Source organism: Agelaius tricolor, unplaced genomic scaffold, assembly GCF_023055355.1.
Source record: "Agelaius tricolor isolate 1412-34295 unplaced genomic scaffold, bAgeTri1.0.p SCAF_14, whole genome shotgun sequence".
Lineage (NCBI taxonomy): Eukaryota > Metazoa > Chordata > Aves > Passeriformes > Icteridae > Agelaius > Agelaius tricolor.
Genome location: NW_027269274.1, coordinates 20749274 through 21035622, shown reverse-complemented (window position 1 = coordinate 21035622; position 286349 = coordinate 20749274). Strand labels below are relative to the sequence as shown.

The 286349-nt window shown below is 45.0% G+C and overlaps 3 protein-coding genes and 2 long non-coding RNA genes across 21 annotated transcripts; 4 read left to right on the top strand and 1 right to left on the bottom strand.

Moving 5' to 3' along the window:
* The first annotated feature begins 29793 nt into the window (after positions 1-29793).
* WNK2 (WNK lysine deficient protein kinase 2) lies at positions 29794-125714 on the top strand. Of its 14 annotated transcripts, none has more exons than XM_071440115.1 (28): positions 29798-31121; positions 65343-65515; positions 66497-66717; positions 69797-69954; positions 76948-77036; positions 77846-78065; positions 80499-80787; positions 82861-83057; positions 83622-83765; positions 85946-86137; positions 87159-87662; positions 90606-90920; positions 93668-93717; positions 94335-94500; positions 94582-94698; positions 94851-95018; positions 95227-95272; positions 95450-95566; positions 96011-97122; positions 98590-98662; positions 99079-99134; positions 99208-99899; positions 100397-100611; positions 102107-102322; positions 103224-103322; positions 108767-108811; positions 110298-110496; positions 125461-125714. In XM_071440115.1, exons 1-28 carry the CDS (start codon positions 30408-30410, stop codon positions 125465-125467), a joined length of 6594 nt encoding a protein of 2197 aa, XP_071296216.1. In that variant the 5' UTR covers positions 29798-30407; the 3' UTR covers positions 125468-125714. The 14 variants fall into 14 exon arrangements, with proteins under 14 accessions (XP_071296209.1, XP_071296216.1, XP_071296217.1 ...); XM_071440116.1 differs by lacking the exon at positions 125461-125714 and adding an exon at positions 117558-117694; XM_071440102.1 differs by lacking the exon at positions 125461-125714 and adding an exon at positions 117558-119817 and having other exon boundaries at positions 29800-31121; positions 110298-110551.
* Positions 125715-147186: 21472 nt separating this feature from the next.
* Positions 147187-153938, top strand: LOC139596087 (uncharacterized). The gene is made up of 2 exons (XR_011681241.1): positions 147187-147354; positions 151134-153938. It is a non-coding gene; the product is annotated as an uncharacterized lncRNA (long non-coding RNA).
* Positions 149857-156880, bottom strand: LOC139596086 (uncharacterized). Its single transcript, XR_011681240.1, has 2 exons — positions 156741-156880; positions 149857-153337 (listed from the first exon to the last, which is right to left on the bottom strand). It is a non-coding gene; the product is annotated as an uncharacterized lncRNA (long non-coding RNA).
* On the top strand, positions 156236-204808 carry FAM120A (family with sequence similarity 120 member A). 2 transcript variants are annotated; one of them, XM_071440099.1, is made up of 18 exons: positions 156236-157215; positions 162699-162945; positions 167593-167675; positions 175309-175437; positions 175908-176004; positions 177073-177173; positions 177482-177765; positions 178418-178505; positions 181806-182030; positions 184351-184525; positions 190223-190472; positions 191189-191303; positions 192823-193032; positions 193860-194043; positions 194915-195052; positions 196464-196605; positions 200351-200447; positions 202907-204808. In XM_071440099.1, exons 1-18 carry the CDS (start codon positions 156742-156744, stop codon positions 203216-203218), a joined length of 3351 nt encoding a protein of 1116 aa, XP_071296200.1. In that variant the 5' UTR covers positions 156236-156741; the 3' UTR covers positions 203219-204808. The 2 variants fall into 2 exon arrangements, with proteins under 2 accessions (XP_071296200.1, XP_071296201.1); XM_071440100.1 differs by lacking the exon at positions 194915-195052 and having other exon boundaries at positions 156238-157215.
* A 2312-nt stretch (positions 204809-207120) lies between these two features.
* On the top strand, positions 207121-264046 carry PHF2 (PHD finger protein 2). 3 transcript variants are annotated; one of them, XM_071440097.1, is made up of 22 exons: positions 207121-207243; positions 233454-233539; positions 239535-239649; positions 241976-242136; positions 242645-242786; positions 245132-245318; positions 245897-246059; positions 246911-246998; positions 247525-247631; positions 247928-248019; positions 248473-248562; positions 249324-249686; positions 250479-250598; positions 251196-251314; positions 251644-251822; positions 252030-252103; positions 253189-253346; positions 257631-257908; positions 258884-258979; positions 259884-259993; positions 261147-261408; positions 262942-264046. In XM_071440097.1, exons 1-22 carry the CDS (start codon positions 207206-207208, stop codon positions 263028-263030), a joined length of 3117 nt encoding a protein of 1038 aa, XP_071296198.1. In that variant the 5' UTR covers positions 207121-207205; the 3' UTR covers positions 263031-264046. The 3 variants fall into 3 exon arrangements, with proteins under 3 accessions (XP_071296198.1, XP_071296197.1, XP_071296199.1); XM_071440096.1 differs by lacking the exon at positions 207121-207243 and adding an exon at positions 210581-211248; XM_071440098.1 differs by lacking the exons at positions 207121-207243; positions 261147-261408 and adding an exon at positions 210581-211248.
* Positions 264047-286349: the final 22303 nt, after the last annotated feature.

Genomic DNA, 286349 nt, shown 5'->3' with positions numbered 1-286349 from the left:
TGGATGCTGTTGTGTGCTGCATCTCTAGGCACTTGTTTTTTATTTCAGAAGAGAAACTCTAATGGTGGTGTTTAAGAGTAACAAATACTTACACCACAACACTGGGCAGTCTCAGGACCTTTATAAAAGCATTGCAACTATAGACTCAAAGTACAGACCAGCAATTTTGAAAAGGTTAAAAAAGAAAATGATCAAGACAGAAATTAACACCTTCATATTTTTAAGAAAGGAAAACACAGAATTTCAGCCTAGCTTGGAAATGCTGCATTTTTTTAATATCGGTGGTGATAAAAAGATTAATTAGGAAGATGAGAAAGAAATCTGTATGTGGACTCCTTAGTCTGGCTGCACCATGCTCCAGCCACCATATTTATATTATGGTGTAAGCCTTGGTTTATGTTACAGTGTAAATATTGACAGGTATTATTGTCAACAATTATGGTTAGTCTCCTTCTGGGTAAGTAACATTGCAGATTTCCCTGGCAGAGGCTTCTGCAATGGTGCTGGCTGTATGGGAAGTGAGGCATTAATACCTTGAGCATAGACATTAAAGAACTCGTGTCAGGAGAAATGCAAAGTGTGAGAGGTAAAACTGCTCTAATGTACTTAATTGCTACTGGTCAGTCACTTACCTCCTAAAACCACATTTCTACCAAACCTAGTACAACTGCCATGAGCATGAAAAGCTTAAAACTGGGGCTGTTTTCCAGACCACCTGTCTGAAAATATTGTAGGAAAACTATGATGTCCAATTGTCTCAACTTCAGGAGTGCCAGTTTCTGGTTACATATATGTTCCAAATAATTTTGTCTTAATGTATAAAAGAAATCAGAATTAAAACTCCTGAAAATTTCAGCTTTGATATCTTTATGTCAGATCCATTGGTGACATGGATCAAAGACCATACAGTTTAGACACCAAGTTGGGCTTTAACATCCTGGTTCCAAATATCATTAATTTTTTTTATTAAGTGTTCTTAACTGTTTTTCAGACTAGACATAGTCAAATGCATCTTCATGAATTTTGGTGGACTCTTAAAAGCATCTATATAATGGCATAAAATAAGAGGTATGTGTATGAGCTAGCAGGTAAAGAGATCCATCCTGTTCTGTTCTGGCAGAACAGCAAAGCTGTTAGGAAAAGAAATGAGATATTTATTCCATTTTCACTGAGACATGGGATCAGTTTGGCTTTCCAGGAATTTTAAGTTATTTTGCTAACCTTAGGGCAAGGTCTGAAGGTGAGTTCACAATGTAAATCCTCCCAACATCCTGCCTTTTGATGGTGTTCATCCAAGTCATAGTCAAAACAATGCAAAGTGAAATTGCACTGTTATATGGGATGAATTGTTGGAAACCAATATCTAGGAGTCTATTATTGTTATTGAAATGGCCCCAGTTTATTAAAGGAAATTTAATCCACTAAGTATATACAAAGCTTGTCTGTCAGTTTCTCTGACTATCCAACAATAGATTTTCTCTTTTTTTTTTTAATTTTTATTTCTTTTTAAAATAAATCTGTCAAAAGCAGTAGGAAAGGCATCTTTGGTCAGTGCTCTGAGTCAGTTTATTCTGATACTGCTCAAGGCACAAAATACATGTTTATGTTACCATGTTGAAGTAATGATCTCAAGAAATTATTTGCTTTTCTTTTAAGTGTTGTGCCTCGCTGTAGACAGCATGCCTGTCCATTCAGGAATTCATTGAAAGTACAAGTAAGGAGAGGTACACAAGGCTTGAAAAAACCCCAGCCCCATAGAGCCAAACCAGCACAAATTAACCAACTGCACGTTGTAGTTCTTTAACCTGCTTTGATCCTTTCGGACGATTTGAAAATGGCTGATGTGTTTAACTTTGTGTTTTTCACAAAGGTTTTAACAAAACTCTTAAATTCCTGAATAATCAAAATAAAGGGCCTTATTAAATAATGAGCTAAAGCCTGGTTAAGCAGCTGCAAACAAAGTAAGTAATAAAACTGTGTCTGTAGGTAATGCTGAGTGAGACCTAAGGTCCAGGATTTCTGCCCTTTTGGGTAGGCTGTGGAGGAAGCTACTGCCTCTGTGCCTGTGGAGAGTTTTCCTGGGAGCAGAACTGCCGTGGAGCTGTGCTGTGGTGTGCAAGGCTTTCCCTGCAGCAGGACCTGGTGTGCCATCACATCGAGTGGGCTCCAGACTGGCAGAACAAAAAGCAGCTTTGTGCTGAGGCCATCAGATGCCCTGAGATTTCTGCTGTGCTGAGGAGCCTGAGTATGCACTGAAACAAGAAAGCTGCTCTCAGTTTCCAGCTCAAGTTAGAAGCCAAAAATCAAAAGTATGGTGAAACATGCCTTCAGAAATTATAAGCAAAGGCTTTTAGTAAAGGTAAAGCAGGCTTGTAGACAGTACATTTGAGGTAAGTCTTGCGAAGTATGATTCTAGAATACAATCGTAGACTTTTGCACATGTTTTTCTGCTATGCCACTGAATTAGCAAAAGGAGAGTAAGATTTAAAAAGTATTTCTTGTGTCTCTCTGTTTATCTGCTCAGGTTCAGATATACAGCTTGCTTTGATTTAAAGAAGCTCAAGGATATCTAGGGCCATTCTCTTCAAACACAATTCACTATAGACTTGCTGTGAAAAGTGTTACTGGAAAGGCCAACAGCCTAATTAAGGAGAAGATCTGCAGACATATGCAAACATAATCCAAACCGCTTTTTCATGGGGCTAGTGATTTGAGAAACAACCTGGCACAGCCAGGCATTATCTCCCTAATAGCTATACTGAAAAATGCACTGGAAAGAGAGTTAAACTGCCTACCCCACTTCAATATTTATATCCTAACTGGGTGGTACTGTGGTACAGAGCACAGCTGTGTGTGCTGGCTGCCGGACAACATTCCTGAGTCTGCCAGTGCAGAGCAACCTTCCTGATGCATCTTTACAGACACTTCTGATTGTTGAGATGAAGTCATTCATGGGCAGGGAGATGCTACCAACACGATTTCCAAGTTGTGGATTGTGGGTGAGACTCTTGCTTGTCATGCATGTGTGTACTCTGCATCTTTTATGGGAAAGTGCTCCCAGTGACCTTAGGGAGATGATTGACAGGGCATTTGGGCCAGGTGACCCCACTGTGGTCTCTTCCAACCTGACCCATTCTATGGTTCTGTGATTCTGTAGTGGAAAGAGAGCCTGTCTTTTTGTGAGTTGATCCAGATCTTGTAAAAATTGAAGGAAATCCTGCAGTGAGCTTTTGCTGTGTTGAACATGAACCAAGACTGCAATAAAACATATAAAAATGCTTGTGTTAAAATGAAAAAAAAAAGACATTTGATACCTGTTGTGTAGCTTGCATGTTTGATCTCCCTAGCCTACAATAGCTTTTCTTTTTTCAGACTCAGTTCATACAGAGTCTGTAGCTGTGGATTTCCCTTCTTAGCTGGTAGTCTTTTCTAGGAATAATATACAGTGGCAGGAGGGAGAACCAGGCTGCTTCCAGAATAAAAATGTACTGCCTACATCAAATGTCCCATTCACTTTCACATCCTGTATGTGAAAAAAAACCCCTTATTTAAAATCTGTATTGCTGTGGGGTCTTGTTGGGGTGGTTTTGGGTGGGAGAAGCTTTTGTGTGGAATGGAAATGAAGTTAAGTGAACATGTACAGAGACAAATACCTTCATGTGTGCTCCTCTCCTCTGCCAGTGCTTTCCTTCCCTCATTTCTGGGGGAGACTCCACAGCTTCCAACCCCAGCTGCAAAGGTGACCTTTGGTTCTAGCAGAAGGTCTTTTTCTACTGAGGTGTAGGCTGGAAGAGCAAAGATATCCTTTTTACAGAGTTTATCAAACCTCATCATTGACAATCAGGGTCTGAGACCACTAGTCAAGGGGTTTCTCTGTTCAGACTGGAGCTGTAGGAGGCATTCATGCAGGCACATGGTGGATTGCTGGCAGCCCTCCCATGGGGAATGGCCACCATCCTCAGGAATTCTAATCTATCACATGAAATGGAAAAGTCTTTGATTCAGACAAAGGTTAGGTGTGTTACTCTTTATTCTAGATCTGGGGCTTGAATTAAGCTTGGTAAAAACCCTGATGCTCCTGTGAGTACTATTCAGCTCTGAATAAGTGCAAGCCAGGTCCAGGGAACAATACCCTGCAAGCCCTTGGGAGAGGTGAGGAAATAACTCTTGGGTGGATTCAGGCTGTCAATTAAAATTTAATTATAGCCTTTGGCAATATGAGAGCAAAGGTGGGGTCTAAAGCCTTTGTGCAGTCCTATAAATATGTTCAAGCCATTAGGTGACAAATTAGGCATTGGTCATCATTGACAAGATAGGTCTTTCCAGTAAACACAATCAACATCGAGTGTGAGACTGTAATTGTGAATACAACTGTGCAGTGACAGAATACAGCTCAGCAGTAGTCTGTTTAATGTAAGAACTCTGCAGCCTACCCACCTTACACCATTGCTTCAGACAGAATGGGTGTGGAGAAACCCTACTACTATGGAGAAACCTGAAATAGGACTGACTTCTCCTAAAAACCCAGCAGAAGATGTGAAGAGATGGTAGGTCTGGGTAATAGGAATGTCCCTCCTGAGAACATCCAGCTCCAGGCAGCTTGTTGCTAGGCAGAGGCACAAAGGATACATTATACACTCCAAAGAGGAGCCTGTACATTTGATTTTAAGAAAAGAGCTGAATTTTTGCCAAGATTTACATATTTAGGTTTTTTGTGCATGGCGTTTGATATTAATTTTAAAAGCAGTCCATAATTTGCCCTGCTGACTGTTGTGTTTTAACTGTGGCACAATTCTAACACCTCTCATTACATTTTTTCACCTCTGCAATTAACTTATGTGAAATCGGGGTTGCTGGGTTTTTAAAATTTTTTTGAAGAAGATTGCCTAGAGTACGATTACTGTGCAATGGCTTTTTCCAGTGCTCTTGTTCATTCTCTTACACAGTTAAGCATGTGTTCTTAAAATGCAATAGTGGTAATATCATGCGGCTGCAATTTCATTATGGAAACATCATCTTCAGGGGATGATGGGACTTCAGGGACACAACATAATACAGGTTTCCACAAAAGCATCTTGAGGTTATTTTACCAGCATGATTATGTCTCTCTAGGCATGCCTTGAGACTTCTGCAATGCTCTTGGACTGAATGCAGAATAATAAAAGCTGAAAAGTAGCTCTTCCTTAAGCTTTTAAGCAATTTGACTGCCTTTTTGGAGTTTTTAATAGCTGGGAGGTTTAAAGTGCTGCAGGAGTTAATCAATACATGTATCTATTTTTATATATCTTCATTTACACACATCTTGTGTATGTGGGTGCTCATGTAACTCCTGTTGGAGTACATCTATTCAGTGATCAGATATCAACGGATTTCTTTTTCTTTCACTTTTCTCAGCAAAAGACAGGCATTATAGAACCTTAAATCTGGCCTTACCTGTTGGCCTTACTACTCCATTACTGCCCTGAGCAGCCTGTTCCAATACTTTACCACTTTTTCAGTAAAGAAATGTCAAGTTTTGCTTTTCTTTTCCATTGCTGGGAAGCTGGGCAAAACCGTAATCTAAACCATGCTGCTGCTGTGTCCTTGTGCACATCTGGAATGACCTTGCCCCTTACAATCTTGGCAAGACATTGCTGATAACTCAGGCTCAAACCACTTCTGTGATGGAACACACAGTGTGCTGTGACATACTGAGCTTCCAGTAATCTTGTACAGGTACAGGTGAGCATACTGGGGGTGGAAACGGCCTTTTCAAATCTCTTTGAATTGGAAGTACCTCCCCTGGCTGCTGTCTGAGATTACCGGCACACCCAACATTGCTGGGGCACGTGGTTGTTCACAGCCAGCCCAGCCTGATGTGGCTCATGCACCACTCAAGCATCAGCCATATGTACAACCAACTCCTGTTTGCCACCATCCCATAGGTCTGCATGTGTGGTTTGTCCAAGGTCCAGATGCTCTGCAGCTGCAGCAGCCATCTGGCACCTGGGGGAGTTGGAACACTCCATGCACCACCTGAGGATTTGTGCTTGGATTTGTATTTCTGGATGGAAGAATCTGAGGGATTCAAGGAGTCCCAAAGTGTCTGGAGTTTTTAATTATCACTTTTATTATCAGCCAAACAGTTAGATATATATGTTTAAGGTGTTTTTTTAGTCTTCTCTAATGAGTCATGCTCTCAGTGAAACATGGTCTGTAATTATGTTCTCCCTTGGTTTTCATAGTGTCTAAGCATTCCTTTTATATTTGTCTAAAGCTTGTACTGTTTCTTCTGTCTCTTTTTAATTTTTATTTTGATTATGTGACTAAGAGAAACAATTTAAAAACCATTCAAGTGTTACCCTTGATGATGTGCTTGTCAGACAACAGCTCATAACACTCTTGTAGGACTAGAATTATTGGGCATCTTCAAAGCTCAGCTGGCAGAAACCAAGCAAGAGAATTAGCCTGATCTGTGGGATAGAAGCAATCCCTTTCTGTGTTTGCCAGAACAGAATAAAAAGGACCATTGTTGGTGTGAGGGAAGGATCCTCCACTGGGGCCCTGGCCGCTGGCCTGCATTGTGAGACGTGGATTATCCACCACTGGAGGTCTACTAAGAACAGGCTGGAACAACATGTAACTTGGCAGGAGTGGTGCATGCTTTGAGGAGCCTGCCTCAGAGCATCGGGCTGGGCTGGGTGACCTCTCTACAGTGCTGTTTTATCCCTGCTACTCCAATGGAGTTGTCTTTTTTCCTCTTGACAGGCAATACAAATGTAAATGCCTGTGTGTAGCTAAGCAACAACTCTGTCTAGTTCTGAAGTTTTGCCCCCAAAGTAATTTTTTCTATCTTTGTCTGTGAGAAAATAGAGAAGTGGAGGTTCAGACCCCAGGGGAAGGCTGCAGAGATGGAGAGGAGCATGCAGCTCCAGTGGGAGCATGAAGAGGGAAAGCCCATGAGCTGTTCCCATGGCACTGCACTCCAAAGGGCCCCACACACAACACTCAGAACATGGAGAGCAGATGGACAGCTCTGTCAAGGGGGCTTAGAATGCAGGATGCACACAGAGAAGACAAAGATACACAGATGGGTTCCAGGAGGGTACTCCAAAATCTGCTTAAGTTCCTTTTGAATCTGTCATTTAAAAACATTAGGAGTTGAACCAGATCTGGAAAATTCATGCCTCTAGGAAAACCTGCTGCAATTCTTTAAATCTACCCCATGCCTTTGTAACCTTTTGAGTTTGCAAAAAAAGGTGTAATGTATTTGGTTTTAAGAAATTATAAGAAGAAACGTATTTAAATTGGCTGTAATTCAATGGAAGGCCTTTTGGATTCTTAGAATGATGTATCCAGGTAAAGCTGGATGGGGCCTTAATTTGCTTGGAAAATGCAACCATCCTGAAGTGGTGGATGTTGTGCTGTTAATAACAGTGGGTTGTTTTAATATGTTCTGACTGACAGGGATGAACACTGTTAAGTTATGATGCATCAGTATTAATGACCCAAGAGCTTTTTCTTTTACTTTTAAAATTTTTTCTTCTGTTTTTCTCCAAGCAAATGTATCTCATCCAGTCCTCGGCTGAGCAAGGTGGGAATGTAGCAAAATCACTCCTCTCTTTGTCCCTTCTGAGGCAATTTAACACCCAAAAGGTGTTTAAGCAATATTCAGCTAGTAACTATCCAACAGGGGTTTTATCCAGAAGTTATCACATTTCATTATTTGAATCATTCAGAGTACTCTGGAAATGTCGCAGCATTCAGTGAAAACCCTGACAGCTCTTTCGATCCTTCCTAGGGCGTCCTATTATTGTTAAAAACATATCCAGTAAAAAATAATGTGATGAAAACAGGCAGAAACCCTCTCCATCTCTCTTGATCTAGTCTAAATTTAGCAAGAAACCCTTGCTTAGTTTTGAATAAAGACAACTTTGCTTTACTATCTTGTGCATACTAATACAGTCTTCTTTTAATGATAAAGAAGGCAATATTCTTAAAATTTACTTTATCATCAGTAAGCTGGTTAGTGCCATGATACTTGGCTTGGTTTTACTTGGTTTACAGCTGTGACAAATAAAATCACAGAATGGTTTAGGTTGGAAAGGGCCTTAAAGCCCTTCCCCTTTTAAAGCCTTTCCCAACCCATACCTTCATTTTACCTCAACAGTCACAAAATTTGGCAGCCACTACCATCAAACTTTGATTTTTTTACATATTTGCATTTAGATATTTTTTACTGTTATGTTTTTAAATAAGGTTTACCAGGTCTATCTCAGATTCTGTGTATCTCAGCAGACAGAAAAGGTAAGGGAGTTGAGGTATTAACTACTGCTGCCACTCTACACATGCAGCACCCCCAACCTGATGTGCACATCTTATCCACCTGTTTCATGTCTTGCCTTCAGAACATGTTGAAGGGAATGTGCAGGTAGAGGAAGCACAGCTCACTGAAATGAGCCTCAAGCCAGGCTTCCCTCACAGCTTGGCTGTGATATATAACTGACATTGCCTGGTCCATTACCTCTTGCTATTGAGTTGTCTTCCTTTGAAGAAACTTGTTTGTATTGAAGAAGGAAGGTCTGAGCAAATAGGAGTTAGGAATGCAGTTGCATGGCAGTGAAACCTTAATGAAAATGCACAACAAGCTGGAGAACTGCTGAAAGCAGAAGGCTTTTGAAAGTATGGTGCACTATATACTTTATTTGTGTTATTGGCATCAGAAAGTGGTTTTGGACGGTGTGAGTCTTCATCCAGCTACAGCAGAAAACAGCACCTCTCTGCAGTTGCACTCAAACTGCCTCTGTTTGGTAAGGTATGTCCTCTCTGACAGCAGAAATAATGACCCAGTAAAAAAAACTTGACCAAAGGTTTTTTTAACTCCCCATTAGTGTTTCCCTGCTGGTTTTCCTTATTTTCCTGTATCTGAAGCTGTTTCTATCTGTTGTTGTGTTCATTAACTTCAGCTCCAGAATGAGCAGCTGGAATCAGCATGTTTCCCTATAAACTGATGAAACCTGGAAGAAAGATTGCAAGACCCTGATGCGTCTTCCCATAGCTGCTGGTTCATGATGGTGAGGAACCAGTTAGTGACCCAGGGTGAGAGCCTGCTTCAAACAGGCAGCTGCTGCTCGCTGTGCTGAGTCTGGACCAGTGAGGCATACATCCATTGCAGCACTGGCAGGAATGTCTGTAGCATTTCCTTTCTGTTGTTTCCTGGTTAGAAACTGCACATTATTTCACCAGTGCATATGTATGGCAGTGTGGGTTATCCTACTTATTTTATTATAGCAGTTAAGGTCTTAGCTTTCTCAAAATACTGTTTGTTTTAACAAGGAAATGCCTCTGCTGTTTGGCTGGGAGCTTCCTCTGTGCAGCGTGTTTCCAGCAGATAAGGTGTTTGAACCACTCAAGTGTAAAATGTGAAGAAAAACCATCTAACAAACAGGGAAGGTGCCTTTGTTGAGTTCCAGCTGGTCGTGTGGATGGTAGAACCTGAGCAAAGGGAATCTCTGGTGGGGAGCTCTTGTTGCCAGGTAAGGTTAAGGTGGAGCTGTGCCAAGGTTAAGGTGGAGCTGTGCCAGCTGCTGCGGAGAGCCCCTGCTGCTGCCCAGTCTGTGCAACACATGGAGGGACAGAATCACAGAATCACTAAGGCTGGAAAGGCCACCTAAGATTGGGTCCAACAGTTATTCCAGCCCTGTTCATCACTAACCCACATCTCTAATCCATTCTTCCAACATTCTAAGCTACTCTGTTTCTGTCAGCTGTCTCTTGCACAGATTTACTCACCAGGGTCACTCATACGGGGGAGTTCTGCACCACGAGCCTGTTTCTGTGCTTTGCCAGGTGAAGGCATTAGGCAGGAGTTGGTCAATTCCTGTGTCTGAAACTGACTGTGTATTTCAAAGTCACAGTAATTAACTCTGCCACAGGAGCTGATCTGCTGAACTGTTCTCCCAGCTAACATCTGAAATGTGTTTAATGAAAATTCCAGAGCCTATTGGGTCTTGTCTAAAAGACCTACTTCCAATGACTTATTCCAGTAAATCTATGTTTATGAGAGTGCTCAGGTAATCTCCTGGGGTTTATATCACATCCACTGTAGATTAATTTCAGGCTGTTGGATTTGTTCTAAACAATTTTCATAATGAAAGTGAGGTCTCATTTATTTTTATTTACTTTGTAATTAATGTCAGCTACATATTAGATACTTGGAAAAATGTTGATCAAAGGCCTGGGGTGATAAATTGGGCAGAAGTCTCCCCAAAACAAACAGCCAGCACAATCTGGAGAATGTTCTTGAGATTTCAGTGGTTTAAAGAAGGTGACCTGTATGATTATTATTAAATATTTCTGTTTCCATTATGGGGGTCAAAACCAGTTTCCAGAAAAAAATGGGATATAATGAATTAACTCATCAAAGTACATCTAGGTCTGTTCTGTAAGGAAGTTTAGCTGTTAATTTATTCAGATCAAGTCACCTACCTCCAGCTGTCTTAAAACACATTCAGAAGAAGGGGAATGTTCATTCTAGCAAAAATAGTACACTCTAAAACTATAAAATTAGGAGTAGGTAGTAATTATTCTCATCTCTGGAATAGAAGAAACTGCAGAAGGCGTTAGAGCAAAGAGGGCAAGGAATTAAATGCGGATGACTCATATCACAGCTTTCAAGGAGAAATTTCGTTTAATAGATAAAACCTGAAGGCTTCAGATGAACATAACCAACCAAGCCGCAAAATGGATAAAATTTACGGTTAATAAATACAACCCACAATAGAAAAGAAACTTGAAGCATCTCTAGACATTGCAGAGATGAAATTAAAGGAAGCTGATCAGAGTGTGGCTGTGGCCATATCATAAAATGTGAGAAGATGGTTAATAATCTAGATAAATGCCACAGCAAATGTAACCACATCCTGTTTGAGGTCCACATCACAGCCTCACCTGCAGCACAACTTTCAATTCTGTTTGCGAAAGGATTTTTAAAATAAAAACTACTGAGAAAAGCAGGTAAGACATAAGCCAGACAAATGGCAGGCAGAGAGTATACAGGCAAGAGGGGATGTGCTAAGAGATCTGAAGAGAAATCTCGCACTTCTGTCTACTTTGGTTGCAGAAGCAAGTGTTTTAAATCAAGAGACATCAAATCTGATGTATTGAAAAGGCAATACACAGTTTCACTAAGGAGCCACTTGTCCTCAGATGTTGCCTCTTTGCTGGACAAACATTAAGCACTAGAAAAGATGTAAAAAAACACCCCTAAAATTGCTAAGATGGCAATGCATTTATTGCCATAAATGATTGCCATCTTCAGAAATCTACTTCTTAAATCCAGAGCAGGCCCCAGGGAACTGCAAATGTACCAAAGGTTTTCTAGGCACCATATGGTGGTTATGAAAAAACCTAACACAGGCCTATTTTTGAGTCAGCAGAATGGCAAAGAGGAGGGCTAAGCTTTGGAAAGCAGCATGTTCATGGTTATGAAACCCAAAGTGGTAGACAGGCTCAAGCCCTCGACACTTCAGCAACACTCAGTCTATATCGTTTTGCTAGGGGGACATTAATCAAGTGAGAAAATACTCTTGCTCCAGCCTGTGAACGAAGCAAGTGTCATGACAAAAGAAAAGCAAATAGAGCTATTTTAAGATATTGGAAGAGGCATTAAATGCAGTCATGTGCTCGCGGAAGGTTTAGCCTTGGCTGCTGTATCTTGTCCTGGGTTGTGAGAACCATGGCAGCCCAGCCTTGCCCTGGGCAGGCTTTGCAGAGCTTGTGTCATCCTTGATAAAACAAAGCCTGATAGTGTACAACTACCAACAGAAATGCTGGCAAAGCATTTCAGAGAATGTTCATAAAAGCATGCTGATTGCCTTTAGGACATCTGCCTTGCATGAGGAGATTTCTGTTGCTGTGATCTCTTACCCCGTGTCAGAGAGACACCGTGTGATGATTTTTAAGAAATTCATTAGAAAGTGTCCAAAGGAGGGACACAGGATGGGGAAGGTGTGGAGGGGCCCTACAAAGAGTGGCTGAGGGCACTTGGTTTGCTCAGCTGGAGAAGGGAAGATTGAGGTCAGAGCTCCAGGGGCTGCAGCTCCTCCCGAGGGGCAGCTCCAACCTCTGCTCCCTGGGACAGGGACAGCACCCAGGGAACAGCTGGAGCTGGGCCAGGGCAGGGTTAGGGTGGACATCAGGGAAAGGTTCTTCCCCCAGAGGGTGCTGGGGCACTGAACAGACTCCCCTGGGTTTGGTCATGTCCCCAAGGCTGCCAGAGCTCCAGGAGCATTTGGACAACACTCTCAGGGATAGCTGGGGTGGGATTGTTGGGGTGTCTGTACAGGGCCAGGGGCTGGACTCGATGGCCCCTTCCAGCTCAGGAGAATCCATGAGTCTGTGGTTTTACTGGTGCTGTCACTGTCCTTCTCCATGGCACTCCCAGAACCTCTGTTCCCTTCATTGCTTTTCCAGCTCTGGAAGACCCCACAGCTGCCATGTTTGGGAAGGTGGAGTTATGTGTATATTCATATGTCACATTGGGAAAACACATTCCAGGCAGTGGTGGTTTTCTTGCTATGATGCAGCTCCAATGTCTACTGCACTAATTCTATTATATCCTTGATATAAACAACCTTAGGGATAAGCAGATGCATTTAAATAGGACACATTTGAAACTGATCTTTTATTGTTTTGATATTTCTATTATTTAGTAATTAGATCAAATGGACCTGAACCTAATAACAGAATTTGTCACTGAATAGTTAATTCTGTAATATAATCTGCAAGATCACTGGAAAGAGCCAAATTCAGGGTTCCAGTGCAGAGGATAAAAGTTTATTTTTGCTCCCCTGTGGCTTAGATAAAGGATGTTCGATCTACTGATAGAGTTTCAATTACTTATTGAAGTTGGAGTCTATTGGTAAAACTAGAATAACACTTTAGAAAATGTAAATGCTTAAAAGAGTGAGCTTGAAAATTGCCTACTGAGGTATTACCCTAATGCCTTATAGAGTGCAATTCTGCCCCACAAAATGAAATAGAAAAAGATCCAGCTGTAATAGGATATTGCACAAAGGGGAGAACTGGGAATTTTGATTTAAAATAATAATAAAAATATTTTATTAGCTGGTTTTATTTAATTTTTGCAAATATTTTTTGCAAACCTCTGAAAAACGTAAGTCCATCTGCACAACAGATAAAAATTTGTACAACAGATTTTGTTATTCAGATTTGTCCAAACTTGTAATGAAAGGTCTGTGTCCTGTTGTCAAAAGTTGCCCAAAAATAATTAGAATGCCTCTCTGATGCATGACCTGAAAGCCCCATGTTTTAGCTGCTTTTCCAGCTTCTAAGGTCTTTGGGATGTTTGCACTGCCCCCTTGATTACAGAAGTATTTAAGAAGCAATGATATTATGAGGTGACACTATTTCAAAACAATTATGATCCCCTATAAAGTGCAAGTAAATTATTAAAAAAACCCACTCACAACTAGTACCAGCAGAAACATTGTTTATCCTGTTTCCTACAAAAGCCGAGCTATAAAGCCACCTAAAGACCCAGTTAAAGAAGGTATGGAAGGCCAAATGAAAATTAGGCATCCTCATTCAAATCCTCAATTGTTTCCCACAGCATTTTTCACCATCCTGAACCATGGCTGGCTTTGAGTTCGATGTCCTGTAGAAATGAGGGCTTTTGCCGGTTTAGGCTGTATATTCTAATTTTTACCAAATGTTGTGGACTGCTTTAACTTGGTGGCCAAGGAGTGACTTCCTGGATCAGCATGTTGGAAGCTAGCTTTAGGTGGTGCTGTGCCCAGGTGAAGTGCTGAGCCACCCTCAGCTCCTGGTCTGTCAAAGGACAGCACATTCAGCCTCTGGAAACTGTCACCCTATTTGCAGTTTATTACATGTCATAGAATCCCAGAATGGTCTGGGTTGAAGGGACCTTCAAGAGAATTTTGTTTCACCCCCTGCCATGGGCAGGGACACCTTCCACTATCCTAGGGTGCTCCAAGCCCTGTCCAGCCTGGCCTTGGATACTGCCAGGGATGCAGGGGCAACCTCAGCTCCTTTGGGCACCCTGTGCCAGGGCCTGCCCATCCTCACACCCTTTCATTACCAATGTAATGAAAATTGCAGATTTAACTTTCCAGTGTGCCCTGAAGCACACCCAGCCCTCATTCATTCCCAGTGACATTCTCACAGTTCCTTGAACCTGTCGCTCAGGCATTTAACTGTAAAAGCCACACATTCTTTTCCTTGTCTAATTCAAACTTCCCTGTCTGATACCAATATGCTTTGCCCAGATAAAAGGTGACATTCAGGTGATGCCTGTTGTTCCAGCTGAGGACTGTGTTCGCTGGGTGCTGTCACCTGGTGCTGCCAGAAACCAGGACTGAAACCTCACTTTGGTCTCCAGCAGCAGCACAGATTTGTTCCCATCTCTGGTGTTCTGACAGAGGGCCTGAAAGGTGATGTATAGTCTTCAGATGAAATTCCTAGAGGCAAACCAATTCTTACAGCTAGGGAAATAACAGAGCTTTTGAAGTCTTTGAAAACTGGCTTCCTTTCCAGGAGGGTACTGGAAGAAAACACTGAGATTGTCTGACATGCCTGAAGCCACTCTGGTGTTCAGGAGCAGCAGACACAGTGCACATCATTTGAAATGATCAGTGTCTCAGCAGCTTGGTCCCATCTCCCAGAGACATGAGCTCATGAACCACTGATCTCTCATCCAATATGCAATTATACATCTTCCTCTTCCACTCTTTCCTTGGGGTTGCACCCATGATTATTATGGATTGATCCTTTAGCAGTGGGGAGCTGGGTGTCATTTCATGCTTGTGGGGATGCACAGGATTTACTGAGCTTTACAGGGCCTGGGTGGAGCATGTCATGAGAAATGGAAGTCAAGGGTCAAACAGAACAACTGAGGCTCTTCTTCATTCTGTTGCATTCTCATATAATGGAGCATCATTAAAACCTCTGGTAAAAGGATAATAAAGCTCACAGAATTTATCTGACATTCTGAAAAGGAATTTGCACGTTGAAGAAAACACTTCACTGTCTTTTAAACAGTTCTTGTTTCCAAGTTCACATTCTGTGCCAGTTTTCCATGCTAGTATTATCTTAGAATTCAGTGGCTATTATCAGAATTCCATCTTCTAATACAGCCGTTCCAATATTTTGGTGCCGTGCACTTCATATGACCTTTTTAATATTCTGTTGCTTGACTGCTGCCTATTCCTATTCTTTTTGCTATTTACGGTTTTCTAGCCCCATGGGGAAGGAATAACTGCACTGACTAATAATGACTGCTGGAATGAGCAAAATAGTACCTCAAGCAGCTACAGGCCAGCATGGTTATGGAGTTAGGATTTGCAGCAGTCTCATCACAGTGGCAGTCCCCTCTGTTCCCAGAGCAGTTTCTGAGTGCTTTGCCATCATCTCAGTCACTTGCAGAGAGCAGGAACAGCACTAAAGAGCTGTTCCAAAAACATTTAAGAGACCGTGTAAAACTGTCAAGAAAGTGGGCATTATGAATACAGGTGTTACTAGGTTTTTCCTCCTCTAGTTCATCACAGGGGTTTCTTTAGAGCAACAGTTTACAAGCAAAAAGAAATGAAGCCTTAAAAATATGAGGCTAAGAAAGGACAAGAATCTGCAAAAAATCAGGATCAGGGAATTAAGTTTACATAGCAAAACTGAGATCAGAAACTGAACTTTCAGCACAATTTTTTTATGAGGTAAGAGTAGGATCAGAATGTTCCTTCCTGCTTTCCTTCCAAGCAGAAAGGAAAATTGGCAGATATCTTTCGGTCTCTCTGTCCCTCAGGGCTGGGTCCATGGTTGCTGCTGAAGCAGGACTGGTCCCCTTGAGCGGCTATGACAACTCCATAGCACTGAAAGCTTGGAAGTACCAGGAGATGCCTTGCCCTGCCCTGGAAGGTTGGCTTGGGAGCTGGGAGGTCTGTCCTGCTTTCAAAAGTTCATTTGAAAGGACTAAATGTTATCAGAACTTCAAAGATAGGCTATTGGTAGTTTTGGGTACATGGCTGAAATCCAGAGGATGGATTTAAAGAAGGGAATCAACAGTATGTATGATAACAGCTCATTATGGATTTATTATGTTTGTGTTTGTGAAGGAATTCTTCTACTCCTGCATGAATGAAAGAGAGCAGACACATCCTTCAAGTACCTTAAGGGGGCTTATGAAAAGATGGAGACTGACTTTTTACATGGGCAGATAGTGGTAAGACAAGGGGGAACATCTCTATATCTGGATTAGATACTAGGAAGAAATTCTTCCCTGTGAGGGTGGGGAGGCCCTGGCACAAATTGCCCAGAGCAGCTGTGGCTGCCCCTGGATCCCTGGCAGGGTCCAAGGCTCTATGGGGCTTGGAGCAGCCTGGGTAAGTGGAAGGTGTCCCTGCCCAAGGCAGGGATAGAACTGAATGGGCTTTAAGGTCCTTTCTAACCCAAGCTATTCTTGGTTCTGTGATACTTGCACACTTAAAGTAGCAGAAGAGGAATATGAGCTTAGGGCATGATAGGACCCTATCTTTTCTGGCTGTTTCTTCACTGTGACTTTGGTAATATGTGAAGGGCAGCTCTCCTGGGCTGCAGAGTGTTTTTCCTTTGTTTGTTTAGCTTTTGCTATGGGATAGAAGCTGTAACACGTAGCTCTGAAGAATCATGGAATATGGAATCATCAAGGTTGGAAAAGACCTCCAAGGTCAGCCAGTCTTCAGCCAAAACCCAACCTGGTCACTAAACCACATGGCAAAGTGCCATGTCTGCTCTTATTTTGAACAGCCCTGGACTCCACCACATCCCAAGGCTGTTCCAATACTTTGCCACTCTTTCAGTGATTTTTTTTTCTAATATCCAGCCTGAACCTCCCCTGGTGGAACGTGAAGGTGTTTCCTCTTGTCCTATCACTTTTTACGTGGGAGAAGAGATTGAGAAACCCCCTGATTGCAGCCTCCTGTCAGGGAGCTCTGGAGAGCGAGAAGGGCCAGAGCTGCTGCCTCAGAAAGGCAGATGTCTATAAATAAAGTGAATCAGATGTAGAACCCGATAAGGAGAGAGGAGAGTGTGCAAAGTGTGCTCTGTGAGCCAAATGAAAACATATGGCTTAAGCTTGGGTCGTGTGTGCTGCAATTAACACTGTAAAGGTTATCTGAATATTTTCCTCCCATAGCAAGAACCTAAATTATCCCTTTTATCCCAGAATTGGCAGAAACAAGAAAAATACAGACTCTTCAGGAGGCGGTTTGCAGCCCAGTCCCCTGGGAGAGGAAGGGAGAGGGTGAGACACCTCTGACATTCAGCAGAGGAATCCCAGTTATGCCTCCTCTTTGCCAAGTCCAAATCTGTCTCTCGTGAGAATGCTGCTGGATTGGTAACATTCGGCATCAAGGAATTTGTGCTCAGCAAGGCACCGGCTCCCAAATGGAGGTGCCTGGGGTCTGATTTCTGGGGTCAAAGGGAAATGAAGAGCCTTTCTCTCCTCCACCAGCCCCCGATGCACAAAGACAACTTTTCCCCTAAAGCCATTTCTGCTTCACATTTGCCCTAATCAAAGAAACTGGACTCACGTCCTTATTGACCTGTGGAAGAAATCTCTGAGGCAGGTGCATGAATTCTCAAAGCAGTTGGGGTGAGGTCATGGCTCCCTTTGCAAGGAACTATGTGTTAGAATTTTTCTGGGCAACTTTGACTCCTCAGCCTAGAGATCCCATAATATGCAAACATTAAGGGCCTGCTAACAAGATCAGGTCCATGTATAGAGTATATTCCCTACAGCTTCAGAATGACCTGTGTTATAAACAAACCCAAGGAAGGTTTCCTACCTGTCCTAAGGCAACTCCAAAGCCTGTCCAGCCCTTGGCAGAGAGCTCTGTGTGCCAGTGATTGACTCCTGGCTTTGTGTTCCCTGTGGCACTTTGCAGGGTTCAGAGCTGGCACAGCTGGTGTGAGGCACCTTCATTTAATGGGATGGGGCACTGTAGAACTGCTGTGAAATGAAGGAATCAAGATGTATTCTGTGACATTACAAATGAATTTCTCCTTGTAGGAACTGAGTAAATTGAAAGTAATGTTCTTTGAAGCTTCTCTAACTCAGTCTTGCAACCTGCTGTTGAGGGATGCATTAAAGCAAATGCTGTATCACAAAACCACAGACAGTGTGGTTTCTCAGCTGCTTCTGCCTACCCTTGTGTTTGCAAAACTTCATTAGTATGTTTTTGCAGTAAATAAGTGAGAAAGGGATCACAAAAGAGCTCACATGTTGCTCATAGATGCTGCTGTGTAGACTGTTCACTAGCAGCCTGCGTCCTTGCAGTCAGGGCTGGAACAGCCTGACTTAGCAGGAAACTGATGGAAATCCCACTGCCCTCCTATTCCTCTGAGACCAGCAAGTGCTCGGGGCAAAGCTAATGTCCCTTTAGGATCTGGATTATTTGGCCTTTGCACATTGTATGGTTCCTAATGCCACACATCCTCAAATGTTGCTGGGAACTGTGAAAGCCAGAAAGGGCTGCACTTCCACCCAAGCTACAGACAGCTCAGTAGAGAGGCCCCAGCTCAAGTTGCCCAGAGCAGCTGTGGCTGCCCCTGGATCCCTGGCAGTGCCCAAGGCCAGGCTGGGCAGGGCTTGGAGCAGCCTGGGGCAGTGGGAGGTGTCCCTGCCATGGCAGGGGTGGCACTGGATGAGCTCTAAGGTGCCTTCCCACCCAAACCAGTCTGTGATTCTGTGATATCCACCCTTCAGTTGCTGAGAACCAGCTGCACCTCAGTGTGAGGAAGGCACTGTTCCCTCTGAGACTGTGTAACTTGTGTTTGATCCCTAAACATGCCTTTCTGCTGGCATCCCCTGCTTCGAGGGGAAGAGCAGTACCCACTACTGGTATTTCTAGTATTTTTTCAGGTTGCCAGACAGACAGTTGTCTGTTTGCACTTTACAATCCTAGCATTTGGGCCCAATTCCTCCAAGAAATAGTCAGGGGTGAAATTTTTTTTTCTCCACTCAATCTTCACAAATTCCCCAGCATCCCATCTCCCTACCCGTGCCCTCCCTCCCCTATGGTTTCTCTCAGCACTTGGAGAGCCCTGATCATGAGAGGGGAACCCTGGATAGAGAGAGCAGTGGTCTGGTCAGGATCTGCTCCTGGGAAGAAGAACCTTCTGTCACAGATCTGAGTCTCCACACCCACACTCCAAAGGATTTTCCTCAAGACTTAGTGGCCTGGCCATAACCTTTTGGATCATGATTCCCTTTTAAAGGAGTTACGGGATAACCCTTACCCCCTTCTTTCTTCCTTTCCTTCTTCCTTTCCTTCTTCCTTTCCTTTACTTTCCCCTTTCCTTCCTCTTCCCCAATCATATAAAAAAACCCAGTTTGCTAAGCAATTTCCTGTGTTTATTTCTCTTGTGGGATGCAGTTCCTGATGTGGAAGGTGCTCCTGCTCCCTGCTCTTGCTCTGTGTTCGTGCACAATGCTGGAGAATGTGGTGCTGCAGGTGGGTAGGTGCTGGTGCAGTTCCAGGACCATCCTTCTGCTGTCCACAGCTCTCCAAACACAGATAAAAGGGCTACCTAGTTTGGAGCATGTGCAGTCTAAGTAATGTGAGAGGCACAAATACTCAGGAGACTGATACTCAGTGAGGGAAAAGGAGATGCTCCCTCAAAACACCGAAGAAAAGCAACAGACACACATCACTAGACAAGGGTGGGTAGATGTTTTCATGTGTAAGAGAAAAGTGGGAGACGGTGAGGAGAGGAACCTAGGGAGAGGAGACTGCTGCTCTGTAGTGCTGTGGGTTGTGGAGGCAGGAATGGCAGCAGAGCACAGCGACTGCCTCAGATGGAGACAATGCTGAAAGCATCACTGCCTCTGGAATATGTTCTGGGCTCAGAACACAAGTTGCTAGGAAACTTTTATATTAAAAGGCATTCATCTTTAAACCCTGGGAACATAGTAATAACTTCTCCTCTATGCTAGGGAAGCTGCTTTAATGTCAGTCCTGACATTACTGAGACAAGTAATATGTGAGAGAGAGAAAAATACCTTGAATTATCTTGAGCAAAGATTAAAATCTACCATTATTTTTAGATAGCTTGCAGGGTTTAACTGAGGTTTAGTCATTCTGGTGTGACTAGCAGACACTGATGAAACATAGAATCATACAGCTGTAGAGTACCCCAAGCTGGAAGGGACCCACAAGGATCATCTAGTCCTGCAGTTTTTTCACTCTTTCTTTTTTGTTTGGGTCTGTTTTGTTGGGGCTGTTTTGTTGAGGGTTTTTTTCTATCAGTTTTCCTTCCTTTCCTCCCTGACTGGTGGTACTGCCATCCCAACAGTCCCAGACAGATGTGATTACCAGCCAGCAGCCTGAGATGCCTGGTGACTGCAGTGGTGGCTTCATTCTTCCTGTTACCACACTGCATCACACCAGTCCACTCAGGGAACTGCACAGTACTTGCTGCTTTTATTTCCCCAGTGTGCTCTCTCCCTCTGTGCTCTGGGCACACCAAAGTATACCTGGCTTATTTCCCATGTCAAATTCACAATTTAAAACATCTTATATGACATGTAATGGTCCCCTAAAAAATAAACAAAGGGTAAAATATCCCCCAAACCACTGCTGATAACAGTACTATGAGTAGTTGTAGTGGAGTTTTATTATTACTCTCACTATGGGACCTGTCCCAGGGTGTTGGCATCTTTCCTGTAGTATGTTGAGCCTCTATCGTTGCTCTGGGGGAGCACTGCAATTCTGAATCATTCACTGAGAGAGAGAACACCCTGCTAGGGTTGACATTAAACATGTTAAGGGATTCTAAAAGTAACATCCTTGGAGCTCTGTGCAATGAAGATTGTTGGGCGTTTTTTTCTGGATGAAAATGATGGCCTTTATCATATCAGCTGATAGACCTGGAGAAAGCAGACATGTTTTTGAACTCAACCCAATTCTAACTTAAGACTTGTATAATGACAACGCAGTGGAATTGGCAACCAGCAGTTCAGCATGAAAAACATTTACCACATGTTTGCCAAAATTACCTTTAACACGCAGGTGTTCTTAATATGTGGTTTTCAACTGAGAAGATCACTGAAGTATTTGGCAGTAGAGCAAAGTAGACAAATATGCACTCTATAAACAAGGAACTTGTTATTTCTGTTAATATTTATTTGTAATATTTATCTAATGGTCTACATCTTAAAGGACATGATGTGTCCACAGCTCAAAATACAGACACACATGGAGTTGGACTTTATGATCCTTATGGCTCTCTTTTACCTCAGGGTATTCCATGATGCTATGGTAACCTTTGGGATGGATGAGTGGATCTGCAGTGCAGGATCACAAGTTGAATAGTGGATAATAATTATATTGCAGGGAATCTCTCCCTCAGTGCTCTACACCTGCCACATAGGTAGCTGCAGACTGAATTATGGCAGCATAAAGAGAGATCAGTTCCTTTGAAACCATCTAATGCTTCAACGTTATGGCAACACCTTCTCTCTCATGCCACTTGGTGGTGCTTAGTGATTTTGGCTCTCACATACATAATTTTGTAAACTTACTCTTCAATTACACAACCCGTTGTCACTATGTCTTGAAAATGGGCCAAATCCCTGCCCAGAAAGTAAACCATAAATTCTAATGAGCAAGGTGCTGGTGCCTAGCTGCTAATGACTTTGGTAATCATCTCTTCTTCTCAAAAGCAATAAAATATATAGTGTGCTAATTTCAAGGGGAAAGTTAAAATATGGGCTTAGAATCTTTGAATGTATGATATCTAGGATAAGAGATGGGTAGAATTGTGTCACATTTGGTTAATTTTTCAGATTAAAAATCGTGTTTTAATTTCCCTTGCAGATTTTTGGGATGTATCTGGGTAGGAGACCCCCCATTCCTTTGAGTGCATGTTTTTACTCAACAAGCACATGCAGAGTGAGCAGACCCACAATTAAACTAGGAAATTATTATATCACATGCTGATCCTGCCTTCATTTTAATCAATGGCCAGTCAGTGCAATTAAACCAGAATTGGGACCTTGGCTCAGACATAGGTCTTGTGTTTAGAGCCTACTTGGAAATTCAGGACATTGCTCCAATTTCACTCTGCTGTCATCTAAACTATTTGTTAAGTATAAATTATTTGCTCTGCAAATCTTATGGAATTCTATGTTTTTATTTTTGTTCAACACTTATTCTAAATTATCAGACAAATACTACTGACCAATGAATGATATCTGATGTTTTGAAAACACTGAATTTTAACATCTGAACCTGAACTCCAGACCTTGATGTTTGGTACCCAAAGTGAGATATGTTGCTTTTATTTTTGGAGGTATGTTGTAACTGAGAGGTCTCAAAGGCTCTTCCTAAACCCTCCTCATGCAGGATGCCAACTCTTGGCAGAGTCCCGAGATCAAGGGTTCATGCGCAGCCTTTTGCTGTTATCAGGGAGAAGAAGGAAAAAGAACAAAGGACTCAGTCCTGGAATCGATTGTCTGTGGTCTGAGGTAGGATCTTCAATGGATTTTCTGGCTTCTTCTTGGGAACTGGAAACAGTAATTGCAGCTTCTTTATACCGTGGTATTTCTCACTTTCTTCTTTGTTGTGTTGGACTGACAGATGAGAAGGAAATTTTGACATAGCAATGTGCCATACTTATTCATCAAATACTGAATACTGCTCTTCTGGAGTATTATTCTACAAGGCATAAGAGTGATATTCTATTAGGACCTCTAAAAACAATTCAGAGGTAGCTGTGACTCTGAACATACACACCAGTGGCTCTCCACTGATTCTTATTACAAGAAAAAAAGCCACACATGTAGCTTAAACTGTGATGCAGCTTAAACTGAGGTAGCTTGGAGAAAATGAGGCTCATGGGGAGGCCTTTTCACTCTCAGCATCTCCCCGACAGGAGGGTGTAGCCAGATGTGGGTTTCTTTTCTCCCAACTAACAAGTGACAGGACAAGAGGAAACAGCCTCAAGTTGCCCTGGGTGAGGTTTAGATTGGGTAATAGGGAAAATTTCTTCACTGAAAGAGTTGTCCAGCTCTGGCACAGGCTGCCTGGGGTGATGGCAGAGTCACCATCCCTGAAGTGATTTAACAGATGTGTAGATGTGACACTTGGGTTACTGGTGATTAAGGTGGTACTGGGTTAATGGTTGGACTTGATGACCCTAGAGGGCTTTCCCAACCTCACTGAATCTATGGCTTTTTCAGATGTTTGCAGAGGATCCAGCAGAGAGAAGAGCAACATTATACTAAGCAACTGCATACGTCTGCAGGAGATGACACAAGGCCACCTCTCCTGTGTAGCCCACACTCCATGTCTGAGCACTGAGTCCATGGATGCACCTATTTATCCTGAATGTACTGCCTGCTTTCCAATGATTCCAGCAGAGCAGTCAGCACTGGCTGAAAGGCCTGGTCATGTATCTCAGTCACCTTGGGACTCCAAAAGGTTCCTTGTCCTTGTTGTGACCCCTAAACAGGCTTGAAGCTCTGCGTGTCCATGTGGTGACTCCCCTCAGGAAGCTAGTGATGTTTGCTGCTTACTTAAAAGCTCTTAAAAATGAAGTGTCAGTGTACTAAACAGGAGGCTTCTCATGAGGAGGGTGGAGGATGAAGGCTGTTTGGAGCACAGGTGTTGACTCCACAGGTCTTTCATTGCCATCCGTGTGTGACACAGTTTCTGTATTCCTTTAGTGGTTAACCTTTCTAAATATTGTTTTAACTTCAGGTTAATGCTATGATAGAGGTACTTGTGACTTTTGGGTGTTCCTCACAGTGGTGTGTCCAGAGCCACTGAACCAGTCAGGCACGTGGGTGCAATCCTCACAGCACAGCACCTGTTCAAACTCGTTTGTGACATGAGCCTGTTGCTAAATGCACATTGCATGAAGGGAGGATTTTGTGTTGAGGTTTTGTGCTCTCACCATTTCTTCAGTTCATGGAAAAGCCAGGATCAAAGAGCTCAGTATAACGAGCAGTGTTGCATAGAGACCAGATCGGCAGATGTTCTTATTGAAGTTAGAACTTATGCCCCATCTTTTATGTTAAGAGGAATAATGGCACTGTCGTTATGTCTTAAATCTGCATATTTTGTAACACAATGTGTTCGATGGGCTCTTTGATAAAATATAGCTTCATGCTAAAAATAAAAAGTAAAAGGTATTCACTTGCTCAACTTAAATATTTAACATTTTGGAAAGTCCTAAGCGTGCTATTAAGTGTCACATTCAACTCCTTGATTTGGTCTGTTTTGCTCTGTTCCTTGTTTTGATCTAATTCTTACATTGCTTTTTCCATCTATTTTGTTTTCATTATAAAGGTACCTGAGGGATCATAGCGGGAAATGGCACAAGAGGTGAAAGAGGTTTTCAAAAAACCCAATTTACTCTTTGAACTCTTGCAATCCCTGTGGCCACGCAGGAGCATTTGGAAATTAATTGGGTCATTCATTTGGGCATATGGCAGGCTGAAAGCCATTGTTTTCTGGCAAAGAAAAGCAGATAAATAATTAAGTACAAACTTTGGAATTACACAGTAATTTTAAAACAACTATTCATCATTGGTCAGATTTGGTGTGGGAAAGATGACAGGCTGCCTGTCTGAAAAATAAATCTCACCTTTGTAGAGTGGTGTGGAGAGATAATGCTCAATGTAAATCATGGAATTGTAAAATAACTGTGTTTTTGCTGACTAAGCTGCCCTTCAGGGAGGCCTGAACACAATTCCCTAGGCACAGCTGGCTCCTGGGCTGGGGAGCAGCAATCACCTCATAAATCCATACAGCAATGAAGATACTGCCCATTAACTTCTGTGCAGCACCATTAAGCTTGTTTATTTAAGGAACCTGAGAGGTAATGTGGTGGCATATTATTATGCCTATTAAAATCTGTAGGAATTAAAAACATGGAACATTTTTTTCTGTCTAAGCTTGTCATGCATGTTAGAATGATGTGTTGTACCAGTGTCACACTGCAGGGCAAAGAAAGATAAATGGAGCCCAGCCCCTCCTGAGGAGGGTGGCACACACCTTCCCACCGCTTGCTCCCTGTCCTTGCCTGGCTCCCTGATCTGCAAGGTGAGTTTGCCAACAGTATCCATCATTCTGACATAAAGAGACGCTTGTTTATGCTTTTGTGATTAGTTTGTATTAACTCAATGACTGAGTATCATAGAATCAGAGTCATTAAGGTTGGAAAAGACCTTTAACATAAGTCCAACCATCAAATTGAGATCAACTGATACTTAGGAAGAAGTTCTTTACTATAAAGGTGAGGAGGCCCTGGCACAGGTTTCCCAAGAAGCTCTGGCTGCTCCTGGATCCCTGGCAGTGTCCAAGGTCAGACTGGATGGGGCTTGGAGCAGCCTGGAACAGTGGGAGGTGTCCCTGCCCATGGCAGGGGGTGGAATGAGATGACCTTGAATCCTTTCAGGATTCTAGGATTCTGTGATACTTGGACCACTGTATCTACAGTCTCTATAAACAAATTATTAGAACAGAACACAGATGACCTAACGGAGAATATATTGTGAAGTTGGGTTTTTAAATGGTCATTATTGTTCTTTCTAAGAAAAAAACAATTACTACATAACACTACATTAGGGCCCATAGCACATGTGCAGGTGTAAGAGCATACCCTGGGTGAAACTGAAAGTAGCTCTCAATGGGTGTTTGACCTGATTCAATCTGGTCATAAATTATATAAAAAACTGAGTTAATAGAAAACTGGAGGCCAGTACAGAGATTTCCATGGTGTCCTGAAAGCATTTATTTTAAACAAATAAAAAATTTCTCAGTATCTGAGAACCTGAAAGGCAAGCTGGTTGAACAGGACTGAACTTCCTCACTCGAAACTAACAAACATGGAAGGAAAATAAGGGCTGTTTTTAAGTGAAAATGGTTCTTCTTCTCCCTTTTAAAACTAACACTAGCTATTAACTGGGACAAGCTGTCCTGCTCTGTGTCAGTGACTGACTGACTGTTCCTGCCAGAAGTGAGGCGAGTCAAAGACAGACCAGTGGTAATCTGCTTGTCAAGTGCAAATGCCCATCTGTGCTCTGGGGTGACATGTGTCTCACTCAGCACCGTGCATGGAGGGAGAACTTCACCGGAGGGATGAGCATCCTTTCATTCCTGCAAGGAGGAGTTCTCCAAGTCAAAGGCTTGATTAAGGTCACAGTCTGAGGTAACACCTTCGCTGCCTGTTAGTTGAAACATGCTATAATTTCCAATGCCCTCTGCATACCAGTCAGCTCTGAAGGGTGAAGCTGCTTCTAGCTTGCTCTGATGATGGCTGATGATCCAACATTCAGGAAAACTGCAACTGTTCATCTTTTTTCATGCCCTTTGGTAACACAGCACACTGATGTAGTAAGCTGTGTGGGTAGAACAACATCCTTGTGTCTGTGTGTCTGCTGGCTTGCACAGGCTGAAACAGGTGAGCAGGAAAATCAATAACAGGCTTCTGTTTTGGGTAAACTGAGGAAAGTAGAGGCAACCCCATAAAATAGCTCATGACAAGGTGGAGAAGGTTGGAGGGGACCACAGTGGGTCACCAGGTGCTCCTACTCAAACAGAAACATTCTGGAGCACAGGATTGTGTCCACAGACAGCTCTGAAGTATCCCAGTGGGGGAGACTCTGCACCCTCTCTGTGCAGCCTGTTCCAGTGTGAGGTCCCCTGCCCAGGACGGACATTCTCCCTTATGGAAAGGTAGCTTGTAGGTGACTGTTCCCCTGGGGGCTTTGGGTAGATGGCAGAAGCAGAGTGTGCCAGTCTGTACTTTGGGTGCCATTGCAGCCCACCCCATATGCCTGCTGAGCATTCCTCACCCATCAGGCATGAACTTGGGACAGGGGACTGGCTTGGGACTGCACAGGACATGGCAGAACTAGGCACTGGATCCCTCCATGGCTGTGTGTCCATTGTGGTCATTGACATTCGGGAAGGCTGGGATGACAGCTCCTGATGGCTGAGGAAAAGTTCTCTGTCTACTGGGTAGCATCCCTCTGCTGGGATGGGCCATTGTTTGCTGCCATGGAGTGCTGGATCAGACTGGGGCCAGTCCCACAGCTGCCCATGCTGTGCCATGCTGCTCTGCAGGTGTGGCACTGCCTGAGTGGGGTGTGGAGCCCGGTCCCGCGGTGCCCCGTGCTGTCACACCTCTGCCCAGCTCACTCACCTGGGGACGTGGAGCAGGCAGAGGGCAGCATGGAAAAGGTCAAACAGCTGTCTGGCAAGAAGCATTTTCTTTCCATTTTAGAATATTAAAGATCATCATGTAACAGACTTAGAGCACTTGATAGTGGATCATGATTAAGTTTGTGACATGCAAATTATTCCTAAGTTTTCAGTAGACATATGGACACAGGAAAAGCCCTGGGCACCATGTGGCACTGGACAGCACAAAAACTCAGCTGTGAGAACAGGTCTTGTTTTGTCTGTGGAGCCCTGGGAAGGGATGAGGGGACAGCAGCATGGCAGTGCTCATGTATCTTCCTGAGGCAGAGGTGGGATGTTCCCTACACCTGAGGGTGTACAGATTCCCTCTTTCTTCTTGCAAGACCTGGCAGACAGGGAAATCCAGTCTTCTTCCCCCCCCTCCCCCATATTTTTCTTGATTGTGGGTTTTGGCGTTGGTATTTGGTCAGCTCTAGAATATTCCCATTTTATCCTGTCCACCTGCAGAGTGAAATGCTGCCAGCTACGTTTAGCCCTCTAATTACCCTGAAACTTATTCTTTTTCTACATGTTGGTGGGAATTTCTGTTGCTCTGAAGAGAGTTTTAGGTCAATTTATGTAATAAGTAGGAGAAGGTGTCAGAGCTCTTCCCCTTCCCTTCTTTTCTCCTGGTAACTGCAGACTGCTCTCCGTGTACCAAATCTCCATTTGTGCAGAGAGGTGCAGAGCCCAGCATATATGACTAATATTCGGGAATTCAGGTTTCTATACAGCACACAAATCCGTGTTTCATGCCACAATTGCAAGTCCTAGAAATATCACTGATATTTGAACACTTCAAAAAGCAAACCACTGAAAGATCAAATGCATCCATGAGGCTGAATTATTAGTGAAGTGTGAAAAATAAAACACCAGTACAATAACTACCCAGTTTCTTATTTTAAAGGTTTTTTTTTTTTTTTAATCATTCTTGACTGAAAATTAATTAATTAAAAGAAGAACTAATTATGGTTGCCTGACAGTCAACTTCCTTTCCCTCAGAAATCTCAGGGATTTTACTTGGTAAAACTTATCTTTTTATTTTTCTTTATTTCTTTAAATTTTAATAACAAAAACATATGGTATGTGTGTATGAACCTAATACTTGAGAAAGCAGCTTGGCAGTAGTGGCAACCAGAGTCCTTTTGTGAATTTACAGAGCAGAAATGTCACAGCTGTTACAGGGCACAGCCTTTGGCAAAGCCAGTGTCCCACATCTCTAACCTCACCTAAAGATGGATTACAGAAGTTTGGGTTGGAAGAAATCTTAAAGCCCATCTCATTCCTAACCCTGCGATGGGCAGGGACACCTTCCACTATCCCAGGATGCTCCAAGCCCCATCCAAACTGGCCTTGGACATTTTCAGGGATGGGGCAGCCACAGCTTCTCTTGGAAACCTCTTCCAGGACCTCCCCATCCTCACATGCAATAATTCCTTCCCCATATCCCATTTAACCCTGCTCTCTGGCAGTGGGAAGCCACTCTCTTTTGTCCTGGCCCTCTAGGCTGTTGCCCAAAGTCCCTCTCCAGCTCTCCTGGAGCCCTTCTTCTCCAGGTGAACACCCCCAGCTCTTCCAGCCTGTCTCCAGAGCAGATGGCTCCAGCCCTCCAATTATTCTTGTGGCCTCCTCTGTACCAGCTCCAGCAGGTTGATATTCTTCTTGTGCTGAGGCCCCCAGAACTGGAGGCAGTGCTCCAGGTGGGTTCTTCGAAGCACAGATGGGTGTCAAGATCAAAGTTTCCCTCTATCTAGGCTAATTTGAAGTGTTGGTCACAGTGAATGATGGGGTCAATATCCATAGACTGATTATTGAACTGCCTGGAATAAAGGAAAAAAAAAAACACAAAAAAGATAACAGATAACCCAAGGTTGTGAGGCTTGTCATGTGTTGTGACCTGCCACGCAGTACATGGGTGGGCTGTGTGGTGTTTGCAGTGGCCACGTGTGAGTCGGTCCCTGGTCACATTTTGCATTTGAGGGATGCTGATGCAAAGATGCTGTGTGCAAATAGTATCCAGTTCCCTTCAAGTCACCCTCCCTTTACTCGCAGGCATGATAATCGGCTTCTTGGGACAGCCACCTCCTGGATCCAGAAATCAGAGGGAGTTGAGGCCCGCGCCCTGCATTCATCCCACACCTGCGTGGGCACTGAGTGCTCAGGGAGATGCTCTGGGGGAGATGTCTGGGAGTGATGCACTCGGGGGATGCTCTGGGAGGGATGCTGTGGAGGGCAGGCTCTCGGGGGATGCTCTCGGCGGGATGCTCTGGAGGGGATACACTCGGGGGATGCCTGTCGGGAGGATGCCATGGGAGGACGCTCTCGGGGGATGCTCTCGGGCCCGTGGGGGCACCTGCCAAGGGGCGGACGTTGCCGGACGCGGAGCGAGGCAGCGGCGGGGCGGGGGACCCTCCCATTGTCTGCGGCGGGGCCGGGAGGGGCGGGGGAAAAGGGGGCCGAGGTCGAGGGGCGGCCGCCCACCCTCTGCAGCCTCATTGGCGATCGCCGAGCGCCGGTGCCCTAAATGGGCGCTGCCCGGGAGCTCTGCCATTGACAAAAAAGCGGCGGCGGGCGGAGGCGCGGCGGGGCTGCCGCAGGGTGCCCGCGGGCAGGGGCGCGGAGCCGCCGGGCGTGGAGCGGGAGGTGCGGCAGGGCCGGCGCTGCGGCGGGGGCGGGCTGCGGCGCAGGGGCGGGCCGAGCCGAGCCGCGCCGTGCCGCGGAGCGCCGCACCGGCAACGGGTCCCCGGCCCCGCCGCGCACCCGGGCAGGCGCACGCTCGGCGGAGCCGCCCCTCCTCCGCCGCCCGCCTTCCCCCGCGCATGGCGCTGAGCGCAGCAGCCCCCGGCTCCGCACGTAAGTAACGGCCCGGCCGCGCCTTTGTGCGCGGGCCCGCCGCAGGTGAGGGGCTGCACCGGTCGTCTGGCGCTCTCGGCCGCGCCCCTGCCGGGTACCGGGGACAAGGGGGAGCCCGGTCAGAGCGGCCGCGGCCCGGCCCGGGGGCCCGGCTCGTCGGAGCCCCGGGGCCGGGGGAGGTGCCCGGGGGCCGGGCCGGGCCGTGGCGGCGCCTCAGGGCTGCGCTCTGCCCCGCGCAGGTGGCGGCGCGGGCGCGGCTCGCGGTGACTCCCCCGGGCCGGGGCGGCGGCGGGCGCTGAGCCCTCGGCCCGGATGGAAAGTGGGGGTGATGCCAGAGCGGCACCTCGGCGGAGCGGCAGAGGCGGCGGCCGTGGCGGGGTTCCAGCGGCTGCCGAGCCCGGCGCTCCCCCGGCCGCGGAGACCGGCGTGAACATGGATGGGCCCGGCGGCGGGGGGAGCGGGGCGGCCGCAGACACGGACGCTGCTGCAGCGCCGGCAGCCCCCGCGGCCCCCACCCCGCCTCCTCGCGGCCCCGGCTCCAGGGACCCCAAGCTGGTCCATCAGCGGTTCCTGCGGAGGAGCGTGGTGGATTCGGACCAGGAGGAGCCCGCCTTCGACCTGCCCGAGGCGGAGCACCAGCGGAGAATCATCCTGCTCCCCAAAACCAGGAGGATAATCGCGGAGAGGGCGAAGGCGGGGCAGGGGGCGGCGGAGGCGGCGGGCCGGGAGGCCGAGTGCTCCGGGGAGCCGCGGGCAACGCCGCCCGCGGGCAGCACCGCGGGCGCCGAGGAGCAGAAGGAGCCAGGCAAGGATGTGGAGCGGAGAGAGGCGCAGGATGCTGCCAAGGACCAGGGCAAGGCTAAGAAAGAGGAGCCCGAGGAGGAGGCTGATATGAAAGCGGTTGCCACCTCGCCGGATGGCAGGTTCCTAAAGTTTGATATTGAACTCGGGCGGGGATCCTTCAAAACGGTCTACAAGGGTCTGGACACGGAGACGTGGGTCGAAGTCGCGTGGTGTGAACTGCAGGTAAGCCTAGCTGATCTTCCTGTGCTTTTTTTTTTTCTGCCTTATAAGCCGGGAACTAAAGGCGCCGTGCTGGTGTCATTCAGAGCAGCTCAGCCCTGAGCAGCCTTTATGGTCACCATCGCTTAGAATCCAGTGTCTAACTATAGCGCAATATCCCCATTGGCTCTGGATCCACCACCTTATGTACACTCCTCCCACGCTTAACCCCCTCGGCCCGGCGTCGCTGCCGCCGCGGGGGCTGCGCAGGACCCGCCTGGTGCAGCGAAGGTCACGCGTGGCTCCCGCGGCGTGGGAAAGGGCGGAGCGGGGATGCTCGGCCCGGCCCCAGCCCCTTCTCGGGCGGCAGCTCCCGGTTAAAATGACACCGACAGTCAGTGATTTGAGAGCGTTTGCAGGGGGAAAATTTCCTTTTGTGTTATGGCTTCATAAAGCTGAGAAGCTGCTCCCCCCGACCTTCCCTCTCCCCTGCCATGAAATTGTCACTGTCCTGGTGAATCAAACCTAATATGCCCCGGTGATTGTCCTTTTCTAGGTACCACGTTTACAGTACTTTGGTTAGGTCAAAGACTTATCTGTCCAAATACCTTTGAAAAGGCAGATTTTTACATTAAAGTTCCAGATCTTCAGAATGAAGTAGTATCATCCAGTAATATCTAAAGAGAATGAAAGTTTAGATGCTGTCTTTTGCTGTTACCCTATTCTTGGTGGATTTTGTAGCATTTAGTAAAAATCACAGTAGTACATGCCTTTTTTTTTCTTTTTTTGCTTATAGTGCCTGCTACCTCACTTTTGTTGGCATCCATTGGAATGAGACCTAATAGAAAAACCTAATACAGAATTGATACTGTTTTTTTTTTTCAGCCTGAGTTACTCTGTAACTTAGGTGAAAGGAGGTTTAACTCTTATGATTTGGGATCTTTAAACTTCCATTGGATGGCTGAGCTTTATGGCCTACAAGAGTATTTGAAACTGATATGGAAATAACGTGTTATTGTACATCTAAGCTCTTGGTTGTTTATATTTAAATGTTGGCCCAATCTGTTTGTAAATTACTCCTGGCTGCCTGGGATAGCTGGGGATGGATATACAGCCACATCTTTATTCTCTGATGATTTCATTACACAACATAATCATAATTCACTGCAGCAGTGCTCTCTTAATAAGAATTATGGGGACCACTTCTCAGTCTTCATAGTCGTGCATTCCCCAGCTTTTATCAGACAGGGATGCAGAATGGGAGACACAGCAGTCGGGCAAGGTATGGAGGGCTGGTGGTGAGGGGCTGAACCCCTCTCTCCTCCAGCCCTGGGGTCCTGGTGGGTTTGTGGGGAAAGGGGGGGTCTGGGGGATTGTTAAGGGGATTTAAAAGAGAGCTGGTGGAGGAAAGCCTGGGGGCAGGCCTGGGCTTTTGTCTGGCTTTGCTGGGAACTGAATCCGAAGTGTGTAAGGCTTCTGCTTCAGCAGCCTGAAATCCACGAGGGATGGTGGCTGGGGTGCTGCTGGAGGGCAGGTTGGAAGAGGCTGATGCTGCTCCTGTCAGTCCATGCAGCCCAGGCCAGCCCCATCACTGCAGAGCCATAGCACAGACCCAGAATTCAGCACGATGCCAGGTTTTCTCAGAGGGCTCTAGCAGGGGGTTGATAGAAAGGGATTTTCCATGTATTTTCTGTAATGGAGCAGCTTTAAGGACCAAAGCCTGCCAAAGGTATTGGTGAACACTGCTTGGAAGTGCTAGTCTGGATCATGTACACCTAAGGAAGAGATTAGGAAGGGAAAACTGCAGCGTGAAAGCTTTCTTACCTGGTGAATGGCCTTCATATTCTTAATTACACTTGTTTAGGAATTCTTGTACTGACTGTGTGTGAAGAAATCTGTACAATGCTCAAATTCCTATTAATTTTCACTATATGTGCCTCAGCCCAAATCAGATCTTGCTGCTAGATATTTTCAATTTCATACAGGATTTGCTTTAGGCTCCTAATTGTGGAAAGAAAACTATTGTTTGGCTGCTTTAGAGAAATTGGTGTGAATCTCTTGGAGGTAGGGGCTGCTGGGTCCCTTAAACTCTACTGTGTGCAGTTTTGAGTGATGCCGAAGGTAATGTGAGATGGTATGTGACTTTAGAAGCCAATACTTGGGTCTGGATTGGGAAAGCCTCATTGAATGACAAAAGCCTTTAACGACTACAGGATTAAAGCCTGTGCCTCCGGACTGGATTTGCATGGAGGAGGCAATGGGAGAAGATGTGAATGGCTGTGTTGTCTCTTTGACTTGTAGAATGCTCTCAGTTCAGCTGGAGAATTTTAGGGAAAACCTACAGAGGATGCTGTCAAATAAATCACTTTATTCATGGCTGTTGGGGGGCTTTTTTTTTTTTTTTTAATTTTTTATTGTGAGCTGTGTCAGTTAGATCTGCCCCATTTGTGTTTCTCTGCACAAATTTGAAGTTCCCTATAGGTAACAGGAGACTGAATGGAAGCCATCATATCACCATGCTGTTAAGAGACAAAATGCCTTCCTCTGCAGCCTCACACCATCAAAACCCAGGCCAGAGCCTTTTTGTGGAAAAATTGCTGCAACCTGTAGTATTTTTGTGGAGATGCACTTGTGCTTTTTCCACTTGGAGTGGGGAAATGAAAGTGGACAGCATTGAGGTTCCATGCAGGCATTAATCCTGTCCTGGCTCAGCGGTTTTTCAGCCCACTTGTGCTGTTGCCTGTGTGTCTTTGTCCATCTGTACAACGGCCTCACAAGCTATTCTTGTTCAGTGGCTTTATTTCATTGAAAAGATGGCTTTAGGGTTCAGAACTGAAGTCATAGCTCTGATGAGGGCGGGACCCAAGTGCTAGCCAAATGATCTGGGCTTTAGACCTGTCTGAAGAGGTGAAAGCTGTAGTTGAATTCTAGCTAGAAAATAAGGCTATTGTTCCTTCATGAAGCTGAAGTGCTAGAGCAGGATTAGTGTGCCCTTGCAGTTTTGGAAGGGTTTGCATTCCAAGGTTTTCAGAAGCTATAATTAATATTAATTGATGGTGTACAGTCACTGTGTGGTGAGGCTTTGGCATAACAGTATTACAGCGTTGCACTCCTGAGTAAAGTGTTGGGTCATGAATAAGGAATACAGGCTTTACCACTCCCCTGCTTGCAAGCCAAATATTCTGTTTAGTTAGATTAATGGTTTCAAAATCCCATCATGTTTCCCTTTGGGAATATATAGGGACCCTGTAAAGAGTCAGACCTGGTATTGTGAAATGCAGAGGCCCCATTGTACTTTATGGTTCTTGCTTGGACTGTGAATACCACCACTGTATTTAATTTTAATTTTTTTTTGTTGAGAAATGGGGAAAGGTTGGGCTGTCTTATCCTGCTCTCGCAGGAAGGTGTGGGATGCCTGGTGATCATCACAGTCTTATGCTCCTGTATCAAAATTCCCGGGTTTTTTTTTCCTGAAAAGGGTAGTAACTCCAGGATTTCAAGTAGTGTGGTAGTTTGGCTTTTGTTAGTGTCCTTGCTGGCTGGCAGCATTCATCTGATGTCGAAATAGTAGCAGGTTACTATCTATGCTGGTAATTTATTGGCCAGATAGACTTTGTAGTGTAAATGCACAGAATAATTTAGAAAATCTGAGAGAAGAAAAGAGACCGAGACTATACCTGAAAGCTTGAGTCTGGTGTTGCTGTCTGCTCACACTAAGTGAAGTTCAAGACCAATTTTGTCTGTTTCCAGTTAATTCTTGTGAATATGACTTCTGTTTAAATTGAAACAATTGGGATTAGCTGTGTTCTACAGTGTCAGTATGAAAATGTGTGCCTGTATCACTGGTGTTTGCTAGCAGAGCTGTTGCCCTGGCATGGAGAAGCAGGGCAGGGATATGGTAGTGAACTATTAATAGACTGCTTCTCAAATTCAGTAAATGAAATGGAGCTGGGTCAGGCTTCACATTCTGCTTGTGAATCACACAAAAATCCTTTCTTTTGCTTTGAGGACATTGTGCCTCAAGATTGGTTGTGTGCCCTTAATTCTGGTGAAATTCTTCATGCTAAATGTGTGGGTCCAGCTGCCATAAGAAGAATCTACTTCAAATCAGAGCCGTGTGTAAAGGATATTTCTGGTCCCTTTGGTCATCTCATATCCACAGCTGATGGGGGGTGGAAAAAGTTGATGTTGCAAGCTGTCACTGTGGTGATCCTTGCAATTGATACGCAGTCTGACATGAGTGACACATGAGTTTACACGGGTGATGTTTTATGGCTGGGATGTAACAGAGGTTTAAGGGTTCAGAGGCAATGGTAATGATGTGCTCAAAGATGCTGGCTACTGGAGTTAATGCATTTTGGTTGTCTCAACGATTAGAGATGCTGCAGAGGTTTGAAAGAGTGTCTCCTGGAAGGTAGGAGACGCACTGTAAGGGTTGGGTGTGAAAGCATTGCTGAGGTGGGAGGCTCCTGCCTCAGGAGCTCACTGCAGTGGTGCATGCGGGTTCAGTGAGAATTGAGAAGTTTGGTTTTTAGATTTGCCACAATGTGGCTGTTGACGGCCAGCAGCAGGACACTTTCCTGTGTGTGCATTAAGCTCTGGATTGGATCTGCTGGCCAGAAGACATAAATATGAGCTAAGTGTTGATGCGTGATGCCTGGGCAGGCCGTGGGTGCAAGGCAAGGGCAGCCAAAGGTGTGTCACACAAGATGTGTGACACTTGGCGCTCCTACTGGAAGAGACGTCTTTGTTGTGCTGCAACAGGAGGGGCTTGCAGATAGCAGCTGGAGAATATCCAAAAGGGTCATGTGGAAGCAGAACTGGTTTGCTTCATACATATGTATATATATATGAGGTTATGTTTGGGAATGCATCTTTTCCTTCAAGTGACACTTATAGACAGTATGGGTGCTGTCCATCCCAGTGTTGATTTTGATGTGCCTGAAACAGAGATTGGCTAAGGAGGGCGGCAGAGGATTTTCTTTGTGGTGTTGATCAGTCAAGTGGAAACAACTTTCAGTCCAGTACCTTGCTATTCCTGTGTAGCTCTGAAAGGAGGGAGCAGGTCCCTGATTGTGCTGCCCTCCTGCCTCCTGGGAAGCAGAGGTCAGCAATCCTTCAGGAGGGGTCACAGCCCCCTTCTCCAGCACTGCCTGGCTGCAGCTGCTTCTGCCTGGACTCTGCACCAGTACATGAGTACTTGTACATTCTTCTAAGCCCAGTTTCTACACAAACCACAAAATAGAGCCCCTTTTATGTGTCACTGGTCCCTTGCTCTGGAATGTACTGATCTTCAAACCATAAGCAACTTCCTTTATCCCTGATTAAAATTTCATCGTCCTCCAAAGGAATCAGGTCCATATCTCATTCTGGCATTATGCTTATCCCAAGCAGTGTGATTGTTAGGAATTTTGTCCATTTAGACTTAGCTACATAGCTTCTGAGAGATTCTTTCCACATGCAAATGGCCATGTTCTGTAAAAGACACTGGGGGTTTGGGACATGGGGTGGATGACAAGTCCTGCTTGTTCTCCCCTGTCCCCTGCCATCACCTGTGTTGTGAATACAAGTTGAGACATGTCACTGAACACCTCTAAGCCTTAGGAAGCATCTTATTTCCCAGCTGGTTGTCTGTAACAATTGGTGAACCTTAATTGAGTTTCAAATCAGATGGTAAAAAATGTGCACTGAAAACTTTCTGGAGTGACTCTTCCATGATGTTCAGGTAGTGGAGGGGGTGGTGATGTCTCTCTGCAATCCCTTAAAGAAATATAAGTAAACTCATACCTGTAGTCATCTTGAATTGTATTTTATGGGAGATGCTCCATCTTGGTCTTGAATGTTCTTACCTGTGCTTTCAGTTCACCATAATCCCCAAAATGCTTTTTAAAAAAAATTACACCCACTGGAAAATGATTTTACTGTATAGTGTTAGTAGAGTAATATGGCTGTGTTAAATGTGCTTAATGTGTAATGGGAATAATGGGCAAAATGAAAAACGATGTTCTGGGAATGTCCATCTTGTTCAAACTGACAAGGAAGGAGTAACTGAAGACCTAATACCATCTGTTCTTCAGTTTGCTGCAGTGGGCTATAAACCACTTATTCATGAACTCTGAGGAAAACTGAGGGGAGGAGGCATGGCTAACACTGGGGGGGATTCTAACTTGGCTATGTTATGTGAATTCAATCTGATCTTCATTTTTGACCTCCTTAAAGGAAAATTAAATGTTCTTAGAATGGTATTTGATCCTGTGATGTATCTCAGCACCACCGTACTAAAGTTAATTTGAGTTTTAGATATTGGTTAGATTAATATTTTTTGTAAAAAAAATGAAAACCTAAAAGGAAATGAGCATTTTGTTTTGTTACACACCAGTCCTGTTTTGTAATGCTTTTGTGTGGGAGGAGGCTGTACAGTAGCTAGTTGCCAAAGCTATTAATGAATATCTTTTTCAGATTCTGGAAGTCCTGATATAGTTAATCTCTCTCTATTTTAGAGGCCTTTTGTTTCCTCAAAATTCAGAGAATTTGAATGTAAACCTATATGGATGATGGCTGCCTTATTGTTTGTTTGGGAATGTTTTTGTTTATTTGTGTGTTTGTCGTTTAGGGGAACTGTCAAGTATTTTCCATTAACTTTTTTGCAAAGCATGAGCCTCTAAACTGGTTCAGAAATGAGCACGGTAATGTTATATTTTGTATTCTTGAATTAAGAGGGCTTGTCCAAAGGCAGTGTCAGTGCATTTCACATGCTTAAACTGCCTAAAACCCAATCAGGCTAAACAGATGGAGAAAGGGTTTTTTTCTTTAACTGAATGATAAAATTTGTTCTATATTCTATAAAATAAGGCTTTATTAAAAAGAGCAGATGACAGTTGGTCACCTCATGTATTGAGAACCGAGTATTGATTTTACAGAAGCAGGATTTGATTTTAGCCACACAAATACTATCTGGACCAGGCCCTGCCTCTGCTTCTGAAATGGATGTTCCCTTCTCTCACTAGTGCGTGCTCAAAGGATTAAAATTGTGGCATTTATTCCAGATTTTCATAAAATAAACAGCTTTTTCATGTTGCCTTTCCTGATGTTGGACTGCTTCAGTTAGAGGAGCATTTCAGGTGCCCCATTGTGCTGGCCAGAGCTGGTGCAGCTGTGGTGCTTGACTGAGCAGAATCAATCCTGCTGTTCAAACAGAATGCTTTGGAACGTGGCGGGGGTGAATCACATTTCCAGTGGATGTAGGTCTTTGCTGCTGGCCTGTGCAGTGCTCTGCTAAAACCCTGGAATCAGTTTTACAAGAGCCAGATATTATCAAAATAGGCTTGTTTGGTTCCAGGCTTTGCTGATTAATTAAGGAAAACAGGCATGGTTGTTTGCATCTGAACTTGTTTTGTTTCTCTTTCATATCAGTGTGTGTTTGGGGAGTCGTAGATAATAAAGTAAGTGTTACACTAATGAAATGGGCTTGCTTTTATCTCAGTTATGACACTTCTATTGCTAAGAATGGCAGATTCTTCTGTTTTCAAAGCATGAAATTGCAGGAGCTGTGCCCCTCGCTCTTTCCTGAGCTGCCAGGGTAGTAGTTTAAGGTGGTTTGGTAAAGGCTTCAATGAGCCTTGCACATGTGAGGGGAGCTGGGAATGAATCTCTTCTCATGGTGTAAGTTCTTTAGTCTAAGTTTGGCCATTGTGGGAGGGGAGATGGGCAGTACCTCTTCCAGGTGTCATGTCAGAGGAGAGTAGGTGCCATCACTCAGCTCTGTCTCCATGTGATGGGTGTGCAGTTTGAGGAATGGCTGAAGAGTTAATTTCTGGGTCCCAGCTGTGCTCACACATGGTGGGGGGCACATTTCAAGGCTGAAGCCATTTGGGGCATGTGCTGGAGGCTGTAGCTGTTGCAGGCACCTTACCCTGAGGAAAGGCACAGAGCCCTCAGTGTGCTGGCAGCTGAGGACTGGCTGTCGGAGCCCCAGGTGCCTTCAGCAAAGTTCATTTGGACCCAGGTCAGTTTTATGCCTTATTTTTACAGTCTCATGTTAAATTAAGCCGACTGGATAGTTTCCCACGTGATACCAGATACTGCTGTGGAGGCAGGCTGTGGCTTCCTCTAGGCTATAGACAGCTCTGAATCCCTCTCTGAGCAAGAGGATTAAGCCTTGTTTTCAAAGTACAGAAAGAAGAAACTTGAAGCAAGTAACTGGTTAGGAGAGGGAAGTGAAATGTCTTTTTAATTTGCTGGAATAAATGATAATTTTTATGTTTAGGACTTGACAGCTTGAATTTCTGTCCTCACTCATGAGTACTCTGCCAGAACCCATTCTCCTGCCATGCAGTAGGTGCACAACATCCCCACAGGGGCTGCTAACATGGAAGGCTTTGATGAGAGGCTGATATCCCTGACCACAAGAAACAGTTAGTGATTAAAAAGTGTGTGATTAAAATGTGTATCTGTTCACTTGGATGAATCTATAATGACAAGTTTTTAACCAGTAAAGCTACAAAACTATTAGAGCAATTCTTTCTCTAAGTAACACTAAAACTTTAAGTACAGCTTCATTTACTGAAGCGTGGATATACTTTTTTTAGTATATATAAACCATGTTTTTTGTTTGAGGGAAGGCAATAACAAGCTCAGGCTTATGCACTTGTTGGCTTCAAAGAATGTTTGCTGCATGGCTGTGTTTTGAGGCTTTTCAGTGTGAAATGAGACACTTGGTATAATGAAGCCTGGGTATTCAAACATAACTGCCACAAGGAGAGGACTGGGGATTTGATTTTAGCCATACAAATACTATCCAGATTTTTTCTTCCATTTATTTGTGATGTTGCTGAATAACAACCCCATTTATAACTGACACTGCTGGGGCTGTAGCCATATTGGGGGGGAATCTCTCAGCACGGAGCTGCTGATGGAGAGTGCCTGGAACAGGAAGGTCTGTGCCTGGGGCAGTTGGCTTTGTCCAAGCAGGACACCACAAAAAATACACACTTTACACACTTGGTCCTGAAAATTAAATCCAGTGTTGCTGCTGAACCCCATATGCTTTGGGTGTGATAGGTGTGACTGATACTGGTCTGGCTTTGTTACGGGTTAGGGAATGGTTACAGGGTGTTTCATCAGCCCCTTCCTCCCTGCCTTTGACATTTTTTAGAATCACAGAAGGGTTTGGGTTATAAAGGAACTTAAAGACCATCTCATTTCAGTCCCCTGCCATGGGCTTGGATAATTTGCACTACACCAAATTGTCCCAAGCTCCATCCAACCTGGCCTTGAACATGTCCAAGGATGGGGCATCCACCATTTCTCCAAGCAATCTGTGTCAATGCCTCATCACCCTCAACTGCCTTGTTAGGAAGGCTTTATTAGTAAAATGAATGCTACCTCACAAAAGCTTTCCAGTAGGCTTTTAATAAGCAGTTTAAATTACTTTTTTTCCTTCTCATTCCTTCTCTTTCCTGTCTTCTGCCCTCTAAAAGTTAAAAGGACATGGTTCTGCACCTTGTACACTGCTACAGGTTATATACACTTATCCTTTTTTCACATTCCTTATTTTTCTTTGGAGGGTCATCTTAACAATTGCATGAATTATGTCCTATGATTAATCTGATGAGATGCCATTTCACCTGAGAGCCTCCCAGTTGTGCAGAGTGTTTCCTTGGGCACTGCTTTGTGCAGCCTCGGGACTATCAGTCAGTGACAGCTGGGACAGCATCTGGTGTCTCTGAACATCCTCATGAACCTGGGAGAGAAATCAGAATTTGCAGAGAAACAAAGGAAAATAGGGTGACACCTAGTGAGACAAGATACAAAGGCAGTTTATAATGTCTTGTGCAATAATTGTTTCTGATTCTTAGCAGTGACTGATAGTTATCTTTCTGCCTGCCTTGTTGATATTTTGGTACTGCAGTTCTGCTCCTGCAAGTACAGTCCATGTGCTGGAAGTGCTTTTTTTAAAAACAAGCTTCCATAAAGCTTATATGTTGTGCATTTTTGTGGGCTTTATCCTGTTTGCAGTATCTGAGTTTTAGAATTGAAATTGTAATTTATGATTTCTGTTAGAGAAAGAAGTCATTAAAACATTTCCACAAAGCTAATTTTTGAGTGCAAAAAGAGATAACAACGTAATGTTTTGTGAACTGTGACCTTTGTGCCTTGAAAGATGTATAGGATATGTTTTCTAATGGATTTCTGACAGCAGGGTAACTAATGAAATTCTCTGGCAGTGGAGACCTTGGTGCCTAATAGGATGTGAACTCCCTGTGTGGCTGCTTCAACAGTTTGGTTATTTCTGATAGTGCTCTATCAAGTTTACCAAAAATTGAGAAGTGCTTTGTTTCCATGTGTTGCTACCATGATTTACTCACTAAATGTATTGTGGAACATATTTTCCTTAAGAAGCAAAGGCTGAAAATCAACCTTTGAAACCTTGTGGTTTTGACAACCACTAGAAATAACAAGAATGGGTGACTTTTTTTACTCTTACAATCACACAGTGGTGTTTTAGAAGCAGCCTTAAATCCCATCCAGTGCCACCCCTGCCATGGCAGGGACACCTTCAACTATCCCAGGCTGCTCGAAGCCCTGTCCAGCCTGGCCTTGGGCACTGCCAGGGATCCAGGGGCTGCTCTGGGCACCCTGTGCCAGGGCCTGCCCACCCGCACAGGGAAGAATTTGTCCCATAAAATAATTCTTGCTCTTCATGAGTTTAAGTTGATGCAAGATAACAAACTCCCAGTAGTTTTGTTTGTATTTCTCTTGGAGGATCCTTCACTAATCTATAATCTGTGACACAGCAAAGTGCTTAATTGTGTGACTGAAAAAAATGGATGGACTGGTTTAACTGGAAGATCTTACATATGTTGGAATGTTAATTAGTCTTAGAGGTCTAAGACAGATGAATAATTAGTCATGAAAGCCTGTTCACCTGTTTTTAGGTGTTCAGTTAAAAAAAAAAAAAAAGTTAAAAAAGAAACACTCAGTTTCTAAGGTGCTCCTGTACAGAAGTTTTAACCCCCCTGAGACAGGGTTTATACATGTTTCAATAAGCATTCTGTCTAGTCTGTTCTTTAAGGATGTGACATATTTTGAAATGTGGTAACAGTCTCAGAGCAGAAGCTTTTATTCTTAGGTTCCCCAAAATTCCCATGTAAATTTACCTGCTTAAAAAAATTGCATGCACTAGTCGTGCTAGAATGGTGGCAGGTCTTAAGAATCTGGCATGATCAAAGTGAACACACAATTGTTTTTAGTTGATGGGAGGCATGAAAAGCCACACTGTAGCTGAGTAAAGTATGCAGCAGTGTGTAAGCCTGGACCGGGGCTGTAATCCCCGCAGGGGAAATCTCTGTGCAAAATCAGCATGTTTGCAAATATGTGTATTTTTGTAATAGAGATAAAGTTGGTGGTTCTGGGGCATAACTTCTCCTTAGGCTTAGATAGGGAGGTGAAAATAAAGACTCAAATGCTTCCTTTGCTTTTCAGAGAATATTCTGGTAATTCTGCCTTTCTGTATGAAGCTGATTTAAGGAACATTGTAGCTGCTCTCTGGCTTAATTTTTTTAGTGTTACACCTTGTTTAATAGCTGATGTGGGATAAATCTGGGAACAGCACTGCAAGTGGACCCCCTAAAAAGATGGCTGTGGAGTGATTTGACTTGATTTAGGTTGCATTGGTCTCACTGTTGAATTGCTGTTTTCTTCCATAGTTATGTCAAGCATTTGCCCTTTGTGTTCTTGGGCTTTGCTTAAGGCTTGTCTCTAAGAAGTATGTGGGCATTACTTTAAAAGACCACACAGACGTGTGAAATAGTTACCATAATGAAGCATTTGGACAGGTGACATAAATACAAGAATCTAAATTTGTCAGTGTCCTCCTAAATTTAAGAACTTGTAAATGAGATCATGGCAATGAGGATTATTCTTTGTTAAAAGGTGTTTTGAAGCATATGGGCTTTGAAAATTAATTGCAGTACATGGCATTCATAATGGAATCGGTAATGTGCTTCTGATAGGTTGAATGATTTAAAAAAAACAAAAACAAATCTTCTTTACCTTGTGTGTTCTCAGGTGCTTTCTTTTAGGAGTGCCTGGAGTCATTTAGGTGGACTGTGAACTGGTTAGATAGTTCTGTCTAAGGCTTTTACAAACATCTGGAAGTGTCTTTACTCTGCAGCTGATAAATCAGCTCTCCTTTGAGTGCTGTGTGTGAGATATTGCTAACATTCACTGTCATACTCTAAGGTGCTAGAAAGTTAAGAGATTTGGGGTTTAAAATGGAATTGCAGCTTCATTGAAGACTGTGCTAAAACTTGTTTCATTGCAGTCAATAAATTTTTCATGACAGTTCTAATTTTGAAAGCTTCTGAAAACAAAACTTTAAAATATTTTAAGTGAATCACTTCATGACTCACAAATTTTTTTCCCATCTTGAAAATGTCTGGACTTTTGTATGGGATGGTAATCCATGTCTAGATTTTGATGTTTTATTGTTATCACTTTTGTGATATTGAAACCATTGACTTTCATGAAAATCAGCTGGATCCGATGGCAAGACTAATCCAGCCTCCTGCTGCAAAAAGCCCTTTGCTGAATCCCTCTGAGCATCCTCTTCTAAGAGACCTAGAATTTAACTACAGCTACTTAGAACCTCTTAGAGCTCCAACTTGTACATTTTTAATCTTGTGGACCAACATAATCTACAAGAGCTGGAGTATTTAGTGTATTTTTAATCTTGTAGACTAAAATAGGGATACCAAATGGGTATCCCTATTATAAAGGGATCCCAGCTTAACTGATGTCACAGAAATTATTTTAAAGTACTCTACCTGAATTTTACCCTTGCAGACTAAAAAAACATGTTGTGGTAAAAGAATGCTCTTTGCAGTAGATCATATTCTGTTTGTTTTGAGTGTGCTAACACAAACTGTGTGGTCTCTGAGAACTTTCTCATCTAAAGCTCTCACCAAGCTTTTTTCCAGATGAAAGGCTTGGCATAGTGTGATGCTGCTACTGAGTACCCAGGGAAGCTGCCCACTGCTCTAGTTCTTCACACTGCAGCAGAGAAATCTCACAGATTATTTCTATAATCGGGCTAGTTGAAAGAGTGGAAAGGGTAAGGAGAATTTTTCTGGATTTATAGTTAAGGGAGAGTGGGAAGGACTGATGTGGCCTGTGCTGTGTGTTGGTAGCCAGGAGTTGGGAGTGCATGCTGGAGGGCAGTGCTTGCAACGTTCTTTTAATAACATGTTTTTCACATGTATATTATTACAGGGGGAATTAATGTGTTTTTGTCCTGTAGAAATGTCTATTAAGAAAGGGATGTGATAAGAAAAATCTCTTCAACCAGCCTTGTCTCAATTTTCAGGGGAGAAAACTCCCTGACTCTCACTTGAGTTCCTCCCACTCTAGGAAAGGTAATGGGAATTAAACACAAAACAGAAACTACCCTGGCATAGTTCAGTTTTTTCCTTTTCATGTTAAGTAGGACCTTTATCCTTTTCATGTTAAGGTGTTTATTTTTCACCTTGTATTTCCTAGTTCCTTTCAGAAGCTGTGGATTGGGGCTGGTCTTTTACCTTTATCACCTGCATAGTGGATAATTGGAAATACTGAATCCTATTCCAGGCCGAGCCCACATGATTTGTAGAAAAAATTCATTGTGTGTGTTTATTAAGTTGCAAAATCTTATTTTCATGTGAAATGTCTTAATACTGTGGTGCATGTTCTTGGTATTTGGTGCTTGTAGGGCTCTAGGTGTGTCATAGCAAGACCAAGGATTCCCCTTGCCTACCCACAGGGTGCACATCTGGGAGGTTTGTCAATCGAATCATAGCCCTAACCTCTGTTGACATATTTGTTTCCTATCCTATTTTCTCCTGTGTAATTTGAAACTATTTTTATTCAGGGTAATGTTCTGGAGAACCTACTGTGTTAGTTAATAGATTTAAAAAAAAAAAAACTGACTAAAAATGTCCCATTGGGAATGAAGGGTCATCACAGAGCTTTTAATTTGCTATCCAACCAAGCAGCTGTGGTATTTAATCTGTCCTTGGAACAGCAGCCAAGATATAAAAGCCACAATACGAAAATTATTAGTTATATCCTCCTCTCAGTTTAATGGGACGTCCTCTAAACTAACCTGTACGGGCCTGTGGTGGCTTCCTTTAAATGTAGTTTTATTCTCTTAAGTTTTTAATAAATAACGAGAAGCTGTCCGGCCTTTACGGGATAACTCATTGTGCTTCAATCTGTTTATTTCCAGATGATTGTTCTTTGCAATGGGTATCCCTATTGTAAGGGATTCCAATTACTAATGGCACAGAAAATATTTATTTATTCTGAACAGACCTATTCCTTTAATTTCTTCAAAGTCCTATTTTAAGTTAGTTAAGCTCTGCTGAGTTACTTAAGAGGTGGTTTTTGTTCTGGATTTAAGTGCACACCTATTTTTTTGGAAGAGATTGTTTATATTCTCTCCATCTGTTTTGCATAGTTTTTTAGGTTGAAGTATTCCTGAATTTCTTTCTCAAGAGCCTGCAAATCAAATTGAGTGAGGAAATTTTTTCTTCACTTTACATAACAATTTCAATAAACGATTGCATGTCAAATCAAGCTTTTAGTATAATGAATGCGAGGTGCACCATAAGACTTGGTTGTGCCATATAATACTCTGCAGTTAATGAAAGATCTTCTGTCTGAAGTTGAAAATATGAAAAAAAAATCAAGCAGATTCTTCTGTGACAGCAGTTCTCAGTTGCTGCTGAGAAATTGAAGCTGTCTTCTGAGGAATGTATTCAGATATCTTTTTTTATCATCAGAAATGAAACTTATACAGAGATGGCTGCAGACGTGTCTCCCTGTGTGGCCTCTGCATCTCCCCATTCTGCCTGGTGTGCAGGGTGGGCTGGGGCATCTCCATGGGACCAAGATGTGTCTGTAGGGCAGCAGCTCGGGGAGAGGGATCTGGCCAAGCAGGGGTCATGGGGTGGAGCAGGAAGGCAAGGATTAGTTGGGTTACCTGCTGTGAAATCTGTTTAGCAAGACCAGTGTGGGTATTTTGGGGATGGGAGATAAACTGTGATGGGATCAGTGGGTGGTGGTGATGTCCATGGGGCTCCTGGGGGCCCTGTGGGCCCTGCCCTCCTGTTAACTGTTACAGGCAAACAGAATCATACTGAAAAAACAGAAACATTCTGTTAACGGGCATGGGCAAACAGAATCATAGACACATTAGAGTGGGAAAAGATCTCTTAAGACCATCAAGTTCAACCATCCCCAGCACCACCACCATGTACACCACTAGACCATGTCCCAAAGTGCCAAATCCATGCATTTTTTGTATACTTCTAGGGATGGTGGCTCCACCACTGTGCTCTGCAGCCTGTGCTGGGCAGCGTGTGCTGGGGCTGAACAGCAATTTCTGTGAAGAACTTTTCCTAATATTCAACCTGACCCTCCCTTAGCGCAACCTTAGGCCATCTCCTCTTGTCCTATCCCATTTGTTGCCAGGCTTGTTACCTGCATAACTTGTTGCATGAATAACTTGAGCTGTTTGGAAACAGGGAATTGTAACAGAGCCTCTTGTCAAGCAGGGCTGCAGGTCAGTCTGCCATTAAGGCCTTTTCTTCCCATGCACAAGTTGTTCTTGCACAGGCTGTTGCTTGATTGCCTGTGCTATTGAGGAAGAGAATGATTCATAGGAGAGAGTTCCTAATGTTCCTTCCTCTCAAAACTGCTGTGAATGCACATGGGGCAATGCAGTGCAAGCTTATCATGGAGAGCTCTGTCCATATGCAGAGGCACAGTTATACAACGTGGGCACAAGGAACAACAAGAGCTGTTGTCTGCAGTGAAACCGTGAGTGGTGGAGAACAGTGAGCTTGGCATTCCACACCAACACACAGGGCAAAGGGAATGGGATTGTCACAGACACTGATTGGTCTGCTTGATCTCAAATGTTTGCATGGTATTCACTACAGTTTGGACACAGCAGAGGGAAACTGCAGCTCGGGAAAGAGTTAATCAAGGTCTTAAGATGAGTGAACTGTGTCTGCCTTGTTGGGCACGCCAGGGCTTTCTGCCCGGCTGGTTTCTCATGGGCAGGTTGTCCTTAGGGTTCTGCAGTAGTCTGGAACCTGACACACTCCCAGCTGGTGCCAGGTTGAATTTGGCAACTGCTGGAAATCATGTTGCACTGCTCAGCTCTTTGGTTTGGGCTTTTTTTTCTGGGAGGTAAATAATAAAGTAATATCAGTGCAGCAGAAAATTGGGATGGCACTCCAAGTGTTTTACCAGGGAAGATAAGGGAAATGAATGGATGCTTGCAAGAAGGGTGACTCAGGGACTCAGGATGACTGAGGGAGGGGAGGAGAGAGGAGTTGGGATGTATTGGGATGGATGGTTATGGAAAGGGACATGCTCACAGTTCAGGAGCTGCCAGCAATATGCAGTCAGAGCAGGGATGCCTTCTTATCCCCCTCTCTCCTGGGATGCCTGAGCCCTCTCCTGGTTCCTTCACCTAAGTGGAGCTGGCTTGAGTCTTCAGTGTGAGGTGGGGTTTGGAGGATTTCTTCCCTCTGGGTAGGACTTTGCCCGAATTGCTCTTTCTCCTTTTGGATGACATTTGCAGTGAGTTGTGGAGAAAGTCCTTGCCCTTTCTCTGCCTTCCAAGTGAGATGCAGGATCAGTGCTGCCCTTCAGCTGCTGCTCTGAGCAGCAGCTTTTGTGTCTGCCTGGCCACCTGCCTTGCTGTGGTGGGCAGGGACAGCAGGCACCGCATGCATAGAGCAGTGGGGCTGGGGGGAGATGTGCACAAGTGGGCTGACCCAGGTGGCTTGGATGTGAATGCAGTCGCTGGGAGAGGAGGTTGCAGAACCTCCTCTGAGGTGTTGCTTTAGGAGGGATGTGTCTAATTGGGATGTATGAGCCTCTTCAGGCTGTTCTGAAAAGCTGTTTCTGTTGAAAGATTAATATCCCAAATGCTGCAGTGCCTGTTGCCTTTCCTGGATTTTCCTTCTAACTGGAGTGCCTTGTCCCATGGTTCTAAGGCAGAGCAAGTGCATCAAGACCCCAAAAGGTTTTCCAGAAAATGAGTTAGTGCTGTATTGTGTACCTGGTCCCACAAGTAAACTAAACCTATGGCTCAAAGTCTGAGCACTCCCATTAACCTCAGCTGGTGCTGAGTGTTGCAATGCAATGTCTGCTTTTCGGATTCATTTTAACTAAGAATCTGTTGAACACCTGCTGGGGCTCTGCTCTTCCCAAAAGCAGGGATATGTATCAGTAGGGGAGTTGTGAACCATGAACTCTGCTCTCAGATGATGTTCCCCAACCTTATTGTAGAAAATGTTGGGCACTTCCCTTGGATAACTGGCCACAGGCTACTGGTGCAAACCACTGCCTGCATCTCGCTTCAAAAAACATGTGGGAACTGGTCCTTCAGAATCCAGCACGTGGTTATGACAGCACAGAGAGATCTCAGGTATGTGGCTGATAGTGAGAGATGGTTTGTCCATTTGAAGAATAGTATTTGAAAAACAACCCAAACAGTTTCTTAAAGGAGGACTTGAGTGAATAAGTCTTCTTGGCCACCGTGTACTGGCAAATAATTAATGGGCTCAAAATGAAACCAAGGACATGTAGGTTAGAGAACTGGGAGGCCTTTCTAACTATGAGCAGTTGGGCACTGACAAATATTCCTTAGGCAGGCTCACTGGAGCTGTGTGCAGGTCTGTCAGGAATTGTGTAAAAATCATTGCTCCTATTTTGGAGCAAGGAAGCAGATGTGGTATTTCCTGGTGACTTCCAGATCCACTTGCTGCAATTCTCTTACTCTGTCCCGTGGCATTGGTCACCCACTCAGTGTCACAAGGTTTGCACTGACATTGATATGGTCAGTCCTGTGAGCACTGTTGTTTCAACCAGCACACAGATATTATAAGTTTTGTTTAGTTTGGTGAGGAGCCAGCCTGAACTGAATAGTCATCTCATCTTTAAACTGAGATGTTGGCAAGTTCTGTTTGCATTTATTTCATAAACAGTGGGCTGAACTGGTTTGAGATCACATTAAGGCTTATGGTGCACAACTGCAAATAACAGCCAGTCAACAAAAATCATCCCTGCTCTGCTGCAGAGGAATCAAACACCCGAGAGCAGCAGAGACTTGTCTGGGTGCAGGCAGTGCCCTGACAGTTGTCTTTAAAATGGAAGAACATATCACGAAGGGCCACCAGAGTGAGTGAGAAAGGAGAACCTTGCCTCTAAAGCAAGGCTGGACCTCAGCTCAGTTAGCCTGGCAAGCCAAGAGGTCTGTAATAACTCTGTAGAAGGCCAAAGGCAGGGAAAAGGTACTATAAGAAAGAGAGCTGTGAAGGCTAGAGGATGAAGTTGGCTTGGGAAGGACTGGCTTTGAGCAAACTAAACAAGGAGGAGTAAAGGTTTATTTAGCGCAGCTTTGCTTTAGCAGCGACATGACAAGAATTGTAATTGTTTTAATATGAAGGTTGCCAAATTTATAAACAAGATTGATTATCCAGCATGTCCTGCACTTGACTTTGGTTGCTCTCATGTGAGAGGCTTCCACAAGAAGAAGCTCCTTCTTCTAAGATCTTGAGCTACTGGTTGTCTCTTTTTTCACATGTCAGGAACATATTGTCAAAATTTTTAGGTTTCATCCAACACCTTGTAAGTAGTGAAGGTGGACACTTCAGAAAGAGATATATTAACACACGCCCACACATTTTATTTGTAAATATATTTTTTAAGTGCTCATATTGCTTCTGAATTGTGAGTTTTTGCCTTTTGTTTTTAAAGAGCTGTATTATCCTGAAGTTATGTCAGGTTTGCTCCTGCAGGAATACTTGAGTTTTGAATATACTGGTAAACACACAGATTTCTGTTTTCCAGAGAGTGCTTCCTATTTAAAAAGAAACAGGGCAAAAGGCTCTTTTTCTGCTGATGAGCCTTGGTGCCTCTAAGGTTGTGCATTTACACTTTTGTTTATAGGTTTGATTTTTGTTGGAGTTCTTGATGATGGCTGGAGGCTCAGAATCAGAAAAATCACCCAAGCGTCCAATGCCAGTGGAGCCTTGAACTTGAGAGCAGAGATAAACTGATGTGGCCTGATTGATAGTGGTTTATCCAGCACTGGAGGATTGGAGTGGTTTTAAGCAAAATGTTGCTCTACACAGGAAGAGTGTGTGACTTGCTCAGTGTGCAGAGATGGTCACGGAACCTCAGAGCAAGGAGAGCAGCATCAGTGCCTGGCCCTGGCTCTTGGGGTCTTGCCATTCTTCTGGGATTCCAGCCCAAAGTGATGGGGTCATATGTGAACTAATATTGTCATCCTTAATTTATCAGCCTTCATTGTTACAACTGTGGAAGTGATGGTAGGGTGTTCCCAGTAGATGTTGATGTTTCCTGTTGTCGTTCCGATCTTGTTTTAAATAGCCTACTAGTGGTGATTCTTTTTCCTTTTTTCCTTAATGACAGGGTTGAAAAAAGGTTTTCAACCAGTGTTTCTAGGACTTAATTTTCAAGGTACCTGGACATCATACAGAATCCTGCAGAATGAAGGAGCCATATCTTGATATCTTCTAGAAATGCTGTGTCTGGGAGCATTTGCCAAGGTCACTGTTTGTAAGAATACAGTCTTCCCAAGAATGCTGTATCAAGTGTCTTGCTGCCTTCTGCTCAGCATAATCTGAAAGTGTCAAGCTAGTGCCAGTACTGTCACAGCTTATATGTGGTGGGGTTTGGTCGTAACAGAGGAAAAATGCAGCACTTAAATCTCAAAGGCAGTGAAATGTTAATGTGTCATTTTTGGCTGATGCTAAAACACTGAGGTTAGTGCTTGCTTTTTCACAAGACCTCATATCTTGAGAGTAGGTCTGTTCCTGGCTCAGTGTGTATTTAGTGAAGCAGCCAAGTAAAAAGACTAGAAGAAATTGTTGGTTATTAACTTAAGGTTGGTAAAGAGAGACAGTAATAACAAAAGAGGAACTAACCTGATTTGTTGTAGTGGTAAATCAGCTCTAAATTCGTTACTGTATTATCATTATGTTGAAGGGGTTTTTTTGTGAAATAATAACACTTTATTGGAAAGACTATTAAATTATTACTGTTTTTACTAGGCATTATTTTAACATACAGTATGGTTTCTATAAGGACACAAAATGAGTGTGTGTTTGCCCTCCTCCCTTTCTGTTACGGTAATATAATTGCTTTTCTTTCTTCTAGATATAGCCCAAAATGAAATGGAAATGGTGTTGCTGTTGTGGCCAAGGTTTACAGTTGTGAACCATCTCATCAATCACACCTGCTTTCCTTCCAAATGTTTCCTTTGGCAAGAACATCTGTTGAGGAGAATAGCTTTATTCCCTAGGGCACTATTTTCCATATGCTCCCATTTTAGGGTAAAATTAAACCAGTGGACCTTGTCAGTGTTTTCATAACCAAAAATGGGTCCTTGTGCTTCTGTTAGTAGAACATGAGCAGTATTATTTAATAATGACATGTATCTCTTCCACTGGTGCTCTTCTGGAGAGTGGTGCTGGCTGGCTGTGAGTGGAATTGTTCTTTGGCACACGAAGCAGATGGTGTTTAGTCAGAGAAGTGTCGTATGTCCAATCTGGTGCTGCCTGGCTTGCTGACAGGGTAGTGGTTTGTGGAATTAAGAGCTTGGAGGTATGGTAAGCACCAGGAGGAAGAAAACAGGGCTCCTGTATATTTCTTGTGAGGCTAGTAGAGCTGTCAAATAGCCAGATTTCCACGAGCATCTCCTCTTGATGAGTCTGTGCATTTTGTGCAGGAAATTAAGGGCTCCCTGCATGGTTGGCAGGGATCTGAGACGAGTGGGCAGGCTGTGCTCAGCCCAGCTCTCAGGTGTGGCATGTTAATTTATTGTACATGCACAGTCAGTCCAGCCTGCTCTGGGTGATGGCACTCACAGGGTGGGCTCAGGCTGACATCTTGCCTCTCTGGGGATGGACCTGTATGGAAGCTGTATGGAGAGAGACAGCCCAGGTGGGCTCAGGTTGGTGGTCATTTCTCACTGCATGGCAGTGAGAAATTAGCATCTGTAGAACCCTTTGTGATCCTGGTGTGGATGTGACGGGAACACTAAAGCAGTGCACAGCTTTATCTGTAATAAAGCATTTGTTTGCAAAGGAGTGTGAGGGCCCAGAAATCCCTGGCAGCTTTCAGGGAATGAAGCCCATTGATAGTGTGTGCACATGAGGATAAAGAGTTGCCAAATTGCACAGTGATGTAAAAAACAAACAAACCCCTTTTGTTTAAACTGTGCTTTCTGAACTTTTTCAGTACCTCTCCCCAGCTACACATCAGCATGAGCTGTGAAGAAAAGCAAAAACTGCTGTTCCAGACTTCAGCTGGACTTTCAGGTGGACTCATAAACTGCTGTGTGTGCCTCCTACTTGGGTACAGTCTATGGCAAGCAGGTGTGTGGCCTTGGCTATTAATGTGCCAGTGAGTTTTAATGACAGCCCTGCCCTCTTATGTAAGCTTTTAAGGCATTTTCATGCCTTGTGCTATTTTTCATGGTGTCTTAACTGCATTTCTTCTGCAATATTCAAAAAGGATATGTTTCCTGCAAGGTCTATCCTACAACCTTTCTTTTTCCCAGGGTGAGGCAGGTACTGGTGATACATGGTTAATACACTGCTTGCATTTTTTTCAGACGACGCTACAGACATCTGTGCTTTTGTTTTTCTGTACATGTACCATTTTCCCCAAGACTGCACAATAACTTGTTGACTGATGAGGCCCTTTCATGTACTCACCTGTCACTTATCATGGGGACTGTGGGAAACACAGTCCTGGGATTTAAATTCCATACAGTGGGTGTCCATTACTACTGGTAATTAAAAAAGTCTTACTCCAATTGCTTTTTCTCTTTCAGTATTAATAAGGCTGTTGTTTCACAGGTGGAAAAAGCTTTTATTCTATGCAATCACAGGGACCTCAGAGAGACCAGTCTTTGCAATCATAAATGGCCATATTGATTGGTCTTTATTGATAGAAAAGCCTTCATCCTCTAAGGAGAGATGAAGCACCTGAATTTTGTAAAGTTAAAAAAATAATTACAGAGCCTTTTAAAGTTACATGGAAGCTGGGCATAGTTCCTAGGTCATTTCTCCAAACTTCTAGTCATGTTTTTCATGATGCTGTATTTTGGGTTTTTTTTAAATTTTACTGAGCAAAGAGATCAATCTTCAGAGAAAATAAGAGTTATTTTTAAAAACTTCTTGGCGAAAGTGTATACCAGTAATGCTATTTATGGATTGATGGATTGAACCATTTCAAGGTGCATTGAACCCAGTGGTTCTTCAATCCTACATTTTGCTGGCAATGCAATTTTCTTTAAGAAAAAACAAATCTAAGCAATCAAATGAAGTGCTGTTCACTGCAGTTAATATGGTATGTGTATGCACTACTGTTCTTTTCTTCAGATGTCTTGTTTGAAGAGATTTTAGTCCTTTTATTTACCTAAATTGATAAAGCGCAAATCCTTCTGTTGGTCTGTCTCTCTGGGGGTGGGTTCTTCAGTTCCATAGTACCTTGTTGGTGTGCCTGAAGTCAAACAGCCATATGAAAAGGATTTTTTGTTTGCTTTGTGTAGGTGCACGTCAAGGTAGCCAAGAGCAGTGTCATCTCTGTAGATCCCCTCTTAAGGGAGTTGATAAAGTCAGCTTTTGCTTTTTCCTGTCAGCTGAAGAGAGAGAGAGAACAGAGCAAAAGGTTTCTGTATGTTTTTCTAACTTGTATTGGGTTTTATGAATGTAGGAAACAATATGTGATTAAACATACAACAAATCTTTTTGGCACAACAAACCTTTTTGGCAAATAGTCTCTGTAAACACTATCTTCTTGCACTACTCCATGAAATCGGAGTGTGAAACTCAAACTACCAGGCAGTTTTTTCCCATAACCTAGTTTTCCCATTTGAAAGCCTTTTGAGTATTCTTTAACCATCTCGATCCTGGGCTGTGTCACCAGCCGTTGAGGGGCATGATTCTCCCCCTCTGGTGGGACCTGGAGCACTGCACCCAGCTCTGGGGCCTCTTCAGGAGAATGGTGTGGAGCTGCTGGAGAGACCCAGAGGTGGCCCTGGAGCTGCTCCAGGGCTGGAGCCCCTCTGCTCTGGAGCCAGGCTGGGAGAGCTGGGGGTGCTCTCCTGGAGAGGAGAAGGTCCAGGGGGAGCTCGGAGCCCCTTGCAGGGCCTAAAGGGGCTCCAGGAGAGCTGGAGAGGGACTGGGGACAAGGGATGGAGGGACAGGACACAGGGAGTGGCTTCCCACTGCCAGAGGGCAGGGATGGATGGGATATGGGGAAAGAATTGTTCCCTGTGATGGTGGTGAGGCTCTGGCACAGGGTGCCCAGAGCAGCTGTGGCTGCCCCTGGATCCCTGGCAGTGCCCAAGGCCAGGCTGGACAGGGTTTGGAGCAGCCTGGGACAGTGGGAGGTGTCCCTGCCTGCGGTTGTGGGTACAAGATGAACTTTAAGGTCCTTTTCAACCTAAGTCATTCAGTCATTCTGTTCTTGAAATCTTTCAGATTGTTCTGAAATCTTTCAGAAATGAAATGTAGTGTTTCCTAATTATTGTTGCTTCCATAGAGTCTCTGTCAAACGTTTTGTTAACTACAGTCCATGTAATAATTCTTCCATCACATTGTAAAATCCAGTAGGCCACAGATTTTAAATTACAAAACAGCTGTGATCAAAGCTGAACACACCAACTCATAAGGAATGTGTCTGTGCCCACCAGTTTGGAATCTGCAAGTACGAGACATGGGTTGTTTTTGTTGGTTTTTTTTTTCTTATCCAGTTTTCAAATTCTTGTCATGATAGGCTGCAGGGACTCCTATGACTGAGCATCACTCACATTTGTTTGGATTTGGGACTGCTGACTTCATGTTTTCAGAGGTAGCATCTAGCCAAGATTTGAACTTTCTTGTTTGTGTTTGGTAACGACCATTTGAATCAGTATTTTGGGCCTTAGCCAAGGTGATGTGTCCTGTAACATAAGGGGGGCTGTAACAGAATAGTTTCACAGACTTGAAGTTACAAAGTACTTCTGTGGTTGTCTGATCAAGCCTCCTGTATGTGCCTTGGTTTGTAAGAGTTTCTTCAGTGAATTTGGTAATCCCTGACACTCAGAGAAACTGTTCAGCCTGAAACTCCCCAGCATGGACAGTATGCCCCAGGGCTTTACTGGTTCTCAGAGCCCATCCTTAAATATCAGGGTCTATGCTAAGGGGCACGGTGCTCTCTGCACTGGGAGCTGCTCTTCTCAGCAGGAGGGTACCTCAGTCTCTGTTGGGATCAGTCCATGGCCAGGCTGGCCGTCCAGGCCCTGTTCAGCATCGCCAGCTCTGTTCAGATCAGTCCACAGCCTGGCTGTCTAGCCCCAGCATTGTTGGGCTGCTCACGTGCAGTTTACATGAGAAGCTCAGTCCCTCTTTGTGGCCTGTCACTTTTATGCTGCAGAATTCTCCTAATTCTTTCTAAATTTCGCTTTTGTTACTAGCAATGAGCTTTTTTTCCATGGTTCTTTGTAAAAATTCAAATCACTTTGTTAGAATAAAACCTCAGCCCTGCAAAACCTCATGAAAAATCCTCAAGGATGTGTATTTTTATTGCTTACCCAATTTTTAATTATTTAATGTAAACAGATATTTTCTGTTTCATTAAAATTCTTAATGTGAAGCAAATGCATTGCAGAAATCTGAGTTTGTTATGTCAATGTTATTATATTTATCAACCCAAACATATAATCTCCTTGGAAAATGGCCCAGATCTGTTTCTCACATACTCATGTTGATGTTACCCTTTCATGCCTTGCTGTCCAAGGGATGGGGAGTTCAATTTTTAACTATTAGTGTGTTTTAGTTGACAAGCTCCTGTTACTCTTTTGAGCGGGGCTATAGAATGTCAAGCTTTGCAGGAGGGAAAATCAAGAAAAAGGAACTATTTTGTTACAAAAGGGATGCTTTCAGCTTAATTCCTGACCATTATGGGAGACTGTGATGAATGTATCCTGTCTGGGAGTGCAGCATTTGCCTTGGAGTGTTTTCTAACAGGTTGTCAAGTGGTGTTAGGAATGCACCAGAAGTGACAGCTCCTTACAGCACTTAGAAAGGTTCACAAGGAACACATTTCCAAACTCCAGACACATAGCTCTCTTAAATATTTAGGAGCTGGGATACCCCAATCTGAAGAGTGGCTTTGTGACAGTGAAAGGTCCCTCTCCTCAATTTCCCAGAGCTTTGCAAGCATTGAATGCTTGTCCAGTCTCTTGAGTTGTTATGGCAGTTGGGCTATTTGCTTTTTCCTTCATCTCCACACTATATTCTTCCCATTCATGTTTTCTTTTGAATTTTACCTCCTGCAGCAGCAGTAAGCAGTTGGTCCTTTCTTGGGTGCTGCATGCTGTGGAGCAGGGCTGGAACAAGAGCAGTGTTCCTGGAGCAGCTTCAGGGCCTTTGAGGCTCATGACTTTTCAGATGCAGGGGTTTATAGAGTCATGGAATCACAGGATGGTTTGGGTTAGAAGGGACCTTAAAGCTCATCCTGTTCCACCCCTGCCATAGGCAGAGACACCTTCCATTAGATCAAGTCACTCCAAGACCTGTCCAACCTAGCACTGATATTACCTGGGGAGTTAGGTAATTGCAATTATATGACCCTCTGCAAGGATGTTTTCTTCAAAACAGAAAGAGCAAATTATTCTAAAGGAATATTTTCTGGTATTTCCCCTCAGAGGTCCCTAGCTAAAACTAAAAGCAGGTTAGGTTGAGAAGAGCTCTCAATACTGCTGGTTAGGTGTTGGAACCCAGGACATCCCTCTGGCTGCCCTGGATGGCTAGAGGCCCTGCCAGGGGGCTCAGAGACCTTGGCACAGAGCCCGAGACTTCTGTGCCTTTGATTTTGACCCATGGAAAAAATTACCAACCTTAAATTGGTAATTGGAATTGCAAGCCATGAAAGTTTTAAGTAGAATGATAGTTTGTCACAGGGTGAAAAGTAGAATTTTGGGGTTTTTAGAATGGGGACTTGGGGTCCCAAGAGGAAGAATTTGGGCATGCCTTGTTCTTCTTTCTCCTTCTTCCTAGCCTCCATCTTCTGGGTGATGGCGGCACTTTTGGATTGGTTTAGAGTAGGAACACACTGTCTAACATAGGTGATAGGTATTGGAAAATAATTGTAAATAAAGTACACGTAGTTTTTAGTATAAAAAAGACAACACCAGCCTGAAGGTGGGGAGTGTGCCACTGACTGACCTGCTGAATGGACCTCAGCAGGTCAGGGAAAGAATGTTATTATAGATAACAGAAAATAAACAGCCTTGAAAACCAGAAGAATCCTGACTCCTTCTTCAGTTGCCGAGCTGGGAAAAGAGACTCTCTGACACATCTTGGGGTCATCCTGACCACAGAGACCCCCGAGATTTAGGGTGCTGCTCTTCCATAGATCTCCTGGATGCACTGAGGAACTCCTTATCCTTTTTCTGTAAGCGTTAGAAATGCAAAATGTGGGCACAGAAGCATTAAATGACTTGATGTAGGAGGCTTAGTAGGCCGCAGTGTGAGGGAAGAACTGAGAAAGTTTCTCTCCAGGATTCATTGAGCTACTGTTGGAGTTTAAATTAAGATCTGTGCAAAGACTCATCACTTTTCTGTTTTCCAGCTATTTTACATTCCTATCCCTCAGTATAATTAATTTCAGCATGTCAGTATAAAGGCACATGTGAACTTGGTCAGTCTTGCATGTTTTGTGGAAACAGGGACATGAAAATTTCTGAGATACTGAACTTACACTGAAGGCTGTGCGGGCAAGTTTTCCATGCTTGCCTGGCACCAAGACAGCTCTTCACTGGGAACAAGATAAAATGCGTCCAGCTCAATAAGGCTAAGTCATTGGCGTGATAAAGAATGTGGATGGTACAAGATGTTCTTCTGCATGGAGAGCTCAAGATAGCTGCTGCAGCTCTGGCCAGTGAGACTGATGATGGTGATGATGAAAGACCTCATTGTGGTCTGCAATGTCCTCCTGAGGGACAGGAGAGGGGGCAGGCAACTGATCTCTTCCTTTTGGTGACCAATGATAGGACCTCAGTGATCACCATGAAGCTGTGCCAGGGCAGGGTTAGGTTGAATTTTAGGGAAAGATTCTTCCCCCAGAGGGTGCTGGCACTGCCCAGGCTCCCCAGGGCATGGGCACGGCCCCGAGGCTGTCAGAGCTCCAGGAGCCTTTGGACAGCGCTGGCAGGGATGGACAGGGTGGGATTGTTGGTGGATCTGGGCAGGGCTGTTGTTGGATTCAACGATCCTCATGGGTTCTTCCTAAGTCAAGGGATTCTGTGGTTCAGTGGCCAAGGGGATCTCCTCATGCTCAGTGCTCTCCTAGGCTCAGCACAGAATCAAGTAAGAAATGGCTTTTTAGTGCTGCTTTTATGTGACACAAGGTGATTTTGTTAGAAGAGTGGTCATATTAGAGGTATATTCATAGCTGTGGATGATTTGAGGACCTCTGAAAATCTCACCTACAGTTTACTCCATCTGTCTGTTTGGTGGGGAATCTTAGGATGTTTTGTGGGTTTGTGGTAATTTTTTTACTAATTTGAACTTGAGGTAGTTTTCTGAAATAAATGTACTTAGTGTGTAATTGAAGACTCCCAACACTTCAGGGACATCATCACAATGCTTGAAGGGCTATTCTATGGGCATCTTCTAAGATTGGTAAGGTTGCCTAAGCTGGGGGTCACTGACAAATGCAACACAGTCCAAGGGCTTTGTTTGGGAGTCAGAAAATATATATTCTACTCTCCATCCTGCCATAGAGGGTAGGGGGAAAAAGGAGTGAGAGAAAGCAGAGTTTGTCTTGGACAGTCTCACTGGGGGAACTGAACTGGGGAGTACCATTCCTAAGCCATCATCACGGACCAACTGAGCATCCTATTGCCTGTTTAGGGTTCCTGGTGGACTATGATTAATTCACTGGTATGATTATTTCACTTCAATAGTGTTCTACAGATTGAAGTGGGCAATTGCTAGGTTATAACTAGATGGGAAATGGTAGCAATAATGAGATGAAAATGCTGTTTTCTTGTTAGATAGGCAGGATTGAAGGCTGCCCCAAGATTAAACTTGCCAGAGCAAAGCTAAATCGAACTTTGCTTATTCTGCTAATTCTTCACACTGTGTTTATTTTGGTTGGTGAAGCTCATTGGCCGAGGGAGCATTGCATGCTGTTTGGGTAAATAACAACATTTGGTAAATAACAACAGTTTTGGTGCCTCCTCTCAGACTGCAGAGGGTGGTAGGGCTTCTCTGGCAGGCTCTCAGGTGAGCAAGAGGTGGCATCTCTCTTCTTTAGGAAAGATACTGTGTCTGTGTAGCAAACACACAGCAAAGAGAATCATAGAATCCTTGAATGGTTTGAGTTGGAAGTGACCTCAGAGATCATCTTCCAACTCCCATGACCTTCCACTAGACCAGAAAATATAAGGGGATTTCATATCTTTACAATAAGTTAATTTGCAAACTGCCTTAGAGTAAGGAGGTGAGATGGAAGAAGCACAAAGGGGATGGCTTATCCCAGCACACGAGCGCTCTGCTGTTGGGCTGGTGCTGAGACAAGTTTTAATGGTCACAGCACACCAGGGGTACAAGCCCTTCAAGGGCAGTGGATTCTCTCTGGCTCCTGTCCCCCATTTCCACCTCTTTGAAGGTGATATTTTACGCACAGCACTGAAATGTCTCTCCACTCAGCCCAGGATTGAGCCTCCAGGGGATAGCTGGAGCATCCCTCCTGTGCTGACAAGTCCAGCACTGGAGCGAGGGTAATTTACCTGCCCAGTTACTGTGTTTGTGAGTTACAAGAAGTAGGTTGAAGCAGAACGCTTTTTAAAAAAAACAACCAATTGTTGCTTAAACTTCAGTAAATGCTGGGGTCAGATGGGATTTCAGAAAATACTGAAACACGGGGTTCTCATGATGTGCCTGAAGTGGTTTTTTCGTTGTTAGGACTTTTTCTTTCAAGGGGGATCTGGTATCATGGAGCTTTTTTCACACATTGATTTCAGAGTTTCCTTTGAAAAAGGTGTTTTGTGAGGCAAGTCAGAGCTGTTTTGGTATGTCATTTGCATTCACAAGCTTACGTGGAACCTGTGAAGCACTGGTAATTAAGGAAGTTAAGGAGGTGCTACCTGAAATTAATTTAATTGCTTGTGACAAGAACTTCTTTTGTTTAAGCATTGGTTGTCATGGTGTGGTTATGTTGGGAGGTTTTCACCTGTAAAACACACACTGCCTGTGGTGTACAGAGGTTTTCACCTCTAAAACGCATGGCCTGTCCATGGTGTTCTGTTTCTTGGGTGTGTTTGTGGCTCTTTGGGGATTGGAGATTTGGGGTATTGATTCCCCTTCCTCCTGCCCTCGCAGGACGAGCTGCTGAAGTTCTGAGGTTCAATAGAAGATGTGAATCCCACTGTTCCTCTGCTGTAAGGCTTTGAGGTATGCCTTAGTCAATTTAGAAAGCAGCAAGCTATATCCAGCAATAAACCATACTCAGCCTCTTCTACTGTGCCAAATTTAGCCATAAAGGTCTGAATACAATTCCTAATTTTCCATAGATTTCTAGCAATGACTCAGGCAAATAAGTAAATCTTCCTCAGCCTGTTCCACAGCTCCTGTTCACTGAATTGTGAGTATCCATGGGGACAAGGACTGCTTTTATGCCTTTGGAAAATGAGTTCCCCCTGGGAAAACCTCCCTGCGCTTCAGTAGTGCTGCTGACAAATAGCAGGCTGTAACTTGGCTGGGGTTACTGACTGAAGAAGAATGTTGGCTGGATTCTGATAGGGAGTGAAGCTGTAAAATCTTTTTTCTTGATTTGCAAGTTGTCTCATGGCATCTACTGTTTGTTCACAGAGAGGAGATTTTATCCTTTAGGATTGCTGTAAGTGATAAGTGCTTATAACTGAGTATATGGGGTGTGGGAATGAAAGGTCCTGGATGCTATTAAACATTTATTGCATAGGCAAGATAATACTAAAGATATAAGGCTGGTACATGAAAGCAGGACTGCTACTGTCCATAAATCCACAGGAAACTGACAGACAGTTCCACAGGAGACAGCTGGCAGTGGGTCCCGTGGCTGACTTCACACTTGAGGCCATCTCTGATTAGAAGAGTAGTTGCGGTACATTGGTACATGTGCAAAAGTGTGTACTTGGAATGCAGATGTGAAAATGGAATGATCTGAACAGATGTTCATTCTGCTGATGTAGGTATTTGATTTCTGTCCCTGGCTCAGAAGTGCCTCTGGTTTTTCTTTCTTCATCACCAGCATGGGTCAGGCTTCTGCATGATGGAGGTGAGCCCTACCCTCATTTCTGACCTAATGCTCCTACTTGCCTTACAGTCAGGCCTTCATCTGTTCAAAATGAGAGAAAATTAAATAACCATCAGTAAATGCAGCTATGTCAGTTAAAGAATTTAAAAACAAAACAAAACACAAAACTTGTAGGAAAGCAGTATTTATAAGCTAGCTGGACACAGATGTCCATAGGCCAGGAAGTAGGGAAGATATCCAGGTGTTTAAAGTAGTTTAAAATTTTTTAACATTAGTGAAAATTCAAGACTTTAAAAGGAGAAAATTAAAAAATTTCTGTGAAACTGCAAAGCAGCACAACTTTCTAGTTTGCAGCAGCTGTGCTCCAGACTCTTCTCCTACACAGTTCTGTGTATTGAATGTGAAAAATTTATGTAGTCTTCTTTGCAAGAGCCCTTTCTTCATGGTGGGGGGATGGAGTTCATTCCCAAATCGATTTCCTCCTTGCAAGGAATTTGGCAAGAAATTTGACCTTGTTTGTTAATCTTGGAAATCTTCTGAAGGCTCAGGTGAAAGCCAGTCTCCTGCTTGTATAATTTTCAGATCCTTAGTCAGAGCCCATATGTTACAACCTGGAGGAAATGATGCTTGGGATGACTAACTGAACATGTTCCTGCTGTTAATTTGGGTGTCATTCCAGAAATTTAATTAGTAAGTTTTCCCTTTCCTTTTGTTAACACATTTACTTACTAATTCCTGTCTTTGCTGTTGTTCCCCATAAGGAACTTAATGAAGGGATAAAATTTGTAATAACAGACAGAAGCATTTTTTTCCCAGCTGTGATGAGTAGGGAGAAGCAGAGAACATACATGTGTTGAATTAGCAGAAATTTGGTTATAGATAGGATATTCACTTTGTATCTTCCTGCCGCAAATATCATGTTAACCCAGTTTAAATGACTGTGGGGTTTACCAGAATTGAGGCTCTAAAGTGCTAATCAGAAATTCATAGAATCACAGAATGGTTTGGGTTGGAAGAGACCTCAAATCCCATCTTGTCCACCCCCTGGCATGGCAGGGACACCTCCCTCTGTCCCGGGCTGCTCCAAGCCCTGTCCAGCCTGGCCTTGGACACTGCCAGGGATCCAGGGGCAGCCCCAGCTGCTCTGGGCACCCTGTGCCAGGGCCTGCCCATCCTCACAGTGCAGAGTTTCTTCCTCATACCCAGATCTTTAGGGCCCCTTCCAACCCAAATTATTCCATGAGTCCATGACCACCTTTCTTTGTCATGACCTTTGTCATGACCTTTCCAAACAATCCTGTTTTAATGTAATTACATTAAAATGTAATGCCTGGAGGTTGTTTCAGGCTTACATCCTTAGTTTCAGGATGAGAACATTTTGCCTTGTGTGGATTATATGATGGGGAATGAGTGTCTCTGACCCCAGTGAAGGTTTCTTGGGTTTGGATTAAACCCTGAGTGAGTCATGCAGTTAAACAGGTGTTTCTGCTGCTTCAGAGTAGAAAACACTTCGACCTTTAAGCCCTTTCAGAATCAGGTTATGTTTTTGCCAGTGACTCATGTCAGGTTCAGCCTGGAGGAATTTCAAGGAGGCTGCTTGAGCCCTGATGGCACCAGAGACCCCTCCTGTGGTGGAGGCTGCAGCCGCAGGAGTGGCTACTCTGCCCTGGCCCTCACCTTGCCTCTCCAGCTGGAAAACAATGCTCAATTCTTCAGCAATGCTCAATGCTTTTTCATCAATCTGATTTAAAAAATCCAGATTTTTTCCTACTGTAATTACAGATAAAACATGCATGTGCCTTCCAGACTCACTTTGTTGCAGTTGCCAAAAATGATCCTGCTTGTAATATGTAGAATATACAGAATATGGTTGTGTGCTGAAGGATAGTTTTAAAAGTTACCAATAAAGTAGCAGTGGAAAAGTTCTCACAGTGCTCAGAAACCTGGAAATGAGAGTCAAGGACTATGGTATTACTTTTTTTTTTTTTTTAATTGGAAAGTATTTGCAAATCTGTTGGATCTATGAGGCCACCTTTCCTTTTCTCTGCCAGCTCCCACTCTGCTCTTCCTGCCTTGAATGGGGACTTGCTCCTTCTCCTTCCTAACAGCAGTGTGTCTGATTTATTCTACAGGTTTTAAATTAGAAGGAAACTCAGCAGTAGGGAAGAAGTGGTGGATTTGAGAGCAGTTCTGTGGCTCTTCTTGCCTGACTTGTTAGACAGCTTGGTTTTTTTGTTGGTTTTTTTTAGCTTTATTTTTTTGCTTTAGAAGAAAGGTGGCTGGTGCAGAGTAGCAGAAGTGCTGCCTGGCTTGGCTGTGGGTGTTCTGTGTGCTGCTGTCCCTGTGGGGCATGGGGGGCTCTGCCTGCCCTGGGGACCCAGGCCAGGTCACCGCAGGCACCCTGCACAGCCCAGCCCCTGGGCTGCTGCTGCTGCTTGAGCAGGGTTTGCTCTGATGCTGCTCCATGGATCTCAGAGTGAGCAGAGAGCACCCTGAATAGTCCCAGTACCAATGGAAACACTCCCCCTGTGCACACACAACACTGTGGCGGGGTTTTGTCATCCACCAAGAGCCAAATCATAGTTCCAACCCTGTGTTTCCTGTGATGAAGTCTCCGCGTGAAGTGTTTGTAGCCGTGGGAATTCTCATTCCCATCTTGAACTGTCTGGGATTGTGTGTGAGGACAGGCTGTGGAAATGGCAGTGATTCTTTTGCATCTTGGCTACAAGTCAGCTGTGTTCCCATTTAATTCATTCTGTGTGCAAAGGAGTGCAGCTTGTATAGATGTGCCTAACTGACTTGAGAAAAGAAAGAAGTCTGAGGTCAAAATACAAACTAATTAATCTTGGTAATTGGTGAGCCTTTGGCTTTCTGTGTAAGAGCACCTTCTAAAGATCCCAAAAGCTCAATTTCTAGGGCAGGGGTGGGCAGTGCTTTGACCAAGGGGGGCAAACCAGGCAGGCATGATGATGGGGTCTGGGGTGGACCTCCCATGCTGCCTTGTTTCATCATCCTAAGAGGTTGGAGCGAGTGTCCAGGCTGCCTCTTTGAGGTGTCCATGTGCTGGGGAGGTCTAGGCAGCCCTGGAGTTTCTTCTGAGCCATGGGAGACAGAGAGTCTCTGCATGTGCTGGACAGGGTCACGTCATAGCCTGGAGGGGAAATGCCCTGAAATTCCCCAGGAAAACCAGAGTAGTAGAACATGACATTTTCACATTTCTAATCTAAAGAATTTCCATGCATATGCAGCCTATGCAAGAAGCTGAAGGACAGTTGCAAACACTTCCTTTACCAAAAAGAAGGGAAAAGTCTCCAAAATGAAGCAGAACAGCAAACACATAAAAAAATTTATGTGTTTGGATTTTTTTGGAAAGTAACATGGTTTTAATTTAGCCTGAGGTAAACAGGATGGGCTGTAGAACCCAGTGTGGTGAGCAGCAAGGACCTCAGCTGGTGCTTTGTACCAGTGCATCCAGGATCAGCTGAGGACAGTGGGAGCCGTCCTGGCTGTGAGAACACTCATACCTGGAAATGGCATCCTATGGGTATTAATCCCTTGGATGAGGAGCCTCTCGACACCCAAACATGAAGAAATAGCTGAGGGTTGATCCATCATGCCACGGGTGTGTTCATGGTGACTGAAATATTAGTGCTGTCATAAGAATGGCATAGCACAGGCATCTCTTTGTTTTCTTGATACTGGAATTAGGCCGAGTGCCCTAGTTCATAATGCTGCTGCTCTCTTACATAAAAGATTTTATGATTGCTCTTGACACAAGCATAAAACAAATCTAAAATTCTGAACATCCTGGCAATGCAGGGCCTTTATTTTTGTCCATCACTAATAATAATGTCTCATTTTGGCTTATAGGACAGAAAACTCACAAAAGTAGAGAGGCAGAGATTTAAAGAGGAAGCAGAAATGTTGAAAGGTCTACAGCACCCAAACATCGTGAGGTTTTATGACTTCTGGGAATCCTGTGCAAAAGGCAAAAGATGCATCGTGCTGGTTACCGAGCTGATGACCTCTGGAACGCTGAAGACGTAAGTACTGTGCTCCTGCAAGGGGCTAAGAATAGCAGCAGACATTTATAGCAAAATCCTACTTTTGTATGCTGAAAAAAGCCATCTCCAGATAAAAGCAAAAAATGGAGCTGTTCTCTGGTGTCTGTCATTTGTCCCTGCATTTGAACCGCAGTGGTTTGATGGGCAGAATTTTGGCCTCCGTCTCTTTCTGCCTGCTTCCCTGTTTCAGTTATGCAACTCAAAGCTGTTCTCTGGTGTGTTTCATTTTCCGCCTGTGACGTTTGGATTTGTCAGGGTGTGTTTTGTACTTGCTCTTGGGCTTGTATTTGCATGTTTTGTTAGGGAATTCAAATGGAATAGCACTTGAATGGTAGAATCTCTCAGAAGCTGAAGGTGCTCTAGGTTATCTCCTAAACAATATGAATTAATAGCTTCTGGTACTGACAGTCTTGTTAAGGCTGATATAAAGCAGTTGGCATGAATTCTGGAACAGATTTTCAGCCCCAATGGGAGCAGTACTCACCCAGTGTGCTACTCTGCCAGTGCATTAGCAGTCCCTACATCTTCCCCAAATGTCCCCTCCCAACCAGCGCTTCAGGTAAATAGAAAGAAATGCAGGTGTGTGGTACAAAGGTCTAAGTTTGTGGTTAAAATTAAACTTCAGTATTCTTCTGATTCAAAATATATGAACATATTCCAAAGCTCTTCTCTTCGTGAAATGAATCACTGAATGATTAGACTTCAAAATATTTGGTTGTATTTGCACCAAAAATGCTTATTATCATCCTCCCTAAAACTGAATGCTCTAATTCCTCCTTTTTAAAGATCTATTTCATTCAATTTTGGGATATTTCTGTGCTGCTCTTGTGGCATCTAATAAGGGGCTTTTATCCATAGTGGAGTTTCAGAAAACTTAAGCTATGATGTTAAAGCCCCTCAAATCTCTAACAAAGTATTTTCACTTCCTTTTTACCCACTTGTGTGTGTGTTGTGCTCCAGGTATCTGAAGAGGTTTAAAGTGATGAAACCTAAAGTCCTGCGGAGTTGGTGTCGGCAAATCCTGAAGGGTCTTCTTTTCTTACACACAAGAACTCCACCAATAATTCACAGAGACTTGAAATGTGATAATATTTTTATTACTGGACCAACTGGATCTGTGAAAATAGGAGACTTGGGTTTGGCAACACTCAAAAGAGCTTCATTTGCCAAAAGTGTCATAGGTAATGCTCCTGTTCTCTTTGGCTTCCCTCGGTCAGTATCATGGCTGTCTATTTAACATCTTCCTTTCCCATTTTGCATTAGTGATTTTAAAGTAGCAAATTGGTAGTGGAAGTTAAAGTGGGTTTGGGACTGTTGCCTCTATACCCCTATAAAAATAGGAATCAGTAAGTAATGGTATCATAACTTCCTCTTCTCCTTCCTCCTGTATCATCCTTAATGCATAGGGAGCCCAGAACCAGTGAAGTCTAAACAGTAGAAATTTCAGATATGTACTTGGCTGCTGTGGATCTGTTTAATTTCATTGATTTTAATGAACTTGTGTTTGTTTATATTTGTTAAGTTTCTCTCATTTTTAACTTCTCGTAACTGGTGGTGTTTTTCTCTGTTGAGGGTCAGTATTTCTTCAAATAATTTTTTTGCAGGGTAACAGTTGTTCATGGGACATATTGGAATAATATCAACAATAACAATACTGGGAATAATATAAGTAATACCAATATTGGGAATAATTCCAGAAGTACTAGTACTGGGAATAATATCAGTCATATCTATACTGGGAATAGTATCAGTAGTAGCAATACAAGGAGTAGCATCAGTAGTACTAATATTGGTAAGAATACTAGTAATACTTATACAGGTTTTTGTAAAATCAGTTATGAACAGAACACCATCAAAATACAGTCATGTCTGAAAGGAATTTGATACTGTAAGGGCTGCAGGATGCTGGCAAAGTGTCTGCATTCATTTTGGCAATAAAACTAAGCTTATAATTTTCATGAGCACTACTGCTCCAAGGAGAGAATAAAGGAGGCATGGAAACACTGGTGATGAGTAATGCTGCCCCCTCTGCAGAGGGAGTAGCTCTAAAGGCATATCAGTAGCTGCATTTCACGTTGGCTGGAAGGGATGAAATCAGCACACTGCGGTGTCTCTGCAGGAGCCCAGCCAGGGCAAACCTGCTCCTGCCAAGAGCAGCTGAGTGGGTGCTGAACAGCTTCACGTTTAGCTGGGCTGTTATGTTGAAGGATGCTTGTAGGTATTCCTTTCCACTCCAAGGAATGGGGGAAATGTCATTTTTGTTCTGCTTTGGAATGGTGCCAAGTATTCCATTTGTTTCTTAGACTATTGCTATCACTTTTTCAGATTTGTTTTAAATGCTCTGGAATTCATGAGATTCACTGCTGAGTTGTGTTCCTTCTAAAGCAAGGCAGCAGCTCCAAAATAATTTCTTGTAGCAGCTGTTAACCTTTTCTGAGTATCAGCCTCTGCCTTAGTGACAGCTTTAACAACACCCAGAGAGAGCAACTACACTGAGCCTCCATGACATAGGTCTGGCTGATTTGCTGAGGCTGTAGGCATGAGTGTCTTTGAGGTGGAAGGACAAGGTGGGAGAACATAAACAAGGGAAGAGATCAATCTTGAATTTTGTGAAATTAATTTTACAGAAATACTTGTTCATAAGTTAAGTCAAGTCTACTCCAGAAATGTGTGCAAAAGCAGACCCTAATTTTGAGGGTTGTCCTTTACGTTGCCGTTTAAAAAGAGTTTTGGACAAGTCAGAAAATCCTAGAATGGTTGGGATTAGAAGGGGTCTTAAAGATCATCTTGTCTGCCATGGCTGGGATACCTTCCTCTGCCCCAGGTTGCTCCAAGCTCCATCCAGCCTGGCCTGGGACACCTCCAGATATGATGTTTCCTCAATTTCTTTAGGGACTTGGGTGATGGCTTGTACCTAGAAGAGATTTACACTAATATTAGGAAGAAACATATTACTGTGAGGGTGGTGAGGCCCTGGCACAGGGTGCCCAGAGCAGCTGTGGCTGCCCCTGGATCCCTGGAAGTGTCCAAGGCCAGGTTGGATGGGGCTTGGAGCCACATGGGATAGTGGTAGGTGTCACTACCTCTCAGGGGGTGAGATGGCTGGGGTGGATGGGATGATCTTTAAGGTACCTTCCAATCCAAACCATCCTGGAATATGCCAGAACTACTTTTTCTGATTCTATGTTACTTTAATTAGAGTTGTGCTTTTGTTGCTGATTAGTGATGACATAACAAAGCATTGATGGGATCTGCCAGGGCTGGGGGCAGTTTGGGTGCTGAGGCTGGACAGAAAGAGTTTATCTGGGTCTTTCTCATGGTCCAAAACCTGCCACTCTTTTTTTGGCATCCCAACAGCTTGCTGCTACTGTCCCTTGACACACCATTGCACTGAGCTCTCTTCCTTCATCTTTTCTATGTAGAAAGGAAATAAATGAATTACAGTATGAGATACAGTTCCTGGAATGAATTACCCAAATGTTAATAGTTTTCTGTTTTGCTTTGTAAGCCCTCCCTTTTGAGAGTAGTTTGCTGAGGAAATGTTGCCAGTGTTGGGGTTGCTGCTTGTCCCCAAGCTGCATCTCCCAGTGCCTCACTTCATATTTACCAAGTTGCATCAGATTCCTGATTCCCTAATTCCTATTGAGTAGGACCTTGTTCTATGAGTAGCCTCATTGATTTGTCCCACTAAACCAGTGACAGAATTAGGTTTGATGTTTTGTGCATGACTCTGTAGGTGATTTGTGATACTTCTGGTTTCCAAAGTGCTGTCTGCCTGCTGGTGGTTACTCTGTATCTCTGGAGGAAACAAAAAAAAAAAAAAAAGGCAAATTTGCACTGATAAAAGCAAGAGTGAAGGTTCTCATTTCTTCTTCCCTTTTCACCTCCCTGGCCCTTTACACATCCTTCTCTCCAGCCAGACAGAAACCATTCTATCACTTCAGTATGGGCAGGAAATGAACCATAGCTCATTTTCTTGCTCATTTTTGAAATTTTTCATTCTTTTCCTTCCCCCTCCCCTCCATCCTGCTTCCCCTCTGCCCTGCTTTCCCACTTTGGATTATTGTCAACAAGCCATAGGCATGGAAGTGCATACATTGACATTGGATTTGCTCCCTGGGAGATGCTTGAGCTCTTTGGAAATTATCTTGTATGCACCTATACACAATTGTACTGGGCACACTTCTCACAGGTGAAAAAGCTTGTGGCTAAAGCCATTTGGACTCCTGTAAAAAAACAACATTATCTTTGTCTGTGTAGGTACACCAGAATTCATGGCTCCAGAAATGTATGAGGAACACTATGATGAATCTGTGGATGTCTACGCATTTGGAATGTGCATGCTGGAAATGGCTACCTCAGAATACCCTTACTCAGAATGCCAGAATGCTGCTCAAATCTACCGAAAAGTAACCTGTGTGAGTACACGTCCTTAATTGGTATTGGATCCTGTCATTGGAAGGTTCAAAAGCATATTTTGATGAGGTGTTGGTACTGCTGAATGTATACTGCATTCTAGAAGTTGAGGTATCTGAGCTCTGGGTTGCACAAACCTGTTTCAGGCTTATGTGTAAGCTTACAATTCTACACTTGGAGTGTGTTTTGATGCAGCTACATCAAATATTTTCAGTTACCTTTGTCACCGATTTTATCTCCATCGGCCGCAAATACAGCCCAATGGGCTGATGTGTGGTAGTTTAATTCTTCCTTAAGTGTTGCTTTTAGCCCAGAGCCACTCAGAAATAATTTTAAAGCCCACAAAAGGCTTCAGAAGCTGCTCAGCAGTGCAGTTATCTTCATCCTCTGGCTGTAGCAGCTCCCTTGGCATTGCAGGAAGGTGAGTGTGTGCAGCCATGGATCTGCTGGATGGTTACCATGCTCTGCACCGTGGGGTGGCTGCAAACCATGCCGCAGCTTCTCAGAGACATGGAATGGTTTGATTGCTCAGGTGAGTTCCTTGCCTTTATCTCTGTTATTCAAGGCTAGGTTGGGCAGAACTTGAAGCTACCTGGTCTAGTGAAAGGTGTCCCTGCCCATTACAGGGAGGTTGGAATGAGATGGTCTTTAAGGTGCCTTCCAACCCAAACCATTCCGTGATTCTGTGATGCTAGATCTGCATGGTTACTCAATGTTGTTATTCCATGGTTCTTTATCACAGTGTTTATTTATTAGCTTTGGCACAAGGGATGTTGGCTCTGTTTTGGTATGGTCCTTCAGATATGGCCTAAATTCTACCAGTGTGGGCAGCTTAGGGGACACTTCCTTGGACTCTAGGGGTTCTTGGGGTGGCTACAAGAGGCTCTTCTAATTTCAGGCTCTGTAGCCTCATGTCCTGCCTGTGAGACTGGTCAGGTACTCAGTATCACCATGGGAGCTGGTATTACTGGGAAGGTGTGTGTGCACCTGGAGCCATGGAGAACATCGAGCTCTTCATTGCTCCATGTACCTAGAGAAGCTGTGTGCACACCTCGTAGCCATCTGGAATACTGGTAATTAAGACTTTGCCAGTCTCCTAAGCCTCATTTATCAAAACAATATCCAAGATGGCAAAGAATAATGATTAATCAGATGATTCCTAATTAGATGTTATATTTCAATTTTTAGATTTTAAGTAGCCATTGTTTTAAACACTGATGGAAGAAGCCTGAGCCAACTTGTTTTCTATGGAAGTAACATTTACACAGCTCAGAATTAGATGGTAAATTATTATAGTTTTGTAAAACTGGCTTTATACTGGCAGCTCCAGAGAGGTGGGAGATGATATTTGTCATATAGAAAAAGCAATGGTAGAGAAGCTGTTGAAAGGTCCTTGTTGGGGGTATTTTTAAGCAGAACTGTCTGGCAGGGAAAGCTGAAGACAAAAGCATCAGGTACCAGGACGGACGGTGTGCAGTTTTCATCTGAATTTGGGGTAGTAGCAGTGGGAGCAAAGGCACCAGGATTCCTTAGATGGCAAAATTGGCATTACTGTTTTTCCAAGGAAAGGGTTAACCAGCTCTCTGTCGAGTGGAGAAAGCCCTGTCAAATGCCATGAGCTGCACAACTGTCAGGCTGGAAGGAGGAGCAGGGGGTGGACCTCTGGGGTGAGGGTGCAGGAGGAGCCTCGTCCTGGGGGAGATCCTCTGTCCCAGGAGGAAACTTCTGGTGGGCTCAACAGCTTCTCTAGCGGAGTTGCATCTGCAGGGGAGCTGCCGACAGAAGGGACCCTGCTCCAAGCAGTGTGAGTGGCCTGTGGGGTCTGAGGAGGAGCTGGAGGAGTTTGGGGTGTGGGGTCGTGAGCCAGCACCATGCAGTGGGGTCTGCCCTAAGCTGGGGCAGTGATTACAAAAAGACAAAGTAACTCAAAGATCACTTGGAATAAGAGTTAGGTTTGGTGATGCAGCAGCTTGTGCAAGCCTTGGGGCTTATAAACTGAAATATAGTCAAAAATGGAGTGTAAACCAAGAGGCTGAAATTAGACCGTTTTCTTCCAGTATTAGATTAATTTTGGGGCCTCACTAAGAGCAGAAGGTGGCTCTGACCTTCTTGGATGGAGAGGGTGCAGAGCCCCTGAATGCTGCAGCTTCTCAGTAGGACATTTGCTTCTTTATGACGCTGGGGCTTTTTTGCACTAGAAAGATAAATACTATTTCTAGTGTTTTAAATTGAGGGTCAGTGCATTGTGAAATGTGTTTGCTGTGTCTAGCTGCCTGATGCCTTTATTTAAAAAGTATAAAATAAAATAACTTTCTTTTCCTGCCTTGGGTTCAGCATTGTAGTGGCAACTACCAGAGGTATTGATAGCATCCATAGGGGTTGGAATTGCTGGCTAGAGTTTGCATCAAGAAGTGACAACCAGCAAAAAGTTTAGACTGCCAACCTTCTGTTGGGTCCCACTGAGCTGATATTCCCCCGGCTGCCGAGCACAGGCAGGGTATGATTTGGGTTTTGCCACTGTAATATGTTTTCAGTAGTTTCTACTCTGTTTTCTAACACTCTACCATGCCCTTGCCTGGTACTAGGACATGAGATACACCTCAGGTCCCAGCTGTCCAAATCACATGTGTTGGTCATCCTTATTGGTGTAGAAAATGTAAACATTACCTTTCTGAGACATTATTTCAGCATATGTCACATTCTGCATGTCTGTAGTGTAAGATTATAATTTATTTCAGCGACCTTTTATTCTGCCTGACTGTATTCTTACGGCTAAATTGCTGCATTAATTTTTGCATTTCTGTTTTTCTACGTGTGCCTGTATGTTTGCAGTTGTCCAGGATAAGGAGGTGGTCATGTTTGGGAATGTGCAGAGGGGCTCATTTCTCTGCCGGACAAGACATGCTTGTTCCAGCCTGTCACCTCTCTCTGCCCTTTCAGCCTGAATGATGGAGTGTAAACATTTCAAAAATGGATATGTACCGTAAATAGAAAGCACATCTTTCCCAAGCAGTGGGGCCAAGCCACATTTACCACAGTTCACTTTGAAGTGATTTCCTGGTCAGCATATTTGCAGTCCCCTTCGTTCTGATGCCATAATCTCATTTTTCATGCATAACTTGATGGTTTTTCTTACTGAGATTTTTTTTGTGTTTAATCATTCTGCCAAGTGATTTTGATGTAGACAATAGTGATGAAACATTGGAATCCGTGACCTTCCCAGGCTGCTCCAGCCTAGTGTTTTCTTAGGCATGTGCTGCAGAGTGCACAGCAGAGCAGCTGCATCTCCAGAGTTCCTGGCCATCTCCTTGGGTTTAGTGGTACAAACCTGTGCTTCAGAACAACCCACCCTGTGACAGTGTTCTGGTTTGCATGTAAAGCTTTCATATTGTTTGTTCTCATCAACTATTGAAGGTTTTCTCAGCATACGCAGGCTGTATGCCATAGTGCACACAGGCAGAATTAATGCTGCGGCTGTGGCACAGTGACAGCAGGCAAATCATGTTGTCAATGTCATTGCATGGACTTCTTGTGGCTTTTGGAGATCTTCTTAGATCTGCAGGTAACCCTCTTAGCTTTGCATTAAGATGGAGCACCATTCTGGAGGGAAACAGAAATGAGTTTATAATTGTACACTGTGATGTCATAGAACAAAATCCTGGTAAAACTGAGAGCTTTACCTTCATTTCACTGACTTCAGAGAGTGTGCACCAAGGTGCAGTTTCAGTTGGAAATGTGGCTTCACCTTTTTTGGTAGAAGGTTTTTTCCTTTTTTAGGAATGACATGAGCCTAGAGTTACCTTCAGGTGGAAGGTGGAGTGCTAGCCCAGAGCAGGCTGACTCTGGGGTGGAAGGGCACTTCTAGGGGCCAGGAAAGCCTCTAGAACACTGACTGACGTGGGTCAGACGTGCCAGTGACTTGTGTGGCATTCGCTGTGTCCCTTCAGAGCATCACGTGCTGCTCTTACAAAGTGTGCTCTGCTGTTGGAAAATGGCGAGTGGCTGTTTTTAGACCCTGCAGAATAAGCAGCACGTTTCTTCCCTCAGCATGAAGGATGCAACTTTTTCTGTATATGTCTGGCTGTAGACTCAGATGCCTTGTACTGGAGGGCAATGGATCATAAATCTAATTTCTTCAGAAAGAAGGGTATGGAAATAAGTGGTGGTGAGGGAGTCAGAATAAATCATCCTGTTTGGTACAGAGAAGCTCTCCATTTGATCTCTCGTTTTGCTGTTGGTTTATATATGTGTATATATATTTCAACATTTAAGGAATCTGTATTATCATTATGCCCCTTATGCCTCCCAGTGAGCTCAGCCTTTCACATGTGGTGGCATTGAATTTATTTTAATTTATAAGAGGCTGTACAGCTTTCAAACTGTCATGGATAATCTCTTGCCTAATACACTTAGAATTTTGGTGCTGTGTTTCCTTGGGAATGCTCAGGGAAAACAGATGGCTTTTGTTTAGGTGAATGAGATGAGCCCTTTGATGGCAAGTAGAATCCCCCTTCATTGTCAGGGGCACTGTGCTGCAAGGGAGGGTTTGCAGCATCCCAGTGAGCTGGCCTTGGAGAGTTCAATGAAGAGTAAGGAAGAAAAGCATCCTATAGCACAGGGACAGGGAGAAAACACTTTGCCAAAGCAACTCTGTTCAGTACTTCACAATTTTTGTCCTCATTTGTTTTAGTCATCTACTCATAGCTGTTCAGCAGATTAACACAATGGATATTTGGAGAGGAGTTGATGTTCCACCAAAGATGGGGAAAGTGTTGGTGAAAGAGTTGCTGTTTTTTATTTGTGGAAGCAATTTGTAAGGTCAATATTGGGAACCAGTCATTGGGGATCTGATGCTCTGGGCTCCCTGTGCCAGGGCCTCCCCACCATCACAGAGAGGAATTTCTTTCTTATGTCTAATCTAAACCTGTCTCTCTTCAGGTTAAAGTCTTTATTAGATCTTATTACGTTTTCTTCCTGGAGAGTGTCACACTATTATGGAAATCAGTTTTCTCATAGCAAACAACAGTGAATTGAAATGTATAAGATTTATCCTTCTTCCTGATGGAGAACACACCAGACTCCTGTAGCTTAAACATGAATTATGGTGCAGAGGAGTCCTGCTGAAAATACATTTTGATGGTGCTTTTGTTTTCTTTCATTTCTGATTCAGGTATCAGAGCTCTCCTAAGAGCTTACCATGGCACATTGGAGCCAGCCTGGGCTTTGCAGCCCGGGCACTCCAGTGCCTTTTGACACATTTTTCTAATACACAAAATTTGAACCCTTGTCTCATCAGTGAGATTTAGGTTTGCTTAAGCAAATAATTCTTTTTAGTGGGTCACAGCCAGCCAACCACATGTATGGATAATTTCGCTTTGTTCTCACAAAAATGGGTTTCTTTGGATCGCTTCAGCTTTCTGCTGAAACAAAACCAAGGAGCTGAGTCTTTGAGTGACTGTTCTGTATATTTATTATTGTTTTTTCAAAATCTACAATTTACATATTTCATGCTAGAATTTCAAGACAAATAGGGGGTTGTTGATCTAAAATTATTAATTAATAAAGTTTGAAATTGAATCTGCAGCTTGAACAAATGTTCATAAAAGGAAAAAAGTATAATCTGATGCTGAAATATTCAGAAATTCTGAGAGAAGCTCCAGCCCTCACTGAAATTCATCCATAAAAATTATTTAAGACTTAATTTGGTGTATTATTTGCAGACCCTCTTTGAAAATACTTGTTTTCTTCTTTTAATCCACTGGGTGAGCCAAAAGTCTACTCTGCGGGGCTCCTTATCTGTGACTGCATGAGCCATTATTTACTATTATTTCAGAGTGAAACTTTAATAGGATTTGTATGGAGCTAAATGTTCAGTTCCCATTCAGTTATGTGCTTTACCACATTCTGGTTTTTAGATAAGGGAAATTGTGTTTCCTTTTTGTTCTGCTCATTGACTTCATTGGAAGTACTTGGGTCCTTAAGTGATAAGGTCCAACTGCATCATCTCTTCTCAAATAAATTTTGTCATATTTTCATCCATATACATCTTGGTTTAATAGGTAGAGGTAATAACATGGTTTTAAAAGGGAATCAATTAATTCTGTGATTTATGTTGGACATCAAAAATACAAAGAACAACTTCTTGCGTTGCCACTTGTCACCTGTAGCTGAATATATACATGGATGTGGGGACACTGATTCTGCTTCCCGGAGTTTTCTTCTGCAGTGGGTAGTTGGTTTTTCTCCTTGAAAGGCCATGCTCATAGGTTGCTGTTCCAAATCTGTTCCCAGCAAAAATGCTAACATTTGACAGAGATTTAACTAGATTTATAGGTTGCACCTGTTCTATCACATATTCCCAGGGGTTTCTAACAACATCCTGGGAAATTCAGGAGGAGTGCAGAGATGTTGTATTCTCCTGCTTCCCTGCTTGGTTTCAGGGTTGATCTTTAATTTTTTTATGCAGAGGGGAATATGTTGGAGAGTGTTTGGGTGATGGAAAAGAAAGAGGTTTGTGGGAAACAGGAATATGGACTATTCTAAGGTATTTTTCACTCATTTTCAGTACTAGCTATCTGAAGAAAAACGTGATTATCTGTCCTTATTCATTTAGTGCTTTGAGAGTTGAGGCAAAAACATAAAAGGAATAATTCCAGAAAACGGTTATTTTTGAAATTTAAACTTAGCTGTTTCTTGAATATTCACTTTAGAGTCCAGAGGATATAAAGGTAAGATTTGAAAAAGTTGGTAAAGAAAAAGGGATACTTTCCCTGTGTACGGCTGAGCTCGTGCAAACTACTGTATTAGTTTTGAAGTGCAATGGTATTTAGAAGTATAGTATCCCTAAATCCTTAACTCATTTTTGCATTAAGCAACTTAAAAGTTTTAGTAAGTTCCTGGGTTGAGTTACCTTTAAAATGCAGAGAAAATACGCTTGATTAAGAGATGTAATGTAATTCTTTTTCACATTAAATTGTTTTTCTTTATGCTTTTAGGGTATAAAGCCAGCAAGCTTTGAGAAAGTTACCGATCCTGAAATTAAGGAGATAATTGGGGAGTGCATCTGCAAAAACAAAGAAGAAAGGTTTGTTTCAAGGGATCGAGTTTTGTATTAAACAACATGTATGCAGGGATTTCAGAACTGTCTGTGGATTTCTGGTCTGGTCTGTGGGTCTGCCCTGTGCAGAAGAAAATGCAGCATGGAAGTGCAGATCTAAATTATTTCCTGCTTTCCTGGCATTCAGTGTCAGGATAAGCAGTGCTGTTGTATCTCTCAGCCACTCAGCATCACTGTGGAGCTGAGTTAGGGTATTCTTGCAATTTCTGGTTCAGCAGTCCAAAAAATGTCAATGGGAAGGTTCTGTAGGGGGCAGGGAGGGTGATAAAAGCTGGTGTGGTGGATTCATCATGAGCTGTGGTAGCAGATTTCAGTGCCCTCTGGACATGGAGACATGTTGTGCCTAGTTTCCAGCTTTGGTTTTAAAAATTAATGTTTTACTGGTCTCTGCCAGTTTGTCTCGTACTGAGTATTTCCTGACTTTCACAAATACAGTTTTTAGAGACTGCAGCTCACAGCCTAGAGAGAATCTCTTCTCTGGTACTCTTTAAGCTCAGATACTTAAGAAAAGTTGAACAAAGCTATAATCTGCATTTCTCTAAGTGCTTGTGGTGTATGAATATTGCTTAAGCTTTGAGAAATAGGAAATGTCAATTTTTTCTTTTTCAATTTCACTTTCTTTTCAAAATCCCACATCTTTTCAGAAAGAACAAAAATTCATTATGGGTGAACACCAAACTGTGTAAATATTTCCACTTTTCACAGCAGTTTCTTTTTACAAACCTTTCTAAAATTGTTGACTTGCAGTGTTTGATTCTTCTTTATATCCTTTGCAGATATGAAATTAAAGATTTATTAAGCCATGCGTTTTTTGCTGAAGATACTGGGGTAAGAGTGGAACTTGCAGAAGAAGACCATGGTAGGAAATCCTCTATTGCCTTAAGACTCTGGGTAGAAGATCCTAAGAAACTGAAAGGAAAACCCAAAGATAATGGAGCCATTGAGTTTACTTTTGATCTGGAGAAGGAAACTCCTGATGATGTTGCACAAGAAATGGTAAACTACACTTCTGATAAAAATGTGTATATATAGAAAGTAGTGCCTAAATCCCAGGGGCCAACAGGAACAAGCTGGGTAAACTAACTTCACTTGAACCACTCCAGGTGTCCAGTTTAGGCACTTTGCATTGATTTTGGAATGACTACTGCAAGAAAGGGGTGAACGGGGAGCAGCTAACTGAAACATATTGTTTGAAAGCAGATGCCTGAAATCACAGTTTACATAGCTTAGGAACTATAGAGGTCTGGTCTACTTTTAGATTTTTGCACGCTCTTCTCCAGTTTCTATAGGCTGTTGAATGTCTTTGAATTTATTTGGAATCTATTTAGTTCCAGACAGCAGCCAGAAATACATTAGAAGAGTTCAGAAATTCAGTCACAAAGTATTCTGCATTGAATTCTCCAAAACACTTTCCCCCATCTTTTCTGTTGGTGTTCCTTAGAAGGAATGTAGATGAGAAAGGTCTGTGGTCAGCCGCTCCACCCCCAAACTTTGATAGGAAACTGGATTCACTGAGTTAGGAGTAAGCTTTGGATTTTTTAACTGATAAGTTTCACTTTGGGAATTTCTGTATCTTTATAGTTGTGTGGTTTTGTTCGGGAATCTGTGTTCCATTTTCACTACATTGTCCTTGAACTCCTATTTTGATGGTATCTTTGCTGCAATTGTTTTGGTGTTCTAATGTCACAGAGGCTCAGGGTCAGTAAGCATTGAGCCAAGGATCTGAACGTTCCTGTGCTTGCAGAAACGTTCCTGTGCTTGCAGAAATGTTCGTATTAGACTCTAAATCCCTAGAGATCCCATTTAATGATGTCATCACCACTCGTGTTCTTCTCATGAGGCACTCATTTTGGTAATGCTGCCTTGCTCGGCTGGAACTCATCACCATTTACTCCGAGTTTAGTAGGAGGAATTCAGGCTCCTTTGTCTTCTTGTCGTTAGTTTGCAGTAGGTCCAATGTTTTTCCAGCAATATATTATTACAGAACTCATTTAGTTTAAAAATTGCTCTGGTATCATTACTTACTGTTATATTTTACATTTAAATATCGATGGAAATATTTGGAGTTTCAGAGTTCTCTAAGTTGCTTGGTCCATAGTTGTGATGTTTTATTTTGAAGAGGAAATAATTCTCGTGAAAAGTATATTTAAAAGGATCGTGCCCAAACTACGTGACACTGTACCTATTCCCAAATAATTTAAAAATCTGTTTTCTACATTAATACGTACCTAAGAGACTGCCCATTAAATGCTTTCAAACCTGAGGCTGTTGCAGGGGCAGAAAAGGGGGACATTTATGCTAAATGTCTTTTTCTAGTCCTTATGAAATGTGGAACACCAAAGCCATGTGCTTTCATCTGTTTGTTGCTTTGTGTGCTGTGGAAGAGAGGAATGCAGGAGACCTTCTGAGTACAGGGAATTATTTATCATTACTGATGGGATTTTGGTAGTCAGGCAATCCCACCTGCCCAAACGATATGGGCAAAGGGGAGCGGAAACATTCTAGTGGGTTTGGAAAGTGAAGTTAGCTCTTGAAGCTGTGTTTTAAGATGCTTTGCACCCATTAATTTTAGCAGTGAAAATCTAAGCTGTGAAAGTGTCTTATGTTTGGGCAAGAGCAAAGCAGGAAAGCCTCAAGATTTCCCCCATGGATGTAAGTGCTTTCAAATATGCATGTTAAGAATGTAGGGAGAGCAGACAGATCTCTGGTACGGCATTATTAAATGAAAATTCATACCCTGCACTGCAGGAGACTATGCAAACAAATAACACAAAGATGAATTTCCATTTTATCTGTTCAGCAGTTGAGTTCTGAGAAGCCTCGTCCCCTTTTCCATCAAATAGGAAGAGTCTGCTTTTTCTTTGTAAAAGTCAATCAATACTGACTGACTTCACTATTTAAGAGAAGTTAATTTGAAACATAATTCTGTTAACATCTTGTCCTTGATGATTTGCTGTGCTATTAAGCAGAGCAATTTGGATAACTCTGTGTGTTGGACGAGTTAAGACAACAAATTCAGATTTAGGGGCAGTTTGATTCACTCCAGGTGCATTTTTTAGAAATTCTTTTTCCTGTTTTGTCTATTCTTTTAGTGTTAAAAAGGAAAAAAATTAGGGAAACCCATCTGCCATTAAACTTGCTCTCCTCAATGGATGTTCAGTGGTGGATAATTAGAGCCAGTATATAGTCAGGTCTTAGACATTACATCCTGGGTTTTTTTAATGCATTGGGAATAGAAATTCTACTGAGAAAGAACCCCACTCCATCAAGCTCTTGAGTTCCTGTTCTTGAGAGAAATAAATTAATATAAATTCTTGTTGTTTCAAATGGATGTTTTCTTTGTTGGGAAGAGGTTCCAGTATCGTGTGTGTGCTTGTGTGTGTGCCAGCCACGTGCTCGGGACCTTGCTAAGTGTGTGTTCCTCTGCAGATTGACTCGGGCTTTTTCCACGAGAACGATCTCAAGATCGTGGCCAAGTCCATCCGTGACCGAGTGGCACTGATCCTCTGGAGGAGGGAGCGCATCTGGCCCAGGATGCAGTCGGAGGAGCGCCGTGACTCGGAGTGCCTGGACAAGCTGAAGGCACCGCAGGCACAGCAGGTCCAGGTCACCTACCTGTCCCACACGGGCCACCACATCCTGTCAGAGCCTGAGGAGCCGGAGGCGGACCAGCACCCCTTCCAGCAGAACCTGCCCACCAGCGTCACCTCTGTCGCCTGTAAGTCCTGTGTTGGCTTCGTGGGCACACAGGGATGAATGTCTGAGGGGGAAACCCATTGTGACCTGAGCTCAGGTGAACTGATGTGGGTGGTTTTGCACAGTAGCTCAAAATCCACAAACATCTGGGACAGATGCATGACAATTTCAAAAGCAATGAAGTTTCAAGGAAACAGTATAATATAGATATCTTTATATAACTCTGTATATATTTTGCTACTAAACAATTATCACAGAATTTCTGTTTTACTGTTCTGGACTTGTATGTAAGCACATTTAAGTAAAAGATGCATTACATTTAGCAAGACAGCTGCTGCTTCAATTCAGGTATTTTATAAAGGGCTACGTTGACGTCTGCTTTGAATACTGAAATATCCATGTGTACCTGTACAGGAGAAATCCCTTTACATGATATGAGAAATAGCTACATTTGATTAACATTCACAATATTTCCACATTCACAAAGGTTTTCATCGGAAGCTAAAATGAGGTTATTTCTTTTTTTTGGATCATATACTTATTTCATGCTAGTTCATTTGAGGAACACTGCAATTATGTCTCTTTGTTTCTAGTGCTGCAGTGAAGTGACTTGTGCTTCCCATGGCTATGCTGGACATGAGTTGGCAAAATGTTATACTAAATACAACCTCCACTATTTATTTCCTACCCCTCCTCAACTTTTAACCAGAACTTGGTATTATTTGGCAATTTGCTATCAGATTATTTGAACATTTTTCTTAGCATAGGACCTCTAAATTAGGGTAGCACCCATTCATATAATTTGAGATTAAATGTAAAAGTGGAAATTAATAGCTTTATGTGTGCAATGTACATTCTATAAAAACCTGAGACTGACTCACAGCTTTTACTTTAGCACTCTACCATTAGACACCCCTATTCTTTTTCTTTTTTCCTTTGAGGTCCTGAATAATTGTTTGTAATAAAACAGAATGTTAATGCAGCAGAAATCCCATCATGAGAATAGGGCTATGTTGGCTCTTCAGAAATGAATTGAATAAATAGAGAGGGGAGTTTAATTTTGGAAAAGAAAAACAGTTGGGGGAATAGCTTGGGAGTACTGAAGAAAAATGTCATCTCTGGTGCTATTAAAAAATAATTTGTTATTTAAAAGCCAAATAAGTAAAACTTTATTTAGAATATGGAAAAAAGAGACAGAGGAAGGTGTTGGGAAAAGAAATAGTATTTAAGCTTAAGCTGTAATTTAAGATGGTTATTGAAACTGTGTTGCAGTTTTCTTTCAGTTTTGAATTTTAAATCCCTATTAAAGCTATTTGTCCTTGGGATACATCTAGCTGCAATCTGGTTGTCTCACTTCCTTTGTCAAGTGAAGAAAGCAGTAATTTAGGCTCAAACAGAGTTGGGCATTTGTATTTTACACATTTTAAAAGTTGTGAAAAGACTTTTTAAAGTCAGTAATACCGATATTTCCAGTTCCCAAAGGACCCAGTGCTTACCCAGTGCCCGTAGCTGTGCACTTCCATAGGTTAACTGGGCAAATGCTCCACAAGAACTCCCACAGATCTGAGTGTGCCAAACCCATTGGAACCTGCACAGGGGTTTGTGTCTGACCTTAATTGCACTACACTCAAGCAGAGCATGACTTGCTGAACTAAAATCATACAGCATAAAGAATTTTGTCATTTTCAGGGCTGCTGATAAAAGCAGTGTTAAAATCAGTGCATTCCTGGAAGATGGAACTCTAAAAGACCCCACGATCTGCTCTGAACATGACAATCGGGGTTTCCTCTCCTTTTATCCTACAAAATCTATAAGCATCTGCAATTATGAATGTCAACCTTATGCCCTTTAAAGGATATAGTAAAGTGCCTGAAATATCAGTGTGTACAAAAATCCATGGGGATGGGTTTTGGCTTAAGAGAAGCAGTGTGTGCCTTTTGTAGAGAATAACATTGGTGTTGTATAATTTATTTATATAAAGAAAGGGCTAGAGTAGTAAAAATGCTAATTACATAAACCATGGTGACCTTGCTCTAAGATCATCACTTGAACACGGGGAGCTGTTGAACTTTATTAAAAATGACTGTTCTTCCAGCTGACAGCACGTTTGACAGTGGCCAGGGCTCCACAGTTTATTCGGACTCGCAGAGCAGCCAGCAAAGCGTCATCTACTCGTCCCTGCCAGACGCTGTCCCTCCTGCCATCCAGAGGGTGTACAGCCCCCCACTGAGCGAGGGCCAGCCTGTGCCCCACAGCCTCCCCCAGCTTGGCCACTACCAGCAGCCCTCAGCAGTAAGTCCAAAGCTTTTTCAAATAGTTCTGTATCTTGGGTCATATTTCATATTATCATTTATGCTCTTGTTCCCAGAGGGTATGGGTTCCAGGGCTGTCTGTATGTACTCCTCACTCACCTCTGCACACAGTGACCTGCTCAGTCCCTTATCAGTCTGTTGGCATTAGTGGCTTTGCAGCAAAGCACAGGAAGGACATGGACCTGTTGGAGTGTGTCCAGAGGAGGTGACAAAGGTGCTCTGAGGGCTGTAGCCCCTCTGCTCTGGAGCCAGGCTGGGAGAGCTGAGGGTGCTCACCTGGAGAGGAGAAGGCTCCAGGGAGAGCTCAGAGCCCCCTGCAGGGACTAAAGGGGCTCCAGGAGAGCTGGAGCGGGACTGAGGATAAGGGATAAAGGGACAGGACTCAGGGAATGGCTTCCCACTGCCAGAGGGCAGGAGTGAATGGGAGATTGGGAGGGACTTGTTCCCTGTCAGGGTGGGGAGGCCCTGGAAGAGGTTTCCCAGAGAAGCTGTGGTTGCTCCATCCGTGGAAGTGTCTGTACCTCATGCTGCTGTCTCTCTGCAGCCCGTCCTGCCTGCAGTGCCAGCCACACCCGCCGTGGTGCCCCAGCACTACCAGGAGCCAGCAATGCCGTTCCCCGTGGTCCCCAGCACCGTGGCCTCGCTCCCGCTGGGGCAGCCGCCGCCACCCGTGCTGGCCAGCCAGCAGGTGAGAGCTGGGCTCTGCCATGGAGCCGTGTCCATCTCAGCCCTTCCCTGTGGCTGCTCTGCCTCACACAGGGTGCCTAGAGAAGCTGTGGCTGCCCCTGGATCCCTGGAAGTGTCCAAGGCCAGATTGGACAGGGCTTGGAGCACCCAGGGACAGCGGAAGGTATCCCAAGTTTCTCTGTGAAACTTCCCAGAGCACCTATGTTCCTCAGAGACAGCAGTGTCCAGTGAATGCCCATGCTAAGGAGGGTAGGGCAGGACAGCAGAGGAACAGAAATTAGGGTGAGAAATTCACTTACCTCCAGAATTAATTGTTTTGATCTTGTATCAATATGCATTGGTGGATCAGACATGTGGAATCAATGTTGTATCTCCTAACTTCTATTTCTTTTTCCAATTTGGGTGTCTGTGCATTTACACTGCTAAAGTTATAATGAGGCAAAGTTACCTAATCTGCCTGGATATTTTCCCTTTCCTGTGCCTTATTCAATTCACAAGCATTTCTTGAGACACAAGCTGGATTTGAGAGGGAGGTTTTAAGAAGCAGCTCCATTCCCTGAGCACAGTTTTCCTGCTCTAATGTGATGTCTCCTGGAGTGGGGGGTGGCTGAGCCACAAGTGCCAGTACCCTCTGTCCCCTTGGTGTGAACCATGGGCAGCTGTCTGAGCTGCAGATTAACCCAGCTGGGGCGCAAGACCAAGCTAGCTCTGGGAGCTGGCAGCTTTATGAGCTCCAGCCCAGCGCCATGGGCATGCGGCTCTCCCACCCCAGAGCTGGGGCTTGGTCCTGCAGGAGTTCCTCCATGGAGTGAGTGGGGTCCCCCCCATCCCAGGTGGGCCCCTCCATCCTTCAGACAGTGTTCAGATGCCTCCACTTTGGCCCTCAGTTTGCTCTGTCCCATCACCAGAGCCAGGCCAGCCCCTGCACTGCTGTTCCTGTGTGTTTGGGATTGTAACTGGGGAGATCTTTCCCAACATGAGATGGCAGAGGTTCTGTGTGCTGCAGAGCCTGATGAGGCCACCAGCCCTGTGGTCCCAAGTAAGTCACCCTGAGCCAGCCTATGCCTCAGGGTCATCCTTTTGAACCAGAAGGGCTTTTTAAGTATTTCCAGAACTAATTAGAGGGACTGAAGAAGAAGATACCAATAGCACATAAAATGTGGGGGGTTGTTACTGATGATTTCCAGCTTTAATGCAACTTTTGCTCTGTTCTGCTGTCTAAAGCCTGGCAGGCCAGGGGAGCACTGCTTTCTCTGGAAAAGTAAAGCTGCTTTTTTGGCTACCACATTGTCACTACAGTACATCAGAAATATCTGGAACCTAGCTTTTACTGCAATTATTGTAGTTGATTGTGTCTCAGGTAATAAGTGTTATATTTTCCATGCCTGCTCCATTATGTAGCAACTTCTGCTTGCCAGTATGAGCTGAATATCAACTGTATCTTGTAAGTTAGTGGTTGGGGATTTCACGAGACCAACTGGAGCAATCTCTGGGATTCAAAGAGTCTGAGTCGTTACAAGTAGCCTCTCCAAGACAGTTACCACTTATCATTTTAGGTAATATATCTTGCATTTAAATGTGTTTTAGGCGTGGGCTCCTGTGCAGTGTTTGAATTAAGAGTGCTCGTCTCTCCTGGGAGCTGTCCCTGCTAGAGCATGACCAGGGCAGGGAATGGAGCTGGGAAGGGGACTCCATGTCTGGAGAAAAGGGGGCTCAGGGAGGACCTTCTGGCTCTGCACAACTCCCTAACAGGAGGGGGCAGCCAGGGAAGGGTCGGGCTCTGCTCGCGGGGAACAGGGACAGGATGAGAGAAAATGACCTCAAGCTATGGTGGGGAAGGTTTTAGGTCGGATATCAGTGAAATTTTCTTCACTGAAATAGTAGTTAAGCATTGGAATAGGCTACCCAGGAGAGTGGGGGAGTCAGCATCCCACAAAATGCTCAAAAAATGTATTGATGCAGTATATGGGGACATGTTTTAATGGTGGACCTTTCAGTGCTGGGTTAGGGGTTGGACTCAGTGATCTTAGAGGTGTTTTCCAATCTTAATGAGCCTGTGATTCTGTACTCCAAGCACCAGGTCTGTCCTGACAGTGAGCTGGGGAGAAATGGGGAGCGTGGCCAGCCATCTGGTTTTTTTGCAGTACACAAGCAGTAATCTTTTCCTTCTTGTCCCCGCAGCAGCAGCCCATCTCGCAGGCAGCCTCCCTGCAGCAGGTGCTCAGCAGCCAGCCCGTGTGCCCGCTGCCGCCAGCCCCCCACCTGCTGCCGCCGTTCCCGGCGCAGGGCTCGCAGGTGCCTGCCAGCAACACCCCCCTGAAGCCCCTGCAGATCTCCACCGTGCCGCAGCTCCCGCCAGTGGCCCCTTCCCAGGTAAGGAAGGGCTGTGAGCATGGCCATTTGAGGAGAAATTTCCAGCTAATAATTAACATGATTTGCAGGTTTTGTGTGGCTATTTTGACTGCATGCCAGTTTAATTAGGCGATAAGAATATTATTGCTCTTTCCTAATTCCTTTATATTTCTTTGTTATTTGTTTGGTGAATCAGAAATCTTCTTTGTGCCCAACTCTACGCCATCCAGTTAAACGCAGCTCCAAAATGGCAATAATTTTTTTGGGGTTGTTTTGTTTTGGTCTTTTGCACTGTCTCCTCTGGCACAATCTCTTCCCCATCCCAGGCTTGAGGGCATGAGCAGTTGCCTGTTTTTATTGCTATTTTCTGACCTCCTGACTTCACCACTTCCCCCAACACCTGCCAGCCATGTCGGTGTTGTTCTGCTCTGGGTCTGTTCTCTGGAGCAGGGACAAACCCTTCCCTTGGCCTAGGAAGGTGGATGGTGCTGTGTTTAGTAGTGACAGCACCATAATGTGAAGCAGCTTGTGCCAAAGGGCAGGAGCAAGCTGCTGCCATGATGCCAGTCTGCTCCATCACTGGGAGGTTTTGATTGTAAAAACCCTTTCTCTGGGCTCTTCCGTGCTGCCTGAGTTGCAGCTTGTTTGAAAACAAGGGTTTAAATTGCCCCACTTAATTTTGCATGAAAGAGTTTTGCGTTAGGTCTGGCCCAATTCCTTTTAATTTCTGTTCAAATGAAAGCAGCATTTAATTAGGATGTTGCTTGAAGGCTTCAAGCTGGTGTTAGAAGTAGTTCTAAGCTTCTAGGGTATAAAAGCATCCCCCTCAAATGTATTTTTTTTGCTTTTACTAATGATTTAAGCGTAAATCAGTTTTTATTACTGCTTGCAAAGCTCAGGGAATGAATGGAAGTGATTAACAAACAGACATAATTATCCTCCTGGCACAGGTGGTTTTTAGGGACTTGTGCGGCAAATGAAACTTCTCTATAGCATCAGTGAAAGCACTGATGCAGTTTATGCAATATTATATTTTTTTCAGATTCCTCAGTTTCCTGTCATTCCTGCAATTACTCCTCTGGCAGGGCTTGACAGCCTTCCTCCAAACCTGTCTGACATCCCTGCTGCAAACGTGCCCCCCATTCCTGCTCCCTCCCAATACTTTGCTCCAGCCGTGATCCTGCCCAGCCTGCCCATGAACCCCACGCTGCCCATGGCGCCCAACTCCCCTGCCCTGCCCATGCAGGCCGTCAACCTGCCTCATACCACCGTGGCTTCTCTGGTCCTGCCCTGCCAGCCCATGGTGCCAAACATGCCGGCGGCCACCATCCCGCTGCTGGCTGTGGCGCCGCCAGGGGTGCCACCGCTGCCGCCGCACGCCGCGCTGCCGCCGCAGCCCGTGTTCCAGCCCGCCTTCCAGCCACTGCTGCCCGGCGACACGCCCTCGCCCCACCACGCACAGAGCTCCCAGCCCGTGACCCAGGCACAGCCACCTCCTCCAGCCCTGCAGCCGAGTGTCATCCACCCTCCTGAGCCGGCTCACCAGGTAAATCCACCGGGCGCGGGGCCGTGCGCTGCAGGGTGCTCCAGGGCACTGCCTGTCCTGGGGTTCTGTTCCTTGCCAACATTAATCCTTGTTCTTGAGAGGCTTTGTTGACTTCTTGCTCTCAGTTCTGGAGGTGGTGGCTGAAGCTGTGAGCTGTGGGGTAGCAGGTGATATCCTCAGCCAGGGACAGGGGTTATCAAGGATAGAGGGCATAATACAACTGGCTTTGGACAGTAAATGAGCAGAGCACTTTCTGAATTTCCTCTTCCTTCTTGCTCTCAGATCTTGGGAAGTGTGAGCTGTGTTCTCCCAGGTCAGGAGGGTGTACCAAGCCTTGCCAGTGCCTGTAGCTGGTCCATGTAGGATGCAGGGGCTGCTGGGTACACACAGCAAATACGGGGGAGCTGGCAGGAGCAGTGGAGTTGTTTTGGTGTAGAATATATTTAAAACAGCAAAGGGAAGTGGCTCTCGGGTAAGGACTCTGGAAAGCTCTGTGGAAGAGCACTATCAGGCCTGCAGGGCAGGGATGGATTCTAGCTGCAGACCCTTTCCCCCTTGAAAAAAACAAAGCATAAACGAGCTCAAGCAGTATTTACACGGAAACTGCCTCAGGACTGACAGAGTCTGTAAATACTTCTCTCGCCGCATCTGTGATATGTCAGCATGAAACACAGTCTGACCAGAGCAGGAGAGGACACTCAACCTGTTAATAAGGCATTTGGAAAATCTGTATTCTGCCACATCCCTTCACCATAACACCCTAAATAAAATTTGTAACATCCCATCCCAACCTGTCATGGCATCTTCAGAGCAGTACATAGTTTTTAAATTTCTCTTTTTCAGCCATATATTTCGTACAGGATTACTGTCGTTGAGAATGTCAGCAGCATGGAGTTTGGGAGTGTTACTCAGTGTTCCCTGTGGCTTTAGAGGGAATGGAATCAAGCACACTGGACACACTGAGCATGGCAAATACCAGAACTGGAGAGCTGATGTTCCCAAACCATCCTGACAAAGTCATTAGCTATCAAATATGTGTAGAAGAATTGCATAGGGAAGAATTTGGGTTAAAAAATTGCTATTACAATGTGCAGAGGAATATTTTAAAAAACATTGTTTTGATTTGAAGACTTCTGTTGGAGAGGTATTTCTGTATATAATGCCATGCTGTTTTCACAATTGATGTTTAGCACCTCTGAGTTTTGTTTTGGCTGGGTACATCTGTATGGGCATTCACTTAAGAGCTGCACTTGATGATCCTTGTGGGTGCCTTGCAAGCCAGAATATTCTGTGATTCTGTGATTTGACATTGAAATATTTTGTGAATTATTCTAGTTATATAAGATTTAAAATTGAACCACCCTTCTGTGGCATTACACCACACTTGTCAGTCTAACAACCCCCCCTTTGGGCAGCCGTGTAACTCTGAGGTGTTATGAAGCACATCCTGTCTTTACTTTTATCTACATTAAAACCTGGAATAATAGTTTCAGCCATACCCAGAACCTGCTGAGAGCACGCAGCAATGAAAGCGTGTGGCCTAGTTCTCATCTAAGTCTTTTTTTTTTAATGTATTTTCCAATAGCCTTAAGTCTCTATGTGATGATACTTCAAAAAAAGTAAAAATTGGGCACACTTTTACCTAGTACTAAAAGTCTTTTTTTTCTTCCATGTGCTTCTTTCTTTCCTTCTTCCTCTTTCCACAAGCTCAGTCCCCCTGGAAAAATACATGATGTACCTAAAAGGAGAATGTTCTGATTTTAAATGTACAACCCAAAAGGACTGTTAGGCAGAATAACAACCCAGTCTCTAAGGTAGCTGGCATCCTGTCGCCTGGATCTGGTTCCCACCAAGTGCTTACGCACTTGAGTCATTTTAATGCACTGGAGAAATCCACTGAGAAAGGTGAAACTCCCTCTGTCCACACGAATGTGTTGGTAGGATTGGGGTGTTGGCGCTTGGCACATCAAGGGTTGAGAATTCAGTGTGTAAACTGCACTAAACTGAAGTAGGACACTGGTGTATATTCAGTGAAAGAGTTAATTGTGTCATTTGTACCAGGTCCTGGTTCTACATATCTGGCAGATTTCTTAAAATATCCTAAGTTAGGTTATGGGTAGAATGTATTTTTCTCTGCATGGACAGTGTGGAATTGTTGAAAGCAGAGCAAAGTATTCAGAGGAATGAATTCATCACCTAAGATCTTAAAAGCAAGTCCAGAGGACGCCCTGGAGATGCTCTGATGGCTGGAGCCCCTCTGCTCTGAAGCCAGGCTGGGAGAGCTGGGGGTGTCCACCTGGAGAGGAGAAGACTCCAGGGAGAGCTCAGAGCCCCTTGCAGGGCTTGAAGGGGTTCCAGGAGAGCTGGAGAGGGACTGGGGACAAGGGATGGAGGGACAGGACACAGGGAATGCTTTCCCACTGCCAGAGGATAGGGACACGTGGGATATGGGGAGGGAATTCTCAGCTGTGAGAGTGGGCAGGCCCTGGAAGAGGTTTCCCAGAGGAGCTGCGGCTGCCCCTGGATCCCTGGCAGTGTCCAGTGCCAGGTTGGATGGGGCTTGGAGCAGCCTGGGATAGTGGAAGGTGTCCCTACCCATGGTAGGGGGTGGAATGAGATGAGCTTTGAGGTTCCATCTATCACAAACCATTCTGGAATTCTGTAATTTTTCCTTTCTTAGCAAAATCTGCTTTTGTCCCTACTAATAAACTAGTACCTGATCAATGCACCTTGTCATAATTGTACAGAAGGCATCCTTAGCGCTTTTTTTGGTTATTTCATGGGAAGTTTATGTCTGTAGACGTTACTGAGAGCATCCAAACCCAGTTGCACTGCGAAGTTTGAGTCCTTTCTTCATGAACACCAGTGACTTTGCTCCCTTGTCACATACGTGTTGAGCCCTTGGCGCAGAGATGTGTGCTAACAGCTCTCGTTGTGTTGCAGCCCATGCCTGGACACACTCAGTTTGCTCTGGAAGCTGGAGCCCAGGTGCCTGTGCTGCCAGTGCAGCCCTCCATGGTCATGTCACCGCCGTTGCAGCTGCAGCCGGAGCTGGTGCCGCCCTGCGTCGCTCCCGAAGGCGTTGCCCAGGTCCATGGCAGCCTTGCCACAGCTGCCCCGCCTGCCCCCATAGAGCCTGGCCTGCCTCTCCAGCCCTCTGCTCTGCTGCAGCTCCAGCCTGATCTTTCGCAGCCACTGGGCCAGCAGCTCCCAGCTCCCTGCTCGGCTGTCGCAGCAGGCACAGAGACATCTCAAGAGGTAGAGCCCTTCCTCTGAAGTAACTCACCAGCCTCAGCCTTAATCTTCTTAGTTACTCCTGTGTGAAACAGTGGGCTTGTTGCACAAGGGAGGTTATCCCCTCGGTGTGTTGAGCTGCTGCTCCTTGATGCCAGCAGTTCTGGGTCAGCAAATAATTGGCTATTCCAAATGAAACCTCATGTTGCAGCTCAGGAAATGTCTCACTGAATTAATGAGGCAGCAGAACTAAGCACCTTCTTGTCCATAGCTGAGATAGAAATCAAGAAATTCTCAATGTGGGTGAGTTAGAAGTTGTTCTGTAGAGTTTCACCTATGTTCTGTCCAGTCTTGTTTTAAATGTGTCAAGCACTTGGTCAACAACCCATCATTTGCCTTAAGAAACTACTCCACAATCTGAGTCTTTGTATTGTGGAAGCCTTTCATCCTTTTCAGTTTGAGCCCTATTCTCATTTCATTTAGCATTGTATCCTCCTGTATTGCCTAATGTCTGCTGTAGCCCTGGGATTTTTGTTTCTTAAGATAGTCATAGGCATTCCCAATTCTCAGTGGTCATAGAAGCAGGATGCTTTTTATTGTTTTCCTTACAGAATTGTCAGCTCCTCGTCTGCTATTTTGACTTTTCTTTCCACTCCCATAATTGTTTAATCTTCAGTCTTGACAGAACATCACAGAACATTTCTTTCTCTTCAGCTGCCTGTTAACAAAACAAAACAAAAGCTTTGGCATTTCTACCTGATTTCAGGAAATAAGTCTAATTTTTTCTCCACTCCTGGATGGAAATGTCCCGCTGTGATTCTGCATTCAGAGTGGTTCCTCTTGAGTCTCTGCTCTGAGTTATCTTTCTTCCCAAAGTATGTATCTCATCTTTTCAAAATTAATCTCTTGGTTTTGCCCATGTTTCCATGGCTTGTCACATGCCTTGACCCCAGTGCAGCCTGAAATTCCATTGGACATACAACTCAATGCTGCCTCCAGAAGATGCTCCAGAAGGCCTGTGCTAACACTAAAAATGAATTCTAGTTCCCCATTTTTCCTGTCTGTCAATGGCAGTTTAATTCTTACTGCATCAGCGTTCCTGCTGTGATGTAGGATATTTCCTGGTGAATGTCTGCGTCCTGTTGGTTAAGTGTATCAGGAATTGTAGAGCCTGTCTGCAGTGCTTCACCTGCAGACTCCCCGGAAAAGCTGGGCTGGGTCAGGCATATCCATCATTCAAGGTACTCCTTCTCCAGCTGTCTTTTTTCTGAATGCACAACTCATGGCAAGGTCAGTGCTGGTGCCTTCAGTGTGGAGTCCATTCCATTAGAGATTCTGGAAATATGAACAAACCTCATTGTTAGGCACTGTGATAAGGGGGATACAAGTTCTCCTGAGAAACTCGTGGCCACTGAGGCACATGTCTGTCCTTCGCATCCCACATCCCTCAGAACATTTAACCACTGGTTTGCTAATTTCTTTCTCACGTCCATCCCTAAGTTAACCGCTTTCTCTCACTCACTTTAAGAAGTGAAGCAAGTACCAATGCACATTGTCTCCATGCTGGTTTTCTGGCATACATTGCTAAAGTTTCCTTGGGTGTAAGAGAAGTTTCATACCTGTCTATATAATCAAAACACTACATTTTGTTTCTACTCTGCCATGACATTTTTATCTCTTCTGTTGTGTTCAGGCACGTTGCAGCACTTGCATCCAAACCAACCTGAACCAGTCAGGCAAAAGAGGTTTTGTAAGGCACTTGGTTGAGTGCTTTACCAGAATGTCGATACATTACGTCTGTGTTCTCTCTGTTCATTGATGTTGCAGTTTTATTGAAACTGCATTTAAGCTTGGCATGGCTTACGTATGGTGTTTACAGCCAAGGAGTGGGGCTGGCTGGTTAGCTGCAGAGAACCAGTGATGTTGACCAGTTCCCCTCTGAGCTTTTAACCTCATCTCATCACTGCTTGAGTCCTCAGTGTAGTGATGGCAGTTGAGGGGCTTGTTTCTAGCTCTGCGTCTATAGAAGTATTTTATAGACATGTTTTTATAAATATATATAAAATTATATATATTTATGGGTGTATCTGGTGTGAGTGTATATACACAGCTATATACACATAAGGGTGTGTGTGTCTTTGTGCATACATGGTAAGTTTGTTACAGCAGGGCCTGCAGCATTGTCACAAATTCTATGAGAAGGGGTCTGCCCAATGTGAAAATCATGCTATGATGTCTGTCCTAGAGCTGCAGCCAGTGAAGAGGGAAGATTTTAGGGGAAATTCATGTAGAGGACAAGAGGGACATGATGCAAGGGTGGTGTTCTTAAATGATGAATTTTCATCTTTTGTTTGTAAGTTCCTTAGAAATTTTCCCACTAAGCCAAACACAATGAAAATACTGAGCATATTTTCAGGAAACTATATAAAGCAATGAGCCAAATTAGCAGATACATTCAAAAATAAAAGACAGTGGAATTGTCCCTCAGTCCGATTTTGCCATGGTGGTGAGAACTGTTTTATTCCTTTCACCATCTGATCTGCTGTGGGCAGAGGAAGGGAAGTGGCAGGTTAATGTCTCTGACTAAGTGGTTGGGGCCTTGGACAGAAGTGATGTTGAAAGGATAAAATTGGGCATTTATTTTATTTCTAGGTTCCAAGAACTGGTTAAACAGAATGGTTTTAGAGTTACTGATGCCAACCCTTTCCTAAAGGTGTTTTTCATCTGCTAATATAATGTGTTTGCTTAAATTACTTTTTCTTGCATTTTAGGAGCAGGCAATACAGGACAAACTCCAAGCTCTGTCCCAGAGTTGCGAAAGGTATTATCACCTCTTTGGCGTAAGAAATGCTTGCATTTTGGAGTCTGTTTTTTCTGACTTGATCAGGAGAAGAAGGACTGGGAGCGTGTCTAGGGAGAAGCTGACAATGTTCTGTGTGCAGTGTGCCCATTCTGGCACCTGCAGCTCTTTTGATTCCTTAGTTTGGATGCAGCATCCTAGCCTTGGTGTATGTACAGCTGTATGGATCTTCTTTTTCCTCCCTCTACAGCAAACCTTACCTGTTTGACCTTCTGCTGGGAGGGCAGAAAGACAGGAGCTGAGAAAACTTCACCTTAGAAAAGTAGGAACTAGTGCAGTTCAGAGAGAGACTGTCAGGGCCCCTTAAGGGATATATTCAGAGTGAGGGACTTCTGCAGTGTTACTGCCAGAAACATTAATAGATCATTTCTTGGTAGGTGTTGTAGCCAGAGTATGTGCCTGGTGTAGAGTAGTGCCCTTCGCTCACTGAGTATTTTCCAGTTGACTCAGTTAGGGCCAAAAAAAAGTGCAAATGTGCCCTTTTTTGCAGCCTCTCTTATAGCTTACATGTGATGCATGACTCCATTGTGTGTGACTCTGCCTTTATTTTGGGGCTGTTCTTCCTTTCTCTTGTGAAGCTACATGAGTCCAGATGTTGCTTCTGGCAAAGAGATGAGTGACAGCTTGGAAGGAGCAACAGGAAGTGGAAAGCAAGAAGGAAAGTCTTCAAAGAAGCATAAGAAATCCACGCGTGCTCGTTCGCGCCAGGAGAAGTCCAACAGACCCAAGCTGACCATATTAAATGCAAGTACAACCTGTTGGAGGGTTAACTCTAGGGTTCCTTTGGCTTTGCCAGGAATAAGGGTTGTTGATCTCTGCATGCAGGTGTGTAACACAGGGGATAAGATGGTGGAATGCCAGCTTGAAACCCATAACCACAAAATGGTGACGTTTAAGTTTGACTTGGATGGTGATGCGCCGGAGGAGATTGCCACTTACATGGTGAGATGTGGCTGCCCACGGGCTCTCAGTGCTCCCAGTTGCTCTAGGCAGCTCCTTGTGTGTGCTTGTTGCCTGAGCTGCCTGGCAGCTGTGGAATGAGGCATTAATAAAAAAAAGTCTGTTTTCCCCTTTATTTTGATGTGGCCTTCTAGGTGGAGAATGAATTCATCTTGCAAAGTGAAAAAGAGACTTTTATTGAACAAATGAAGGATATCATTGATAAAGCAGAAGATATGCTCAGTGAGGATACAGAAGGAGAACGAAGTTCTGACCAGGGAACAAGTCCCCAACAAGATGCAGATAGGCTGGAAATAAGCGAGGTAAGAAACACTGAATACAGATTCCTAGTTTGATTCCTATTTTTTAACAGCCAGATACTTAAATTACTTTTGCATCTTGTGTTAAAAAAACTAAAAAGGTTTCTTAACTAAAAAAATAATGCTTTTGCTCTGTTAAGCCTTACAATACGAACGGAATGCTGGTCCTCTTGCACTAATCCAGCTATTTCTTGTGTTGTCTCTTTAACAGGAGAAGCGTCAGTCTCAAATGAAGACATCTGTGTATCAGCAAAATGGTAAGAGTGCCTTTGAGTTTCTAGTGGAAGATGTCCCTGCTCATAACAGGGAGTTGGAACTAGATGGCCTTTAAGGGCCTCTTCCAACCCAAACAGTCCTGTGTAATTAAGACAAAGCCATGATCTGGAGACAATGGAAATTCATGTGTTTACTTGTAATTTTCTTTTCATCCCTAGTTTTGCATACCGGAAAAAGGTGGTTTATTATATGTCCAGTGGTTGAAAACCCTACTACAGATGCCCCTGAGTTTTCTCCCCCGGTGCCTCCCAGTGCCCAGCAGACAGAAGGGCCAGGTATCTCCAAACTTTATAGAAAACGTCTTCTCAGAGCTGCTGTGTTGTCTCTCTTCTGTCCTCACCTCACTCAGCTGTGATGGTTTCACTTAATTTAGTCAGAGGAAGAAAATGATGAGTTTTGTTAAGCTGTGCATTTACATGTGCACGTGCATTTACATATGTTCCTGGCGTTGAACCAAATTGGGAATCTTTATCTGAGTTTCAGTAAAGTGTCAGTATTTTACCTATACCTTATCCTGCGGGGTAGCCGAAATTCTCCATCACTATGTGTCTTTTCAGTGAAATATTTTTTGCTGAAATAATCTGAAAATTCTCGTTTGATGTACATAACAGCTATTTGCTGGTGGGAATTGCTAGTGGGTTGTCCCTGCAGCTGACCAGGGGGCTTGGCAGTGATTTCGTTTCCTTTCAAGGTTCACCTTTTGCTTGTGTTCTCTCTAGACCCGGAGCAGTCAGATGACCAGCCGGTGAGCTCTGCGGTGACAGAGGCACCTGGGCTCGGGGCTGGCCAGCAGCTTCCCCTGCACACAGGGGTCAGTGACAGCCCCCTTGGAGCCGCCCTGTCCTTGGCAACGGCTCCTGCTACAGCAGCTCCTGCCAGCATAGCAAGCCAGCCAGAGTTCCCAGCGCCAGCCCCGCTGGCATCTGCCCCGAGCATCGCGGAGCCCGTGGTGGCCAGCGGGGGTCAGCCGGAGTTCCCCCAGCCCGGCCCCCCGGCCCCCCGAGCCGTGGGGCTGGAGGAGCCCGCCGAGGCCCCGGCCCCGCACCTGCAGCCGCAGGCGGACGAGCCGGCCTGCGTGCCTGACGTGGAGATTGCCTGCTGCAGCGTGGGCCCACCCGCGGCCGCGCCAGCGGCTCCGGGGCCGCTGCCTCCGGACGCCGCGGTGCTGGAGCGGCAGCCGGCGCCGCAGGGGCCGCACCTGCTGGAGGGCAGCCAGCCCGGAGCGGGGCCCTTCGGCAGCCAGCCCTTCCCCGCGGCCGCTGGCCCCGACGCCCTGGCCTTGGCGGGGTCCCAGCTCCAGAGCCCCACGCAGGTGCCGCTGGCCACGTCCCAGCAGCTGCCGATGGTGCAGGGTGGCACGGGGATGGCCGGGGCAGGGGTTGGCCTGCTCCAGCAGCAGAACCCCCCCGGCGCGGCCGAGTCCGACGGCGAGGGCCCCCCCAGGGTGGACTTCGTGGACAACACGATTAAAAGCCTTGATGAGAAGCTGCGCAATTTGCTGTACCAGGAATATGTTCCAACTTCTTCGGCATCAGCAGGGACGCCAGACACCTCTGTGCCACCTGAACAGGGCGACAGTGAATTTACCTTATCCCCTTTTCCTGAAGAGCAAGCTCCTGCCCCAGCATTGGATGGGAGAGAACCAAGCTATAGCATCCCGGACACCGGCCAGGAGGTGAAAGCTGCTGCTGAGCCGCTTGTGCCCCTCGTGCCCTCAGAGGCCTTGCCTTGCCCACCGCTGGTCAGTCCCCCAGTGGCTCTGCCCTTCACCCCCTCAAAGCCAGCCTGTAGGGCTGGCCCCAGAGCAGAGCTCAAGACTCACTCTCCTGCGGTAGGCCACGTGTAGATCTTTTTCTTCCCTAAACATTTCATAACTCTGTTCCGGGGTGTGTTGCTTCTGCCTGCTGACTGCTTTCCAGTGTGAAAGCTCACTTAAATTTTTCTTGTCAGATGCATCCCAATTCATTTTTCAGAAATGCTTATTAGTGAAAGCCAGACTTTTCCTTTGGGTTTAGAAGTGGTATAATACTTTAATTCATCTCCTCTTGTGTCCCGTCCAAAGCAGGCAGAAATATGTCAATTTCTTTGTAGTTTAAGAATGTAAAACACATGCATGGTGTCGTCATTGTAGTTCTAATGAAGGTGATTTTGCTTCAATTTTAAGTATAAATGAATGGCAGTGGTACAATTACTGCCTTAGAAGTCATCTTGGATAAAGCAAACATTTCAAGTACCTTTGCCTTGTCCACATGCTGCAGCCAAAGTCAGACATTCCATGGGCATGAGTTTCTTCTGTTTCCTGTAATAGTTTCTTTTGTCTTCTCCTGAGCTTGGTAGAGCAAGACTGACATGGAAGCCTCTAAGGAAAGAGGTAACAGGCAGTCAGGGGCAATGGTTCTTCTGTCTCAGTTGAGCCCCCATGTTAGGTTTTTTCAGATAAAATTCCAAGTTTATGAAATCATCAGATTTGCAGCACATTGTGCTAGATCAGTGTCTATTTCAGGCCCTGGCACAGGTTACCCAGAGAAGCTGTGGCTGTCCCATTCCTAGTAGTGTCCATGGCCAGGTTGGATGGGTCTTGGAGCAACCTGGGATAGTGAAAAGTGTCCCTGTACATGGCAGGGGAGGCAATAGGATGAACTTTGAAGTCCTTTTCAACCCAAACCATTCTATGATTTTATATCTTACTCAAAAGTAGCATTTCTGGAGATAATTCCATCCCTAGCAAGGCTGAGCCTGTTCTGTGTAGCATCAGCTGGAGGGACTCCTGTCGACTGCCCAACAGGTGCTGTGTGGTACAGGAAAGCAGCTGTACTGGAGTGACTGTTTAGAGCGTGTTGTTTTCTAATGATAAATGACTTTCTACAGCAAACCAAATTCTCTCTCTGTGAAAGGTGCTATGTCTCTCGAGTAATTGGAATTCATCCTATTAAAAGCTGTGTCAGTAAGGAAAGAGACATAGAATTTCTGAGGACAGACGTACAGATGAGGAACGTACAGTCTGGCTGGAAAAGCAAACCAGAACAAAGCCCCAAGCATGTGTCTATATATAATATACTGGGTTTCAGTAGCTTGGGCTGCAGTTCCAACTGCAATGCTCCCACTGCTTTATTTCTTTCAAGGAAGAAGGAAAAAAAATGGGGGAGTTGGAGACAAGACTTGAAAGCCCCTCCACAGGCACTGTGAAATAGTTCCGTATTCTCTGGTAGTGCCAGGGCAGCAAGGGAAAGTGAGGGAAGGAGAACACATTCTGCTTTGTGAGACTGAAATTGTGTTTCTTTTTTCCTTTTACTGAAAGTTGAACAAGCCAGAAGTCACTGGTGTGAGTGCTCATCCCTCAGAGGCAAGAGGTGGGTCAGCAGGCGGAACAGGTAATGCTCCTCCGGCCATCCCTGCTTGGTGTCAGTGGCAGGAGTGGGGCAACAGCCCGTCCATGTCCAGCAGCCCTGTGTGTCTCTGAGACACCAAGAACACCAGAATAGTTCAGGCCCAATGTACCATGCAGATTTCATTCTTTTTCTCTTTTTCTCCTTAAAAATTTTTAACTGAGTAATGAGATTCCACACACCTGTTATTATTTGAATTCCCCAAATCACTAGATCTGCCAACCTGCAGATATTTTATATTGCCATTGCTATTGCCTCCTGCATTTTCAATCCTGTATTACAAAGACCGGGGTTTTAAATTATTCCTCAGTGGTACACTTCAGTTTATCACAATGTAACACTGGTTTTTATTACATTAAAGCATTCCAGACATAAATATTTTTTTCCCAACTTTAAATCAGGTCCAGCCACAAGCATCGCTTCAGCTCCTGCTGCTCCAGCAAAAGGCCTCCTTCAGGTAATCAGAACTAGGAGCGGTTTTCTGCTTGATTGTTACAGTTCCTTTTGTTAAGCTCTCTTATTTTTGCCAGGCTGCACCTTCATCATCAGGCACAGCTCCACAGATGGAGACTTTCCAGAGGAGTGAGGAGGCAGAGAGGACAGCTTCGCCCGCACACGCAGAGAGCGTAACGCGGAGAGTGACAGCAGATGGGGTGATGAGTAACTTCCACAGGGATGGTTCTCCAGGCTCTGGTTCCTATGGAAAACAGGCTGAGGCTCAGGAGAGTGGCACGCCAGCCAAAACCATTGGCAGGTTTTCAGTCATCAGCACGCAGGATGAATTAACTTTAGCAGCACCGCACTGCTTGAGGTTCTCGGCCCCCCCGGACGTGTACCTGGACGAGCTGCCCTCCAGCCCGGACATGAAGGCTGCTGTCCGCAGGGTCCAGACGGCCTCGTCCGTGGACGTCCTGTGCGACCAGGCCTCGAGCGACTCCGCTGACGAGCCCTTCCCGCGGCAGCCGGCGGCTGCTGCAGCTGCACAGCTCTCCCCCGCCAGCAGCAGCACAGCCACAGACTTAATCAAAAAAGCAGCCGCTTTTCTGCAGAGGTCTGCCAAAGGTGGCTCCCCTGGCCCAGAGTCACCCAATGGGCAAGGTGCAAAGATTCCTACGATCAACATCACGTCCTTCCACTCACAGTCGTCCTACATGAGCAGTGACAATGACTCAGAGTTTGAAGATGCTGATATGAAGAAAGAGTTGCAGAACCTGAGAGAAAAGTATGTTGAGTTGCAAGTGATATAAGGGAAGCTTGTGTTACTGTACCTGAGCAGCAGCTCAGCTTCGGATGAGCAGAACTGTAAGGAGTAAACTGGTTCTGGGCAAATCAGGCAATGCCAGGACCTTTCCCCACCTTCCTGCTGTGCATCGCCTTATCTGCCAGTTCCAGTTAGAAGAATAACTCATAGAATCCCAGACTGTTTTGGGTTGGAAGGGACCTTAAAGATCATTCCAACTGCTGCCATGGGCAGGGACACCTTCTATTATGTAAGGTTGCTCCAAGCCCCATCCAACCTGGCCTTGGAGCCAGAGACTCCCCCTTCCAGAGATGGGGAGTCACCACAGGTAGATTGTTGTAGCTTTGCATACTTAGGGATGAGCAGCTGATTGTTTTATAACCAACAATTGTTTTGTTTCTTCTTTTACAATTAATTACACTGTCAGGATATGGTGCTTTATCAAATGCATTGTTAGCACAGTCCTTTTATTTTTTTAGGCATATGAAAGAGATTGCTGAGCTGCAGACGCAGCAGAAGAATGAGATAGAGGCACTGTATATTCGCCTGGGGAAACCCCTTCCTCCCAACCTGGGCTTCCTTCACTCTGCCCCACCAAGCAGCCGGCGCCGAAGAACCAGCAAAAACAAATTGAAAGCCGGAAAGCTCTTAAACCCTCTGGTCCAGCAGCTCAGGAGTGGAACATCAAGCACAAGTAGGTACACTGGGTGCTTCCCTTTGCCTGTTGCTTCTGTCAGTCGTGGCTGTGCTGTGTGATGTCTGGGACTGCTGGAAAGGATGGAATGTTTGTTGGTTTTAAGCTGGCATGCTTTTGGACAGGCTTGTCCCAGGTCCTGGTGGCAAGCCATACCTGCCTGCTCTGCATTGCCTACAGTCCTTGGTAGAGGAATAATATTCCACTTTAATTTGGAAAACAGCCTGGTTACATCTCCTCTATTCTTTAAATCCAATTTACTGATGTTTGTATTCACTTCTTACATGCTGTTATGCTGTATTGACTAGGTGCTATATCTTGTTTCCTTTTTCCTCCAAGATGCCATATATAAAAGATGGGATTCCATTTGCTCCCCCAAAGGATGGGAGGTAAAAGCATTTACAAAACTGTGGTGGATGCTTTGACCATGAAGTAATGTGAGATTGTCACACAGCACTACAGTCCTGAGGTTTTATCTCTTGGAAAAATACAAAAATAAAATTTACCTGGAAAATATTGATAAAACCCAGTACCTATTTCTTCAGCAAAATGTAGAATAGAATATGCATAATTTTTCTCCAGCTTAGTTTGTGCTGTTATTTGGGGGAGCAGCAGCATTTCCAGCATTCACCCTTTATTTCAAACCTGATGGCTCTTGTTTTCAATATCACTGCATCATAGGGCCTCTTTGAATTTTGTTGCATCAATCTTTATAGACAAGGTGTTGAGGAGAATTTTACTTTTGGCTAAGGATTTCAGCTGAGTTGGGAAAAACAAATATATTCAGAGGCAATAAGTTCTGTGGCCCATCTTGAGGCTGAGTGTTCTTGCCCACAGGGACTGAAGCAGTGTTGGATACTGTCTGTTACTTCTACATCTATCTAGATAGTTATATACTTATCTGTAGATATCTAGATAAATGTCTCTATCTGTACTTTTGTCTACACAAATATCTCAGGTAAAGCAGCTTAAAAACCAAAATACTTTGCAATCATGTGTTACATGAATTTATCTGTAGAAGAATCTGAAAGTGGCAATGACAATTATACTCAAATAGCTATAAATAAAAAGTTCCTTGTATCTTTGCTGCAACTTTTATTCTTCTCCATTTGCTTAATTTCACCTTTGGTGTGGGAGAGCAGATCTCTGTGTCCTGCTTTGTCATTCTGTGTGTTCATCCTCCTCCTCAGCACCCCAGCAGCTCTCTCTTCATTCCAGCAGTGCTCCTTCTGAGGCTCCTGAAAACACAGAGGAGAAACTGTAAAAATCAAACCTGCTCCAGGAGCTTCTTGGAGAAGCAGGCTCAGTGATAGGATATGTGGGTTATTTTCTGGTGCAGGCTCTCCCCAAAGTGTGTGCTCCATCCAGTGCATCAGAATAGTGAACGGCTGTTCCTCTTGGGGTCAAGATACGGATTATTTTTAGGCAGGGATTTTTTATTCAGAGTTTTCCTAGCTTTTGCCATTGCATGTGTTATGTTTGTTTGCTCTTTCAGGTAACCTTTCAGACTCTAAAGACTCGCCCCACAGAGAAAGCAGTAACTCTCAGCCGGGTTTCCCCGAAGCCGCCGCGGTGCCTCCCGGCGCAGCGCCCGCCCTGGGCAAGGCTGTGCAGACCCAGCAGCCCTGCTCTGTCAAAGCCTCTCTGTCCTCCGACATCTGCTCCGGCCTGGGCCCTGACGCAGCTGACGCCAACGCAGGCTCTGGCCAAGGTGATTCTTCCTGCTGCCTGTTTTGTGTCTCTTCCAGCACGTGCTAAAATTAGTTCCCTTCCCTTAGGCTGGAACTTTTTAGGAGTGATAGAGGAATGTGAACCTTTGGCAATCCAAATTACTGGCTTATCTTTAAAAAGAGCATTGCAGTATTGTCAGAAGAGCAAAATTTAAGTATCTTGCCGAGTGTTACCAGCACTTGAGAAGGCATGCCCCAAGACATCCCTAATTCTTAGGAAAGAAATACCTTTCAGCTTTGCCAGCAGTGGCTTTATCCTTAATACCTTCTCTGGAGTCTTCCTTACAGATTCCTGAGCAAAAATGAATGGAAAACAAAGAAGATACAAAAGGCTAGGAGAGCGTTTGCTTTGTTTCATTTTTTTAGCCCCTTGATTACAGTAGACCCCAAGTTCCTCATTATAAACTACCAAACTGTCTTGGGCATGAGAGAAAATAAAAATGAAATTAAAAGAAAACCAAACCCAGGGGACCAAGTTATATTTCCTTTCTATGAGGGGTTCACTTTGTGCATAATTTTGGAGTCCCAGCCACAGGACTGTGCTCCCATGACCCCAGTTCTGAGACCTCTGTGTATTGCCCCCATCATAGGCTTTGACTGATCTTGTTGCCATGCATATGGGAAGTTCCAATGATGATTAAAATACCTTCCTCTCATTGCACATCCTGCCAAACTAATCTACAAAATACCTATCTGTCCTCTTCTGCTGTTATTGCATCCTTTGTGTATGGTCAGTGAACTTGCTCCTCTTTGGCAAAGTTAAGGGGGAGATGTGGAGGTTTAACTAACAAAGCTGATTTGACTGATGGTTTAGGACATCTGATCACAGCTACTTGTACTTTATAAGTGTCTTTGTTTTCTTCCCTTTATATTCATTTACAGGCTGGACGGTTTTCCACCAAACGTCTGAGAGAGTGACCTATAAATCTAGTAGCAAACCTCGTACCAGATTCCTCAGTGGACCTGTGTCTTTGTCCATCTGTTTGTATTTGTTCTTTTGTATTTTATCACAGTCCATCTTTCTTTTACCCCCTTTTTCCAATTCCATGATTTAAATCTCTAATATGTTTGGCAGGATGCCCCTTTTTCTCAACCATCTTTTCTTTCTTTTTCTCTTTTTTTTAAGTAATCATCATGAACACACCTTATTTATATTAATTTTTCATGTGAAAGCTTTTTTTGCACTGCTTTTGGCTCATGCCTGGGCACCAAAAGCATGTGTGGAAGATCTCATCATTTATTATATATAGCCTGATGGTAAATTTTACCCTGGAGTTATCAAAGCTTTTGTACTTTATGTGATTTCTGTTGAAGTAATTTTATTTGCAATGTGGCAAATATACATGTCTGCTGTCCCGGTTCCAGCGACAACAAAACGAAATCCATCCTTCTGTAGACGAATGGTCTCTTTCACACATGTTTGGACTCTGAAGACATGCATGTAGCAAGCTGATACAATTCTAGAAGGTCACTGGAGGGTATAACTTCCATACAAGGGCTGTATTAACTCGATATACAGTACTGTTTATATCCACTCTATTTTCTTTAATTTTTTCCCCGCTCTTTGCATGTGGAAATGCTGAGACAATAGTGCTCCAGCTAGTTCTTTCCAAATCTCTGTCCCAGGTGGGCTTTTCCCCATGCAGTCACTTTAATTACTTTAAGTGAGCGATTTTTTTATGGAATCATAAGGCGCAGGAAGATCTGGTTACTCTAAGGGAGAGTCCCATCAACTTTTTGTGTAAGCTGATCTGGCTGAAGCACTTGACTCAGTTTATTTTCTTATGACCTTATGTGACCTCAGAGATGAAGTCAATTAGCAGTTCATCAAAGCATAAATAAGTAAAAAGCAATATCAGATATTCAGATGATACTTGGAAATGGATTGTTAGGATCCAGGAGTTTTGTCTCAAATAACTGTGCACCTTCTATTTGTACCCTATTTGTCTGACTTATAAAGTAATTGGCAATTCTACCAAACAATATCAAGATATTTAATGAAAAAAATCAGACTTTTTTACCCAATTGTAGATGCTGCTTTTTAGGCAAACGGATTTTGCTTGTACAATAAAGATATGTTGTGCTGAACAGGTACTATAGGCCACTTACATATAACCTTAGAAGGGCTGATAACGTTTTTGAGAAAGTGTTTAGTTAAATAACTATGGGTTTACAGGAGTATCAGCTCTCCCCTTGGAGTTCTGCACTGCTCATTACTATCCAAATGGGTCATGTCAAAGGCACAAGACCACTCCAATACACTCCTCCTAATTTTATGAATAAACATTATTTTAAGAAATAATCTCAAAACTTTTTTTTTGAGCTCCCTGAAAGCACAAACACTCAGATGATTGACATTTACAGAATTTATTATCATGTGAGCTTTTCATGACTGGTGATGTCATGAGACAATTTTGCATTTAGGGGTTTTTTCTTGATAACCTGAGGAGAATTCTCAGCTCCCAAAAATTCCTGTTTGGTGTTATAGTGGCCACAGTAATTTCTTCTTCTGCACATGTAATTCCCAGAAGACGCTTCATTAATCTTCCATGGAATTACTATTCAGTAGGATGCAAAAGGTCTGGCAATAAAAATCAGTGTATTAAAAATGTTTGGGTGCATGGATGTTGTGAATGAAACCAAGGGAATATGTAAATCCTTTGAATCACAAAGTTTCCTCATGCTTAAATAACTCGGCATGACTAATTGCTTTCTGTTCTCAGCCCATGTGCTCTCTCAGGGTCTGGGCGAGTACAGGGGGAGGTTTGGCCTCCCCCATCTCTGAGTCACACCAGGAGATGGGTGCAGTTCAGGCACTTAACGTGACACTGCAACCCTAGGTCACCCCTGAGGGTCCCAGTCCTGAGAGCACAGCTTGGCTGCCAGAGGAGCCTCTCACCTGAGGTGCCTCTCACCTGGGGAGCTTGGCAGGTCCCCATGGCTGAGCTGTGGGCAGGTTTGGTGGGGCAGGAGGCTATTCCAGCTTGTTTTCCTGTGAGCTCAGCAGGTGGGATGTGTGTGTGAGTGCAGGACTGGTGCTGTGTGCATTCCCGTCCTTCCCCAGGGTGGCTGGGGCTGGGACAGCGGCAGGCAGGACGGACAGTAGGATGTTCTGTGGAGCTGGGATCCAGAGCAGGTGTGTCTGGAGCCTCAGCAAAAACAGGGCTCAAGGAAGGCCAGGTTGGATGGAGCTTGGAGCAGCCTGCCCGTGGCAGGGGTTTGGAAAAGGATGTGCTTTTAAGGTCTTCCAAGGTAAACCATCCTTTTATTCTGTTATTTGAAGGTGATGATGTTGGCAATACCAGCTGGCTCATCTTCCTTTCCCTCTGCAAGAGACATCAGTGCACCCAGCAGGCAGGCAAAGCCAAGCATTTGCATTAAGTGCTAAACATGTGCATCCATACCCCATCCCTGGAAGTGTCCCAGGACAGGCTGGATGGGGCTTGGAGCACTTGGGATAGTGGAAGGTGTCCATGGCCATGGCAGGGGATGGAACTGGATGGGCTTTAAAGTCCCTTCCAACCCAAACCATTGCAGGTAGGATTCCATCCTCTGTGCAGTTGTACAGGGCTGGGACATGACTACCCAGCGCCAGCAGCTCGGTGGCGCCTCCAGACAGTACGGAGTCCTGGGTCTATTCCATTAGTCAAGGTTTCCCTGGTATTTTTTTTTGTTTGAGAGCTGTTGAGAAACACTGTGCTGCGTTTTCAGAAATGCTCCGAATCTGTGTGTTTGGTTAAGGAAAACCAGCCCTTTGGCAAGGTGGGATATGCCAGCAGGAGACCTGCTGCACTGGCAGAAACGTTGGCAACTTTAAAAATCAATGTTCAGATGGATTAAAGACAGTATCACAAGGATCTTGCTCTGGTTACAAGATCCATCAGATTCAAACACTTCCACAGTGTTCTGCAGGACATTTTGAGCCATGTACAATATTGACTTCTTCTTTGTATGTTTCATGAAATAGAGTATTTTTGATGGGCTTTGGCATAATTTTATCCTGAAAAAAAATATTCTGCATAATTTTTCCTGGGCTAAACTGCAAGGGTGCCTTAGGGAAGACTTTTCACTGATTGTGAGTGGAATTTTCAAAGCTCCATTTGGCTTAGGCTTGGAATCTTGTGTGATGCAATTTTTTGCCAGGTTTGTAGCAATTCATATACTGTATGTGCATATGCAATTATGGAAATGGTCTAGCAGTTTATTGCCATTTCCATTTTTTTTGTAGCTTTCCAGCTTTTTGGCAGCTGTTAGTGCAAATATGGGACAGTGGATTTTTTTCTGTTCTGTATAATAGCTATTTAATTCCTCAGATAAGAGATCTGGAATTGGAGGTAAAATGCTCTGCTGAACTTTCACAATCTTACATTAAATCTTAATTATTATTCATCTCCTTAACTTTACTGTTCTTAAACATGTTAATTTTAGCAGTAATACAATTAATTGGGTGAATTAGATCTACAAAGTGAATTTTTAATTTAATTTGAGTTCATAACCAACCATGGCTGATAACTGTCAGTCCCTGCTTGAGGCAGTCTCACCACTTACGGGGCTTCTCCCAAGCCCCACACTGGAGTGATGCTGCTGGAAGGAGCAGCTCTCTTCTCAGTGCCTGACTCTCCTGTGATATTTTCCTCAGAGCTGGAGCCCCTCATGCAGGTGTTTCATGAGTGTGTTGAGTATTGCCATTTCTGTCACTTCCCCAGGTCGGGTTTGGCACCTGAGGTGCTTGGAAACCTGTGCCTGGCTGTGCAGGAAGCAGAGGGGTTGGCAATGAAGGGGATTTTACACACATTCGAGCACTTACTGCAGTCAGCTGCCTGCTTTTATTTCTCATGGGCAGGTGCTTTCCGTTTGCATTCCTGTTGTGCTAAGAAGTGCTTGTTGCTGCAGGAAGTAGCCTCTAGGATTGCTTCTGTGGCCACTGCCGTTGTGGGCACTTGTTTCTATTGTGGGAATTGGTAGCTTACGTTGGGATAGGCAAGGTAAGGTATATCTGAGGGCAAAGAGAGCAAAAGATAAAAGAAGACAAGACAGATGGTTGAGTTGTGAATGTGACTGTGTTTGCTATCTGGGCTTTGAAATGAGAACTGAACTTGGTCATGCTTGTGTTGTTGTAGTCACGTCCTGATTTTCTCAGGATAGAAATCCATATGAACTATATGAAATAAAAAGAAATTCTTTCAGAGCAGTCCTCTGTTCCTCATGCCACCCATATCTAAGCACAAACATCTCTTCTCCCTTACTTCCTCCCTCCCTTGTTTCTTTACTTTCTCTTCCTCAGTCTCTGACTGAAATCGCTTCCTTCTCCTCTGAAGACTCATTTAGGGCCTGTGTCAGCCTGGACCTGCAATCTCTGAGTTTAAAGCTGCATTTCTGGCACAGTAACAAAATGTTACACCACTGTTTACTCTAGAGAAAAAGCACATCATCCTCTATCTTACTTTTTTGCCCCAGTCTGATTTTGCTCATGGTTTCAAGTGCTTCTTCCCAATGAACCCACCATAGCCCATGTCAGACACTCATCTCCCCCCATCCCATAACAATATTCTTCTTACCAAGTCCAAAATACCTTTCAGGAAATTTTGGCACCCAAATAGCAACGGTGCCAATGTCTGGCAAGATCTGACAGTCGAGTCGGGGTCTCGGCACACTTCTGGCACTCTGCTATCTATCAACAGACTGTAAAATCATGATGAATGATGGAACAAGACAATAATGAAAAAAACAAGTAGTTTAGTTAAATTAAAACTCGGCTACCCTGACGGATTATTTTTCTGCACTTGGACAAGGCATAGGGGAAACTCATTCACAGTTCCATTCAATTGAAGTTCAGAGTCTCACATTTAGACACAATTCCTACAAATATACTATTTGGAAACAATTGGCCTCAGACCTGCAGAACAATGTATCTTTTTGGACTCGTAAAACAAGATTTTTAGGGTTGTTTTATGGTTTGTCTTTGCAGCCAGACTAGCTTGACTTGTTCCTGAAAGCATTTTTGGCCTCCAATCACAATCTAAATTGACATTATTTCCTGCATTAATAGGAAACAAATCAAAACCTTCTATTAGGAAGCCAAGGCAATTTGGGAAAAAAAAAAAAAAGGAAAATAAAATCAATTTAAAAAAATTTAAAACCCACCAACCAAAAAAAACCCCAAACAAATGCATCTTTAAGTCATGAGCCCTTGCTTTTGGCATGTTGTGGTACTTCCCAAAGCTTTTGAATGGCTGCACATTAAGAAAGGTTTGAGCTGTCCAGTTATTTAGGCTTCCTTTACTCACCTGAACTGCTGACTTTGTCTGTCCTTTCTTGCATAATAACTACTTTCTGATTGCTTAAAAGTACAGAAGCTTGTCCATCTGATTTGTTGTGTTTAGTCTTACCTAATTCTGTGTGTCTTGTATTGTTTTACCTTGTAGGGTCCACCTTGAAACGACTATGTCTAGGCAAAGATCACAGTAGTAGTAACTATCCCGTTTTTGTTTCTCAGTATTTCCTTCATGGCATGGGATGTTCTTTGCTTTTTTATTATTATTTTTTACTAAAAGCTAATTGTTTAATAACTAGAGCTGATGCACTTACCAGAAGCTAGACTATAAATTGTGATACTTTGAGAGTAATGCATGTGCTATGATGTCTTGGGAACCTTGCATGCTGCAAGAGAGTCGTGGTGTTCTGTGTGTGAGACTGTGCACGCATGCGGCCAGGGAACTGGGTCCAGTGTCTGTCTCTGAAATACACACCTCTATATGACTGCAGTTCTCTGCTGGAGGAATTGATAGCTTAAATACACTCCAGCCCCCTTGAGCTGCATGAAATATTAAACACCAATCGAAGAGCTTTCTTCTAAAAATCTTTACTTTTCTCACTTTTACCCCAAGTGAAGGAAAAGGAATTGAGCAGTATTCACTTAGAAGTGACATTGCAGGTTGAATGCATGATCATTTAAAGGTTATTAATGTACTTTATATAACTGTAGGACTAATTAGTGTACTTGGTTTCATTGGCTGGTAACTGATTAACAGAGAAAATATTCCATGTTCATGTTTGCTTATACAATCATTTTACTACAGTTCTATGAACTTTTTGCTTGGAGAGATGGTCTTTATTTCCAATCTTTAGCTGTCTCAAGTATGTTAGCTGAGAAGTTACTTTACATTTTCTGCTTAGGTCAAACTCAGACTCCTTCAGTTGCAGTGCCCTGCTGAGCTTGCTGTGTCAGACTTGTAGTAACTAAGCAGAAAAAGGGCAGAATTTTTTTTTTTTTTTGCTAGTTCTTCTAGAAAGAAGTGAACATACAGAATTAAATCTCTATCAGTACTCTTCCTGACTGCTTTTATCTACACCAAAAGTTCTCTATCTTTGTCTCAAACAGTCACCCTGCTCACTACAGCCTCTCTCCTCTCTCTTCTATACTTTCATGGTCCTGATGGGGTTTTTTCCCCCAAAATACACAAATAGCCATGTGAATGGTCCTGGCATCATCGAGAGAGGTGGTGGGCTCCCAGAGGAGCAGGAACCAGTCCTGCCTGTAACCTCTGTGACAATAACATTTTTCCAGGAGGACAGTAAACTTAGGCAAGTGAAATAAATGGTAAATTAATTTTATAAATGCTTGCAATGTTAGCAATACATCCCACCTCCCTCTTCCTCATGGTAGTGTCTGAGGAGATGGTGTATGGGATGTCAGCTTTATGGGGCTGCATTCCTGGCTTCAGTCCCTGTCCCTAATTTCACCCAAGACAAATTAGTAGCCAAGGTAACATGATATGATAGAAAATGCAAACCCATTGGACTTGGACCATTTCTTTAAGCAAAGGTGTTCTGCAGCCAGGAGGGGGAGGGTTAGAAATCCGAAAAGCCACCACTGGAGTGGCAGTAGGTGAGAAGGGGTTTGAGCTGCAGAGGTAAGGCAGAGACACCATCTCAGCTCTCTGTGTGATTTTCCAGGATCCTCGACCAACAGCCTGGTGACATGTCCTGAGCCCCTCCCACAGTCGACGTTGCAGGTTCAGGCCAACAACAGTAACAACAAGAAAGGGACGTTCACAGATGACCTGCACAAGCTGGTGGACCAGTGGACGAGCAAAACTGTTGGAGCTGCACAGACAAAACCTTCTTTAAACCAACTGAAGCAGAACCAAAAAAGGCAAGACATGGAGCCAAAGGCTAACCCCATGCAAATGCAGAATGAGACATGTGGAGTAAGTGGCCCTCCTTGAAGGACATACCTTTTGCTATGTGTCTGACAGCCTTTGCAGAACTCAGATGTGGAGGAGGACATAGACTAAAATTACTCCAGATAAATGCTTTCTATAAATGTCCAGATCTTTTCATTCAGTACTAAATCAATTTTTTTAAATTGTACTTTGGAATAATCTTAAGGGATATATGGGCAGCAATATATATATAAATATTTATTTTAAAATTCCAAACTGCTTATTAACAGCGATGCAGAGCAGTACTCCTATCATTATCATCTGTTGCTCAACTTCAGTTTCAGCTATTAGTAAAGTTTCTTTTTGATGTTTAATATTAACTTTCCTTGGAACAGGGACTGGTGGCTCTGTGGTTGGGAGCCATTGTTTGAGTGGAATTGGAGTGAGTTCTGTGCTGGGAGAGGGGACAGCTGGGAGGGTGCTGACCCTTGCCTGTTGGACAATACCATCCTCAAAAATGCTGTCAAAGTATCCTACAACAAATAAGGAACTGGAAAGCCCCCATTGGTCCCTTTCTGTTCTCAGCAGCAGGACAAAGCCATTGCAGGTGCATCATGTCTGCATTCAGTGCTGCTGAGGGCTGATACAGAGGCAGCACAGCAAGAAATGAGCACGCGTCCAGAATCCTAGTTCACCATTCTGGCCCACCCTGGTCTGGGTTTTCAAATCTCCTCACTAGTTGGAGAGTAATTTGACTAGTAATTTGACTGGTAATTTTTGTTGGGTTCATTTTCCTGGAAGACTGCAAATTGAGCCAAAATAGAGGAAAATATCAGTGAGGATCTGTTTTGTAGTCCCCTAAAAGCAAGAGAACTAGATCTGGATAGCAAACCACTGCCTTTTTGGGATGTAGAAGGAAAAAGTCCTGCAGCAGTAGTAGCTCTGTAGCTGTTGATGAGGTGAAATGTACCAAAGCAGGAACCTCACCAGTACATCTGCTTTGGTACCTGCTGCTTCTTGAGTCAGTAAATAATCCTTTTGCTCAGTAATGCTTTAACCAGCTCAGGAGTAAGCAATGTCTACTTAAGACCCTTAACAGTTTTCATAAAATAAGTCAAAGTTGGTGCTAGTAAACCCAAACTAAAGATTTCCATAACGAGGCAGGGAGGGCACAGATTTTGTTATGTCACTTCTTACTTTCTTTTGATGCACTTTTTGCAGCATTTTGGTGTCTTTCCCCTGAGACTGCTGCAGAAGTTTGAAGTATGTGGATGTTTTGCCCACCTGTATCTCTGGAGAAATGAGTGGTTATTTTACATATTTAAATCATCTGTCACTATCAATTTAGGGTTAATTTTACCTCCTGCAGTTTTGGTGTCCCTGTCTCAAAGCCTGTGGAGAAAGCAGTGTGTCACTGTGAGAGCAACAGGAATGTTCCTATCTCAGTAGACTGGGTCTTAGAGGGTTTGTGTCTTTCTCAACCATGGCAGTTGTTCCAGGGAATCAGCAAAGCTGACTGAAGTTTTTTGGAGGTGATTTACTAGGAGCATGGAGAGGTTGGGATTCCCTGCTCTTCATTTTGCATTGTTCCTTGTTGTGTGGAGGAGTGGCATCAGCTGGAGCCCTGGGGTGGGTGAGACCTGGGGTGGTTTGGGGCATGAAGTCCTTGTAAGGACCATGCTGGCTGCAGCAGAGATGCAAGGGCAGATGGCAAACACTGCTGGTGTACTTTTTGTTGAGCGTTTTGGCCACAAAGATGGCACAGAATGCTGCAGGTGGCAGGTATGATATACAAGAGTTTGACAGGGGTTGGTTTGGGAGTTCAGCATTGTTTTGCTGTTTGTACCCTCTGAAATTGGCCCAACTGGAAAATTGAAGTTGAGGGAGAAGAGGGCTGCATGGTGTTGGAGAGAAATAGCCAAAGGAGGAGGAAGGGAGCAGCATGAGAGAACTCCTAGTGTGGACAGCTGGACAAGTAACCTGTGTATCGGAGGGATGAGCTCCATGGGGAGATGGCCATGTGGTGAATCACAGCTGAGTCAACTGGAAAGACAAAAAGAACTTGGGAAATCACATAAAGGATGGAAAAAATAGCTTTCCAAGAGAGAGAGAATCTGAAGCTCAGGATGTACTTCTTCAGTTCATCTGGTAACACCGTGTTTTGTCGCCTCTTTTGATCAAAAATGCCTTTGCAAGAAAAGAATAAGGATTTCCAGCCCATCAGAGAAAGTTATAAGGTTTTATGTTGGAAATAAAGGCTGGATAAGTAGGAAACAAGGTGATTCTTATGCTTTTTGTGGGTTTTTTTTTTTTTTTTTTAACTGGAACAAACTAGTACAGAGTTGTTAGGGTGGGCTGTCTCACATGGGCTTAGTTTTGGGAAAAGTGGTCCCTTGTGATAGTCACAAATGAGGGGCTGGGGCTGGCAGGATTTGTACCTTCACTTCTGCCTTGTCTCTGGGGATTATTGTAAAGAGAAATGCCTCCCTAAAGGGTTTCATACAGGAGTAGGAGTGAAGGGAGTTGTCCCACAATGAAAAATACATTAAACAAGCAAACAAAAAAACCCAAAATATTATCTATACATTTAAATAGAAAAATACATTTTTTACTTTAAAATTTTTTCTTGCTGTTCACCTACTGTTATAAATATGCAGGGCAGTTGTGTGGCTGACTCAAAATCTTCTCTTTCCCCCTGGAACAGAGGACTCACTTCCCTGAGTTATCTCTTTTTTACTCAAGACTCCTTCTACCACTAGCAGCAAATTGTTTGCTGTGAATAAAATATATTCTTTTTTAACTAAGTGAAAGCTACTCTTTAAGGCTGGAAATAGAAGAGAAACTGGTAGTGTGTTAAATAAGAGTGAGTGGTTTTCTTTTCATCCTCTGCCATCAGAAGTGTAGACAGCAATAATGTAATTGGCATGTAAAGGAAAACTTCACATTCTGCTTTGTTTCTATGGAAGTTACCAGTCCATTTGCCTGCAAATCCTGGTTGATCATATTAGAAATCTGGGGGAGACCTTTCATAGGGGGAGGAGCCTTCTTACATTTGTGTCACAAGAGCATTGAAATGTACCTTTTCAAATGGCTTTGTGAAGCATGTAAATGCAGGTAGATTCTCAGCAGCAGCAGTTTGAAATGCAGTAGGAAATATTAGAACCGAGGTCAAACTGCCTGAGTGATTTCTCTATGTGATCTTTGTGAAGATATGATGAAATAATCATTTTTACAGGTATATTGGTTAGCATTAGTCAAGAAATAAGTTTAGGAATATGAGCTGCCTTCTGTGCAAATACTGAATATTGTGTACTTAAAGACACTCTTTGGAGATGCCTGAGAATGAAGGGCTTGCCAAAAATGTTTTCTATTCTCCATGCTATGTGTAGCTCCACAGGTTCTACAGGAAAAACATCACCTCCAAAAAGGCTGAAACATGTTCCCCGTGCATAGTGAGGTTGTTTCTGAAAACACACAGGTCTGTGTCACTGTGTGATGGGAGCTGGGGGCTTGGACACCTTCAGCAGCATCTGAACCTCTGCTGGCATTTCCTGACTCATGGGCTTGGGTGTGCTGCTGGGAGCAGCCAGGCTGGACATGGCCACGATGCCAAACCCATGCCGTAGCCCCTTCCCTGTGTCTTCCCTCTCTGTTGGATTGGGAAAATAATAAAAAATGAATCTGTATTTGAAACTATTCAACACTGCCTTGGTCTGAATAGTTTTCCAGGGAATTGGAAAAGCACACACACATCTCTTCAGGAGTGCCTAAAAGCTTTGGGGTTTCAACAAACTGGGCAGAAGTGATAAAAGAGATATCCATCTCTTTTATAATCCTTACCAGCTCATGTTGGCAGCCAGCTCTGAGTCTGCCCTGTGACTCAGTTTTGTTTCAGCAATAGCTGGTCCATACAGAAGGAAAACACTGATGCTAATGGGGTAGCCAGCAAAAGAAAAATTGTCTAAATCCTGCCTTTTCCAATGGGTTGTGATAGTTATGGTCAGCTTTCACAACAGAATTACCTGGTTTCCTCTGTTCTGATATAAATCCAGAAGTATTTATGGTGTTGGTATGTCACACCCAGTGCTTGGCTGTGTAGTTTGACTGTACTGGAGCTGTAAGTATCACTGGGGGTAGTAGCACTTTGAGGTTTGCCTGATAGAGCACAGGAAAAATTATAACAAGTCCAAACAACAGATTTGGGGTATTTGAACTACCCTTGTCTTTGTCTTGTGAAGTTTATCCATTTTTACCATTGTTTTCTGGTATGTTTTTTCTGTGTATGTATTACTCTTGTTTTCTAAATGAGTTTGTGTGATTATTTGGGGGAAGGGGAATAAACAGCCACAAAGGAAAAACTGCCAGGAGAAGTCTGGTGTGGAGGAAGAAGGAGCTGGTGGCTGGTACCTGCAGGGACCTGTGCAGGTGCTCAGAGCAGAGGTTTGTCAGTGCAGGGAGAGTTGGGTGCATGCAGATGAGGTGGCACGAGCAGAGGTGTGAGGGTGGCAGGTGAAGGTGCCACTGGCTCTCTTGGCTCAGTGAGTTCCTAGCTTCAGCAGAGGAGCCTAGTGGAGATGTAGAGGGGAAGAGCTTCCCTTCCTACCCATATGACACATGGCACCCTTCTCTCCTGAGACCCCACCCTCAGGACTGCCTGCAGGTCTGGCGTCCTGAGCACAGGGAGGCCCTGGGGATGCTGTGAGGGCTAGAGCTGGCCAGGCAGGTGTGACAGGAGCCCACGTGGGCTCTCAGCTGTGCTGGGGACCGTCACCCCTGGCAGCTCGGGCTCCTCCTCAGGTGAACCCCTGACCATGGACACAGCACTGTGCAGCACAGGGACATCCCTGGCTGTCATCCCACATCAGCCTGGCTGGTTTGAGATGCTGAGCCAGTCCTGTTCAGGGCTGTGCTGTGATCCCAGCAGAGCAATGCACAAACCTCTTTCATCACTGCCTGAATGTCCATCTGCTGCCCTTTGAACAGGACCAGCAAAGGGACTTGCAGTCTTATGGCTTTCCTGGAGCTAGGAAATCCACAGCTTTGGGGCTGCTTTTCTGGCATATGTTAATTCTGATGTTTCAGTCAGCACCTCCATGCAGGAATTGATGGGATGTGTGGGCCTCCATCAGTGTTGAGTCATCAGAACTGGTTAAAAAGGTGATGGTTAAAAAAGGCCATACCCAAGAGGCTCCTACCAAGGGAGAGATGCAAGAACCAGGTGCCATGGCTCTTAAAGTATGTATTTAGCTCAGTTGAAGCATAGGAGGAAGGTAGAGGAAGCAAAGTTAAACCATTAACGTGTGTTTGTCGTGACATTGTCAGGTTTAATGTGTATGTGTAATGTTGGGTTTGGGGCATGACAGTTTTTTTCTGGTCACACATCCATAGCATTAAATGCAGCCACTGCTTTACTGAGGAATTCAGCTGAGAAGGAAAACGTTCAGAACTGGAATGAGTCAGATTTCTCAGGACTTTAAAGGAGCTGAAAATGTTTTTCAAATTAATTTTAAAAAGGGCAAAAATGTAACCTCACATTTTTAGTGCCACTGAGTAATCTCTTGCTAGTACAGTCCAACTCCTGGCCCTTCACAGGGCACCCCAACAGCCCCACACATGCCTGAGAGCATTGTCCAAAATGCAGCATTTTCACAAACATCTGTTGGCGTTCCTCACAGGTGCTTAGTTCAGTGGAAACCACCATTTTGAGGATGCTAAAACAATAATAACAGCATACAGAAATCTGCAGGTCTTAAAAATATATCCTTGATTCCTCTGTTTCTTGTTCTTTGGTTTCTGTTAATTTTGGTGAGGTTTTTAACATTGTTGGTGTTAAATTCATGATCCTGAAGCATCTCCTTCAGTTCAACGTTCACTATCAGGTTCAGGTTTCAGGTGAGAATGAGAGACAGGGAAGTGAAGGAGAGCATCAAGTAGTCCTGTATTTTTCTAAAATTGCCCTTAGAACAGAGGTTAATGCCCCAAAGTAGGACATCCTGGTGTCATTGCAATTTTTATTGTTAATTGAGAAGAAAAATTAAAATCACAAGCATGGAGTAAGCATCCCACACAACCTTAAACATATATTCATTTTTTCTGCTGAAATTTCACCTTCACACCAGTTTTATCAATTGAATGTGAAATATCACATTGATGGGAGACTCCCAGAATTAAATAACACCCTTTTTTCTTTATGCCATAAATAGATGGCCTGGTGGGAGCCCTGGCAGGGAGCTGTGAATTCTGTGACATGAAAAATGTAATGAAATGCTGCAGTCATTTGGGATAGCAGCAGTTCCCATGGTGTCATGCAGGATGGAGTGTGTAATTTGGGAAGCTCTGCCATCCCATCTTGAGAGAGGAGAGCTCTTTCTCTGCCCCTCACATGCCAAAGCTGAATAATTGAAGTGTATGTTAATAGAATTTTAGAAAACCGTCTGGAATTGGTCCTGGCAGCCCATGAGGCAGAGCAACCCTGCTGTGTCCTCACTGGCTTTGCCTCACCTGGCACAACCAGCAGCAGCACCAGGCAACGAGCCACCGTGAGAGGTCTCCTGCCACCCTCGCCACCCTCAGCTCCCTGCGGCTGGGTGAAACAATTTTGTACAGAAATAAGGGCTGGAATTTTTAAAGTTCTTTTGAGGCTGGCTGGTAGAGCATGGGATTTGGGTTAATTCTGCATTTAGTGAAGTTTATTTACTTTCATGCACAAGTTAACATTGAGTTCCTTTGGACATGCAAGGGTGTTAATTTTCACTTGTTTAATGATGCTTCCTGTCTTTTTAAACAATGAAGTTATATTGAGGTAACTTTCCCCTCTGCCTCATATCAGCCTTTTCTATTAAATTCCAAATACTGTCTTTAAAAAACAAAAACAAAACCCAATCCCCCAACAAAAGTATAAAGGGAAAAAAGAAATGAGCCGAAAAGAAAGCCCCAAGGACACTGTGGCACCCCTGAGCCTGTGCCCGCAGCTGCCCCAGGGCCCGGCGTTGGGCTGACATGGGGAGAGCAGTGCCCTGTAGCAACACTTCTTGTGTTTCTCTTTTTGTAGGTAAGTTCGGTAAGGACGGGACTGGGGAGCAAGTGCCCCGTTCCAGTGGCTTGCCCCATGCCCACAGGATTAGCTCCTGGAGCTGCGCCATCCCTGCCAGTGCCCGTGCCAGGGCCCGCCCTGGCCGGCGCCGTGCCACCATACGTGATGCCTCTCTGTCAGTACGGAGCCGTGTTCCCCTCACCCGTGTACGGAGTGCCGTGGCCGGGCCCGGTGGCGCAGCCGGGGCTGGTCCGAGGGCCTGGCATCGTGCGCTTCTCGCCGCTGGGCCGGACCTGCCTGCGCATGTACCCGGTGCCACTGCAGCGCCCGGCCCGGCCCGCCAGCCCGCGGCTGCGCATGACCTAGCGTGGGACCCTGCCACGGGACCCTGCCACGGGACCCTGCCACAGTGACCCTCCCACTGAGACTCTGCCATGGGGACCTTGACACGGATGACCCTGTCAGTGGGTGGCCTTGCCGTGGGTGACCCTGCCCTGGGTCCCGGTGGTTGTGATGCCGTCACGTTGGAGTGTTTGCTCTGTACATGCCGTGGTCTGTGTGGGATGGGGTGGGGCCCGGGGCACAGCCATCCACTGCATCAGCAATCACTGTGAGGCGGCGTCACCACAGATCATTTGCTGTCAAGGCAATACCTGCTTCTGTCCCATTGCTGAAGACACTTTATTCCTTGTGTTCCATTTCACACTTGTGATCCTTAACATCATTGTACTTGAATTGATAATTAGCAAATTGTACTAACCCTGCAGGAGTTCAGTGCCTTGAATCTCAGCTTTCCAGTCCCAGCTGGAAAGAGATGTACAATTATTTGAAAGGTGTATTTTATTTACAATCTGCTTGTGAGTTGGAGGTCTTTTTATTTGCAAAGATATTGCAGGTTTACAGTTGATGTTCCTCATCAGTTTCATTCTGCTGTAAATGCTTTGTTTTTATTCACGGGTTGAATTTTCACTTCTGAAGCTTTTAGAAATAAGAATTGTGAGGTGAGGTTTGTTTGACATGCTCGTTTGATGCACTGATCGTAAAATTGTTGGTGTTTGTACAAGAAGTAGTGAAGTGTACATTGTAATGTAGGAGCATTTACAGAGTGATCTAAGGAAGGTGTATATGAGGTCAGGGGAACAGCTTCAGGAAGCGCTCTCCCTTCTCCTCCCCAGCCTGTGGTAAAGTCATTGTAGATGACGACTTAATTCTGTAATGGGCAGCAAATGCTGCTTTCCTCTGGATCAGCAGCACATTGGATTTCATTTCCTTTCCCTATGTTGTGCTTTTATAATTTAGTTAAATCACAAGCTCATGCATGTTCCAGAAGTGAGGACAAGTAATGGAGCTGTTGATTCTAGCAGACCGTATCTGCAGGTGGCTGTGAGCCCCCTGTGAGCAGAGCACATTTTGGGTTCTGCTCTGGCCACTGTACTTGAGGGCAATGTCTGCTCCTTGGTGTGCCAGCTGTGTTCATGCTAAAACAGAATAAAAATGTGAAGCTGTTCTTTTTCATATCTGACACTTCAAATTTGGTGTCTCACCGCCTTCTGTTTGGATTTTTTTTTAATTTATTTATATATTTATCTTTGTTTTTACCCAAGTTTGCACTCCAGGTGGCACGGACACCTCTCTCCTGTTCAAAAATTGCTTTTTTCCTATTTTACTGTGCATAAAGCCTCCACCTGCACCTAGTGTAAAGGCACAAGGTAACCACTAGAGCTGGTTTGCCATGGTAAGTCTCCTTCCTTCCCTGAGCACTATGGGCAGCATTACAGGCACAGGACCCAGGTGTGGCCATACCCAAAGGCCCCACAATGACATTTTGTAGCCCTCTGCTGAGGGGCAGAGATGTCCTGTGCTGCCAAGCTGTGAATTGTATAGTTCTATTGTACTTCAAGCATTTTACCTGTCTAAATTACTTTGTTTGTACCCTTTGAATATATTATTCCATCAATTCAGTTAGAATTGAATTTTATAGACAATTACGCAGAGTCTTCTGCCTGGGCAAAATACTTACTGCAGTAAGAGATTTCTGTTCTCTGTACCATGTATCTTTAATTTGTTTGGGTTTTTTAGATTCATGTCGGTATGCTTCATGAGCAAACATGGAAAATATGTTCTCACACCGGGTTCCCTTCGGCTCACACTGAATCCTACAGTTTATGTTGCTATTGCCTGTATAGTCCATCCCTTGTATACTGACAAAGTCAGTGGCACTAAAAGTCCCAAGAAATTGTATAGATTAAAAAAAAAATAAACATTTTGTGCTTGAAAATGGTGTGAAAAACCCAGTGTTTTCCTAAAACATAGAGCAGTGTCAATTTCCAGCTGTTCCAGGTAATTCTGTGTTTGTTTTCCAGACTCGTTCTTGTCCCTGGATTGTGTAGCAGGAGCAGATGTGGTGCCTCCAGCAGTTGTTGGGTGCTCCCCACAGCAGTGCCCGGTGTGTGTGTGCTGGCACCTCGGGGCACCGAGCCCTGAGCCCTACCTGGGGCTGGGCTCTGCAGAGCAGAGGGGCTGCAGCCTCAGCTGGTTCCTTTGAGCACATGGCTCCCTTGGGGCTGCTGGTGCTGCTCATGAGGATGCTCGCTTTGGTAGGTGGGAAAGAGGCCCATGAACTCTCTCCTGAGCTGCAAACACTAGGGAACCCCTCCTTCTGAAGGATCCTGTCATCATTTCAGTGGGAGGAACTCAGTCCTGTTGCCAGCACTCTCTTGGCAGTCACCATCATTGAGTGAGGCTGCAGGAGAAATGAGAGAAGGGCATGCAGGTGTGACACTCCTGCTTCTGTCTCCGTGTGGCTTTGCTGTCTGTGCTGTGTTGGTTGGGAAGTCTCTGGTCCACGCTGGCTCCCGTCTGCCCCACGGTGGCTGCGTTGCATGGCTGTGCTCCCGGGAGAGGCGGGGTGGCTGGGGAGCAGGGCATGGATGCACCTTCCAGGGCCTTGGGGGGTGCGCACCTGCCTGTTGCACTGGGGCCAAGCAGGAGCTCAGAATGTGTTGCTGGCATTGTCGTACTCATGATTTTTAATTTCCTGATGGCCCTCTTGGCTGCAGCTCTTCTGGCTGTTCACTTCAAGCCATGGTTTTTTTGCCCTCGGCTGTGAGGATTGTGTCACAGGGTGCTTTGACCTAGGTGGCAATAAAGCAAATGACATGAGATTAAATAAATGGAGCAACTTCTTGAGCAAAAGGTGAGCCAAGAGTAAGACAGAACTGAGGGGTCCATACTGCACCTAAAAAGATCCCCTACAGATCCCAGAACTGAACTTGTTTTATTCCTGACTGAATATTGCTTAAACATGCAGAAAATGGGTCAAACCTGCTGGTAGAATTCCTGGCCTTGCTGGTTCCAGTCCTGCATGTCCTGTAGCTCTGCCATCACCCAACATTCCCAGCCAGCACTGTGCTGCAGGGACATGTGGGAAGTCAGCACAGAGGCTCAGATACCAGGTTTCAATGAGGGAGCTCACAGATCCTCTGATTTTCAGTCTTTCAGTTACAGAAATTTAATACAAATCTTGAAAAAATGTTTAACCCCCATAGTCACCCACCCAGCAGTGGGAAAGTTTTGCAGTTTTCAGTTTGGGAAGTTGGGAAAATAGTTTGCCTGTGTGCCTTTCATTTGGCCTTCTGATTGCCTTATGTGGTGATGGAGTATCTTAATGCATGACCGCATCCTGCTTTCCCACTGCATTCCCAACTTGCTTGGAGTAAGACTGGACATGGAGAGGAGCTGCTGCCATTGGCACTGCTCATCTGCCATCTGGGATGCAAGGCTGGGCACTGGAGATGGCAGGGAGAAACACTGCAGTGGTTTAAGGCTCTTTTGCAAATCTGGATCCAACCTCCCTGGAACAGATTTCACTCAAAAGAATGATGCAGCACTGGCCCTTGCAGATTGTTTGCATGTTTAACTCTGGTCTCCAGTCCACAACTTGGAAGAGGGAATATTTTTAAAAATCCTTTAGAAAAGAAAAAAAAATGTTTGAGAAGTTCATTTAAAGAGGAAATGTTGCCCAGAGCAGCTGTGGCTGCCCCTGGATCCCTGGAAAGGATCCTGTCCAAGGCCATGTTGGATGGGGCTTGTAGCAACCTGGGATAGTGGAAGGTGTCTCTGCCCAGGACAAGGAGTGGGATGAGATGGGCTTTAAGGTCCCTTCCAACTCAAACCATTCTGGGACTCTGTGATTACTTAACCATTACTCCATATCTGTCTTTACACTGCTCTTTTTGTGCCTTCTACTTTTCTCTGAAATCTTTGACATTAGCTGAGGGCAAGACAAGGAACTGAATGGGTGAGGTGTGGCGTTCTCTGTGCTCCTGCAGAGTTACTTGTGTTGGGAACCGGGTGCCAAGAGACAGGATTCCTGAAATGAGCTTCTTCCTCCAGGGAAGAAGCTGTTTGGTGTTTGTGGAAGGAAATCACTAATACTTTGAATCATTAGTTTAACTTGGCTTTGCCAATGGTAGCTCTTTCCCTTCAAGCCTTTTTCATAATCCCAGTGCATTACTGTCAAGTCTGGGAACATGCAGAATTTTTCCAGAGAAGCCCCATGGATGTTTTTTGAGTTTGTGTTGATTGTTTGGTTTGCATGTGTTTGAGCAGGAAAAACATCTGTCTTCACATATGCCTTGGAAGTTGGCTTTGGAGAATTGTAACCAGAAGTCTCCTTCTAAAATTTATGGGATGTCAGTATTGCTTTCCCTGTCATCCCCACTCCCCCCACCACCTACACTGCAATGAAGGAAAAGGTTCAAGGCTTTTGGAGTGAGATCGATGTTTAATCATCAGATAGCAGCTATTATGGCAAAAGCTTGCTTTGTTTTCTGCCTTGCTGCCAGCTAGTTCCCCTCAAGTTTTCCATGGATGCTGTTGAAACTGTTGGCTCAGAGACAGTCACACATGAAACAGTTTCTGACTGTGTGTCATGTGCAGTAAGGTTTCCTTGCCTTCTCCAATTCTTCCTCTGCCCTCCTCTGTCCTGATTTTGGGAGATTTGTGTGGAGCAGAGTGGGCATGGTCTCTCTACAGAGCTTTCGACAGGGAGCTCACACTCTTCTTGTCATGGCTGGATGAATGTCTGATATGGGATTGAATTTATAAAACAACAAAACCATGATTGTGTGTTATTTCTGACTATGATCATTCATCATGGATTGAGTCCTTGTGGATCACCTCAGTGGTTCGTGGTGTTGGGCACCTGGCTGGTGCTTGGGCAGGCTCAGTTTCAGTGGAGCTGTCTGATGTGCTGACCTCTGTTATTATTTTATCCCTGACAGCCAGTTTCCTGTCTGTATACCCCAGAAATGAACGCAGTTTGTTGATCTGGTGGGAATTGTGCTGTGACTCATGTGTGTGCCTTTTAGCAGGGGCAACATTTCTGGCTGTGGAGTGATCCCTGTAGATTCAGCAGGACAGGGATGCTCCAGCCCCAACCATGCTGCTGCCAGGCTCCAGAAGTGCAGTGTAATGAGACAGATTTTAGGGGCTGTCAGGCTACAAATTCTGCTTTATGAAGGAATTTGGTGCTCAGAGTGGTCTGGACCTGCTGCACTGCTGACTCTGCGAGCAGTGGCTGTGTGAGCACAGAGATCACTTATACCTCATCCAGGTGGACATCAGTCTTGGACCAGGAGATGGCTGCTGTTGGGAATGATGTGATCCTCTCTCCTCCCTTCTCAGGGGTAGTTGTGTGCTATCAAGGCTGTTTCTGCATATGCTTGGATCTATGTTTGATTATCAAACTTTTCTCTTTAAATAATTTTCTCATGCGGACTTTAGGCTCTGCATGGGTTGAGCCTTCAGTCTGAAACACAAAGTCTCAGGAAGCTTTAGGGCTGACCCGGTTACTGTGGAGAAGCTGTTCATAGACAATGCCCTATGATTTGATAAAGTATCTGTTAAAACATGAAATGCTTGTGAGAAGCTCTTGGTTTTTCCAAATCTGGTGAGCAAGGAGCACTTGGATGAATTTCTCCATGCAACAGGATGAATGCATGGTGAATATTGAGCACATTGTTGTAGTCACAAGGCAGAGGGCAAAGTTAGGATTGTTTTTTCCCCTCAGAAAGGAGCACATCCCTACACTTTGCCTTTCATGACTGAGGCACCACTTGAGGACCAGCTATGGCACTGTGGCTTTTGAAGAGCTGGGCATGGTGAGAGCCTCTCCAGCCACTCTTCAGGGGTCTTCTCTGGGCCTGTTGCAGTTTTTGTGAGGCATTTAGGGCCCTGACACGTAAAAAAGAAATAACCAGCTGCAGTCCTTTTCAAATGGGGATTCTTCAGGTCTGACATAAAATAGCCCCAAAAAATATTTACACTGGTGTTGTTTTTTTTTCAATGACTGCAAATAAAGTAAAAGGTTCCTCAGCATTTCTAGTTTGTTTATCAGACTAGACAGACTGAATCTGGTATCTTTGTCTCAGTTAGGCAGCAGCTACAGGGTGTGCCATGGCTGCCTTTTCCCACAGTTCTGCTGTCACCAAGAAAACTCGTGGGTAACTGCACTCCCTGACCTCTCCAGCACTGCTGCCCACCCAGCCTGGGAAAGCTCAGGCTGACTGAGCCTGGAGTAAGAGGTGGGGTTGTTGCCCATGGCTGAGCACCTGTGGGGGTTTGTTTTAGGAGCTAAGTGCCTGGGGAGCTGGCTCTGTTCTGGGTGTTGTGGCTGACCCACTGCTGCCAGATGCTTTTTTCCCACTTACCTGGAGATAGTTAATTTTGTCCTATTTTCCTGGATGAAACTCCACGCCAAATGCTGGTTATCCACCATAAGCAGGTGTTGGGGTGGATCCAGGCAGATCTTCAGAGCTGACAATCAGAAGCTCAGGGAAGAATTATGAGGAAGACATGATTTTCCTTCCCTTAAAAGTAAATTCTACCTGTGAACAGGCAGAGCAGGCAATACAGGAGGGAGAAAGTTGGGATTGCATCTAGCAAACACAAAGCCCAGACCACAGAGACCCAGCAGGAGCTGTGCCAGATCCTGGCAGTGTCTGCACCGTGCACTGTCCCCAGTGTCCCCTGCCTCCCCCTCCGCTCCCTGCATGAGCTCTGGGCACTTCCCAAAGCTGTCTGCTCCGTCACACCCATCTGTGCTGCCCCTCCACAGCAGCGTGCACGTGTCTGTCTGTCTGTCTGTGGAGCCTGTCTGGGGTGCATGTCCCCCAGCACATCCCCAGTATGACTGGTGCTTGTGATGGGCGTGTGGTGCTGGCTGGGGGACACGAGGGGACACCCTGTGCTGCTGCTGCTGCCTCAGTGACGCGCTGCTCTCGGCACCTCCCTTGCCTTTTACCCTGCTCCTGTCATTGCTGTGCCCTTCATGTCTGTCCAAGCACCTTCCCCGTGCTCTGCTCCTCTGGCAGCAGATGGATCCCATCCCTGCCGGCGTGGGGCACGGCATCCCAGGGATGCTGCAGGGCGGTCTCTTCCAACCCAACCATTCTGTGATCCTGTGATCCAAGGCTTGACTCGTTTCTTGACAAGGGAGCCAAGCCTGCAGGCGTGAGGAGCTGGTGCCACGACCTGCCCGGGCAATCCCATCCTCCTCTGACACCCGCACACGGCCTCACATCCATCTCCCCTCCTCCTAACAAACTGAGCCAAATGCTGGCTGTCTGCTGCCTCTTTCCATCTCTGCCTCCTGGGAGCCTGGCTCTCCCCCCACAGGAATGAGAACTCTGGTCTGAGGACCCTGTGAGGTGCTCAGGTTCTGCCACCAAAAGAAATGGTTTACACACCTGAGCTCTCAGCACAAGTGCCCGTCTCTGTCCCTGTTTCCAGGGAGTGGGACCAGGAGTGCGCTCTGGCAGCAGCACCTCTCATACACTTGAGGTGCCCCAGCTCACGTGGCCTTTTTGGGTTTGGTTTGGGTTTTCCTAGATGTGAAATCCATATTTTTTTCTTTTAGATTCTGAAAATGAGACCATCAGTGAGTGACACGTGGCCCCCACAGCTACGGTGCCAAGCGCAAGGCCCTGCCGCGGCCAAGGAGGAGGAAGAGGAAGATGGGAAATGATTTATCGTGTGTGAGGAATTCTGTGCTGTTCTGGTCCATTCAACGCTATTTTGTAACTTCTTTCTAATAATTTTTTTATTTATAGTTGGAAATACAAAACTGTTATGCAATAAAAAATAAAGGAGAATTATTTTGGGGGAAAAGGATTTTGTTCCAAATTGTTCCCTTCTGTTGTGAGCCAGGTTTCCGTGAGCAGCAGATGGAGAAGAGGGAGGAGGAGGAAGAGGAGGAGGCACTCCTTCAAATGCTTTTTGTTTCACACAGTTAATTGTCATTTAAGCAATTTTCCAAGTGATAAACTAGGCACGCATACAAGAAAGAGAAGATCCAGTTCCATTTAAATTTCTCACAGTTCTTTTTTAAAGATGAGATTCTATTTTAAATCAACTTAAGTTAAAAACCTCCGGATCCTGCACTGGAGAATGAGTCTGCTTGCCACTTCCCTTTTTACCTCTCTCTTTTTCTCATAGACTGACCAAATTTTCTTGCCAGATTTAAATACAGTCTCAAGTCACTGCTGATTTTAAATGTAAGACTAAAATCCTCCCAAAGATGAATGGGTAATTGGAGCCATTTTTAAGACTCTAAAGTGCCTTCAATGATCTAAACCGATGCAGTGGGGGTTTCTTTCTCTGGGTTCCCTGGCGGTGGGTTTCAGCTGTCTCCTGGACTGAGGTGATGGACAGAGTAGTTCATAGCAATAATCTCATGAGTAACCATTTATCCAAGGATTACTCACCTGGTTTTCAGAAAGCTGGGTTAGCATTGTCCTGAGAAGTGGGAAAATGCTGCTCCTGCTGTTACATCTGGGCCCCAAAATCTCTGCACCCATGGGCCTCCCTTGCTCCTCCTGCATTCCCAGCCCAGGCTGTTCTCACCCTTCTCTTGTTTTTGATACCAGAGCCACGGGAGCCTCCCCTGCCCATCAGCCTCTTGGTACCACCCTCCCTGCAGCTGGAGCCAGCCATTCTTTTTGTTGTTACCTGCTATGTCTGTCTTTTCCAAATCTTGGTTCTAAATAATAAATCTTATTTTGATGCTGTTGTTCCCTATTTCCTTTCCACCGTGGCCCCTCCTATCCACCAGCAGGGGTGAGGAGAGCACAGGTGGAGGTACATGTAAAGCTCCAGAACCATTCAAACACTTGGTTAATTCAGAATTTTTAAGCCCCAGGGCCAAAATATACATCTTTATGGTAATTTTCTGCTTCTCTGGGGTGCCTCCTGCCCTGTCCTTTTCTGAGGGGATGGGACGGATCACCTGCATAGGAGCAGGTGCTGGATCATTGCTGGCCTTGGGCTTCCCTGCTCACAGGAGGTACCAACCTCTGTCCCTTCCCTAACTGGGGGGAGAAGGGGGACCCAGGTGAGTGGGGCACCTTCCTGTTTCTCTTTTGGTTGTTCTCTTTTCCGAGGCTGGGAGGGCAATTCCCTGCTGGGTGGGGGACAGGGGTGTCATGTCCCTGAGGTGCTTCTCCAGGGATGTCACTACTCCAGTGATCATAGAAATAAAACACTGTGCTGTTGTCTCAGATTTTTATTCCCAAGTTTAAAAGATGGTTTTCTCCAGGGAAATCCGTTGCAGGATCTCCTGGGGTCCAGAACTTCCTTCATCAGTTGTTCTGAACATTTTGACTGCTTCTACAGACCCTTAAGCTCCTCCACAGCTGCAGGAAACCAAGGGGCCTCTGTCTCCAGATTAGCATTTTATAAATATTCTATTAATATTCAGATTAAAAATAAGGATTAGCACCAGGATTAAAGCTCAGGAGTGGGAGCTGCGCCAAGCCCTGGCTGGTGGCTGCTCCCCACATCTGCCCAGTCCACCTGGCTTTGGATAATCTCTCCTCTGAAGGACTGCTCCCTCTGGGAGGGTACCCCTGTGTTTGCTGCTTGCTTGATGGTTTGAAGCTGCTGAGGGTCCCTGAACTCCTCTGGGATGAACCACTGAATGGGATCCTCTAATTCACCCCATTATTCTGTGAGGGGGAACGGGTTTAAACTAAATAAGAAAAAATTTAGATTGGAGTCTAAGAAGAAATTGTTCCCTGGCAGGGTAGGGGACCCTGGCACAGGGTGCCCAGAGCAGCTGTGGCTGCCCCTGCATCCCTGGCAGTGCCCAAGGCCAGGTTGGACAGGACTTGGAGCAGCCTGGGGCAGTGGGAGGTGTCCCTGCCCATGGCATGGGAGTAAAAGGATGGCTTGTAAAGTCCCTTTCAACCCAACCCATCCCAGGATTCTGTGGTCCCAATATTTCATCCCAGCCTCCCTGCTGGAGAAGAAGGGATGTTAGTACTGGGGGTTTATGGCAATGGAAGGAAATTCTTGCAAATGTTGAAAGCACAGCTCAGTTCCCTGCAACTTCAGGGGCTGCTGAAGCAGCGAAGTGTTTGGGTGGCTGCTGATTTTGAGAGGCAGGGAAGACTGGAAATGTTTCAAATCCCCTCTGGATTTTTGCAGTTTCTGTAAGACTTTAGAGGATATTTAAATGGTTTATTTTCCATGCAGTTTCTCAGTGTTTTAGTTGTCTGAGCAGGAGAATATCTGGAATTAAAAGAAGGAATACATTTGGTGAGAGACTGATGTGACACCCGGGGGCATGTGGAGATGTTTAAAGCTGCTGCTGGACGTCTAACAGGGATTCCAGAGGCTTGTAACACAGTCATGGAGATGCAGAGCCAGTTAAAAATGTCAAACATAGCAACATCATTCTCAAATGTTTGCTGATAGCACGTGAGCTGCTGGACTCAGTGGTGTGTGCTTTGGGAGAGGATGGCATGGGGACTCCATAGGGCTTTGCAGCCCTAAACCTTTTATTTGGGGACCCTTTGGGAGGTAACTCGTGTTTGTTATCCTTCTTAGAGCATGCATTGGTTTTTTAAAAAACCCCATAAACTGGCATCAGTGGAGCTCTGCATTGCTGTGCTGCCTATTGGTGGCAGAATGAACTTTCTGTGTCCAAAGATTGGCTGGTGATGCAGGGGTGGGAGAAGGCATCTGGAGAAAGACACCTTCCTCCCAACACCCTCCCTGTGGGTTTGCTCTCACACATGAGAAGTGATGAACACCTTGAAAACCACTAGCAGTATCCCATTTGCTGTTGCAGTAGGATTCTAGGAGCATATTTCTGTATTTATTTTATATTTATTCAACAGTGAGAGATGTTATGAAGAAGCTGACAATTAGCAATGCAGAATATTTCTGTTTACTGATGAGCAAAGACAAGAAAAGAGACATGCAACTTGTAGAATTCAGCAGTTGGAGACTTTTATTTGTCCTTTCCCTTCTATTTCCTTCCACCTACTGGAAGGTGTCCCTGCCTCTGGCAGCGGGTTGGAATTAGAAGAGCTTTAAGGTCATTTCCAACCCAAACCATTCTGTGATTGTATGATTATTCTTTACTGTTTTCTACCACTTCTTATTACAAAAGCAGACAAGGAAAATTGTTCAGAAATCACCTGGCTGGTGATTTCATGGGAAAACACAATTGCTTCTTCATGGGAAAACACAATTGCTGTAAAGCAAACCCAAATCCACTTCAGCTGGAGCTGACACTATGAGCAGGTTTCCTGTGTCCAGCTCCAGCTGAATTAGAAGTGCCCAGAGTGGGGCTGTGCCCCTGTCCCAGAGCTGTGGGACCCTCTCAGAGCTGGGCTGGGCTCTCCATCAGTTTTGAATCAGCTCTGAGATGCTTTGAGTTACCTCTCTTCCCTGGGTGCTTCATCTGCATTTGCACACCTGTGGAGTTGGTCCTGTAGGGAAAATGCCTCAATTCCATGTCTTTCTCACAGCACTGTTTATTTTCTTTATTTAATCTCTCTGGGTAAAATTTTGGCTGTGCTCAGTATCAGCAGCTCAGGCTCTGGTGACAAACACAGTGTCCCCAGGAGTGATGGCCTCTGTGCAGGGCAGGTGGGACTGTGCTGGCCACCAGTGGGCAGGGGGGCGGGGGGCTCAGCTGGGTCAGGGGACCCCTGCTGGACCACAGTGGGGGAACAGCCTTAGATGACGTTTTCCTGATGAAAAAGCAAAGTTCCCCCTTTTTCTTTCCTCTGCTCCTTGTTCTGCAAAGCTGGAGCATCCCAAGGGGCTGTGCCCACCCTGGGAGAAGGGTCTCAGGAAGCTGGGGCTGCTCCATGGGGGCAGGGCTACTGGTAAGGGTACTCTGAAAAGGGTACTCTGGGCTCTGGAGGGGGTACATGCCTGCACACCCTGTGACAGTGTCATCCCTGTGGCTGCCAACTCACCGCCCAGCCTGTCTCTTACCACAGAGTGAACCAGAGGGAAAGGCTGGGAGCAAACAGGGAATTTTTTAATTGTACTTTTGAATCAGATCTAGGACAAAATGTTCAAGATGTGGGCTGGAGTCTGGACAATTCCCCTGTGCCAGGCCAGGCTGGGATCCTGGGGGAAGGCAGAGGTGCAGCATTCTGTTACTGGCCTCCAACTATTCAAATTTCTATTTTTTAAGAAATCTCTGTGTTACATCCTGGCTTCAGAAGATACTGCTGTTACTGTTCATGAAATGAACAGTAACAGCATGGACATATGTGAGCTGACCAAACCTGTTCCCAAACACTGATTTTTGCAGAGGACTAGAACTGGAGCATGGAGTACAGCAGTGGCAGAGTGGGTTTTTCAGGACTTGTTTTTCAGGGTGGGTTTTTCCACCGAATGCCTGATGGGCCGGAGCTGGCTCTCTGTGGCAGCAGCCCTCAGCTCTTTGTCATGGTGATCAGCAATGCTTCACTGTTGTCATGGTTGCAGGGTTACTACAGAAGCCAAAGCTCTGCACAGCCCCTTTATTCATAGTTTCAGTGTATAAACTAATTAAGTCAACTGAAAGCATCAGTCTGTTTCCTGTGCCTTGTTTTTCTAATATGTGGGATCAGATAGACCTGATTCCTGCTGTCCTCCAAAATATCCAGTCTGACTCTGCTTCAGCTCCTTGGCTGAGTTTTGTACCTTAACACCAAGCAAAGTTCACTGATCATTTAATTGTCCAGAAAACTCCTTGCAACACTGAAAAGGTCTGTGGAAAATGTCTTTTGAGCTGCTAAGATGAGGCTGAGAGCCAGTGTGCTGCAGCTGTGCTGCATTCCTTATCACTGCTTTGCTTGGGGCTGGAACCCGGTCACTGTGTTTAGTTTCTGAGTTTATGCACTGCTGTGTAAAAAAAAGAAAATGGTGGCAAAACGCCCGGGGAGGATCTCAGCAGAGCACCTCAGTCCTGCCCCAGCACGGGAGGATGGAGAGGGACACCCCCGCTGGCAGCAGCTGCAGCTGGCAGGCACAGTGTCCCCTCCGGCCAGGGGAAGGTTGGCTGCACAGTGACACACAGGCTCATTTTTTATTAAAACCTGATCTAAGCAGAAGCTCTGTGTGAGCCCGGGAGCGGTGGCAGGAGCCCCACTGTCTGTGTGAGGCAGCAGCGGTGGCGTCGGTGTCAGCCTCTGTCAGGGAAGGATTTGGGAGATTTGGTGTCCCCACTTGTGTCCTGGTCACTGCTCAGCTCATGCGCTTAGTAAAACCAGAAAGGGAGCCTAAAAATCCTCCTAGGCCTGTCTGAGTGCTGCTGTTGTGTCTCCCAGGCTCGCTCTGGCACACAGCCCTGGGCGGGCAGTGCCAGCCCCTCACCACCCTCCCAGGAAGGGGAGCAGCGATGGAGGAGATGCAGGTGCCATTGGACCTTCTCAGCGTACAAAGGTGTGGGTAGATAGAATATAAGAAAATAAAGATAGTGTAGAAAGTAATCTTACCCCTAAGGAGTTGCAGCTGGGCCAATTATTAAAGATTAGGAACAGGCCTGATTTTAACAGGCCACAGCTGTAAGCAATGAGAAGAAGAGCACTGTAGAAGAGTGGGGTGGCTGGGTGAGGAGGGAATTGGAGTCAGTTGGTTGCTTTGTGAAGAAGGAAGAGTCAGTGCTTTGAGGAGCTATCCACGAGAAACACCAAGAAGGTATGGAACTTTTGTGATAAGGAGACAACAGTGTGGAACCCCTGCAATAAGATGGCAACACAAAGGGAGCTGGAATTTGCACTCTTGCTCCGCTCTTGTGGAGCTGTTGGCCGTGGCCAGCACAGTGTCTGGAGGACATGTGCCCCTTCCAATTCTTTGTTGCTCCACAAACATACAGCAATAATTGCTTTGGTTGCTTTCTTAGCAAATATTTTTACTGTTAATCTCATTTTGACAGAATATTTGTGGGGAGTAAATACAATGGAGGCCCAAACATACCAAATCTATGAGTGGAAGATGATCTTCTCTAGCTCCAGCCCCAGCCTGGGGGGTTTTATGGTGCTGAGTGCACCAGCTGGAGTTCGTGCCCCGCCAGATGCCACGGGTTCGTGGCTGGCATTGTCCCGGTACAGGGAGGGTGTGAGATTTGGGACAGGGCGGAGGGAGGGGGTGGGGTAGGGCTGTGTCCTGCCCAGCAGAGCTCAGAACTTGCAGGGACTCGCTGTAATACCTCCATGAGAGACAGCAGGGGCTAGAGATGACAAACAGAGCAGGGTGTGAAGAAGGCAGTAGGGCATGGAGTGCGGAGCAGGGACAGAGCAACCCAGCAACCACCACAGAGAATTTAACCAGAACTAAAGGAAGTGCTCCCAAAGGCTCTGCTGTTTGCTAGTCAAAATCTGCCAGGATAAACTTTTTTTTAAAACAGTGATAGTGTGGGAAAGTGACAGAGACAGGTCTGCAGAGGGAGGTGATAGTGACTCTTTGCTGCTGAGGGATGCTGGCACAGCTGAGCCCCCAGCCAACATGGGGCTTTGTGAATTCACTGACCGGGGACTCCTACCCTGGTACCTGATAATCTTCACTGCAAGCCAAAAATAAGCAACTTTTACATGTAGCTGAGATTACTGTTTTAGCAAACTGCAGACCTATAGAATATTAATTAATCCAAATATTACCGGGTGGGACGTGCCTGGGCTCGTTTGACCCTTGCTGCTGGGCCAAAGGTGGCAGCTGTGATGTTCCACCTCAGAGATACATTTGGCTGGCTGCATCCTGCAGCTAGGCACTCGCAACAAATCCAGGCATAGTAGAAACTCAGTTTACCTCTGGTGGAAAAGGTTCAGGGGACGGTGAAGAGAAACAGGAGAGGATTCTGCTGTAGAGTTTTAATCCAGAGTTTATTCCAGGATGACAGACCTCTGAATCTTGTAACAGCTCCCAACAGAATCCAGACCGCATGGTCCCGTCTCCTTTTAAGCCCGGGGACAGGGGGAGGGGAAAGCAGAGGTTTGCACACCTGGGGGGTTGGGATAGGTGAAACAGGAAATGGCATCACCCTGCAACATAGACCCATTCTGGGCTCCCAGGTGAAGGGACATACTCATTCCTGTTAATGAAGGATTTCATAAACATCACTTTCTCTTATTCAGCCCCACCAAACAAAGCACAGCAAAAGACAACTATTGATAAATACCCTTAGGGATAAGTATCAGGCTGGAAGAACCACATCAGCTAAAAGTTAACTCCTCCCTTTTAACAGGAACCAATTAGTCTTGAGTTAATGCAGGCTGGAAATTAGAATACAGTTAATAGTAATAGGAGGATAAAATTCTGGAGCACCTTGTGATTGCAGAGGTAGTTTGAGAAGCTTGAGGAAGGATTGTGCAACTAAGAAGAAATTTCAGAAGGGAGAAAACGGCTTTTTGTTGTGAGTCCTGAGGGATTTGGTGAACTGCTAGGAACAGAAGGCACGTTTTGTTTTTCCCCTGCTAGATCCCTAGGGTTATCTGTGGGGGTAAGAAAAAAATCCTGTTGGTAGATCATCTAACTTGGGGGTGTTGTTTTTCCTTTCCATCTTCTCAAGCGCTGAAGATTGGTCTTGGCCAGAACCAAGATGCAAGTGAGATTTGCTAAGTGCCATTAAAATCCTGCGGTCTGGCTGGTGGTGCTGCCCAGTGTCCTCCCAGTCCAGACAAGGTCAGGGCTGGGGTGAAACTTGTCACTTGCAGACCTCAGCCTTGGCAGAGGGTGCCAAGAGCTGGTCCTGGTGTCCCGCTGCATGCAGGGACATGGGACACATCCCAAGGATCACCAGCCACTGCCACTGAGCGGACGGGAGTCTGGGCGCCCTCACGCCAGGAACGCACCCCCGCTGACTTCTGTGAGTGTGCATGTCCTCCTGCAGGGCATGGTGCTGCCATGCCTGGGGCGGGCAAGCAAAGACCCTTTGTCCTCTGACACCTCTTGCCCAGCTGCAGGCAGATGTTGGGGCATCGGCTGTGTCACCCCACTGTCCCTTCCCTGCCTCAAGGTCTGTGCAATCATCCAACACCCAGCACTAGGTGGACAGCAGGTGATTGTCTAACCTGTGGCTGAGGGAGGTGCTGGGACACGTGCTCGGCGCCAGGTGACACCAAGGGACACGTGTTCAAGTGTGAGGGGACAGCGCGAGGGTGGCTGCTGTCCCCTCACAGCACGGCTCACTGCCTGGGCCCGCCCGCTTTGGCTCCTGCTGAGGCAGGGTTAAACAGCCCACGGGCAGGGCCTGCACACCCAGAGGATCCCAATAAATGATATATTAGCCTTCTTTCCACAACAGAGAAATAAAATCACAGGCTGATATTTCATTTATTAAATACATATATTTTTGGAATAAAATTCCATGTAGCACTAGAGAGTGATGTGTTATTGCACATCATAAACTTTCCAGCTCTCCCATGAATTTCTTTGGTCCCCTGTTAGCAGCGTCAGGACTGGTTAAATGTTCTACTTCTGCCCATTCTGTCACAGCCGTAGCACTTTTGTGGCCTCTCAAGTGAACACCCTGCACTGTCCAGGCCATCGTCCTTTCTTGCTGTTACACAGTACAGGCCCAGAATATTTAAAGTGTGTGCGCTTTGTATCACATCAGGCTGCTCTTAGAAAGAGCTCTTCACTGATTGTAAAGTAATTATGGCGGACAAGTTTCACTCAGTCCCAGAATAGCCTGACATCAAATTCTCAGCTGAAATAAACTGCTATCTTGCCATTGCCTTGGGCACAAACCAAACAGGATGGAGAAGCACAGGTCTGATCCCAAGTGGGAGCTGTGAATGCAGCAGAAGAGCTCAGTCATAAAACTAATGGTGACTTAGACTAATTTATTTTATTTCATTTATTGTTATTTTATTTCATCTTATTCTATTGCTTTTACTTTATTTTAGAAACTGCTGTGAAGGCTGAGATTAGTGGGGCCTCAGAATATCCAGGTCAAAGTAGTTAATTATTTAAACCAAAGAGAGCTTTCTTCTGAGCCCTTTTAGGTTGGTGGCAAAAATAACCTCTGGTTGAAGGCTGGGAAAGCAGGACATGAGGCTCATGATTTAGCACTGTGGATGTTCTGCACAAGGATGACCTGCTCCTTTGTGCCTACACAGCATATGGGGCACGTGGGCATGGGGCAATATAAGAAAACATGAATAACAAAAACAGAGTATTCCTAGTTCTAGCAGGAGAGGACTGGCAGATAGATTAGCCCACACTTGCTCAGATTTAAGCCCTATTTAGACAGTGAGGGTTTCTGCCTCCTGATCTTAATTCCTATTCTGAGAAAAGCTGCTTTTCTGATACATATCCTGATACAAAGTCTCCTTGATAGCCCACAGGATCATCAATGGTGAATGCTGCAAATACAGGGATGGACCTGTAGTTGCCACCCTTTAGGCATAACTTTAGTTTCAGTGGTTACTGGAGTCAGGGACTGCTGTAGGTCAGGATGGTGCTGGCTGAGATGTGTGTGTCCTCACAGCTGTCATCTGTTCACTGTTGCTCCTCTAATTTTGAAGAACCACAGTGGTTCAAGGAGAAAGGAGTGTTGGGACAAGAGGCTTTACAGAGAAAACTATGGGATTAAAGGATAGGGGTCAGCTATTACCATCAATAATCTAAAGGCTTTGAGCTGGTGATAGAGCAAGGAGGCAGAGCTAACTGCTGGGTCTCCAACTGTTTCTGAAAGAGGACTAGAGAGGGATGAGGATGAAGACATCTCAATAAATCATGTTAAAAAAAAAAAAGGAGCCTCCATAAGAAAGGTGCAGAGGACACAGCATCAACAAGAGTGGTTGCACCTGGTGGTGGGCAAGGAGAGACACAGGGGGATAAGACCTCTTCAAAGTAAATCCAAGGATTCAGTCACTTTACTACTTTTACTGTGCTCTGAGAATTTTTACTGGGTCACAGTCCTCCAACTTTCTAAATGTTTTTTCAATTTTAATAATATTTTAATATCAAACCAAGTAACTTGTGAACAGCATCAGGTTGCTTGCAGTCAAGCACATGAATGCTGTAAATGACAAAGCAAAGTGAAAGACTTAAGAGAATGAGAGTGTATGACTGTGACAACAGTTTGTGATGTCAGGATTATCACGTGATAGCTGGATAAAAGACAAAATATGTTTTCTATTAATTTAGTTAAAGCCATCTGGGTTTTTTTTCACATGTTGTCTCAAATTATTTTGTCTTCTCTCAGTGGCAGAGCTGACCCCTGTTGACTAAGTGTCTTGGATTAGGGCAAATTTGGGAGAGAACCTCCAAAGGGGTTTCTCTATAAAGCAGATTTAAGCAGCGCTTCCTTTAACTGATTTGGGAAAAGATTTCTTGGGAGGAAAGTGGAAAAAAACCTCTTTATTTAACAGGCAAAATATTCACCAGCACAAAAAAAAAAATGAACAATATTGAACAATAGAACCTCTTGCCGCTTAGAAGAGATGACACACTCAGAAAGTGGGCTGTAGCTCTGCTAACTCATTCTGTTATCAGTCCCTCCTGCACTGGAAATGCCGCAGGCCTGGCCCAGTCCAGTGGGCCACAGGTGTGAGCTGCTGGTGCTCTCCTGGGTTTTCAGTCCAGAGCAGGTTTAAACAGTTCCACAAAAAAAGCAAAAACACAGTCCAGAGAAATTCTCTGCCTCAGCTAGCTGAAAACTAACTAAAAATCAAAGGAGAGCTCTATCCTGCTATCTGTCCTTGCTGCAGACAACACAGTGCAGAAGAAAGATGCAGGGGAGTAAGAGCAGTTTCTGATAACAAACTCCACGCTTCTTCTCACCCTTCCCTTCATTCTTGGAACCAGTCCTAAAGGCGCAAGGCTTATTTCTGGGCTAAACTGACAAATGGGGATACAAGCATCATAAAATCACCCCAGGACACTAAGATATCTCTCACTGAAGAGGTTTGCACCCCAAAATAGCCCACTCCTTTTCCTCCTGTGAAGAAAATAGCATGAATCGTATTTTTCCAAGGTTAAATGGGTTCTTTATTTCTATAGGCAGGAAAAGAGTGCTTCTCAGTAGTATTACAATTGACTAAAATATCAAAGGATAATTATTTTTTGACTCTATCAAAGGACACTTTTGATTAGCATTTAATCAAGCAATGGCATACAGGCCTAGAATCACCCTGTCATGAACTAATGAAGGTATTTTCTAGCCCAGAAAATGCTTCTCATTACCATTAGGGGCAACAGAAATGTGCATGTGGTGCTAAGGGTTTGTTCTCAAGTTCCAAGATCTGCATGTTGCTGTAGCAGAACCGTGAACTCCTAATAATGCAAAGCTTTTTCCAGAAAAAAGAAAAATGCATAATTCATGAAGAATGATAGAACTGATGATAGAAGAATTGATGATGGAAGAACGATAATTGGAACTTCTCAGATTTAAAGGCCATGAAAAGATCTTGCATTAGATCCATATGATATGGATGATTTAGATAGCAATGTCTGTGCTATAAACTGAAGGCAAGGCCAGACATCCCTAACACGACAGGACAGCAAGTCCAGATTGCCTGCATTAATGACTGGACTTTATCATCCACAGGAGGTAGCAGGCAATCTACAAAACTGAGAGTTGCAGATGGATTACCACTATTAGAAAAGGAAGTGCAGGTAGCTGGGAAATACCTTTACTTATTTTGTAAACCTTACTTTTGAATCACCTGTCACCAGAATCATGGGGTAAATCAGGCTATCCTGATTTGGTTTTGGTCTAATATGTGATATATCAACAAACAGAACATTGGTACTAGTGGGAATGATTTCCCATGTTCACTGGCATTGCAGCGCTTGAGAACAGTCTCCAGAGACAGATGCTCTGAGAGACCCACATTACCAAGTTACCAACAACCAAAGCATGTGCACAGAGAAAAGGACTAAAATTCCCAGGTGAGGAATTAGAAGGGAAAGAAAATCTCATTTTCTGATTTCCATTTATAACCCAAAATAGCTTGTCTGCTATACCTGATCTTTGGAAAAACAGTGATTATGAAGACTGGTGGTATTCAATTCCTGGCAGTGTTGCAGCACACTCATAGGGGACTTAGAGTTGCAAATTCTGCCTGGCAAAAACTCAGTGGAGTTAATCATATGTAGCAAATTAAACAAACAAACAAAAAAGCTGGTGCATTTAGGAGGATCTGCAGCAACTGAATCTTTTCTTACCCTTTCTAAGCAAACATTCACAAATTGCAGGAAATGGGGAAGGTAAAGACAGAGGGCAGTGGTGGGTTTTGTATCCAGGATCAAACAACCTATATATGTATCTGCAATTCACAGACTGAAGCAGGTTGAGAAATTTGTCTATATTCTTACAATAGTCAGAATTAAAGCTCTCCTGCAGTGAAATAGTTGAAGTTAATCCACCAACATATCAGCGGTGCTCTGACAATGAGGTGATGAGCTACTGTATGCCCCAGCTCCTGTCCCAAGGAGGCAGGTGTTGCAGAAAGGGCTCCGAAAGCACCAGCAGTGGGTAGGATGTTCACCAGCCATGGGCTGGCATTGCCAGCCACAGACATTTCAAGCAGTCTTGAAACTAACATGGATTTGCAGCATGGAAAGAAAGATATAAGAGGCAGGAAGTCAAGGTAGTTTTGGCACAGCTCAGCTGGATGCAGTTATCTTCATCCTGTATCCTAGTGGGCTGGTGAAATGGCTCCTGAACATCACCATCTGCAACACATCCTTCTGGTGCTGAGGAGGTTGCCTAGAACATTCTTGCAGAAATGCACCTTTTTACTATTGCTGACTTTGGTGACATGAAAGAGTCTCAGTCCCAGTATCTTTCTCTCTAAAACCACAGAAAGGGTAAAATTAATCTCTGGTCAATGGTTAGGGTTAAGTTACAACAAGCTAACTCAAGCTCAGTGTAACTAAGGCCAGAATTTACAATAGAGTCATGGCAATTAGCATTTGTGGAAAGGAACACATCACTGCTTTAAAGGAAAACTATTTTGCCATTAGCTCAAAGTAGCTTGTAAAAGCTTTCACTGTAACTAAGATCTGCAGTAACATTGGAGATCATTTAGCCAAAGACTGTGGTATAATGCCTATTTATGGCTTTAGCATTTTAAGTTTTTGTGAAGTAAAGCAGTAGGGATGCAGCGGACTCCCTTGCATCTGCTATGCCACAAGAGAGCATGTGCCTGCTCAGGAATAAATTAGGAGTTACATATTCAATCACAAATACACATGGAAGGAGTTAAGAAGAGTTGAATGCTCAACTCTCATCCACCACTCCACAGGCATAAACAGAGCATGCTATGGTCACTTTGTCTGGAGAAGAAGACAATTCTGCTGGCATCCCACTGCAGCATCCCAGAGCCTCCCACCAAAAGGGTGGCTGGTTTCACCCCAGGAGTAGGGAAAGAGAAGCAAAAGGTGCTCTTAGTTCAGAGATGTCCCAGTTGTGCTTTGTATTCTTCCAAGAGGGAAGTAAATCAATGTTTGTCCTGAAAAATGGGCTGTGGAGGTGCAGCTTACACAAGGCTCCACAACTCAAAGATGCACCACGTTTAGACCCATTACATGTCTTTCCTGGGAAGATGCAAAGAGGATTGTGATGGCAATATCCTTCCTTAGGCAGGCTTTGGGTTTTTTTTCCTGGCAATAGAGATCTTTTCTAATAAATAACTGCTCTTTCTTATGAGCTAGCTGTTGTCAGTCTCTAGAGGACACAAAATAGATCCTATCTGCCCAAAACAGCTCACAGAAATCAACTATCATTTTGTTTTCTTTACTGGGTAAAAGGAGGAAGATGGCTTTTAAATTAGAAGTTGAAGCCCTTCCAGAATTGCAATATAAGATACCAAACCAATCATTCTTCACACCGTTACCTCCTACTCCATGAGCTCCTACTACCACAAAAATTGGTTGTTGCCAACTGAGCTGAGTGAATAAATTGCAGTTTCATATTTGTTTGAGGAATTTTTCCTTTTTCTCTTTTCATTATTTGTCCACAAGCAGATTGATTTGGTTCAGTATCTTTTTTTTCCAAACACATGTGCAGAAACCATTCTGGAAGTAACTCTTCCTGTAGATCATTTGTGAGCAACTTGTTGCAAGAAGTCTTTAAACATTTGTCCCAACTCCATTCATTGTATATATACACTTGCATCATGTGTCTATTTCTGTGAACAAAACATCAAAAGAGCCAGTCTTAAGTATTCTCCCTAAGAACAATTGAAATTTTGCACAATTTCACCATTTAAACATTACTTCATTCCTAGAAATAATGGCAGGATTCTCCTGGTTGTTGTAACACTTGAATGAAAAACAAGCCCAGCTGAAGAGTCTGACCAGGACCGTGCTGGACTCAGTGCAAAGTTCTTATTTCTCCATTTTTTAGATGGAGGAAAGTGCTCTTCTAGGCTGCTGTAAAACAATGTCTTTTAAGAGAAAAGTTCAAAGGAATGATGGCACCTTTCAGTGGGAGCTGGGTTGGGTACCTTGCATCCTCTCACAAAGAAAAGCACTGGAGTGGCTCTGAAAATATGGAAAAGGAGGTAAAAGTCAAAGCCTGAGTGCTGTGGTGGTACACCAGAGCTAAGGAGCTTTAGAATTTCAAATCCAAGTCTCACAGTTGGCCTGAAATGTTTGCTTTGAAGGCACCTGTAAAACACAGGCTTGACTCTGGTTGGTGTGCCAGGGAAATGCTTTGCTCGTATTCCAGCTACATTAAACAGCTGCTGCAGCTGCCACCCCAGCACTCTGTGATGTTAAGTAGGAAAAATGGAAATGAAAAAGTCATGGAATTCATGGATGATGATATTTGTGATTGTAAATGGGACATGGACAGGCATCTCTTCTGTTATTCTCTACTGTCCACTATGAAAACAGGAAGATTTTATTTAAAAATAAAAGATTTTTATTTAAAAGATTTTAAAATTTAAGTATCACTTAAAAATCCACATAGAAATACTGCTAGTGAGAAACCAATTACCATTTTTTCAAATATGAATTTTGGAAAAGAAGTTTTATTTTATTTTTGCTCTCTAACTTCTTCTGAAATGATTTTTAAATCTGTCAGTGCAGAAAAGACTTAGTGCACTGTGTTCATGTCCTTAACCAGCACCATCTGAGATGGACTGAAAAATTAACTCTCACTGCTCATGAACAACTCCTCAGATAATGTAGTTTGTGACAGAAATAAGTTATTGATGTTATGCATCAAAGTTCCCTGAACCCAAGGTTCAAACAATCAGTTTTAGGCTTGTCCAACAAGCTGGGTGCCAGATGCAGCCCAGCCATGGGGATGGGGGAGCCTCACCCCCCTTGCCAAGGTCAGCAGAGCCCATAAAAACCCATAAAAACCACGAGAGCCCTGGCTGTGGCACAGAGTGAAATCACCGTGAGACATTCCAGTGAAAGAATTATATCATGGCAATTTGTATCTCCTTTTGGTGATGTAGTTGAACACTGCCAACACAGTGCTGGAAATCAATACAGCACAGCTGATGCCCTGTCATGTCCCACTGCTGGCCCTTCAGAGTGAGAATCTGTTAACTCTGTACTCAGAAACCAAGTCCCTCAAGACAGGAAAATTATTATGAAGTTGAACAACAATAATTTACATTTAGAAAAGCTCTCTACTTTTCCTTCCACCCAGAGCAGAACAGGGAACTCTTACACAGTTTTATTGTCTACTGAAGTGAAATTTTACTCTTTGGCAACAGCAAATAAATTCATGTTTCTTCTGCTGAGTTGCTTAACTAGTGTGGTGCTGTGTCCATGCTCTTGAAAGGCCTGTGCATTCTCCTCAGAGAAGGCAATACTGCATGCAGGAGTGGAAAATCTGCTTTGGAGCAGTGGCACAGCTGTTTCTGCACCAAATGATGTGTATTCCCCTTCCTGTTAGATGTGGATCTCAATCATAATAGAAATTTTAAATTTAATTTCACTTATAGTTTATGCTGAATCACATAAAATGTGATCAACTCGGAGGCACAGCATTACTTCTTTGCAATTTTCACCTCTTGCTAGTATTGTTTTCCCAGCACCTACGTGCTGCAACTTCACATTTGGTATTGTGATACCAATGGAGTTTTAGGGCAAAGCAGTGAGGATGTGCTAGCATCAAATAAACCTTAAAAAATTAAAACTTTGTAAGAAGATAGATTCTTTCCATGGATTTCCTGTAATTAGTACGGAAACCTACGATAGTATACGTCAGAGGGGAAAGTTACTGTACTAAAAAATCCCGAACTCCGCCTGCCTGCCTTTGAATCTGCACGTTGAAGCTGAGCGGGTCCCTGCAAGGGCGGCAGCCCCCGAGCCAAGCCCCGTGAGCCGCAGCAGGCGGGCTGTGAGCCCGGGCAGCCCCCACGGCGGCGCTGCTCCGCACGGCGGCTCTCGGAGCGCCTCCTGCCCGCTCCCTGCCTGTGCCTCCCTTCCACCGCGGCAGAAGGGAATTTTTGTTCGGCTCCGTCGCGCTGGGCTCTGCTCTGCTGGTGTGAAAGAGCACAAAATGAGGTACACCATGTACTTCTACTCTTGAGAGCAGGTATAATCTCTGTAATTACACCACAACTGCACGGCAAATAAATACAGAGCTACTGCGTGTTCCTGCAGCTTACTTGTTAATTATGCACCACTACTAAGGAGTTCAAAGATAAAGTATCATTGCAGGATTTAGGTGCCTGCTAAGGCGGGTCATAATGGAATTCACGCTATTGAAGGCTTGCTTTTGTTGATTTTCCAGTGGAATGGGGAAGGGAAACAACTCACCTCATATGCCCAAAGGCTTAAGTGCAGAGGCACACTACCATACAAAATAACATGGCACAATTAGGAAAACTGAGTGAATAAACAAACAAAAATAATTTCCAATAACAAATCACTTTTCAAATTCCATGTAGTAATGAATTCCATTTGCTTAGTAATCCTCCTAAGCAAATGTGTTTAAAAATCACTGGTATTACATGCAGTATAACTGCTATGGGTTTCCTAGCTCAGTATTTAAACTTTTATGAGCTAAAATCAGAGAAAAACATCAATTCACCGACATCACTAGCAAAAACTATCGTTGCAGCAAGGACAGGGCTCTACCTATACAGCTTGCCTGGGCTCTTGAAATTATGCATTTCTTATGGTATCAGACATAGAGCACCATGTGAGGCCAGTTCATAGCCTGTGTTAGCTCTCCTCTAAGCTGCACTGCAGTATTTTGTACTACAACTTGTTACTTTCAATAGGTATTTTAATAGTATTCAAAAAGATAAAATTAGCTTCTCTATAAATATTGCTCTTCTCCAAAGTGAAGCTTCCCTTTAAATTATGACTCCATGACAGTTGTTTGGTCGGCCATTTATAATGACTTTTACAATCTCTGTTGGATCACCTTGGATTTTATTTGTAATTTTTTTTTTTCAATTTCATTAATCTCATATTGATTTTCTTCCTGAAAGGTGTTGTTGATGTTTCTGAGCCTTTCTTCTATTGAAGTTCTTGGTGTATTTCTTCTCAAAAATGTGTCTATTGCAGAGGAAGATGTTGGTCTTTAGGGACTGCAAAATCAGGACCAGCAGGGACAAAATAACCAATAACCAACTGTTATTTTCTGTTACTTGTAGAAACCTGAGGTACAGAATAAGACCTCACTGAAACAGGCTGTGCATAACTGCAGATGAAAACATCAGATAGCTTCAGATACAGAATGACTGTTGGTTTGAATGAGTTGTACATTACATATGTTTATGTAATGTACATTGAGTTCAAATAAAAGGGAACTTTTTGTCTCCAGCACTGTGAACAGGGCAATCCAATCGAGGCTCCTTAGCACAACTGCTGCAGCTGATGGAATCTTCTGAAGATGGAAACCTAGACCATAAGGAGGATGAAAAAAGAGAAGGCAACATACCTTGTTTTCTTTCACTCATTTTACTCCCTCCTCCCTCCCTGGAGCCTCAAGAACTGTTTGTAGGTCCTCCTAGAACAGAGCCATCTACCAAAGTGAATGCAAATGGTGTTTCTTCACTCACAGAGTCTGCTCTTGCTCTCCCTGAAATCTGCAGCGAGATTCTTGTTGTCTTCAGTAGTACCAGGACAGGTTAACCAGGCCTTGAGAGTCCCCTAATGAAAAAGAGCTAAGAGTACTGAATGGGAGAGAACATGGCTTCCTTGAAAGGCTAATTATTTTGAGAGCTACCCATTCAAAAAAAGTCTGATCAATGGGAGAACAAATTAAAAATGAAGAATCTTTCATAAAACCAGACAGTGGAATTCAAGAGGACAGTCACAAATTAAAAGAAATGTCAACATATCAAGTGGCAGGAACTTCAAAAGGCAATTTTTTCCCTCATTTCCATAGGCATTCTTCATGAGCAACATCAAGAAGTGTAACATGCTAATAGCTAATAACAGGGTAAGTTAGTAAATTGACTAATTTACTAACTGAATAACTTAATGTGTATCAAAGGAATGGTTTTTTTCATTTAATTCTTTTTTTTTTAGATACAAACTAAGCTGAGTATTATCAAGTAGATAAAAACTGCATAGATTACAACTCATCACTAAAACAGCCATTTTAGAATTAAGATTGCTTTTTTATGTTGGATGTCTCCTTTAGGTTTAAGCAATCACATATCTTTTATCCTCATTAAAATTCATATTTCAAAAAAGAAATTGGGAAGGTATCTTTGCGGACATGTGATGTTTTACTAAAAACAGTGTTTTGCAGAGACAGACCTGTCATGATCTTAAAATCTGAAAATATTGAGGACTGCAGAGGGAAGAGGTTACCCAGAGCGAGATAACAAACATTTGGCCAGGTAAAATGACAGCAGACATAATCCAGTGTTGGTTCAGCCCTGCTTTGAGCAGAATGCAGGAGCTGATCTAAAGGCCCTGTCCAACCAGTATTTCTATGGTATAACTAAGATTTAAGCCAGTGGTGTTATCAAAATCTTAACATAGATGATGTCAAACAACTAACTTAATATTCACACACCAGAAAAGAGGAAGGAAGACACACCTCCCCAGCTGGCTTGTTTTCTCAGAGCCAACTCCTCACCAACAGGGCACACCACTGCAATGTGTCACACACTGGTATCACCTTCCTCTCCTCATATCTCAGCCAGAAACAAGATGTGTTGTGATGCCCCTTTAATGGGGAAGGTCGGGCTGTTGGAACTAATGGTTTTGTGGCAGATGGAGCAACATTTGCAATTGGGAAAAAAACAATCTCACACTGCCAAAACATTAATAATTCCACTTTCTTGGAAATATTCTGTCACTGTCACCGCTACATGTAAATTTGTCATGTAAATATGACTTCTGCCAAGGAAAAAGGCATGGTTCAGCAGGCTTTCTGAGGACAAGGACCTCTCTGCACCTGTTTTTTCTCTCCTTCAAAACCATTTGCTTCCAGTCACAAATTTTCAGAGCTGCAGCACCATGGGGGTGATACTCGTGGTGATTTCAGTGAGAGACTGGCACAAGCAGGGCTGGTTTGGGCAGGCCGGCCCATGGTCCCCACTCAGCTGAACCAGGCAGTCAGGACACAGTGAGACCTAGCAGGGAATGGCTTTCTTTGGTTTGTTTGCATATTTTTGCACACTGCATCTCTTTGTGTGAATGCCTGTGTTCCTTACACTGTGAGAAAAACAAGAATTTCCTGATCTTCCTTTATACAACACAGTATTTTTCATAGCCTTACAATGTCTTTTATTTATTTACTTTTAGAAATAGACACTAATAATCCTTTCAAATTCTGCATCTATACAATGTCAATGCATTTCAGTGAATTTTTCAATCCATTTATATTCCAGCTGCCTGGTGCTGGAGTCAGACATGTGGTGGTAGTACTGCAGGCAGTAAAGATGTCCAACCTCTCTGCAGTTCTCCTTGCTGTAATTATTGATCTCTGGGGAAACTGAGCCTCAAACACCAAAAAACCTTTCTGTGATGCCTGATTGTTTAGCAGAAGGTAATGGGACCAGTGAGCTTTTAGTTTAAAAAGATAGCCATTGTCCCTCCACTGAGGAGGAGCTGAGATTTATTTTTAGCTTCACACTTTTCTATACATCATGACAAAAATCCAAATAATTCTATTTTCGTTTAGGAGGAAATTTATAAGACAAAGAAATAGTCTGATAGATTTTAGATTAGAGCTGCTTCCCTGAGAACAGGGGCTGTTGCAGTGTGGTTCCATGCCAGAGATAATATTTTTTGCCCCAATACTGTCAGCTGGGCCAATATGTTTTCAAGAATCGCTGCTCTAAACTGAGAGTTCTCCAACATGATGCTTTGGCAAATTTAGATTACTCTCTCTCTCTGTCAGTGCTGAGATTAGGAACTCATTAAGGTAATCTGCATCATAGTGATATTTTAATGATTGCTCTGAAATGGAAAAATATCACACATCTGTTTTTATTCTGCAACTTGAGACATACCTTTAGGAAGTCAGTTTCTGATTACATGTTTGGGCAAATTATGCTTTATCTGCGTGCTTTTTCCATGCATCATCCTGATTTGGGAACCTGAATGTCATAAGCAGAAAGCTATGTTAATTGTACAGTTTTGGAAGTCAGTGTAGTCCAAAACATATTCCTCAAGACCATCAGCCTCACAAAGTCTGCTCGAGAAGGTGGAGATGTTCTTTATCTGTTAGAGGAATCACAGACAGTCTTTATCACAAGAATCTCCAACAAAAAGCATCTTGGCCTTATGGATATGACATATTTCTGTTTCCTAAAACTAAAACCCATTACATATATGAACTGCTATTGTAAACACAAGTGCAAGTAAAAGACTTCTACTGTTGCCGGATTCCTCCTCCTCCTCCTCAATTTAGGCAGTCAGCAAAATTACTTTCTCAGTATTGAGTTACAGTTAAGAATTGTTACCTGTGGTGTAACTGAGAGCAAAGACAAAGTCAACAGGGTTTCCTTCACTTGTGACACAAATAAAGCCTCTAAATTAGTTTAGATCATAAAATTGAAAGTATGAAGTATAGAGAAAATCATCATAAAAGTATAGAGAAAATATGTGCTACAAAAATAGAAGTTTCTTACTAAAGCAGTTTTCATGGAAATGCTCACAGTTGAGTTAGTGTTATTTGCCTCTAATTTGGGCTTTATTCTCCATACTGTACGTTAACAAACTTAAACCACTTAATGCCAAGTGCCTTACACATTTTTCTTTAATTAAATTTCTCCAAAGAATCACATTACACAAGCATTTGCCAATACAAAAGCACACTGAGAGATTCTGGGTAAAATCCAGGCACCCCTACTGTCACCAGTAAAATTCCCATTGAAGACATTATTCTACTGTACAGATCTTTACTATATATGGGTAATAAAAATTATCTTGTCATTTAGGAATTAAGTTCTTCAGTACACTATTCTAAGAACCTCAGCTCTGAATGAGCTCCGCTCTAGCACTTACCACCTCCCTTACTAGACAAAACCAACGTTACTTTGGAGCCCAATAATGTCTGTTTTCAGGTACGTTTATAATTGCTGGAATATTCAGCAGATGCCAGTTTAGACAAGCTTCCTGCCTGTGGATAGAGGTAGGTACTCAGTCTAATAATATGTAGTTTTACTACAGAGTTTGAGCACAGGATTGCCTGCACTGAGCTCTTGAAGAAACCCGAACCATTGGAATTTTGGGATTCTCTTAACTGATCACTAATAAGCTATTGGTGATTAGTACATGAAAGTAGTGCAAAAATTAAGTAGATTTAGGACGATCTTTATGATCATTAACAGAAGACCAGATGTAACAATTTACTTGTATTTCATGTAGAGCTATTTTTTGTCTGTGTGAGATGCTGAAGTGGATAGTTCTGTGATTCTTCCTCTGACACAGGTTTTTAGCATCATTTTTTCTTCCATAACTCAGCCATACATTGCTGTGGGATTTGATGTTTGGGAAAAAAAAATCAATCAAGTCTGCTCTAGGCCAGCACTGGTCAGCAAGGGCACAAGCAGGAGGGTTTGAGCTGGTGCCTGCTCCTGCCTTGGCTCTTGGGACATCAACATCCTGCAGCTGCAAGAAGGACAAAGGGCTGAGGGCAGCTTGTCTGCTTCAGTGCAAAGTTACTTTCCTAACTGGTATATTTTTGCAGCTCTAAGATGTTACCTAGTTACCAGTGAATCATAGCCTGGTAACCACTCAGAGAATTCTGGGGATTATTTACAACAAGGTAAGTGACCCTGAATAAGTCAGGCTGGGGACACTTAGGCTGTCCAATTGTACAAGAGGAAGAGACTCACACAAAATTTATTTGAAGTGTTAAGATTAAACCTGCAGTATGAAATTCATTACCATTAGTCTTGACAACATTAACTCTATTTAAAATCTATTGAACTGGTTTAAAATTAAACTTCAGGTTCCCTTCACCTGCAACCCAGCCCTGAAGCTGTTGAACCCTGCGTTGTCCATCCCATGCCAGATTTTCCCATTTGGTTGGAAGATCGCTATTAACAGACCATAAGTGGATATTTAAAAAAAAAGGAAAAAGTGAGATTACCCAATTACCCAATTCTGCAAACAGCCATGTTTGCTTGCTTCAGTTTTGAGAAAAACTGTCCAAAATTTAGTTTCCTGATGGGTCTTAATCTTCCCCTTTTGTGGTTCTGGACCATCCATCCCTCCTGCCTCCCCCAGTGCTGGCTAAGCAGGGTTGCTAAGCGACATGTTCTTCTCTTCTGTACGTTAGCAGAGAGAAACAGATCAAAGACACCCACAGCCCTGAATTATTTTATAAATGAATTTAAAGAGACACTCTCCTGTGCTGTATTATGTGGGGGGAGACCAAAAAGTTGCTGGGTGTAACTTGTTGCTGAGAGTAACTGGAGAATTAAACTGACGTCTTCTGGAAGATAAGAATGCTCTCATAAATGAAAGCTGTGTAGTATTTGCCTTTTTTCTTGGGTTTTGGGTTTTTTTTTTCTTTTTCAGAACAAGATTACAAATTTTTTACGCTCAATAATGTTTCTGGTTTCATGGCAGTCAAGACATTGAGTGCAGGCCAGGCTGCATGTGGGTACCACTTTCACAAGTCAGGGTTTCTGTCATCGAGTGACAAGCTTGCAGGGTTTAACTCTTTTCATCTCTTGCAAAAGAGATTATCTTTTATACAAAAATGTTTAATTCTTCAATTTTTAAACATTTTCCTGACTGATGTTAGACAAGAAAGCCACAGGACAAAGTTCAAGTGATGTATATTTGAAAGAATAAATGAAGATGTGGAAGTAACCTGTGAAGATCAGAAAACCTACAACACTAACATCTCAGATCTTGCTGAAAAGAATGAAAACCAAATGACTAACCTGTAATTACAAAAGCTGGGAATACACAAGTTTAAACATTGTCTTACAAGACCACTTTCCTGGCATCAGCTCAGTTCAGCTGCTCTGTGCAAGCTGTGGGGTTTGCAGGAGCAGGCTGGCAGCTGAGGCAGGTGCTTGCTGAAACAGAAAAGGGAGGAATTATTTGCCCCTGTATCTACTCAGTTTCTACCATCAACAATGTAAAAGGAAAAAAAAAAACCAGCACTTGGTAACAAAGTGCAAGAATTTTTCATGACTTTTCATTTCCAAAGCTGCCATGGCTGGCACAGCCCTCAGAAAACAGAGAGACACACAAAAAACACACTTAAAACCTTCCTCAGACAAGCAAGATAGACTATTTATATAAAAAGTAAAACTCTTAGGTAAGTTTGCTGCAAAAAATTCCATGTAAAATTTTTCCCACATGCAAATCTTGTTCTGTACCAGCCACTTGAGCTGCGCAAGCAAGTGTCTCTTTTAAGGCTGTTTCAGGGGCTTGCTCAGGCAGAGGTGCCCCTGCAGCTCCAGGCACAGCATCGCTGGGAAACGGAGTGCCAGAGGATCCCACTCTCTTCACCGTGTGCCTGGTCAGAGAGTGGAGCACGCTCCTCACTCTTGTCCTAGGCCAGAAATCTCACATCAAACTGAGGGTAGATTAGTGAAACTAATACAGTCTAGGACTATAAAGTGATTAATCTCACACAAATCTTCACAAAAAAAGCCAAACAGCATTAGGATTTGTTTACATGCATTTTATTTTCTAATGAGAAAACAAGCCTCCCCTTTGTTCCTGTATCATTAAAAGTCTCTTCCAAATTCTGACTGCTTAGGTTTGGCATGTAAAATCCACTGTACTACAGCTAACCTACATTCTCATAGAAGCACATATTTTAGAACAGGGCTCGGCCAGCTTCCCCATTTGTAGATATCAATTACACAGGCAAGATATGTGCTTTACTCTCACTGACAGAGTGTTTTATGTATAAACATCTTGACCAGCACTACACTGCCCATGGATAGCACATTTGGTGTGTTTTGGCTGAATTTCTGAAGGGGAAAACTGTGACTTGCACTCTAAATATTTTTTCTGGAGAATAGACTCCTCCACACACTATGAGTATCTTGTACAGAATACAAGTAAATATTTGGGAAGGAATTTCATGCTTATGGCAGGTATTGATTTGACAGCCTTGGAAACTCTACTCCCTTGGACTAACTGCACAGCACAGCTCTGGCTGTGTGAGCTCTGCAGGATGGCCACGTTTCCACCACATCACTGCTCCTGCTGCAATGGCAAGGAGAGAGTCAGAGAACCCTAGAATTGAATGGCTTGGAAAGTACCTCAAAGATCATCCAGTGCCACCCCTGCCATGGGCAGAGACATCTTCCACTACCCCAGGTTGCTCCAAGCCCTGTCCAACCTGGCCTTGGACACTTTGAGGGATAGGGCTGCCACAGCTCCTCTGGGCAGCCTGTGCCAGGGCCTCCCCACCCTCACAGCCAAGAATTTCTTTCTAATATCTAACCTAAACCTGTCCCGTGTCAGTCTGAAGCCATTCTCCCTTGTTTTGTCACTCCGGGTCCTTGTAAATAGCCTCTTTCCACTTCTCTTGTAAGCTCCCTTCAGGTACTGGAAGGCTGCAACTGGGTCACCCTGAAGCTTCTCTTCTCCAGGCTGAACAACCCCAATGCTCTCAGCCTTTCCTTGTAGCAGAGGTGCTCCATCCTTCTGACCATCTTGGCAGCCTCCTCTGGACTTGCTCCAACAGATTGATGTTCATCCTGGCTGTGCAGGCAGCTTGTTAAGATCTGCATTTCTGGCTAGTTAATTCAAACATTCTGACCACGCTGTGTTCAGGGATGCAGTTCAATTGAGCTAGTATTTTATCTTAAAGGTAAAATGATCTGAAGTGGTGGTGTTGTAAGGATGTAAGCTAATTTTTATTAATATTGGTAGAATTTTATTTAATGAATGTAAGTAATTTTGATTCGCTGCTTCTTTCCTTACTTCCAGAATGCTGCAAGAACTTGTAGTGCAGCTGGACTGCTGGATCCCAGATGTGAGCATCCAGGGCTGGGCTTGGGCCTGGGAACAGGAGATGATGCTTTTGACATGTGGGAGGGCAGTGAAGGCCTTTGAGAACTTTAATAACATTACTCGATGCTTCTATGGTGCTGTGCCTGTGCCTGCTTAAAGCTCAACATAGACTATGAGTAATTAGTGATCTGGATGTCTCTGAAATTATCAGCAGCAGCATTTAAATCATCATTAAAATACAATTAGCAGCCTTTTGAACAGAATGCTGTCGTTACGAGCAGTCTAATTGGTGGCTCGTGGGCCAGTTCTGGACAACAGGAGGATTGTCTGCTTTTCCAACTGCACCAGCTCAAGGAGCACCCTGTCCCAGGAGTGGTGGCTGTGCCTCTGGGATGGACATGGGAGAGCCATTATGCGACAGGAAAGGCAACAGCACAAAGTATCTCTTGTGTCCAGGCTACTACTTTGAAAACACTGGATTTATGGACCTCATTTCATCCTGTGTGCTGATTCAAGCAGGCACAGCACCAGAACTTTACACTCTGCAATTCAAATAAATTTAGGGGGTTTTTTATACTTCCATTTTAGACTCCGCAGCAAGAACTGTAGGGATGAAATACGGGCAGACCATGGTAAGACAAAGAACAAAGTGATCCACGTCTACGTGTGGCACGCTGGCAGACCGTGCTGCTGTGCACTTGGGCAAGATGAAGAATTCAGCTGCTGTAGCAGACTGAAAGCGAAGGTGTGGCATGGGTGGTATTCCCAAACCTGGCAGCTCTACCCACATTTAGGTAGCTAAATCTGTTTCTTTCATGCCTGAGATACTTGTGTTAATTTCATAAATGCCAACAAAAATGACATGTTTTTAAAGTGTTGGGAGTGTAAATAGTTGCTCTTCTGAAATGGCCACAGTAGATGTATTTTAGCTCAGATGTGCTCTCGCAATACCACTGGCAAGTGCATCTTATCTGTTATAATATCAACCTGTAGCATTCTATTAGTATCTTTTCATAATATTATTAATGGTCCTGCAAAAACTGCAGTAGAATAGGCTTTAAATACTCGTTTTTTGTATCTCTCACACAAGTGCCACAGGAACAGCACACTACTGTTCCAGGTTTTCGAAGCTGCAGTGCTACTGCTCCCCACCAGCTCCCACTGCCTGCTCCATAATGCCCTTATTATTTATGCTTTTTCTCTTGAAAATTCAAGTTGAGAACCTAAAATTTTCATGCTTTTGTTTCTTAAAACTAATCAAAGGCAGCAAATGGCCCCGATGTAATCTGTGTAGTGTGTGCTGTGGCTGAGCATCCACTGCTGTGAAAGCGCTGCTTGTTCTCTGAAAGGAGGAATTCTTTCAGCCAGCGTCATTGCCCCCTCCTCCTCCAGCCTGCTTCTCCCAGGCACTCAGAGGACTCACTGCCAGTCATTTTCTTGCCCTAAAAGTTTGCTGGAGCAACACCATCATTTACCCCACATATGTCCAGGGCCAAACCCCTCAAGGGTTGGCCTCTATGGACAACCAGAAATTTTGAGTTTGAGCACAGCAGTGGCTCTAGTAAAGTATGCTACCTTTTGAATCATCTTTTCTTTGAATTGGTGGTCTCTAGAGAGCTGATGCAGAGACCAATAAATGTTTTAAGTAACTCAGCGATGTGCCTTCTACATGCACATCTTTGTCCTAAGAGAAAAATGTTCCATCCGAAGTATCATAGATATTTGAAAAAAGTTATTGCTCAAGCAAGATGGTGTTTGTTGATATTTTGTGGAGATACCTGAACATGAAAAACCTCCTTCTATAAATGTTGTGTGATGGTGTATAGTTTAATTGCAGCAACATAAGAGACAAGAAAGGGATGTCACAGGTGGTAGCAAATACGATGATACAAAATCAGAGCAAGATTGCAATAAGTGACAGATTTTATCTGCAATACTTTTTTAAACCTCAACATTTTTTCTTGAATTTCTTTTATTTTTGCAACTTTTTTCGACTAAGTGACACGCACGCCTAGAACTGTGAGTGCTGAAGTAGCAATGCAGAAAAGCACTTGCCCACAGGGTGAGCCCACAGCCACTTGTAGACCTGGCAGTGAGGTGAAGGCCGGGAGCTCTTCTACAGCACAGAAGCAAGAGCAGGGAAGTTCTGGGGCAGCAGGTCCACAGCAAGATGCACCAGGCTGAGAAAAAAGAGAAATATTAAGGGAAATTACACTGAACAAGTGTTTCCCATGGATAACGTATGCATCTATTCCTCCCAGGCAGATGTACCTTTCAGGTCCCAGTGGCTAGTCTGTTCCACAGTCTGTGTCCATGTTCATCTTGCTGTGGGACTGACTTTCCTTAACAGAGGAACAAAGACTAAACTGATAAGATTCATCTCTGTCCTCGCTCTGACATGGTTATTCGTTAGCTCTTCCTAATGACTGTTCAGTTCCTTCCTTTGGGGGAGCCACTCCTAATTCACCTCTGTTCAGGTTGGATAATGAGTCACTGACTTTAATACCAACTGCTATTAACCCTTCCCTTACACAACCAACATCTGGGAACTGTGGAACACGTGTCTCAGTGCTGAAGATTGATGAATCCTGCAGGCTTTCTGCTGCTAGTTGATGAAAAAACCACTTTGTTTGCCTTGTGTCTTTGATTAATTGCTCTTTAAGTCTAGTTTAATCTACGTGCTTTCCAGAGTAATTTTGTTTTTCCATAAATTTAACTTATTTTCCATTGTCTTCTTGTCTGGCCAAACTTTTAGTTTATATTAAATAAGTTCTGGAAGCACCTTGTTTCCCCTTATGCTTTTCTTCTCTCTTCTCGTTGGGGAGGGAGGGTTGTGTATGTGGCTGGGCACAAGCTGGCAGTGCTCAGTTCTGCTGTGCTGCCCTGACTCCAAGGATGCTGACAGCCAGGCTCCTGGTGGCACATGCTCTGGACTAGTTTCCTTCTTAAAAAACAAAACAGAAAAAGACACAAGCAAATTTATCATCTTTTATTTATAGATTATTTGCCATTCCTAAGACTATAGAAATTAAAGACCCTGTGAGACAATTAACGACAAGAAGTGAATTCCTCTTGACTCAGTTATTGCTCACAAGGCTACTTAGAGAATGGCTTGTTTGTGATCAAGTTTTGCACTGTTGGAACATTGGATACATGCAGGGCTGTCTGAAAGTCTGATTTTTAGTTACCTCATGTATGGCAGTACTTGTTATTTTGACCAAATTTGGTGATTTTTTAGGATATTTGAAATTCTGAAGTTCTTTCTCCTTGATCCACTTTCCTTCTATTAGCATTACTGGCCTCCTACCATGTTTTGTGTGTTCCTCAAAGTTCCTTCCAAATTCTTTTATTATTTCAATGTTACTAGAGCATATCTATTCTTATAGGGTAATCTAAGAATTCTAAGGGAAAAGTAGTTCAGAAAGAGATCAGAATATTTACTTAGGAAGCCACACTCTCAGATTACTGCAAAAAGAGATTTCCAAGAAGAAACATGCACTTGTCATTGATTACTTCCATAGCTTTTCCAGGATTCTTTATTCTATCATGCTGATGCTGCACCAATTGGGCTCAGACACACATCCATGGCACTCACTGCCTGGGAGTGAGCTGGCCCACCCCTGCTGCAACAGCTATTCCCTGCTGGGAATATTTACTGTGGGTGTCAATCCAGCCTGACTGAAATCTCATTACCAATATGCTTTTCCTCATTAATAAAATATTAATGTGAACATACAGCATCAGCAGCTTGACACTTCCTGTAGTTTTCCAACACCTAAACAACAGAGAACTGCTCAGGTGCTGTGGTATTATTGCAATGATAAACTTGCAGGCAACCTCTGGAGCTCGGGCACTTTGGCCTTTTAAAAAATAATTTCTTCTGGTAAAACCAAAGACAGTTAATTCCTCACTGCCTGTGCAGTGAAGAGCAGGTTTCCTCCAGTAATTGATAGTAATGCTCATTTATGGGTTTCTGCCCTGGTTGTTGATACTTATGCTCATTTACCAGTTATGGCAACAGTTTGGCTGCCCTGTGGATGGCTCTCTAGATGCAAGCAGTTGCCACTTTAAGCATGTCTAAGGTGAAAAGTCTGCCAAAATCATTGAGGGAAGTGATTGTGTATCCCTATTCTGCACTGGTGCAGCCTCACCTCAAGTCTTGTGTGCAGTTTCAGGTGCCACAATACAAGAAAGACGTTAAGCAATTAGAGAATGTCCAAAGGAGGGCTAAGAAGATGGTGAACGGGCCAGAGGGGCCCTACAAAGAGTGGCTGAGGGCACTTGGTTTGCTCAGCTGGAGAAGGGAAGATTGAGGTCAGAGCTCCAGGGGCTGCAGCTCCTCCCGAGGGGCAGCTCCAACCTCTGCTCTCTGGGACAGGGACAGCACCCAGGGAACAGCTGGAGCTGGGCCAGGGCAGGGTTAGGGTGGACATCAGGGAAAGGTTCTTCCCCCAGAGGGTGCTGGGGCACTGAACAGACTCCCCTGGGTTTGGTCGTGTCCCCAAGGCTGCCAGAGCTCCAGGAGCATTTGGACAACACTCTCAGGGATAGCTGGGGTGGGATTGTTGGGGTGTCTGTACAGGGCCAGGGGCTGGACTCGATGACCCTTGCAGGTCCCTTCCAGCTCGGGGTATTCTACGATCTGGAAGCTTTACCAGCAGTAGCAAACGCTCAGCCGGGAGAGGCCAGGCCAGCCGGTCACCTTCATCGGAGGCGCTGTGGCCAGGTGGGGCGCGGCACCGGCCCGGGAGGCCCCCGGCTCCCCAGGCGGAACCGAACCGCGGTGGGACCACTTCTGCTGCCCTTGCACGGCCGAACACCCCCGAGCAACAGGTGCCCGGGGCGCCGCTCTCCCGAGCGGGGCCCGCCAGGGCAGCCGCAGGGCTGATCGAGCGCCGCTGGCCGGCAGCGCGGGGCCAGGACCGGGCCAGGCCGATCCGGGCCAAGCCGGGAGACCCCTGCCCCGGTTCCCCCCGCCGCTCCCCGCCTCCGGCCCCCTCCCCTTCCCCGCCACTCGCTTCCGCCGCGCTCCCGCGCATGCCCGGGTTATGCAACGGCCGCGGCGGGCGGGCCGGGCCGGGCCGGGCCAGAGCCGCAGGGCAGGGCAGGGCAGGGGGCCGTGAGGGGCTTCGGGCTACGAGCACGGGCGGCGCCGAGGGCGCTCCGCTCTCCCCGCTCTCCCGCCGCGGCTCCGCGCGGTGTGTGAGTGGCAGCGGCGCCGCCGCCAAGTCCCGCCCGTTCCGCTCTCGCTGCCGCAGGCGGCGGCGGCGGCGGGTTGGTTTCCTGCGCGCCCGGCCGCTCCCCCGCCCCCCGGCAGTCGGAGCCGCAGCCGCCCGGATCCCCGAGCCATGGCTCTGTGAGCGCAGCACATGGCGGCCGCGGCAGCCATGAGCCCCCCACTAATCCATACAACTCCCCCCTGATCGGCCACCGACGGCAGCCAGCGCTCCCACCCGGCTCCACCGCTCCCACCGCCCGCCCGCCGCCGCCGCCGCGCCGCCCGGCCCGAGCCCAGACCCCGCTGCTGCCGCCGCCGCCGCCGGGCCCCCGCTCGCCCGCCCGCCGCCGCCGCCCGGTCCTCACCATGGGAGTGCAGGGATTCCAGGACTACATCGAAAAGCACTGCCCCAGCGCCGTAGTGCCCGTCGAGCTGCAGAAGCTGGCGCGGGGCAGCCTCGTGGGTGGGGGCCGCCAGCGGCCCCCCCAGACCCCGCTGCGCCTCCTCATCGACGCCGACAACTGCCTGCACCGGCTCTACGGCGGCTTCTACACGGACTGGGTGAGCGGCGGGCAGTGGAACCACATGCTGGGCTACCTGGCGGCCCTGGCCAAGGCCTGCTTCAACGGGAACATCGAGCTCTTCGTCTTCTTCAACGGCGCCCTGGAGAAGGCCCGGCTGCACGAGTGGGTGAAGCGCCAGGGCAACGAGCGCCAGACGGCGCAGCAGATCGTCAGCCACGTCCAGAACAAGGGCACCCCGCCGCCCAAGGTCTGGTTCCTGCCGCCCGTCTGCATGGCGCACTGCATCCGCCTGGCCCTCATCCGCTTCCACATCAAGGTGAGGAGGAGCCCGGGGACCCCCCCGCCCGGGGGTCCCGGCGCCCCCTCCCCGCCGCTCCCTCCCGGCTCCAAGATGGCAGCGGGGGCTGCCCGCGGGGGGAGGGAGGGCACCCTCAGCCGCTCCCCTCAGCGCCTCAAAATGTCGCCCAGACCCGCGGGGGCGGCACAACTTTCGGCGGCCTCAATCCCCGGGGGATTTTGGCTTATTTACATGGCGTTGCCCGCCGCCCCCCCAAGGCCGGAGGTCGGGAGGCCTTGGCGGGGCGACTGGCAGCGCCCATGGCCCGGCCCGGCAGCAGGGCGGCTTCTGCCTCCATGTTCTTTCGCTCCGTTGACTCAAAATGTCCCTTCTTGCCTTGTGGGCTGTGGTACCGCAGGGGAGAGCGGGTGGGCGAAAAACATCTCTGTAATTAATTATTGAGGGGAGGAAAAAAAAAAATTAATCAGTTCTCGCGCAGGATGGATCTGCAACAAGTTCCCGGCTGAGGCGAGGTGTTTTAAACTTGGGCTGAAGGGGAAATGGCTCGCTGCAAAAAACGCAGGGGTGCCACTTTTGGCTTTATGGAGGTTCTCGTGTTTGCTCAGCGTTTTCTCAATATCAACAAGCTTTTAAAAACAGTTGTAGACTAACTGGCTCCTTACTCCATAACAGCGGCACTTCTAGTTTTGGGCAATCAGCAGTGCGAAGCTGACAGTCCTTCTTTTAAACTCCTTATTTTAAGGGGCAACCTCAGTTTTCCGGCCCCACAAACAGCCCTTCATGTCGAAGCTGGGCTTCATGGCCATCATGCGCTCGAAGGCTACGATTTCAAAGGTTGCAGGATATGACCACGTCGCATCTCTCCACATGGCATTCCTGATTTACGATGGTTTCTGTTCAGCTGAGCGATTGTGTATATTGAAACACAAGACGCTGGAAAAGCAAGCCCAGGGATGAAGCTGCAGTTTTAGGAGTTGCCTGCTCACCTTCCTGCTGGGGAGGGAAGAGCAGTAGGAGGGAAGCACATATTCGTGCTTTATTATCTTAAATTACTTTTGTCTGTAGAAAAATATTATGCAATCTTGGGAATTGCTCGATCACTAGCAGCACCTTAATGTAATTTGGCCTTTCAGCGGATTAGAAACATTCTGGCTGGGCTGCAGCCCTGGGGTACAGAGGCCTCTCTCCAAGGAGCTCACCCCACAGGTGGCTTTGGGTGAAGTTTCTCCTAGCTCTGCCAACACAGCGGGAATCATGTTGCTCCCTCGTAGTGCCCTGCTCGCTGGGCCAGGCCCATCTGTGGAGGAACACTGAGCTGGAGCACAGCCATCCTGAGTTCACTCCACTCGGCAGTGGAGGTCCCACCCTGTGGTGGCCCCGGCCGTGGCGGGGATTGGGTCACCGGGCCGGGGCCGCTGCACCAGGCAAAGCATGTGTGGAACAAACTGGAAGTGGAGGCGAAGCTCGTTCTTGCAGGGCACGTGCAGCTCTGCCAAACGTGATGCCTTGGGCTTGGCCTTGCTTAAAGTGAGGAGGTTATGGCCGCATCTGCTGCAGTCATTTTTCCTGGTCATCGTAGAAGCCAAATGGTGTTATGTTTTTTGGATGGTGGGAATTTGCACAATAAGTAAAACATCCTATCATTTGAATTTTTGGGGACTTTTTGTTGCTAGGAAATAGTTTTATGCTTTCAGCAAAAAGTTTTAGGGCCCATGCAGTGAAGGTCCTTACCTTGACCTGTTTCTGGGTGCATTATAAATCTTCCTCATTTCTTATTGAGACCCAGTGATCACTAGTAAAAGCAATGAGTGGGATAAAAGAAAGAATTTTTTTTTTTTCTTTTAATGTGTTAAAGTAGAGACTTGGTTTAATGCAACATAAAAATGCATAGTACCCAACAGGAAGAATATCAATTCCCATTGATATTTTGATATCAGTGGGAATTTAGTGCTTGCAATAATTTTGTGGTATGTTGAAGTGGCTGTTATGTTAAGCATTTTCTGTTACAGACCTGACTCAGGTTCATTACATCTGAACCAAGTTGCTGCATTTGACAATGGTATTACCCTGTAGAATTTTGTTTACTTTCCAGTGCAGCTACTTTAGCTCCTTTATGGTTTCTTGGTGACAGACCTTATTCCTAATCTCTGGAAGCAGTTATAGGAGTGTGAGCACACTCATACTGAGTCCCTTTTCTGTCATTAAAAAAATACCCCAAACTTGCAAAATCTCAGTAAATACAATATCCCCCCAGTTTGATAGAGAAGGTTTATGAGGTGTATATTTATTTGTCTGTGTTGGGTTAGCCTCAGGAGTTGACAGCTTATTACCGGATACTGAGGGGTGTGGGGGGAGAGAGATTGTTGCTGTCCACACCACTGAGCCACCACCATGCATGTCCCAACTGCACTGGTTCTCTGCATTGCTCAGATATCCTGGGGATGGGAAGGATATCAGCAATTTCTGTTTGATGCCTCAATTTTTTCAGTTGTCCAGAAGCTCTGATGATAAATCTAGTTGTAATGGATTATTTTTCAGGTTAGGAAGGATGTTTCATGGTTATAGTGGTCACATGCATAATACACATCAAAGATACTGCTGAGCTTAAAGCACTTTCCTTCTCTGCTGTTCTTCTCTTACATGATTCATTATATTTCTAAATCTGCTTTGTTACATATATCTGTTTTTCTCTAAATCTTCCTTCAGTTTTATTCTCACACACTCTGGTGTAGCCCTCCTGATGGGCACAGAGCAAATGCATCTTGAAAGTGTGATTTTTATTTACATGTATAGGTGATTTAAAAAATCTACATATGCATAAAACAATTTTTAAATTGTAGTGTTTTCTTACTTTGTTTTGAGGAGTTGGGTTGAGAATACTGATTGACTTTAAATATGAAACTGATTTTCATATTTTTATGAGCATTTGAGTCTGGAGTAGATTTCTGTGTGAAGCTAGGAAGTGGCCATGAATCTAATCCATTTTGGTAATTAGGGAGGAGAAAAAGTAATGTCTTCTATCCAGAACAATTATAAATCACTCACAGATGGTTTCAGCAGGATGTAAAAATAACAGGTTCCTCCAGGTTATAACAAATATCCTGCGGGTTCTTAGTTTCATTGTGACCTGGTGGTTTTCAGTTTGAGGAGAATAATTCTTAAAAGAAACTTTTATGCTAAGTAGGTTTGCTAAAATTTAAATATTTAGGCAGTGGAGTTCTTAATAACTCTAATACTTGGGGGGACTGTTTTGTTCTCAGTACCTTAAGGTGCTCATGTGTATTTACTCCAGCAGGATTCTCTCTTTCTGAGCCAGCACCATTAATGTTTACACAAGATTTAGACTTGAGAATGGTTCCAAATTCCTGACTGTGATTTCCACCACATCCCTCTCCCGGGGTAGCTTTTGAAGCCTGCATGTTTCTGGGTACCTCTGCATTTGTGAGAGCCATGAGATATATCTCTTACTTCCATCTTGTTAGAGCTTTGTGGGTTAACTGTACTTTGGTAAATACCACTCTTTTCCTTGTGATGGTTCAGTTATTTGAACATGGATTCTGGTATTCCCTAAGCACACAGCAGGTTTATGCTGGGTTAAAGAGCTCTATAAAATGGGGTGGGAACTACAGGCTGTGGAGGTAGAGGAAATAGCTCATAAAAAATCAGAGGAGCTGCACACAGAGCTTCCTCATGCGTTATCTGCACACCCATGTCACACCTAGTGCTGCAGAAGAAGTTCTCACTTGGTTTTTTATAGAGCAGAGCTGCTTGTGCATGCAGAGAGGTTGGGTTTAGAGATATGGACATAATTTAAATCTATCTACCCTTAATTAAAAAACATCGGAGGGATTTTTCTAATTTAAAACCTGTGAAGACTGGTGGGTGGGGGTGGGGTAAAGCCTAAGTTGCCTTCCTTTAGTTAGGAACTATGTAAATCTGATGTCTTTAAATTTTTTCCAGAAATGTTTATGGTTTCTCCCACACCTTATGCTAGAGGGCAGCATCATTGTGAGAAAAATGAGTGTGTGTGTGTGTGTTCTTCTCACAAACAAAGTAAATTTCAAAAACAGTCCATCGAGGAAGTTTCTGAAGAAGTAACATTTTCTGAAGACTATGGGATTGTAGGATTAGTAGTAGGGAGAGCTTAGTGAGCTGGTCTTTGGTTGCAGGAGCAGGTGAGGTGCTGACTGTTTCGCTGCTCAGGGTCTGGCTTGAAAGGGAGCATCTCACAAAAGTGCATGGGAGAAGTAAAATTTGACATACCTCTCTGGAATATGGTAGTTCAGCATCAGGTTCAGCAAGTGCAAGACTTGAATAGAAGAGGAAGGGTCACTGTAAAGTTGCTGTGGGTGACTGCAGGGGCTGTGGACCTTGTCTCCTGTTCTGCAGAGGAAATAAATAGCCTTGCTGGCACTAAGGCTATGGTTATTAATGTATGCTGTGGAGACTGAAGCTAATAGTTTTGTACTAGTCTATTTTGGCATAACTTGCTATCTATATTGTTGTTAAAGTGGTTTACTCGGTGAGGATGGGTTATATCAATACTCAACTTCCAGGAGGATTTCTGTGTCGCTGAATGTGTATTATGTCTGTGGATGGCAGAAGCATTAGGGATCCAAAGGGATCCCTTTGCCTCCGCTTTCCTCAGCTGGCTGTTGTTGAGTGTGCTTGTATGCATACTGTGATTGTACCAATTCTGAAGGTATGTTGGAATGCAGGGCTGTCGGTCCTGGCCTGTCCTCATGGGACTTTCAGTTTCAGTATAAGCTTCCTGATTAGAAAGGGTTCCTTTTATATATCCAACATTAGGCATTGGCCCATGTCTCCCTGCACATGTCTATTCAAGTCATCTGATTTCTGTAGCCTAAAATATGTGCTTTGCTAGGCAACAGGAGTAGAGAGGTGAAGTTTGGGCTAAAAACTCAAAGCAGTTTGCACCATCAGATTCAGTTGTGCCTGAAGGGATTAGGCTGAAGGTGGAAATGAGAAAAAAGTTGGCTTAATACAGCAAGGTTTGCATTTGAAAGGTCAACAAAGTTATCTCTGTTCATCTGTGGTTGTGTTTGGCCCGTTTAAAAGAGGCTCAAAAAACTTCAAAAGGTACCATGAGTTAGTTTGATCATGGGGGGCATCTTTGTATGCTGAACTGCTGGAGTACCCACATCCTCAAGGCTTTTCCCATGAGCTGGTACAGACACTGGAACAGTAATGTCTTCAGAGTTCAAGTGTTTCTGGTAATAAGCAGTTTTTTCAGATGAGTTCACTAGTACACAATGCCACTGCAGCACACAGGCTTCCAGAAGTGTGTGCTGTGCTTCCAAGTGCTCCTTAGGTCCTGTCTGTATGTGCTGCATCACTGGATTTTTTTAATTACTTAAAAAATATCTCGAGTATTTTAAATTCACATGTATTGTTTCAGAATGACCCACTATATCATAATAGTTGTGATCAATCAGTGCTTCCATTTACACTGAAGCTAATTGCTCTATCTTCTACTATAGGTTGCGCAGAGCATTGAAGATCATCATCAAGAAGTAATTGCTTTCTGCAGAGAAAAAGGTTTCCATGGTTTGGTTGCATATGACTCCGATTATGCATTGTGCAACATCCCTTACTATTTCAGTGCCCATGCCCTAAAACTGAGCCGGAATGGGAAAAGCCTCACAACAAGCCAATACCTAATGCATGAAGTTGCCAAGCAACTGGACCTGAATCCAAATCGCTTTCCTATTTTTGCTGCTCTTTTAGGTAAGTGAAGATGCTGCTAGTCATCTGTATGATTTCAGTTGCTATTAACAGTTTTAAAATAATGTGTGTGTAATTTGACTGAGTACCTGGGGAAAGGCATCCTTTTGTTCCAGACATTCCTGCTGTGTGAGGTGGACTGGATGTGTGTTTGAGGTCAGACATGCCCAGTTTATAGAAACCTTAGAGCAATGCAGATTGTGGCTGTCTAGAAAGAAGAGCTGAAAGCAAGGGTTCAGCTGAGCTCTGCTTAGCCAGAATGTTCTCTGTGGGTGGGGGAAATCAGGACAGTTGTGGTTCTAGTTTGGGTCTTGTATAGTGTATGAGGTCTAGTTTCAGTGGTACACTTTCCTGACGGGAATTATGCTTTTGTCCTGAATTCTACCTAAAAATAACACCTATGGAGTGAAGGTGCTTGGTTTGCTGGGGCATTTTTTCCCCTCAGAAATGAGTATTGGACAAATATGGCAGCATGTCAGGTGCAACAGAAATATGCTGAGCTATAATTGAGTGGAACTCCACATTTCTGAAAGCACAAGTGACTGACATTGTACCGTTCCATTGGTTGTGGCTGTATACTTTCTTAGCATTCCTGCTTCTCATGCCCATGAGCTTCTCGTACTCAGTAGCATAGGTGGGAATGTCTCCAGTTTCACTTTTCTGCTTAAATGGGAGAGTTTTAACACACTCTATTTCCATAGCAGTGGTAGAGAATAACTGTCATACTCTTTCAGACAGAAGAGTGAATTAAGTACTGACGAAGTTGACTCCAATGAATAAGATTTATTTATAATAGCATTCTAAATGCTTTTTGGGAACAGCCATGTTCTCAGTCTTGTCATGCTGTGCAAACAAATTAAGAATGGTTACAGGATAGGGGAATAAAACTTCTTTGAAAGCTCTCAGTGAGAGAGGCTTTGTGTTACTGTTTTAAATGCTAATATTTTAGTGGTCTTTAACATGGTTCCCAGTCCAGGAAGGCACCTTCCATATTAAGAAGGAAAGATCCAATGGATCTTGCAGTAGACAGCCACAAGTATTTGACTAGTTGGACTTGCTTTTTGTCGTTTGTTTTTCCTGTCTGCACAGGTGTAGGGAGGGAAGGCAATAGTAAAGATGGCTGAGCTGCCATTGCAGGAATTGCATGACAGACGACTGTTGCTTGGCTTTGTTTTGGAGTCTATAAATAAGTTAGAGCATGCCAGTTCAGTGAGTAATAATTACTGCTGGAAAAGCAGTTTCCCAGTTGCAGATATGCTTTATGGACTTCATGGAAGTGTGGCTTTAAGTTGCCACACAATTCCAGCTGCATGGTCTGCTGGGGCTTTGCTCGCTTATATCAAACAGTAGGTGAGATAAGTTCTGATAAAGTTTCTGAAGGTTTTGCAGTTTTATGCAGGAAACTCTTGGTTGTTTTTTCTCTCTTGAGTTTCATGACCTAATAGTTTTCAGCATGTTCTTAGAAGAAAGAAATTGGAGGTAATTTCATGTGATTACTCTAGAGAGATTTGGTTGCTTTCCTCCCTCCCTGTCAAATCGGTACAAAGGTTAAAAACCCCCAGGTCAGCTACAAGTTTAGTTCTGAGTATTCCTTTGCATTTCTTATGTGTATGTATTCAGTATGAGTAAGCAGAATAAAGTTCATGGAAATCAGGGTTAGAAGAGAAGATACTCTCAAGATCTTCCTGTGCTTAGAGTTTTTTTATTATTTTTATATGAGTGAATTTTAGGAACCTTAGGTATTTGGATAGGAAGTGTTTATATAAGCTGACAACAAACAGATACAGTTTGGCTTGAAGTATGGGCAACATGTTTTAACTTTTGCAACCTTGGTAATACAGTAACTTTTTTTTTTTTTTCATGGAATGTGTTTAAATTAGAGTGGCTCATTTTCTAATATAATTTTTTATGTTTTTGTTGAATATATGAGGACTTCTCTGGCATCACAGGTTATTCCATCCTTATTCCTGTGGCCTCTTTGAATCTTTTTCGATTGTGTTAAATAGAATAAAGAAAAGCACCATGGGAAGGAATGAGTGAGCATTTGATGACGTGGGAAGGCATGTGAATTTTTTCTGGGTACAGCAATATAACTCCCCATGCTAGTACTTTGTGTAGGAATAAAAGAATGTGTTCTGAAATAATTAGAGTTAAGTTGCTGGTTTAATGTTTGCAATTCCAGCAGGCCCAAACTATCACTGTAGCTGTGATATCCATATTCAGCTTTAGGGCTGCAGATGTATTTCCCTCTATCCAGAAAACTGAAGTTTTCTTTGTGTTCAAAATCTTTCTTGTCATTAACTCCAAGAATTAATTTGAGAAATGCTGAAAAAGGAAAATCATCCTCAAAGTTTCAGTTTCACATTGAACAGTTGGAGATGCCTGAGGAATGACTCTGAACTGTGCAGTTAAAAAATTGATCTCAATGGCGAGTGATTTGGGATTGAGTTCTGTTCAGGGATAAAGTTTCTATTGAAATATTCCCTCAAAATATTTTTCTGACTGTATCAACAAGGCAAACTTGTAAAGATTGCTTTCAGATGAGGTTCTGTGTGCACTGTGGTTGGTTGGCTTGGTTTACAGTTTTTTTTTTTTCCTTCTTACAGTTCTCATCTGGAAGGGGTTTATAGTTGTAGCATTGTAATATAAAGGGTATTCTTGGAATGGGTGGTTAAAATGTGGCCTGGATACTGCATCCTCCAAGCATGCTCTTAAAAATTTCTGTTCTAATTGCTGCTGATGTAAACAGGGAGTTGAATTGGGTTATTTTGTAACTTTTGACTCAAATACTTCAGAATAATTTTTAAAAAGATAAGCACCCAAGCTTCAGCAAGTAGAAAAACAAATCCAATGTGAGATACAGGCTCCAATTCAGTGAACTCTTTAGAAAGGACAGCAACTTCAATTAGTATCTAATTGCTTTAAAAAAAAAACCTAAGGCATACACTAAAATAAGCCATTAAATCGGGAAAAATCAATATATGTTGAGTTTGTTCAGCCAGGTCAAGAAATAGAGGTTGCTTATGTAACGCTGATCTCTTTCCCACTGTGACAGCACTTTGTAACATGTTTAGTTATGGAATCCTGTTCTGCTCCTCAGTAAAATTTTAGAACTACATAAGGTGAGTACAGGCATCACTTCTTAATTGGACCACAGAAGACACTGCTGCATTTCAGTGTACATGGTGAGAATTGATTGAACACTGCCTATATGTGTTCTGGGGGATGAATTAACTGCAGTGACAGATGGAGACCAAACAAAATTGGAGTTTTGGTGGAAGGGAGAGAGGCCCTGACTGTTTTAAAAGGTAGCATCTGCAGGAGTGATTGTCAGTTATCACAGAATTGTCCTGCTCTGGCTACAGTAGATTTTTGCAGGCCTGTACTAGAAAGACTGTCTAATCTTACCTTGACCAGATTAGTGAGTGTGGCTGTTATATGCAAACTTGTTGAATCTTTCTGATGTGAGATTAAAGTTTAGCTCCTAATGAAAAAAAATGATAACATCTCCTTGCTGGAGATCTCAGTAGTGGGTGAAGTATTGATTGGACACAAAGACTTTCCACTCTGAGAGGACGTCTGCTTGTCACCAGGCAGCTTGCCTGGCTTTGCAGGTTAAGAAGCATTAAGAGCAAACTAGATGATTTTACAAACAAACTACCAAGAAAGAAAACAATTGTTGTAATATTCAGAGAATCTTTTCGTATTCTTTATGAACAGTGCATTCACTAATAAACTGCTGCTCCATAAAGCCAGGTGTTGAATAGATCCTGAAGTTTTCTGCCAGAATTGTGTTAACACATTCTGTTTAGCTCTTTGTAAAGTTTGGGTACACAGCCACTGAACTCCCTCAGAGGTTGATTAGTTACGTCTTTGATTAATACAAATGTTTTAAATGCTTCCTAGTAATAATTTTTTTTTTGAGTGTGATGTGCTTTGGAAAAAAAAACCAAAACAACAATGTAGGTGGTCTTCCATTAGGTATGAGCAGTGTGGTAAATACAGTCTCTTATCTCTGTCCATGGAAACAACAGAATAATTTCCCAATTCCTTCCCTGTTGACAGCCCAAGGTCCCATCTGACCTGGTCAGATCATCAAAAGACACTTCAGGAACTGGGGATCTGCTAAGTGTCACTGGAGCTGCTGGTGTTCCTGAGAGTTAGATAAACCTGGGTCCGGCCTTGCTGCTTGACCCATGCTTGCACAGTGGAGCAGAGTGCAGGTTGCAGAGGCAGCTCCCATGTGGATCACTAATGGCATGTGCTGGGCTGCAGAAAGGCCTTACTAGCATGTGTCAGGGAGCAACAGAACAGGCTCTTACTCTCTTGCACCTGCAGTGTGAAATCCGTTGAGGATTTCCTAATAGGACACACTGGCTTGAGGTGGACTCTGTGTTGTGCCTGGCTCTGTTGCTGGTGTAAGTGAACTGGTTTCATGGAAGAGTGGTCCTCAACACACCAAGTAGCTGTTGCTGCTGCAGCAGTAGCATGCTAATTAGGTTTTTCTGGAGTAACAGAATGCTATCTGCAAGTTTAATCTGTTAATCCTCTTGATCAGGAGTTGAGGACTGACTGCAGATTTGTTTGCTGTATGTAGAAACCGTGTAATGTTTTACAGTGCACTTAAATGAGTTCTGCATTATGTTCCAGGTAATCATATTCTACCTGATGAAGATTTGGCTTCCTTTCATTGGAGTTTACTTGGTCCAGAACATCCACTAGCTTCACTTAAGGTACAAATTTAATATAACTAGGAGAAATTAAGCTAAAATCAATACTACTGGTTAACTAGAGCAATGTGATAGCTTAATTGAAAGCAGCTCTGCAAGGCCTTTGTGCTCAGTCACCCTAAAGTGTCCCAGTGCCTGGCTGCAGAGGTGATACCTGGGGTCATTGGCCTTACAAGGCTAAACTTAGCCTGTGTGATCCCCCTCAGTGCCCTTCAGCTGTACAAGTCAGAGCTCCAGTGTGATTTGGCTTGCAGAATGCAGCCTCTTGTTCTCCTCTTTCTTGAAAAGGAGAGTTTTTTGTTTTGTCATGTTCTTCAGCTATCAAAAATAATGGGCTGTATATCTTTCTAACATCTTGTTTTATTTTCTGCTGCTCTGAGTTTTTGTGTAATAATCTGTTTTTGGTATTTAAAGTGTAAATATGCTGGAAAACCGATTGCACGAGAAAGCTAAAGTGGCCTTTGGTAGGTTTGGAGGGGGGGAGTTGAGACAAGTAAATTGCCTGATGCTCTTAGTTTACAGCATGTGTGTTCTGCTGCTTCATCACACTTGCCTCGTGCATCTGCCAAGTAGAGGGCTATAAAAGGGAAACTGGACACATCAGAGAATGGGATCATAGTGACCTTTCTCTCTGCCACGACATATATATATATATATCTGCCTTTCTCCTAAGGTGTACCATGTAGCAAATAATCTGCTTTTTGTAAATTCTGTCAGACTGCTTAGTTATGTCTACAGCAAAAATAGATGGGTTTTTCCCCTTCTGTTCTGGAAGTTTATTAAGCCTTGAAAACTTGTTTTGCCAACGGTAGAATTTGAAACAAGATTCCAGATTTTCAGCAGAATTTTCAAGGCTTGCACATGCATTGCTTAGTGAACAGCTGTGACATTTGATGTTACACTCATCCTCTATTTTGCTGCCGCTCTGGTGTTTAGAAAGGTAAGTGTCAGCACATTCTAGTGGCAAAACAAAGCCTGCATGCATGTTTGCTCCTTCCTCTTAAAGTTTGAGGTGAAAAAATGAGTGAGTGTGCCTGTATTTTCATTTTTTATTAAAGAGGTTAAAATGTAGCAGCTTTTGCCAAGTGTTGGTAAACTTTGTGGTGATTCTTTCCAGTGGTCTAGCCTGAGTAGACTTATTTGTCAGTCAGGTCAGATTATGACTTCAGACACCTAGACCTTCTGGAAAGCCCTCAGAATTTATACTGAATTACTTAAGGGAAAGTTAGATATGTCATCTTTGCATCTAGATGTACCTGTTCAGTGGAAATGCCAACTGGACTTTGTGGCTGGCATCCCAAGGAAGTGAAATATGTACTCTCAGAGCATCCTGGCCTGCCATAGGCAGTCCTCCCTGCTGGATTTTATCTGTTGGCCAATGTGGCCAGATATGAAAGCAGTTCCTGTTTGGCTGTTAAGGGTTCCGTGAAAACTGCTGAACTGTGAGCAATGCAAAGTCCCAGATGAGTGCCCTGACTGAGGAAAGACTATCACAACACAGGATTTGTTGAATTTCATGGCAGCTTGCTGGCCATTTGTTCAGTGCACAGCCCCAAACTGAGCACAGCACCTCTGTCTCCTGCCTCGCAGGGCTGTTAGGTAGAAGAACATATCTGCAGCAAACTAGTCTTCTTTAGTTACTGGTAATGGAACAACTGCCTGTTTGTTTCAGCTTTAATTTTACAGTGCTCATGGTTTGAAATGATGACTTGTTTCTGGAGCTCTTAATTGAGTTGAATTTCCTTGACATGCTAGTATATCAGTGATGTCACCACAGCTCTCTGTAGGGATATCTTCAGTGGAGCTGTGCGCAAAGCAATATTACTTGTAAATTTTATGAATGCTTAAAAAAACCTAAAAAACATTTCTATTAACCACAAGGCTGATAGCAAGGAGTAGTTTCAGAACATGCCCAAAAAGCACAAGTCTTCATGAAACCTCAAAATGAGGGGGAAGTTGTTGCGTTACCCCAGGATGTCCTTCTTGGGCTGTGCTTACAAACTTTGTTTTGTTGTGTCTATTTAGAGTCACAGCTGAGTGTTCTTCATGCTCAGGAACCAAGGGCTTCAGTCCCACACCTCATTCAGCTCAGGATTTGGAAAGCTTTTTCTCATTGTGTAAAGATTTTAATCTTTTGTCTTTAGAGCAGTATGGTCTTGAGCATCAAAGCTGACAGATTCTGTTCCAGTGGCTGGATTTGTTGCTTTTCAGGGAGAACTGTGACAGTTAATAAAATACAGTTTATTTCCTGCATTCTCTTTCAATCTTTTATTATGCTGTAGCAAAAGAGGTACTTTTCCTGCAAGAGAAGCTTTGCCAGTTCACCAGTGAAAAAGGATAACTTAAAAAGAAACTACCAGCTTTGCTGGTAGAAATTGCTGGGTCTCCCCTGGAGTCACCTTGGGGAGGGGAAAAAAATAAACCAAAGGAACCCCTACCTCTGTGTTTATTGGAGGGGTGTTCATCCAGGAACAGCTGAGTAGAAATGGGAAGATGGGAGGAAAATTAAAAGCCTGACGGAAGAATCCATACCTTAACATCTGGAAGGAAATAAACCCAAGAGTCAGGACAAGGTCTCTATGTGCTGGATGAAAAGACTTTCAGCAGACACCAACAATTTCTGTCAGCTTAACAGAACTGGGAAGATTCCATGACCAAATATAAAAAAAAAGAGATAGGAATTGCTGTTGCTGCAACAGGGAGAAAGAATCAAAAGCTGGCTCTGTGACCTGGTCTGAGTCAGGATCTCATTTGCCCAAATGTCCCTGTGGAAAAATCCCATCAGAGTGCAGACCTGCACTTGAGTCCTGTCACCTACCTGAGGTCAGAGTTCACTAAAATGACCACCCTAATCAGGGGTTTGAAACAAGAAGAGTTGATAGATTTTCTGAGGAATCATCTTATTGTTAGACCTTGTTTGTAAACCAGCATTATCTTACCCTGCTTTTTATTTGTGTGCTTTGAGATTTATCTTTAAGACAAAGACAATTTGGTTCTTATTCTGGAAAAACTGGTTACAGTGTGGAGCTTCAAGATCAATGTGTAATACTGTCAGAATGAATTTGGGAGGGCAGTTTCTTACCTTTGGAAGGAATTGGTGCCTATTTGGGAGCACAGACCATGGAAGAAGTGCTGACTCTTCATTCACAAGGTAACCTTAGAAACAAAGCTTAATGCAGTCTCCCTTTTAAATAAGAAGAGTATGCAGGGAAACTCCATTTCCTTCATTGTTCCATTTCAGTGGAGAGGCAAAGATGCTTCTAGAAAGCAATCCAGATTATGCAGGTTAGGCTTCTTCTCTGAATCTCTCTCGCAAATTCCCGTCTTGCTGTTTGTTGACTTCCGAGGGTGTTTGCCAGAGGGAGACCAATATTTGAAGTAGGTGCTTAGGTAATTTGCTGCTTCTCCGATGACAAAGGTGACACTATTAGGATATACTTCAAGTAAGTGCCTTGTTGTTCGTGGGGTTTTTGATGCTAAGGGTCATCATAATGCAGGTCAGAAAGGATCTCAGGAAGTCATCTAGTACAGCCTCCTGTGAAAAGCGTGGTAAGAGCAGATTGCTCAGGGCACTACCTAGGCTAGTCTTGAAAATCTGCAAGGTTGGAGACTGCACAGCCTGTCTGGGCAACCTGCCCTGTGGTTTCATGGCCCCAACAGTGAAGATGCTTTGCCTTGTATGCTGAGCCCTTCTTGTGTCAGGGTATGTCTGGTGTCTTTTGCTCTTGCACAGCATACTGCTGTGAAGAGCTTGGCTCTCTGTGCTCAGTTACCTTTCTGTGGGTAGTGGAAGGCTGTATTTACAAAGCTTTGTTTTTGCCACACTGGATAAGCCCCATTCCCTCAGCCTTCTCCAGAGCAATTGCTCCTCTCTGACAGTCTGGGTGGCCTGCAACCAGCTCAACTGTTCTGACACAGGGCTGGAGCCGCAGACAGAGTGCAGTGCTCTGGAGTGCATGTGCTGTGCACTGAGGAGTGGGATCCCTGGCTCTGCTGGCTGTGCTCCTGCTGCACAGCCCCGGGTGCCCCTGGCTCCTCTTCAGTCTGCTGCGTCTTCCAGCTGCAGGTCCCTTTTGGCACACCTGCAGCCTGTGGAGTAGCCAGGGGTTATTCCTGCCCAGGTGCAAGGCTTCACTTCTATAGCTATAGAATTTCTCTAGGTTCCTGTTGGCTCATCCCTACAGCTTGTCAGGGAGTTCTGGATGGCAGCCCAGCCCTCAGGTTCGGAGTGTGCTGGGCTGTCCACGGGTCTCATGAAGTCTGTCTGTGTCACATCTTTGGCTTGTGGTTCTGCTCTCTCCTTTGCGTTCTGACATAATTCATGTTCCTCTTCATATCTTCAGCCTTTTCACTCACCAGTGGAAAAAAGATGTTCCCTGTGTGTTCCCTCACAGCAACCGAATGTTCAAGGTCTCTTTTTTAATATTTTGAAAATGAAACTGAACCAATTATCTGTTTCCAGCAGGCACAGTAGTAAATGGGGTGTTGATTAGTCTCTGCAGGCTTTGCTTCCTGAAGACAGTGGGCCGCTGAGGTGTTCCCAGAGCTGGGGAGCTTTTCCCAAGTGTAGCTTAGGTACTTCTACACTATCCTGATCATCCCGTGGAGTTGTGCTTATGTGAGTCTGTTCTCTTCCAAAAAAGCATTTTTGCAAGTTTATTTTGTCAAACACAAGACATTTTTATCTTGCTGTTTCTATGTTTGTAATGCTACTCATTTTGACAAATACCCCTATAGAATTCATTGCCTTTCTCCACTTAGTCTTTTCAGAGTGCACAAATAAGTGACCTGTGATTTTTGTCAGTGCTCTGTCACAAACTGAAGGAGTCCTTTTACAACTAGCAAAGAAACTGGCCTCCTCTCAGGTGTAAGCTCTCCAACCTGATTGCCTGCAAGTATGGCACCGATCCCCATGTTTGCCTTCCAAAATTGATTTTCTGTGTTGTTGCTTGTCTGAAATGTTTCTCTAGAGGATAAGGGACAAAGTAACTCCTAATAAGAAATTGGTAAAACATGCTGCTGCTTTTGCTCTAAAATGCTTTGTGTGACGCTGAAAGTAAGTTTGAACCACCAACACATGCTCTGTAACTTCTGCTGCAAGTCTGAATTTCTCCTAGCCCTAACATGCAGTAAGACTTAGCTTGTATTTTAATGCACACAGGATTAGAAACATTCGTTATGTTTCAGTAGAAGATCTCCATTTTAGATTTCTGGAAAGTTCTGAAATTAATAGAATGATATTTTATTCTTTAATATCAGGAAAGTACTTTTTATTTCACAATTTTCATTTCAGAATTTTGTATAGCATTGGTCATGATATTCTTAGTTTTGAGGATGATCTCACATCTGCACTGGGTGTCTTTGCAATAGAAGAAAGTCCAAATATGTGAGATGTCTCTAGGTCTATAAAACATACTTCCAGAACGTCTCACTTCAGGATTTAAGAGTATGCTCTAGTGAGATCTTGAGGCTGTTTACAGGCAGCTCAGTGGGAGCAGTATGCCAAGTGAGCCCTTGTTAGGCCTCACTTGGGCTTCAAACTTCCAGCCTTTAGCTGGCTGTTAGTGCCAAAGTGATGTGATGTCTTCTTGTGATGCCAGCTTTATATGGTTTATTCAAGATTGCCATCATGGAGAACACATAAATTAACGGGAGATTGCTTACTTCTGTCATCCGCTGTATTTCCAAGCAGAGATTGCAGGAACACTCAGGGAGCAGCGCAGGCTTTCTGCAAGGGCTCTGCAGAGAGCACATCCAGCATGACACAGCCATTGAATGATTCAGCTGTTTCAGAGATGGGTAATTGTTACACATAGGAGGAAAATGGGAGGTGTTCAGCAGCTGACTTGGATTACCAGGGAGAAGAAAATCTATTCCTCCTTCTGGCAAAATGTGGGCAAAAGTTCATCACCAATATTTGTGACTCTAAACTTACATGTGAGTGTGATCTATATTTAGTATTGTTGTCTATATTCACTAGTGTAAACTTAGATTTTAGTATCTGAGATAGAAATAATTACCCTGCCACTGACTACACCAAACAAAACTGTTCTTAACTGTCCACTTTTCACAAGGGCATGGACTGATAGAACATGGGGGAATGGTCTTAATCTGAAGGGGAGAGCAGGTTTAGGTTTGTTATTAGAAAGGAAATTCTTCCCTGTGAGGGTGGGCAGGCCCTGGCACTGGGTGCCCAGAGCAGCTGTGGCTGTCCCTGGATCTCTGGAAGTGTCCAAGACCAGGTTGGATGGGTCTTGGAGCAGCCTGGGATAGTGGAAGGTGTCCATGCCAATGGTAGGGGTGAAACTGGATGGACCAGGGTCCCTTAACCATTCTGTTTCTTGGTTTAATTTAGGCTTCTAAAATATAGAGCTCATTTCTGGTAGAGAATGGCCAGATATAGAATGTGTATCCTGGCATTTGTAAAGAGTAGACATTAGGAGAAGGAAATTAATAAAAATGGGTATCTGGCAAGAATTCCATGGTCTAAATATGAAGAGAGCAGTGTAAGAAATCATATCATAAGTAGATCAGATAAGGGCAGGGAAGAAAATAATCTCATATGTTAGACCCCATATAAAATGAAAAGGAGTTGTGATATGGGTTTTAAATTTGCAAAGATAAAACTAACAAAGTATTAGTCAGAATTTTGCATAAATGTTTCTGACAAGTCTGAATTGCACTGTTTTCTAGTAAAGTGTGATCTCTCTGTGTACAATGCAGTAAAGACTCATAAAGATTTTTTAAATTTTTTTTTTAATCTTAAAAATAGAACTGTTATATGGTAATAGTCACCTCTCGGGTTCTGAATCACTGAATTTTGCAAACAGATTGAGAGATGTTAAAAGCAAAAACTTAGCGGCTCCTATAGGCCCAAGAAGAGTGCTTCAGAATTGTGCAGAGCTTCCAGCCAGAATTTTTAGAAATTGCTCAGACTTCCTCTAGAATGTAGGACATGTGTTTGGAGACCTCTTTCCTGTCTGTGTGAGCCTGTGCAACACTTGGGGTGGGAGCAGAAGCTGCTGATAGTTGAGGAGTTCTTCAGATCCAGCTGGCAGCTCTGCTCCCTGCCTGGAATTCTGCAGAGGTCCAGGATGGTTCCTTGGCCTGAAGCTTCTGTTCCCCACAGAGGATTACACAGGGCACATAGGAGCAGCCATTCCCATAATCATAAGCCAAGACATAATTTATTTTCAGGAGTAACCAATTGAATGCTGAGGTGGAAGTCCAGGGTTTCCAATGGGTCTTTTTCATCAATTCTACTATCACTTTACACTCAGAAAATAAACTGTGTTAAAATATTTCCTGGCATATGTATGTGAATGTATGGTGAAGATTATAGTGTATGATGAATTAGATGAAGCATTTTGTACTGGAGGAAATGTGCAACTAGAAAGCAGTAAACGAATCAGCATTGTTGACATTTGTTGTTGGAGCTGATACTTAACCAGCAGGTTTACGTAGAGGTGAGTTGTAATTGTGTGAGTCCCTGTTTAAGGTGAAATTTTAAAAACAAAGTGGAAGGCCCAGAAGGAGCTAGTACATGTGGGCACAGGGAATTTGTTGCAGGTGCTGTCAGTAGAGGGGGTTCAGCTGTGTGCCCTGTTCCCTGCTCACGTGCCATGTTTGCTCACAGGTACGTGCTCACCAGTTAGTTTTACCGCCGTGTGACGTAGTGATCAAAGCTGTAGCCGACTACGTCCGCAACATTCAGGACACCACTGATTTGGATGCCATAGCAAAAGATGTTTTTCAGCATTCGCAGGTAAAGTATAAAGCCAAATGTTGTCTTGTTTTCTTTTTTTAATCAATTTTGCTGTACATTTGTGTTGAAGAATTGCACTTGATAAAATAGTGATTTGATCAGTTGATAATAGGAATCTCTTGATATTTGCAGTGGCTCAGCTGTGCTAATTTCACGTTCCGTGCTTTCTGAGGGTGAAAATACTGCATTTACCCTCAGTGCTTTAAATTCTTGGTAACCAGAGGGGGTTTTAGCCTAGCTGTGTGCACTGTCTTTGAGAATCAGCTGTACATGAAGACTAAATGTTTAAACTTTACCCTTACATGGGTTGATACAACATTTCTTGTACTGGAGCAGTGCTGCAGCCCTGGAGGGTCCATAGGCATTAATTCTGAGATATGGTACATTATCTACTGTAAAGCCCTGTGCTGACCTGCAGGTGACAAACCTGAATGTGCTTGTGACAGATTTTTTTTTTTTTTTTTTTTTAGTCTAGAACAGATGACAAAGTTACTCGGTTTAAGAGAGCAGTTGCTTATTACTCGGCAACTAATAAACCTATGCCATTTCATCCACCACATTACCTAGGTAAGTAATGACAGCAACCATGCCTTTTGTTTTAACTAAAACCTGGGGTAACCCTAAATCAGAAATGGTATCGGTGGCAGCATCTTACAAAAATGTTTATATCTTCTGACAATTCCCATTGACCTGCGAAGATGAGGTTTCAGAAGAAGGTTTTCATAGAATATATTGTGTTCTTGTTCCAAAAGAGAACAACCTGGATTACTTTTCTTCTTGGCTATTGCAGCATCCATTCTGGCATTGGGACTCTTGAGAGAATGGTGCTGTGAACAGCTGAAGTCTGGTGTCCACTCCCATTCATGAGTTGCCATTTCTAGTTATTAAAATATATTTACTATTTCTCACTGGCCTTGCTGACATGTTTTAGAAATTCCTTTATAGTTTTTTATTTTTTGGTGTAATAACAAACCTGCTCAAATTGCAGCTACACATTGTTGCAGTGTTTCAGATTATTCTCAAGGCTTAAAAATTAAAATGTGTGATCACAGGATTTCCTACTCATGCCCTAGTCTTAACACTAAAATGTCATTTTAGCTGAAATTTTCTAAAGATCTTCAGTTACCATACTAGTACAGTGACACAGATTTTTCCTGCTCTTCTGGAAGGTGTTGGGGTGTCTTGATTTACTTCCAAAGACATGTATCAAAGGGTTAAGAGGCTACTCTAGGTCAGATATTCAAATGACAAAATGCCAGCATTCTATATCTGTGTGATGTTGGCAGTGTCTCCATTATGACATGTCTTGGGGTTTATTTTCTTGTAAGCTACCTTTGATTCCCAGACAAAATAGGAATGTGCAGCAATGAGATACAAAGATCTGAAAGAAGGTGAGACACATAAAATACACTTCACAAGCTACAAAGTATTTCTGTTGAAAGGTAAAAATGAATAAAACTGACTTAAAGGCATAGGAGAAAACAGTAATGCTAACAGAACGAGAATAAATAAACCATAGAAGCAGAGGGACAAACAAGGTAACATTTGTGTCAAATACTGAGTGTTTTCATGAGTGCTTGGGTTTTTTTCATTTTTTTTTTTCCTTCTCTTTTTCCCTTCTCCCGTGCAATACAGCAGCCAGACCGAATCAGTTTGGTATGCCTGGGATAGTGCCACCATATGTTCCTTCTCAGATGCTTAACATTCCACAGACCTCACTACAAGCAAAACCTGTGGTAAGTACAGCTTCTACCCTGCTCCTTTGGGAGAGGGCAGCTGTGGGGAGAGGTCTGCTGTGCTCAGCAAACTGGAGTCCAGGTGGGAAAGGTGTAGCCAGCTTTTTCAGTGTGGGCAGTCACTGACTGAATTTTAAATGTGAAACTAAAGTGATGCTACAGCCTCTGGTGGAACCGTTTTTGTGGATGCTCAAGATGGCTGAGTTTCAATGCGTACATTTGGAAAAGGCCACTTGATTAAAGAATGTATTTTGTTTTAAAAGCAAAGCCTTAGCTGCCTTCACTCAAGAGAGATTCCTTTATTTTAGGCCCAGCAGATGTCCAGTCAGGGTGGGGCCCAAGGCCAGGGTCCATACCCATACAGCCTCTCTGAGCCAGCCATCACCTTGGAAACAGGTGGAAAAAGTCTGTCTGAGCAGAACAATTACAGTAACATTCCTCACGAAGGAAAACACACACCATTGTATGAACGGTCTTCTCCAATAAATCCAGCCCAGAGTGGGAGCCCTAATCATGTGGATTCAACCTATTTTCCTGCCTCTTCTACATCTTCGTCCTCTGACAATGATGAAGGCAATGGAGGTGCAGTGAAGTAAGTTTCTCATGAGGATATTTGCTTACTTAGCTTCTGTTAAAATGAATTTACTTTCAAAATAGTTTACCTGTATCCTGAAAGTAAGAATCATAGAATTAATCATTGAATACCCTGAGCTGAAAGGAACCCACAAGCGTCACTGCAGAAATCTGCAAATCAGTGATATGATAGACCTTAAAAAGATAGTTTTGGGTCACTGTGACTGCGGACAGGTGCATTGTTCAATCTCATCGCTTTGTTCCTTAAGCAGGAATCCAAACCCAAAAAGTGTTGGGTGTTTTTCCTCTTCTGCCCTTAGGTTTTATTGAGAGAATAAGGTTTTGGTAAATGTCATAAACCCTTCCAGTCCTTTACTTTACTTTGTATAAAAAATATTCCTGCTTCACAGTAGAATTCATTAAAATTTCAGAAGCTGTAATCTACAGAACTTCACTGAACTTGTACTGTTTACACATCTTAAATTTGAGCATAATGTAATGTGAATGTCAGATTTTTTTCCAAGACTCCTGCAAATGGACATTTATAATAGAAAGCATCCCTTAAAATCAGAATATCTTGCCCAAAATTCCAGTCACAGACACCAAGGATTTATTTCACTGTCTCTCAAACTGCATTTTAGCATGATGTTTTTCTTTCTGTTGTCCTTCAGCCATGTCAGTGGGAACAAAATAGGCTGGGAAAAGCCAGGAACCCAGTCAGAAGGTCAAACACGTGGAGAGCTGGGAGACCAAACAAAGGTATTTCCTTAAATTCACATTTTATTACTTTGTGTTAAAGCTTTCCGGCAGACTTGGAGGAGAATTTTCAATATTGATCCATAGTATTTAGTGCAAACCTGTACGCTTTGTTAGTTACAAAACAACAACTTTGGAATAAAGGAGGAAGTTTTCCAAGGACATTGTAGCATATACATAAATACAAACATGAAATACGATGGTTCAGAAAATACTACATACAAACCAGGAACAAATCAATAACTTTGTTTGGCCCTTAGCCAACAATCTCACCCTCAGATGTTGCTTTCTGGGCTTCCAGTAGTGCATGTTGGAATTTTAGGAAGGAGTGTGACAGTCTGAGTGTCCATGGAGTCAGACTCCATATCCTGTAACCCACAGTGGAGTAAGCACAGCTCTGACACCATCAGTGTCAGCCACAGGCACTGCAGGTGCATTAGGACTCAGCTGAGGAGTTAGAAGTCCTTTATAACTGCATGGTAGGAATTTCACATAATACTTGTAAAGTAGCTCCATGGGGCCAGTTAGTGTTGCTGTTTAACTCAGTATGGGCTAGATAGCCCTTGATAAAGATTTATCATTATTAAATTTGAGATTTCAAACCATGTTCAAATCAAGAACATGATGATCTCTATTCCAAGTTTGATCTGTGTTTGGAAAGAACATTCAGAGCATTTGCACTTAATATCTGTGTCTTAATGGTAGAGCTGTACACCAAATGTTAACTCTGTCAAAAAACCCTGATCTTGAGTTAGTTACACTGTGAGCAAGCAGAACATTTTCCCTGTACTTTTGGCATGGGAATTCCAGTAAACTTGGGCTTTTGTGCTTAAAATATCAAGTGGATGATTTCATCCATCAGGAGTTATTATTTCTGCAGACCGTGCCTGTAACTGTGTCTGCCTGGGATTAGTCACTGTATGCAAATGCTAATTTGACCTATTACATTCCTTTCTTCTCTGCTGGGCTGGGCCCTGTGTGCAGCCCTGTGGGTCTCCCAGCCCCAAGCATCCTTTCACAGAGACAGTCCCTACACTGAGCCAGAGATGAACGAGCACTCACTAAGCTTTCCAGTAGATGTATGAACAGGCTGACTTAAATGTATACAGTTTAATGTAATAATGCTCCTGAGCTTTACTTGCCTGTTTGTTTTTGATTATCAAACCACTTTGTCAGCCCTCAGTAGCTGGAGAAGGCAGAAGTATCTTTTGAGCACAAAAGGAAGGATTGTGAGTACATTTTGTAAATGAACTAATTTTCCTGGAGAGGTGAAACATTAATGATTGAGAAAAGAGGTAGTACTTCCTTAAGAAGTGAAACATTAATGATTGAGAAAAGAGGTAGTACTTCCTTAAGAAGTTGCCCAGAGAAGCTGCCCCATCCCTGGAAGTGTCCAAGGCCAGGTTGGACAGGGCCCAGAGCAACCTGAGATAGTGGAAGGTGTTCCTGCCCATGGCAGGGGTGGAACAAGATGGTCTCAAAGGTCCCTTCCAGTTTGTGATTCTGTGAAGATTTCAAGTGAGTGAGCTATGTGATTTTCTGAAGTGCTGAAAATCCAGCATGGGTCAGGCAGGTAGCAGCAATGTTGACACTCCTTTCACTTGACTTAAATGTCAAAATTAAATGTCACAAAACAGTTATCTCACAGTGTGAATTCTACATGACAAAGATAAGCTCCTCTCATTTGGCTGGATGCATATTTCTAAAGACAAGAATCACCCTTTAACTGTGGTGTTTCCTCAGCTTAGGTGTTGGAATATTGCTGGAGCAGATGCAGAAAGAGCCTGGGTACTGTAGTCAGGGAAAGCATTGGTGTCATGTGAGGGTTTTGTTTTCTTCCCTGTGTGCCCCCAGCAATTGATAGTTCTGTAAACTTCCCGTGGTTCAGTATTGCTGACTTAGACTTGTTGGGGTAGTAGAAGACAGGGAAAAATTCTTTAACTTGACATAGATATATTTGATACTATAACACAGATTTTAAAAAGCTGTGATATAAAAGCATTTGTTATTAAGCATATTTTTTGAAAATGTTCTGGTTTACAGGTTTTAACCAATTCATCTATATATTTTCATTTTTATAACTCAAATGAAGCCTATATTACCAACTAAAATACAATCTTTCAGTAACACCCTCTTTGATTGTGTGATTAAAACATCATCTGAAAAGAAGGTTGCCCTTTGATATTTTGCTGTTTTGCTAGAGCCTGTTTTTACTACCTACACTTTTCTGTAGAAGACTTTTGGAGGTTGTGTGGGTTTTTTATTGTTTGATTTAGGTTTGAATTTTTCGTGGGTCTGAGTAGAACCACCTGAGTTTGTTTGGGCCTATTTTTTATGTTACATGTTCTGTGGGATTTCATGCTTTGGCCATTTCCATTTCAGCCTTGCTTTTCAAGTCTTAGGAAGCATGTGAACTTCTTTAGTGATATCATGAAAATACTCATACATGATGTATCATCAAGTGATGAAATTTTGCTCTCAAAAGTTTTTACTGTCACGATGATAATTGATAGGCATGAAGCTGACATGAACTCTTAAGCTAAAACCAGCTTTTGGTTTTGAAGACCAGGATTTTCAGGAATGAACTGCAAATTTTTTTGTTGTATCTGTGAGAAATCAACATAAAGATTGGAAGGTTTGCAGTATATTTTTATGCATCGTATTTTTCCCATAAGTTTATGAACTGCATTTCCAGAACTGGAATAGAATGCCACTTTAGTTTTCCAGTCAGAAAACTTCAGCATTTTCTCTTACAGTCTTCTCAGACAAAGAGCTTTTATGTTAAAAAAAAAACCCAAACAGCCAAAAAAACCAACAGCATTTACCAGGTTTTGAGTTTGGACACTATGTATTTTACATATTATTTAATTGAACCATGTAATTTCTCCTGTTTTGAGTGGAATTGCAAGCTAAGAAGGGCTATGTTTATGGAAGTCTAGATAAATTACAGGCTATGTGACTCTCAGTTAACACATGGAGTTGGGAGTCCATTAGTCCACTTCTGCATTAGGCAGTTAAAATTTTTAGAAAACAGTAATTTTTGCTGCTGTTAATAAGTTAAAAGCTTTATCCTAATGTTTATTTTCTTAGTAATTTTGTTCTACTAGCAAACAATGGCTGAAGGTTTCCTGAAAACCTTGCAGCCAGCTTTGGATAATATATTCTGCACACTGTGACAGTGTGATGTGAAGATGTACTGTTTTCATTAGGGGTGAGGGAGGAAGTTTGCTGTTTCTCTTGGTTGATCTCCTGTTATGTTTCTGGACACATCCAAAGGACTTTATTTTGTATGTTCTGTTACAGGCAGAAGGTTCCTCTAGTGCTTCTTCAGGAAGTCAGGCAGCTGATGTCAAAGGGAATCAAACCAGTAATCCACAAATCCCATGCCTGTTGTCTATGCCCACCAGAAACCACATGGATATTACCACCCCTCCATTACCTCCGGTAGCACCTGAAGTATTACGAGTGGCAGAGCACAGGCACAAGAAGGGGTTAATGTATCCCTACATCTTTCATGTCCTAACCAAGGTATGACATTTTAAAATGAGGTACTATGAGAAAATGATTCTGTGAAGATAATTGCCCTGGCATTTCTGGCTAGAGTGTCAGATTTTTACATCCTTTTTAATGCTCTAACTTCTGGTCACTTTTTAGTTGTTTGAACCTGTTACCCCTGTTTTCTAAGCACTGATATGGTATATTGTTCCAGTAAATATGAGATGGCTATAATTAGAAGTGTTTATTTACAAAATTAATTCTTTTTTCCCAACTGTTTGCAGTTATTTGTATGTATCTCTATGCACGGGTGTATATGTCTGTGTGCGTGTGTTTATGCGGAGTCCATTTCCATCTAAAAATTCCTGCATATGTGCTTTGGTGTCTGTGCCAAGTCTTCTCTATTTTCAGCGTTCAAAAGTACTGAGGTTGTTTTCTCTCCCAGTCTGATCCCTTCCATTACTGCTAGCTGGTCCCTAGAGAAACACAATAGCTCTAAGAAATCCCTTTTGTATCAGCAGCTAGCAAAATGGCACTGTCCCCATGCCTGTTAACTTTTATTCACCTTAAAAATCCTCTTCAGGACAATAAGGACCACAGACAGATCTGAAATCCATCAAACTAAAAGTTACTGCATCAGGGTTGAGGTTTGGATTTCCTATTTCCCATTTCTTTGTTTATACCATAGCTCGTGTTGCTGTCGTGTTCTTACACTTTTTTGTCAAAGACAAGTGAAGAAGAATCAAAAAGTCTGTGATGACCATTGATACCAGTTCTGTTTCACACTTTGCATAGCCAAATATTCTTAGCATGTTTAAATGCTACTTGATGTTTAATCACAGAATCATTTAGGTTAGAAAAGATCTTCAGGATCATTGAGTAAGATTATCTTGATCTTCAAGATAAACTGTTAACCCAGCACTGCTAAGGCCACCACTGAACCATGCCCCCACGTGCTGCATCTCCGTGGCTTTTAAATCCCTACATGGATGGGGACTCCACCGCTGCCACTTGAAGCTACTTCCTTTGTCCTGGAAGCAGAGCCTGACCACCGCTGGCTCCACTCTCCTGTCAGGGAGTTGTGCAGAGCAAGAAGGTCCCTCCCGAGGCTGAGCCCGTTCCCCAGCTCCATTTCCTTCTCTGGACACATTCCAGCCCCTCAAGCTCTTTCTTGTTGTGCGGGGCTCAAAACTGACCCCAGCATGTCCAGCACAGGGGATGGGCATTGCCCTGGCCCTGCTGCCACACCAGTGCTGAGCAGCCCAAGGTGCCCTGGTCCTTCTTACCCGCCTGGGCTCCTGTTCAGCCACTGCCACCAGCACCCCCAGGGCCTTTCCTGCTGGCTCTTTCCAGGCCCTCTGGCTCAGCCTGGAGCTGCAGGAAGTCTCTGTGACTCTAGTGCAGAACTCTTGAACCTTGTGGTGGAGTTATGGGGATTCTTTAGAAATGGACACATGTTCCAGGTTATGTTGCTGTTATTGGGAGAGACCTTTGACACATAACTTTACATCTAAGATAATGTTGTCCAGTTAAACCTGACAGTATCCTAATGTAACCACTTCAAGGTGTCACCTTCAGAATTCATTACTAGGATAGTTTAAATAGGGTTTTTTTTTTAAGAGAAAGTAGCACAATGGAGTGTTTTCTTGTCAGTGTTAAAAATAAAGGTTGATTTTTGGGGACAGTGCAGTCAGTTGTTTTCCAAGAATATCTTAACCTGTTTGGATGTGCAGTTATAGAAAACAGTGTTGCTGTTTTGAGAGAAAGTGTTGGAAGGTTCTTTCATGCTTTTTTTCTTAAAAGGTATAAAATGTTAAATTTTTACATACATGTAGAAACCTAGCCTTATTGTAGTAATTCAAACCTAGCCTTATTGTAGCAATTCCCAGGTAGGTGGTTTTTGTCCACGTGTGCTCATGCATTGTTTTTTACAGTGAGTCCCCAGTAGTGTTTCAAATCCTGCAGCAAAAAGTCAGACTGGTGTTTTTAGACAGCATGAATATTTTTTAAGATAACTGCCTGAAATCTAGATCAGCTTCAAATGTGCTTTGGCTGTCTAAAAGCACTTTGCTCTATTTCCGTGTGTGCTGTTTTTCCAAGTGCCTGTATTAAAAGAGCAATATTTAGTTAATCCTCACATGTCTAAGACAAATATGTGTGTGATGGAGAAGGGAAAGAGGAAAGCAACAGAACCTGGAGGAAATGAAGCAGGCTGGGCTAATCCTTCCCTGAGATCCACATTTGTCTTGACTAGCTTGATGTGTATTAGGGTTGGATTGGGTTGCTGTGCATACCTGAATGCTTCTTGTTCACTGTAACATGTCATATTTCTCTGCTTTCTTTCATGCCAAAGGGTGAAATCAAAATCGCCGTTTCTATAGAAGATGAAGCCAACAAAGACTTGCCTCCTGCTGCTCTTCTGTATAGGCCAGTGCGTCAGTATGTTTACGGAGTCCTGTTTAGTTTGGCAGAAAGCAGAAAGAAAACTGAAAGGCTTGCTTTTAGAAAGAACAGACTTCCACCAGAATGTACGTACTGCAGAACCCATGCTTTATTCCTCTTCCCTTTGCTGTAGTTTCAGAGCCACTTGTACCATGATGTGAATGGAAATTGTTGCTAAGATCCTGTCAAGATAGCTGAAGCCAGAGGAATTTCATGCCTGTTGGATGCTGTGGATAAGAGAAAAAGATGTTGCTAATTTGAAATTTTATTTCCTATCATAGTTTAAGAGCTATAATTGTTGCTATTTCTAAGCAAGCTCTGAAGCTTGGTTTTGAACCTCTGCTTAAGCTGCTGCCAGACCTGCAGTGAGTGATGTCAGCTTGTGATGTCATTTCTCTGTATGGCAGAACTGGATTTTAGCAAACTTCTATTCTCTGCACACATACAAATCTGCCTGCTTTTTTCAAAAATCAGAGGTGCATGGGTTAACTTGCCCTGGCTTCCCGAATGTGTCCCTGAAGGTACCTCAGGGAAATTTGCAAGTATCACGTGTCCTTCAGGTATTGGCATATAAAAACCCAGTTTAATAAAACGCCACAGAAATCAGGGTGTAATGTAACCAAAGGTAGCCCTGGGTGGGGACAGACTAGACTTTTGCAAACAGCCTTGTCAAAAGATCCTTTGATTTGTTCAGAGATACGGATGTTAATCTTCTCATTAATCTGAAAGTTGTCTTTTTAAGTCTTCAGTTTCCAGGAATTACTGTCATTTCAGTCCTCGTTCTAGAGTGTTTTTGTTATAATGAATGCATACAAGGAAATGACTGAACTTTGCAGTAGCAGCTTATAAAGGTTACAGGAATGCTGAAGCATTCAGTGCAAGGCAGCAGCAGCACAAGTATTTAAATGTGGGAGTCTCCTGTCACTATGGTAAATTAAAGAATGAGATATTCAGAATGTATGAAATCATCATTCACAGGCTTCATGTGTAAAAGGATAAAAATAACTATCAGTTGTAAACTTTATGTTCATTCCCTTCCCTCTGCTCTTTCCATTTGTGATTGTGAATGTTTTTGTACGTTTGTAGTGAAGATGGTAATCTCCCACTGATGTTTGAAAAGCTGTTTATCTTTGCCAGTTAACTTTGTGGGAATCAGTATTTGCAATTACAGTATTTAGTATTACTGCTTGAATAATACCTCAGCACACCTACTCACAAACTTCTTACTTCTTAAGACTCACACAACATGGTGATATTTTTGGTTGCGAGGTCATTTCAGGATTAAAACAGTGAATAGAATGATTAAAACTCTATTCCAGCCCACTAGATTTTATTTGCAGTCATCATGTATCCTCATGAGAGTTCTGTCCTGAAAAGCGTACTACAGCTGTCTTTTGGTGAAGTGGCTGAGTGCTGGAGGTGTGCTGGAGGTCTGCTTCGGGTTAATCTCATAAACCTAGAATGTTCTCTGTAGGCTACTGGGGAAGCCTGTATAATCTCTATTTTCTCTCCATTTATCCTGTTTTCCAGAGTTTACCTCTGGAGGGTAAGCACACTGCTGCTGACTTAGTTTAGTTACAAGAGCTCTGGCAAATCTTGCTGCAGGATGCATTCAGCTACTGACCTACTTCTAGCTTAGGACTGACCAAGCTCTTAAAAAAGCAGAAGCCAATTTGAACGTATGCCCAAAAGTTCCTTGCTTTGCTGCAAAGCTGGCAGTGCCGGTAAAGATGGATTTGGGCTGCTGTGCAGGTGTGGGGTGTGAAAGGGCTCTGGTGCAGGAATGCCTTTATTTTGGTTGGCTCTCTTACAAGGCTTGGGCAGTCTGTGCAAGACATGAGGAGAGAACAGTGTCTGAAGCACTGATTAGCCCTCTCTAACTTTTTTGAGCACCCGGGCTATAACGAACTGGTGATGCTCATTTGCTATAACGAACTGGTGATGCTCATTCTCCTCCAGTGTCTAAATTATTTTGCTGCTCTCAGAAATGAGTATGTTATGAAATGCAGTAATGAAGACAATTAAAAGAAAATCTAGGAATTAAGATATGTTAAGAGAATCAATAAATCAGTTTCTGAAGAAATGTAAATGATCCTTAAGATTTATGTAGAGAGGTAATGAATATTAATATCTAAAATCTTGTCATCTTTGTTGTACAAACCAAACACTGGCAACTTAATAATAGTTCCTGAATAATTGGCAAGGATATTATACATGAGGGTTATGGGAAGCTGGGAAAAATGCATAATAAACTGACACATCAGGATTACTACTAAATATATAGATGGCAAGATAATGGATCTATCATGAAATGGATGGCTTCTTGACTTTTAAATCATTATTTTTTGTTTGAAGTTTAAAAGCCAATAAGAAACAACAGAAGCAGCAGTCGGTGGGGTTCTTCAGTGATCATTGTCTGCTAAGTGATGCCTTTACTGTACATGGCCTCATCTCTGCTCTCAGAGGACAGGAGATGCTGGGTCACAGTGCCTAATTGTGTTTGGCTGCCAAGGGCACGTGCTGACCGTGCTGCCCTTCCCTCACAGGGGGTGGAAACCAAGGGTCTCCCTTGCTCTGCTTGTCAAGCCCTGAACCAGGTTATTTCAGTGTCCCGATAAATACATGTGTGTAGTGAAACCATCTGCTCTTTCTGCTCAGTGGCAAAAGGCACGCTTGCACAAGCTGGCAGAGCTCCTGGTTGGATCCCAAGGTTTGTTCCTTTAAGCCCAGCCCCAGGTGACCTGCTGTTCCCATCACGGATGTACTCAGCCGGCACCGGCCCTGCCAAGAGGAAAGCCGTGTCTCTTGGGCAGTAGCCCTCATGCAAAATCAAGTGTGCTGAGCTCAAGCTGTGCTGTCAGGAAGGATTGTAAGGTTAAAAATCATAGTAAATGAATAAGACCAGAACCTGGAGCTGTGCTTGGCAACCAGAGCTCAGCTATGGCTGGTGCCTTCAGAGTCTGTAATGGCACTCAGGTGTTCATTAAGCAGGTTACTGTTGTGCAGATTGATGCTGACCCTCTTTGCTTGGATTAGCCTCAGCATGTCATGAGGTCACTGTTGAAAGCAGAGGTCCATAGATTGTGTGGTGCCTTAGGCCTCAGTGAGCATTCAAATGTGCTGATGAGCAGTAGGATGAGGTTTGGTATGAAAACAGTGTAATATACACCATGGTAATGGGGCTGAATGTGCTGATCCTAGTAGTAGTCTATGTAGTTTTCAGGGCAGGCACTGCTAATTTCTCAGTGGAAGTCTCCATACGTGATTCTGTCAGCTGAGGATGCAGGGAGTTGGGGAGCAGTCTCAGTGGAGATTTTTCAAAAGTTTAAGAAATGCCCTGGAAAAATTAGTGGATATGGACAAGTACTGGATCCATCTGCTAGGTTAAATGCTAATTTTTGGTGGACAGTGCTAGAGTTGCTTGTTAGTGGATTGAGGCTGCAATTTCTCATCCCCATCACTCAGAGAGGAAACTCTATTCCAGCCCACTAGATTGACCTTCGTGTTAAACCTTTCCACAAGAAGCATGGTTACCTGCACCCAGCTCTGGGTCCTCAGCACAGGGCATGGATCTGCAGGAGTAAGTCCAGAGAAGGCTATGAAGGTGTTCTGAGGGCTGGAACACTTATGCTGTGGAGACACTCTGGGAGGACTCTTTAGCCTGGAGAAGACAAGGCTTCAAGGAGAATTGGAGCCCTTTCCAGTACTTAAAGGGACTCCAAGAGAGCTGCCGGTGGACTTTGGACAAGGGCCTGGAGTGGCAGGACAAGGGGAATTGCTTCCTGAGGGCAATTATGGAATATCGGGAAGAAATTCTTCCTTGTGAGAGTGGTGAGGCCCCAGAACAGGTCATCCTGCCACAGTGGGGGATGGAACAAGGTGGGCTTTAAGGTCTGTTCCCACTCTAGCCATTCTAGCGATCTTGTATATTATTTAACACAACACAGAAGGCAGTGTGCATCTCTAGTGTAACCTTTGTAGCATGTGGCTGAATAAAAGGCTGAGGTATTCTTCCTGTGACCTTCATGTCACAGGGCCATGGAAGTTTTCATCCACAGATTAAAAGCTTTGAACCGTATTTGAATGTTGAAACATAAGGTAGAAAACATAGACATAAAACATTCCGTTCTTATAAGCTTAAGAAGTGTGTTCAGTGTAAGTGAAAGAAACACTGGGAAAACACTGGTGGTGTGTACAGCTTTGCTTCTCATATCTAAAGCAATTACAGAACAGTTTGAAAGCAGACAAAAAAGACATACTTTTATTTGTGTTTGCTGTTCTGGGCCTAAGCAAGCAGAGAAACCAGGGGGATGAGCCATGCACTAGGGCAGGATAGCTCTGCGGGCTGTTAGAGCCCATCTTTAGAGTGTGGTGGTGTATAAAACCTGGAAGCAACCAAAATAGAACATGATTTTATAGTGAGGCGACCAACTAAATATATCAGTGTTTATTTGCGTTGCTGTGCGTGATCTTGTAAAACTGCCCTGAGCTCTGTAAAGAGTAACTGTAATGCTAGGCTGGGTTTATTCACGAAAATCAGGAGAGCTTTTTGGGGTGTTCTGGAGCTTTGCTCTGTAATCCTGACCATCACCTCTGCTGTGGTTTGCCTGCCCTTGGCTATAGAATCATACATTAGGTTGCTGCCCCATTGCTTTGTAGCCATCAGGCCTGTGCTGGCACCAGTGGGATGTGTTCCCCAGGCTGTATCCAGTGGATTTCCAGCAGAATGAGCAGGTCTAGGCTCCCTCAGGGATTCCCCCTGGGCTGTAACCTGAACCTGCACTACTAACAAGTTCCTTGAACCTTTCCACACTGCATAACTGGCTCAGAGTTGGAGGGGTGCAGGCACACTGTGAACTGTGTCAGGCTCGGGTTGCTTCAAGGCCAAAGGTATAGTGTCTCAGCCTTGACTTGAACTTGTGTTCTATTCTGGTTGTCTTCAAATAGAAGAATGGAGATGATTTAGTAGCAATGTAGAGTGAGTGTCTTCGTGCTGATGCAGATGAGAGGGAGATTAGGCACAAAACCACTAACCTCTTCATAGAAAGCAGTGCAATAAATGGGAAGGCTTAATATAAAGTAATGTTTTGTAAAACGTTTAGGGAGAACTCCACACTTGCCTATATTTGAGATCTCGTTCCATTGCGGTAGCTGAACAGCTGCAGACAAGTATAATAATACCAGGTTTAAATAGGATTCAAATAAAATCACTAGGATCATATTGTTCTTAAAAGACCACCTCTGGAATAGGTTTCTGATCATACACAAGTATTGTCAAATGTGACAGTATGATCACACACAGATATGACAGAGATATTTAAGGAGAAAATTGCACTTTTAAGTTAAAATCACAGAATGGTTTAGATTGGAAGGGACCTTAAGCACCATCCATTTCCAATCCTGCTCTGGGCAGGAACACATTCCAGGAGACCAGGTTTCTTCAAGCCCTGTCCACCCTGGCATTGAACACTTCCAGGGGAAATTGTGCTGTTTGTTTTAGAAAAATGTGTGTATTCCCTCTATGTTGTATATTCATTTGAAGATATTAGCATGCCATTCCTAGTGTATGCATGTCTGTATATACCTAATTTGTAAGTGATCACAATTAAAAGCATTTCATGCAGGGTTTAAATTACCCGTTTGGCAGTGTAATCCAGCACACTGCTGCAGTGTCAAAGTGATACTTTTTCAATCAAAATCTCTTGCATGTGAAGTTTGAAATAAATGCTGGAATATGAAATACTAAGTCAGGCTGATTTCTTTCTGCTGTTGCCATTCTGCAGTTTCACCGGTGATAATTAAGGAATGGGCTGCTTACAAAGGCAAATCTCCTCAGACCCCTGAGCTGGTGGAAGCCCTCGCCTTCAGGGAGTGGACCTGCCCAAACCTGAAGAAGCTGTGGCTGGGCAAAGCTGTGGAAGACAAGAACCGACGTATGAGGGCATTCCTGGCCTGTATGCGATCAGACACACCAGCAATGCTCAACCCAACTAATGTGCCCACTCATCTTATGGTGCTCTGCTGTGTGCTGAGGTTAGTGTCACCTCCAGGGGCATCAGAACCCAGGAAAGGTTTTACTCTGGGATCTCTAGAAAGTGCTAATTCATATTTGCAGCCTCACTGGGAGAGGGGGTTTGATTGTAGAAAAGCATGTGTGTAGTTCTTTTTCAGTCTCTAAAGGATTGAGGGGAAGATAAAAAAGGTCTTGTGTTGCAAAGAGGTTTTATCATTTGAATTAGTTTTACCTTAGTGTATTCAAGACTTCAGCTCAGTAAAAATAAACAACTTTTGGGGCCTCAGAGGGTTCTGTGGGTAAAGTTGCACAACAAAAGCTTCCAGATTTCCAAAGAAAAAGTCCTAAGTTCCAAAATCCTGAACTATTTAATTTTCACATTGAAAATTGACAGAGGAATTGGGAGATGCTTACATTTGGGGTAATTATTTAAGACAATTACCTTATCATTCTTTCAGAATCCAAGGTAAGCATCTTAAACATGGTAAAATTTAAGCCATTTTCGAGAATGATAAATGTAAATTTGTCTTTGGTTCTATTGAACTTCATCTTGCCTTTTGAGCACTAAAACACTTTTCTCCTTATAGGCTACTTGGTATGCAAAAAAAGTGGTATCTTAAAGCTCCCCTTTTCACTGGCACAGCATGTTTCTCTCCTGTCCCATGTCCCTATGTACCCTGGTGGTTTCTGCCCTAGCCGTTCCGAAGGCACTGACGAGGCCGTGCTTCCCTCGCAGGTATATGGTACAGTGGCCGGGGGTGCGCATTCTGCGCCGCCAGGAACTCGATGCTTTCCTTGCCCAAGCATTGTCTCCAAAGCTCTATGAACCTGACCAGCTTCAGGAACTCAAGGTAATTCTTAACTAGGACTTCGATAATTTAAGAGATTTGTTTCCAGCTGATACAGGAATTAACTGTAGTGGCTGATCTGTATTTGCCTCACTAAAAGCCTGTACTTTGCAAAATATTAGTCATAGTGGCCTGAAGTGTTGCAGAGATGGCTGTAATGGTCTGCAATGTCCGTTTTCCAAACAACACAATAAATCAAAATCACAGTCTGGGTTGGGTTGGGAGAGACTTTAAATAAGGCCCATCTCATTCCACTCCCTGACATGGTCAGGGACACCTTCCACTATCCCAAGTTGCTCCAAGCCCCATCTGACCTGGCCTGGAACACTTCCAGGGATGTTTAGCCCACAGCCTAAATGACATCTAGGGGTATAGGTTTTGGCAAAGGTATCTATTGTAGAGTCATCAAAGTCTCAAACTCCTCTGTGAAAATCACTGTTCTTAGAGACCTAAGAAAGGAACTCCCAGAGAAAATATTCTTGCCATTCCAACACAAACCAAAAGGCCACTAATAGCAGATAATGTTTTGGTTTAGTAGTATTTTTTTTTAATTTTTCAATCATACATAAAGTAATGTGGATTACTTCCATAAGATATGTTGGTTAGCTGGAAGATGCAGTAATTCCCTCAGGGTTGTTACTGTCTTCACAGGAAGCAGTTTGTGAAGTCAGACATAAAGAGCAGTTGAATTTGGTTGAACCCAGCCATGTATCTGCAAAATGAGCAGGAGAGTCTTTGGGCTCTTAAAGGTTGCTTATGCATAAGGAAGGTGGTAATGGAGTTTAATTTTAAAATTTAATACCAAGGTCTTGAAAATGTTCCCAAGCAAGGGCTGATATTTTGAGAAGTATTTCAGAGAACACCAATAGTGATATTTTCTTATGCTGGAGCTAAAAATACACTTGCGGCAAGCAAATCCTTTTTGCTTTGACCACTACCTATTATTCACTGTTTAGTTCTACCTTAGTGTCCCTATTCTACATCCTAAATAAAGCTGCTGTGTGCATACACACTACTTTGTTATTAAGATATCTTAAAGTGTTCTTAAAGCAAAATCTTGAATCAAACTAATAGAAAATCCATTATAAAGGAATTGAGAAAGAAATGTGTTACATGGGAAGAAAAATGGAATTTTGCATTGAGCTCATTCCTGAGATGTTCTGCCACACATCTAAGAAGCATTTAATTATTTGGAATAAAATTTTGAATGAAGTTTTCTAGTGTTAATTTCCTGTAAATGTCTTTAGAAATAGTTTCCTGCACTTTGTGTTGAGAAATTAGGGGTTTGTGTTTATCTCTGGTCTCCAGAGCAGGTGGATGGGACCACAGCTTTTCTGAAGATGGCAGCTCTGCATGCCCAAGTGTGAGGTTCTGGTGCATTCTTCTGCTCAAACCTCTGAAAGTCTGGATGACCTTTTAAAATCCCTCTGTTTGCAAGAGTTTTGAAAAGAATGTAACTATTGGAATAACTTTGAATTATATCTCACTGCGATCTTACTGTATTTACTCTGGTTTTAAACAGATTGAGAATCTGGATCCCCGTGGAATCCAACTGTCTGCTCTCTTTATGAGTGGTGTGGACATGGCTCTTTTTGCCAACGACGCCTGCGGACAGCCGATTCCATGGGAGCATTGCTGTCCCTGGATGTATTTTGATGGGAAATTATTCCAGACCAAGCTCATCAAAGCAAGCCGGGAGAAAGTTCCGCTCATCGACCTCTGTGATGGTCAGGTGTGTAGTTGGCAGGGTGATGGAGTGTCCCATGTGTCCACAAGGGTTCCATGGCCTGGCTTGTCATTTACCACACGTGTCACCTCTGCTTTAAAAGGCAAATATGAGGGGAATGGCTAATGGGTGGGTTTCTCTGTTTAGTTCCTTATTTCTTGATGAGTAGGGTGGCATTTGGGTAGATTTGGAAGAAGAGGCATCAAGTTGAATTCGATTTTTTTTTCTCTCTGAAAATGCAAACACTGATTTGATGAATGGCCAAGTTGGAAACTCTGCTCATTTGTTCAAGTCCCACCTTTTTGGGTCAGACTGTCGAAAAGATTAAACTGCACTGGGTTTGTGAAAGAAAATTGGTGTTTTGTAACTGACTTAACAGATTGTAAAGTCATTCCTGGGGTCCTCAGCTCAAAATCTTTTCACGTTTCTTACAATCATCTTAAAATATGAACAAAGGCCTTTTTTGTTTTATCCAAATCATGCGAAGTTACTATCCACCTGTAAAACCAGGAAACTGATAAAACAGTTTACTGAATAACCCAAACTTTTTGAAAGATACGAAATTGTATCCCTTCTTTTTTTGTGAATTGAGGGAAGGTGATCCCAAGTTTGCTATTGATGGTGGCTGTGGTCCCTTCTCAGGGTTATAACCCTCCAGGCATGTTTCAGCCTGTATGCACAGACTCTGGGTTGCAGTCCAGGTGTAGGATGAGGATTCTCTCTCTACTTCTGTATTATTTTGGGTTTTCCTTTGAATTTGTTGTGTAAATGTAGCTTTATACAATTGAAATGAGAATTTTAATGTCCCTCTGTGACCTTCTCTTTATTCCTAGGCTGAGCAGGCAGCCAAGGTTGAAAAGATGCGTCAGAGCATCCTAGAAGGATTAAATTTCTCCAGGCAGAACCATCCTCTCCCTTTCCCACCTCCACCTGCCATGCCTTTCTATCCAGCTTCTATGTATCCTCGACACTTTGGGCCAGTCCCACCACCTCAGGGCAGGGGGAGAGGCTTTGCTGGTAAGTGATGGGACAGCGGTGCCACACATTACCTTACCTTGCACATTCCCAAAACTACCAACTCTGGTCAATTTCATAGGGAAAATACAGAAAAGCAAGTGGTCGGCTTGTGTTGGCATGTGCCTGCCACTGTATTTTGGGGTTGCTTTTATTAGCCCAGTGATATGGAATGTGCTGTATTGCTACATATTTTCATCAGGATTTTAGTAACTGTGCCAGATCAAAATATTTTTACTGTTACTATAGAAGTAGAAAAAAGAGGAATAGATTGACACTGGGTGGTATGAAAAAACTTTGATTTGCACAGTAAATTGGTTCAAAACATTTATAAATTATCAGACACAATTTAACTGTCAGGGCTAAAGACAACCTTTCCCCCTCCCCACTCCTCTGTGTTTTGCTGCAGTCATATAACTATTGGCACCCTCAAGTGTAAATACTGACATAAACATTGCAGGCTGTTCCTAGAATTGCTCACTACCTCAAAATCGCTCTGTACCAAGGCCCAGAGGTGTACAGATACTGGCCACAGGCATTTCAGGGGTGCCATGACTGTAGCTACCAATGCTCACTGCCAAAAAATTGTCACAGGCCTTTACAATGCCATAGAGGTTGGGATCCCATTCCAAGCCCCAGGGCCTGCCCTTTGGCTCAGAGGCTCCCTGCTAGCTGAGACAGCAGGATACCTTTGGCCAGGGCTCCCTCGGCAGTGATGCAGTATCGCCTACAGGAGCCCGGCCCGCGGGAGCGCAGTCCTCCCGCCTGGCTCTGGAAGGGTGGAAGGAGGCAGCAACCTCTCTGCTGGGGCTTTCCCAGTTGCCTGGCCCCCTCACAGCTTTTCCCCTGTCTTTCTTTACCCTGGGTCTAACAGGAGTCTATGGCTTTGGAGGCCCTTATGGGGAAACAGTAGCCACAGGCACTTACCGGGCCTTCCGGGTGGCGGCAGCGGCAGGACACTCCGGAGCCTTCTCTGGCAATGACAGCAACAGGACTAGCAAGTTTCAGGGCGGTAATTATACCCAAACCCCTTTTCTTAGAGCTTCTGGCAACAGCTTCCTCCACTGTACGGGTTGGTCTGAGGCTTTCCTACTGACTCCCTGTCTCCTTAACTGTCTCAGCTTCCCTCTCTAGAGCCTGCCCGGCTGCTGTCCGCTCTGCTCCCATCCCTGCCGCAAGCCCCCAGCGCCAGCCTCCTCATGCCAGAAACCTCTTCCAAACACAGGAGAGCCCAAAACCCAGCAGGCAGCCTGTCTCCTGTGCTCCCGCTGGCGAAGAGGGCATCTGTAACCCACTGGCCTCTGTATTAACAGGGATTTTCCAAAATCTGGGGACAGTTGAGCTTCTTGCAAAGACCTAGCATAGAAATTACTGTCTTTGGTATTACTGCTGAGCCCTTCTTTGCTGGCATCAGTGCTGGTGTGGACACAGGATTGGGATTTACTTCCCTACCTGTGTGCCTATTGCTTACTTCCTGTATGTGAGATGATGGAAGCTTGTTGAGGGTAAATTTTTCCCACATATTTAGCTGTTGTTTGTGGCCTCTGAGCTTCTATTTTAAGAGCAAACATACCTCTAGTGCTTCCTGTGTGGATAACTCTGGCCCTGCAAACCATCTGCATTTGGAGCTGAAGGACTTGCACAGGGAAGTAGGAACCTTCTGGATGTAAGCGGTAGTGTAGTTCCCAGCTTATAGCATTTGGAGACTAATGGCTGCATAAATGCTGTGGTTTGTAACCCTTTTGGTGCTGATGGTCTTACCAGTAACATCTTGCTCAGTTCACATACCTGGATTTCTTGAAATACGTGTTATGCCCCAGAGCTGATTTAGTATAAAGACATGAGCAACTTGAACAGAAGCTGTAGTTGCATCTTAGACAACTGTAACTTTAGCTGCCTTCTTTGAGGGGAAATGATAAACACACCTTTTAAACCAGATCTGTTTGAATGCTACATTTTTATAGCAACTTAGTCTTAGTACAGCTTATCCAGCCTAGTAAGTTCTTTATTGCCAATATAATCTGTGTGATCTATGCTGATACTTGCTGTTGGCTAAAAAGTGCCTTGAACCTGCAAGAATTCCTTCTTCTTCAAGAATGCAGGAAAAAAAGCAGTCTTCAGCCAGCTTGTAAAACTCCCCTGGTTTCTTGAGGCCTATCTCAAGTATATTTTCAATTACTGAAACTGAAGCATTCATGTCAGATAATTTTTCTTTTCAGAGTTCACATCTATTTTTAAAAAGGGGTGGAGGAAACAGGCTCTTGGAGTTCTAACACTTCTGGAATACTGCAAAATGAGCAGTAACCTCACAGTATCCCTAGAGGAAATGGGGTGGTGAAATCTGGGCAAACCAGCTTTCCATTCTTTGGAACTTTACTGTGATGATTATGAAGATCAAAGTTTGGTTTTGCTTTTATGTGCAGGAGTCCAACCTATTCCTTCTCAGGGAGGGAAACTTGAAATTGCCGGCACTGTAGTCGGCCATTGGGCTGGAAGCAGACGTGGACGAGGGGGTAGAGGGCCATTTCCTCTGCAGGTGGTGTCCGTGGGAGGACCAGCCAGAGGGTAAGTGCCAGCCTGGGAATGTGCTGCTCACGTGGGATTGAATGACTGGGGAAGCAAGGAAAACAGAAGTTGGAAGCAGTAGAGATTCCATATGACACACTTCAGGACACATAGGGTGAATTATACCCACTGAATATTCAAGGAAAACATTGGCATTCATTTTAAGATGCTTTTCACCAGTTATTTGTATAGGTATAAGCATTTTTATGTGCAAATAAAATTCATACTAATCTGAAATATATATATACACACACAAACACAGAGGTTGCTTTTGAGTGAGGAAATTACTTTGGGACTTTTCCATGAAACCAGTAGATGCATTACATTAAACACCTTTCTTTTTTGTGGAAGGACATTTATCAAGAAGCATGATAACAGTTTTAATAACTACATTATGTAATCCTGTGAAGCAGAAAACACTTGAAGGACATTTCTGAGTTTAATAGTTCTCTGTTACAGTCATGATGGAAGTGTGCTTAAAAGAATATTAATTTCTTCAGCTCTTCCACTTCATTTCACTACAGCTGAAGTTATGGGTGCACAACATGTCTGAAAAGCAAGTACTTTATTACAAAAATATCTAGTTTGTTACTTTTAAGATGGTATTTTTTCCATAGGCTTGCTGGTTCTGTGCCTTAGAACTCTCTTTATCTTTCATTAAGGTTGTGTCTATTACAGGAGACAATCCTAAAGTACTGTGTATTTTGTCTGTCTGTATTAGGAGTGCAGTAAAGCTGATGGATTTATTGCCACCTTGAGCTAGGGAGCAGCAGTGTGAAAGACTGCATGAATTTCATCTCTCTGTTAATTTACTCCAGTGTGCACTATGAAGCTTCATGCTGGAGTCAGCCAGAGCTGTTGGAATGCATGTCATGTTGGGCTGAGTGAAGAGCTGGGTTAATCTGAAGCCCTGGGAGAATTTGGAGCTGCTGTGGGGACGGGGAGAGGCAGGAGCTGTGGGAACAAATCTGAGCAGGTTCAGTGGCTGCAGAACTGATCTTTTAAGGGGACCTCATTTAGCTAGGACTGCCCAGTTGTCAAGAATGAGATCCAGCTGCCAAAACAGAAGCATTGAGTGTTGTTTTAGGTGTTTCAGACAACTGTCACGTGCCTGGGTGGGTGTGGGGGCAGGTTTGGGAGCCCTGCACTGATCCAGAGCAGCATCTGGAGAGAGTGGGAGTGAGCAAAGGTGTGGAGTAATGAGGTTTGCTTGGGTACCAAGGGACAAAATAACCTTTTTCACCACTGAAGTGAGGTTCTTGGATGATCATCAGTTCTGTTTTTCATGAGGATACATGAACAGAAGCTGGTTGCTTCTCCCAGTGATCTGCACTGTGTGTGGGGAGGTGATGGCTGGTGTCCTGCCAAAGCCAGGGTCTGTGGGCAGCCTGGGGCTCAGAGCTCAGTTACATCCATACAGGACAGCAGTTCCTCCATCTCCTGAAGGGGGGAATACCTGAATTCACACAGAACATCAGTAGCCAGGAACTGAGAACCCTCCTTGTCTGGGAAGTGAACAGATCACTGAAAGGGTATTGCTGCTCCTGCCAGTACCTTTATGACAGAGAAATATGATTTTTCAGTAGTAGATTTCAATTTGTTATAAAATGCCTGAAGTTTCTTTGTGTTGGAGGTACTGTCTTAAGGCAGTATGGTTTGGTGCAGATTGTCACCCCAAAGAGACAGGAAAAGTGTCAATGCCAGATCTTCTTCTCTCCATCAGATAAGCACTGACAGGGCATTGGTCACATGTAGAGTTACTAGAATAGGCCAGAGGGAAAATGACTGCAGGCAGCTTACCTGTTTGTTGGTCAGTTGATACTAAAGTAGAACCAATAGGAAAACATGATCATGTTAAGGGTTCTGCCTAAAGACAGAACCATAGAAATATTTTGAGTTAGAAAGGAGCCATAAGGATCATGGGGTCCAACCCTGGCCCTGCCCAGACCCCCCAACAATCCCACCCTGTCCATCCCTGGCAGCGCTATCCAAAGGCTCCTGGAGCTCTGACAGCCTCGAGGCCGTGCCCATGCCCAGGGGAGCCTGGGCAGTGCCAGCACCCTCTGGGGGAAGAACCTTGCCCTGAGATCCAGTGCTTTAACAACAGGTCCATGTTGGCAGGGGTTATTTCCTACCAAAGGTCAGAACTAGGAAACAGCACAGCAGGTTGTCTTGGTTCATGGCCCAGTTTTGCACACTTGTATTCCATTTTTATCTCTTTCAGAAGAGGGGATTGAGTCAGGCTTGTTCACCCCATTGCCTCATGTCTCCGCAATGCTGAGCTCAGATGTTCTTCTTGTGTAAAATTATACCAGCTGCTTTGTATTAGCCTCGATCCATCAGTGTATTTAGTGTGATTTTCTGAGTGGGAAAAGTTTTACAGCTACTTGAAGGACATGGTTTGACCTTGTAAAAAGAGAGCCAGTGGGGTTGGCAAGGAGGGAACACAGTGAGAGGGACTCACATGCAAACCACAACTCCTCTGTTCATGCTCTGCTGTCCCTTCTAAACCCCAGAATTTGATCTCTTACTGCCCAATGTGGGAATTCACAGCTTATGAGAGGAGACTGGGAGGGCACAGTGCAATTCCCCTGGGCATCATTCAGCTCAGGGACCTGAGCAGCACGCATCCGGCCCCAGTGGGGTCAGGTGTGACATCAGCACCTCCTACTATCAGGCAGCACATCCAGAGCAAACATAGGGCATTCCCAGGCTTCTAGAGCAATCCAGTATCTCTGCTAGAGAAAACAAGGAATTTTTAGGAGAACATTGACATAGGAGTTCGTGACATAACGATTGGGAAATTCAGTTTCTGCAGCTGATGGAGTTAAAGCAGTTGTAGCTGAATCCTGGAATTGCTGCAGGTTGGAAAAGGTTGGAAAAGACCTCTGAGATCGTCAAGTCCAGCTGTCAACCCAGTACCCACCACCATGCTCACCCCTAAACCATATCCCCAAGTGCCACATCCATGTGTTTTGTGAACAGTTCCAAAATTATGACTCCAGCACCACCCTGGGCAGCCTGTACCAGGGCTTGACAACCCTTTCTGTGAACAAATTTTTCCAAATATATCTAATCTAAACCACCTTCCCTGGCACAACTTGAGACCAAGGTGGGAAAGTTTGGTTTCATCTGATGCAATCTGTACTGAATCACACCAAAAACCACCGCCTAATGTGCCTTAAGTTGGGAGTCTCCACTGGAAGGCATCCCAACTTACTAATTGCCACATGCCAGATAAAGGTGAAGCTCATTTATTCCCTCAGTTTCTTAGATAATTTTGTACCTACACAACTTTTTAATTCTGCCTTACTTTCTTTTATCAGAACCTGTCTCATGTGTTTACACTGGGAGCTGTTAATGGGGGAAATGGCTTTCTGTGTGGTTCAAATTGCTATTTTTGTAAGGTGAAAGTATTTTGAGCTCTGGTTTTAAAGTGCCATGAGGATAATTTGACACTTGGAAAATGTTTCTGCAAAGCTTGAAAATATCATTTATTGTTTCTTTTTGAAGGGAAATATAGAAAGAAACATTTTATTGCTCTGGACCCAAAAGGTGTGTTGGGTTTGATACAATTGCAAGCAGCAGAACCCTACAATTCAGAATTAGGTATCTTTCCTCTTTGAAAATGTGTTGATGATAGGCACTAGTCAGTAAAGCTAGGGAAATAATAAAACTAAATGTAAAGCAGTTGTAAACAAAACTGATCAGTGTTTTATTTTCTCCCCTTGCCCCACCCCTGCAGGCGACCTAGAGGAGTTATCTCCACTCCGGTGATAAGAACTTTTGGAAGAGGTGGAAGGTACTATGGGCGAGGTTATAAAAGCCAGGGAGCAATTCAGGTAATGAAGCCATGTGCCTGACTGCAGCACGCTCTGGGACGGGCTGGGCTGGGCTGGACTCCAGACCAGCAGCACTTTAACAGCTCCAAGTGTTTCTCTGGCGACCCGTGGAAGCTGTGAGCCGCACAGCGGTGACAGGACAGGCTGGTGTCACAGCTCACTTAAAGCAAACTTTGCTTCTAAAGACAGATGTGGAAGAATGTATTTTGACATGAATCTTGTGCCTACACAGCTCTAACCAGCCATGGGAGTAGAAGAAAATTTAGAAAATGGGAGAAATACAAAACTGAAACAAATTAGCAGTTCTGTTCCTGCCCCCACTCTTCCCCATTTTTTTTTCTGGGACCGTGGTCCAGACTCATGAAGGAAAGTTTGTAGCAGTGAAGGATCTTTGCTGCTGCCATGCTCCAGATCTAAGAGGTCACTCTAAACTTATTGGGAGTAGCAGAGCAGCCTTTCCCCCTGAGCATGCAGGTTCCTTCCTGGTGACACCCTGCAAAGCGTCCATGGATCATGACTTCTGTCTGTTCCAAGGATCCTTCAAATATAGCTGAGGCACACTGCTGACCTGTATGAGATGTCAGTTGCTTTCAGAGTTCTGTTTTTCTTCCTTTTCCATGGTTCTGGCTGCTATGCAGTTTGGATGAATGAGTAGTAAATAGTTGGAAAAACTTCCACAATAAATACGTCATATGGACATGCCATTTGTCAGAGAGACCTGAGAGTAGGGGGGTGTTTTCAGGTGTCAGACAGTAAAAGAATGTTCTCCAGTAGATAATGAAGGAACTATTAACTTCCAGTAAAACTTACTGTTGTAAAAATTCAAATACTTCTCTTCCTTGTTAAATTGCTGTGTACGCAGACTATATGTCTACAAATGTACCTGTGGATCTGAAACTTTACATTTTAAGCAGAAGAGAAACTACTGTGTTAATCATAGAGCATCTAATTTCTGAGTATCTTAAGCTTTGAAGTAAAGGAAATCCTGAAAACGAGCTCCCAAATACTCCAGGCTTATTACAGGTGTACATATGGGAGTATAGTTCAGGTAATAGCTGCAGGTGTCTTGACAAGTGCTATCAAGGTTGGGTATTTGCATTTTTAATAATGATCTGTAATTTGGATGGTAAATACTTGTGATCACAAGGACCTGTGTGTAAAATTGTGCCTGGAGAAGATAAAGTGGCATTCTCTATGGACCTGAGCTCATTGCATTTTGTGGTCATCAAGGCCATATAGGATGTTTCTTCTATAGGAAGATAAAAAAGATTATTTAAAATGCACATGGCAGGGAGAACTTGGGAAAGTTCCCATGCAGTGAGTGGACTGGGAGGTGCCAGTGGCCCCTCTGCCTCACTGAGGCAGTGCTTGTGCAAGACCAGGCTCAGGCTCAGCCAGAGGCACTTCTTCCCCTCAACTTGGGAATCTGACCAAAATGATCTCTTTGGATTTGTCCAGCACACCAGACTGCTCTGGTTTGTCCCAAGATGAAACTTTTCACTCTTGTTCTGGAAAGAAACTAAAGCATGTCTTGAAAGCTGAATTTAAGGATGTCTGTAAAGAGGCACGATGACAGTGATCACCCATACCTGTGCAATGGGACTGAGAATTGTGATTATCTGGATAATGAGAATGCTAGAGAACAGCAGTTCTGACTCACCTGCAAAGTGCTTCTGTAAAACCCTTTAGCAGCTTACTGCAGGTGTTCTAGTAGGTAACAGTGGAGGTTTTTATACTGCAAAGCTGTTTGCTGCTGTTTGAGGCATCCCTGTCTTAAGCCATGTCTTAGCACTTGACTTTGTGAACAGTGTGACAGACCATTGTGCTGCTTCTTAGCAGCCTAACCTGCTTATTTTGATTTGTTTAAAGGCTATTATGTTTCTGGAACACTAAGATTAATTACAAATACTTAACTAATTGTATGCTGCATCAGTCTGGTTTTTATGGCTATACTCAGTCTTGTACAATTTTACTATATGCTTTTTTATGAAAGCCTTTCCTAATCTTGCAAGCATATAGCTTGGTGCAGGGAATAGTGCATGGTGCTTCTGCACTCCTCCAAACGCTGGCTGGAAACAGTCGTGTTTGTATTTGAGTAACACAGAATCCTGCCACTGAATCACAGCACACATGAACTAAGGAGCAAAGTGCAGCTGAACATTGATTCTCAGTTTTGGTGTTTCAGACATTTATGTAGCTCTGATGTTGTGAAAGGAGGGCAACAGCAAAGTTTAAACTAAAGCATTGCCCCAGGGGCATCAGAAGGCTCTGGGGAACACCGAAAATCTTCTCCATGTATTTTGTGGGCCACTTCTTTCAGCAATGCCTAATATTTGGTGTTCACTCACGAACCTGTGCCCTGCATGCTGCCTGTTGTAGTGTCCTTATATTAGACTGTACATTTATATACATTTTTAGCACTGGATCTTCAGTAATTCTCTTCTTTTTTTAACAACTAGGGCAAACCTCCTTACGCTGCTTCAGCAGAAGAAGTAGCCAAAGAACTTAAGTCAAAATCCGAGGAATCTAAATCCTCACTTGTGTCTTCAGATGGATCCCTGGCTGAAAATGGAGTTGTGACTGAGGAAAAACCAGCTTCCCAGATGAATGGGAATACAGGAGACATCAGGGCTTCCAATCAGTCTGAAAGTGCCTTGAGTAATGACTCTAAAATGTGCAATACGAATCCTCACTTAAATGCACTAAATGCAGACAGTGTTTGCCATAAAGATGATGCTCTTGAGGCCACTGTCTTAAAAAAAGAAGAGTAAACTTATTTTTTATAGAGGGTGAAGGATGTTGGGAAGGGTCAGGATTAGGAATATCTGGAAAGAAAGAGAGCCTACAGTTACGTACATTTTTTCCTTTCCGTAAGAGAAAAATGAGGACTTTGGAAATTCGGATCCCTCTTTGATGTCAGAGATTTAAACAACACATTTTTTAGTTTTAACCAGTTGTAGTCAAAATGCTACAATAAAACAAAAAAAAAAAAAAAAGAATGAAGAGCATTTGACTCCCGCACTTAAAATGAAGTATACATAAAGTTTAAACTGGTTATGACAAAAGCTTGTAGTTTTGTTTTTTGAAATATAAAGAAAACAAATTTTGGCAGTCTTTAAGTATATATAGCTTAAAACTATAATTTTTAGTACTTGGCACCATATGTATGCCATTATATTTGATTTTGCATTACTGTGTCACAATAAAGCTTTCTTTAAGGCTTTGATTTCATGATTATGGGGGGAAAAAGGCACAACCACAGTTTTTTCTTTCTGAAATCTCATCACCGTTGCCGTGGTTCTTTTGTGTTAAAAATGTGCAAACTCTCGAAACTACCAATTCTCAGTAACACTGCAGTTCTGCTGAGTTCAATAGACATCATACATATGTTACGAGCGAGTTAAACGGAGATAAACTTGAAATCATAGAAGATGCAAACGACCTTTCAAAACAAACACAATGTGTTAGGAAACTTTTTGTGACTAATACCATGCATCCGTGATCAATGAACTATGTGGTTTTGAATCAGACGTAGACCATTAGTACTACTATTTGAGCTAAACTTCTGCATGGTTCATGATTTTTAAAGTGTGTAGTTAATATTATGCATGTTATTGTCCTCTTTCTTCCATTCTTACAAGTACTGTGCCCATTTGCAAAACAAAAAAAGCTAATAATCAGTAATAGTCCTATAAAAGATGTTAACTATGTTTAGTCATTGACTGATCTTGCTCTAACCTTAAAATTTTGTGATTATTGACCTCTGTTGCATTTATTCTAAAACTTAAAAAAAAAATTATCTAGCCGTTTTGAATATCAACGTTACCCTGGTGTACTCATTGCTGTATGCATTATTGTTCTCTGTTGCTGTTTTATGCCTTCATATTAGCAAATATGAAATTCTGTGAAAAACAAAAAAAAAACGCTTTGATCTTCAAAAAAAAAGTACCCCCCTTCTGTAGCAGGAAACAAATGGCTTGTTCTTGAGAACTTTCCCATCAAGAATTTAGTATAAGCAAATATACCTGTATCATTTTGATGTTTTTGTTAGTGTTTCCAAACTTAATGTACTTCAAAATCAGAATCATTTCTTTATATTCGTTTTCATATAATTCTCCTGATGCTCTTCATCACACATTAGTGATCAGAAATGAGGTGTAATTCCCCATTCCCTGCCCGCCAGAGCTAAGTAGGTATCTTAATGTAAGTTGAAGGGAGTTCTGCCCCAACTCATGGATTGTGCAAGAATGAACTACTGTTGGGTTTGGCTGGTTGTAGATGGATTGTGGTGTGGTGTCTTTGAAGGCTATTGAATGCAACTTACAGTGCTTAATAAAAATCTTTATTCTTTTAGTATAAAATACTGTATGCCTTTTTTGTCAAGTATTTTTTTAATTAACATGTAAATAAAAGTTTTCCTATGCCCAAGTCAAGTGGTTGAGTTGCCAGGATCTGTGGTGTCCTCCTAAAAGGCAGAGAAGGGAAGCATGGCCTTTGGTTGTGGCTGCCCCATTCCTGGCAGTGTCCAAGGCCAGGTTGGGCAGGGCTTGGAGCACCCTGGGACAGTGAAAGGTGTTCCTGCCCTTGGAAGGGGTGGCACTGGATGGGCATTAAGGTCCTTCCAACCCAAACCATTCTGGGATTCTGTGATTCACTCGCTGCTTGGGGACACCACACCTGGTTGGAGTCATGCCCTGTCTTGCTGGTGTGTGCAGCTCCTTTAGATGTCACCTTTAAATGTCAGATGGGTGAAGAGATGCAAATAAGGCAGAAATAATGGGGCAGTTGTTTAAAGAAAAAGAACTGCAGATGCTCACAGTGATTGTTGGGGGTGGGCAGTGAGAGAGTGGTGGGCAATGCCTCCACAGAGCTGGGATCCAATGAGTCTGTTACACAAGATCCAACTGACAGAACACGAGGAGCTGCAGATTTACACCTTGGTGTAAACTGGGGGGCTTTCTCCCCTACCATGCCTGTCTGCTCACTGTGTTAGCTACAGCCTGGAGTGAGCAGTGGGCACAGCTCCCTCTGCCCTGCCCCGAAACACAGCTATGCTTTTCCACAAGGGACAGCAATCAGTCTCTCCTTCCTGAGACAGATCCCCCTGCAGCAGCCGGAGGAGTTGTGTCCCTGCTCTCCCTGTTCCGTGCAGTGTGACTTGCCCCATGCCAGCGCTTCTCTGCTCTGACAGTATTCCCACTTCCGGTTCTCATGCAGCTGCAGGACAGCCCTTGTCCCATTGCCCAGCAGGTTTCCTTTTCAAGCCCAAACTGGGAGCTGGCATAGAATAACCAGCATCAGCAAACCCAAGGTGCATGGCCGTGGTCCCGTGTGGCAGTGCCAGTCCCCAGTGTGGGTGCACTGGGAATGGGCTGGGACGGGTGGACTGCGAGAGCCCAGCAATGTTCTGTGATCCTGCACCCCTCGGGACGAGCACAGTGCTGCCTGCCTGCTGTCCCAAGCAGCTTCCTGTAGGACAGGCACATTTAGCACAGACACAGTCCTCTCAGAGAGAGCTAAACTGACTCCAGGATCGGTGATCCTATGGAATGACTGGCTACTGCCTGGGCTTGCTCCTGAAGAACATCTTTGACACTTAAATTTATGAATAGAATAGAATAGAATAGAATAGAATAGAATAGAATAGAATAGAATAGAATAGAATATGGGATATTTCAGTTGAAAGTGATCCACAAGGATCATTGAGTTGAACTGCATGATCCCTTCAAGGCTGACCAAAAATTTAAGCTCATTTTTAAGGACATGACCCAAATGCCCCTTGAACACTGACAATTTGGGGCACTGACCCCATTCTCCAGGACCATGATCCAGGGTCTGACCACCTTCTCGGTAAGGAAAGCCCCGGTGTGACCAGTATCTCATTAGCCAGCTCCAACACAAAGAGTAAAACTGGGAGAATCCACTCTTTGGGTGGGACGTGGGGCCACTGTCCGTTCTGTGCCTTCAGCGACAGCATCGGGGCTCTTTCCTCACAACCTGTGTTAACGAGCAGCGATGCTCGGCGTGTGCCGCAGCCGGTCCCCGGCGGTGCGGGCTGTCCCCCGGCCTTCCCCATGTCCCAGCCAGGGCAGGGCTGGGCAGCGGCAGCGGGGAAGGTCTCGGGTCGGGGCATTCCTAGCGCAGCGCCCCGGCCCACTTTTGTTCTGGGCTCCCGCCTGCGAGGCGTGTCCGGGCAGCGGGGAGGGCAGCAGGGCGGCCCCGGGGCAGGAAGGCCTTGCCATCGCCACCGCCATCGCCTCGGCCACCGCCACCGCCATGGCCATGCCACTGCGACTGCCATCGCCACCGCCATGGCCATGGCCATGGCCATCGCCACCGCCACGGCCACCGCCACGGCCACCGCCACCGCCATGGCCACCGCTATCGCCATCGCCGCTCCGCCTCTTCCTGCCCGGGGCCGGCCGGCGGGGCGGGGCCGGGCCGGGGAGCGCCACTGCCGCCCGGGCTGTTCCCGGTGCGAGCTAGAGCTGCCGGAGGGGTGGGGGGGCGGCTTACAGGGGGCTGGGAGAAGCCCTGCCCGCGGCTGGGGCCGTTCTCCCTCTCAGTGAGCAGCTCTGGGGACCGCCGGACGGAGCCCCAGTGCCTGGTGCAGCCAGGAGGGGGAATGGGGAATGGGGAATGGGAACGGGGAATAGGACGTGCAGCCATCGCTTCTGCGCTGAGACGAGATGAGGATGAGGCCATGGCACGTCTTTCAGTGCTGCCGGTGCCCAGGAGTACCGTGATCCAGCCCCGCAATGATCCAGCCCCACGGCAGATGGCAGTACCGGCGGCGGTGAGAGTCTGTGTGATCCTTTAGATCGCGCCCAAAGCCTGTAAAAGTGAATCCAGCCCGGTCGCACTGACCCGCCAAGTACAGGCGGGTCCCACCCATTGGACAGAGATGGGATGAAGTGTAGGATCGCAGAAGATAAGGGGCTAGTAATGTGTGTGTCTCAAGCACTGATAGCTGGAATAGCTGTGGAGCCAACCAAGGATTGTTGGTAATAACACCCCCTTGGAAAAGAACAAGATATGGCTGGAGAAGGGGTGATGCAGAGGGAGGGCAGCACTTTCCTGGAACAAACATGCTTGTTCCAGTCTCTGGAGATAAGCACAACACAGTCCAGTGCAGGCACAGGACTGAGGCTGAGGAGTGAGCATTGGCTGTAGGAGGTGATCAAAACCACCCATGTCCCTCGAAGTTCTCTGAACCATTTCCAGAAAGATCTGAAAGAATGGACTGCATGGGATGGGACGGGATGGGATGGGATGGGATGGGATGGGATGGGAGAAGAGGACTCATCTAACAATGATTTATTCCTCTGTTATCTTACTCCAGTTTCTTGTTCTTGACAGCTCTCAGCAAATAGAAAAGGTTCTTAACGCTTGAAAGTCTCTTTTACCTGGGAAATTCCTGGGTGCTTTGAGTTTGGGAAACATGAATGTTCTGATGCCTCAGGAATTGTCCTGATCCCTAGCGAGAGATGAAATAAGTGGGGATCAGCCTGAGGCAGTGATGGACTTGTGTGTCTCCCTCTTCTGTGGAGTTTTGGGCTAGAGAATGCTCATGGCCCTGCACAGCAACACTGTGAGGGTCACTGCCCTCTGTTTGGGCCTGTGACACTTTTTTCCAATCAGTTTAAAAATACATATTAAAACGCACTTCAAGATTTCAAACAGTGAACTCTGATCAAATTGTGTTTTGCTGAGGCACCTGGATACAGCTCCATGGCTCACCCTCCCATCCCAAGGGCAGATAGGCACCTTCTGGATTGAAATGCTCATGATGAGCTCAGGACAGTGGGACAACCGCACCCATAAGTCTCTTAATTCACTAATCCCTGTTAAAACAATGAGTAAGATGCCTGAGCTGCCAGAACAGAGCTTCTGCATTTCCATGCAGTGTCAGCTCCAGCATCCTCCAGCACAATTACAGATGGCCCAACTGGCTGTGGCACTTGGCAGTATCCATAAAAACATGGACACTATAAAAACAGGAGTAAAACCACAGACACACCACTCTGCTGCTAGGTATGGCATCACCTGAGGACCAGCAATGGACAATGGAGAGCTAGATATGATTCCAGCCCCTAGGAGCACCTGGCTGCACTCAGGCATGGCCCTGCTGCCCTCTGTAGGGAGCACCAAACCCCCAGGGCATCCAGAGGTTTGGCTCATGCACTGCAGCAGCTGGGACATGATAACACTGGAATTCGGGTGGTGCCTTGGAAATAAAGCTGTTTGCATGGAGATGCTCATGGGACTAAGGAAAGGGGATGAGAAAAATTCCTCACAGCTGATATGGGCTGGGTAAGCAAAGCCCGTAAACAACTGAGAGGGGGAACATGGGCACAGAAAGTGGTGTGGAGGAGCTGCTTCAGGGAGTAGTCCTTTTGCTTGGAAAAGGCCTCAAAGATCATGGATCTGCCCTCTGCTTCCATGCTCTGTAACATGACAACACTGGTTCCAGGAAGAGAGGGAGGCCCTTCAGGTTGCAGCTGCTGGTGTGTAGGGTGTGCAGAGGCACAAAGCCCATCCTGTACCAAAGGACATCCCAGTCTCTAGAGGCTCATTTACACCCTGAGCTGAGTGGTGCTGGGAGATGTCCTTGGCATCGAGGAACACTGTAAAGGTGTCTGAAGCTCTGTGATGGCTCTCAAGCCGTTCAGCCCCGTCCTGCTGTACTTCCAGGACTTGATCTTCTACTTTCTACTACTCTTCTACTTCCTGGCTGAAGTTCTGAACCATTAAAGCCATGACCAATAGATTTAAACTTAAAAGAGGGGTGGTTTTAAGGGGCAGGTTCTTACATGGTGCATTGTGATGAAGGAAACAGGTCCCTTGGTACACTTTGAGAGACTCAAAAGCACCAAGTGACAGTTTAGGACGCACACCTGGGGCCTCCCACCGTGTCACTGCACTTCCAGCTGTGTCAGAGGTCACCTGTGGCAGGACTAAGTGTGTCAGTCACACACAGCCCTGTGTGTGACAGTCCTGCCTGCAGCATATACATGCAGTGGGCAAGGGCAATGACCTGACAGTCCCTCTTCAGCCATTCAACAACAGCTGCCTCTCTGTAGACAAACTTGAAACTGAAGTTTTTTGGCTTCATTAATTACTCTTTTCCTCCACAGGTGATTCTGAGGATTTTTGCAGAGACATGAAGAAAGTCTGAGAAATGTCAGTTTTAGTTTTTTGCTCAAAGACAAATCCCCTGCCACACCAACAAATGTAATGGATTCAAAATGCTGAATCCACCGTAAGAGAGTTAAAATTCCACCTTGGTTGGAAGGCCCTTTGTGAGCACTCTGTAGGAAGATCTTGCTCCTCAGGGAAAAGTGCCACTGGCCTTTGAACACTCTGGGAAGAGAAGTAATTCCAAAAGCCCCCAGCCTGTTTGTTTAACCCCTGTCAGAGCCTTGGCATGGCAGGGCAGCAAGGTTCTCCATCCTCAGCCCCAGCTCACACTCTTTGTGTGTTCCTCTTTGGCCTCTGCACGGGAGGAGGTCAGTGGGGCTGTGCAGTGTTGGGGTTCGTGGTCATTCAGGGCCTCAGTGTCCCCCCACAGCCCATATGCTGCTGTGATCTGGTTCTTGGTGGGCACAAAGTGTTCATTACCATCCCCTTGGAGTCACAGCAGGGAAAGGGCTGCTGTGAGCAGAGCTGGTGACTTTAGAAGCAGAAATTATACAAATAGAGAATCACAGGGTGCTTTGAGCTGGAGGTGACCTTTAAGATCATCTCGTTCCACACCCCAGTAAACCCCCCAGGTGGTTAAACCCCCACTAAGATCATGTTACTGAAGAGAAAGAAGCTCGTTCTTTTGGGTACTTTAGATGTGGACCAGCCGCGCTGTGTATCTGGCTGCCCCCCTCCACACGCCCAGCCAGGCGTTGTTCCTGCGGGTCGCACCGCACTTGCGGCCACTTCTCCGGGCTTCCTCGCCCTTGGGGCGGCCTGGAGCCCCCCGCTCCCGCGGGCACCCCGCTCCTCGCTCGGGCTCTGCCCGCTGTCGCAGACAGACACCCCCGGCCGCCCCGAGCGGGGTCCCCCCCTTCGCACAGCCCCCGAGCGCTCCCCGCTCCCGGTGCCCCCGCACCGCCCCCCAGGCCCCCCCGGCGGGGCGGGCGGGGGCGCTCGGGCTGGGGGCAGCTCCCTCCCGGCAGGCGGGGGTTAACAAAAACACGCGTTTTCCGCCGAGCCCCCGCCGCGCCCCGGCCCCGACCGGGGAGCCCCGCTCCGCCGCGCTCCGCTCCGCCCGGCCCGGCCCCGCTCGGCCCCGCTCCCTCCGGGCTGACGCAAGGCCGGGCCCGCCGGGGAGGCCGCGCCGGGCTGTCACCAGGGGGCACCGCCGCGATCGCCGAGCACCGGGAATCACCATCCTGGAGGGACAACAACAACAACAACAACAGAGAGCCCCGGCCCGCGGCGCCGGCGGGCGGCGGGACCTGGCCATGGCCCCCGGCTCCGGGCAGAGCTTCCCTGTCCTCCGGCACCGCTCGCCCGCCCCTCTGGAGCCCTAAATCCACTATCGCGGTTTTATAGCGTTTTTTATTATTTTGTATTATTTCTGGTTTTCCGCTCTCCCCTTCCTCCCCCGTGCCACCCCCCTCGGCGCCTCGGCCCCGCCGCGCTCCGCTCCGCTCGGCCGGGCGGGCGGGCGGCCGCGAGCGGAGCGGATCGGCGCGGTCGGCGCGAACATGGCGACGGTGCCCGTCTATTGCATCTGCCGGCTGCCCTACGACGTGACCCGCTTCATGATCGAGTGCGACGCCTGCAAGGACTGGTTCCACGGCAGGTAACGCACCGCGCCCGGCACCCCGAGCCCGGCCCCGGCCCCGCCGCCCCCGGTGCTCCCGCCGCCGCGCTCCCTCCCGCAGGCCTTCCCGGAGCGGGGAAGGAGGAGCCGCGCTTCCCGGCGCCGCTCCCGCGCTCCCCGCGCGCTGGTTTTGTGTGTTTTGTGGGTTTGGGGCCGGATTCCCGACACAAAGCTGCTCCCCCCGCGGTGACACCGGAGCCCCGGGGTGGCGGGGGCCATTGTGCACGCCCGGGGAGGGGATGGGGCCGCTCTGCGCCGCCCGCCCGCGGCTCCGCGCCGCGTCCCTCCCGGAGCCGGGCCCGGGGCGGGGAGCGAGGGGCCGCGGCGGCGGCGGCGGCTGCGGGGCTCGGCCGCGCTGTCAGCGGGCTCGGTCCCCGCGCCTCGGCCTCCCGCCCGGGCAGGGCTCGGGCACCTTGGCCGCGGCTCCCGCGGGGTGTTCCCCGGTGGCAGGGCGGCCACGGCCGGGGAGGGCCGGGGGCTGCGGGGAGCGCCCGCCCTGGCAGCCCCTCGGCGCCGGGGCCGGGCGGGGCGGTGGGAGCGGGCGGGGGAGCCCTCGCTGGCGCAGCGCCCGCCCCGCGGCCCCGCCGGGCAGCGCCCCCGCCCCCGGGGACCCCCGCGCACCCCCGGCCCTGCCCGAAGCCGGGGCCTGCCGCGGGGGGAGGCCGCGGGCAGGGGAGCGGCGGGGAGGCCGGGCGGGGCGGAGGACTCGGCTTTTCGGCTCGTTTCTCCCCAAAGCGCCTCCCGGCGCGCAGACAATGGGCGGCCGCGGCGGAGTTGCGGCGGGCGGCGGAACTTCGGTGGCGCCTGGTGTGATGAGGGCGAGGGCGGCGACTGGGGACCGAGAGCCTCAAGAGCCACCGCACCGCCCGGGCAGCCGTGCCGGCGAAGGGGGTCACTGGGCGAGAGGGGGTACACGCGGGGACAGCCCCCCGACAAGACCTCTCGCTCCCTTCGGATGTGGAGGAGGAGGAGGATGGAGTGTCAGCGGCATCGCAGCAATTCCCCAGGAATGATTGAAGTGTAAAAAGTGCAATTAAAATCAGGTAAATCACCTGGATGGGCGCTTTTTACGACAGGGGTCCAGTCAGGTTAGGCTGTCGCTCTTTCATCGCAAGCAGCGCCCGGCAGAGTCTCCTCACAGCTGGCGGACGAGGCGGAGGCGAGAGGCTCTGCCTGGTGCGGCTCACGGATGCTCGAGCGGGCACTGGGGCATCCGCGGATCTTCCGTGCGCAGAATAAAGGACTCCAGACGCTTTGCTGTGACATTAGGAATGATGTTCTACCGTTTATTTTAGAAGCTGTGTAGAAACAGGAAGGGAAATACAGAAATAGCCCTAGTGGCAGTGCTGGCGGAAGGGCGCTCCGCACGTGTGGTCCGGGACAGGAGGCTCGCACGAATCGCGCTGGCCCGTGCCACTGAGGACTCGGGCACAGATGCTGAGGTGAGGCTGGAGAGAAGCCTCAAGCATGTGCACTTGAAACTTAGACACTTTAAAGACATGAAAATAGTAAGATTTTCAGGCAAAGTAACGGCAGAGTGAATTGCTGAAGAGTAAACAGCGACAGGAGGTAAGCTGCCTGCACAGGATGGTGAATTCCCATTGCAACTGACAAAGAGAGGTTGCTTGTAGCTGATCAACCAAATGATCATGTTGTGGGCAGCTCAGGGTCAACAGCAAGAGGAAAGGTGTTTAATTTTGTGGCATAAGGGACAGAAATGATTTGTAGTGCTGCTGGGGATGGGGTGTTGTACTCTTTTTCCTTAGTTTATAGTAGTGCCCAGAGATTGATTTTTAGAGAAAAAAAATGAGGAGGAGTTCACTTCTCAAAGTGTCAAAGCCTGAGATAGTTGTATCAGAGAAGTTCATGGAGTATTAGGAGCAAGCAGCTTATCTATGACACTGTTTGTTTTTCTTGGTAATATATAAGTAAATAAATAGGAAAAAAAAAAAATCAGGATTTAATTGTATGAAATCTTGTCTGTCCCGGACACTCAAAGCACTGATGTTAATGTTTATACAAAACTGCAACAAAAATATTCAATGTTATATAGTACTGCAACAAAAAATACAATGTTACGTAGGTTCGGCAACCAAGCATGAGCCAGTGTGCCCAGCTGCACAGTGCTCAGGAGGATTGCCTGATGTTTTAATCATACTTCTGTTTCTTTTTAACATGATGTACAGTGTGCAATTCAGAAAAAAAAGGTGTCATTTCTGGTTTGGTTTTGTCGAAGCAGATGAGGTGTTTTCATGTTTCCCTTCTGACAGGAGTTCCCAAATACCTAAAAGAAATATTTTTCATGGGTTATCCCTGCAGCAGTGGCAGTCTCCCTTTCATCTAAGGCTGGGTAATGTGTCTGTGGCAACTTCAGCAGTTCTGATGGCAAATTGATATTTTGAAAGTACCTAAAGTGTGTTAAGCTTATGTAATGTAGTTTAGAAGTTGGACACATGGCAATGGAGCCCTCTCCACTTCTGGGACAAATGCACTGGGGACTCTTGGACACTGCTGAAGTGTGCTGAGCCATGGAGCTGTTGGTGTGTTCACAGAACCCTGTGACTTCTTGTGAAACTGAGGTTTGATGATTCCTGTTCTCTCTGTTTGCCTGAGCTGCTCCAGACAAGCAGCTTCCAGCTGTCTGGAAAGGCCAGAGATGATCTTAGAGGCAAAGGACACTAATGCCAAAGTGGACACAGGGCTGTTTGTCTCCTGTCCATGTGCAGGTGTTCTCTGGTGTAGCTGTTTGGACTGGTGAAGTCTCACACACCTCAGTGCTCTGCTCTGAGCACCCAGTCTGGTGCTCTGTGATTTCCTGGCCCCTCCATCACCTGTGCTGGCTCCTCTCCCCTTGGGTCCCATCCTGAGGAGGAGTCCTGGTGTTGTTCTGCCTGGTAGCAGGTCTGCAGGCAGCAGGGACAGCCAGGGTGCCCGACTGGTTGGCATGGGAACTGGCTCTTTGAAGACCAGGAAAGGAGGAGGAAGAGGGAGTGGTCTTGATGAGTGAGGAAGCTGACACTCAGCAGTTGCCATGGGTCACTCTGCTGCCTCAAGGGTCGGCCTGGCTGGATGGAAGGATTGGTGCCACCTGTGCCACGGGCCGTGGGCCAGGGTCCCTGGGCAGCTGCTCGGGCACAGGGGATGCGGGACAGGGTTGCTCAGCTGTGTGCTGTGAGGAGCTCTGCCTTCTCCTCCGCTTGCAGGTGATGCTGCTGGCTGTCTGTGCCCAGTGACCCTGTGCAGGGACACCCTCCATTCCCCCTCCCGGGGAGCAGCTTGCTGGGGGCTGGGAAAAGCTGTACATGATGACCGGTCTCCAAGTGTCTCATCTGCAATGGAAACCTTGTTACAAGGTTACAGACCCTTGTATCCAAGACAAGGCAAGCCTTTTTGTACCGGTTTGTTCAACTAGAAATCTGTACGGGGTTACTCATTACAGCTGTAGGTGAGGGGAGGTAAATTATTCATTTTCTCTGCAGTATTTTGTTACCTGTTCTTATAACCCACACCTGGTGCTGTAGGATGGGATCGTGCTCACTAAATGAAATAACAAGTATTGATTTTATTACCCCGTGTATATTTAAACTTTGAACCTTCTTGCTCCAGGCCTAGCAGTGGTCAATAACTTAGTAAAAGGTTTAGTTACCAAAAAGCAGCTTGTGCAGTTATCAGAGCAGCCTAAAGTGATGGTGGAAGTTACTCAGGATGCCCTGGCACCCAGAGTAAACGTGGCTGGGTTAAGAAAAACACTTCTCTGCTACACTGCAAAGCTAAATTCTGTGTGTGGGCAGATTTTATGCTCATAACAGAGCATTCAGCATTTTCCCTTTCAAAAACAGGTCCGGTTTTACACGGCAGCATCTAATTCCACTCTTTTACCCAGGCTTATCACTAGCTATGGGCAAATTTGGAAATTTGGGTAAAATTTGAAGATGAGGATATTCTAAAACTAGAATGCTATTTGCTTTGGTTTTGTCACAGCAGAGGGAATCCCTGAGGTTAATCAAGCTGTGCCCAGAATGATTTCCTTTCATGTGCTGAGTTCAGATAGGACCAAAGTGTGTAAGTTTTTCAAATAACTAAAAATCTCAGCTTATTTCAATTTTTCCTGAAGAGTTAGTTGGCATGAATGACAGGCTCAGTTTTTCTGGGAGCCCGCCCACAACAGGTATCATGAACGAACCATGCTAATACCTATACTAGAATGCTTTTGAAAATCCGAGTCTAAGTAATACCCAGAGTGGACAGTAGTGTGGAAAGGCCTACATGAACCTCCTGGTACCTGAGAGCCAGTACAGATCAGAGAAGATTTTTGTATATAAAGATTCTTCTAATTCTAGAAGTTCTTACCCAGCTTTTACCTCTGAAAGGATAAAATGTTAGAAATATTAAACACAATTCATGTTTAATTTTAAAAAAAGACAAAATACTGTGGTTTAATGAGTACTCTCCAGCAGCCCAAGCCTTCAGCTGCACTGTTTTGTGAGCAGCCCTGTGGGCACCTAGGTACCTGTTGAGCTCAGTATTAGTGGGATGGCAGCGTTATCAGCCATGTCACAACAGAGAAATGAGTTCTGCAAGCAAAGGGAAACTTTTTCCTTAGTGCTGAATAGCTCCATAATAAAGGAAATGGGTAAAGATGTCTTGACAAAAATTATCAAAGGAATGTAACTTCATATGGGGAGATACTGGAGAAGAGAAAAAGTATTATACAATCACTGTAAGGCTTTCCAAAACTCAGAGGCCACCATCTTTAATATTACCTTAATGTATTTCCTTCTTTCTGACCAATACAAATTTTGTAGTAGCACTGTAATATATTTACACTGAAAATAGAGTGTGTTCTCCTTGCCCAGATAGCCCTCTCTTGTATGGCAGTCTGTCGGTCTACAGTTCTGAAAATATTTTATTAAAATATGGTTTGTGGCTTTAGGGGTGTCTTATAAAGGTGCTCTGAAGCAGTGCTGAAGGTTTGTTTGGGCTACAGGTGAGCTGATGCTTTGGAATCACGTGGGTTTTTCATAGTGACCATGTCATGCATCTTATCAGTGACTGATAACTCTGTAATGTGGGTGTACATTATCAAATCTTACACTGGCTGATGGATACCAATAGTAATTCCTTTCCAGGGTTTTACCTGAAAAAAATTGGCCTGTTCACAGTCCATTTTACAACTTTATGCATGGCTATTTTTAGATGTTACTTGGCTGTTACATCCAAGTACCTCTGGTATACAATGTAATGGCAATAATGTGTTTGGCCAATCTCACTAGGTCTCTCATGTAGATTTTTCCTGGGGTGTTGGTCCCCCACCCTGTGTGAAGGCTGAGCATCTCCCCCCACCCCCAGAAGGGCACTCTCTGTGGGACAGGGGTGTCCTGGGGACCATGGTCTCCAGCAGTGTGGTGTGATCAGGCTACAACATCTTGAGACAAATGTGCCAGGGGAAGCTTCGATTGGATATTGGGGAAATTTCTGCATCAAAGGGGTTTTCATCCCTGGCACAGACTGTCCAGGGCAGTGGTGCAGTCACCATCCCTGGATGGATTTAAGAGAGGTGTAGACTGGGGACATGGTTAGTGCTGCACTTGGCCGTTCTGGGGGGATGGCTGGACCTGATGATTTTAGGGTCTTTTCCAACCCAAACAATTCCATGATTCCATGACCTCCTGCTTTGTTCTGGTTCCGTGACCTTCTGCTTACTCTTCAGCCCTGGGACCCCAGCCCAGGACATCCAGGGATTAATATTTTCTCTCGGCCTTGGAGAGTGCAAGTCCCTCCTTGTTGCACTCTCCTAGGCCTTTGGAAGAGCTGTTGGAAGAGGCTGACAGCCTGTGCAGGGCTCCCAGCCAGCAGCCCATGGAGGAGTTCCTTCTTTTCCTCTCAGGCACATCCCCAAAAACTGATGGCTGCTGCTTCTCCAGGTGAGGCCAGGGCTTAGTCTTGTTCTTACAGGCAGAGCAGGAGTGAGGGTGCTGAGTTTCCCTGGGTGTAATTGTGCCTAGCTTCCCAGCTAACCAGGGTTGACTTCTCCTGGGATATTCAGCAATTTTTAGTGCTTCATCCATTTGTTTTAGCAAGTAGTCAAGACAAGCAGAAAGTTAAGCAATAGTATATTTTGACAGGAAAAAATAAACCAGAATTGCAGAAACAAAGATATTTTTAAATTTCCTGTTTGCAATTGTCAACCCAGTAGTCTGGAACTATGTGAGAGCTGCCTTATTGTTTTTATGGAATTGCTCATGGATTTCATCGTGTTTTCCTCTTTTTGCAAAATACACAGTACATTTACTCTCAGAAAAAGCATTTTGCCTCATCTGGCAGACTGGAAGGATGTAACAAGTAAAAAAAGAAGTGAAATATTTCTGCTAGATATCAGTAGCTGTGATTTTTTATTAAACCTCCATTTTTGCTGTTAACATCTCAATGGAAGGGAATGGAAATGTGAAAATTGACTGGAATGCTGTTCCTGTGCCATATGTGCTGTGTCCCTTGTGGCAGCAGCACACAGAACAGCCAAGGATCATTGTGCAGGAGCACAGTCCCCACAGCCAGGTTATAAGTGAGATTTAATGTCTTTATGGAGCATCTCAGCAAAGCCTCTCGGTTGGGGCAGGTGGGGGAAGCAAAAGGACTTGCAGTGCTGTTGCTGCTGGGCTTATGTGTTAACAGGGACAGTGTCTCCTGTATCACCATCCTATCCACTTGGGATTTCCTCTCCATTTGTGATCACTAAATACCCTTAAATAGATTGCAGCAGTTACTAAGGAATTTGGAGGGTATCTAGTGTACTCTCCTCCTTTAGAGAAGCAGTTTATTGGCCAGGAGCAGGCAGGACCACTGGAACCCCTAGCTCCTTACAGGCCATGGGGACAGCATATGAACAGCATATATGAGCTCCTTCACACCCCAGAAATATTTCCCAGGGAATTAAAGAAAGAAAAAAAGGAATTTTAAAAAAGCTGTGTTCCTGACACCTGAATGAGGAGTCATTGATAAAGACATGGGGCTGCTAAGTGTTTTGTTCCATGGTCACTTCAGAAATCTGAGTCACAGAGGTGCCATCAGAAGCCACAAGAGAGCCCAGGTGCTGAGGCTGGGAGTGCAGGAGCCCCTTCTGACAGCCTCTTCTCTCTCATCCCTGCTCTTGCCTATGGAACACTGAGGTGCTACTCTGCAGCTGGTTGCTGATAAGGGATTCATCATTCCAAAGACTTGACTAATTCCTGCTCTGGCATTGTCTCTCAATGAAACTTCCACTGAAAGGTGAAAAGGTGGGTAGAGGTTGGAAAAGGTGAGGATGCTATTTCCTTACAGGTGAATGTGGGGCTTGTTCTAAAAGAGGTGGATTTGCTCTTGTTGAGATGGCTGAGGAGGTCTTAAAACACTCAGATGTGTTCTGAGAAGATTCTATGAATTCACAGCTTTTACTGCCAACGTGGTTCTTCGCAGTGTTTGGAACTCTTATCCACCAACTCTTTTGCATCAAGACAAACACATTGGCCAAAGCTGTTCTTGAGGGAAAGGCAACACATCCACTTATGATTTGTCCCAATGTTTATTAGTTTATTAGTCTAAGAAATTTTTAGACTATTGCATGAGACTGTGACAAAGTTCATCCCGGTGGAATCACAAGGCGCCTGCGGTGGCTGCACAGCAGCTCCTGCTGAGGGATGCCTGCCCGCAGCTCTGTCCTTCCAGCACTCATGGGAAAGGCTCCACTCTCAGCCCAGGCAGCAGCACGCTGTTCCCCGAGCCCTCACTCCCAGCCTCCCCAGCACAGCCTCTCACCCTCTGCTCAGCTGGCACTGCTGCACCCCCACAGCCCCAGCTCCCGGTGCTGCAGAAGGAATGGGTGTCTGTCCATGGATGCAGCAATGTGCTTAGAAATCAAGCATTGCTGGAAGGTGTGGGAGTAAAACTGAAGGGGACTATGAGCAATACCAGGGGGGTGAAATGCAGCTGTGGGTGAGAAACTGTTACTATTCCTGATGCTGCTTGTAAATCACAGACTGGAGCACAGAGTCAGTGCGAGGCAGAGGCACAGTGTGTCAGGACACTTTGCTCCAAATGGATGGAGAGGGCTCACAAGGACTCAGATACATTATTTTCCTTCATTCTTTGGACACAGACTTGCACAGGATTGTTAGGAACTGAGCAAATGCTTTCAGAGACACCCCAGCCCCGCTCCTGGGCCCCGCCAGGCTTTGCAGGACCGTTCTTCCACAGCACTGTCAGTGCCTGTGGCATTTTCCAGTTTTATCAAGTTTTACCCTCTTTTTGACATTGCACCAGATTGGCCAGAGAACAGGACAATTGTGCCCTAACACCTCCTGTAAAAGGCAGAGTGCTGAGGTTGGCTGCACAGTGGTGATTCCTGCTCAGCCCCACGGAGGAATACCTCAGGTACCTCGGAGGTTTGGGTGTAATCAGCTGTGTGTGAGGTTTGGGTGTGATCAGCTGTGTGCTCCTCCTGCACTGCTCCTGCTCCCCATGAGCAGTTCACAGGGAATGTGGGGACATTCCTTTGCTTTGCAGGCAGGACACAGCCCACTGCCTCTGTGGGATGCTCTGGGTTACTGAAAAGTGGGAGTTCATGTTTCACATTCACTTGTGATGTTTGCAGACTGCATGGAGAGGGGAGCAGGTCAGGAAATGTGTGCTGTGAGTGACACCAGCAGGGAGGAGATGGTGTGAAGAGCAGTCCTGAACCCAGGGTGGTACTGGGCAGAGCCTTCTGCTCCCAGGTACCATCTGGGGCTGCCCTCAACTGGTGTTGGCTGCTACCTAAGTCCCATATACAGTTAAGTCTCTTTTTACCATACTGCTAAATTTTTCCATTTAAAAAATGCTGAACTGAAGTAGGTGCTGGAATTCAGTTACAGTCCTACTTGAAAAATACCCAAAGGGCTGGAATGAGGTGGAGCTGGGGTTGTTCCCTCATGCTTCCAAAGCAAGGGGCTGTAGGGAATGATCTATTCAACATGTCACTTGCAGTCAGAACTGCTGTTGCCTGTTGTGTTCAACAATGAGCCAAGCCTTAATGTTTTTAAGTTCTCAGACCTAGGCTTTTTCCCAGGAGGATTTCTGCAGGGAGGGTGGGCACGTTTTGTTGTTTAGTTGGGGGTTTTTTGGTTGCTTGGGACTTTTTATTTAGAACAAGAAAAACTGTTGTTTTATGCTTTGGTGCAAGGAAGTTTTTCAGATACAAAGCACTCACAAATGTTCTTCAGAATAATTATTTCTGCTTTTTTGTGGTGTGAGAGTTGGTGAATGGTTCAAGGAAGGAAAACGTGTGTAAAGGAGGTGTTTCTGAAGAGCACTTACCTGGAATCTTACAGTGAGTGGGAGCAGAGCCTGTCTGGCTGCCTGCAGTCACAGCCTCAACCTGCTAGCTGCTGCTGCTGCCTTTTCATTGTTCCTTCTGAATTTTGTGTTTCTTTGCATTCTTGGAACTCTGAAATCCCTTTCAGAGCAGAACTGATTGCTTTAACTGCAAACCATGCTGATGGAGAAGCTCAGTGGCACTGGCCTGCTGGCATTCCAGGTCCTGCTCATGCCACAGGGCTTCTGTGGGACAGAAATGTCACAGAAAATGTCACAATCATTTTTTTAAGGAAGGATGTCTTGTGGAGTACTTTTAAGGAGTGTCTTATGGAGCACATCCTGCATGGGCTGGAAGGGTTCAGTCAGGTAAGGTTTTCCCTTTGAGAAGAGCAGGGCAGAACTCTAATTTTGTGTTGATAAGTCACAAGCAGTGAAAGAATATTAACACTTCATGTGGTGTTTGTAAAAAGGCAAGAAGAGTATCTGGAGAAAAAGAGGAAATTTATGACTTCCCACAGAATCCCAGAATCCCAGAATAATTTGCACTGGGAGGGACCTTAAACCTCACCCTGTTCCCACCTCCTGCTGGGGTGCATTGATGTGCAGATGTCTGAATCAACTGAAGACAAGAGCACTTTACATCAGTAGAACAACGAGCAATCTCCACTGCTAACTCACTGCCAGTGGCACTGGGTGTCACTGGGTATTTATTTTGAGCTGTTACTGCTCCTCCACAGTTCAAAATCATGGGTGATAAAGAAATATGTTGGTGTTTCCCTGTCAGTTACCAGGTGGAGCAAATCCTTACAAGTCCATGGACAGAAGGACATAATTTCATACCAGCCCAGTGCCCAGTCTGAATGCCTTATCCAAGGATACTCATGTGATTTATGGCTGTTGCTACCATGGTTTTCTTTCTAACCATGCAGGTTCTCTTTGTTTCTCTCTATCAAGGATGTTATCCATCATTCCCACACACACATGCCATAAGCTGTACCAAGCATGATGGACCATCCCCACCATGGCTGTCTTCACCGTGGGGCAGTGCTGAGCACGCTGTGGGCTGGGGACCCTTTGCTGTCACCTGGATTAGTGATGGTGGAGGTGAGCCAGCTGGAGAATGGCATGGGAAGAGCACACAGAGCACAGCATGAATGTATGTGGAGATGTATAAAGCCAGTTTGCATCTTGAAATAGGAATAAAATGCGATAAAGCTGTAATTGGGTCATTTGAAATTTGATGTTAATCTTTTGGAAATGTATTTGAAGTGCTGAAATGAAATTAAGGTACAAGAGCGGGTTATGCATGTCAACAACAGGAACAGTCAAGAATGGTTTAAAGGTTCTGTTAATAATTTATCATTCTTTAATTGTGTGGTTGTTGGGTTTAATATAGTAAGTTCTTTGTAAATATGATAGTGAAAATCATTCCTGTTCCTTCTCCCTCCTTGTTGTACTATCTGCTCATTTTGGAGCTTCCCCTGTGAGCGTTGCAGTTGGTTCAGAGTGTTTGCCATGCAAAACAAAGCACGAAAAGATAACATTGGGGTACTCTCAGGATTGCCATGCGTTTATATGTTTATATGTATCTATAAAGAATACATGAAAATGGTCCTGTGACTGAAAAGGACAACCAACCATTGATCAGTATTTTTAGCAAGATCTGAGCATGCTTATGCAAATTACAGTGATAAGTTACCTCAGATTTAAAAGTAAGTTATATAAATGGTTATATAAATGGGTGTCACAATTAAAGCAAATCAAACACACACAATACTCAGATTTGTATTAATGTGTATAAATACATACATGGATGTATAAATACACAGGTACAGGTAGTTGTTGCTGTACAAAGTCAATGATGTCTGTGGCTTTGTTGGTGTTTAGTTTATTTGCATTTGTCTGCCATTTAGTCAGACACTGCCCATGTCCAGCCTGCTCCTGCTGTACGTGTGGCTGTGGATGTGACACGCAGGGTGAGCAGATGCTCAGTGCAGTGAGGAGTGAGAAGGAACATGAAAGCAAAGGAGTGGTGTTGCTCAGAGTGTTGTGGCTTTTGGAGGACAAGTCACAAAATCAGAAATTCCAGAGGGATCCATTGGTTGCAGGTGTGAGTTTGTAACAGGCCAGTGTTACAGGGGTTTGGTGAGTTGTGGGTCCTGCACAGCTGATGTTACAGCAGTGGTATTTATTTGCAGTAATGTCCCTGTTGGAGGGAGAAATGGAATGACAGGGTCAGGGCAAGACTGCAGTCAGTTTGTAAGGGTTTACAGGCCGATTTCCTGGAGTGTATGTGCTCATTTTTAAAGATAATTCCTAGAATTGCAGAGGGCAAAACATAAAGGATGTTTTACTGAGCAGTGCTTGGTAAACACAGGTTTGTACTGCAGCACAGCTGATCCTGGCTGCTGCTCCTCAGCTCCTCAGGGCTTAGGTTTAGCCCAACTTTTGGGATTCCTTCTGCTGTGGGGCTCTCCCAGAAAGGTGGCCTACCTGCTTGGCCACTTGTGGGGTGCTATTCCTGATAGAGATGCTTAAAATCTTCAGATCCTTGGGCCAGCAAAGAAAGGCTGAAGTTAAATCCAGTCTCATTTGCAGTGCTGCTTGCTGCCACGCTGGGCTGGTGGCTGTCAGGGCTCACTCTGCCATGGATGAGTCTGCCATGGAGTTGGCTCTGTTGGTCTGTTGGGTTTCGATACATCCTGGTTAGAGAGTTGGCAGCATCCACCCTCTTCATCCCTGTGGGTGTGTGATGTATTGTACTGAAACTTGAAACTGAGACCTCATTCTGTAGGGTCTCAAGATACTGAGCAGTGAGCCCTGGCTGATTTGGGGGGTTCTGAATTCCAGCTTTGAATAACAGATTTGTTGCTGGCATGCACAGGTTCTAGTTAGGCCACATAACAGTGTGATGCTGGAAAAGACTTGGGCTGTGCAATAGGTGCAGGTTGCTGCAATCTAGAAACTTCATTTATTTCTGTTTGGTTGATTTATTTTTTTCCAGGGTGGGTGATATTTCTTTTATACAATGTCACCGGTTGGTTTTTGCTGAGGAACAAAAGGCGCATGCTAATAGTAGATATTTTTGTTGTAGTTTGACCGGTGCTTGGGAAGAAGGTGCCCTATGAGTGAAAACACATGAAGTCTGGATTCCAGCACTTCTCTGTGGAGGATGATTTGTGCTGGGTTTGTACAAGGCTGGTCTGACAGTGGGCTGTTCCCAGGGGCTGCCTCCTGGAGCTCTCATGGAGCAGTGGTCAACAGCTGAGGTGACACATTGCGTGAGGAAGAAGTGCCGAGACACCAAGATCACAGAATTTTGTTGGTCATACAATAATTCAAGGATTATTTTCCCCGAGACAATTCTCTTTCCTACGCCCTTCTGCACTGGGCAGAATACAGCCTGTGGTTTCTAAAGTGCTCATGAAAATCAGTCCATTCCTGGGATCTTTTATTTCCTGCTGTGCTCGCCTCAGTGTGTGTGAGAGAATGCACTCCATCACTCCATCCCCCAATTATGTGCAGCAGATAAACGAGGATTTATTTGATCGACCCAGCACTAATTCCGTAGAGAAGTTTTGCAGTATGTTTGGAGATAGAAAAGGAGGTTTTTAGGGATCTGGAGAGTTGTCTGTGCAGACTGGGATGAGCTGGGAGCCGGAGGGAGGAAGGGTAAAGGGCAATTTTCTGCATGAGCCCACTTTCCGGTGTATGGCCACAAACCTGACACAGCGTTTGCACCTAGGCAGAGCCCCAGGGCAGGACTCCTCTTGCAAGTGCTCTTTGCTCTGTAAAGCTCTCGGTGACCTCAGCAGCATAACTTTGATGTCCACCCCATATGTGTGTAGATCTCAGCCATGGGGAAGCTCCATGTGAGAGGTTATCCTGCTGACAGAGGCTCTGGTTAGGAGTGTCCTAACCAGTGGGGATGACAGGTCTGAGGAGATGGAGCTTGTAAGGTGAGTGGCAGGCTAGTCCATGGAGCAAACTGGCAACAACCCCCAGTGCTATGGACTCCATCAGGGTGTGGAGCTGCTGCTTTCCGTAGGATGCAGCAGAAAGAGTTTGGGGACATTGAGTAGTGGTCGCACTGGCAATGCTGGGGAACGGTTGGACTCCATGTCCTTCAGATTCTTTTCCAATGTAAATGATTCTGTGATTCTGTCATTCTGCTGGGCCAAGAGTCCTGTGTGGGTCATGGGTGGAGGGGCTGCTGTATTGGTCACAGGGCTGAGTGCCTCAGATTGGGGAGATGAGCTGTGGGGAAGGGCCCCTGCACTGCACCTGGCCGTGGCTGTGCAGGAGGAGCTGGGATGTGTGCTGCCTGCTCACTGGCTTTGTTTCTGAATTCTGTCGAGTGCAGTGTGTCTGCTCAGGTGCATCTGTTTGAAGCTGTGTGGCAGCAGAGCAGAGCTGTGTGGATGGTGTCACGCCGAGTGGGATGGGTGTTGCAGCTCTGCTGCCTCTGTGGTTCTGGCTGACACCTGCATGTCAGTTGAAGATGAAATAGAAACCATACACAGAGAACAGAAGGTGACTGGTGAAAGGAGTGGGAGAGAGGAAGAAAGCAGCAGAGACAAGACATGTGCAGACCAGTTCACTTTTCACACCTGCAGCCTGTTGGCTCAGCCCTTGGGGTGGGAGCTCCTGCAGCACCCTCAGGGGCCGGGCTGGGATGCTCTGGGGTGCTGTGAAGGGCCTGCACAGTGGTGTTGTCTGCTTTGTCACCTCCCCTGCTCCCAGGCTGGGATGAGCCCTTTTTGCTCCCTGCAGTAGCAGTATGGCCACCCTTCCTGGTAAAAGTTTTGGATGTGGCCAGATTTCCTTTGTGGACCAGTGCCACTTCTTTCAGTGAAGTTACACAAGGAATAAATGAAACCTAACAGAATGATTTTGAGAGGAGAGATATTTTTGTTCTGTTTGTTTAATGGACTTCTTGACCTTTTGGGTCAAGAACTTGGGACCTTTAATTTGGGCTTGGCAATTTTTTCCTTCAGTTTTGTTTTATTCCTGCTTTTTACCACTCTCTTTCTCTGTTTCCTTCCCTCTTGGCTTATTTCCCATCTGCTTTTGGGAAACCCAGTGCTGACAAGGAGAACAAACATCAGGGCAGCTGTAATCACACAGGGCTGAGCAGCTTCTCTGCTGAACAGGCTGAGCCCAGTTTTCAGCAGCAGCAGCACCTTGGCACAGTAGTGGGTCCACAGATGTCCTGTGCCCAGCTCAGGTCTTTCACTTGGCAGAGGATGGGGTTGGCACTGCCAGGGGGTAGGGCAAGAGATATGTTACTGTGCAAAAAAGGGCATGAGACATTCTCCCCAGTCAGTGGTGAAGGTGTTCACCTCTTCAAGGTGTTGCCTCTGATGTCATCGAGATGACAGGCATTGCAGTCAGCTGGAATTGTGTGATTGATTGTTGGGGTCAGTCTCTAAGTATTTAATTATTTTAAATTATATGACAGCAAGATTGAATAGAATTTTGAGTTGACATAAAATAATTAGGGGAAAAAGAGTCTCATCTAGCACTTTTCAGCCACGTGTGTTTCATGAGAGAGTCTTCTGCCAGCAGTAGGGATCAGGAGAGTGGGCTTCACTTCTGAAGCAGGGTGTTTTTCCTTGCTCTGTACATTCCCTCAGTGAGAAGAGGTTGGAAAATGTAATTCATTCTAAACTAAGCAGTAATTCTCCTTCAAATTATATCTTAATAAAAAAGATAACATCTTAGGTAGTCTCTGATTTAGGCACACTGCATTTTAAATCTGTCCTAATTATAGTGCTCATCGCTTAACATTCCTTTAATGAAGATCCTCATTTATAAGGACAAGGTTGGCAAATAGGAATTAATGCCATTATAACCCGTGAGTCTCCCAAAGGAAACAAATCAAAAGCGCTGTGAAGGAAATGAAACCTTATTATTTATAGCAAGGCAAAGCACAGAGTCACCAGCTGTACCTTTGTGTATGTGGCTCAGGGGCCTGCAACAGATGTGCTTTGGAAAGGACAGTGCCCTGCTGCCATGGGCATCTCTCCAGCTGGGACGCAGCTTCCCTTGAGGAGCCCTCAGTCCAAGGCTCCTGTCTTGCAAGTGGACTTTGGTTTTGTTTTGGTCTCAGTTTCTGATTCAAGACAGACCTCCTCTCATCAGCCCCAGAAATAACCATAGTGGTTCACCAAGGCCCAGAAATAAGGATGGAAGGAAGACATCCCAGTTGTCTTGGTGGATCTGGAATGTTGTGGTGGATGCACATCTCTGCTGCTGTTGTTTCATCTCATGCTGATATCAGAACTGCTTGGTTTGAAGGAGCATGGCCAGATTGTCTTCGTAGCTGTTGATTTCAACACACACAGGAGATGGATGGTTCCACTGGCTCCTTAAAAACCTTGGTCATCCTGAACAATGTTTCACTGGTGGAATTCAAGGGATGGCAGTGAGAGTTATGTACCAGCCTAAGAGGCCTTAGAGCAGTGCAGACTTGCAGAGGCCCCTGCAACCCTCACAAATATCTCCTTACTTATTTGGAGGCTCTGAGTCTCTGTGACTCGAGGGAACAGCTGGAGCTGTGTCAGGGAGGGTTAGGGTGGATCTCAGGGAAAGGTTCTTTCCCCAGAGGGTGCTGGCACTGCCCAGGCTCCCCAGGGAATGGGCACGGCCCTGAGGCTGCCAGAGCTCCAGGAGCCTTTGGACAGTGCTGCCAGGGACGGACAGGGTGGGATTGTTGGGGGGTCTGGGCAGGGCCAGGGGCTGGACTCCATAATCCTTATGGCTCCTTTGAGCTGAGGATATTCCATGAATATTCCATGATTTTATGAAACCTCTGAAAGCTCTCCTTGTGGGCAGCACAGCTCAGCTCTTGCACAGAGCTGGGCATTTTCAAAGTACTGAATGAGTGTTTGTCCATTCTACAACAGCAGCCTCGGGGCCGTGGGACAGGTGTTGGTGGTGCTGCTGCCTGCAGGGGGGAAACTGAGTCAAAAAGCTGAGCTCATTTCCTGGGATGAAAAGCAGTCCAAGCAATCTGATAAGCAGTGAGGATTGTCCCTGTGCCTGCATTCAGGTGTTGCTGAAGCTGCTGGGCTCCTTGCAAGGGACTGCACAGATGCTGTTCTGTTTGCAAGAGGAAGCCTTTTCCCTTTTCCCTTTTCCCATCCCTTTCTCTCCACATTTGTGTTTCTGTGAGTGAAGGAGAGGTGATGTGAAATCCTGTCTGTCCAGTACAGCTTGAGTTCTCTCTCATTTAGGCCTTAATTAGAAACGTCCATGCAGGGCACCCTCAGCCCTATGCCCACACCAGCGCCTGGGTTCCTCCTGCTGTCCTTGGTCTTGGGTCTCCTGCTGGAGTAACACCAACTTGTGTCCCTGTTCTCCTGAATGACTTGTGAGCTCGCTGCTTTGCTTTAACCCTAGCTGACAGCAGTCCTCAGCTCTCCAAAATCTCTATTTCGTGAAAACATGTGACTGATTAGATGAGACAAATCCTTCTGCTTAGGAAAAGGCTTGTTTGTTTGCTCTGGAGACACTGGAGAGCACACAGGAGAGAGCTCTGGTCAGAGGTTACCCTGTAAAGCCACCGGGACAACCGCCCAGAAGACACGAACTCATGGAACAACTCATTGCATTGCTCTCAAAACAGCCTCACTCTTTCCCCTTTTCTTCTTTTATTAACTTCTCTTGTGCTCACAGTGTCGGCTGTTGCATTGTCGGCTGTTGCTGGATGCTGGGATGGACACTTAACATTGGCCTGGCATCAAAACTCTCCACTGCTGGACAGTGCTGCCTTTTTACAGCACCTATGGCTTTGTCCAGGTGGCAGAGGCTCCTGGAACTGGACAGGTGTCTTCTGTACAAATTACAGAAGTAAGTGAAATTACACCTTGTTAAGGAGGAATGTTATTGTGCACACTGTGACTGGTGACACACCCAGGAGTACCAATTGTTAAGGGATAGGGATGAGCTCAGGGTAATCACTAATTGTGACCTGTAAAAATGCTGTGAGTTCTTCTTCTGAGCTTCATAGACCTTTGATGATTTGTCCTCATGAGCTGGGGTGGAGCAGTGCTGGGAAGGGAAGGGAAGGGAAGGGAAGGGAAGGGAAGGGAAGGGAAGGGAAGGGAAGGGAAGGGAAGGGAAGGGATGGGATGTTAGCCGATTTTTTTTCTTCAGCTCTATTTCTGTTTTCCTAGATTTGATTTTCTTCCCTATCTAAGAGTCTTTTTCTTGTTTATTTTATTTTTCATATTTTTCTATATTGTCTTCTGGTTGATAATGGAGGTGACATGGTTTTGATAGAACAGACACTATGTGGGTAATTTTCCTCCTGAAGCTACTTAAAATGTCACCTCCCTGCAGATGACAACTCAAGGTTGCCAGAAACATTCATGCTATAAAACCAGTTTAGTTTACTCACCTTTTATTAGTGTTGCTTGCACAATAAAAAAATCATTGTTAACTTTATCAGAATATTGAAACTTGAACATCTCTTCACTGTGAACACAGACGCAATTTCATTTTAAAGTGGCAAAGGGCAGAGTTTCTAATAAAAATGTAATTTGTAGCTTCTGACTGCAAAAGCTTCTAATGTGCTAATTCTCCTTTAAGTCTGTGTAACGTGGGTGAGATATCAGCTTAAACAGCTGCAATATCAAAGCCTTTACTTGTCATTATTATTTTTTCCCTACAACAGTATCAGCGAAATTTAAATACATTTTAATATTATTTCCCTTTTATCTCATTATCAAATTAGTTTTACACTCCCTCAATATGACTTAAACACTTAACGACCATTTAAAAATCAACCATTAGGTTGGTTGAAATTGTTCCAACAAAATTCCTGGATGCAGGGCAATTAATCTCTTAGGCCATCTTTGCTGTGTTTGGGCAGAAAGGCTTTTTGAGCTGTGAGAGGTGGTGGTGGCTGCTGCTCCAGCATCCTGCATCCCTGCCCTGCACAGCAGGTGCATCCCCACTTCCTGCTGGCAGGGCTGCAGCCCCTCAGGCATCAATGGCCATGGCACAGCAAGTGAGGGGCTTTGTGGGGTGTCTGGGAAGGGTTTTCTCTCACAAAAGAATTATCCAGCCCTGGCACAGCTGCCCAGGGCAGTGCTGGAGTCCCCATCCCTGGAGGGATTTAACAGCCCTGTGGATGTGGCCGCTGGGGACGTGGGTCAGTGCTGGCCTTGGCAGTGCTGGGAAATAGTTGCACTTAAAGGTCTTTGAGGGCTTTTGCAACCTAAACAATTCTATGGCTCTGTGATTCTGTCCTTCACCAAGCAAAATTTTTTTCCTTCTAACTCAACAGTGCTACTAAGAGCTTTTCTCAGTTCTTCTCTGACAATGGTAATGCACCCAGGTCCTACACTGACACTGTGGGATCCTGTTCCTGAGCTCACTGCCTGGATCCCACACACACTGCCCGGATCCCCAGCACACTGCCCAGATCCCAAGCACACTGCCCGGATCCCCAGCACACTGCCCAGATCCCAAACACACTGCCCAGATCCCAGGGACATCACCTGTGATCAAGCACTGGCTGTGGCTGTGATCCCATACCAGCTGCCTTTAGACTCATCATTTTCAAATGCTTGGTTTGAGTCTTTTTGATGTTTCTCTTGAGCAAATGGGGCTGAGAAAAAAGTCTGGAGGGACCAAAGCGAGTGTTCTCATGGGAAAAACCAATAGCTGCAAACCACAGAGTGCCATTTGTGCTGCTCTTCAGGGGCCGAGGGGGGAGAACACTGTTCAGTCACTGTAGGTGACTTGGTTTTCTTCAGCTGGAGAAATGCTTTGATTCTAGATTATTGGTGATTAGCACCCTGAGAAAAAACCAGTAAATTGGGTAGGAGATGCTTCAGAACCAGGCTCTGCTTCTACCACAGCTGGCAGTCCCCTTCTGCCTTTTATTCCCAGGTGGAAAGGCACAGACCAACCCAAGGGTCAGTCACGGCCCCCTGCTACCCAAATCTTGCTCTGTAAACCCAGCACAGGCAGCAAGGAAACAAGGAAACCAACAAGGAAAACCTTGTTGCTCTGCTGGCAGGAATGGTTGCCTGGGGCTGTCTGGCAGTCTGGCTTTAACTTTTGGTGGGAATTTGGTTTCCTGTGCCTCTATCCATGTGGAAGCCACCAACAGTCCTGCTGGTGGCAGTGCCTGGAGACCCCAGCTCTGCTGGGTGAGAGGAGCAACACAGCCTGGAGTGGGTTGGTATTTTGGTTCCTGATGTCCCAAGGCAGTTCAGCTGGGAGATCCCTTGGACAGTTTCCAGTTTCCCACACAGAGAGGGCAGCAGCTTCTCCCTGGGAGCAGCTGTAAGTGGCCAAACCTTATTCCAAAGCCATGCTGTAGTCGGAAAAGTTGACAGTGTCTTGCAGGGGCCCGCTGGAGTTTGAGGTCAGTTATTTTTACTTCTCTGCGTTGTTCTCTCAGATGTTTCACTCTCTTAGAACAATGGCTTCCACCACATTGCAGCCATTGCCCTGTGCCACAGCTGCTCAAACCTCCTCCCATGCCGTGCCAAGGATCTCATCTCCTTACTTTAGCTAAATATAGCATTTTCAAGCTCTTGTAGAGAGCCTAATCCATACCTTTACTGAGCTTAGCCAGCTGAATCCAGTGGCATAAGCAGCTGACACTGCTTTGTAGGTAGAGGAATCCTCTACATTCTCTTACACTTGCCCTAATCTACCAAGGTTTGTTTAATTTTTCTACTGATAATCTGGTATTTTTCTACTATTTTTCTGGTATTTTCTACCAATCTGATTTTTTTCTCTATATATGTACAAGATTCTGAGGACTGGATAGTTGTGATGGTGATTTTTTCTGTTGGCAAACTTCAGTTTTCTGTGCTGGCTTCCCAGGGACACACAATAATTTTGTATTTTTTCAAGTAACTGTTTAATGAAAAAAATTCCAAAATAATGTTTTCTGTTCCCAGTCTGGCTTCACAGAGATGAGAGCGTCTCTGGCTTTAGTTGCAGAGCTTCTGTCACCCTGGGCTCTTTATTTTGAAGGGAGCTGGCTCCCACATTGACAGTTGCAACTGCGGCACCATACCTACCAAGGTTTCTGGCAGAATCTTATTTTGACACAACAGTTACAATGGTAATAAAAAGGATGTGCTGCTGTATCTAAGCTAGTTTGGCCTTTCCCAGCATGGTTGCAGCCTTGGTTTTGTTGCTGCTGTTCTCCAGCAGCAGGTGTGTCTGTGGTTTGTGATGGTGACATGCGCCACCGTGGGCCTCGGGGTCAGCAGGGGGTTCAAAACCACCTCTGGCAATGGGGCTCACAGTGCATTTGAGCAGCTGCTCCCCTGCCCCAGGCGTGCTTGTGTTGGCTCTTGGACACCTGTACACCCTGCCAAGGGCACCCAGAACCCTCAGGGAGTGGGTCCAGGGACTCTCATGGGAGGGGTGGGCACAGGACTGTGTGTTATCCTCCTTTATCAGCACCCAGGTCATGGCTTTCCTGCTTCTGGACCAGCACCAGGTGCTGCTGATGTGTCCACCCTGTGTGAATTTCTCCCATTGCTGAACGATTTTTGGACATGCTGGTGTCCTGCAGAGCTTGAACGGAGCGAGAATGATCTGAGAGGTTCTGGGAGGTGCTTGGTGGAACTGGCTCACTCTGCTGCCTGGCCTTTGGGATGGAGCAGCCATCCTCTGCTCTGCTTCCTCCGTGCAGACACAAGAACCATAAACTCTGAATTCCTGCTCTCGTCAGTGCTCAGCCCTGCTGGGGAATGCCAGGAGACAGAATGTGGCCTTGTGCGTGGAGGTGGCACTGTGTGACCCCTGCCCATGCCTTTTCCTTGGCAGAAAAGCAGTGTTGTTGTTCTCTGTGAGCTGAGGAGCACTGAGAGGTGCTCTCTGCTGATTCAGAGCACTGGCAGCTGTTCCCTGCTCCCTGCAGAGCACTGGGGAGGCATTTCAGGAGATGAAGTAGAGAAAGCCCAGGAGGGCTCTCGGCACAGTGTGATCCAGCCTTCCTTGTGCTGGAGCTTAAGGTGCCTCTGATGCCTCTGGTGGGTGATCTTAGCCTAGCTAAGCTCCCATGGAGCCAAGGCACCAGGGATGGATCCCACAGCACCCCACTGAACCCTTTTCCCTGTGTGGTGCCTTGCAGCCTGGGCTGCTCCTGACACAGGCAGCAGGAGCAGAGTCCCCTTTGCCCTTCCTCCATGGCCAGGACAGTGCCATGCTGCACCTGGATTCTTTGGCTGCCTGCTTGGCACTTGGACTGTGCAGCAGCTTCTTGTCTTGGGTGCTTCAATGCTTAGCTGTGTGCCTGGCTCCTCCCCAGCCTGTGCTCCCACAGGATTGTCCATGGGTGTGCCCAGGGCTGCTGCTGGTGTGTCCCATCCAAACCCACCTCGGTGGCATCCTGGCACAGCCAGGAGTGCTGAGCTGGGTGTCTGCTCCACCTCCTCATCTTCCTACATTGCAGCAGAGGTGGGACCTGTGGAAGTTGTGCACATGGTATCCCTTCCCAAGATCCCTCTGGTACTTCACAGCTGCCCACACATATTTTGTGAAGGTGTGTTTTGTTAACTGGGTTTATGTGGGATGGTACTGGGAGAACTGTGTAGGTACAAAATAGTCTCCTTGGGAAAAAAAAAAAATCTGTGGGTCTGTCTGCCACATTTTCATGGAGTTCCACAGTGGGCTACTGGGTGGGCTTCTGGCTGGCAGCTTTTGGAAGCCCTCAGGATATAGGCTACAAAAAGCCAGTCTGTACCAGTGTACAGGGCCCCAAAGCTGGTACAGCTTGTCAGTGCAGCTGCATGGCAAACACATGGGGCTATATTCATTAATGGTATGCTTGAGCATAGTCGGGCTAATGTCAGATTTACCTTCTTGTGTTCCAGCTGTGTTGGTGTGGAAGAAGAAGAGGCACCGGACATTGACATCTATCATTGTCCAAATTGTGAGAAAACCCACGGAAAGTCGACCTGTAAGTACCCCTGTGCAGCCAGTCCCTGACATGCAGCAGGGTGGGGATGTTTGAACAACTGGAGCTTTTTGTTTTGGTCATTACAAAAGGCACGCCTCGGTATCATGTGCCATAAATATTGGAATTCAAACCAGAAGGTGAAGAAAGATGTTAGTGGGAGGAAGCTGCAGGTTGGATCACGGAGCTTTTGCTGCAGCCTTAGGCACGTGTGTGAGCTCATGCAGGCACTTACCTGGAAAACTGCAGTCCCCAGCCCCACAAAAAAACTGAGTGTCCTTCCTTGGTTGAACTGTGCCCACACTCAGTAATGTGGGCTAGAAAAACCCTGTGGAGGCAGCTAAGTGCTAATACAGGGAGTTTTGGAACCTACATGGAGTTTTCTGTCTGCAAATGAGGAGAGTAAGAAGCAGTTTGTTGTGCTTGGCCTGGATATAGAATTGCAGCAATTGCAGCAATTTCAGTGTCAGTCAAAATTGTAGGATACACTGAGGGTGCCAATTCTTGCATTTCTTTCATAGGAAAAGGATTCTCCTGAGCAAAAGTGACAGTTGATCTCAGTGGGTGTTTTGTCTGGGAAGGAATCGTGGGATGTGTTTGCTTTGGTCAGATTAATTCACAAATTCTTTCTATTATACAATGGAGGAAAAAAAGGAAAAGAAACCAATCCCTGTGAAAGATGAAATGCTTTGCTTGAAAACCAGTTATTATAAATAAGCAACAGTGCCAGGGAGGATCCTGCTGCTCTGCAACCTGAGGGCATCCTGCAGAGGAAGAGCACCGTGCTCATCTGCTGGAGCTGAGGGAATCCTGATGACCTTTTATTTAGTGTGAAATAAGGGATGACTGGAAAGTGACTCCTGTTGTGTTAAAATTCAGATTTTTTAACCCAAGCAATTATTTCTGTATTGCCTTAATTGTTAAAGTTTAAGAAATTTCTAGTGGGAATGGGGTGGAGTCTGAAGTGTTTGCTTTGTGGGCAAAAAATAGAATTGTATTTCCACTGGGATTTTTTAAAAATCAAATGTGAACTGGAAACCTGAATAACCTAAAGGTGCTCCTGTCTCCCAGAGGGTCCAACTGAGAAGCTGGCAAAATCCCGGTTGGGGGGCTGGTTCTGAAGGACTTAACAAAATCAGGATGTTCCTACAAAATGTTGTGGTTTGAAAGGATCAGCCTTTCTAGTGTTTTGTTTTCCTGGTTACACAAATAACCACAAATCATTTTGAAGTGAATGATTTGGGATTGGAGGGGGGGGTGATTGCAGGCACTCCCAGACTGTTCCTAACCCAGGAGGGAAGAGGCAGCACAGGACCTCCACCCTCTGAGTCTGTCAGTGCACAACACTGAGATGGGTCTGATACTTTGGTTTCTTTCACTTAAAAAAAAATATAAATTATGAAAGGCACCTGCTTTTCAGGGCAAGGGGAAAAACCCAGTCAGAAGCAGCAAAAGCCTATAATCAGGAATTGAATATCAGTTCTATAAAAACTAGGGTGTGTCATCCTGGAATTCAAGACATGGCAGTTTTGATAAAAAGATTGCAAGTTTAATATACCAGTTATGATGAGGAGAGTTGAATTGACAACAACATTCTGATGCTTTTTAAAAGGTTTCTGTCTATCCAGTTATTTTTATCCAAATAAAAATCCACTGATGTGTCCCAGAGCATTCAACCCAGCAGAAAGTGCTGCTGGAGCAGAGTGCCAGCCCTTGCCATGGGCTCAGACACCTCCCACTGTCCCAGGCTGCTCCAAGCCCTGTCCAGCCTGGCCTTGGGCACTGCCAGGGATCCAGGGGCAGCCCCAGCTGCTCTGGGCACCCTGTGCCAGGGCCTGCCCACCCTCACAGGGAACAATTTCTTCTCCATATCTCATCCATCCCTGCCCTCTGGCAGTGGAAGTCATTCTCTGTGTCCTGTCCCTCCATCCCTTGTCCCCAGTCCCTCTCCAGCTCTCCTGGAGCCCCTTCAGTTCCTGCAAGGGGCTCTGAGCTCTCCCTGGATCCTTTTCCTCTCCACATGAGCACCCCCAGCTCTCCCAGCCTGGCAGAGGGGCTCCCCAGAGCAGAGGGGCTCCAGCCCTGGAGCAGCTCCAGAGCCTCCTCTGGATCTCTCCAGCAGCTCCATGTCCTTCTGATGTTGCAGCCTGCAGATCTGGGGCAGCTCTGCAGCTGGGGTTTCAGAAGGTGTCCCTTGACCCTCTTCCCTCTGGGGATGCAGCATGGTGGGAATACAGGCCACATCCATTCTGTAGGACAGCATGGACACTTCCTTTTCTCTCTTTGAATACAGCATAGGCAGTTTAATGACATGCAACACCAATCATCAAAGAAGTGAAGTGCAAGAATTTTATTTAAATATAAATCATTACTATCCTTACCTTGAGTTTTGGTGACAAGGTCACAAGCTGCATAGTAATTTTCCCTGCTAACGTGTAGAGTCGTGGATTCTGTGGAAAAAGGAGGCTGTTCTACTCTAGCCCATCCTTGCAGGGTACACCAGGCCAGAGGAGTTAGAAGCTGGGAGAAGTGAAGGAGGGAGCGGCTTGGCTGGTGAATTCCATCTGCTGGAATTTGCATGGAGGATATCCTGCTGCAGGGCTTGGGCACTGCTGGGAGATCTCTTCCTTTGCTTATTAACTGCTCCAGAATCTGTTCAGACCCGTTATCCAGCACTATCAGCTCTGTAAAGGAGTAGGAGTTGTTCCAGCAGCAGTAGTTCATGGTAGGATTTAATTATTGTGAGATTAGCAAAGGGAAGCACAGACACCAATTGTCTGTTATGCAACTTGTCTGGATTTAAAAATATACATGTATTTCTGGAGCTCGCCTTCTACCAGATATATTTTCCAGATGTCAAATTTAAAAATCATTTTCCTCTCCTTACATTTTTCCACATTACCACTGTGGCCAGTGGCTGCTCTCAGAAGATTGCTTCCTGTCACATGGCATTTTAAGCCATTCCTGCTGAATGAAATGTGTAGGGACTTCTCTTTGGGAAAAATCATCCATATTCATCCAACATTTTCTGACATCATTTCAAGAAAATGTAAGGGCTTCATTTGGGCAGGCTTGGCTCATTTTCATAGCACAATCTGAAATGCTGGCTTTGATTGCTGCCTCATTTGCCACAGTGAAAATCAGGAGAAATCCTTTGGAATCAGTGGAGTTACAGAGCTGGAAGTGAGCCAAAGGCTGTGGCTGGCTTTAAGTACTTACAACCTTTGGTGTTGATGAGTAGAGAGCTCACAGGGTGCTCCTGGGTATCCCTGCTCTAGGGAAGCACCCTGGTCCTGGCTAGAACAAGATGGGCTTTAAAGTCAAACAGTCATTTAGGCTGGAAGAAGCTCCAAGATCACTTAGTCCAGCCTGTGACTGATCACCAGCTCGTTAAGACCAGAGCACTGAGTGCCATGTCCTGCAGTTCCATGAGCACTTCCAGGGATGGGGACTCCACCCCTCCCTGGGCAGCCCCATCCCATGCTTGACCACCCTTTCATTCCTCCCAAGAATTCAAGTTGATGATCCCTTCTACACAAATAGCTTTGAAATAATGTATGTATACCTGTGAATTATTCATTTTGAGATACAGTTTTTATAAAAATTTATTCCCTTGTTTCCAGTGTTGGACTTCCAAGGTTAAATCTGGACCAGAAAGATCTGCAGAAAAAGAAATCTGTGATAAATTACAAAAAAGTAGCTTTTCTGGCCCAAGCTGGGATCTGTTGCACATGAGAATGAGCCTTTAGTCCTTACTGTGGTGTTCATGGCAAAGACAAAATATAGAAAGTGTGGCTGAAAATGGCCAAGGGTCAAGTGTTTGAAGCAGTGTAATGGACTCCAGCTGCTGTCCAGGGGACAGCCCCTCCTGGGGAATGCTCTGGGGAGAGAATCCAGGCTGCCTCTGCAGGAGGGCTGGATGGGAGAGGTGTATGGGGAGAGGGATGGGGAGAGGTGGATGGGAGAGCTGGATGGGAGAGCTGGATGGGGAGAGGAGGATGGCAGAGCTGGATGGGGAGAGCTGGATGGCAGAGCTGGATGGGAGAGCTGGATGGGGAGAGCTGGATGGCAGAGCTGGATGGGGAGAGGAGGATGGGGAGAGGTGGATGGGAGAGCTGGATGGGAGAGGTGGATGGGAAGAGGTGGATGGGAGAGCTGGGTGGCAGAGCTGGGTGGCAGAGCTGGATGGGGAGAGGAGGATGGCAGAGCTGGACGGGAGAGGTGGATGGGGAGAGGAGGATGGGGAGAGGTGGATGGGAGAGCTGGGTGGCAGAGCTGGATAGGGAGAGGAGGATGGCAGAGCTGGATGGGAGAGGTGGATGGGGAGGTTCATGGGAAAGTTGGGCACCTGCCAGCTCTTGGTGCTGAGGCAAAGAGCTCCCCAGAGGTTGTGGGAGCATTGCAGTGGATTTGTTAATTCAGCACTGATCCGTCGCCTTCATTTCCCGACGCTCTGTGCTATCTGGTGTGTAATAAAGGAATGTGCTTGAGCTCTTTAATTTTCCTGTGGCAAGTGACACCTCTTTCCCTGGGACTTGTACTCAGAGTGCAATCAGCACACTCGTGGTGTGGATTTGGATGTGCTGAGAGGGGGAGGGGGCAGAGGTTGGGAAGGGAGGGAGAGGAGGAAGGTTTGTCATTCAAGCCAGGCTTGTTTCCTTTGTTACCAGGAGCATTGAATTAATACACTAAGCCTGAGAGTCATTAAGATAAAGAACTAGCAGCTTTAATGAATATCTCCAGCTAGGCTGGAGCCTGCATGGAACTAATAAACCCAACATGCTTTGTGCAAAACCTGGGATGGACTCCCTGGGAGATGTCTTTCCTTGAGTTGTTCCAGGGCTGTGGTTGGGAAAGCAAAATTTGCTCTTTCCAAATTTCATGTATTATATCTCTAGCCTTCAGATTCCTTTCTTAATGGAAAAGTGTATGGATCTGTGTCTGTGCAAAGAGTGAGGAGTGGGTGCCATCCGTGAGGTGTCTGCTGCCTTCCCTCACTGTTTTGTTAAGAGGTCTGGACTTGGGGTGAAATACTGAGTTTCTTGATGTAAAACAAGGGTGGGAAATGAAAGTATGTGACATATGAAAATTTTATTAACAGAGGCTTTAAATGATACAAATGAGGAAAAACCCGGTTTCCTACCAAAGTGAGTTTCTCTGCACTCACTGTGGAAGCAGGAACAGCTGAGGGAGATAGTGCTGACTCAGGGAAAAAGCAGGACCAGTTTTTCTTGCTTTGTGTTATCTGGCTGTCAGAGGCAGGGCAAAACCACACTGAAACCTCACTGGCTCACGTGTGCTCATTCCTGCTGGCCCTTTATCCCTCCCTTAAGGACTGTCCTGTGTGTCCATCCCTCACTGGGAGCACCGTCAAGGGGCCTCAATCAGCTGCAGCTCTGAGCCATAATAAATTCCCTTCCCTGCACTTCTAGGAACTACTTAATTTTCCTTTTCCTTTTCCTTTTCCTTTTCCTTTTCCTTTTCCTTTTCCTTTTCCTTTTCCTTCCCTGTCCATGCTCTGTTCAGGGCACACTAAAATCCCATCAAACTTGGTGTCAAATGCAGCACTGCTGGACAGAGCTTTATTCTGAGGTGATTCCTGACAAATGCAGTAATCCCACAGAATGGTAATTCCCACAGATCCATCCTGCAGGTTGTGCTGAGGGGCTTTTGGCCCCTGGTGAGGATGGGGGGCAGTGTGAGAGCCCAGGGTGTCCAGAGCCAGTGCTTGTGTGAGGCTGCAGGCACTGCAGCTCAGCAATTACCCAGCTGCTGCCCTCTGCTCCAAAATGCTCACTGCTCACTCTGTAATGGATCTTCAGCTGCACCACGATTGTCTAATGGGGCACTGAGAGCAATATTAAAATCTGCAGGGCAGTGTGGCAGGGGTTCCCTCCACTCTGCTCAGGAGAGAAATTAAATGAAGATTCATCCTTCCTGCCAATGTCTTAATAATTACCTTCAACTTAACATAGCTGTCCAATTCATTCTTTTTCAGTGAAAAAGAAAAGAAATTGGCATAAGCATGATACCGGCCAGACAACGGAGGTGAAGCCTGTGCAGAATGGGAGCCAAGTGTTTATCAAAGAGCTGCGGAGTCGGACATTTCCCAGGTGGGTTTCGCTGTGGACGGGGTACAGGGGCAGTGCTGGGGTCCTGGGAGGCTGGGGATGGTCTGTGCTGGAAGCATTGAAGAGTATTGGTGATTAAATCAGTGCTGTTTGATTGCAGATGTCCCAGGCTCTTCCCTTTTTCACATTTGTGCAGCTGTATTCAGATCTCCTCTCAGCTGAGCCCAGTGCCTGTGGATTTCCATAGATGCTGGGATTTGGGAAGGCAAGGATTATGGAATCAGAGAATAGTTTGGGTGGGAAGGGACCTTAAAGCCCACCCAGTGCCGCCCCTGCCATGGCAGGGACACCTTCCACTGTCCCAGGCTGCTCCAAGCCCTGTCCAGCCTGGCCTTGGGCACTGCCAGGGATCCAGGGGCTGCTCTGGGCACCCTGTGCCAGGGCCTGCCCACCCTCACAGAGAACAATTCCTTCCAAACATCCAATCTAAATCTCTCCTAGTTTAAAACTCTTCTCTCTTGTCCTATCACTGTCTGCCTCTGAAGAAACTCACTCTTGCTGTTCTTTATAAGCCCCCTTTAGGCACTAAAAGTGGATCTGGGATCTCCCCAGAACCTTCTCTTCTCCAGGCTGAACCAGAGTGTGTTTGGCCCCTAGAACATCCATTTGCATAAGAAACTAACCCACTTATTGCATAGAATTCTCCAGTTCTTAAAATTCTAACGACTTTGCTGAAGCCTGTGCCCATCTTGGACAGAACAATGACATACTCAGTCACGGGGTGACAAAGGCTCTCTCACTGGGGTAATGAATGGTGCTAATTGTTAGGTGACATGTCCCACATGTTATTAGGCTGCTCCACAGCCATTTGCAAGAGTGATCATTTTCTTTTGGCTCTTTAATGTAGGCTGTAGCCAAATAAATCCTTAATTATTAATAACTAATTATTTTAGAAGAATCCTTGGAGACTGGCAAAGTAAACACAGAACTTCTTCCTTTTTATGGAGAATTTAATTTCACACTTTATTTAAGATACTAGTCTTAGGCTGCTTAAAGAAAAAACTGAAAACAGTCCTGTAAAGTATTTTGCAGCTTATACAGAGTGTTTTGTGTTTTGCTGAGCTCAGGATCCAGTATTTTTACTTGCCTGGCTATTTCCATTGGGGCCTGCAAGGTTTTTTATCTTTGCTGCTTGTCTTTTTTTTTTTTTTTTTTTTGTAATTTGTAATTTGACAGGTTGCATAGCTCATTTTAAGAAAGATTTATGGCCCAGGCAGACTGATTTCAGTAACCTCGGGTGGCCTCTGAGACTGCAGTCACACAAACAGTATCTCTGAGTCACTCCAACATTGTTATAAATAATACAGCCCCCCATTTTTTCTCTTTGTTACTCATTAATGTATGCATAAGAAAATCCTGCTGCCAAATGAAATCTCCTGAGACAGGAAGGTCTGTAGAACAAAGAAATACCTGCAAGATCCAGGACTGAGACACAAAGTCTTGTGGAGGAACTTTCTCCCACAAAGCAAATGAATGGGATGTGCAGATGGGACAGACCAGGCCCCAGCACCTGGAGGCTGCTGGAGGGGACACAGGGTCACACCAGGAGCATCACTGGTGACTCCAAGCATGAGGCAGGGAATGACAACCCCCAGTGAGTGCTTGGGAGGGTCTCAGGTCAAAAGGAACACTGAAGGGAGCAAAAAGGCAAAAAATATTATTCATGTAATTCTGTTCTAAAATATTTAATACCAAAATAGTGCTGGAGTAGCAAGAGTAGCAGTGAAAACAATTAAATTGATTATTCTCTGTGAGGGTGGAGAGGCCCTGTCACAGGGTGCCCAGAGCAGCTGTGGCTGCCCCTGGATGCCTGGAAGTGTCCAAGGCCAGGCTGGACAGGGCTTGGAGCAGCCTGGGGTAGTGGAAAGTATCCCTGCCACTTCAAAATGATCTGCAGAATACTTCCTGAGCACATTATTCAACTGCTTTAAAATTATTTGCAAAGCATTTCTAGGGCCATTTATTTGAGATTGGGTAACATTTTTAACCTCATCTTCTTTAGAGTGAAACATTTAACATTAATTCTTTAACATTGATCACTGGTAGCTCGACTGATGCTACAGCTGAGGAAAATGGTCTTTTGCCATAAGCTGTTATTTTAGGACTTCCCAGTAGCTGGAGCATGAGGCTCGAGTGATTGCATGATTTTTTGTGCCCTTTCTGCTTTGCAATAAATGGGGTTTTGGCTTGTGTACCTAATTTGCCCATAATTCCTTTTCCACAGTGTCTTCCTTTCAGCAGTGAAATGCAAAACATTCCAAACTCGGTGTGGAGCTCCTGACCACTGAATCTGTGTTTGCTTTTGCAGTGCTGAAGACATAGTGGTGAAAGTGCCAGGCAGCCAGCTGACAGCAGAGTATTTGGAAGAGAAGGGCTTTGCTGAGCCCATCCTGGTCCCCAAAAAGGATGGGCTGGGCCTGGCTGTGCCTGCCCCCACCTTCTACGTCAGCGATGTCGAGAACTATGTTGGTGGGTACCTGGCATTGCAGTGCTTGGAGCTCAGCTGCTCTATAGAAATAATTAGTTGTATGGAAAATTGTAAAATGTATTCTAAAATATTGTCTGTGCTATGAGCTGTGCTGGTCTCAGTGCAGCTTTTTAGGTAGTGGGAGGTTGTAGTTAGCAATTAAGTCATTCTTGTTTTGTGTGGCAGCTTGGCAGTCAGGCTGAGCCAGCCTGCACTGCTCTCCACAGCTCTGCATAAGCAGTAACAGCCAAAGTAGCATCAAGGAATGGTTTTCCCAGGTTCAGGACTACAAAAGCACCATTTGATAGGTATTTATGTATATGCAGGTCTTTTGTGCATGTGTGTCTGTGTGGGTGCAAACAAAAGCAACAGGGAGGATCCAAGGGCTGAAAAGGTCAGAAAAACAGAAGATTGAGATGTTTCTGGACAGGTTAACTCACCCCCAAGCATAGAAAAGGGGGCAAGGCAGGGTGTCCATCAACCTGTCCTCTCCACTGAATTCATGTGCAGGGCCAGAGCGGAGCGTTGATGTCACTGATGTCACCAAGCAGAAAGATTGCAAGATGAAGCTCAAGGAATTTGTGGATTATTACTACAGCACAAACAGGAAAAGGGTCTTAAATGTCACAAACCTGGAGTTCTCTGACACCAGGTAAGGGTCCACCCTGCTGCACAGTAATTACTACAGATTTATTTCGCTTTATAATTTTTATTTAATCTATTATTTTGTATATAACATATTTCTATATAATAACATAGCTGAATACTATACTACCCTATGTGTTTATTTATGAATTATATTAATATTGCTCACATAGAATTATATATATAAATTATAATTTTAAATTACTGAATCTCACATTGTGTCTGGGATATGTGGCTGGGTTCAGCCTCTGCCTTCCCCGGTGCTTTTCCTCCTTAGGGAAAGTTGTTCAACAGCTTCTGGTTGTTCTGACTTTAGGTGTAGGGTAACATGTCACTGGGTGTCCTTTGAGGAGAATAACTTTGGAATTTTGTTATAATTCTGTAATCCTACAGCATGTGTTCTAGTTATGCTTTCAGTGCTTTTGCCAGCTAGCCTGTGATCTGTCTGACAGCAGCTCAGGGTCAGGGTGGTGCTGGAGGTGATTGTGCAGATCAGAGGGATCAGATATTCCTCTGAAGAATTCCAAGAAATTCCTCCCTGTGTGGGTGGGCAGGTCCTGGCACAGGGTGCCCAGAACAGCTGTGGCTGCCCCTGAATGCCTGGAAGTGTCCAAGGCCAGGTTGGACGCTGGGGTTTGGAGCAGCCTGGGACAGTGGAAGGTGTCCCTGCCCAGGACAAGGTGGAAATAAGCTGGTCTTTAAGGTCCCTTCCAGCCCAAAGCAGCCCGTGATTCCATGATTAGCTGATGCCAATGCTGAGGGCACTGCCTGGTGCTCTCTGTAGCTGTGCTGCCATAGCTGAGCAGTGCTTTCCTTCCAGCAGTGGGCAGGGCCATCTCTGAGATACTCAACCCCAAAAGCTGTGCAGGTTATTTTCACAGGCCCTGGATCCTTTGGGGTAGCTGGTGCTTCCAGAAGGGAAGCACCAGGAAAAGGAAAAGATCCTTTTACACACAAACACACTACACAGATGATAATGAATGTCAGCAGAAAAACAAAGAATGGTTGTTTTTGGGAGCATCCTGCTTCAGCATGAAGGCTGGAAAAGAAGGCTGGTGTATAATGACAAGCTCATTTTTCCCAGGCTGGGATTTAGTGGCTCACCCCCATCACTGCAGAGAGCAGCTCTGCTCACTGCAGGTTTGAGACCACCGGCATTTTCAGCAGAGATTTTTTCAGCTTTCTGCCATTTTCCCCAAATAATGGGATGTCTTTTTTCCTGAAGGACTGCTGCAGCTGTCGTTCATACTCCGCTAATCGAGACATAAGTAGCAAATATTTTATTTCTTAGCATAGACAGTGACAGTTTAATTGAATGCACAGCTCCATCTTCCCTGCCATGGAAATGGAGTTATTGTCATTAGGGCTTGACACTGAGCACAATGACATGTGGGAGCATTTAATATTGGCTTGAAGTGCAGATACTTTTACTGACGTGGTATTTTAGAGTGTCTAGCAGTGAATCTTCACCTCCTGCACTATCAGCCCAAATTTTGGACTATTTGAATCAAAAATTTAGCACATTCTAGGACGAAACATTTAATATCTGGTTGTCATGCCACTGCATTGTCTTAGCTGTGATTCTAGTATATGTTATGTATTTGACAAAAACATAATATATGAATGACAAAAATAAATAAATAAATAGGAACATATGTTCAGTATGAATGAAGATAACATTTTGTATAAATTTAGATACATATCCAGTAAGAGTATGTTCTTAATGTACATAAATAGATTCATTCATATAAATTATAAAATATGTATTATATATCTTATATTTAAATATATTCGCATTGTCAACCCAAGTTAGACTTTTTCCTTCTTCTGAGCTTTTGATATAATGTACTCCATCTAAATAAGATTGCTGATTTTCAGCATCAGATCAAGAGTTACTTATCGACAAGCATTAATGTTGTTGTTATTTGGAATATTAATATTAAGCTTGACTTGCTAATTTTTCTGGTTTACCAGGGGAGTTCTGTCCAAGTGCACACATTTCACTTTCTGTTCTGGAGGGGGCTGGGAAGGTGACTGTGATCATAGCAGTGTTGGTCCCTGAGCCTGCGTAGCAGGGGCTGGAAAACTACAACCATCCGTCGCATATTTGATCATAGATGATACTGCTGAAAGAAGGCAAAGGATTGTTGTAAAGTCATCACACTTAAAAAACCTTAAATCTCTGTCTGTAAACAGTTTTCCCTAATTTTCTGAATGATGAGCAGTTCCACTGCCACAAGAGGAGCTGCTCCAGTTTACCATGCAGGTTTTGTCACACTTGCTTCTTGCTGTACCAGGGTCCTGGTGCTCTGTTTTAAAAGCTGCCTGTCTGTTCTCCACTCTGTCTGTAAGGATGTCCAGCTTTGTAGAGCCTCCTGATATCGTGAAGAAGCTGTCCTGGGTGGAAAATTACTGGCCTGACGATGCTCTGCTGGCTAAACCCAAAGTGACCAAGTACTGCCTGATCTGCGTGAAGGACAGCTACACTGACTTCCACATAGACTCTGGGGGGGCTTCTGCCTGGTACCACGTGCTGAAGGTGAGGGAGCCTGGCTTTCAGGTGTAGCTAATAACAAACTCAATTTTATCCACAAAGGCCATCATAGAATTCTCTCCAAAATTCAGTTCTCAGGTTTTTTCATCATTGTCCTGTTGCATCCGAGCCTTAACTGCTCTAAGTGAGTGCCCTCCCTGAGGTGCCAGGGTCTCCTGAGTGAGAAAGCACTTGGAGCATGGAAGTCCTCTGTGTATTTTCTCTCTATTAGGATTTTAATATTTGTTTAGTGCCTTCTGCACATATATCACCCTAGGTCTTAAAGATACCACGTCATATTTTTGCAGTGTGATGGAACCTGGCACTGTAAACCTTTTGTACCATCACTCCTGCAAATCTGAGCAGATGTAGTCAGATGTGATTTCATTATTTCAGCCCTTCTGTAAAAAGCTGACTAATTAGTTTTATTTAAATACTGCCAAAATACACATACATGTATATTTAGACAACTACTTGTGTGTGTGTGTGTGTGTGTGTGTGTGTGTGTGTGTGTGTGTGTGTTTACGCCAGTGCAGTGTTGTTTGATTTGGCTGCTCATTGCTAATTTTATATTTCTAATTCAGGGAGAAAAGATCTTTTATCTCATCAAACCAGCCTCTGCAAATATTTCTCTGTATGAACGCTGGCAGTCAGCAGCAAATCACAGTGAGATGTTTTTTGCAGACCAAGTAGATAAATGTTACAAATGCACTGTTAAACAAGGCCAGACACTCTTCATCCCATCAGGTGAGCAGCTGGGGGAGGAGGGCTTTCCTCATCCTTTAGAGTAGCACATCCAAAATGCCAGAGGGGTGGGATTTGACAGCTCTCTCTGACAAAGTACAGAGTCTAATTCTCAGTAGAGATATTATTTCATGTGCTTACAAACAAAACAAATCAGAACTTTTACTGCTTTCTGTTAACATTTTAGCAGCCTTCTAAGAGTTAAACTTGTAGGGAGAGTGTTCCACTTGTGGTCTAGCTGGGTTGTAGTAACTCGTGAGTTCTCTTTCTGTATCCACCCTGGCATTGGTACTTTCTGACATCTAACGGATTATTTACATGGAGTGAATTTGACCATGCATTCTGACCATGACACCCCCAAATCCTTGTCACAGACATTAATCCCCTGTGACACTAAGGAACTGCAGGTCACTGTGTGTGAGTAGATTCTTGCACCAAATGTTTACGCACTTGAATTTTACCTTGGGTGTAAGAAGTGGAAAGTAGGTGTTTCTCTTATGACCATCTGTGGAGCAGATGGTGGAACAAACACAGAGCAATTTACAGAGATTCACAAACTTGAGTAGATTTTTGTATGAAAAGACATGTTTGGAAAACACCTGATTCTGACACTGTGATAAAGCACGTCAGGGGCTGTTTCAGGTCTTTGTGGAGACAGGAAAGCAGTTGCCATTGTGTAGCAAAACAAAGAAGGGACCAGAGGCAGCTCTGTTCAAAGTGTGTGTGGTTCTGGGGCTGGGCTGTGTGGGTACCTGTGGAGCAAGGTGTCAGTGAAGTGTAGACATCATTTGGGATTGAAGTCTGTGCTAATGGCCTTTGAGTTCTTGTCTTGAGGACTCTTCTCTGTCTTTTAGGCTGGATTTATGCAACTCTAACACCAGTAGACTGCCTGGCCTTTGCAGGACATTTTCTACACAGTCTAAGCGTGGAAATGCAGATGAGGTAATCTGTCTTTGAAATCTCATATTATGTAGAGCTCATTTTTTAATAAATCAGTAATAATGAATCACTGACAGTAATGCTGGTGTACCCACCTTTGTCCCCTCTGACCATGTTCCCTCGTGCTGACTTTTCCTGAGCTGTCCTTGCACCTGTTGACAAGGCATGGGAGGGTGCCTGAGGGGCCTGATTGATGTGGCCCCATCCTGAAGGCAGGTTACACACTGCCTGGAGTTTTACCCTGGCACCTGCCACTCGCTGCTGGATCAGCCCCCACCTGCTCAGTTGGGCTCTTTGCCCAGTGTAAGACAATGCAATGAGTTCTTTACTGATTCTGGGCAAATAATGCAATAAAACCATCATACATCTGTATCTCAGTATTTTACCAGTGCTGTCATGTTTTGCTTTTGGCCTAAGGCCAGCCTGTGTGGCAGCAGAACAAAGAGGGAACCCACTGCAAAGTGACCCTGGCACTTCTGTGACACATCATGCTCTGCCATGCTCGGTTTCCTGTGCCTTTGTCTTGCAGGGCCTATGAAGTGGAAAGGCGATTGAAAATTGTCAGTCTGACCCAGTTCCCCAACTTTGAAACAGCCTGTTGGTACATGGGGAAGCATCTGCTAGAGAAATTCAAAGGTAAAACTGCATTTCCTTGCTTGCCCTGATGGCTCAGCTTTGGGATCTGGGGACAGTTCCCCTGAATTTCAGTAGCCATAACTGACAGGAGCACAGGGTGGGAAGGCTCAGCTGAATTTGGGACACAGTAAAAGCACTGCTTATTACCATCAGGTTGTAGTAGGGATTCATTTGTGGGATCAACTCTCAAAGAGTTAACTTCAGCTTTCCCAGTTACAATTTTCAAATTAAATGCTTTCTATAAACAACTGCAGCTGTCAGTGGTTGAATGACACTGTTTTTTTTTCTTTGTTTAGGTTTGCATAAAGCTGGACAACAACCTCCTGCTCATCTCCTTCAGGGAGCAAAGATTCTCAATGGTGCTTTCAGGTCGTGGACTAAAAAACAGGTAGGAGAGGAAGCCTGGATTAATATTATGTGTTTGTCAGTTGATGGAGCAGAGGGGAAATTCTGGAAAAAATAACATCTCCATTGCAAAACATCCAATTCTAAGATGCCAAAGAGAAGGAGTTGGGAGAACAGGGAGTGAGAAAAGTGATGTTGCAGTTGTGAAAATGAAATAATATCTGAAAAAAGATGATTGACTTTGTTGTTCTCTCAGGACAACTTGTTACAATAACATCCAGAATAGGAAAAAACCTATTTTTTTCTCATTTGAATGTCTAATGCAGTCAAAACTGATTTAAATAATGGACAAGTCACTTCAAGAGGGGTTTTTTTTTTGTTTTGTTTTTTTTTTTTGTTGTTTTTTTTTTTTTTTTTTTTTTTTGTTTTTGTTTTTTTTTTTTATTTTTAAAGAAAACATGCACAGAAACAGCAATTTGACTTTGTTGTGTTTCAGGCTTTAGCAGAGCATGAAGATGAACTACCAGAAAACTTCAAACCAGCACAACTCATCAAGGACCTTGCCAAAGAAATAAGATTAAGTGAGGTTTGTGCTGTTTTTATAATATTTACTGTATTGGGGGTCCAGGCTATAAAATGCATGGAGGTATCACCCATTGAGTGTGGTACCAAATCCTGCTGGGTGGAGATGTGTGACAGCAAAAGGTGACCACAGCTGGTGCAGCTCCTTCAGGAAGACATTGTGCTGCATTCCACCCTGTTCCTAACCACATCCAGAGACCTCAACACTTAAACCTATCATGTCCTTTGATCCTCTTTGATGTAGTATTTAAGTTTTCCGATTGTCAGAACAGCAAGTTAAGCAGAAAATAATTTATTTTTAATTAGTCTGTGTTAATTTTAATTGGGCAGCTATTTTACTGCTAATTTTTCCTGAGGGCATGAAATGTGATTCTGCTATATTTATCACATCAGAATTAAATGGAAAGGGTTTTTGCTCGAGCCAATCAGCATTTTAAGCAGAAGGCTGTTCATTTTATCCATCCTGTGTGGACAGGCCACGTGAGGGTACAACCCAGTGAGATTGTAAGCCAAGCCTCTGGAGCTACTGCAGGCCAGGCTTGAGGATGTGGGGGTGGGAACTGGGGCTGGGGATTGGTGAGCAGAGCATTATTGTGGCCTTGATGGGATCTTCATTCCTCAGTTAGACTGACCTGTGCTGCAGATCCCCTCCACCACATCTTTGGGCATCTTTGGGGTTGTTTCGCCATCTAACAGAGGGTGCAGGTGAATATCAAAAGCAGGACAGGTGTGCTTGAACACCTTATGCTTTGTGCCAAACCACAGAACGCTTCAAAGGCCAGCAAAGCAGACACGAGTGCCAACCCCCCAGCTGAGGAGATCTGTCCTGTGGAGAAGGAGGAGGCTCCGTCGCCCGTCCAAGTCACCCCTCCGCCCCCACCTCTAGAAAAGCTTCCTAAGAAAAAGACTCCCAAAACTGTGAAAACCCCCAAACAACTGAAGCCATCCAAACCCCCGAAGCCTCCCAAACCCCCCAAACCTCCCAAAACACCGAAAGTGAAGGGAGAAGGCAAAAAGAAAGGAAAGAAGGCGAAGGAGAGCCCACCACCAGCCATCCCCAACCTCGACCTGCTGGAGGCACACACGAAGGAGGCTCTGACCAAGATTGAGACGCCAAAGAAGGGGAAGGTGGGTCGTGTTTTAACCTCTCCCTCTTCTCCCACACTCAGAGAGACAAAATCACTCTGTAAGTCTCATGCAAAAAATAGTATGCACCCACATTGTGAAACCCTGGCTCTGCAGAAGCAAAGGAAAGGTTTGTAACTGCTGGCTCATTGCCCTTCTCTTCCCCAGCTGGTGGGTTTGATTTGACTCTTTGCTGGTTGTTCATTGATGTGGAGCCTCCCAGAAACCCACTGATATCAAAAGGTGTCAGTGATGAAAGAACTTGTTTCTAAAGTATCTCATTTGCTTGAAATGTTACTCTAGAATGGGTGACTGAAAACAGAACAGTAGTTTTCTTCCACTTTTGCCCATGTAGGACAAGTTTCTTTTTGATGTCCTTTAATTCTCATGCCCTGTAATTCAGCATGAATTTTGCTGCTGATTTCAGTAGGGGCCAGGATCCATCAAGGCTCTGGCAGAGGAATTGTTGTATGCTGTTTGTGAAGAAATATCCATGTTTATAAAGAAAAATCTTTCCTAAAATGTTTCTGAAGTTCTAAGAGTTTGTGTGCAGTTTGTGAAACCTGTCATGGTGTGACAGACAAGGAGAGGAGAGTATTGGTGTATCAAGAAGTGCAGCTGCTATTCTGCACACTCTGAAGGAGCAATATTTAATTGAACCACAATTTGGGATTCAAAAAGAATAAATGGGGGTTTTCAAAAATATGTCATGTTATTACCCAGATAAAGCCCATGTTTCTGACATGCCAGCACTCCATCCTCATTGAGAGAACTTTTTCTTGACTTTTTTCCCAGGCTGCAAAGAATGTTTTAAGTGTTCCCAATAAGGAATCTGCGAGCAAGCAGAATGAGGTGGAGAAATTTGAAGTTCGAGAGCAAAATAAAAGCAAAACAGAAGCCAAATGGAAATACAAGGTAATGTCTCCTGTTAAATTCTGCCACATGATGATAAGACAAGGGTCGGGAAATGCTTGTGCCTCTGCCTAAGTGGAGAGAATGAGGCACCAATTTTTAGTTCCCAAAGAAAAGAAAATTAAGCCGAAATAATCAGTTAATCCCAATTAAAGAAGAGAGGGTGGATGGATTCTTCAAAAGCACATGCTGAATTGTCCATTTGTCCATAATGACACCAGACTGTTAAGAGTGAGATGCTTCAGTGTGATCCTTGCTCTGACATAGTCCTACTAGTTTAAGTTTGAAATCAATAACTAATGAGAAATCAATAACTAACTAATGGCTAATAATCAATAACTAATTTTAATGGCATAAAATTAGAGTTAATGAAATCTGAATTATGCCCTATGGATTAAAAGCTTGCCTTTTTTGAGGGCTAACGCAGGGTGAGTGAAATTCACTCACGGAATAGAACACTTTGTCTGCAGGGAAAATTTCATAGGGTTTTTAATAAAGGAAAATTTAACAGGCTTGGATTCTGAGGGTACCTGGGATGCTGAAACATAAAGGACTCATTTAACTGATTTATTTATTTTGTTTTGGTCTTTTGCCTTTCAGAACAGTAAACCTGATTCACTTCTAAAAATGGAAGAGGAACACAAATCGGAAAAGACGCCTTTGTTAGGAAATAAAGACAACAAATTCACATTCTCTTTCTCTAATAAGAAGTTGCTTGGGTAAGTAAAAATATGAGAACACACATCAACTGAAAAAGGAAATTGAAAGTTCATAGTTTATATTTTTTATACAAGATGATGAAAACCTGCCTTTCTGGTCAATGCAGAAAATACCCTCTCATTAAAACTTCTAGTGCTCTAGTCAGAGTCCTATTTTGAGGTATAAACAGTACGTTCAGAGATGTGTTTGTAAAATTATTCTAGTTGATTTGGCACCCCTGAAGGAATTCAGTTTGACTGAGATTTCTGCGTAGAGATACTCATTGTCTGTCAAGTCACAAGCTGTTTTCTACTCAGAGTGTTACTGATTTGTAAATATTTTTTTTCAGTTCAAAGGGAGTCAAAACTCATCTGAATACCAGCGTGTTTGGGTCACTGCAGAATTTTAAAGAGGACAAAGCCAAACCTGTACGGGATGAATATGAATATGTGTCAGATGATGGTGAACTAAAAATTGATGAGTTTCCAATCAGAAGAAAGAAAAACACCGCAAAAAGAGAGCTGCCCTGTAAGGATATTTCCTGGTTTATCTTTATCTGCTCAACAAAGTCTTAAGTGGTGATTGTCCAAAACAATCAATATCATCTTTAAAATCTATGTGATTTAGAATAAAGAAAGCCATGTCTTACCTATCAGTCAAATGTGAGTGGAATAGTAGGGCTGGTTTTTGAAGGGAAAAAAACCCATGACTTTTTGTTTCTTTTTATTTATTCAGTTTTATCAGATAAAAAGGAAGCCCTGCATCACACTCCTGTTAAGAAGCCAAAGGTGGAGTCGGTACCATACAAGGTATGAGGTTATTGTACCTTCACAAGGAGACACTCCTATGACATGAGGTTCTTTAAGGTCCTTTCCAACCCAGACCATTCTGTGATTTTCTTCCTGTGATGTAGCAACTCAAGTGTTTGTTTTGTGCCACTTGGCAGAGCCTCTGTGCCCGTTATGGGCTGACTCTAGAGCACTGCTAACCCAGGTGAGCCCGGCCCAGCCCCTGCAGGGTCAGTGAGCCTGCGTGGAGCTCACCTGCAGGATGGGACAGCCCAGGTGTGAGTGTGCTCTGTGTCTGAAGCTCAGTGCTGGAAATCAAAGTACATTGAAATTAAACGTTTTGCCCAACTGTGGTTAATACAAATTCATATTATAATACCAGAATAAGTCAGAAAAAGCAAAATAGTTTGTTAAGACAGAACCAAAGATGACCAAAGTGTTTGGCCTTCAGTACTAAGGAGTTCTTTTCACCCTGGTTTGTGTCTGGGACATTCAGGAGGAAGTACAGACCTCTGTCTGAGTCAGTACCTGAAGTCTGGAGCTGGGGCTGTGTCCCTGTGCAGGAGCCTAAGGAGGGAGTACCTGGAGACAAGACTGGCACCCACAGCAATAAGGGCTGCTGCTGTAGCAGCCTGAAAGCAGGGCATGAAGAGGGGGAGAACTTGTTTTCTTAGGCATTCAACTGCAGTGCCTAGAAATCTCAGCCGCAGAGAGAGGGCCAGATGTAGGCAGCTCCTTTCCAGAGCCTAACATGACACTGTTCTACATGTCTGTCCTATTCCTCTGCCTGGGGAATCCTCCCACTCTGCTGCTGTGGGGATGGAAGCACCATTGGTAAAGGGAATACAGCCCCTGAACAGATCAGATCTCAGAGCTTTGAATGGGAAAAGAAAAACCTACCATGCCTTCAGGCTACAAGGAAATGGATGTTTTTACCATGTACTTGGTTTTGTTCTTTTTTTGTTTTGTTTTGTTTAAAGAAAGCAAATTCCAAAGGCTAGGCCTGTGTCTTTGGAGGAGCAGCAGGCTGCAGAAATCACTGTGCTGTTCTTGGGGACCAGCTCAGTGAGTTTCCACCTTTTTTAGCCCTTTCCTTGTTTTTGCAGAGCGAGGACTCATCAGATGAAGATTTGCTTCACATTGACACAGAAGCAAAGCCAGGACGCAATTCCAAAGTAAAGAAAGAGAGTGGAAGTTCAGCAGGAATTCTTGATCTTTTGCAGGCAAGCAAGGAAGTTGGGGGTTTAGAGTATAACACCAACAGGTATGCACCAGGGGATGCTTTTCCCTCTTACCTGTGAACAAAATTGCCCTTTTGTGGTTGTGTGGTGTGAGTCAGAATGAATTTTGCAGCTTGGTAACTGCTTTTTCTCCAGTAAGCAAACTTTTCCTTTATTCTGTGATCTGGAGGGAGAGGGAGGAAAGATTTTGGTGGTATAATTTGAACAGAGAATTTCACATCTGTAGATGCTGTAGATCAGTTTTAGCAATAATGCTGTATTCGATGAATAATTCAAAAGAAGGAAAGAGTTCAGTGACTGCAGCTTGAGGGTGGGAATTAAGGTTTTTAATGTAGTGAGATTGTACTAAAGTTATCTAAATGGCTGGCATTTCTCCCATAAGGAACTCTAAGGTGCCACAAATGCCAGGTGTTTGAAAGAAGGATATAGGAAACTGTCTGCTCTCCCTAACCTCCCTCTCTCCCTCCCTCGGTTATCATTCTTCTTCCCACCAAAAAATAAGGCTTGGGGAAAAAAAGCACACTCTTTTGTGGGCACTTCTGTACCTGAAATGGAAATGTCTGCCTGGGCTTAGTGGTGTCTTATGTGGAATGTGGAAAGTGACACTGGATGTTTTGGGCTATGGCCAGTAAGGTACAGCACCAGATCCTTCAGTGATCCAAACAATGAGTCGTGGAAAGAAATAAGCACATTAACACTTGCCTGCCTGACCATCCCTGTGAATTCCTTTTCCATTCTGCAATATGGTCCATAATGGGATGAGTGTTTAAGTTGATGTTACAGTTACATTTTAGCAGGTGGTTAGACACATCAAAAAGTAATTAGGTGTGTCTGGCACTGTCATAAAGTTGGTGGGGTAATAAAACTCCCATACTGGAAGTTTGCTATAAAAAAAGGAAAATTGTCAACTATTATAAGAACTCAAAGAAATCTTCCTTGGCCCTGTGTACACTGCTGGCCATTCTGTGGATAACACAGCTCACTGCATGCTTTAAAATGGTTCTTGACAATTGTCTGCCTTGCTCAGGGTGTGTTTTGCTGTCTGCAAGGGGTTAAACCAGAACAGAGGTTAAACTCAGGCCTTTGCTTTCCCCCCTCAGCCTGGGTGCTGTAGCCAGGGTGTTTGGAGGCTCTGTGGTTTCTGAAATCAAAGTCCCACCCCAGACTCGGCTGAGTTACTGCTCTGTGTGGGGTGGTTCAGTAGGAATGTGTCATATCAATGCTGGCTCTGGGATAAATACTGGCTTTTGGCAGTGTGTGCTGAATCTTGATTGGAAAAAGCCCCTAGTAAATGTAATTGCTGTGTTTCATTTCATAATTAGGTTTGGCTTTTCCAATGGCCATAACGTGGTCTTTTTGAAAATGAAGTGGAAGAAATGTGATGTGCAAACACACTGTGTCACAGCATGAGGCCAGCATGGTCATGTCTGACTCTCAGGAACAATTCCCACCTTTCTCTGCCTTGCAGGGCAGATGAAGGGTAGGGAATGTGTGTATTTATAGATCTGTATGTGTGCATTGTGGATGCTGTGGAGCAACCCTATGTCACTGTGGTATCTCCTCCCACACAAGCAGCCAGTGCCTGCATCCTTGTCAGACCAGTGCTGGATTCCCAGGCACTGGGAAGCAGGTCAGGGCTTTTTGTGATAGTGGCCTTATCTGAACCATGGCAAGCCTTATTCTGTAAAATACTGAGCTGTCACTAGCAGCTGGCTACCCCAGAGGCCCTGATGGCATTACCTGGAGTGCTCTAGAGAGCTACAGCTCAACTGTGTGTGTCAGCAAGACAGGGAGAGGGAAGGACAGAGCTCCTGCAGAAAGGCTGCTGTGAGTGTGGGAACAGGCTGAAAGAACTGAAAGGGAATAGGCAAAAAGCTTGGAGGGTTGGTCATCACCTTATCTTGAAAGGAGAAAAATTACTTGTGTCCAGGTCTGACTCAAAAATGGAAGAAAACACTGGGTTTGTGCTTGAAATTGTTGGAGTGACTTCCCCGCAGCCACTGCTCAATCAGTAATACTCTTCTGAAATATTATAAATTCAGTTTCTAAATATGAGGATACAAGTAGGAGACTCAGTAATTGCTGATGGAAGGAAGGAGACGATCTGCCTAGAGAGGGTATGCCTAGAGAGAGATGGCAGTGGTAGAGCTGGTGGTGAAGAGCAAGGCACTGGCTCCCTACACAATGTCCTGCATGATGGAGGGTGCTGGGATCATTCCTGTGCCCTGCTCACTGAGGAGGTAAAACCAGAGTCCATCAGTGCTTGTTCTGTCCCCAGCACAGCTGTTTGCCTGCTCCACCTGCTCTGAGACATGCCAGGGACAGAATGGCAAACCTGGCTACCACAGTCTCCCTGAGCCTCCTTTTCTCAGACTGAGCCCCTTTCCCATCTCCCTCAGCCACTCCTGGTGCTCCAGCCCCTTTCTCCAGGTCTGCTCCCTTGTCTGGACACGCTCCAGCCTCTCAATGTCCTTCTTGTCATGAGGAGCCCAAAAGTGGCCCCAGGATTCCAGGTGGGGCCGCAGCAGTGCCAGCACAGGGGACAGGCACTGCCCTGGGGCTGCTGCCACACCAGGGCTGCCACAGGCAAGATGAAGGCACAAAGTGCTGCCAGTGTGTCTGTCAGAGTGTCCTCCTCCCTGAGCACCCACAACAACAGCTGTCAGGCCCAGGACAGGATAACAAGGCTGCTGGGCTGGAGGCAGGTCTGCGCTATCCCCCAGTGCCACCTCCTGTGTGTTTGGAGATGGCTGTGGTGATACAGCAGGGACAGAAGCACTCTGTTCCTGCTCCAATGCTCTTTTAAAATGTTTTTTTAAGCCATAATTGTAACTCACTGATAGTTTACTTTCATAAATGTGGTTTTTAAAAAATCATTGCTGAAGCTACAGAAAGGGGATATGGCTCTTCCAGAGCTTCAAAATTGCTTCCTGCATCTTCTTGAATTTTTTTGGATTAGAAAGCTGAAATACTCCTGATGGAAGCACACCAGAGCACATGCCCTAATGAGAAACATTCTGCCCCATGTGCAGCTCTGAGACATTTCCCCCCCTTCAGGTTGATGTTTGAGTCTCAGAACCACTGTTTTTGATCATATCCCACCCTTTATTTCTTGAAGTTTGTGTTGCTTAAGGCAGTTCCTCTCTGATTTGCCCATTTAGTGGTCAGTATTTGATGGTCTGTTTGCAGTGTTTTGAGAGTCCAGTGTTTGGAAAAACAGTTCAGGAAAAAAGGCTGGAAGAAAATATGATCCCTGTAGATGGTGCAAAATATTTCTTTGCCAGGGAGAAGGCAGAGGAGAAGGCATGATATCGGAGGGATTTAAATGGCTCTTTCCTAAATAAGTTTTTTGATGTTCTTCTGTTTGTTGAGTTGTGAATTAGTCTTAACTCATTTCCAGGATTATGACTAAATGCCATTAGTGCCCAGAAACTTCCCTTATGGGTTTGTACATTACTCTATTCAGAGCCCAGATTAAGCTCAAGTAGGAGAAAGTGACATGGTGCTGTTAATTTTCCTGTATGTTTGTGGCTTCTATTGCACAACAAATGTATAACTGTACAAATATTATTGCCACAACAAGGCTTCTTTTGCATTTCACTACTTGCCAAACTCCAAACTTCTGTAAATACTGGATGATGTGTTCTGCCAGTCTCAGAATTAATTTCCAGCAGCTCCTGGAGTGGTGACAGCCCATGATGTGAACTGGGACCAAAATCTTCCAGGCAGTTTTGAGTAGAGCCCTCCATGGCATCCTGCACCAGTGCTGATGCATAAGCTCTCCTTTTACAGAAGCTGATAGTGTAGATTATATATAATACTATTAAAATATGATGATGATGAGGAGGATGATTTGGTAGTAGAGAAAAATAATATTATTAAAGATAGATAGGTGAGATAGATAGATAGATAGATAGATAGATAGATAGATAGATAGATATTTAAAGATGATGATGAGGAGGAGGAGAAGGAGGAGGACGATGATGATAGTTGGTATAGAGACATTGCTCTGTCAGGGATTCTGCTGTGGGCTTTGGGAAGTTTCCTGAGCTCTGCCCAGAGTGCTGACAGCCCCAGGGACCTGCCCACATCTTCCTGGCTCCTGGCCATCACCCCCACATCTGAGGTGCTCTTTGTGCTATTCCTGTCCCATACAATTTCCCACTGGCCCTGGTGGTATGTGCAGCTACTCAAAGGAATCAGGGGGTCTCTCCTAGCACAACTGCCTGGCAGGAGCAAGCTGCCTGTGAGGGGTTGGTGTTTCTGGAATCACTGAGTGCTCTGGCATCTCTCCCTGTGCCCCACAGCCAGCCACCTGCCTCCCCCAGCACACAGGAAGCCATCCAGGGCATGCTCTCTATGGCAAACCTCCAGGCCTCAGAGTCCTGCCTGCAGACGTCGTGGGGCACCAATCAGGCGAAGAACAACTCCTTCTCCACACAAAACTTGAAGAAAACTGGTGGTGGTGGCAGCAAAACTGCTGGGAAACGGCTGCTGAAGAAAAGCACAAAGAACAGCATCGACATTGAGGATTACGACGAGGACCAGGACCACTTGGATGCCTGTTTTAAGGACTCGGATTATGGTGAGTAGGAGGGGAGCAGAGTGAGGCTGTGCCTGGGACACACCTGTGCCTCTTGGTGAATGTCCCTTTGCTCCTGGGTGCTTCCTCCTGCTCTGCCACCCTGGGATCAGCTGCACGTGGAACAGGGACCTGCACACCAAAGGGAGCAAACACATGAGACAGCAGACTGGCTGCAGAGCCCAGGGTCACACAGCCATCCAGGAAGGCTGAATTTGAGGCATGGCACAATGAGAAACTCTCAAGAAACATGAAGAGCCCCAAAACTGCAGCAGTCAACCCAGAAACGGGGGACTGTCCCAGAAATGTGGGTCAAGTACTGCTACTTGTGACAGAAATGTCCTTGTCTGCACAATAGCAATTAAACCTCCAGCTATGAGGAGTGAGAAGTTGAATTTGTACATGGAAAAGGGATCTAATGCTGTTTTGAGTTTTGGCAGAGAAGGCAAGCATCTGCAGCAGAAATGGACACAAAGACAGTTTACAGCAGTTACATCAGTTCTGCCATAATTATTGTGGAATCGTAGAGTGGTTTAGGTTCAAAGGGACCTTCAAAGGCTGTCTAGTTCCACCCTCTGCTGTGGGCAGGGATACTTTCCACTAGATCAGGTTGCTCCAAGCCCTGTCCAGCCTGGCCTTGGACACTTGCAGTGATGGAGCAGCCATAGCTTCACTGGGCAACCAAGTTGGACTTGATGATTCTTGTGGCTCCCTTGCAGCTCAGGATATTCTGTGATTATAGAGGAATATAGAGAGCCAGTCACAGTTTAATGACAGCAGCTCCCAATAGTAATGTGTGGATGAGAGCACAGGAAAGTCCCCAGAGTGTCACAGCTGTGACAGAAGTGCTCAATGACACTTGTGGAGATCATCCAGCTGTGATGCCTGTGGTCACTGAACCTGGACAGAGCAAGGGTCCTCTGTGCAGGGTAGAGCTGTTTCCTAAACTGAAACTCTTGCCTTTGTTTCCTACTGTAGTTTACCCTTCTCTCGAATCAGATGAAGATAATCCAGTATTCAAGTCCCGATCAAAGAAAAGGAAAAGTTCAGATGATGCCCCTTACAGTCCCACGGGTAAGTTGGTGTGGTCTGTGCTGCCCAGGCTAAGTCATGCAAATCTCTAAATTTTTCAAAGAGTGTGGAAACTGTAACACACAATTAGTGATTTCTTTATCATGTGAAGTTTAACCCCTTCCAGGGCAGTGGGAGGTGATCCAGGCACTGGGATTCCTGCCAAGCAGTTTTAGCCTTCCTCTTGCAATCAGCTGGCAGGAGAAAGTAATTCCTTGGTTGGTTTAATTTTTCGTCACACTCTTAGTGATAGATCATTTGGTTGCCACCTTAGCAGTGGTGTAACAGTGAATCAAGCCCTGGACAGCTGAGTTGCTGTGGATTTCAGGTGTTGACTGTGGCAATAGTCAGGAATAGTCTTCTCCAGGAGAGAGAGCAGGAATAGTCTCCTCCAGGTTCAGCCGAAGCTCATGTTCTGGAAGGATTTGGTCTGCCCTGGGTTTGTTGGAGCTCACCAGGGGCAGTGACAGGCAAGAGGGCCCCTAGACCCCTTTGACCCCTGTGGCCCATGAGCAGGGCATCCTCTGTGTGTGCTGTGTGTGACAAGCAGCCCATGCGTGCTCTCATCAGCTTGTGGCCCTGCATGTCCTCCTGCAGCTGCAGGTGAGCATTGTTGCTTTGGAGATAACACTCATAATCCAGGATGTGGACACAAACCTGCGTGGCTTTGGCTTCAGGTGGCTGTGGAGCTGCTCAGCTGTGTGACATCTCTATCAGCAGCTTCTTCCCATGCCACCGTGCCCGGAGGCCGTTGGCTCTCGTGCCTTCACTCGTACCTGGGGAAGGGAAGGGTAGAGGCTGTCCCCATCTCTCCTGGCTGAGCAGGGTAGAGCTCACTGCCCTGTGGTGGCTGTGCTGCTCCCTCGGGCACATTCCTGCCCCTCACCTGCCTCTGCTCTCCCTGCAGCACGAGTTGGCCCCTCGGTGCCCCGGCAGGACAGACCGGTGCGAGAAGGCACAAGAGTCGCCTCCATCGAAACGGGACTCGCCGCCGCTGCCGCCAAGCTGTCACAGCAGGTGAGAGGTTGCCTGGAGAGTAGGAGCTGTCAGGAAAGCAGAGCCCTGTCCCCAGCAGCAGAGCTGTGCCCAAGCCTAGTGCTGTGCCAGCCCTGCGTACTGTTTGGCCCTGCCAGTGACACGAGGCTCTGCAGTCTCAGGGAAATAAACGGGATCCAAGCCCAGCGGTGTCACAACATACCTGAGCATGTCACAGGGTAGCAAGGGACAGAGAAAAGCACAGGGAAGGATGAGGGGGTGAGAATGGCTACTGGGGTAAAACAGGAGAAAGCTGCCTCAAAGGAGTGTGTTTGATGTGTACTTGAGAGCCTGACTGGTGTGATTGCCTGTCTGTGCAGATTGGCTGCTGGGAAGTGTCAGGATTTGTTTCCAAAGGATTGGTGAACTGTGAGCAAAGGGTGAGTTTAGGAAAGGAACTGGAGCAATTTGGATGTTTGGTAAGTGTCTGGTCTCTGAAGGGGTCAGAGAAGCCCTGTAAACGTGATGTGGTGCGATGCTAAGGTGACAAGGTCTGCTGGAGCAAGGTTGGGTGAGGCACCTCAGCAAGCTGGCGGAGATGCAGGTTGTGGTGGCCTTGGGCTTCTGCGATGTGGACTATTGAGTGGAAGAGCTTTAAGGATGGTGGCAGGGTTCCAAGAAGAAGGAACTGAAAATAGACAAGGGACACAGAACAGTAGCAGACCTCTGCCATCCCAGTGTGCATGTCCAGGTGCAGTTACAGGTCAGGAGATGATGTGTGTGTCCTAGCAGGAAGCAGAGGCTGAATCAGTGGGATGTTTAATATCCTTCATGCTGTTGTGCAAGGGTGTGAAGATCCCCGAAGATAGGAGGTGCCAGTTTTTGTGGAAGATGGAAAGCTTTGCCCATGCTGACCACGCTGCTGTGCCAGGGCGGTGTCGGTGCGGCCCCGCTGGCTCCCGCTCGCCGCAGTGTAAGGACGAGGAGGCCCCACACAGAGCGAGGATGTAGAGGCACGAGAGGCAAACGTGTGTGTGCAGCTGTGAGCCAGACGTGTGGAGCAGCCCCTGAGCACTTGTCCATGGCCAACTCCTGGCGTGTCGTTGTATCAGGACCCTAAGCAACGCCGCTGGCCCTTGCCCTAGCTAAAGGTCTTCTGGGGATTAATCTGAGCTTCATCTTTGTCATTTTAAAGGAGGAACAAAAAGGCAAGAAGAAAAAAAATACCAAAAAGAAGCTGTCAGCCCCCAACGCAAGCAAAGCAGCTCAGGAAGGCAGCTCCCCCGAGCCGAAGCTGGAGTCACAGGCCAGCAGCCTCACAGATCACGAGTACACCGCAGGGGCCAGCACCTTTGGGGTCGCCCAGCCTAACAGGGGATCGCAGCCGATGGCACCCGGTGTTTTCCTCACACAGAGGAGACCCTCATCATCCTCGCAGAACAATGCCTCCGCCAAAGGTACCAGGAAACGCCTGGGTTGTGGTGCAGGAGTGGGGAAGGGTGAAGGGCCATGGAACCCGAGCCTTCCACAGGGCCTCCACAGCAGTGTGTGGTGTGGGCATGCACAGGTGCAGGTGTGTGGATCCAAGTCAGATGTGGTCAAGGATAGGACTCCAAGTCAGATCTGGTCAGGGATAGGACTCGTGGCCTTGCCTGTCCTGGCACTGCAGGGCCAGGCAGGTGTTTCTGTGCTGAGCTCTTGGCTGCAGGGTGTGAGGTGTCCCTGGCAGGAGCGCTGCCCAACCCGGCCCCAGCTCAGGAGGAGCACCTGCAGGGTCACATCCCAGACAGCCTGGCCAGGGGAGGATGCATCCATGAAGGCTGTTCTGCCCAGGGCTGGGGCAGGCACTGTGGTGTTGGTGGTGGCTGTACACCAGCTCTGTGCTGACTGTAGCTGAGGACAGTGCTTGCAGGACATGTAGAGCAGGACACACTGCAGATCTCTCAGTGGAGGGTTGCCGCAAGGAAGCAGAGGAATATCAAACCTTGGGAGTAACACAACTACAACCAAAGGCAGGAGAGAGGAAGAGGTTGCTTGCTGTCTGTCATAGGGAAAGTGTGAGAAAGCTGAGGCTCTAACAGAGTCTAGGCTGGGACCTCCTGCTCTCCATTTGAACTTGGCTCAGGAAGTATAACTGAGGCAGGTGTGTGGGACAGGCACTGCTTAGCATGAAAACTGTGTGTGATCCCACTGGGAAAGGCCCCAATGACAAGTGAGGCAATGTGGCAGATGTTTCCTGAATTCCATGTATTCAAGTGGAGCAGATTAGAGGTAGTACACAGTACCCTGGTAGCTTGGATGGCCATAGGGCAGGATGTGTGTAACCTGTGGTAGGGGCTGGGGTCCTACCAGGAGCTGGTGGTACCTGTGGCTCTCTGCAGGGCTGGAGTGGAAACAATATGTTTGCCTGGAATTGTGCTTTTGTGGTGAAATGGTGGGAAACAGGTTCAAGGCAGAGAGATAACCAGGAGCCTGGAGCTGTGAAGAGCTATAGGGCATGTGTCTGTGTGTCTGTGTGTCTGTGTGTGTGTGCAGCCTCTCCCTGAGGAGCAGAATGGCACCTGCGGGGCTGGGTTTGACTGTCACCCTGTGGGCAAACAGGTGACCATGAGCAGTGAGCCAGGGCAGGTGAGGGTGCAGGGCAACAGGGCTGGCACTGCAGGGGCAGGAGGGTGCCCGGCAGAGCTGCAGGGACAGGAGGGTGCCCGGCAGAGCTGTGCCTCCCCGGAGCAGGTGTGGATGTGTCCATGGGAATGGGTGTGCACTGTGCCCTGGCTGAGCAGGGCTGGCTCTCCAGGGGCTGTGCTCCCAGCCAAGCCCTGTCCTGTGGCCAGCAGCGCCATTCCTGAGGGGTGCTGGTGGGTGTCCTTGAAGGTGCTGGGCAGGGCTGGTGGCAGGGCCATGGAGGCAGGAGGCAGCTGGAGGGTCTGTGCCTGTGGGGTGGTGTGGGGTGGCTGTGGGTCCTCACCCCACCCCTGCTGTCCTTCCAGGGAAGCGTACGAAGAAGGGGATGGCCACGGCCAAGCAGCGGCTCGGCAAGATCCTGAAGATCCACCGGAACGGGAAGCTACTGCTCTAGTGGCCCCGGGGACACTGCCACCCAGTTCTGGGCCACCACCACAATAATCCCTTTAACTTTCAGCGGTCGAACTGTACAGAATCCTGCTATAAATATTTTTTAATATAGATGTCCTTTCTCAGAGTGCTGAGAGCGACTAGCCGCAAAAAGTTAATACTAATCTCGGCCACGGAGGAGCGCGCCGGGCCCCGCTCTGGCACCGGCTCCGGCCTCGGGCCCCTCGTCCCGCCTGGCACGTGGGCAGGGCAGGGCAGGGCGGCCGCAGCCGCTGAGTGCCAGGAGCGGGAAGGGCCACGAGGCCACGTGGCGGGAGGGGACCGCGGGACTCGAGGCGTGGGGCGGCCAGGTGGCGGGTGCGTTTCTCAGGCACCGCCGCCGTCCCTGCAGCCGCATGCCAGGCCCCTTTTCCTAGAATGTAGCTTGTACATAGCTTTTGGAATAACCACCGCCGGGTTTTTATACGGGGAGGGTCTCTCCGGGCGCTGCCCGCCGGTACCAGCTCTTTGCGTAACTTCTTGTACGAGGAGGGAGACAGTTATTTTACTAGCACCTTGTGGAGTGTTTCCGTGTTTTGTGACGACGTAATTTATTAATGTTTGTAGCTTTTTATATTTGTACATTTCTTATGGGCTTTGTTTATATACACACATTACTGGGGCGCGGCGCCTGCGGGGAACCAGAGCCACCTGCTGCTGTGTGCCAGGGCCACCGGGGCCACCACCAGGGCCTACAGGGCCACGCCGGCCCGGGCGTCGCGCCGGCTTTTTTTATTATGATTATGATTATGATTATGATTATTATTATTAGTATTATTATTTTTTCGCGACATGTACATTTCTAACAAAGTTTATCGTGGCTATCTATCTATGACGGTGTTTTATTTACCGATTCATATCAAATGCTCTTGTATCGACTTCACAAAATCTTAAGTAAATCTAGAGCAAAGTTTAAAAAAAGAAGAAAAAAAAGGAAAAAAAAAGAAAGCAAAGTAAAACTATTTCAGGTTTTGTACACAATTGCCTGGGCCTGGACTTTTTGTGGGGTTGGTGAAGGAGGGGTGGGGAGGCAGGCAGGAGTCCCTAAGGGTGGGTGAAGGAGTGAGCAAGGACCCACTGCTGGCACAGACAGGGGGTGGCTCTGCTGCCACTGCCCCATCTGTCACCCAACCCCATACTTTCTTGCTACATTACCACGAGAAGCCCCGGTCAATTGGGCATAGTCTTGAGTGTCCCGGTAAGACACCTACCCCATGGTCCACTCAAAGGTGTCCACCCACTGCCCAGCTCATCATCCACCTCCATGGACAAACACATGCCTGTTTCCCTCTGCTTCCTCCCTCTTGGGGGTCACCAGGTGCTCCAGCCTTTCACTTTCTTTGTGCTCACTGAAACATGCAGCATCTCACCATTTATTCCTGACCCCTGGGGACATGTACAGCCTGCGTTTTTCTCTTTGCTGATGCAAGGCCATTCCCACCTCTCACTCTGCTCCCTGCCCTTGGACACCTTGTGCTGGCAGCGGCCCGAGCCACATGAAGCCTGCACAATTACCTGTTTCCTCTGATGGCCGCAGCAGCCCCCAGGGGCAGCTCCTGGCGCAGCCCCCTGCTCCGGACCGGCCGAGCGCTCATGCCCGGCTCCGCGGCTTTGGGGCAATCCTCGCAGGCCGCCCTGGCAGGGACATTTCGGGCGGCCTGCGGTGGCTGGTGGCGATATCGAGCTATCGCCAGCTGGGGGAGTTCACAGTTCAGAAACAGCCGCAGCCGGGAAAATGGGACCCGTCGGAAAGGAACCTCGCGAGCACCTCCCGCGGCTCGGGGACACGCGAGCAGCCCTGGCTCATCATAAAATATCCCGAGCTGGAAGGGACCCGCAAGGACCACCAGCTGAGGATGCGCTGGGCGAAAGCGAGCAGCCAGCCAGGGCACCCACCCAGCGAGCATCGCCGGCTCTGCCCCAGCCCCGCAGAGCCCGGCCGGGAGGAGCCGCGCCTGGAAAACCAGCGCAGAGCTCCCATCCAGGGACAAGGATGTCCTGTGTCATGTGCCGCTGTGCCAGCCTCCCTGGGCAGGAGCCCGGGGCTGCCACAAGGTCCTGAGTGCCGGCGTGGGACAATCGGCTCACCTGCAGTGAGTGGCACCTGTGAATTCACAATCGTGCTGCTCGATGTACAAAGGATGGCCCGGCCAGGGAGGTGTTTTCTGTGCACACGTGCAGAGAGGCTGTTGGCTGCTCCTGGTAAAAACCGCAACTTGCAACATTCATGTTTCTGTTGTTTCTGTCTTTATATTGACAAGAATCACTCCAACCCTGACATTTGGCACAAGCACACCTGAGTCTCACAGACCTCACATTCATCCTTCCCCCGGCCGGGACAGGCTCTGCCCGGGCTCTGGGCTGCTTCCAGCAGGGGCCCGATGCCATCCCGCGCTGCAGGCGCCGTTCTTTCCATTCCATCTGCCACGGACCTCAGTGCCCGCCCCACAGCACTCACGGCATTTTTGTAAACTGTTTGGAAGTTTTTCTCTGCATATCACAAGAGAAAGCCTGCTTCTCTTCTTCTCTTGAAAGCATAATAATTATAACGAATTAGATTTTCTTCTGTTTACAGCCTGCAGGGAAGACACACTTTGAGATTCATTTTCAGGTCATTCTCCTGTCAAACTCCACATACTTCTGTGCCCCAGCTCACTTGCTAAACATTGAGCTCCACGGTGCACTCCTCCTCGGGGAGAGGCACGGACCAGCCTGGGGCTGTCCACCTCCTGGCTCACTCCCTGGTTCACTGAGTTTGCTCCTGGCTCACTCCTCCCATCACACACTGCAGGTGTTTGCAGACTGTGTGTGACCACGTGTCTTCCTCTCACCTTAAACTCAATCAAATAATCAGCAGTCACTTAGGAGTCAATTAGGTGACATATCTTGAAAGTCTTTGTGTTTACCCTACTTCTTCATTTATGAGCTCTGTTTAGCAGCCCAAGGGAAACCCTTTCTTCTTGAAGTCACCAGGGTACCCTAGGTTCATCTTTGAGCTGAAGAAGAGTTCACACTCATTTCTCACCACTGCTGGGCAGTGGGCACCGTGGGCCAGACCCCTGCTATGGCCACAGCTCTTTTGCTTCGTGGTCTCTCAAAACCCACTGTCCCTTCATAACGACCCTGCCCTCCTGCTGTCTGTGGGGAGCATGTGACTATGTGGTAGAAACTCCCCTCCACTGGCCATTCTTTTCCCTTTCTTTGCTGAACTCAGCAGTTCCAGCCCACAGCCACTTCATTTGCTGCCATATTTAGTGTTTGGTTTGGAGAACAAATCTTCCACACGATGTGGCATGTCAGATATCTGAATCCTGAGGATACAGAAAAGGAAGAGGGGGTGAAGGTTTTCTAGAAGCACTTATGTATGAATTTATGGGAGCAGACCTTAAAATAGGACCTAGAACAAGTTATAGAATTCAAACTGTGCACTAATGCTGTAGGGTTTACATGTCCCTTACCCAGGGTTAAAGACTGCAGCAGCTCCTTTCAACGTACTTTCCTTATTCAAGATCGCCAGCCTCAGTACTTTGCCTCAAAATGTGCAAACCTTTAACTTCCCCCAAGGGATAACTCACTCTGAGAATGAAATATTAATTAGGGCCTCGTCATCCGCCATCACTGTGTGGCCTCTCAGAAGCCTGGGGAAGCCAGACACGCTCCAGCCCCAAAGTGCTCCCTTTGTGTAGGGCTTTTGTTACCCACATTCCACCCGTGGGGCCCTGTCACAGTGGATAAGAGCTCCCCAGGCCTGAAAGGGAACTGTCAGGCTGAGTGTAGCTGGTTGCTGACAGGGAGTATCACCATTAACCAGCTTGTTATCTTGAGTGGGGTTTGCGCAAATCGCTCCCTGCCTGGCTTTTGGTATCAGTGGTGATGACAGCTCTTTGACAGATGCTGGTGAGGAGTGAATAAAGATGCTGTGGCTAAAGACCATCTGCAGGGATTAAACCTTCATCACATTCGATGACTTTTCTGCTCTTGAGACAAAGGGAACCTTTCTTTTTCCCCAGTCCCACACCTTAGTTTCTCCAAGAGGCTGTTTCCCTGCCAGACACTTCCATTTCAGCTTCTCTATCATGGAGACGTTTGGAAACCACCTTAAACTGACTATTTGGACATTTAATCCATGATTCTCTCTAATGCTTTCCTAAATCTCCAGCAACAACCCTCGTTGGACTCGTCCAGGACTGCTTCAGGTAGTTGCTGATGGCTCTTAAGGCCACCAGCTTCCAACACCAGCCACAAAGGTCGAAAGAGAAAGTGGTGTGTGACCTTTAGAGTCATGTCTTTCCATCTGAGCCATGTGCAGAGAGGGAGAACTAAATCACCAAGAATGTTGTGATTCTCCATCTTCTGAGCAGTGACACAAATGGGATTTGAGTAACACAAGAACCGTGGAATCATAGAATATCCCGAGCTGGAAGGGACCCACAAGGACCATTGAATCCAACTCCTCGCCCTGCACAGACACCCCAACAATCCCACCCTCTGTCTGAGAGTGTTGTACTAACACTTCTTGAATAAGATTTGCTGTTTAAAACAAGGAGAATATTAAGTCTTGAGTTTGTTTGTCTGATGTTTAAAACTGAGCAGGGAATTAAATAGACCCAAGCAAAGCAATTAACTGCAGTGAAGAAACTGCTGTTTGTTTTCAGTATGTTTTTGCTGTGTGCAGTAGCATATGAGGAGGAAACAACATCAGATGGGGATGTTTATCTCATGCAGTGACTCAGTTCTCATGCCTGATGCTTCTCAAAGCATCACATCTTGCTGCCCTTGTTGCAGTCCTGTTTCCATTGAGCTCCTGATGTTCACTAATGCTTTGCACTCTTATTCTTTCCAGAGCCCTGCTGGGTGTGTTCCAGGTAGGACTCCCTGGATTCCTACAGACCTCACACTGACCTGCTTGCAATAGAAAAGTTTTTATTGTCTCCCTATGAGGGTGGTCAGGCCGTGGCACAGGTTGCCCAGAGAAGCTGCAGCTGCCCCAACCCTGGAAGTGTCCAAGGCCAGGCTGGACTTCTTCATTGTGTAGTCAGTAATAAAAGGGGCCTGACTATGCTAGCTGTCTTGTCAGTAGTAATTTATTTTTATGCAGAAATCGAGGAGATTTCTGTCTGAAAACTGTTTCCCTCTGGCCCCAATGGTCAGTAACTGCCTGGCTGGACAAGGATCTTCCCACACACCTGCCTGTCCTGGGAAGTCACAGGAATCCCATGCACAGAATGGATTTGCACAGGCATAAATAAACAGACAATTCTGGGCTGCAGGTCTCCAACCCAGCCACATTGTGCTGGATGAGATAAACCTTGGCCCAGGTCCCTTTCCCAAGGCAGACCCTGGCCCAGGCACTGAGGTGAGCTCAGGAGGTGAGCAGGGGCAGGAATTATGTGTTTTCCATTCAGTAATTCCAAGAGGGAGAAGTGTTGTTGGGGCTGCTGGTGAAGGACTTGCTCTTTCTTGGAGCATTGTTCTTGCCAGCATCCCATGAGCTAATTCCGTGTACCCAAGGCAGGCTGGCAGGACAGAGTGGAATTCCTTCTGGAAAAGTGTGCTTAGCTTTCCTGTGAGCCAGTTTGTGACTGATGGATCCCTGGATGGTCAATTTGGCTGCAGCCCTTCTGCACAGCTCCATGGGGGAATTCTTGAGCTTGGCTCTACCTATGGATTCACAAGACATATTACACTTCTTCCTAGGCATTATTTTCCAGAATGATTTGGTTGAGAAATCTAGAACCGTTGGAGGGTTTATCTGGAAATGCATCACTTTGCCCTTAGGTATATTCATTTAATATACAGATATGTATTTATTTATATGAAAAAACAAACCAACCTTAGGCAATAATAATAGCTAAAAGCCAAACTTGCAATTGTTATTCAGTGTTATTGCTATTAAGTGGCCGTTACTCATAACACAGCCGTGCATACTTTGGATCTTAATCTCCTTTTGTGGTATTAAATGGGCCAAGCAGCTGCTAAATGGAACAAAAGTGTCATCCATCAGGATCAATTGGGATAAACATAAACAGCCCATTTCCTTGCAGACAAACATGGCATGGGCTGAGCAGCTTGCTTTGACCATCGGAATGATGTTCCCGGAGCTCCAGCAGTGTGGAAAATTGGGGTGTTAACCTAACCTGAGCCTGGCACGTGGCACTGGGGAATTGGGGGCTGTAAAAGGCTGAAACATGTGATATCCACGCTTTTTGTGAGGATGGGGCTTGGGAAAGATGACTTTGTAAGGTGCACCTGGGGCTTGGCTTGCACTGCCAGCTGTGCCAGCATTGGAGAGTGCCCATGAACCCTGGGGCAGATCCCTGCACTGCACACAGTACTCAGCATGGGAAGTACCAGGGGTTTGACTCTGGCATGACATGGCACTTCCTCTTTATCTAAGCAGCCAGTCTCTTGCAAAAGAAAATTATCAACAAGGCAGCTCTGTCAATAACAGATTTTAGCATATCACAAGTGGGTGCAGGGAGCCTGTGTGCCTTGACCTACCAACATCCAGCCTCAGAGCTCCATTTGAGAGTGATCAGCTGTAGGGAAGTAATTGGAAAAATATGGCATAAATTGTGTGTGTACACATGCACATGAGTAAAGCAGCTTTCATTAAACAGCTTTAAACACCGAACCATATGCCAGATTGAAATCACTGAAGTTTCCTCTGATTACTACAACCAGTACTGGGCCTGTGGAGCGGTACCTAGCTTGGCTTGGTGGTGGGCAGCCCTGGAGTGTCCCAGCAAAGGAGTGAAGTCAAAAACGAGAGGTGGCTGGAATTTTGGGGACTGACAGGTAAGATCTGTGGACATTCAAGTACTTCTCATGCATGCTGAGTACTGTGTGGCACATGACCCCTGTGAGAGTGAGACCTCCTCATCTGCTTGCAGCAGTGGTCAGTGCAAGGTCTGGTGAAGATATAAACTGATTACATTAAGTGATTGTTCCACCTGTACCTGAAGGTAACATAAATTGGGTTTTTCCTACTTCAGCTTCTCCTGCACTGAATTCTTTCCCCTCCCCTCCCCTCCCCTCTCCTGTCTTTTCCAAGCTGTTCCAAGGACATGGGATTTGGGATGTCCCATGGCACCATACACATGTCAAGGAAAGGGCTGAGAGCCACTGCAGAAGAGACAGGAACAACCTTTGGAGCAGGGAAAAAATACTGTCCCACTAATGGCCCTATGATGTTGAATATTTAGAAACATGAACCCAAAAAAGCCAGTAGGTTTTTTTAATTGGGAGCATAGAGTTTTATTATTTAAAAGGTTTTATAAAGAAATTTTAAACAGACCATGGAATTGCTGTAGCAGGTTGGGTTTTTTTCCTCTTGGAAATTACTCAGCCATTTGGTTTCTATTCGTGCACAAAAAGCACAAGCTTTTTTGAACAATCATTTGATATGCTTGTTGATGCATCACAAAAAGGAGATATGCTTTGAATTCTCCTTAAAAACCCCACATAAACACAAGGTTTATGGAGCATTGCAACAAAATACCATCTCCTTACTGAGTGCTTTCACATGTGATTTCCTCTCTGACTACTGCATGTAAACATACTTATTGTGTTTGGGAAATTCCAAAACCTCCGACATGATCAAGCTCAGTAGCTCAGCAAAGGCAAGTTACAGTTTAAAATGTCCACATTTTGCAACAAGATGCCTGGATAGTAGCAGAGGAAGGAAGAGGGGGACATTTTAATACAGCAGGGTGGTTGGACAGCCCCATTTTTCACTCCTTGGAGTCATAGGCTCACCCTGAACACACCAGCAGCATCCTCTGCACCCAGGGACTGCTGGTCCATTGTCTGTAGGAAAGACACCCAGACCCAGGATCATCATTTCACACAAACAAGGGCATGGTCCTCTCCAGGCCTTTAACTGTCCACTGTTTCTATCTTTTTTGTAAAGAAAAGCCTTTCATACATAGGGGTTGTGCTCCTTTTTCTTGCATTTATGTTTCCTTAAGGCTTTATATTAGAAAAGCCATAAAGAAATAAGCAAAAATACCAAGATATTACACAGGTGAGAAGAAATAGCAACAAGTGTAAGATTCAGCATGACAAAAGAGTGTGAGAAAACTATTAAATACCTCTGAAATAAGTGGATTCTCTTGTTTCCCACTGTGCACATAGCACACTGCTGAGCACAGAGGTGATCACTGCAGGACTGGGGTCCCTTCAGCTTCCCCTAGAAATCAGCCAGGATGTGCACACGTCTCCCAGTTCCCAATCTTCAGCCTCCCTGTGGAGACTTGTGAGGTCTTTTTAGTTTAGCACATAAGCCACTGCCACCTCCCTCCCCACAGCTGAGCCTTCTGGAAAAATTGTTGAAAGTTTAAATCCTACTAATTTGTAAATGAATAAACATGAAATTCTCTTTGGTAAGTTTTAAATCACGATTTGTGCCCCTAAGGCTGTTTATGGTTACAATTATAGAATCATCACAGATTGGTTTGGGCTGGAAGGACCTTAAATATCATCTTAAATATCCCATGATGGGTAGGGAGACCTTCCACTATCTCAAAATGCTCCAAGCCCCATCCAGCCTGGCCTTGGACACTTCCAGGAATGGGGAGCCACAGCTACACTGGGCACCCTGTGTCAGATCCATAATGATCATATGGTTATCATTTTCCTCTGCTAAAACTGATATTCAAATTTAAACCAGACATTTCTCCACCTGTACCTGAAGGCAACATAAATTGGGTTTCTGCTTCTGCAGCTTCCCCCACCCTGAAGTGCATGGCTCTGGGCTGGGCACAGCAGGGCTCTGGGCTCTGCCAGCCTTGCCCCAGGGCAGAGCAGGAGCGGCTCTGTCCGTGCACAGGCACTCACCCCCAACGGTGTCTTTTGCCTGACAACCATGCCCAACGGTGTTGTCAGGCAAAAGATCTGTGTAACGTGAGTAACCTGCAAAAATGGCAGGGCTGCAGTATGAAATGACTCTCCCCTTCACTCTCTGTATATTTTTTATTTTCAAATTTGTTTCTGCTATGCCCTGATTTATCAAAGCCCTAAAACACATGCTTGACTTTAAATACCTCACTGCAGCTAAAACTAATTGCATACTTAGTCTTTGATGGCTCAAGGTCATAAAGAAATCATTCGCTTTTCCAAACAAATACTTCAGTATTTTAATTGCTTGCAAACCAGATCCCACAGCCCCTGCAGAGGTGGGTGTAGGACTGTGGGCCTGACTAGAGGGTGAACTGCCTGGGATTTCCCTGACCAAATTCAGGCACTGCACCCAGTTACCAGGGGCACAGCATGTCCAGAAGGGTCGGGTCAGGCTGGACTTGGGTCTGACCTGTGACAAAGCACTGGGAAGAACATGTGGCTGCCCTGATCCTGCTGGCAGTGGCTGGGTGGGAGATGCCTGATGTGCCACATTTACCTGAACACATCTGGGAAGTCTTCAGCATCTCTTCAGCAAGCATTTCCCATATGGGGGAACCATAAATAAGATATTAATATCCCCACTGGGGATCTTGTTAGTGCATGTAAGTAACTACATAAATATATAAATATGGAAATCATATGGAGAATCTAAACTTGCACATACACAAAGAAGTGGAAGCAGAAGTGTACGAGCAGAGTTACCATCAACATTCACTCTGACAGCCTGGGGATATTCACTCCCTTCCTCTACACTGGCTGCTTTTCCCTCCAAAGTTCTTAGTAGAATGATAATATTTTAACAGTTGCAGCTTTAAAAACCATGATTATAACCAATCATTTCTCCCAGCAATTGTATATTTAGCAGAAGGGAAAAATTAAACTTCCCAGGAATGAGGTTATTTAGGGCATAAAATTCAAGGAAATAGGTATTTAGGTCATTGTGGGCATGGTTTTTATTTTCCCTAATTTTCAGATTACTTTCAATTAGGGTCTGCTCAGAGTGGAAACTTCTTGATGTGAAATAGATACTATCTAAATCATTAGAGCTCATTCATTGCCATGTGCCACCTTTTAGAGCAATTAAACCTGACCTTGGGGTTAGGGAGCTGAGCACTCACCGACCCAGGGCACTTCCTCTGAATATGAATAAGCTTGGAGTACAAATACAGTGGGGCAGGATTGCTCCTGGCACAGATAATGCCTTTGTTAGAGCAGGGCTCTTCGGGCTCTTAACTATGGAGTCCATTGATTCAGAACATTCACTGGTGGGATCAGTTCTGGGAATTTTTCCTGTCTATTTTTTTTTTCCTTGACATCTGGAGTCTATCTCTTTGCCAGCCTCTCAGCCCTCCACTCAAAAAGAGAAAGTGAGAGAAACAGATGGACAGGCTCACAAACACATAGAATAAGTACCAAAAAATCTGACAAAAATTTTGCAAGAAAAAGAGGGAAAAGAAGAAAAAAAATAATGTCTAAATTTTTAAGTCTTTTGGACATTAATTTTTTTGCCAAGTATTGCCAGATGAACTTGAGTTCAGTCTAAAAATCCCATGATTCTCACCAGAGTGGTTTTTTTGTCACTTTCCAACTCTCAGTAGCTCTTCCAATGGCAGTGCCCACCACCTGCACGCCACATTTGGAGTCCTGTGATTACAAAAAATGTCCAGGGCAAGGACTGTCCAGGATAGATTGGCTGATCTATCCGTAGGAGTTACTTCAATGCCTTCTTCGTTTGGCAGAAACAATGGGGAAGCTGCCTCTACTTATAGGAACCAGAAAAGGAGATGCTGGTAAACAACTAGGTGGGGTCTTGTTTCAAGAACAGAGCTTTTCATGCCCTGCCAAGCCACGTTACACAATAACTGTCAGAACCTGTTAGAAGATGGAAAATTGGTATTGCTTGGTACAGACCTAATTCTGCTGGGGTTTGTTCGCAGACTGCATGGCACTTTTAGTCCTGCTTACCCCACGAGCTCTCAGCAATCCAAGACAGCTCCAAACGGTTTTCTTTCAGCTTTCATCATGTGCTAAGGAGGGGAAAAAAGCCATCTGGCATTCCTTCACCTGGCAGGGCTACTCCTCATCAGGCTGCTGACCTAAAACATAATCTCCACCATGACCTATGGAGAAATGGGCAGGACCCACCTGCAAAGTAAAAGCCCCTTCTTGAGGCATAATGCCAGATTCCTGCTGGCTGCTGTGTGCACATTCACCTTTAGGAGACTTTGGCAACTTGCATTTCATTGCCACAGTATGCAAGTGGTTTCCAAGCAAGTCATTCTGCTCATTTGCAGGTAAAAGTTAAAGATACTGAGAGAACTACACCAAACCTCCTTGTTCCCCACTGACTTAGTCCAAGAGGACAAGACATGGAAATACTCTGTGTTGCACCATTTCTGAATGCCTTTACACATCTTGTACACTGCATGAAGAAACAAGGTCAGGACTTTATGTTGTGAGGGCAACATTTTCCCACTATAGCCTATAAAAGTATAAAGAATTAGGAAATATTCTCAGCCATGGCAGATTGAGGGATTCAGACTTTTTTGCAGGTGTAATTATACAAAAAAGATCATTGAGACTATTTAAAATCAGCTTTATCTAAAAATTTCAACCCAAGTAAGCATGCAGCTGAATTAAGTTGTTGTAAGAAACCAATTTCCTGCGATGGCTGAACAGCTTCAGGGTGAAGTTTTGGCTTCATGTACAAACACGGAATCAAACCAGCCATTATTATCCATTTCCAAGTGCAGCACTTGAGTTCATGAAAACAGCACTCTTCTCCTCTTGGAAGTTTCTCTCATGGTACATTCCCATCTTTGAGGGACCAACTCATTCTCTGTGTTAACGTTTTATTTGAGAACCATGATGTTTCTGTGTAATGAGTGTAAGGAAATGCCATCCATGCTGGGATCCACACCACTGTCATCCTTCACAGAGAGCCAGCAGAGCCAGCAGGATATGAATGAAATTGTATCTGCTCAGTTAAAATTCTGCAGTTTCACTTGATTAGCTGACTTTTTTCCATGGGCACAAAAAAAAGAGGTTAATTAACTGACTACAAAATTGTACTTTCCATGTCAATATGTCAATACAAAATTAAATAATAAAAAAAATATTGAAAAAATTAGTACCACCTGCTCTGTCCATGAGGCAGAAAAATGAGGCCATTATCAGAAAGGAGCTGCAGAGGGAACCTGTACCCTGACAGGGAGACTGAGAAATATGCCTCAGTGGCTCATAAAATCACAGAATGATTTGGGCTGGAAGGGACCTGAAAGCTCATCTCTGCCCCCCTGCCATGGCAGGGACACCTTCCATTGTCCCAGGGTGCTCCAAGTGTCCAGCCTGGCCTTGGGCACTGCCAGGGATCCAGGGGCAGCCCCAGCTGCTCTGTGCACAGGAGGACAGATGAACTGTCTTTAGTGGCTGGTATTTATCTGCCAGGGAAGGCAGGATAAATGTACTGGCAGTCTAATTCTCTTTAGCTGAATATGGCAGCCCCAAAATCACCCACACGAGCTGGGAGTGTTGGAAAAATGACAGACTGCAGCTCGCTGGTATTTTAGGGGCACTGCTGGCATCCATGTGTTTATAGTGGCTTCCCATTACTTTTTAAACTAAATTACATTTTATCAAACTGGAAGTTTAATAAGTCCTATTGCTGAGTAGATCTCTCCTGTTCCAGGCACAGAACCATTGCTTTCATAGGAGAAATAAAGCAGAAAACCCTGGTTAAAGCCAACCCATTTCTTGCAGAATTTTAAATATCTCACTTGGAACTCTGGCTCCCCTTTTTCACGTGCTGGGAATCAGGGCTGCAGAGTGAGGGCTGGCTGTGAGCAGGCAGGGGGCTGGCGGCAGCAGGAAAAGCAATATCTCCAGCTCCACTCTGGTCATTAACAAGAGCAATTTGCCCACAAACAATCTGGAAAGAGTTTTCTCAGATTACAGTAAAAGTTAATGGAGTTGGAAATTCCTTCTCTTTTGGATTAGCTCATCCTTCTTTGTGCAGCCCTTAAGTACATGGTGAAGTGTAAGGAAGGTTTGGTAGCAGCAGATGCAGCTGAGAGCATAAAACCCATGGTGAGGGGGCCTGATCCAGAATTCCTGGATATCCTCACTGCTCCCATTAGTCCAGGTGGGAAAGCTCAGGACCTCCCTGTGCTGGTGCCTTTGGAACTGAGGGGAAAATTAAAGCACTTGTCAGCTGATTCTGCTGTCACTGGTTATTTAAGGAGGTGAGGGGAATTGGAATAAGCAATACAACTTTAACAAGATTCAGCATCATTACTTTCATATTAGGTTTTGCTGACAGTCAGAGTGCTGAGCATGGAGAAAGCAGTTGAGAGGACAGACAAACAACAGACAGCAGAAAATGCTCATTCTAGGTTAAATAAAACTAACTGTTGGTTTGAGCCATTGAGCCAAACCCATTAGGTGACACAGATTAATCACAGCATCAGAAACCAGCTCAGTTATCCTGCATATCAGGTTCTTCCATGAATCTCTGATCACAAAATCATGGATTCTTCAACTCATCCTTTCCAATATACCTTTAGGCCTCCTAGAGCTCTTGTTATTGTGTCAAAGTAACCAGTTTTTAAAAAACTGAATGTCATCCATTTATATCAGAAGAAAATCACAGCTAAATTGTGTTCACACTTCATCCATCTTTACTATATCTCAGATTTGATTTTAAAAAAGTGAGAACTCTGTGTGGTCAGCAAAGACTCTTTCCACTTAGAGGTCAGCAGAACTTCCCCACCCATGTGCTTTACTGTCCCATTGCAGCTGATCTGAAGCTGCCCCTTAAACCCAACCAGCCTAGAAGAAAACAAGTCTCCAGATAAGACAGGGATAGGTTGGGTTCAAGCCCAAGCAAAGACCTCAGCCAAGCCTTTTCTAGCTGAGCTGCAGATACACCACTGGCCAGAGAGCTGGGCAGAGAGGTCTCATCCAAACAACTCTCTGAGCCTGGGAAATCCAAAGCCCCAGTAAGAGGGGCAGCATATCAAACTGCTGGCTGTTTGCTGAGGTTTGTCATGTGTCTGTCTCCACCCCACGACTCCACACAACACTTTACCACCAGAGGAGAGCCAGCAGGGAATAAATGAACAGCTGCTGGAATCACCTCTGCCTGCAGAAGAAATGAAAAAATGCCGGTGCACTCTAGTTAAAAGATGGAAATCTCTTGCACTGCACAAACTTGAGCCAAAACCTACCAGAGTCATTGCTCCTCACTGAAGAGGGCTCGAGGTCTATCTCTACAACAGGACATGTCTTCTTCACTTAATCACCAAATCAGATGAATCAGAGCAGGAACAGGCACTCATTCTGTTTGAAGCCAAGTGATGTTCACCAGGGATGAGCCCACAGACAGAGGTGACCCATTTCAGTCACAGCTGACTTGTCCTCAGGATGGATGGAAGCTGCTGACGACATATCCTCCCTTCTTTATCCCCACCTCCCTTTTCTGTTTAAGTGCCATTACATTACTGAAAAAATACTTATAGTTAATGAGTGCTGCTTAATCCTGTCCACTTCCATCTGTGCCTCTTTGCAGCCTGACACCTCTCCTGTCCCAAGGCCATGGAAAGCACAGGGTATTTAGTGGGGAGGCCTCTGGGAGCAGCTGTCCCCTGTCATCCTGTCCACATCCCTTTCATTCCCAGATTACATCTTGTACCAACAGTTTGTGTGTGGGAAAAATCAAAGCTGTCAGAACTGCTCCCAGGATGTGCACAGTGTGCAAGGTGCCCAGTCAGGGGGTGGGGGCCTTGACCCCTGTGCTCACCGAAAATAATGAATGGATAGGGGCAGATTCCCAGCCTCCTCCAGCTCCTCCAGAGCTCAGCAGCAGTAATCATGACATGCACAAGCAATGAAAGCAATCTGTTGTTAACTGGCTGAACAGGCTTGTCCAGAGACCCCAGACTTCCCCATTCAGGCATGTTACACAATGGCAATTTTCTCTTTAAAGGAGGAATAAAACACCTCAACATGCTAAAAGATGCCTCCTCACAGCCTTCCTTCCCCAGTCCAGTGCTTCAAAAACAATTGACAGAAAACCCAAGGATGAAATTTCAGAAACTATGGACTGTAATGAAAGTGGAATGCCTGAATAAGTCCTAATGGACTAGGAAGGGTTGATGACAAAAAGCATTTCTTTAATATTAGTCCTTCACCCAAGCTCATGGTGATAAATCTATTGAGTTACTGACATTCACTGTCCTGGGAGGGGACTGAAGTCCTTAGTTATGGCTAAGCAGGGCGTTTCTGATGGATTGAAATGGAAACACTTCTACAATGGCTTTGTGGGTGCAACTTTGAACAATAATTCACTGGCAACAAAATTCTGTATTTTGGGTGTCAACCTATATAGCAGGCAGGAGGACCAAAAACTTGCTGCCTGCTGAATTTCAGCTTGTCAGCAGCAGCACTGGCTCATCACATCCCAGTTCTGTTCTTCAGTACTCACTTGTTACCAGTAGTTGCATATTTACTATTTTAATTGTCAATTTAGCATTTAATTAAGCATTCAGTCACAGAAGGACCAAACACCACAGGATTCCTGCACACAGATGTGCTGACCCCATATGGCACTGCCTGGCTTTTGACTTCTGGTTGTTTTTAGCTTCAAACATGATCCTTTACACCACAATATCTTCTAAAACCATAAAAATGAAGATTTTACAGGTGTGTCAGTAAAGGACAGGACAGGGAGTGCCCAGCTAAGCTCATGGCACGACCTGAGCCCCCCAGCAAGGCAGATTCCAGAACTCAGGAAATGTGGGTAAGGGTTCAGGGCAGGCAGCACGAGAGGACTTCTTTTAGTTCTTTGAAAAATTAAATATTCACCCTCAGAGCAAATGCTCTTTTTTCACTGCAAGAACACCACTGCTGAGGATATCAATGGTATTGCTAGATAAACCTGTCAGAACTGGGTAATACCTTAAAGTACGAAAATATTTTGTGAGGTTTTTAAGCACTTTTCCCCAGTGGCTCCTCTTCCAGCTTGGCAAGGGAAATGCTGCTTGGTGCCTCGGTCACCTGAGGAAGAGGCACTGTTATTTTATGAGTGGAGTGAGATGATGCTATCTCTTTCTTCCACACTTCTGCAGCTTCCTGGGGCTGCCTTGTTCGCAGATATTTCGCTGGACTGAATGACCTGATGTTATCGAGCTGCCCGTCTGATCAGTGTGTCCCCTCTTCAGCACCCACAGAAATCCCATTGCTCATGGCACACGCCAGGAAACGTTGTCAGGCTAGCATAAACAGATATTTTGACAAGGAAATTTAGGTTTTCCCTCTGTTATTTTGTCTAATGCTTCTCATGTTTTGTCTCTAGTATTGCAGATTGTTTAAAACGAGAGTGCAGGCAAGGGCAAGATCCATAGAATGCAAAGGTAATGTCCACTCCATTTTCCTATCAGGCAATACTCAGGGCTTAAAAGTCTACTTCAAATTAGGAAAATATTTGCATGTTTCAATGCAAATGTTCTCATGTTTCAATGCAAACTCTTAAAAATGAGGTTTAACACTGGAAGTATATATGCCACTTGACACTGACCCAGTTGTGCCCACCGACCCAGCTCAGCCTGGTTGTGTCTGAAAGGTTTCACAGAATCACAAAATGTTAAGGGGTAAAGATCACTTAGTCCCAACCCCAACACCTCCCACCAGACCAGGGTGCTCAGGGCCTCTCTTTCCACAAGATTCAAGATTGTCCCAAGGACACAAGACCCTCTATCCATGTCCATCATATAATTTATGTGTAATAATTTTGGTTGTCCTGCTACATCAAGGGCCATTCCAGACCCTTGGGAATCCTTTAGCAGAAGTTACCAAGCATAGGAGAAACAAAGAACAGAACTGTCATTAATTGGAAACATCTACAATTGTCTCCTACCTCACTTGCAGATTTTCAGTATTATTATCACATATAAATGTATATTCTGTCACATGTCACCTCGGGAGGGGTGGCTGAAGTTCTCACTGCAGAGACCATTCTGCAGTGCACACACCCCCCCTGGTATTTCTGCCCCACCCTGTCAGTCCTCCACCCCTTACAAGGGTAGAAAACACAGAACATATTTCTTAAACACCTCCAATCGCAGTCACACCAGTGTAAGAGCAGCAGCTGGGGCTGTCTTCTTCAAAACTGAAACCCAACTGTGCCTTGAAAAATGAGAACATCTCACGGGGGAGGAAACCTTGGCCCTTTGCAGGTGAGTGGGAAATCTCAGATTGTTCCTGCAGAGTTTGGCCTCACACGTCTCTTTTGGGCTGGGCACAAAGGCAAATAATGGGACTGGCCTGGGGCCCCTCTCCTGGAAGGGAAGCTGCTGGCTTTGGGGTCTCAGCACTGGTGGTATATCTGCAAGCAAGCTCAGAGCTGATGTAAGTATCTCCAGCATAAGTTATGGAGTTGTTAATCCTCCACAGGTTTTAATAATCATTTAGCATTTAGTGAATATGCTGGACTATAAATGTGTTATTAAACCTAAATTAAATGCAGATTTGGAACATAAATGTGCTATAGAAATTTATGAGGGATCTTAGCAGTGAATAATTTTTTTAGACATTGCTGTGAAAGCTACAGAATATCAGTTTCTGAAATTAGTACAAAATACTGTGTGTTACTTGTCCATTATTGGAGACTGTGTCTGTGGAGATATGTCCTAAAACCCCCATGCAGTCTGAAATTTAATTAATTGGCAGGAATTTCCAGGTCTGTAAAAAACAAATGAACCATTTTCATGTCAGCACAGTACTGCTGCACCTGGAATTGTGTGTAGGTCCCATTTTCTCCAGGCCTACCAAGCTCAGGATGTGCAGAAATCACAGAACCCAGGACAAGTTGGGTTGGAAGGAACCTTAAAGATCATCTCATCCCACCCCGGCATGGGAAGGGACAACTTCCACTGTCCCAGGGTGCTCCAAGCCCCATCCAACGTGGCCTTGGGCACTTCCAGGGAATGTGATTCACATCCCAAAGACCTGAGGATTGTTTGGGCTGCCAGTGCTTGTACATTCCTCTTCTTCCCCGAGAACGATCACCAGAGAGCCCTTCCTGCAAAGCCAGGAAATGTGTTGTTGATAAATTCAGAGAAGCCGTTCCCAAAAAATCTCAAGCACCTCACTCACCACGAGGTATCAGAGGGCAGTGCTGTATGCCTTGACATGCCCTTGATTGAATTTACATCAACAATACTGAATTAATTTGAATTGAGAAAGGAGAAAAGCAAACCTATAACAATTTCAACCAGCTTACAAACCTGTTGATTACTGCAAAACCTGAAAATCCCGCACACTGCAGCCTTTTGGTCACTCTGAGGTACAAGAGGATACAATTTCCTGCAGGAGAACTGCAAGATTTAACAGCTTTGGGCAGAACAAGGCTGTTAGCTGAGAAATGAACCTCATCAGTATCATAGTTAGGAAACAGAATCTTCCCCAAACTCTGCAGTGGCCAGCAGGTCAGGGCAAATGTTAGAAAAGACAGAAAAGTGGAGAAGGTAATTGACCTAATGATGGTGTTTTATTTTAGAGTCGTGCCAAATTTCCTTCATGATCTGCACTAAAAAGTGAACACCCAGCTGTGACGTGTAACACACAGCTGTCCTCATGTGGATTTCCTAAAGGACCATCTCTGTTTCTAGTAATTCCAGATGCAATTGTAAACCTTGCCTTAATCAGGCATGATGGAAATCTGCTCCCACTCAGGGAAAGAATGGGAGAAAGGAAGCAGCAGTGCAAGGGCAAGGTCCTGGAGCACTGGCTGAGAACTCGAGGTGGTTCCTGGAAGAGCAAAAGAGACATTTTACATGGACTAAGTGCTCTCAGCAGAGCACATCTGTGCAGATGGCTTCCCCTCACTCCTGAGACTGATAAATCCAGTGTTTCTTTTGCCAGCCTTGCACTTGATTAAAGGACGCTCCACATCCAGAGCAGTGTGGTTGTACAGAATGCATGTGCTATCAAATAATAAACTATCTGTCACAATATTGGCTCAAGCTTTGGGAATTTTCTAACGTAGGAAGATTAAGATGATTGAACTTCAAATAAGTACCATTTCTGACTAATTGTTTGCAGATATGGCATAGAAGCAAGATGGCTTCTTTTGGGAAAGTAATGTCATTTTACTTTACAAAATTCTAGCTGAAAAATAATGCTCAAAGGCCAAACTTGCTTAAATCTGTACATTTGCAGTCATCTGAAGGGAGATTGCACTTAGAGCACTGGAGAGTGTCCCAACATGCTGGGCTCCCCTTTAAAACTGGAATAAGAAGCAGTCACCGTATTAGATTTAATCACCTGGGCCTAGATTTTGTTACCACCACATGGGCAGCTCTTCAGATCTGGTCTACAGACCAGACTTGACCTGTGAAGTCTTCCCTCTCCATACCCATGAAGACGCATGCAGAAATTTACTCTACAGAACTCACAGAGGTTCCTACCTCTTTTTCAAACCATTACTACATGGCCTTTCCTGCATGGGAAGGTCACAAATGCCACCATGTCTCCATCCCTCTCTTGGTATTCTCCTGTGCTGATCTCCACAGGGTGACCTGCACAAGCATTTTCTCCCTGCAGGACATTGATCAACACAGCCAAAACGATCTTGGTTCTCTGTTCCAGCTGAGTCACAGGCTCAACATGTGACCTTCTGTCACTTGGTCTTCTCATGTCAAAATCAAACTGAGTTAAAATCTAAGAGCACACTGTGAACCAGATGTTCCAGCTGAGCCAAACCTTTCTGGTAAATACATTGCAAAGAGCACAAATCATCCCACTTCAAACTTTGGGAATCTGTATACATCTAAATGTATACAAAATTCTGCTGTTTCTTGACAATAGGTTCATGCTCTAGAAGAACAGAAATTCAGCAGGCTGAAATTAATAATACATTAGAATGAACACCAGTGCATTGTTTCCCATTTAAGGAACTGCCTGGATATAAATAAATCCTTACTCATATTCTATGATTTAAATAACAGAATCATTCTTACCATGAGTAATGATTGTACCTTTCACAAAAATAAGAGGTAAAAATTAGTTTGAGAAGATTCTTAAACTTTCATGCTCTTGATGTCAGACATGGTTCAACACTATCTGCTAATGTCCCCAAAATGTCATTGTTTAACCCCAGCCAGCCACCAGCCCCTCTCAGCCCCTCTCTCACTCCTGCACCACTGGGATCAGGGAGAGAATCAGAAGAGTCAAAGCTAGAAAACTTGTAGGTTTAGATAAAGACAGCTTAACAGTGCAAGCAGAAGCTGGGCACACAAACACTGCAAAGCAAGGTATTAATAACACTGCAATCAAGGTATTAATAACACTGCAAGCAAGGTATTAATTCACTGCTCCCCATGGCTGTGCAGGTGTTCAGCACTTCCAGGAGAGCAAGGCTCCATCCCGTGCAGCGATGACTTGGAAAGACAAATGCCATCCCCTGGAACATCCCTGCCTCCCTCCCTGTCCCCCCAGCTTTATATCCTGAGTGTGATGTCACATGGGCTGGAATATGGCCTTTGGTCAGTTTGTGTCACCTGTTGGCTGTGGCTCCTCCCAGCTTCCTGCCCAGTGTGACCACACAAAAGCAGGAAAGGCTTTGGCCCTGCCCATGCACAGCAAAAACATCTCTGTGTTATCAACCCCGTATTCAGCACAATCCCAAACCAGCCCCAAACCAGACAATTCATTCTATTACAGCCAAAACCAGCACATCAGGAAAAGACTGAATTAGATGAGTGGAATTCAAGTTAAGGCCATTTCTACTTTTGATGCTCTACCTGAAGGTGCTGTTTCCACCACATGGCCAAATCACATGTTGCCTAAATTTGTGCCAGCATTGTATCTTTTGGAGGTTTCCTCTTGCAGAATGCAAGGAGTCTGCAGTGCATGGAAACACAGACACAAATATTTGCCCAAACCAACAACTAAGGTAAGAAAACAAACAAACAAAAGAACATGGATCAGGGATCATGAACCCTCACTGAGACAATTTTCCCAGTGATGGTGTTCGGGCACTGGTGAGAAAGTGTTGCTTTGCATCTGAAGTCACAGCCTGTAGTGACAGCTACTCCTGAATATTCAAGTTCACTGGACAGGAGGCAGCTGAATTATTGCACATTTACGTATCTCCAACCATACCTCCAAATAACACCAGAAAGGACTGAGGCAAATGCTTTAAAAACATAATTTTAAAAATCTGAAACACTAAGATTTCAGTTTAATAACTGATTGTATGGTTCCAAAAAAATCTAGGGTGCGATACATTCAAATCCAGTAACAAGATCCTTTTACCACAGCAGAGATCCTTTTAATTCCAGAGCAGAGAAAATTGGTCCTAAGGTAGATTAATTAGCCACTTAACTTTTTTTATTTGTGATATGTATAAGCCCAGAGTATTCTACTCTAAAATTCACTGCAGCATTTGGAATGAACAAGCAAAAAAACCTCAAATCATAAAGTATTTTCCTTTGCTTATATTATCAGTTTGTGAAAACAAGGATCTGGTGGACAAACCCATTTAAACAAACAGGGGTTTAGAAGTGTGAAATACAGAAAATTGTGGTGATTTCTCACATAACTTTGTTACATGCCAAGCACTGATTTCCTTTTTATATAAATGAAAACCTATAAACTGATGCAATTACCCTCCCCACACACATTACTTTAAATGCTAGGGTGTTACAAACCCCATTTATCTTTCGTGCTTTCTGTTAGGCTGAGAGTCAGCTCTGAGGTTTAAATTTTGTTTAAAAGTTCTTGGCTAATTGATCACTTTAGGGATGCTTTAAACACAGGTAAAACACCGACAAAGACGTTAAAAGTAAGCTTTCCTAATGGATGAATTGCAGCTATCCATCATCCCGCAGCTACTTCCCCACCACCCTCCCATTAAACCTAATAAGTTCTATTAGAGCTGTTAACATGTGGCATCTGTTAATGGAAAGTGTATAATGCACAAGGTGTGACCAGACCTGAGGGCTCTGAGAAGTAAAGTTTGAAACAGAAAAACGAATTCTGGCTATTCCCAAAGTTAATGTAAAGCCAGGTCAGTGTTCCAGGCCTTTCTCAGAAGCAATTCCCATTTAAAGCCTTGCTGGAGCAGAGGCAGCCAGGCTTCGCTTGCTGGCACAGTGCACATGTTATATTTCAAGTACAACAGCAGGCAAAGCGTAGAAGTTGAAGGAAAAGGAGGAAATACATTTATTTTTGGGTTGAGAAAACAGTGTGACACATGACAAGCCTGGATCTCTTTTGGAGAGGCCGTGCTCTACATTACTGAGATTAAGTTTGATCATTGCTGAAGGAAGACAGAAATCCCCCAGCCTGGATGGCAGGGCTGTAATAGAGGCTGTTAATGTCTGCTGTGAGCTGGTTCCTGACATCTTGAACGCATTGCTGGGGCAGCTCCTGCGAGCCTCTGCCATGTGGATGCTCTGGCAGTGGAGAGCACAGAGTGAGGGGAGAGGCTGGCTGAGAGCTTCAAGGACTGTGTCTAATCAAAGGCTTTGAACTGTTCCTAACCTGTGAGACCACTTTCCTTGGTACTAGGGGGACTATCAGAAGATATTAAAATGACCAAAGCCAGCCCATGTAGTAACAGCTGTAAGTGTAATCCAAAATTAGCTCATTAATTCACAGGAAAGTATTTTCTACTCGTCTTTCATTACAAAAAACGTGTCTGCTTGTTAGCAAAACCTAGAGCTTTAACTGGAATCTTTAAAACATTAGCAATGCACATGTGCTTTTCTATGCCTTAGTGGGAGATTTATTGAGTTTATTCTCTAATCTCTGTTTACAAGCAGAAATATGACGAACATAAATCATTTGAATAAGATTTCAAGCTACAAATCCCCTTTGCTATTTTCCGGCATCCTCATGTTATTTCAAACCTGCAATTAATTCTTTTCTTTGCTGGCCCGTTTGTTTTTAAAACAATTTCACTCCACTTGACCTTTGTATTTCTTGGAAAAGTGTTCAAAGTTGGAAATAACTCTAGATGTTATCTGTTAGTGCTTATTTACCATGCACAGTGAGCTCAACTTAGGAGCTCACAGTGAGCTGGAGCTTAGGAGCCCCAGAGAGGTTCAAGATGAAGGGGCAAGTTCCTACCAGTAGGAATTAGCATTGCAGGGATGTTGTGATCATTATTAAGGACAGTCAGGCTGCTCTTCAAGTGGTGACCCTTACGAAAACCTCAAATATTTAAAAAATAATGGAAAAAAATGATGTAAACAAGAAAACACCTCTCCAGAGCTCTGTCCTGCAAGGTGCTGGGCATACTGCCCACAACCTAAGCAAGCACTAAAACAACCATTAGGTGGGCACAGGTACAGAATTGGGCCCAAGGCCCTGAGACAGTAAC

Bases quoted from the DNA above. Each gene is read 5' to 3' on its own strand.
- FAM120A (XM_071440099.1), top strand. From the start codon at position 156,742: ATGGGAGTGCAGGGATTCCAGGACTACATCGAAAAGCACTGCCCCAGC. The intron at 182,031-184,350 runs GTATGACATTTT...TTCATGCCAAAG, and splicing joins TCTTTCATGTCCTAACCAAG to GGTGAAATCAAAATCGCCGT. The intron at 193,033-193,859 runs GTGTGTAGTTGG...CTTTATTCCTAG, and splicing joins TCGACCTCTGTGATGGTCAG to GCTGAGCAGGCAGCCAAGGT.
- PHF2 (XM_071440096.1), top strand. From the start codon at position 211,151: ATGGCGACGGTGCCCGTCTATTGCATCTGCCGGCTGCCCTACGACGTG. The intron at 211,249-233,453 runs GTAACGCACCGC...CTTGTGTTCCAG, and splicing joins AAGGACTGGTTCCACGGCAG to CTGTGTTGGTGTGGAAGAAG. The intron at 257,909-258,883 runs GTGAGTAGGAGG...TTCCTACTGTAG, and splicing joins TTTTAAGGACTCGGATTATG to TTTACCCTTCTCTCGAATCA.
- WNK2 (XM_071440102.1), top strand. From the start codon at position 30,408: ATGGAAAGTGGGGGTGATGCCAGAGCGGCACCTCGGCGGAGCGGCAGA. The intron at 31,122-65,342 runs GTAAGCCTAGCT...TTTGGCTTATAG, and splicing joins TCGCGTGGTGTGAACTGCAG to GACAGAAAACTCACAAAAGT. The intron at 99,135-99,207 runs GTAATCAGAACT...TATTTTTGCCAG, and splicing joins CAGCAAAAGGCCTCCTTCAG to GCTGCACCTTCATCATCAGG.